General features: G+C 30.9%; 26 protein-coding genes and 1 long non-coding RNA gene across 42 annotated transcripts; 14 read left to right on the top strand and 13 right to left on the bottom strand.

Annotated features, from left to right (window-relative positions):
• Nucleotides 1-6,838: 6,838 nt before the first annotated feature.
• On the bottom strand, nt 6,839-8,861 carry LOC114171365 (probable N-acetyltransferase HLS1). Its single transcript, XM_028056449.1, has 3 exons — nt 8,357-8,861; nt 8,064-8,236; nt 6,839-7,977 (listed from the first exon to the last, which is right to left on the bottom strand). Exons 1-3 carry the CDS (start codon nt 8,537-8,539, stop codon nt 7,113-7,115), a joined length of 1,221 nt encoding a protein of 406 aa, XP_027912250.1. The 5' UTR covers nt 8,540-8,861; the 3' UTR covers nt 6,839-7,112.
• Nucleotides 8,862-28,982: 20,121 nt separating this feature from the next.
• On the top strand, nt 28,983-36,513 carry LOC114171717 (queuosine salvage protein-like). 2 transcript variants are annotated; one of them, XM_028056602.1, is made up of 9 exons: nt 28,983-29,185; nt 29,279-29,360; nt 29,458-29,598; nt 30,421-30,519; nt 31,033-31,109; nt 31,269-31,377; nt 31,518-31,846; nt 32,135-32,241; nt 35,404-36,513. In XM_028056602.1, the coding sequence occupies exons 1-8, from the start codon at nt 29,009-29,011 to the stop codon at nt 32,225-32,227; spliced, it is 1,107 nt and encodes a 368-aa protein (XP_027912403.1). In that variant the 5' UTR covers nt 28,983-29,008; the 3' UTR covers nt 32,228-32,241; nt 35,404-36,513. The 2 variants fall into 2 exon arrangements, with proteins under 2 accessions (XP_027912403.1, XP_027912397.1); XM_028056596.1 differs by lacking the exon at nt 35,404-36,513 and having other exon boundaries at nt 28,984-29,185; nt 32,135-32,433.
• A 9,184-nt stretch (nt 36,514-45,697) lies between these two features.
• On the top strand, nt 45,698-47,326 carry LOC114174211 (LOB domain-containing protein 37-like). The gene is made up of 2 exons (XM_028059001.1): nt 45,698-46,364; nt 46,454-47,326. Exons 1-2 carry the CDS (start codon nt 46,181-46,183, stop codon nt 46,987-46,989), a joined length of 720 nt encoding a protein of 239 aa, XP_027914802.1. The 5' UTR covers nt 45,698-46,180; the 3' UTR covers nt 46,990-47,326.
• Nucleotides 47,327-58,853: 11,527 nt separating this feature from the next.
• On the bottom strand, nt 58,854-60,346 carry LOC114169879 (peroxidase 51-like). Its single transcript, XM_028055260.1, has 4 exons — nt 60,057-60,346; nt 59,762-59,962; nt 59,504-59,669; nt 58,854-59,367 (listed from the first exon to the last, which is right to left on the bottom strand). Exons 1-4 carry the CDS (start codon nt 60,270-60,272, stop codon nt 58,964-58,966), a joined length of 987 nt encoding a protein of 328 aa, XP_027911061.1. The 5' UTR covers nt 60,273-60,346; the 3' UTR covers nt 58,854-58,963.
• Nucleotides 60,347-67,006: 6,660 nt separating this feature from the next.
• Nucleotides 67,007-68,891, top strand: LOC114174672. The gene is made up of 3 exons (XM_028059498.1): nt 67,007-67,096; nt 67,893-68,081; nt 68,162-68,891. The coding sequence occupies exons 2-3, from the start codon at nt 67,935-67,937 to the stop codon at nt 68,636-68,638; spliced, it is 624 nt and encodes a 207-aa protein (XP_027915299.1). The 5' UTR covers nt 67,007-67,096; nt 67,893-67,934; the 3' UTR covers nt 68,639-68,891.
• A 983-nt stretch (nt 68,892-69,874) lies between these two features.
• LOC114169980 (BTB/POZ domain-containing protein SR1IP1) lies at nt 69,875-73,007 on the bottom strand. 4 transcript variants are annotated; one of them, XM_028055410.1, is made up of 6 exons: nt 72,904-73,007; nt 72,527-72,664; nt 72,297-72,396; nt 71,375-71,989; nt 70,740-71,276; nt 69,875-70,603 (listed from the first exon to the last, which is right to left on the bottom strand). In XM_028055410.1, the coding sequence occupies exons 2-6, from the start codon at nt 72,622-72,624 to the stop codon at nt 70,070-70,072; spliced, it is 1,884 nt and encodes a 627-aa protein (XP_027911211.1). In that variant the 5' UTR covers nt 72,625-72,664; nt 72,904-73,007; the 3' UTR covers nt 69,875-70,069. The 4 variants fall into 4 exon arrangements, with proteins under 4 accessions (XP_027911211.1, XP_027911219.1, XP_027911229.1 ...); XM_028055418.1 differs by having other exon boundaries at nt 72,898-72,994; XM_028055428.1 differs by lacking the exon at nt 72,904-73,007 and having other exon boundaries at nt 72,327-72,396; nt 72,527-72,891.
• A 6,904-nt stretch (nt 73,008-79,911) lies between these two features.
• Nucleotides 79,912-81,148, top strand: LOC114174627 (agamous-like MADS-box protein AGL80). Its single transcript, XM_028059455.1, has 2 exons — nt 79,912-79,990; nt 80,652-81,148. The coding sequence occupies exons 1-2, from the start codon at nt 79,912-79,914 to the stop codon at nt 81,146-81,148; spliced, it is 576 nt and encodes a 191-aa protein (XP_027915256.1).
• Nucleotides 81,149-82,841: 1,693 nt separating this feature from the next.
• LOC114173348 (trafficking protein particle complex subunit 4-like) lies at nt 82,842-87,281 on the bottom strand. Of its 3 annotated transcripts, XM_028057671.1 has the most exons (5): nt 87,157-87,281; nt 87,023-87,076; nt 84,972-85,051; nt 84,262-84,430; nt 82,842-83,482 (listed from the first exon to the last, which is right to left on the bottom strand). In XM_028057671.1, the coding sequence occupies exons 3-5, from the start codon at nt 85,029-85,031 to the stop codon at nt 83,286-83,288; spliced, it is 426 nt and encodes a 141-aa protein (XP_027913472.1). In that variant the 5' UTR covers nt 85,032-85,051; nt 87,023-87,076; nt 87,157-87,281; the 3' UTR covers nt 82,842-83,285. The 3 variants fall into 3 exon arrangements, with proteins under 3 accessions (XP_027913472.1, XP_027913473.1, XP_027913471.1); XM_028057672.1 differs by lacking the exon at nt 87,023-87,076; XM_028057670.1 differs by having other exon boundaries at nt 87,023-87,279.
• Nucleotides 87,282-88,038: 757 nt separating this feature from the next.
• LOC114173346 (ribonuclease III domain-containing protein RNC1, chloroplastic) lies at nt 88,039-91,864 on the top strand. Of its 2 annotated transcripts, XM_028057667.1 has the most exons (5): nt 88,039-89,068; nt 90,222-90,423; nt 90,605-90,805; nt 91,036-91,122; nt 91,296-91,864. In XM_028057667.1, exons 1-5 carry the CDS (start codon nt 88,290-88,292, stop codon nt 91,614-91,616), a joined length of 1,590 nt encoding a protein of 529 aa, XP_027913468.1. In that variant the 5' UTR covers nt 88,039-88,289; the 3' UTR covers nt 91,617-91,864. The 2 variants fall into 2 exon arrangements, with proteins under 2 accessions (XP_027913468.1, XP_027913469.1); XM_028057668.1 differs by lacking the exon at nt 88,039-89,068 and having other exon boundaries at nt 90,228-90,423; nt 90,615-90,805.
• Nucleotides 91,865-92,816: 952 nt separating this feature from the next.
• LOC114173347 (casein kinase II subunit alpha-2-like) lies at nt 92,817-98,017 on the top strand. Its single transcript, XM_028057669.1, has 10 exons — nt 92,817-93,149; nt 93,700-93,829; nt 94,627-94,821; nt 95,092-95,249; nt 95,758-95,848; nt 95,985-96,050; nt 96,343-96,425; nt 96,623-96,686; nt 96,771-96,839; nt 97,733-98,017. The coding sequence occupies exons 1-10, from the start codon at nt 93,064-93,066 to the stop codon at nt 97,790-97,792; spliced, it is 1,002 nt and encodes a 333-aa protein (XP_027913470.1). The 5' UTR covers nt 92,817-93,063; the 3' UTR covers nt 97,793-98,017.
• A 1,060-nt stretch (nt 98,018-99,077) lies between these two features.
• On the bottom strand, nt 99,078-101,131 carry LOC114173349 (uncharacterized protein At2g23090). The gene is made up of 3 exons (XM_028057674.1): nt 100,894-101,131; nt 100,648-100,688; nt 99,078-99,552 (listed from the first exon to the last, which is right to left on the bottom strand). Exons 1-3 carry the CDS (start codon nt 100,967-100,969, stop codon nt 99,433-99,435), a joined length of 237 nt encoding a protein of 78 aa, XP_027913475.1. The 5' UTR covers nt 100,970-101,131; the 3' UTR covers nt 99,078-99,432.
• Nucleotides 101,132-103,994: 2,863 nt separating this feature from the next.
• Nucleotides 103,995-105,714, top strand: LOC114174171 (acyl-CoA-binding domain-containing protein 3-like). 2 transcript variants are annotated; one of them, XM_028058953.1, is made up of 3 exons: nt 103,995-104,811; nt 104,975-105,059; nt 105,274-105,714. In XM_028058953.1, exons 1-3 carry the CDS (start codon nt 104,078-104,080, stop codon nt 105,337-105,339), a joined length of 885 nt encoding a protein of 294 aa, XP_027914754.1. In that variant the 5' UTR covers nt 103,995-104,077; the 3' UTR covers nt 105,340-105,714. The 2 variants fall into 2 exon arrangements, with proteins under 2 accessions (XP_027914754.1, XP_027914755.1); XM_028058954.1 differs by having other exon boundaries at nt 104,954-105,059; nt 105,274-105,709.
• A 1,702-nt stretch (nt 105,715-107,416) lies between these two features.
• On the top strand, nt 107,417-113,798 carry LOC114173357 (molybdate-anion transporter). 2 transcript variants are annotated; one of them, XR_003602496.1, is made up of 10 exons: nt 107,418-107,884; nt 108,243-108,387; nt 108,990-109,158; nt 109,433-109,688; nt 110,627-110,715; nt 111,301-111,483; nt 111,566-111,651; nt 111,728-111,812; nt 112,887-113,173; nt 113,327-113,798. XR_003602496.1 is itself a non-coding variant. In XM_028057689.1 (9 exons), the coding sequence occupies exons 1-9, from the start codon at nt 107,683-107,685 to the stop codon at nt 113,019-113,021; spliced, it is 1,350 nt and encodes a 449-aa protein (XP_027913490.1). In that variant the 5' UTR covers nt 107,417-107,682; the 3' UTR covers nt 113,022-113,677. The 2 variants fall into 2 exon arrangements, 1 of the variants encoding a protein (XP_027913490.1); XM_028057689.1 differs by having other exon boundaries at nt 107,417-107,884; nt 112,887-113,677.
• On the bottom strand, nt 113,199-120,957 carry LOC114173359 (probable prolyl 4-hydroxylase 9). Of its 2 annotated transcripts, XM_028057691.1 has the most exons (9): nt 120,588-120,957; nt 120,332-120,469; nt 119,870-120,027; nt 119,066-119,168; nt 117,030-117,125; nt 115,592-115,657; nt 115,386-115,505; nt 114,425-114,549; nt 113,199-113,443 (listed from the first exon to the last, which is right to left on the bottom strand). In XM_028057691.1, the coding sequence occupies exons 1-8, from the start codon at nt 120,723-120,725 to the stop codon at nt 114,460-114,462; spliced, it is 909 nt and encodes a 302-aa protein (XP_027913492.1). In that variant the 5' UTR covers nt 120,726-120,957; the 3' UTR covers nt 113,199-113,443; nt 114,425-114,459. The 2 variants fall into 2 exon arrangements, with proteins under 2 accessions (XP_027913492.1, XP_027913491.1); XM_028057690.1 differs by lacking the exon at nt 113,199-113,443 and having other exon boundaries at nt 114,232-114,549; nt 120,588-120,956.
• Nucleotides 120,958-123,700: 2,743 nt separating this feature from the next.
• Nucleotides 123,701-126,446, top strand: LOC114173316 (protein CONSERVED IN THE GREEN LINEAGE AND DIATOMS 27, chloroplastic). Its single transcript, XM_028057614.1, has 7 exons — nt 123,701-124,485; nt 124,724-124,876; nt 125,043-125,120; nt 125,282-125,377; nt 125,798-125,833; nt 125,959-126,134; nt 126,216-126,446. Exons 1-7 carry the CDS (start codon nt 124,228-124,230, stop codon nt 126,376-126,378), a joined length of 960 nt encoding a protein of 319 aa, XP_027913415.1. The 5' UTR covers nt 123,701-124,227; the 3' UTR covers nt 126,379-126,446.
• On the bottom strand, nt 124,943-132,289 carry LOC114173315. 5 transcript variants are annotated; one of them, XR_003602488.1, is made up of 7 exons: nt 131,739-132,284; nt 129,673-130,572; nt 129,103-129,188; nt 128,367-128,507; nt 127,362-127,509; nt 126,751-127,262; nt 125,281-126,350 (listed from the first exon to the last, which is right to left on the bottom strand). XR_003602488.1 is itself a non-coding variant. In XM_028057613.1 (5 exons), the coding sequence occupies exons 1-5, from the start codon at nt 132,087-132,089 to the stop codon at nt 127,362-127,364; spliced, it is 1,626 nt and encodes a 541-aa protein (XP_027913414.1). In that variant the 5' UTR covers nt 132,090-132,284; the 3' UTR covers nt 126,641-127,361. The 5 variants fall into 5 exon arrangements, 1 of the variants encoding a protein (XP_027913414.1); XR_003602487.1 differs by having other exon boundaries at nt 126,751-127,509; nt 131,739-132,107; nt 132,177-132,284; XR_003602489.1 differs by lacking the exon at nt 125,281-126,350 and adding an exon at nt 124,943-124,965 and having other exon boundaries at nt 126,751-127,509.
• A 2,375-nt stretch (nt 132,290-134,664) lies between these two features.
• Nucleotides 134,665-137,174, bottom strand: LOC114173088 (subtilisin-like protease SBT1.7). The gene has a single exon (XM_028057310.1). It carries the CDS (start codon nt 137,062-137,064, stop codon nt 134,767-134,769), a length of 2,298 nt encoding a protein of 765 aa, XP_027913111.1. The 5' UTR covers nt 137,065-137,174; the 3' UTR covers nt 134,665-134,766.
• A 4,886-nt stretch (nt 137,175-142,060) lies between these two features.
• LOC114173089 lies at nt 142,061-143,607 on the top strand. Its single transcript, XM_028057311.1, has one exon. It carries the CDS (start codon nt 142,382-142,384, stop codon nt 143,357-143,359), a length of 978 nt encoding a protein of 325 aa, XP_027913112.1. The 5' UTR covers nt 142,061-142,381; the 3' UTR covers nt 143,360-143,607.
• Nucleotides 143,608-147,190: 3,583 nt separating this feature from the next.
• On the top strand, nt 147,191-149,362 carry LOC114166977 (probable protein phosphatase 2C 63). The gene is made up of 4 exons (XM_028051866.1): nt 147,191-147,593; nt 147,915-148,294; nt 148,464-148,700; nt 148,804-149,362. The coding sequence occupies exons 1-4, from the start codon at nt 147,335-147,337 to the stop codon at nt 149,053-149,055; spliced, it is 1,128 nt and encodes a 375-aa protein (XP_027907667.1). The 5' UTR covers nt 147,191-147,334; the 3' UTR covers nt 149,056-149,362.
• Nucleotides 149,363-157,043: 7,681 nt separating this feature from the next.
• Nucleotides 157,044-158,787, bottom strand: LOC114174365. Its single transcript, XR_003602683.1, has 3 exons — nt 158,659-158,787; nt 158,481-158,554; nt 157,044-157,339 (listed from the first exon to the last, which is right to left on the bottom strand). It is a non-coding gene; the product is annotated as an uncharacterized LOC114174365 (long non-coding RNA).
• A 1,770-nt stretch (nt 158,788-160,557) lies between these two features.
• On the top strand, nt 160,558-162,092 carry LOC114166911 (probable esterase KAI2). The gene is made up of 2 exons (XM_028051787.1): nt 160,558-161,244; nt 161,335-162,092. The coding sequence occupies exons 1-2, from the start codon at nt 160,877-160,879 to the stop codon at nt 161,783-161,785; spliced, it is 819 nt and encodes a 272-aa protein (XP_027907588.1). The 5' UTR covers nt 160,558-160,876; the 3' UTR covers nt 161,786-162,092.
• Nucleotides 162,093-167,294: 5,202 nt separating this feature from the next.
• Nucleotides 167,295-181,298, top strand: LOC114173750 (suppressor of RPS4-RLD 1-like). 2 transcript variants are annotated; one of them, XM_028058331.1, is made up of 24 exons: nt 167,302-167,661; nt 167,778-167,887; nt 168,172-168,836; nt 168,908-168,952; nt 169,110-169,211; nt 169,300-169,380; nt 169,894-169,960; nt 170,289-170,389; nt 170,509-170,616; nt 171,142-171,212; nt 171,343-171,399; nt 171,926-172,034; nt 172,112-172,192; nt 173,352-173,438; nt 173,732-173,938; nt 174,843-175,180; nt 175,271-175,357; nt 175,427-175,526; nt 178,451-178,542; nt 178,621-178,659; nt 178,770-178,860; nt 180,264-180,361; nt 180,480-180,789; nt 180,941-181,298. In XM_028058331.1, the coding sequence occupies exons 1-23, from the start codon at nt 167,540-167,542 to the stop codon at nt 180,775-180,777; spliced, it is 3,156 nt and encodes a 1,051-aa protein (XP_027914132.1). In that variant the 5' UTR covers nt 167,302-167,539; the 3' UTR covers nt 180,778-180,789; nt 180,941-181,298. The 2 variants fall into 2 exon arrangements, 1 of the variants encoding a protein (XP_027914132.1); XR_003602554.1 differs by lacking the exons at nt 175,427-175,526; nt 180,480-180,789; nt 180,941-181,298 and having other exon boundaries at nt 167,295-167,661.
• A 1,591-nt stretch (nt 181,299-182,889) lies between these two features.
• LOC114174332 lies at nt 182,890-184,927 on the bottom strand. Its single transcript, XM_028059167.1, has one exon. It carries the CDS (start codon nt 184,874-184,876, stop codon nt 183,068-183,070), a length of 1,809 nt encoding a protein of 602 aa, XP_027914968.1. The 5' UTR covers nt 184,877-184,927; the 3' UTR covers nt 182,890-183,067.
• A 5,683-nt stretch (nt 184,928-190,610) lies between these two features.
• Nucleotides 190,611-192,403, top strand: LOC114170885 (vegetative cell wall protein gp1-like). Its single transcript, XM_028056315.1, has 2 exons — nt 190,611-191,525; nt 192,149-192,403. The coding sequence occupies exons 1-2, from the start codon at nt 190,656-190,658 to the stop codon at nt 192,230-192,232; spliced, it is 954 nt and encodes a 317-aa protein (XP_027912116.1). The 5' UTR covers nt 190,611-190,655; the 3' UTR covers nt 192,233-192,403.
• Nucleotides 192,404-197,279: 4,876 nt separating this feature from the next.
• On the bottom strand, nt 197,280-204,058 carry LOC114173942 (aspartic proteinase nepenthesin-1-like). The gene is made up of 12 exons (XM_028058638.1): nt 203,595-204,058; nt 203,379-203,499; nt 202,138-202,565; nt 201,875-202,031; nt 200,811-200,893; nt 200,637-200,733; nt 200,469-200,541; nt 200,142-200,354; nt 199,819-199,943; nt 199,476-199,577; nt 199,308-199,405; nt 197,280-197,716 (listed from the first exon to the last, which is right to left on the bottom strand). The coding sequence occupies exons 1-12, from the start codon at nt 203,855-203,857 to the stop codon at nt 197,545-197,547; spliced, it is 1,932 nt and encodes a 643-aa protein (XP_027914439.1). The 5' UTR covers nt 203,858-204,058; the 3' UTR covers nt 197,280-197,544.
• A 1,516-nt stretch (nt 204,059-205,574) lies between these two features.
• LOC114173823 (metal transporter Nramp3) lies at nt 205,575-209,458 on the bottom strand. The gene is made up of 4 exons (XM_028058451.1): nt 208,589-209,458; nt 208,338-208,474; nt 207,329-207,981; nt 205,575-206,192 (listed from the first exon to the last, which is right to left on the bottom strand). Exons 1-4 carry the CDS (start codon nt 209,098-209,100, stop codon nt 205,971-205,973), a joined length of 1,524 nt encoding a protein of 507 aa, XP_027914252.1. The 5' UTR covers nt 209,101-209,458; the 3' UTR covers nt 205,575-205,970.
• A 16,114-nt stretch (nt 209,459-225,572) lies between these two features.
• LOC114174045 (probable indole-3-acetic acid-amido synthetase GH3.1) lies at nt 225,573-227,924 on the bottom strand. The gene is made up of 3 exons (XM_028058786.1): nt 227,513-227,924; nt 227,287-227,388; nt 225,573-227,140 (listed from the first exon to the last, which is right to left on the bottom strand). Exons 1-3 carry the CDS (start codon nt 227,821-227,823, stop codon nt 225,763-225,765), a joined length of 1,791 nt encoding a protein of 596 aa, XP_027914587.1. The 5' UTR covers nt 227,824-227,924; the 3' UTR covers nt 225,573-225,762.
• Nucleotides 227,925-239,402: the final 11,478 nt, after the last annotated feature.

Here is a 239,402-nt window from a genome sequence, read left to right as displayed (position 1 = left end):
CAATAATAATGAGGTTTCACAATAACAAATGAAGGGGGTGCATTTCATAATAAGGGTAGTTCGGGTTAGAAAAAAAGATTACAGTAGGTATGAGAATATATGACAGAAGTACAAAAAGATTCCCTTTTCTTTTTAAAGTTAAAATGGGCTTGTATGTCATTTTATCTGCGGGCCTTTTCTTGCATCTAGGTAGCAGATAAAGGGCTTTTTCCTGCATCTCCAAAGCATTGATTCTCGGATCTGGTAAGTTAAACCGGAATGGACAATCCGGTGCACAAAATGTTGCTCGAATTTTGTAGAAAGAAGGGTAAGGAAAAGGAAGAAGACATAGTTTTATTCATTTACTTAAATATATAATTAGGAGGGGCAAAATGGGAATCAATGCAAAATTTTGAGGTGCAAGAAGAAAATAATGGGGTGTAGGAAGAACCCCTCCTTAACTTAATTAGACCTAGTAAAGCCCGATCAAAAGATCATGTTGGTCCTTTATGTTGTTACAGACAGGCCTAGTTCCTTCTTTCAACCCCATCACAATAATTTTGCGTCCAAATAGCTCTATTCGTTAACTTAGTACTCATTTTCAATTTTAGTACTATGCACTCTGGTTCATCTTGAATAAGAGAAACTTCGTTAGAAATTAGGACAAATAGAATACTATTCTCTCTGGACTGACATTAATTGTTATTTTTTTTTTCTGGATATGTTGAAACAACAGATAATACAATCAGGAGAAGTAGAATATTTTGTTCATTTAAAATAGGCTAAAAATATAGAAATAGAAAAAGAGAATAATGGTGTTCTTTTCTCTTTTTTTCTTTGTTTTGAGTTAAAAAAAAAACATTTTTGTGTGACATAAGAATATTTATGCTATATTAAAAATAATAAGCTAAGTTGTAAAATTTTGTAGGAATATTTCTTTTTTCCTTTTCTAAAACTACATGAACAGTTTGATTTGGCACTTTATGCCTCCTATTAACAAGCCTTTTTTCCTTTTTATTTACATGCCTCGTTTTTTTCTTCCCAAATTTTATGTATTGTCTAATGAAATATATTTTACCGTAAGAGGAGCGTGCAGTTTATCAATCAAATTAAATATAAATTTTCCCCCTCTTTGATTCCCTATCTGTTCATGTGGTGTCAAACAAATATTTTTTAGGGAATCTCATTAAAAACACGGGGCTTTCTAAAAATATAATATAAATTAGTTCATAACTGTAACATTATCACCCGACAGCAGTTTCCACCTTTGTCTAATCTCTCCTTAATTTAGACATGAAAAAATAAAAATATAACCACTTCCCACTTCGCAAATGATACGTAGTGCCAATTAACAGATAAGTTTCACACTTGTTCTTGACTTGTTACGAATCTACAAAAAATTAACGGCCAAAAGTATAAAAAGTTTACCTTTGTAGCAACGATCATACATGTTTTGTTCAATCAAACCTATAAATTGTCATAATAACCACTAATATTTGATGAACGAATTTATTTTGTCAATAATTATACAAAATTCAAAATACATTATGTTTGTATTATGTTATTGATCCTCGAAAATATCAATATTTTGTTTGTATTTTGTTAAGATGTGTATTTTGAGTCTAACTCAACCTTATAAACCTTGTTTGTAAAATGAGAATTACACCCACTTATATACTATGAATTAATCTTGTTTTTAGTTGATGTAAAACTTTTAACACATCATCTCATTTAGAGACATATACGTTTCAAATATGAGAGTAGACAAATAATTAGATAACAGTTCGATAACGATGGAACAATAAATTAAACAAACAACAAACTTCGTTAGGATATTTTCAAAATTTTGTTTTTGATACAATATTAAGAAGTGGACTATGAGTAACTCAATCTTATAAAATTGACGTGTAAGATGTAATTTGCACTACTTTTATATATTATATATTATGAATTGTTTAGTACAGTACTTCCATCAGTTTTATCTAAAATCATGTTGATATCATATATTATGTAGTAGTGTGTGTGAATGGTGTATTTTATATATAAAGCACAAATGAGAAATGTTAAGTACTGAGGCTATAGAAAAAATAATACCGTCCAACATTGACTTCAACTTTATAACTAACCATTTTGTCATTTTGTGCTTAAACCCAAACCAGTGAATTGGTCAATTAAACTAAGACATGGTGGAAAAGAACATGGAAAACAGGCACAGTGAGTAGCTTATAATGGAGCTCTTTTAAATTCTATGGTGGAAAAGAAAAACGTTTCAATCTTCTACGTCTTTTCATGGCAAACTGGCAACCACTTTTTTGTGTGTCTCTTTGTGTCTTTGACCTGATCCATAGAAGTATCTATTGTCTGTCTCATGAAGCTCTAAAATACAAAATTATGACTCGAGAAACGAGCTTCTACACCTAAATTATGTTTAATTAGTGTCCATTAGGCAAAACTTGGCATGTTCCAACCCTGCCTACCACTTCTATTCACATAATTGACTAATACCAATAATAGTTTACGTAGTTTATTGCTTTCAGAATATAATTAAACAAACTTAAGGTCGTTTTATTGACCTAATTATTCAAGACTAATTTGTTTAGGAGATTAGTTAGTCAAATCATTAATTTTATTCTTTTGGGCTTAAGACGCGGAAAGACACTGATCCGTGATCACTTCACTTCACTTCACTCGTGCATGTTTCTCCTTCCTTCTTATTTTTATATCATTGTTATTTTTTTTTCTTCTTATTTTAATGTTTCAGATAATTACAATTACGGGTAGGCCTTTGAATCTATCTATCACTTGACAATTTAAAAATTGAATACTTTGGATGCATTCAGTGGCGGGAGTACCTAATGTTTATGTTTTTTAATTGCGAATGTCACAAATAATTGAGTAATAGATTAATGATAGATTTTTACTAATAGTATATTTCTTCTATTTTACAATTACCACTCACCGTAAAATGATCAAAACATATTCATTTTTCTACAACACAACAACATTGGAAAACGTACGTGCTTTGAATTTCAAAAGTTTATTTTGGGAAAATTGTGATACAAGAGTTAAGTTAAGTTGAGACCAATTCATGCTTGTTTAACCGTTTTATATATTGCATAAGAGAAGAAATGTGACTGGAAACTATTCAATTGTGGATAAATGTATTATTTAAAACAAAACATGAGGTGTGAAAGTTAAGCAAACTCTACTTAGTTTAGTACTATGTTTATTTTGAGTCATTAAATAATCATAAGGTAAACGAACGCAACTAACTTCTCAATTATGTAAATATTTTTTGTTGAACTTGAATGTGTTTTCTTTTTCTCACTATTTTTATTGTTAACAATATTTTACTCCTATGAATGTTCACACTAAAATTCTTGACCCTAGGTTCTAGGGTGTTTCCGCGTGCTACATTCATTGAAAGTATCGTGGATTCTTCAGAAATGGACAAGTGTGATTATGTTTGAAAACGTGAATATGATCACATAAACAATTAGATGCACGAATCATCATAAACCCAATTTGAAAGATAGATTACAATTTACAACCCTATTTATGTTTATTTATACTAAGGATTATGGTAAGTTGACAATTCTCCTATTCTATATAATTATTTTATATATTTTTTTAACTTTTTATTGAACATTACACTCAACTGTTTGTGTTAGAAAAAAAAAAAGAGAGAGTATGATACATAAGATAATAAAGTTTTTCTCAAAGAAACAAAAATGCATGACTCTTCTCTTGAATTCAACGATGGAAATATCATAATATGAAAAAAAAATTGAGAATCACTATCAATTCTAATTATTTATTTTTTGCCAGCAAGTTCCAACTAATAACTGGAAAGTTGAATAGAGAAAATGGGAGTGCATATAAAATGTGGAGTTTACGATAAAAAAATTGATATAAAAGAATTTTTGGCAATAAAATGTATATAAATACTCTTTTTTCTTATAATGAATTTGGATCAAGTGGTCCAGTTAGAATTTTATTCTAAAAACTAAAATATTCAGTCTAAGGGTATATTAACATATTCATGTACATAACAATAACAAAATATGTTTGAACTCTTTTAATGCATGGCAATGAAAAATTTTAAAACATGTCTAATAAAAAGAATACAATTACTTAGTTGTCATTGATTTAATGGTTTAAGGATAGAAAATAAATTGATAATTTCATCTAATTTTTTTATTGGAAAGTGGGTTTAAAATAAATTTATTTTTGCAAAATTGTCGCTTATAAAGTGAAAGTTACTTCCATTATATGTATCTTATGTGTAAAACTAAATATTCGTAAATTATTTAATAGTGGTCCAATAATTAATAACGCGATATATTAAAAAACTGTCGTTAATATAAATTCTAATATCATATTTCTCAAAGGTAATTTGTAAGGTGATAATTATTTCTATATTATAAATTGACCTTCTTATTTATTACAAGTGATCTCCAACTTCTATTTTAGTATAACCTGATTTATTAATATGTTTATTTTTGTTACGTATTTTATAAAAGTAAACACATGATAAAATAAAAGCAGTGGTTTTCATTTTGTTTTCAATTGCCCTTTAACGTGTTTAATCCGTTGGATGTGGATCAGATGAAATTGATTCAATACTTTTTTTTTTTAAAACAGATTTTTTAATCCAACATGCTACTCCATCGAGTCAACAAGACAACATATTTTTTATTGCTCTAATTCAACATAATAAAATAAAGGAGAACCTACAATTTTTATAGTTCGTAAAACACAGGATGAAAAAGTTGTATTTAAATTTGAAAAACAAAAAAAAAAATTAAAGACTAAAAATATACTGTTAAAATGGATAATCCAGCTCAGTCCGGTCTGACCTGATCCATTACAGGCTAGTGGATTAACTGAGTTGGTTCACTTACTCACTTAATTAAAAGAAATACATTTTTTGTTTTCTTCAATCTCAAAAAAAAAAATTATAATTACAATTAAAATCTAAATAAATTTCAATAAAATCAAAATGTAATTCGACCCAAATACAAAATTTAACATAATAAAAACACTTTCTATAAACCAAAATAAATAAAAAAATATCAATGTATTAACTAAAGAAAAAACATAATTCGACCCAAATGAAAAATTTAACATAATAAAAGCACTTCTTTTATTTACAGGTTAGTAAATCAATCTGACTCATTACGAGTTTAACGAATTCTAAGGGGAGCGAATTAAAAATTGTAAAAAAAAATTATCCTAACCTAATCCAAAACTAAATTCGTGATGTGTTAGATTGATTCGCGTATTTCATATTATATAAATTTAACTTTTAATTTAATTTTTTGACATAAATGAAAGGCGAAAGACGACAAAGAGTGAGCGAAGGATAAGAGCAATCGATGTGAGAAAAAAAAAAGTTTATAGCACTAGGCTACTTTTGAAGGAATTAGGTAATGCTAGGTATGTGGTCAACTCCATGTAGTTCGATTGACTTGCAAAATGACTAAGTTATCCTTTCCCCAAACGCAGGTACAATTTTGTAGCTATCTCTTTCCAACGAGGAGTCACGTCTTAACTAAATGAATGCCATGTCCATCACCCGAAAAAGATGGGGTGAAGGATATCATGAATGGGGGTGGCAAACCCCAAAAAGATACTATGATTAGAAGGAAAATCAAGGACAAACAAAAGATAATGCCACTTGGCTTCACAAACAAAATCAAGTCCCACACTTGCAACAACTTATAGTACTCATCACTTAGGCCACACACACTCTTCATTCTGCATTCGCCACCTCCTCATCCATCACTGTTTCACCTCTCCCCATTACTTTCATGCGTTACACACTTTACTTCATCACCACACAAACATTACCAATTACAATAATACAAAGAAAACCAAACAAAATTCTTTTTTTTATCTTTTAAGTCTTTATAACCAATATATTCTATAAACATAAATACTAATAAAATTAGCATACAAAACGGTGTGAAATATATTGACCGTTTCAATAAAACATATTTAATGATCTTAAAGCCTGTTTTATACTCACTCTCAGTCTTTTTAACATTTTTTTAGACGTTTTCTCAGTTTAAAAATCTATTTTACACGATGTTTCTGTACAAGACCTATGTATTTTTTTATGATAAAATAAAATAATCATAAGAGAAAAAGGAAGTTAAAAAAAAATGATAAGGTGGTTTAGAAATATTTTTTTATGGGAAGAAGGAGAATAAAAGCCATCGCTATTGAGTGAATAAGAAACAAAAGTTGAAAAGAAAAAAAAAAAAGAACAACTAAACGTAATTACCTGCGAATATAATCATGCCTAAATAAATTTTAGGGGTGCTCACAATTGGGAGCTTTTGACTCGTACTACCATTAAGAAATAAATTTATATTCTTTAAATAACCCGGTTTTATTATATCACACTTATCATCTTATCTCACATTCTTTGTTCTGTTCTAATCTGTGTGCATAAAAAAATTGATCTAAGAAATATGCGAGGAACTCAATAATCAAATAAAGTTAGGCAAAGATAAGATCCTGAGCTGCGGGCATATTATCAAAGGACAGAAGACATTGGCGTCAAAAAAGGTCCTTTAAGAAAAGATTAGCAACAAGACATGCCCAAACAAAAAAGTATATTGGGATTCACCCACGAGTTCATATCCCCCTCCCTCAAAAGCCATATCCCATTATTGATATAAAAGCGTAACACAGTCATAGATTCTGATACTTATATTTAGTAAAATAACTATATTATCAAAAACAAAACAAATAAAAGAACAAAGTCCAAATTACTAAAGAGGATAGGTAAAAAAGAGCAGAAACTAAGGTTGCGTTTGGGTGGAAAGGGGTCCAAAAAGCCACTTTCGTCTAAGAAAAAGCTAATTAGTAACAACAAAATTCGTAACAACAAAAGGTGAAGGGGATATGGTGGATATAAGGATATTCCTTCAACATAGCAAAAACAACAATAAAATCACATATACCTCACTATCTGCATTTCCACCTCCAACTCGTTACCCTAACTAGATAATATATTTTGAGAAAGTATACACAAAATGAGAGAGAGAGAGAGAGAGATAGGAGGAACCGAAAAAGAAAGAAAAAGACAAGAGAACCAAAAAGTGGAGGTGGACGTTGACTCGTTAGACCTCTCTCGGGTCAACAAAAATGGACATTCCGGGTTGAGATTTGGTCCAGTCACCAACGGAACCGTCACTGTAATCCTCGCCCAACCGCTTCATACACCATAAATCTTCGTCACACGACAGCATCTTCCAGTGGGGTATACCGGACCGTAAGGGCTCGTTTGGCGACACTTCCGTGGCCACCACCCTGCAACCTTTTTCCATCGCGAGGTTGTGCGCGAACCCACACAGGGCCTTCACCATCTTCACTGCATCTGGGCCTTCCCCTCCAAGCCCGTACATGAAGTGAAACCCGAACGGCCTGAACAAATCCGGGATCGACGGTACACGCAGCCACGGCAGGGCCCGGTCCACCACCCTCGTCGTCTTCGCGAGCGTGCGCTTCACGCGCGACGCGCCTCGCACCTCGAGCGTGAACACCTCCTTAGAGTTCCACACGCTCACCAAGGCCCACGACTTGGGTGGGTCCGACAGGAAAAGATCTGGCCCGGGCCATGTCTCGACACTGTAGGACCCGCCGGGGACCGCCAGAAACGTCCCCAGACTCAGCTTGTTCTTCAGGACGGAGTCAATGTCGCGCGGGAAGAACTCCGTCGTGGAGAGACGGCTACGGTAGAGAACCTCCGCGTCGGAAGGGGAAAGGCTTATGATTGTGACCTTGGGGGACACCCTTGCTCTGTGGGCGAAAACGGGGTTGACAAGAATGGACGGGGTACGGAACTTTGAATACCCGCATTTGTCGGTGAAGAGTTTAACGGAAGCTAAATTGTCGTTTTCCGTTGCCATGTAGGAATACTCAGCTCCATTATCCCTAAACCACGCCTCCATCCTGTGCACCAGCTTCAACCCTATTCCCATTCTCCTGCATCATCACAACACAAGCAAATAATTAATCAACATCTTCATCTATATATGATTAACATAACCATCTATCTAACTTCTTCTTACCGTTGATTAGGTGAAACACGAAGGCCTAGTATGTAGGCGACTTTAGTGTACACTGGAACATGTTTAGCGTTATTGGCATTGTGTTTTCCGTTCCTGGATAATCTTTTTCCGCATGTCACCGTTTTTATGCATCCTCTTATCATTCCTACTACCTCTTCACCAATCTCCGCCACCTGTTGATCCACATGAAAAAATCATTAAGATGTTATTATCTTGTTGAAACTTTATCTCTCATTGAGTTGGTGAGAAAAGTGTGTAGATACATTGATTAAAGTTGGTTAGTTGATGTATACCAGCATGAGAAAAGCAGGCGAATGGCGAACCCTGCAAATTGGGTCACCCAGCATGTCGGTGAAGAGAGAAACCTTGCCACTGGGTCCAACCTCACATATCCTTTCAACAGCTTCTACTCTCTCTCTGTCTCTATCAGGATCGAACTCTCTCACAGACACCATAGGTTTCAACTCTTCACCCATCTGAAGAAAAAGTACAGGTATTCCTGCGATGGTGGGAGATAGGATAGAAGAGAAAGATGGCAGAAGAAAGTGCGAAGAACTATTGCAAGGGAAGGGTGGAGTTTTATAGAGGAGTGTGAGAGTGAGGAAATAGCAGCTTTTTCAAGACTGATTAATAGTTACACTGTGCCATAAGCAAAAAACCTAAACTACCAAGGGTTCGAAATTTGAGAACCCAAACAGAGGCTGAAATGATTTGTATAGGCATGGCATGAATTTGGAAAGTCAATAAATAAAAAAAGGAGAAGAGAAGGGTGCTGTTTATTTAGATATTTCAGCTTCTATTATTCCTCCTCAGTTGCCAGGTACAACTCTTGTGGGCTTTAAATACTGAACTTTTGAGTTTTTCATTTTCAATACAAGATTATTTTTTAGTTTCTCTCTCTAGAATCTACCACTTCCTTATGCTTTCATTTCGGGTTATTAGATTATTATATATACATATAAGTTTAAAATAATTTTGGAATATGTCTTTATCTATTCTCCCTTCGCTCTCTTGTTTTTTCTACATTGGGGAGACTTTTTTTTCTTCTGTATTTGGATTGAACATTTTTATTTTTCTTCTTTATGAGTGGTACCAGCAATAATAATGAGGGAAATGAATGAATAATATGGATCGGCAGAGGCAGGAGAAGGGGCAATGGGATGAATAAGTGGCGGCTATGGCTGCGCAGGATCGTGGTGATGTTCTTAATTGAATTTTTAATCATTTATTTCATACGGAAGGACGCGTTGTCATCATGACCCCATTTGTAATCATTACCTTTAATACTATTACATACTCTCACTTTCCTTCTTATGTATATAAACCACATTTTATTTTTAATCTAGATAAAATATTAAAAACATTTTACAGTTTTATTTATTTTCCATGTGTTTTTTTATTCATCTCCTTATTTTGCATCAGATCAATTGGATCAATAAAATGTTTATTTTTTATTTTGTTTTTTCAAATCAAACGCGATAAGTATATACATAATTAAATTTATATGTATATACTTAAACCTACTATACATACACACTAGTATAGGATGTTGTGAACTGTTTGCATGCATAGGATGCCAGCGATGATATCAATGTTGTATTCCCTGAAACCCCAATCAGCAACCAACAACCTATTTAGTTTGTATTTTCTATCAACTTATTCGATGAAATTGAATTTAATTTCTTTTTAAATTAAATAATTTGTTTTAAAATGTAAATATTGAAAGTGACATATCATTACGCAATCTAATATCTTCATTTTCTACCCATATGATATAACATAATTATTGTAAATAAAAATGTAATTTGAATATACTAAATATAAGAATGTTCTTATATATTGCTTAAAATATTAATATAATAAAATTCTAATTTATTTTTGTTTATTTGTGTATTGTCACAGTGAGTGACCATTGAACTGCAAAATGGATTCCCTCTTACACTGCTCTGCAGCTGTTAGCGTTGATTTTCTGAGCACGATGATCGTGGCCGTTGATATCATTGTCTGTCTGAATTGACTGCTAGGATTACTTCGCTCGCGAGCAGCAAAGATTCTCGTTACTTTTATCATACCATTGATTAAAGCCTATGAGCCAGAATTTTCACTACTCCTATTCTGCCACAAGATTAAAAGGTGTCATGTTCTAAAGTAATAATTAAAATTTCACTTCTAATTAATTATGCAGAAAATAATACTAATAAAATCAACATATTTATAATATATTATAATGTTACATGACAAAAATCTAATTATAACATATTAGATGTCACTCATATGTCATGCTTTAATGATAAAAAATGATATTACAAATACTTGCATTATAATTTATATTTTATAAATAAATTGTCTTAAAAGATGTTAGTGAAATAGTGATATAATTGTATAAAAGTATATATTTTATTGTAATTTATTTAATATATTTTAGAATATACTATTAATATTATTCTCAATTATATGATAAGAGCATCAAGCATGACTCAACTCTTATCTTAACAATGCACAAGATAGTTTTTTTTTTTTTTAATTTTGAGATGATTACCGATCCTATCATTATTAACAAAAAAAATGATGAAAATAAATATATTATATTTTCAAACAATTATATTAACATAATTTATTATTTTCTATAAATATATCATTTTTTAATTAAAAATTGAATTTGTTAAAAATAAACAATATTTCATTAGAACACATATAACCTCCCAAGAATAGAATTATAAAACTATTTTAAATAGATGAATAAAAATTAAAAAAATGAAGAAACAATTAAGGCAAATTCCATAGTGAGAGAATAAAGGACCTTGCTAAGACTAACTAGTGTTTGATTGATATTTATGTACAAGTACTGTTGTTTAATGTACCAATTTGGAATATTAAAGGTAGTGCAAACCAAAAGGTATATTTTGAATGTAGAAAACCACCTTGATAATCATTAGTAATGGAAGGAAGTTAATAGGTTACCAAAGTTTTGGGTTTTAATTAATAATTAATGATTCAATCATTTTCTTTGCTGTATGACGCAACTGCCACATTAGATTTGGGTGTGATAAGAATGTAAGGAAACCTTTTTTTAATATGTGTTCTCTATATTTTCTTAAAAGAGAAGTATTATAATAAAAAATAGTTTTATACTATGAATTAAAATATTGTTACGAATATTAAATTTGATTAACTTTCTTTCTTCTTCTTTTTTTCTTTCATTTTGTCACTGAAAACTATTTTACAAACACTCTTAATGTTTATAATTTCTGAAATTTTGCTGTGTCATTTCTTACTTAGAAAAAAAAATACTATTCTTAATATTTATATTTATTTTAATAGTGTTAATATTTAATTTTGCACATTCCAAAGGCAGAACTCAATTCCCAATAATACATAATATATATTTGGTTTGGGATAGTAATACAAATCGATATGAAATGATTATAAATATTATAGTTGGAGAAGATAAAACCACCGTATATAATTTTAATTTTATAAAATATGAAAGAATGAATATCTTTATACCTACTAAGAGATGCCTAATAATATAAGTCCTTCGATGAGCTTGAATTTGAAGCTACATAAATATATGAATGGATTTAAATTAGTGTAGTTTTCTACCTAGTAAGAGATGCCTACTATATTATCAGAAAATAATTTTACCATGATACTTTTTTGTAAAAATTATGGCATAATGCTGAGTATAATCATAAGTTTTATGGCATAACTATATTTATATTTATGTACAGATCTTATTATTTTAATATGAAATAAGGAATAATTAATTTAAAAATAAAAACACTAAAGAATTGTTAATTTTGTTTTGTTATTTTATTTAAATGACTGATCTTCTCTCTAAAAAATCACTGTGCCATCTTTTTTTTAACTCTTATATAATATTAACATGTCAGCATCTATCTAGTAGATAAGTCGGAAACATTTAATTATTAATATTTAATATTTTTAAGTATTTTTTAATTTTTAACTTGTTGGTTAAGAAATATGGTACAGTGTTTACTAAAATAATAAGAATTTCAAGTTTAATATAGGTCAGATGCTCTTTTATTTAATTGCATGAGTTACATCTCTCTCTCTTCTTTTTCTTAGTTTGTTTTTTCTACATAAACAATCTCTTAATTCTAACTTGAGTAACAAGAATGATAGTGACACATTTTATCAGCACACTTTGTCCATTTGATTAAAACTTATAAAAATTGTAGGGCATATTTTATTGATAAAAATATAACAAGCACAAAGGTACATTTTTTTTTTCATTTTAATACCAAAATCTAAAATAATAAAATATGTAATTATTTTGGTATAAAACACATAAAATAAAACATTGAAACTAAACATATATATCAATCTTAAATAGAAAACCCTTATATTTTAATGTTTTAGAAGTATTCTGAGTCTGTCACTCTGAACATTAATTTTTTAATTAAAAAAAATAAAATTTCTCTACTATTCTCTGTGATTGAAATTTATTGAATATCTTATGCCATCTTTGTCTGGGAAAAGGTTGAGCAAAACTTCATCATTTCTGCAAATTTGACAGATTGTCTTATTGTGGTTTGCTGGTTATTTGAAACCGTTTCTATAAAGTTAAAATTATTTGATTCCCATGTCCAAAACTTTTTCTTCCACACCGTATAGTTGACGAATTGAATTAAAACAGAGCAGAAATGATCCTCATATTCATATAATAATGCTGAAAAACTGATAATATACAACTTTCTACTTGCACAGTGAAGAATATTCAATCAACAAGAATTAAATCTATATAATGTATACATCATGCATAGGGGTCATGTCAAATGGTTCCTCTCTCTGATTTATATAAAGAAATATTCCCTAATATTTAATTTGTTTTGTGATAATAACTAATGACAATGACAATAACTATAAGAAATACAAGAATAATATATAAGAATAACAACAAAAATATTTTAATTTTTTAATAATAATAATTTTTTCATGTGTATGATTATTGTTTTGGTACATCCAACGGTAGTTCCTTTCTCTATCTTGTGAGGTATATCGCAGTTTTATTTTTAAAAAAATATTTTAAAAGAATGTAAAAATATTTAAATTTTGCTTAATATTTAATTTTTAAGTTTAATTTTTAAGTGATTTGAGTTTGTATTGAAAGATAAAAGAAGGTAAAAATATTTAAACATCGCATGACTTCGACTCCTAACATTATAAAATTGACTTATTAAATGTATCCAACAATTATGAATAGAAAACAATTGAATATTGTTTTAATATTAAAATTTAAATTTATTTAAGACAAACTAACTTTTATTACGTTATATTATATAAATGTATATTTATACAGCTTGACTAAAAGCGTACATCACCACTAAGTTTGCTTTGCCAAAAGATAATAAAAAGGAACGCATATAATAATAAAAAAATTAATTTGACTTTTTCATCAAAATAGTATAATTTATTTTTAAATTAGAATCTGGTATCTTACAACAAAATTAATCTTAGTTAATACAAGTTTGTTTACTTTCTTCGTATCTAAGTAACGTTTTTTATCATCCACAACAATTTCAGAAATTCTAGAATGTAAATGTTAATGTTATTATGTAATAATGTTTTCAATACGAAAATAGCAAAAATTTCATGTATTACTTTTCTTCTCTGTAAAATAAATATCAACTTAAAAGATTTAAAATATAAAACAGGTTTTCAACACGTATCATTTTGATGTGAATTTTACTTAGAAACGAAAATAAAATGATTAATTTTTACTGACAGTGTGGATTTTTCTAAGTTGTACTGAAGTGAATAAAATTTCAAAAATTAAAATTTTTTTTTCTATACTAAAATAAAAATTATACAAACATGGAAACAATCTATAGAGAAAATAAATAACCATTATCTCATAAATCATACAACTAAACAAAACAAAAATAAGGTAGTTGATATTTATTACAAAAATGAGAAATGACACTTAAACTACTTAAAATAATATATTATTAATTTCATATTTTTTTTAAACAATGGCTGGAAGTTTATCTCAAATGGTAAACAAGCAGCCATAACGCAACGCAAAATTGTGAAAAGTAAAAAAGAACACTTAAATTAATTTGTTTATAGTTTATTGATGATACACTTGTGTGTAAATGAAACATTTAGAGCATAATAGTGATATAAAAACATAATTTGATGCTTGAATCGGGTCCAATTTTAGAGTAAACTTTCACTAGTTTTTTTAGTTTTTTTAAGAGTGCATATTTATATTTATCATGATTTGAAATATAATTGAAGAAAGACTTTTAGAGATTTTGGTAAGAAAATGATTTCATTTTAGTTTGTTATGGTTTCATAAATCAATAAGTGGTTCTTTTGAGTATTAGATGACGATGACTTCGTTACTTGTACTTTTGTAAGTAAATACAATTTAAAATCTATTGTATTTTTTCATGTGGAGAAATCATTCTGCTCTTAAATTAGATAATTTAACTTTTATTCATAAAGAACAATATAAGTTATTTAATATTTTACCTCCGCAAATTTATTTATATTTTTTTCCATAATAGATATAGTTTGTCTATTTCCTTGAAGTGTAATGTTTTTCATGAGTTTCTTGTGATCTTTCCGTGCTTTGTATTTATTTTTTTTAATTGTATTTTATGTGATAACAAATGATTGATAGATTTTAGAGTATCAACATCACTAAGTTGTAAAAATTCATAATGTACTTAGCATGAGTTTATTTGTAAGATTGAAGTCTACTCACTTAAACAATTCTTAAACTATAAATTCATAAAAGTCAGATTAAAATATTTGGGAATGTTTGTAGGTGAACCCATTAAAACAAACTTTATGACACCCTATGGTTAATAAAATTAGGAAAAAAATAAGTCATTAATTATCCGTTTGTTATCACAGATAACTTCTATTTCATCAATAAATATAATGATCTTATATTCTTTCTCCTCATCCTTTTCTTTTCCTTTTTATATTTCTTTATCTTCTTCCTCATATAATTATTTGTTCTATTACAAATAATTTAAAAAAATATATAATTATTGACGGATTCAACCACAAAACGAACGTTAAAAGAGAAACTTTTTATGTCAATTATACCGACAAAAATATTCATTGATAATTTGTTTTCGTTGTTTAAATTCGTCCACAATTACTATTTTACCATCAATTTTGATTTTTCAGTAAAGTTCTCGTCAATAATATGGTACTTTTTATAGTGAAAGAGATATAAAAACTCCTATGTGTACACAATTTTTAACTTAGGCCTAAATGATAAGTAATTTATGGAAATTTGGAGACAATGTAACCAATAGACGTTGCAGAGAGTAAATAAATCAAGACGTTGGGTTAAGCAGAAAATCCAAATTCGTTAAGTAGTACTGTGTAGGAAGAATAAAATTGACGGAAATGTTAATCACAGTGTATTCTTGTATGAGTATTTATGTTATCGATAAGTAGTACACTGTGTATCGATATAAGTACATATACAATATATTCTTGTATGATGAAAACTATTACACTGTGTATTGACGAAAACTAGTACACAATATACTGTTTTTTCTTAATCAATCTATTATATTTGTGTAATAGCTAATCACACAGTTCATTTTTCTTCTACATTGACGTTTCTTACCAGTAAATTTAGATGGAACAGCTCTCGTACAATATAATATTTAGTAGATGTAAAAAATTGTAGAGTATTAGAATTATCCAACTTTATCGTTCTCAAAATTGCTGGTGTGTTGCTGGGAAGAGTCTATGTGGTGTGATCAAATTTAATAGTATTTTACAGCTGCAGTTACGCCAGACAAAACAACACCGCTCAGCGACAGTAAGAAACCATCTTCTTGTTTTCAGACCTAAATTCTTTTAGTTTATTTTTTAATAATAATTAGATACTAAAGCAAAGACATAGGCTTAGAAGTAAGATTAATTATGCAGATCTAAGTTAAAAATTTCAATCCCAACCAGAATTGGAAGATAATTGAGGTTTTCAAGATTCAACTGTCCTTTCCAAATTTCAATAATTGGTGGTGAACAGAGAGGCATATGCCGTATTACATGCACATAACCTCGCAATGTATACTCCAGAGCAGAATAAAGTGTGAAAATTTAAAACGACATGATCAGATTCTTCCTCATTCTTAATTAATTTAAGAGTAACCATCTTCAAAACAAACCTAGATCCCAAGACTCCACCACCATTTTTCTCACCAATTTATTTATTCTGTGTCTAAAACTTTTTCAAGCTATGTTATTCCATTAGATCTGGAATGAAATTAAAGCACTCAAAAACACTCCCCGCATCGCAATTAATATGGAATTTCTCATGGCTGATTCTTCTTTAAAAATCTATCCTTTTTGTTCCTGAAGTAATTTGGAATCCCACACTCAAAAAAAAAACCATTTTGTCCCACAATTACTCACTCTTCAATCTTGTATCATATCCAAAATATCTATCAAAAGAAAATAATAATTAAAAAAAATGAATTTTAGTTTGGCTTAACTTCATAAAAATAGGGTTTCTGCATCCAAACATAATATCTCCAACATATCTCTTGCACTTACTCTATTAAGATAATAAACGTTAATTTAATTTTGAAAAGTTAACTTCAACTTGTAATATCAACTTACATATATACTAGGATTTACATCTACTTTAGTGAAGTCTCGTCAACAATTATATACACAAGTCATTCTAATAAGTGCAACAGGCCAATAGTAAAAGAGCACTAACAAACCCATTATTTATTCCTGCGATCTTTTGGCATTAATCCATTCTCATATTCCATTCTGATATGTTTGATTGAATAGGCTTAGGAACATTAAATATTAGGTCAATGTAGAAGATCAAGTTGTCACTGTTTACCTCGTTTGGGGTTTGTCGAGTTGTTATTTCCACTCCTTTCGTTATAGTGTGGCCATTATTCGCAATATTTTAATAATTTTAATAAGGAAATAAATAGTAGAGATTAAAGAGGGTACAATCTAGAAAGAAAAGAAAAAAAAAAGAAAGGCAGGACCACAGAACATGGTTCAACAAAAGATCTTAGATCAAATATTGAAGTGAAGCATGTGTATATATATTTAGATTTTGGAAGGTTTATGTATGGTCCCAATCAAAAACAAGAACGTAGGTGCTGGACACATATCGTGTTTATGCTGAAATAAAGAGACAAAGAAAACAGTTAGGGGAAAATCTCCTAGGAAATGATCAAAGGTAGAGATCTGGTTCCCCCTTTTTTTGTTTATTATTTTAAATACAGGTTTGGTTTTCGTACATGCCCTCTTACCTTAATTTTCATTTATATACTAATCACTAGGTCGCGAAGCACAACCAATGTTGTAGGGTCGATTCCAAACAATAGGCCCTGTTGTTAGGCCGTGTCTCTTCTTGTGTGGCTACCACATGGAGAAATTAGGGTTAGGAGAAACCACGTTCGCTATGTGGGATCTGATTATATTAAATGCTTAAACTTTTGCTTAATATAAATATTAATCCCCTCACCCACTTTGGCGATCGACAGAGAAGCATGAAAGGGGGTTAGGGTTAAACAAATGACAACAATTAGGCAGCGCATTCACCATAATCTTGCACTTTGTCTCTGGCCCAGCGTGGGAACGAACAAGGAGGACAATATTGCTTAAGGAGTGATTAAAAATTAACAGACAGAAAATGGGGTAAATTGACCATGCATGATTAGGGAAAACAGAAGAAAAAAAATGGCGTGGCTCGAGGAATGTTTATGTGGGAATTGAGATATCGATCACTGAATTAACTGCCGCTTGTTCTATGTGATGTATACGTATTCTTCTCCATTTGTTTCCGTAAGTAATCGTTGTTAGTGGTTAATTAATTATTTTTTTGATGACAAAGCGTAGTTGGCCATGACAAGGTACGTTTCTTTGTCCTCATTATTGAGAACTGAAAAGAGAAACACGAATGAAACGGTAAGAAAAAAGAATGATATTTTAATCCAGTAAAGCGTAGATGTTGTCCGGGTTGGCGACAGAAAATAGCTACAGCTTGACCTTTTTACAGTATACAACGTTGGAGGGCAAGCCATAAAATAATGAAGGCATTGCGTTGCATGTAGAAGCAAGGTTCGCAGTGTCCGAGTGGAATAGGATGCTCTCTGTTTGGGTAGTAGTATAGGTAGCTATGCACCCAGAAATAGAAAATTAATTGAAGTGATGAAATTGTGACCATACACGCAGGTAAAAACAATGTTGGAAAAACAGAAATTAAGGTAGCGTAGGTGGTGTACAGCTTTGCATGTTGGGGGGGTGCTTGACAGAGGAAGGAGACAAAGGCAGAGATGGGATGAAATTGGTGGCGAAGGAGTTATGAATTGATGATGCATGCATGTGTGTGTGTGTGAAGGTGAGTGAGACTAAGCATGCAGTGAGAAGAAAGAGAGAAGAAAGAGAAGAGGTTGAGGAAGAGGTGTCAGTTCTCTGAACTTGTTATTTTATGTGTTTCTTAGCAGATTGTATGCTAAGAGTCCGACACTAGGGTGCGGACCTGGCTCGGACGCTTGTCCAACAAATTTCTGCACCCTTCTCTCTTTTGTTATCTAGCGCTATCTCATCTCTCAGCTCTATTTTTTCCTGAAATGACATTTCCTGCTATCTTCTTCATCACAGATCATACTTCAAATACATTCAAACGTTACCCTTCTAATAATTTCAATTCCAAACCCTTTTCATCTTAAGCTCGTGAGAAAAACTATTTCACCCATCAAAATCTAAATCAAATTATTTACTGGACAAATGTGAAAAAACATATTAATTTTTCCTAACTTTTATACAGAAGTTTTTTTTTCCTTTTTCTTTTTATTAGCAAAAATATTTATGAATATAAACAGAAACACTTGAAACATTTCGACCCTTATACACAGTTTATGTACATTCTTTTTGAAACATTTTATCTTCATTATAATATTCTATCAAGAGTTCATTTTTACATTCTATTATTGTGTCTTTCTAACAGGATTGCTATTACAAATATGTGTGTGTGAAAATTTCAAATAATTTGAACCATTTGATTGTCCACGTATAACTTCAACAAAACACATAAATCAGACATTTTATACAGAGGTTATTGTTATATTTTTCTTAGATATATTATTGGTTTGATAAAATCATATAGTAAATGAATCTTAAACGAAGTACAAACACATAAAAATAAATAAAATTATTGTGAAGCTTTTTAAAATAATTAGTTTTTGAATTTCTTTGTTCATTTTGTATTTTGTATATACATGTGTGTTAGAAGTTAAACATCAATTAGAGATAAAATAATTTTATAATATATATGTAAATGCAAATCTCACCTTAGAAATCGATTTTGAAGAATTAAGTTAGACTTAAAATTTACTTTTTAACATAAAATCAGATAAGATCATTTCATGGTATATCTCAACATATTTTTTGTAGTCTCTTTTAAATTTCAACCACCAAACGTTTTTAAAGGAATATAAGCTTAGGAACAATCGTATCGAGGTAGAAATAAATGCTAAACTAAAATATTACGGTAAATGTTTGGAATTATCGATTTATAGTTCAGAATACTAACTTGCCGATGCAAACTTTTCTCCATTTTTTGTAGTCTTCTCGTGTTTGAGGTGTTGTGTTGGAAGAAAAATTCGTTGTAAATCCTTTAATTAAATACACTACAAATTATGGCGTGTTCTAATTTCAAACTTGATTAAGGGGTGCTTTATAATAATATTCAAACTACATTAGTTGTATTTTTTTACATGCTAAAAGGGAAATAAATATTTTCATTATTACTGCTGAAATAAATAATTTAGACCTATGATAATTAGTTTTAATCTTAATTTTATCAATCAAATTTATTAGAAATTAATTTTTTGAACTTTATTTATGAGTCATGGTGGTCATTAATCGGTTTTTTTTTTTTGCTGTGAAGTTTTTTAAGGCACGGTTATTAAGAACTTATTATTTAGGATTACATAGGTTTTTATATATAAAATGAGCAAACTTTAGTTTTGGTTCCTAATTCTCTAAAAGGAAATGTAGTTGTTTCCTTTGCTTTTTAAAACTTGTAAATTTTAAGTTTTGTGATAAAAATAAACCCATGGTTTTGTTTCTTCAAAACATGAAAATACTATATATTTAGTGTTTAACATTTATTTCAAAGCTTAATTTCCTTATGGATGCATTTTTAATATGACGAGATAAAACAGTGAAACAGAAAAAGAACATAGATGTGATCAGACAGTGTGATGAGAAATGAAGAGATAATAAAACAAAAAATAGAAGTGAGCCAATGCATGTTAAGTCCTTTTCATTATATTATTTGTTGTCCTTGGAAGTGCAACTTATTCCATCGTTATAAAATCCATAATATTTGGTAGATAATTTATTATTTAGTATAACATTATAGCTTATTTATGTTCATAATTAAGTACATTTGAATTTAATTATATGTTCAACACTTGGTTTCTTTCCTTGGTTGTCTGAAACTGATCAACTGAAACCTTAAACTAGGTATATTTTTATTGAAACTAAAGCCAAGTAGTATGATATGAAAGTGAGAGATATCAGTTGGATTTAGTCAAGTTGAATATAAAGTATGAGGTTTGGTTTTATAGACTAAATCCATTCATAGTCCAATAATATGGTTTTACATATTTAAATAAAAATGGTTTTTATGTCGTTAAGAATGTAAGTACGAGTCTAAGTTTCATATTGAATAAAAATAAAAAAGATGAATATCATATAAAGATCAAGGTCCATAAACTTGTCTCAAGGTTTTGGATTAAGAATAATGTAATACTTTATGTGTAGATTGAACTTACACTCACTCACTAGTGTATTGTATCTCTCTCATTATCCTTTCTTAAAAGATCCAATACATACACATAGATAATTAATTATTAATATGAATTTGTAATCCAGCAAGGTAAATAAACGGTGGTCACCGACAACAATGGACAGGTTTGCCGTGTGTGCCACCGCAAAAGTGCCTCTGAAATATAAAGATTTTGGTGGATTTGGTGCCAGTGGTTGCTGTGTTGTGTTAGACCATTGGGTGGAGTCAACTTTGAGGATGCAAACTTACGATAATGCCCCTGTTTAAGTACTGTCCTTGGCATGGGACTGCTTTGTCTAGGATAAGAACAAAGGAACAAACAAACAAACAAACAAATTCCCAAGCCCTGCAGCAACCTTATCATGCGCCACTCACTTACCATCATCACATCATCCATCGACCCACATGCATGCGTGGCATGCCATTGCATGCCCATCATAACCTCATCCACTCTTTCTTTCTGGAAGTGACACGGCGCATGCAACCCCTGCACATAGAGAGATCCAAAAATCAATACTTTTTTTTTCCCTTTGCTGCAATATCAAATCACAGAATCCATTCCCAACCCACTCTAGTGACGTGCAACAGAATTCCCACTACTCATAACCTTCTTCCTCTTCTACTGTATCTTAAAGTCTCTTCATCTCGCATAATTGGATTTGCTTTATCACATAAACAATCTCCCTCTTATAATATAAACTCATCATCAACTAGTGCACACCAATTGGTCGCCTTTTAATTATTCTCCTGCTTCTAAGTGACATATTTTAGATATCTCAACTTGCTAATTTGTCCTTCTTCTTTTTTTTTTTTTCTTTTTTTGACGGGATTGCAATAACATATTACAAGTATTAATTAGGTATCTTTTCTCTTCTGTCTGATTCCCATCACTTGGTGACTAAACTCGAGGGAAGTTGAAAAGTGGCAGCCACCATGTTAGCTTCATATTTAATTCACCACAAATTGTTGGGCTTGCATAACAAAAGTGATAACTTTTCATCACCATTTTTTGATACCGACCTTGTTTTAGTTCATTTAAATACGCAATCAAATTCATAAGATGGTAGATTATAGTGCATATTTATTGTTTATGATGATGGGAGTTAGATGGTCCCCACAGAGTATTGTTCCATAATATCGGATTATATGCCAAATGTCCCACGAACACGAAGATCTCGGGATTTATATGTCTTAACCTTGTCTCCAATTATTATCTGGCACTTCACTTCCGCATCCTCGATCGTAGAGAGTGCCTACACGCTCCGATTTCAGAAAGATAACATGCGGATCTAGTCATTAGATTTCAGAAGCCAATTTCCGGCATCATCAAATTACCTGCTTGGTTAATATAATAAAATATCCACACACTTCTTACCGAATTTGGTCACACACATTTTGAAATGGGTTGAGCGGATTGTATACGTGTGATTGAGATCTGGATCATCGTGAAAGAAAGTCCACATACAAAGATTATCCCAAGTTTAAATCAGTAAGGATTTCTCGAAATGGACTGAAAGATTCTTGATGTATAATCGAGATTTGAATTACTAACAAAGACTCCTAGTAAGCGTTTTTTTAATAAATATATACGAGTTAATAACAAGTATGAGATGATATAATTTTAGTGGAATATATATATGTAATCTTTTTAGACTTATAAGTAACGTGTTAATGCGTGTTTGTACTATTAATAGATTGTGTTTATATCACAAACAATATCATGTGTCTCATAAAAAATTCTTCATTTTAAAAAGATTAATTTATTATATTATTGGAAATAGTTCAAATGTGAGTCAAAAAGTCTTATATTAGATAAAATAAACAAAGTTAAACACTATATAAGAATAAAGATTATAACAACATTGCCTTAAGGTTTTGTGATTAAAATGGTGTCAAATGTTTTATATGTATAAAATTAATGTCATATAACCATATGAATCTCACACTCAAATCTCATGCTTATTTGACCGTTTTGGACATCACAACAACAATAATATTATTATAAATATGCACAAGGTAGATAGACACAAATATAAATATAAGAATTTTGTAAAAGATATTCCCAATTGTTAGTATTAATAATAAAAGATTGATGGTATGTGTCAATCGTGAACATTTTTCTTTTCCAAACTTTTACTCCTTCTTTCACGTTTTTATAAATGTAGTTTTTTTTATCGATAATATAATTTGTTAGTTTTTTTAGTGAGAGGAATTGAATTAATGATCTCTCCTATCCTTCCTTTTACATCCATCAAATCAAGTTTATTTCTCCAAATTATTAGTCGAACACTTTTCTCTCAATCTAGTTTGACGTTTTTAATGATATATGGTAGTGGCTTGTGAAATGAATTTAGTATAATATGGTTTAATTTAGTTTAAAAAAATGAGGTGAAGGTATAAATGTATGTGTTTGATGTGCATGGATGGAATAGAGAGTTAAAAAAAGAAGGGACACATCCCTTAAAGAGGTGAATGTGTGGGATGTTAATGAGTAATAAGAGTAGACAAAAATGGGAAGATGGAGGAAGATTTGTCGTTAAGCAATTTAGGCTAAGAAGGTTGAAGCGTTGATGTAGTAGGTGAGTGTGTGAGGAAAATATTCTTTAAAAAGCGAAGGCACATGAATTCCCGACAAGTGAGAACGCTAGGGCTCTTGCCCCTCAATTTTACTTGAGTTGGAGACCGTGCTCTGTCGCTTTCTTCTGAGGTAGGGATCTTTGTCTTTTCCACCTTTACCTCTCTCATCTCTCTCATTTTCACCCCTCCTCAATTTCTTCACAAATTAATTACACTTCCTTTACACAGAAACTAATTTATAAAACATCTCTAGTATAATTTCTTTAAAATTTCTTTCATTTTTCTCACCTCTACAATGATTCACAGACAGGGGTGGCAAAACTGGGTCCAACAGGCCAGTTCGTCAATCCGTGTTAAAAAAAATGAATTGGGTTTAAGATTTCAACCCGTCAATCCATTTTGACTCGTTCGGTCCAGTTCGTCAACTTGACGGGTCAAAGTACGAGTCCAGTCCGTCCTGGTCCGTTGACACGTTTTAAAAAAATAAAATAAAATAAAAGTAACAAAAAATATTAATTTTTTATATTATATTTTTTAAATGTGTAAATATATAATAGTATTGTAATTTATATCATTAACACCTACAAATTAAGTTTCAATTATTATTTATAATTGAATAATTTAATATATAAATTTAATAATTATTTTAATTTATCTAATTAAAAACATTAACTAATCAATTAAAAATCTAAATCATATTTTATTTGATTAAATATGCCTTTAATAATAATTTATATGTATGTATAAACAAATTTTAAAAATAAAAAAATGAAAAATTTGAAAACTAAGTAAAAAAGTTTAAAAAACTAAAAAAAAAAAGAAAAAATAAATGGACGAGCCAACCCAGCCTGACATGTTAGCCCGTCCAATATGGGACGAGTTATGATTATTAGCTTGTTTTTTTTTAACGGGCTAATCCGACCCGACCCGTTTTTTACGAGCTACAGGAGCCGGACCAAAACAGGCCGAACCGATCCATTTTGTCACCCCTGTTCACATAAAAAGTTATCCATTTGAATTTAGAATCATTCAGGTCTTTAGAAAGTTTCTCCATAAATATTTTAAAGAAAGAAATTCAAGATAAAAATCGATTTATGGACAAAGTAACAATAAAAATTATATATTTCTTTTATAAATAAAAAAAGCAAAAAATTTCCCCAATTTTCTTACTTGTAAGCCTTTGTATAAAGAAGCTAGTTGTATTTTTCTAACGTGTAAGCCTTTATAGAAAGAAACTAGTTTTTGAATTGTTTGTATTGCCATTTTCCTGATTATCATGTGTATCGAATCCCTTTTGGGTCTTGTTATGAATTGACAGTAATTTGGTTGATTTGGGTCTTAATGGATACAAGATCTACAACAATCTTGATTTATGATGCATATATAAGAAAAAGAGAACACTAAGTGGTCATTTGGAAAAACTAAAGCAATTTTAATATGACAAGGTCAAATTGTACAAAGGCATAAAGCGTAAATTGCAAAGTTTTACAAAAAACAAAAAATCATTGTTTTTTGAATAAGGATATAATTGGACACATGTTAATTATCTTGGGCCTGGCTTCGGCCTATACCTCCGTCCATGGATCCAGTTAGGAAAAAGTGGATATCAAAGTCCAATCCGTACCTTGGCTTATTAAATAATCAAATACTTATCTAAACTTACGTAATTTAAATTATATATATATATATATATATTTTTTTTCATCATAAATAACAATAATACTAAACATTAGACAAAATTGTGTAATAACATAGTACTTAAAAATATAGAACTTTAATGTTTTTATTATATCTAATATTATGACATTTAGACACTATTTAACAACCTTACTTCAAGAAATTAGAAGTACAAAAAATTTTCTGCCTACCTTCAATCTTGGATATTTTTGTTGGAGAATTTCTAACCAGAATTTTACATTTGACTAAACCATATACGCCATAAACAAAAATATATTTAAATATTTCTAAATGAAAGCATTTTTCAAAATGTAATGACAAATTCTGCGTAAGAATTTGTAGTCTTTATAAAATAAGGCATTTTTTCAATTATAATTTATAATCCTGTCAATTAAACATAAATTTGAATTCAAAACACTATTTACAACTAATTAAAACAATTTAAAATAGGTATTTTGATGAAATACTTTTAAAAAACAAATATTTAAAGTTATTAATAAACATTATAAAAGACATACCAATGTAAATGTTTATACTTGACATTTAAACTTAATAAATATTTATTTATATTATATTTAAAATAAATATTCTTTAATTTATGTCAATATTTATATTTTATAGATAATTAAAATATATTAATATAAAAATTAGTTTAACGTTTGCTCACAAAAATATTTAATAATTAAATTTATTGTAAAAATAATTTTGATATTTGTGCAAAAGTAATGTATTTAATTAAAAGTTCTTACGAAAATAGTTTCGATGTTTGTACTGAAATAAGGTATTTTGTCTGGTAAACTAAATCTAAATTTTACTTTTACTTTTATAAATTTATTTATACGTTTAAAATTGACATTGTAAAAAATATGTAAGTTAATTAATATATATTAAAACTACAATATTAATACTAATAAAACATATTTTATGATGTATATAATTTTACAAAAAAACAAATAACTTTAATTATACAATTAGTTGTGACAAAATCATATCACATAGATTTAATTGGATGTATTAATGAGGGAAATAATTTATATTTATACAATGTATTGTAAAAACAATATGTTTTAAATATATGATTAAATAATTTTCTAGGAAAAAAGATATGTTTATAAAATCATTTGTTTTAGGAAAAATAATATTTCTACGAATATTTAATTCAACTTATAATTTTAAATAAGTAATTTATGTTCTTGTCCTAAATCTTAAACTCTAAACTCTAATCAAGTATTAAATAAAAGATATTTATACAAAATATAATTTAATGTCTTCTAACTTTGAATTGTATTTTAAATTTTAAAGAATACAATTCAAAATATTATTTTATTTTCCAATGATCATAAATAAGGATCAAATTTAATCTCTTACAAAAATGGGACTTTATTTATCATGTCCTTTATTTACACAAGAATAATTTTTTGTTGTTATTTTTTAAATAAAAAAATTGAAAAATTATAATTTTGAACGAATATAAAAATGTGATTACAACAATAAAAATGTTGTCAACAAAAGAACTTCAAAATTCTTTAAAATTGTCAAATCCTTCTTATATCAATATAAAGTTACGAGGCGATGCAAAATTATTGAGAACTTATTTAATACAAAATTTTTATTGAAATATACTAGTTTTTTTCACTGATCTGCTTATAAATTTGCACGTAGTATTATTTAAAAATATTTGAATTTGAGAAAAAATTATACCGTAAAAGAATATGAACATATGACATTTAATTTATATGTTTTGAAATAATTTTGTTTATGTTGTATTTAAATGAGTTTTGACTATGTAGTTATGATTGGTTAAAGTAAGTGGCGGTATTTAAAAATCGAATGCTTGAAGACAAATTATTTAAATCAAATAATTATTTCAGTAATTAATATGTAAGATAAGGTATTATATAAATTGAGAGAAAATTGATTTTGGTTGAATTAGAAATTAAATTCAGTTTTTATTTGAATGGGAAAAAAAACAGGAATAAGTTTTTTATTAAAAGCAACGAATTTTCGTATACAAAATTTATGCGCATAAGGATTTAATTTTATTCATCTTACGAAAAAAAGCTTTTGTGAAATTTTTGCTGAGTAAAAGTAAATTTTATTCAATATTTTTTCATCAAATTAAAGATACGTATACTTCGGTTATTGAATTCTTATTTTATTGAGCAAATTCCTAAAAAAATATTAATGTTGTGCTTGGATGAAAAATGTAAGGGAATAATTTATTTATTTGGATAATTTGAATTATTTTTTTTTAAGTAAAAGGACTTTGGATGAAGAAATTAAAATGAGATTGAAAATTAGGAATTTTAAATATATTTGAAATAATTAAAAAATATAATTCAAAATTCACTACAAAATGAATGAAATTAAAATTTGACAAGTAGTGGAACTTTTTATTGGTGAGGATATGGCGGAACTAACTCACTTGAATTTTAGTTAGAGTCGACTTGGTCGAATGGGACCAAATTTTTGCCAATACCGACTTTGAAGAATTTAGTTGTGAGTAACTTAGTTGAATTCAGTCCAATTTTAGTTGGGGTTGACTTGGTTGATATTCAGTTAGGATTGACTGGTCGAATTCAGTTGAATTTCGATTGAGGCTGACTCGGTTGAACTTGACGAAATTCATCCAAATTTTGACTTTGATTGACTTGGCTGAATTCGATCAAATTTTGGTAAGAGCAAACTTGATCAAAATTTGATTGAGACTGGTTTGACCAAATTTAGTCGAATTTCATCAAAAGTCGTCTTGGTCAAGTATGGCCATATTTTTGTTGGGGCCAACACGGTCAAAATTCGATCGGGACCGACTCAGTTTAAATTCAACTCTAGCTGACGCAGTCAAATTTAGCAAAATTAGTTATCCATAAAATAAAAATTCAATTATTTTATCCAAACAAAGAATTTGAAATTCAAAATATTTTAATTACTCCGTCTAAACTAATTATTTTAAAAATAAAGAGAATACAATTGAAAGTAATTCAGTTATTAAATATTTCAATTTATTTGAATGGTCGAATTTGTTTGTTTTTGTTTTAATAAGTTCATTCTGCGTAATATATTTGTTTTTTTCAATTTTTTGTAAGCATGCTACAAATGTTATCTATTTGTAAAGGATAAACGAATGTAATTGATTTGTTAGTGAAATCTTAAAGGAAACATTGTTGTGGTGAGTGATGGCTTATGAGGTTTAATATGTGAGACAATGAGAGAGAAATAATGAAAAAAAGAGAGCAGAATAGCAGCAATAATAAAAAAAAGTAGAATCCATCTGAGTAAATAGAAAGCCCAGTCCGAGACTAAAAACTCCAAAATTTAACTTCAAATAAAGTACAACAAATACACAAAAAGATCTTAGGGAAAGTTTCATTCCTCCCGCTAAATAAAAAGAACGAGAAAGTAGCTAAACAGTTACATGCTGCACCTTCTGAAGAAAAAAATAGTTACATGTAAAACAAAACCCTTCAACTACACAAACATCCATAAGTTGAGTATTTCTTCACCTTCCTCTTATTTCTAATTAAAACTATTAAAAGATTTAAAAGTAAAAATATACAATTATATCTCAAAAGAAAAAAAAATTCAAAATTTTCACGTGGCAAAGAGGTGATAAAAGCAAGTTCGTTTTTTTTTTAAAAAAGCGCAAGTTTGTTAGGCATAATCGGAATTGATAATAGTATTTTAAAACATTATATTATTATTTCATTATATGATTATATGATTTTATTTTTATAATGTAAAGTGTGGATACCTGTATGGAGCGGATAGAAAAAACGTGGAAAAATCCTAAGGCGCAGTTTTGGATTGAAAAGGTTGGTTGGTGGATGACGTGATATGATTGGGTGTGGTGTGGTTTCTGGGCATGGAAACTTTATCCTCCGTATACTTAAAATGTGGGGTTTCGTGGCCCAAAAACTTTCCAAGTAACGCGAAACAGGGTCAGAAAAGCGGGTCAGGTTCACACTCTGGGCGCCAACAACACGCACATGGAAAGCCACCTCTCTACTACGCCATAAAAACCCGCCAAACATCCACGCAGGTAACACTCTCACCCGCGCCTACCCTATATATTTATTACTTTTTCAAACCCTTTCGTTAGGGTTCATTGCAAACGCCGCATTCCGCTCCTCAGCTTCACAGCGCCATGGAGGATGTTAGGGCTACCTCCGCCTGGGTCGCCAGCCGCTCCTCCCACGTTCTCGTCGACTCTGCAGGTTCATTCCCTTCATTCTCTGTCCTCCTTATTTACCTTCCGATAATGCTCTCCAAAATGAAACTATAATGCGTATTTGCCTCCGGTGTCGTTTTCAGGGATTGAGAAAGTGGTGAGCACCATTGAGTCCATTCCCAAGGTTGAGTGGGATTTCGAAGGGATTCATTACTTCGATAATGGACCACTCACTGTCCAATACTTGTTTGTTCTGGACGCTTTAAATTTTTGCTTCTGGCCTGGTACGCTGCGTTTTTTTTTTCCCGTTGATAATGCTTAGAACCTTTTCACATTACGACTTGATTAATTGCACGCCTGGAGTACCTTAATCGTAGTGTTAATGGCTCTCTGTTTTTGTATTTTCTTTTAATTGCTATCTTTATTATCGTGCTACAGAATAAGAAAGCCAATTTACCCGCAGAACTTGTTGTTGACACTTCACAGATATGAAAATGGTTTGCGAATATGCAGGAGGTGGCGAATTTGGATTGTTATTTCTGTTTATCTGTGTCGTGTTTGTGTGTGTTAGCCACTTGTATGTTACCAACAGTCAGTTGTTCTATTTTTTAGAGTGGACTCCGCTATAAAATATTGCAGCTCACAAACGTATCCATCACCCTAGCTTTCAAAATTATAGATCTCATTATTGATTTTATCTTACATTTCTTCCCCTGTTTATCGTATATTTGAATAAAAAGTCATAATAAACTTCAATTTCTTGATGTAAATTATGAGAAATGAAGAACATTTAGATAAAATGCCTGTGTGTTAGTATCTGATATACGGGAGATTAGAATACTATTGTTTTTGTTTCCTTGGTTAGCTAATGATGAGAAACAATTAGTTCTCATTTTTATCTTACATAGTCAAGGTTATTTTTGGGATGCTGGGTTCGAAGGGTATCATCCGGACATTTGTCTAGTTGACATTCTAATTGACAAAGAAAAGAAGTAGTGATTAGTGAACTGTCTCATCATTTTAGTGTATGTATTTTTTATCCTTGGTTAACTGTGCCATCCTTTCTATTCTTTTTAATGTTGACGTCTCTTCTCTTTTGCTAACAGATAAGGATTTGAATTACGACGATTTGGCATCTGGGTTAAAGGCAGCTCTTCAAAACGATAAATCTGCCTTCGATGCTGATCGTCTGCAAAAGTACACCGGTAATCTACTCGGACCTCGTACTGTCTGTATAGAAATTAACTAGAGTATTTTGTCACGTGCACACATTTGAATTGAAATGACGAAGTTTTCGACAGTGTTGTAATTTCAATTCAGTTCATGTTTTTGTTATCAACTGAAACTACCGTTTGTCAAAATTATGTTAAGGACATAATAGATACTGCATGTACACTTGATTTTCATTTGTTTCACTTAAAGGAAGTTAGACCCAAACAGTGAACAAATGCTCGTTTTATGTTGACAGGTCGGAGGCAATAATTTTTTGTTTGGCACATTATGCTTTCTTAAGATGGTTCAGCATTGACAGCTTTGAAATTATAGTTCTTCATATGATAAAATCAAATAAGAAATTTGTGGTTAAGTTACAGTATTTTCAGAAGGAATCTTTATATGTCTGCTTGGTCTTATGGTTGGTGTGATTGCTTCAATGCTGTAGATGAAGAAATTTTTTTCTACCAATATAGTATAATTACAAAATGAGTTCATAATGTTAGGTCCACAGTTGCGCGAGCTTTTGAGGTGGCCTAGACCCCTTCCTTTGGAAGATGAACGAGTTAGGTTACTTCACGAGGTAAAACAAATCATTAGCAGTGCTACCTTTAACACATATCCATCTTTTTTTAGTTTCACTGTTTCTGTTGGAATCAATCCTGTTAACTAAGTTCTGGGTAATAAGCATGTCTGGAAGTTTGATGGCACTCTGTGTATTACTGTCCGTTTCCTTTGCTAGGTTGGGAGTGAATTGGAAAGGAACTTTGAGGGTAAAGCATCCAATCTTGTTCAGTGCTGTGGAAAATCAGCTGTGAATCTCGTCGCTCTAGTTGCACGCCATTTTCCTGGTATAGCTGTTTTTCGCTTAGCTTTTGTTTCTCAAATTCTAAAATATATAGTGCTCAATTTATGTGTGCATCTGTTTGAAGTTGCTATGAATTTTATGCAAAGTATTTAATTTGTTGACTCCAATATTATTTGGTTCTAGGTTTTAGAGACCATACAGTGTACAAGGGACGCCAGGTATTTTTATACAAAAGGGCTCAGATATTTGCAGCAGATTTGTGGGGTGCATTTGGGGGCCAAGGATATGGTGAGTTTAAAGACATCGGCTCTTTAACTATAATGGCGGACTATATTGTCCCAGCTGTGCTTCGGCAGCTTGGTGTTTTAAAATATAGTCCAACACTGGCCAGTACTATCGAGTCCAGTGGAGAAATAGGTCCAGGGACTGAAGAGGAAGTTGAACTGCGGGCTTGCTCTGTGCATGCGGTGGAGAAAATGAGGGAGCTGATAAGTAAAAAGTCAGGAAGACAGGTTAGTCTTTTCTTTCGGGAGTACCTCCCTCTTATGGCCTTTTCCAATGCATGTAAAGTTGGAAGGTTATTTAAACTCAAGCGTCATAAAAAAAATAATTCACTGCTGGTTTGTTGCTTGTCTATTTTTTAAAAATAATTAAATCCTTTTGTTAAATTATCTTTTCTCCAGAAACATTTACTCAAAAAGGAAATGCTGCGCAATTTCGCTGTTATGGCTCATGTGTTTTGTGCGCAAGTTGTTCATCTTATATGAAACTGAAAAAGCCTCTCTGACTTTTATATTCAGGTTCTCAGTGTGGAGCTGGATCTTTGGCTCTGGGCTGCTGGTGTTCAGTGCACATCTCTGCAGCACCACCGAACACTTTCAATATATTACTGAGCTCATCATATATGGTAATTTCTAGCTATTAAAGAAGAAAATTTTGGCTGTTTTAAGGGTAATTATTTAGGATAATGTGTGAATAACTACCTCTTTTTTACTTATGTTTTTTGGATCAGCTTTTGTAATTTTGTAAGAGATACGTTGCCACGTGTCTTCAAATTTAATTTTGAATAGACTTTTTATTGAGATTTTAGGACCTAAAATAGTTTACCGCAGAAGGTGGTTAATATTTACTTTGTCAAATGCTCAAATATAACTGCTGTGATAGCCAAGGTTGCAACAGCGGGTGGCATTTTATAGAGAGAGAGAGTTCATACCTTTTATCTTATAAGAGAGTATTGCTTTTTAGTTTGTGGGGACTGTTTCATTCTGAGTGTAAGTACCCAAACTCTTATGGGTGGTCAATGTCGTTAAGTACAACTCGCTTACTCTCAGCAAACGCATGCATGTAGTGTTGCCTCGTTCACCGTCCACTTAGAGAATATCAATTCAATATGGCCTATCTTAAATATTCGGTTGATCGGAATGGGAGTAGGTCCCATCGATGCAATATATTCTTTCTACCCCATTAATATCATGCCTGGCCACTAGAAACAACCACCTTTTCTTTCTAGAATCCTTTTCTATTTTCTTAGGCATATTTCTAAATAACCCTGGATTACCTCTAAACGGAGGACCCTAGCTGCATATTTCAACATAGAGGTGATCCCATCATTCTACTGAACTCTAATTAACGCACTAGGAGCATCTTCAGTTGTTTGAAACAACTCTTCCAGGAGAGAAATTTTACTCCCCACTCCAAAATTTATTAAAAAATTGTTTGTATGTATTGCAATAATCAATATCATTTCCCACCACCATTTCTTGGGATTAAATTCCAGGTTCATGATGCATCCCATATGGTTACCAAGTTTTTAGAACGACGTCATTTTTTAGTCTTTTGCAATTTGAACATTTTATTGGAACAAATTGGTGTAGGCTTTGTTAGAGAAAATTAACTTGTAGTTGATAAGTTAATTTTTAGATGAATTATGTTAGTTTTTAATTGATAAATTTCTAATATGTAAGTTTTTAGTCAATAATATAGTTTATTGTTAGTGAATCTAAAAAGATTTAGATGCATAAGTAATATTATATAAATAGATTTTTTGTATTTTTTTAAAAAATTATTTAATCGTAATTTTAGTTTTTGTTGAATATAACTTAGTTTTTTTTAGTACTTATATTTATTTTGGAAGTCAAGTATATATTTTTTACTCGTGTTATTTAAACTAGTTATTCAGATGAGTATTAATCAGTTTTTTTTTTAAATTTAATGTTTTGGTCTCTCAATTTAAACTATTCTTATATTTTTTTGTGTGGTTTTTATGTAAATATCATGAAAAATTAGTTACTTTAATTTATAATATTATATAATTTTAGTTTAAAATATATAAAAATAAAAAAATCATTAACTAAATAAATACTACAAATATTATTATAAGTAAATGCATCAAAATGTAAGGGATACTAATAAAAAAGTTAAACAATTGTAGAGCTAACTATAGTAGTTTTAATTTAAGTTGAAAACTTCAACATAAATTATTTTAAAGTAATTAATTAAATATTTTATGTCGATCAAATTAATTTATAAACCGGTTAAGTAAGTTTTTAGATAGTTTAATGCGCAGATATCTTATGCAAAGTTTGACATAAGAATGTAGGATTTACAATCGACATTACAAATTGATTCTATTTAATATTTAGCATCAACTTAATATATATTACTTATTTAAAGTATAGTGGTGTGGTTTTACCTTGCGAATTTGATCATTCCAAGCATTAGTGTTTTGGTATGTGTTTGGTTTATATTTCACTATTGTATAATTGATTCAAATTTCTACATTGGAAGTCAAAACAATAAATAGTTATTTGTACCTTTTTTTATTTTTCTTTTTGGATGGTCCAAAGAAACTTTTAGATATTGTTCATTCTCTTTTGATGTTGAAACATATATCTGTTTTCATCAACGGAGTAAAAGTGATTATTTGTTGGCCACTCAAGTCCCTTGTCACCAGTGCAAGAGAGGATAAAATTCTTCTCTAAAATAGTGAAAAACACGTATTCATTCCGATTTGTAATAATAGATATGGCACTTCCTTGTGTGCGAAATAAATAGTAGTCACTTGTGAGTAGAAGTTTTTGTGTGGCTCGATTGAAACTAATTGGGGTCTGAAATGGCTTCTAATTGTCGATGGTCCAAGACAAATAAGAAAATAATGTTAATTTTCCTGGTAAAATTAACAACGCACGAAACCCAATATATAGACTTTTAAATATAGTATTTTGTTTAAATGGTGATTACGATGGTGTTCAGTGCCCGTCACTGCTGCTTAATTTAGATTGTTTGTGGCTAAACATGCACAACCAAGTCAAGTTTGCTTAGGTTGTGATACTAATAGATATGATTCAAAAGGCACTTTCATGCAGACCAAGTCTCGTTAAACTAAAACAAACCAATCCAGCAATCGAGTGGCTCGAACCTGATGGAATTTTGGTAAGGGGGATCGCAAATTGGACAAGCAATATATTTAATCTTATTAGTGTTTAATACTTACGTAATACAGTATAGCTTATAGAGTATTTGATTGAACGATTGAATTTTTTTTTCGTTTTGTTCATGTGGAATCAGAAGAACTGGTGCACCTGAAAACTTTATTCAACCAGAAGGCAGTTTTTACATGAAAGTTGAATTCGCTTACCATTTAAACGCTGATTATTGTTTCGGGTTGACGAAATTCTGATTTCTCGTGTTCCACCGAACGATATCTTTTTTTGTCAACAGAGATTTTTAATTCTATTACATCGTAGTATCATTGTCAGTTTGCAAGTGGTCAGTATAAAATTGCTCTACAATTATGGCTGGAAAAAGTTTGCAGTTTATTATATCTACAAAAAAATTATGATTAGAAATTCACTAGAAAGAGATCAACCTGCTTGATGCTATAGAGTCTGAAGGAGAGTCCCTTCTGTTCCCCGAGGCTTCTCCATCCATAAAAGGAATCGCCACCTTTAGACCGTACCCAGCGTTTCTGTGCTCGCAAACTCTAAGCTAGTTGCATGAAATAAATAGTACGTGAGTGTTTTCAGTGTGAAGATTCTCTTAATGGTGTCCATGTTACCTTCACTTTCAGAAATCAGGTGTAAATGCAAAAAGTGGTGTTTTTTACAGTGGCGGGTGGCAGCAACTTTGTTTCATCTAGTGGGTAGGACCACTCACTATCCTAGTAAGTTTTAAACTTTCGTACACTTTTTTTTTTCTGTTTTATTTTACTTTGGTTAAATGAACAATCTGATTTCGCTTATACCCATGTATAATAGTTTTGCTTAGGTAATTTTAGGTAAAGCTTAAGCCACTCGTGAGGGAATAATATCTGTGTTGCATATCGACCATCCGATTAATCCTTCGAAATTTACTCCATGCGTATGTAAGAATCATATTCACATCAATTATATATACACATCTATATATACCTATATTAGATTAAGACAATATAGTATGTAAGTAGGTGTAAATTTCATCTTACATCTTACAAACCAGTTTTATGAGATTAAGTTGAGTTTAAAATTCACTTCTTAATATGGTATGAGAACATGGTATCAAAACTAGGTTAAAGTCTATCTGAAGAAAATTTCTTAAGCATATTGTTTCATCCGTTATCGGGTTGTTATCAGATCATCCATTTCTAGTCCGACGCACGAGATGTACCTTGACTTGAGAAATGTGTTGGAAGTTCCACATAACTAGAGTTAAGATAATTTTATAATATATAAGTGGAGTGCAAATTACATTTTACAACTTAATTTTGTGAGATTAAGTTAAACTTAAAATTTATTTTATAATAATTATATAAACATGAAGTAATACGTGTATAATACATGTGAAACTGTGAAAATCTAGTTTTGTTAAAATCATCGGATAGAATAGTCCAATTAAACAGAATTTGTGTACTCGAGAATTGAGATGCCGATTGATTTGAAGAGGAAGGACAACCAAGCAAGTTACTTTATATTAAGAGACATGGGGACCTAGCCATCAACATCATGATTTGTTGGTGGAATCGGACTCAAGCTAATCCAAATGTATGTTGGTAATACAGGGACCCACATATCGGAATCTTTAGGATATTGCCTACATTTTTACCATGATTTTAGCTCTTTGTTTCTATTGTGGAGATTAATATATTACGCCTTTTTTTTTTCTTCTTTCTTTTCTATAATTGATGATGCTCCTCAATTCTGTACATTGTTTATTATTTAACATCTTACCTTCCAATATAAGTTAACTCAGCACCTTTCCCTGGGTAATTCTAACCAGATTATACTTCACACGTCACTCTGCAATAGTGCATAACAGTTCTCTCTCACTTTGGATAGAATCATATCAAGCTATATCAGTGGATCATGTATTTACTAAATAAGTTAGATTAAATCTTTTAAATAGATATGTATATACCATATAAAAATCATTTGAAGAGAAACAAATTTATTTGCATTATTGTTATGTTTTAGAGTTATATACTTTTTTTATTTAAAAGTTTAAATCTGTTAGTCTGACGTACATGTAAATTCAGACCACTATCTCCTTTACAGACTTACTAAAAAAAGTAGTAATTTACATAAAACTGTCATGTTCAGGCTTAAAAAATTTAACATGATTGATTTTCATCATTGTTTCTTGGTGAAAAAAAGGACGTATGATGAAGCTGGGAATGTTTATATGCACGTTTTCATAAATCATAGGTAAAATCATGGCATGAAGCATAATTTGAAGGGTTTGGACGGCTCATATGTCAATAAGCAATGCTTGATGTTGATGCGCGGACCCTATGGAAAGCTTCTTACAAAAGAATAGTGATTGCAGTTTTCCAAAATAGAGTTTTATAATTTACCCCTTTTGTTAGAGGTGAAATTTGAAATCGACGTCTGCGATGGCGAAATTTCTTGTAGAGATTTTATATTTATATGGTAGAGAGAAAAGAATCTCAATATCACATCCTCCAAATAAAGTTACAAAAACCTCCCTGTAAAGTCTCAACCAATAACCCACCCAAATAAATAAGCAATCCTCATCAGACCCTAAACATTAAGACCCAAATATATTTATACATTTTATTTATAATTTTAAATTTACTAAATACATTTATGAAGTCTCTATATTGTAAGAATATAACATTGTTTTCTTATATATGCAACCTCCCTCAATTTTATATAATATATATATATATATATATATATATATATATATATATATATATATATATATATATATATATTCTAATATCAAGATAATTTTTTAAAATTTGACATCTGAAAAAACTAATAATAAACATCTCATCATAATTCAACGTCTTATTCATGAAAAACAACATTGGTAGTTTAACTTTAACTTCCTTCCACCATTGTGTTTTTCTTGTACTTTATAAAGTTTGATATAATAATCCAACAACTATTTAAATTATAAGTAAATTTATTCACGATGATAAGATGAGCTTATGAACTTAATATATAATTAGTTACCATAGTATTCCAGTACTCACTCAATAGATTTTCATAAATTTCATATGCATTATCCATGTCATTAATAGAGACATTTTTCACCGTACATATAAGCTTACATCAATAATGTCATGTGATAACGGTTGAGAACTTAAAGGTGAATTTAAGTGTGTGGAAATGAAAAACTTAAGCATTACATAAAGAATAAGTTTCATAAATCAATTATCTTAAAATTTTGATTTAGAGATAGTATCAGTCGTCTCTTATGTAAATTTAACTAAAATCTAATTATTGTTATATCTTTCTTAGTGAATATTTAAAAAGAAAAAACTTTTAGTGAAAATTCTTTGTATTGAATTTATGAGAAGTTTAATCATACAATGAATGTGAAAATTAGGAGGTTAAAAGGTAATACTTTTTTTAATATAACTGGTATGGAGGTAGGTCACCGTCCTTGCATGGATAACTAGATTAGATGGGAAGAAGAAAGAAGAAGAAACTTTGTTTCTGTCGCTAAAGTCAACACCGTGACTCAGTGATCAGTCATCAGATAGAAGTTGCCTGCAATTCCATCCAATGCAGCCGAGAGTGACAGGATAAGAATTCTTCATCATCAAACCAGAGACGTACTTATTCATATTTTTAATATTTCCTTTCATTTTTCACTAAAAATATCATCTTCTATTTATTTTTCTCTCTTTTTTCTTCATTTCCTAAAGTAGTTAATTCTAACAAGATGTAATTAGAAAAAAGAAAGTGAAGCAAAATGATAAGATGCCATGTCTGTCACGACAAGGACATGTTGATGCTTCTGGTTTAGAACTGCTGCCCTCATTCTCTCTCTCTCTTCTTCACCCATCGCAATGGACTAATCAACTTTTCATTAATTGTTTAGTGTGTTTTCTTTTACTCTAATTTCGTTGTTAATGCACGTTGAATGGGAGTTTTATTCCACATCTCATTATCAACTCACAATATTTATCATTCTCAGAACTTCATCACTGCCATTTCCTACTCATTATTGCAATAAACTATATTCTTTTATCAATATTTTAACTGTACTTGTTAATATTTTAATCTCTAGAGTCTTTTACTTAAATCCAATTGCAAAAGGAAAATGAAAAACTATAAATCTGGCATCTGAAACAAAACTCAAATCTCTCTGCAACAACTGCTACAATCATTAACCAACCAGATTTTGTTTTAACATATTAGAAGATTTGAATCTATAAAATGCTTTATGAAAATAAAATTATTTTAATAACATTATATATATATATAAAAGAAACTAATAATTTGATGTGTACAAATAACTCACGATGCATATTAATATAAATAACAATATTTTGATATATATTTTTATTTAATTTTAATTTATTATTCTAATGTCTCTTTAATTATTTATTTTTAATTTTTTTAATGATATAATATGATAATTAAAGAATGATTAAAATAACAAATTAAAAATAGATAAAAATAAAATGTAGGTCAAAATATTATTATCCTATTAATATTTATATTTCAAGATCAAATTTTGTTATTCAAATTGTCTTAATGCCAATTATTTTAAATCTATCTTGATTAAAACATTTAATAACTAGGTTTATATTTATTTCAATCTCACGAATTATGTTTCAAAGTGAAATTTTGATATATATATATATATATATATATATATATATATATATATATATATATATTATAATTTTATCCGATAAATAATCAAATGTCAGAAAAGTTTTAATGTCAACAGGTTAAGCAGAATTTCACACACACCTCTTCGCTGACTAATTTTACTGTCTTAAATGACCTTTAATTGTCTGGGGGTGGAGGCATGGATGCACGCCATAGTTTTATTGAATTGAGAAGAAAAAAAAAAGGTACGGAACAATTATTTCACCTGTTAAACGCATGCTTATACATTTTTAAACTACAAATTGTCCTGAAAATTTAATTTAAAAGAATCTTTGAGTTTTTACTACCAGACTAAACAACTAAGCTAAAAATCATAACATAACTTTTTCTATTTAAAAATATAACAATTCAAACAACATAATTGTAATTCATAAGATTTATAAGATAATTAATGTCACCTATAACTTCTCTGCCACTTTCACCCATGAAAACGTTCAACAGTTGTGGTGCAACAGCGAGTTGATGAGGTGGGTGTCACGACCTCAACAAGTTCATGTGCAGAGGATGAGAATGAACGAGGCCATGCATATATATATATATATATATGTGTGCATGTTTTTGCATTCATCATTACATAGCAATTATATTGTCTTCAAAAGCGACGTTTCAGTTGCAGAGTATGACGGAGTCGATTCAATTTAAATCTTGATTATGACTGAGTCTAAAGATGTAGTTTCTCTTATGAAAACTTCGAAAGAATCATAATACTCGTATATGGATTGGATTATCCTTTCTACCTCTATTTAATATTGTGTTCAATTTAGAAAACGAGGATTAGAGTTTAAGCGGTAAAAAGATCGTTAGTTACATAGTATAACTTGATCTTAGTTTTAATCGATGCGAACAGAAAATGTTATATGTTGAAGATGAAGTGTTCAGCGTCAAAGATTTGCTGGCAGTAGCAATTAGAGTGAGGAATTTTAAGCAAATATAAAGCTCCACACGCATCTTTTCATATGTGTTTTCGCTAATATTCGTTTTTTCCTGTTCAGTCAACTTTGGAAAAAATTTACAATTTTATTTCAAACTCTAAAAGTAAGTTTTTCCATAGAAAATATCTTGGAGAGTGAAAAAATAGAAATATTTATACTATCAAGAATCTCTGAAAGGAAAATAAATATTTAAATTGTGTTTGACTTCGATTTTTAAACGATATAGATGTACGATTTATCAAGTGTATCGAAATAATTATATACAGTCATTTGAATTGAAATATATAAATATAATTGTTCCGGTCTCGAATATCAGGAAGACGAAAATGAAGAACAAATTACCTCTCTGGCTCTTACATTGATAAATATGCGTTTTCCCTTTTCTAGAGTTCAGTAGTTCTGGTTCCAAAAAAAAGGTCATTTATTTCTTCTTCTCTTCTCCTTTATATAGGACTCCTACCTACCTGATTTGTAGGAAGACGTGTTAGTGTGACAAAATATCAGTAACTAATTGCTATTTTTCCGCTGGATATTAAATCTCTTCTTTTTAGGAATGAACAAACCACCTTGGCCAAATCTCGCTCGACCCAAATCTTGTTCGGTCCACATCGTACTTGGTCCAAATCCTGCTTGTCACCTCGGCCCAAGTGTTCATCACCTCGGCCACCTTGGCCCAAATGCTCGTCATCTCGGCCACCTCGGCCCAAATGCTCGTCACCTCGACCTGTAACTAAAATTCGTTGTTTTATGATAAATATTTATCGAGTGAAATTCAAATTAGCATGTTGAGGTCGACCATTCTCTGGATGATACAACAATATAAATAACTCAAATAACATCTTAAAATATATTGATAGGTCAAAAAAATTAATATTAAATTTATTTATTTTTAAAATTAAAAAAAATATATTATATCAAAATTTAAAACAAATAATTTTTATTTTTATTTTTAATAATTAAAAATATATGTAACCCTAGAGTTAAATTTTTCCATTTAATATGTCCGTGTATAAATATTAGAAGCTGGCCTTGTTGGCCGATGCTTACAAAATATTGATATATTTATTTGTCCAATGAATGGAATGAATGCGGAAAAGCAATGGAATCGTCATTATTAGAAAAATACAATAAAGAAAGGAATCAGACGTTGCTTAATCAGCTAGACGTGTCTTGTGTCTTATTTTATGAAAAAAGTGACACGACATCAAATAACCCCACGACAATGCAGGGTCGGTGGTTTAGGTTTGCACATAACAGTGATAACAGTACTAATCTAATAATAAAAAAATAAAAAAAACAAAGAATATATACAGTGTTTCCCAGAGGCGTAACTAGGGTTTGGTTTTGTGTTCTCTACGAAATAAATATTTGATGTGTGTCCGAATAGGATGTTGTTTTGGACATTTAACTGTGCTGTAAAATTAAAGTTTTGATTTAGAAAAACGAGAAGGGTTTGAATTTTATAAGAGCTGAAGGAGAAGTTGAGGCAAAATCTGTGTGCTGCTTGTTGGGGAGAATAGAAACTAAAGAAAAATTGACTTTGGTGCAATTTAAATGCTACGCTAACACTGCTTCTGTTTCCTGATCTTACACCAAACCTTCAATCATTAGTGTGTTAAATATTATATATCATTAGGCCCTTCCAATTTTATAATTTTTTTTTATACCCTTTTCCCACGTTAGCTCCTCACAGCCTTGCACTTGCTGCGGAATTGTTTCTTTACAAGACTCGTGCATGTGCACGTCATTCTATGCTCATTGGTAAAATACCCACCACTTTCCCAAGCCCGTTCTCGCAATTCCATTGCATTTGTTTAAGCACGGAAGTCCTAGTAAATTGTACTATTTTTTAATTTTTTGTTAGTTTTTGAAAAGTTATTTTATTTTTAGTTGCAAACTAAATTATTTACAGTGCTTCAATACCCTTAATTAAGTTATCAGTTTAAAGTTCAAAACTATCTAACTTTTATTTTTCAAAATAATTCAAATGAATTAAATTAGAAAAATTGTCGTAATTGTTCAATATATGAACTGCTGTCACAAATCTTAGATATCCTCATTTTAAAAGGGTCAGAAGAGAGTTTTATTTTGTATGGATTCCAATTGAGTTTAATTCTTTTTCAGTACAAAGTAGACAGTGTTTACATACAAAAATAAATAAAAAATAAAAAATAAACTAATTTATATTGGACAGCCAAACTTTGTCTAATTTCTTCAGGTTGTTTTTTAAAAATAAAAAATAAAACTATTTTTAATATGTCCATACGGATTGATGTTTCTTTGTATATGTTTTTATATTATTAAATATATATTATATTAAAAAATATTTAAAAAATAATAATATTTTTAAGTTTATACTTAAATTTTTAATAGAATCAATGTAGTAATTATTCATAAGTTTAGAAATATATATTTATATATGCATAATAAAGAATAATTTTTTTTTAAATATAAATAATATAACATGTTAAAAATATAGAGTAAATTTTCTAAAAACACAAATGATAGATTATGTAAAAGTATATAAAATATATTCGTTATAAATAAATCAGTGTAAAGATATACTAGTTTAATATGTATTATTAGACTCGTATAATCAGTATATGAACACATTGTATTGCTACACTCACCTAAATGTGTATGGACAAACTTGTCTAATATGTATTGTAAGACACATCTGATCGAGTAATGATAGAGTTGTCTAACAATGTTAACTATGTATCACGTGTCAGCACGTATTTTTTTAATTTCTTTAAAAAATTTTAATTTAAAAAAAATTGTCACATGTCAAACTGACGTTATACCACTTAGCAGAGGTAGTGTAATGTGACAATGGCAGTGCCATGTGTCACTATTGGATGTGAAAAGTCTCAATTACTTTTTGTATTTGTTATTTTGTCTCAATTTGATTCCAATTTTTTAAAAATTGAATCAATTTTATCCATATTCCAGATTTTATTTTCATATAAATTTTACAATAGTATTTTTATTATAATTGATATTTTTAACAAAATATAAATGTATATTTTGCATAGAACTTTAATTAAATTATTTTAAATATATATTATATAAATACAGATAAATATTAGAGTTGCTTTAAAAAACAAATTTATAAATCAAATATAAAATTTTAAAATAATTTAAAATAAATATATTTATTTAAAATTTTACAATTCAATTTATCAATTTGTTATTTTTAAATCAACTCTAACATTTGTTTATAAAATTTTGATATATAAATATTTGAAACAATATTAAAATAAAGTTCAATGTAAAATAAAAACTTATCTTATTAGAAAGATCATTGTGACATTTATATAAATGTTAAATTTTGTCTCAATTTGAATACGGATGAAACTCCTTTAGTTTTAAAAAAATTGGAACCCAAATTTAGATAAAAATAACAAATATAGGGATTAAATTAAAAATTTTCACATTTAATAGTGACACGTGACACTTCCACTGTCACATTGCACTGTCTCTGTCACATGGCACACAATCAACTTGACACGTGACAAATTTTTTTCATTTTTTTAGTTATAAAAAATTAAAAAAAAAAACAAAAAACCAAGTACTAAATCGTGACACAGTTAACTTTGTTAGTGTACCATTACCAAAAAATACCTAATTACACAAAATTTTTAGGACCTAATTAAAAAAGTAGATCCACTTGAAATTTTTTTACAACGATAAGACTAATGGAATGATTTAACCTCACTGTAAATATATACGTGTGTGTACTTTCACTATTAAAAATAAAATAAATAAATACATAGTACATGAGACCATAAACTCATAATCAAAATTATAAATCACAAAACATAAATAAAATATATCTATTATAAAAAAACCTAATTAAATAGATAAATTAAAATAAAATATTAAATCACTTATATTATTCTATATAAATTAAATTGATTAATTAAATAATTTCATAACAAATATGAAAATCTTTAAACTACATAAACGCTTACAAAAATACACGTCATTTCTCTCTAATACTTTAAGAGATCACTCATTCATCCGAAATCATTAATATTCATATTTTTTGTTACCCCAAAATTAAACAATCCCACAAAATTTTTCCTTTTTTCATTAATTTTACGCTTAAACAAAATATCACAATCGAGATAATTCTATGGCGATTTTACCTTTAAACCTATGTTAAAATTATTTGCAACTTTATGTGAACCTGGAATCAGATAAAAAAAAATTGAGATAAGATTCAGAAAATTGTCATTTTTTAGAACAGAACCTGCAAGACAAAAATATTTAATAAATTTAGATATCCATTTTTAAATTAATTCAATTATACTTTTTTTATAATACGAAAGTTCTGTTTATGTAAATTTGTATTTCATTCCCCATAAATATTGAGAATAATTTAAAGATTACATTTGTATTTTATAAAACAAAAAACCACTAAATAAACTTAACCTATGTTTTTAATCAATAAGAAATTACATAAATGTAAAATTTAAATGTAGATACATTCGATATACATTCACATGACGGTTATCAATCAACACATAAGAAATCCGCTTAATTACATTCCCTATATAATCACAAAAGAAACACCAGTGCGATAAAAAATAAATAAAAATATATTCACTGTAATTTAGAATTTCCTTGTAGATGTGATATAGTGAAGAAATAAAAATAGAGTTGTCTGATTGTAATGAAACATGGTATAAAGGAGATAAAAAAAAAAATAGGGTTCACATCGATCAATTTCTACTCGCAAAAAAAAAAAGTAAAATCAGTGAGTGAATCAGTAAGTAACTGTAGACAACTATTTCACAGTGATTCTCTTCCTTTGTGATGGTTTAATAAAAACAAAATTTTATATTTTGTAACTGTAAAGAAAGCAAAAGTGCATCTTCTAAAGTTATTCTATTTTTTAAACACAAAACGAAAAATTAGTTATGATATAAATGATTTCTTATATATATATATATATTTTTTTTTTTTTTCGGGGAATAATGTTTATCATTATTTAATTTCTGAGCTATTAATTTCTTATCTATTTTTTTTTCTCCATGTATCAAGAAGACCGCTCATGATTTTCTAGAAATACTTATGCACCAGAATTATTACAAAAACTGTAGTGAAGCTAAATCCGTAAGTTTTTACCGAAAATACGAGCTACAGGGAACATATATTCTAGTCCCTCAGTGGCAAAAGTGAAACATTCCGAATTCTGTGTTGTTTATTTTAATGATAAAAAGAATAAAAATAGTAGTATGTTGTAGAAATAATATTATTGTCTGAATTAGAAAAGAAGGAAGATTAGGAGAGTTGCATGAAGAAAAATGGAGGGCAAGTAACAGTAGGAGGTGAAAAGGACAGGCACCCATCAATATCTGAATTGTGTGAAGGCCAAAGAAAATGTAAAGAATCCAACGGTGGAGGAACATCCATCCGCGGAGACACGGAGCCGCTCACGCCCAACTCCTTGGAATCTCACCCTTCCATACAACCCACCGCACGCACACACAAACACACACTATCACTAACACTAACTCACTCCAACTTAACCTAACCATGGTTAATTCTCAACCCTCTTCTCTCTCGCTGCTCCCGTCACGTTAACGTTTATTTATACCCCAACTGCACCCCGACTCAACTTCCATTCTCCGCCTCTCCGTCTTCTTTTCCCGTTAATCCTTCTCTTCCTCTGCTTTGCCTTCCATGCCTTCCATGTGAGGCTGATTCTGCACAGTTCACAAACCAAACTCACACACACACAACAAAAACACCACTCTCTTTCTTTCCAAAAGGAGGCATGAGTTGCAACGGTTGCCGCGTCCTTCGAAAGGGTTGCAGCGAGTCTTGTATCCTGCGGCCGTGTCTACAGTGGATCGATACTCCCGAGGCCCAAGGTCATGCCACTGTCTTTGTTGCCAAATTCTTCGGCCGTGCAGACCTCATGTCCTTCATTTCCAACGTCCCTGAGGCCCAAAGGCCCGGTAACTAAATTTTACTTTCACTTCACTTACACACCTCACTTTTTTTCTTTTTTTCTTTTTTCATGTCTGATACCGCTTCTTTTATGCAGCTCTGTTTCAGTCTCTGCTGTTTGAAGCTTGCGGACGAACGGTGAATCCCGTCAACGGTGCTGTTGGCCTTTTGTGGACGGGAAACTGGCACGTGTGTCAGGCGGCGGTTGAGACGGTGCTCCGTGGCGGTACCGTCAGGCCGGTGCCGGAGCTTCTTGGCCTTGACGCTCCCACTCCCGACGACGCCTCCGAAGGCGAAGTTACCTGTAACGACAAATGGAGGGTCCAAGATCCGAACCCTAGTTTCCGGTTGCCCGGTGCGATGTCTGATAAGGCTGCTTCCGGTGGTAAACGCAAGCGGTTGGAGGAGCTTTCAAAGCTGCAGACGGCTACCACTGATCTCAATCTCCGGTTGAAACCGAGTTTCCTGCAGAACGCGGCGAGCTTCGGTTGCCGACAGGAAATTCGATGGCCGAGATCGCCGTCGATCAACTCGGAGGAGTCCGGGACCACTACGGCGGCGTGCTTGGAAAGCGGGATCGGAGATCTCTACGCTCCCGATGGAGGCCGGAAAGTGTTAAACCTCTTCATTTGAGAGTTTTCTCTCTCCTCTCTCTATGAGATTCGAGTTTGAGGGTTCTCGCTCACGCGTCCTTTTTCCCTCTTTTTAACGCTTTTATTTAGAGAAGAGGTTTTCCCGGAATTGAATCCGGTGAGATTTTGTTACAACACCGGCACAGGATTTTTCTCTCTGTCGTTCTTTGTAGACGGACAAGCAGGGAGAGAAAGATGAGGGTTCGTCGGTGATAAATTTTCCTTATCTTTTTTCTTTCGCTTTTGTTTTGTTCTATCAAAAGTGTTATGAAGAATATTAATTATTAAATAATTAAATACATATTTCGTGTTTTTTCGCGATGCTTCTACAGGAAAAACAAATATCGAGACTGAGACATTTATGTAACCGATACAGTTTTAGCGGTGAAAAATTTGGTGAATTGCTTAATTTAAAGGAATTGAAAAGGATGATGAATATTCAGGTTTTGATTATCTGCGTCAAGTTTTCCAGCTGCGTTAAAGAATTTGACCTGATCCATTCATAAACGCATGTGGGAGCTGTCTGATGACTCCGACCTAATCCATACGTGTTATTTATTTACCCGACCTTTCAAAGCTTCAACGTTGTACAATATTGAATTGCATCCCTTTGAATTTGCGCTTTTATTTTATCGAAAAATAAGTAAACAAGCATCTGCAGTTGAAGAGGCAGGATCCAATTGCTTGCGATAATATTATTTAGACTCCAATTCCTTCAGTATAATCGATTTTAATAATTTCAACCTAATTCTTAAGTACGATATATAGGCCCCTAACAAAAGGCTTGTGGATCACACGTAATAATTTTGACCACTGATATACTCGAGGAATACGAGAATATTGCTGAGACAATAAAACGTTCGAGAAGGCAGTGAGAGAGATAGTGTATGAGTTTGAAGTTTGAACAACTTTATGAACAGTGGAAAAAGAACTTTATTGGCAAGCATCACTTTTGCGAAATCCGAGACTTTATGAACTCTTGAGATTACTCATAGAACTCACATTTACATGAACTTTAGCAGATGTTGTTGGGTTTGGAATCATCTTAGGAGTCCAATCCCCCGGCTTTGATGGAGGAGTTTGATAAAAAAAAAAAAAAAAACACAGAACACAGAAAGGAGAAAAAAAAAATACATATATTTGAATCTATTTATTACCTGTTACTAATTATGCAACCATAAACAATGAATAAATTAACAAAGTGAAAGGGTGGGAAAGAGAAAGAAGCATAAGTTGTTAGGTGGCTTTTGGAGTATGCAAGGAGGCATACAAATTTAGAATGACAGGAATCGAGCTGCCACAAAACTGCTGATTTCGTCTTCTCTTTCCTTTCGCGTCAGTGCTAGCTTTGGTCCTCTTCCTGTGTTGTCCAATTCTTACTAATTATAATATTATAATATCTCATTTTTATTGAATTAATTGTCTTAAAGTATATATAGGATGCTCAATAGTTTTACATAATAATATATTATTTCTTTTTATTTTTTGAGATGTTTTTTAAGAATAAAAATGCAACAAACATACGGTCCAAAGGTGAACATAAATATTGTATATTTTTTTATCCAATAAGAGTGTAAAGGAAGAAGAGCATTTGATTTCATTTGAAATGAGGATGGAGTGAATGGAAAGTTAGTGCAATGAGAGAAATGGGTTTATTATTTGTTTTTGCAAGGCTGCGTCTCGCCGCATTTGGCATGGAGCCCACGGAAGGTTCCGGAAGAAGTTGAAGTTGTATAAGGTAATGCATTGATGTCACTCCAAATTCTATCTATTCTTAATGCTCCTCACCTAGACTCCTCTATCCACCTACGTTCAAAATACATGGATTTTCTTCTTCACCCCATCTACCCACTTATTCTCCAACTATCTACGTTTTTTATTCTTCACATTTTACCTGAAAATTTTCTCTTTACATTTTCGTTAGACATGTATTAAATTTTAAATCATATTGTCATGTAAAATGTGTGATAATTCACAAACATTCCACGTTGGACTAAAAATATATATCAAAAAAAAATATTCATTTACACAGAAAAAGTGTATCTCTAAATATAAATTTAGAGAGGGAAAAAATTGATAGGTTTTTAATAATTATATAAGAAAAGAGAGACAAGGAAAAAAAACAAAAAAACACGTAGATATTCATAAAATACAGATGTATGTGTATCATTCTTAAAAAAATATTATGTTTTAGTTTAATTACATATTTTTGGTACTCGATGTTTGCATAAACCTAATTTGTAATTTCACCCGTTTTATCATCCATGTTTCTATTTCAACATATTTTATATATCTTTTAGAAGTTTCTCAAATTATAGAAAGCAATATAATGTCACATTTAGAGGAATAGATGTCCAAATTAAAAAAAAAATCAAATGGTGATAATTGTCCTTGATTAAAGCTAAACTTTATCTTAATTTAAATTAATGTATCCTAATTTAATGTCACTTAAAGTAATTTTGTCATATGTCAATTAGAATATGTTCGATTTAATATTGACTTAAGTGTATTATCAAAGCAATATAAACTTAATTATAATGAAGATGTATATGTCTTGACTTAATTCATTTGACCTATTTAATTTAATTAAGTAAGATCACTTTTTAATGTGATAAAATTGATAACATCTTTTTCATAATTACCATTTGAACATTTTTACATGATGAGTTAGAACTAAATGAGTTAAGAGTTGTTTACTTAGTAACGTGACTAATGAAAAAAAAAAAAGGTTAAAACTGGAGACAGAAGTACAGAGTGATATTATTCTGCAAAAATCTTGTGTGTTGTGAAACTAGGCAGAGAATAAAGAATAGGTGCATCGATGAAGTTGGCACGTGTATGAAAACATGGAATATGAAAAAATGGATGTGGCGAGCAAAATTATTGAAAGGAGGACAAGGTAAGTAAGCAAAGGTGTGACGCGGATTTCACCAACGTTTCCTTTTCAATAATTAGAGAACACGACAAATTCCAAGCTTCTTGGTGCTGCGGATGCAGTCTCTCGCTATTCAACAAAAACATATCTTTTCTCTGCAAATTCTCACCTTAAATATCTTTCTCTTTCCACACTCCCAATCCTAATTAAGTATTAAATTACATATTTTCCTAATTACATCTCATTACTATCATAAAACCCAAAATTAAAAAACCCATTAAAATGTTTTCACTACTCGTTTCTCTTTCCATTAACTACATAGCTTATTAATTCAATATTTATATGATTATTTTTTTTAATTTGAAAAAATCATTGAAAATTTAATTTTATAACATTACACGTTATCTTGACTCTAATAAGATACTTTTCAATTATAAATTATATTTTTCAATATGTAGATATTTTGTAGTAATCTATCTATGTATAACCAAAGATTAAAAAAAAAAACTTTACAATCACTGTTTTAGAGAACTATTTAAATTTGTTTGATTAATTAATACTATATATATGTTCTACTATTTTCTATGTTTGTATAAACAAATTGATGAAATGACTTGTGTATCATTGTATATAATAAAATTCTGCCGTTTTATTCAAATATGTAGTATTTTTATGTTTAAATATTTTTAAAAATAAAAGAAATCATGTATCCATTAAAAGATAAGTGCACACGCTTCAATTACTTTATAATATCTTGTTTTTTCCTTCTTACAAATTTGTAATTTATATTAGTTTTATACAAAATGTTTATCTAAAATATAAATTAATTATTTTAAACATATAAAAATAATACACATGATGTATTTAAATAAAATTTTAAAATAATATAAATAATAAATTTTAACACATTAAAATAAAATATTATGATAAAAAAAATGTGCACAATAGGACTTGTTATTTCTAGTTAAAATTAAGAACATCAGATAATAACATTAAATTCATCCTAAAATTATATATTTTAAAACATCAATTCAGTGTTAATGAGAATTATTTTTTCAAAGCTTTTTGTGTTTATATTCTGACCAATAAGTGAGTAAGTTTAATATGTAATATATCTAGTTAGAGAAAGTACGCAGTCAGTATGTGTGTGAATTTAATTACATTAGTAATATATTTATTAGTTTAAATTTTTTACTGATTATATATGAAGAGATAAATTTTATAATACATTTTTTTAATTTGAAACAAAATTGTATTTTCAAATATTTCAAAATGTTAGTATATGATATATTGTGATAATTTTTTCTCTAAATAATTTTGAAAAATAAATTACTTTTTATAAGTTAAAATTAACTTACAAATGAAGTAAAAATTTTAGATAAATCAACTCAAATAATTTTTACATCAATTAATTTATATATAAGTTAATTTTAATTTTTTAGTGAATATTTATTTAAAAATGTATCCAGACTAAGTTAATATTTAATCATTGTTTACTGAACTTACAAAAATATTCATAGTTAAATATATTTGTATACAAATAATTAATTAAGGATATATTTTATATTGTTTATTTATTTAAAAAAAATGCAAAACTTCTCTTACATAACAAAAACACCAATCATGTGTGTCAATTAACATAAAATTGTTTTGTCAAATTGAAATTTTTTACATGCCAATGTGTTGCAAACTTAGAATAAAAGTTTTACCATTCACAGTAATTTTTTTAGTCAAGACGTCGGTAGTTAATATTATAAACCAAATTAAAGTCAAATTTTACAAATTAATTTTGATTTTTTATTTATAATATAGACGATTTTAGATAGTAACAATTTTTAACTTATAAATTAGTATATAATTTATCATTATAATAATATTTTTTTTTCTTAAAATTAGTTGCTAATTAAAGAATTTATTGCGGTGTATGTTTACTTTTTTTTAAGTAGTAATCAATATTTTAATGCAATTTATTGAAAAGGATTTTCATAAATTTTCATTATTCAGATAAACAGTAAAACTAATTATTGTTCTAAATAATAGTTGTATTAAAAATTCTTTTTATCAACATATGTTATCCAGGAATGAAAATAGTATACAAATTTAATTAATGGTATCAATTGAGTTATAGCCATAATTATACTAAGATAGGGAAAACCTTGATGATAAAAAAATGATATTTCTTTAAAAAAATTCCTTACTTAGGACAAGTTTGTTTCGAAAGATTTTTTTGTTTGAAACAAAATTAAGCGATGATTAGCAGGTTATTGTGATGTTCATTTCGGATGAATATAATTTATAATCTTGCGAGTGTTGAACATATTTGAAGGATTGTTGCAACAAAGACAATTTTATTCATTGTCACAATATTTTCATGTTACTGCATATAGAGTGGATCGATCCGTGTAAGGTTGGAACCGATCCCAACTTTGTAGATCCAGATCCCTTGTTGTTTGAAATGGATATGGTCAATTGGGAGAATGAGATTTAATCCCTTGTTTGCGAATCTTATCCCTTACTCGTGGATCCACTTGTATGGATTGTTGTGGTAATTGGTTTTATATGTATAATTTGTGGATTGTTGTGACAATTGATATGTGTATTTATTATACATTGTATGTAATTGGTTTATGTATCCTTTTAATTGATTTACAGATGAGGGAAGGAATGAAAATGTAGGATTGATGCTTTTTTTTCATCTTCCCTCATGCAAAAGATCAACAGGTAAATGTTGCGCTTTTAAAAAAAAACCTTGATTTAAAAGATAAAAAATGTTTTCAAATTAAATATTAATTATGTCATAAAAAATAAAAAATAACTTTATTTTTTCACAATAATGATTAATATCTAAATATTTAATTTTTCTTTTCAAAAAATAAAGGGATTGTTTAAAAATAAATATTATTATTTTTAATCAATGAATAATAATGTTAAAAAAATTAACTCATCTAAAATTCATTTCATATTTTTAACAATAAGGGCAATTTAGTTAATTTTATTTTTTATCTATTAAAATTTTCTTTTTATTTATCATTTCAATTAAATCATTCACAAATTTTCACAAACTTCACTCTCTACTCCGTTTAAAAATCACATCCAAATCTCTTAAAAAATATAACACCAATTTCACTCTCTAATTCTTTCCATCTCTTCCTGTCCTTCTCTTCCAAATCGATCTATAAAGAAAAAAAAAAACACCATCAGTAGTTTCAAGTCTAAACCGTTAATGCATTGAATGGATTTAGATGATATCAGTAACAACATCATTTATATACATTTATCTAATAAAGCATTAAGAAGCATTAGATTTATTCAATATAGATGCATAAAGGTAAAAGTTCATTAAAATACTATTAATAAGACATAATTTATTAAATAGACACTATTCATTAATTATTGTATTTATTACATATTTTTCATCTTAATAAATGAAGTCATCTACAACAATAAAAAAGAATGGTAGAATAGGATTTATAAAAAAATTAATACCATTGGAAGAACAATAACAACATTAATTTTATATGATATATTAAATAACACATTTAGAAAGGAAAACCCTTTAATTATCTTCATGCTAGTGGTCCATCAAATTTTAAGAATATTTCTATAAAGCTTAAAAATATTTTAAAAGTTATACTAATTTTTTATTTAAATAAAGTAGTCATACGATCAATATATATATATATATATATATATATATATATATATAAAGATTAGATAAACGGAAAATATATAATTGATAAGACATTACTTATTTAATGTTTCGTTGAGCTCTAAAAAAATATTTAAATAAAAAATAAAGATTTTTCAAAAAATATATACATAAAAGGAAATGAGAAAGTACGTTTCCAGTGCACATTTTCAATCTTCTTGTTTCTTTTAATATCTAATGAGGCGTTAATGTCCATGAGACAAATTTGTGAACTGTATGATTGAAATAAAGTAAAAATAGGATACAGTGATGAGGTATATATATACTGTTTAGTTTATTATTATTTGTCTTACATAAGAGCGATAATTGTGGGTAATGTTTGAAATTTTTTATTATTTGCAAGTTGGGGACCAAGTTGGGACCATGGGTCTACCCGAAAGCGAGATAATGCGGATGACGTTGTCACACTAAAACTTGCTGCTCCAAGATTCCCTTCTTCGATGTGCTACATAATGCTACCAATTAATTTACTAATTTAATTTAATTTTAATTTAATTACTTATTCTTTTTAAGCACACAATTGCAACTCTTGAATGGTTATGTTATCTGCATCAATTTGTGTTTGCGCGCAAGGCCACACACTTTGATTTTTTTTTTCTTCCCTGGACCCCAAAATATGGCCCTTCAAATGTTTTCAAAGGTGCTCCTTCTATTCCACATTCCAACTCCACCACAAGGTTGCAATTCCCAATTTCTATTTTCATTGGCTCTATAAAAAAAGGTACAAGTTTCTTACATCCAAGTTGCGACCACCACTACGACAACTTCATTTTCAGTTTAGCATATCGTAGGTTCAATTCCTCGATAATGATAGAAGCAGATGAACAAAAACTTCAGTACGTACCCAACAAACACGTACCACAAAATTTAAACACACACATATCTATCTATCTATATATATAACAATTCGGATTGGTCCCATTTCATTATAATTTCTAACCACACTTAAAAGTTAGGAAAAATTATGTTTTTCTTTTCTCCTTTTCCATTTCTTATCATCATATGATGGTACGGGGGAGTTGTACTTTTTCTTTTTTACATTATTGGTTTTATCATATTTTCTATGTTTCTTTCGTCTTTGTTAAACCACTTAAAAAGTTAAAAGATATCACAATAGAGTAAAGTGCAACGTATACTTCTGTTGTACAAATTATTGATATTAATATTGGAGACAAGAAATCAGAAGAGGATCGGTTTTCTGCGTCCATTTTAATAGGCCACGTTTGTTTAACTATTTCAAGGAAAAGAAAGTATCTTTTTCTAATAAAATAATCGCTTATTAGAATTAATACGAAGTGTTAATTTGCATTTGTAAGTATAAAAATGAACGAAACGATAATTACATACATTAAATTGTTTTGACTAGTTAAAATTGTTATTTTCCAGTAGTCTGAACTAAGTTTCGAGTACATCAAGATTCATCTGCAAGAAGAATTTATATTTTAGCGTAATAGTATTTAGAAAGTTAATTCAGTTTATTTAAAAAGGTATCATTAGTTTTTGGAATGGATTAGCAATTCAGTTTATTCAAGTAATTATAAAATTTAATCTCATTTCTCTTTACTTATTGGACTAACGAAAACCTATAAAAGAACAATTTCACATCTCTTAATTTATTTTCAAATCCAACACTGAATTAAAAATTACGGTGTAGTAACAGAGATCTTTAGAATAAAATCACCTTAATTAAATGCAAATTTTTATTATTATTTTCATGTAGATTGTTCTACAAAATTAACTCTAGGTTAAAACAATTAATGCGACAACGCCAGTCATAATATCTCTAATATTCTGGTCAAGTTTGTAGGAAGGAGTATTAAACATGGCAAGATATTTTTCAACGCAAATAGGTGTGGTGGAGTTTTTTTCAAGAGAATTTGTTGAATATTCTTTAGTAAAGTTCAAAATTAATTTGGTAATGCTATTACCAACTTTAAAATAAGCGAAACTGAATTAAAGATATCATAAAGTTTCAACAAAAGAAAGGAACAATGATTAAAACTAATCAATTGATTTTTACTAAAACTAGTCATTAAGTATATTAATATATATATATATATATATATATATATATATATATATATATATATATATATATATATATACTTTTTACTTATAATACAATAATCTAAAAATTCCATGACCATGCATTGAATATTTATTTGAAAAATAAGTTGTGGATCGTCTGAAAATTAATACCCACAATTTATTTGTACTGATAAGCATTACTATTTTTTTAAGGATGTAAAAACATTAGATTTTTTTTACACAGAATTTTCATACGAGTTTACCATTTTTAGAAAAGTGAATTGAGATTTGGAGGCTTAGTCTTTAGCCCTAAAACCTTTCCCCCCGTTGTTTCTTATTCTTTTGAGCCAAAATGATATTTTGGCAAATAAAGAATTAACGTCTAGCTAGGAGAGAATATAATCTATTCCTATAAACAGGCATAACCAAAGATAAATGACACTGTTCCTCACAAATATTCTTCAACAAAAAACAAAGAAGACAACAATTTAAACATCTAATCAATTTTCAATCCTTTTATTATAAGTACATATATGAGATGGTTACAATTGTTGAGGCGAGTTTCTCAAACGAAAAAATTATTAAATTATATTATATATAAACTAAAATTAACCCATACATGAATTTAAAATAAAAATTATATAAACAAAATCTACAACATAGTTAATTTTAATATTACTAAAAAATATTTTTATTTTTTCTTTATAAAATTTCTTAAGGAAAAATTATTCAAAACATAATAACTTCCTTAGTTAGTTTGGTGATACGGTTAAAGAAAAAAGAATATATATATATATATATATATATATATATATATATATATATATATATATATATATATATATATATAAAACCTCAAATCTTGCGAAAAACATCAATCATAAACACTGAAATTTTCCAGAATTTGTTTATTTAATTAAAAATGCGTCAAAAAATTCTTATACCCACACACAAAAGAAAAAAAAACGTTAGGACTAATGGGCTTAGTAGACCCGAGTCATTGGGCTTGGCCATGGTAGTCCGAAACACACCAATTAACGGTTACTGAAAATTACTTTTTATTTTATAATATCTTGTTTTAATTTTGTTAATATGCACTTTTCCCAATTGTTTATGTTTCAATATGAATTATTTTACGTCAAAATGATGTCAAATAATGACCACTTACGTTTAATTTTGTTAAAATTCAAAAATTAGGAGCAAAGTTTATAACATTCTAAATTAAGGCGTATCTAATCTTCAACTTACCTTATTTAAAACCTATCAATATTAAGAAAAAATTTATCTTAATAACGTAACAATTGGATTATACATAAGCCTAAACAAACTTTTATAAATATCTCCTTCAGCCTCATTGGCAAATATTGGATACATCACAAAGGGGCATTCCTTTCCGTAATAATGGGCCATTATTTTTTTTTTCTTTCAAATAAAGCAACCAAGCCCAGAGGGCAAGAAATAAAAGCCCATGACATTAGACAACCGTTAACAATCTCTTGTCTGGGTGTTATAATTGCAAAACTAGTCTGATAATTAAGTTTAAAACTAGTCTGATAACTATGTTTAAAATGATGGTTAGGCAAAATCTGTATAAAGTTTTTAACGAATTTAGATTTTTTACTAGATTTTTTTTACTGTCTATCTATTATATTTTCAAAATACTTTGATGATAACTTATTTTAAAATATATTAAAAAAAGGCTTAAATACCTTTTTCGTCCTCATTTTCGTAGTGTTTGTTTTTATCAAATGTTTAAAATGGTCCTCATTTTCGTAGTATTTGTTGCGGATGATCCTCATTTTTACCAAATGTTTAAAATGGTCCACGACGTCACAGAAAAGGACTAAACTAAACACAAATTGCGAAAATGATGACTATTTTAAACATTTGGTAAAAATGATGATTATTTGCAACAAACATTACGAAAATGAGGACCATTTTAAATATTGGGTAAATATGAGGATCATCTGCAATAAACACTACGAAAATGAAGAAAAAAAAATATTTAATCCTTAAAAAAATTAATGTATAAGTGAATTTGCAGTACTCACCGAAGAAAACATAAAAAAAAATTTAATAAAGAATCTGAACTCGGTTTTAACGTCTTATTGTATGTAAAAGTAAAATGGTAACCTAAACCAATCCCAGGGTGATATATTTTTGATGATTCAAAATAACTTTATTTCATTTAATAGGGCAAAAGTGATTCAAGAATGTAAATAAACCGTGAGATTATATTTATAACCTACTCTGGACTAGTCTTTTTGTACTTTATACCGAGAGAATCTCTAAATGCAGGTTCTGAGATGAATCTGTAGATCGACCTACAATAGGAAACCATCAGCATAATATCAGCAACATTTTTCAAACAGATCTTAAGTCCAAGTCTGCATCTATGTCTACCCTTATCAGTCAGAGAATAATACCTACATGATATACGTGAAACAGAGATCGATATTTCACTCACATTTCAAGATATTTTTTCCTAATTTAATCATTATACCTTCATTACAGAAAAAGTTACGAGAGTACTGTAATGATTGCAGAAAATGGCTAGGACAATAACAGTAAGGAATTAGTTGACCTTTACCAATCACCCTTATATTCTCAAAAGAATCTCCCTTTTGAGGCATGAGATCCACCATCTATCATGTGTTCATGTTTTTATAGTTTAACAGGTTATGAAGTCCAAACTAATAACATAGTAATAATGCAGTGAAGCCATTTATGACCCATCATCTTCAGGAATCTAAAGGTGTGAATTCACATAGAAACTTATTCTAATTCCACATTTTGTTGTTAACAAGGGGTCTAGTCTAGGGGTTTCAATTTTGCCCAAGTTAGAGTCTTGCATGTTTTGATCATTAAGTTATAACAGTCCGTGGGTCAGGCTCTTTTTGCCACGGCTTGAAAATTCTCCCAAAGTTGAAATGCATGCATGTGCCTTTTCAATGGTACAACACTTTAATGTGACTACTAAAGGATATTTGTTAGAAACTCGAGCAATAATTTTTGGCCTTTTGCATGATTTGGTTCAATTTTGATTTGAACCATTGAATTTATAACTGTAGTTTGGCCCTTGGGTACTATTTACTGTATGATGATGTATGTTTCACAAGACAATACAAAACCACACAGAGAAGATTGAACAGTAAATTTGTCGGCATGGGAAGAAACCACGTGATATTAATAATAGTAAAAAAAAAATGAAAAAAAAATATTATGTAAACTAAAAATTAAAACAAAAACAAAACAGAGGAAGGTGATAAATTAAATTCTTTCAATTTCAATACTTGTTATTTTTAACATAAAGGGAACCTAATATACATAACGAAGCCCTGAGGATCTGTTGTCTGTGGGAAATTATATGACTGAACAATCGGTTCGAATGTTTCCATTCTGTGCATTTTTGACTCCAACTCGGCCCAATTTGGTCATGGCAGCGGCGAAGTTGGCATGGAAAATTTTGCTGCTACTGGCAAAAGCATTGACGGTGGGTTTGGATCTTGAATCCGTGAAGAGAACTTGGTCAGAGGAGAAGAGACCCTTCCCTTGCTGAAGATTTCTGTAGTAAACATTGTCGAATGCTCGTGGCGTGGTTGGGTCCATATCGATGGCAATCCTTGGATCCACATTCCTTGGACACATTGACTTTAACTGTGTTGCGTATTTCTCGTTCAGTGCAGGGTCCACTCCACTTTTGCTCTTGAAATTGTACACTCTCTTCGAGAACTTGTTGCAATGGGAGAATCCAACGGTGTGCGCACCTGTGTTCAAGACACGAAATTTAAATCCGTAAAATTTTCCCGTTACTTTGAAATTAAATAATGGGATTGAAGAGTGAAGGCACGTGTACAGAATTCAATAATTTGGAGACAGTATTTTTGGGAGCACGCGCATTACCTGATAGGGCTATCATTTCTGTCTGGGTGAGACCGTTCGCCGCAAACAGTGAATTCAGCTGGTTCAAGGTGAACTCTGGCTGAGGGAGCCTCCCGTTTACGTCTGAAGCTCTAGATCTTAACCCATCAAATCTTCCCAATTCAACTTCGTAGAAAGGTCCACCAGCCTGAACGAGCACTTGCATTATAATTCAATAAACCATGTTTGTGGCGGTAATCGGAGTCAAAAAAAGGTAATTGATGAACAAAACAAACCCACCAGTGCAATAACATCTCGTGTTGCCATGGCTAAAATATCAGCACACGAAACTTTGTTCCTGCACAACGGAACTGCATCCACTGCTGCTTTCGCTTTAATCACGGTGTCAAACCCGTCTCCAGCAAGTGAAAGATTATCAGGGTGATCCTTCTCTGCTTTGTTGTTTCCCGTGGACGCGACCAAAACCGAAGCATCACAACCCTGTGGTGATATTGCAGACACAACACTAATAGGATTAATTATTTACACGGTGAATGAAGGAATGAAATGAAATGCATGTCATGCGATTGGTTACCTGCACGAAGCAATCATGGAAGAAGAGACGGAGGGTAGCAGGGACCGTGACGAATGTTTGATGAAATTTCTTTTTAACCGCTTCTCGGACGATGTTTTCGACATTGGGGCATGTTTTTGCGTAGTGGTGTCGACTTAGCTGGGCAGAGGAAGGACAAGAATGAAGACAGAGAGTTGAGAACAATAAACAGACAAGTATGAGGTTAAACTGAGCCATTTTCTGCTAAGGAGATTGATTGTGAATGATGGCTTGAGTGAGGGGAATATATTAGTACATCACTAACTTTACGAGCCATGAAATAGTCGCGTTCACGAGCCAGTTGTGTTTTAGAATCTTTGAAACTATTTTTACAGCAAGAAAGTGAAATTAGAATAATGATAATAATAATAATAGAAGAATGATTCAGTTTGAAAGTGACAGTATTAATAATAGCCAAAAAGAAAGAGACCGACACTACAGAGCAGTGAGTGGGTTGATTGGTTATGTGTCTGCTGCTCTGGTTTTGTCGAAATGCAATTAAAATGTTTTGCGTAAAACTGCATTTTAGAGTGGGGAGGGACCTGGTTTGAATTGTAAATTCTGAAGTTCCAAAAATGTGTGGACCAAGTTGGTAAAGTGAATGAGCAGGGGCTGCTAACATTTTAGCACAACGAACATGTGGAGTGACATGCACGTTAAGCTTACTTTCATTACCGGAAATAAAGTGTACTATACTAACAAGTTTGGTTGCTTGGGGCAGAACCAGAAACTAATCTTCTGTTTGGTTTGGTTTCCATACCCCACCATTTTTTTAGCTTCATGTTGCAAATTCCAAATGTGAAAAATAAAAAATAATAATTATAATTTAAATATAAATATAAATTATAAATTCATCTAGATCTGTCCTCAAACTAAACATTCCCCACATCAAACTGACCCTGACTGCATTAAATAAAAGTGACTTTAATTGTTAGCGCAAATCAAATTACACACTGAGTGACTTTAATTGTCAGCACAAATCAAATTCAAATTCAAATTTGTTTCTTTTAAGTAAAAGGTAACTTTTTGTTGCCTTTTATATTTTAGCTATTATTTTTTTTACTATATTTCGTAAATATAATTAATTTACTACTATTTATTTTCAATTAAAAGCTACTTTATAGTGTTATAAAAAATTAAGTTCATGATTAAAATACTATTCAGTAGTCCAGTGAGGGGTCGTTGAACTATACTTTTAACACCGAACTATAAACAGTTATTTGAGGGGCACGTTTAAGAAAAAAAAAAAAAAGTGTGGCGCGTCAAGAACTTGCGGCATCCGTGAATATTTGCTATCTTCATAAAGGTAGCAAAATCAACAGAACTCACCTTTGCAGCAGATAATGGGGTGTTTTTGGAGAAGTGGATAAAATTGAATTATATTTTTGAAGTTTTTTCATAGAATTAGATTTTATAACTATTTAAATAAACATAAGTAAATTGTAAATTTGGGACAAATTGAAATTATTCAGACAGTTTTTTCTATTGTTTAACTGTTATTATTAATGAATATTTTATTTTAAAATATATTTTTAATCTCATAAGCAGTCCTGTTTAAGCAAATAAGGAATTCGGTTCAAACAATTGTCTTCAAAATTAATTTACTTTTTACAAATTCAATTAAAAATTTGTTTTACATCCAATGTATTTTAGTTCAATTCGATATAATTTGATTGAATTCAATTTTTTTAATAACTTTAATTCTGAATAGTAGAGCTACCACTCACGTACACGTGTCAAGAAATTTAACACTTTATCTTTATTTGAAAGTTACCCTGCTGCCGTTAGAGACTTATTTGATTTTACGTATATCCATATATTCCCTCTGTTGGAGGTAAGTTTTTTATAGTGTACACCAATTCATCACATTCTCCAAGATTTTTTATTTTTTTTCACTGCATCCCAGTAAAAGGCTTATATGCTCATTTGTTTCCCTACCAATCTATTGAAACAAACACCTCACTGACTTACATATCTATCTGTTTATATAGGAAATTAGCGAAAACAAATTTACGTATCTATCTGTTTACACAGTAAATTAGCGAAAACAAACACACGTTTAATGTCAACTCCTTATCCTTTCAATAATCACATCACAGTGCGGTGGTGTTTTTGGAGTGCCACCTATGATCATGATAAATGGAATAGAATATTTTTAGTGAAAGAAAAATGAAGTAAAAAATTAGAAATAGAAATTGGTCTGCAGATAAAAAATCTTCATCGTTGATGATTAACTAGAGAGTTGATTATTTACTTTTTCAGGAGTTATTATCATCATATACATTTTCTTCAATCTGACTGACTTTTTTCTCTAGTTTTTTTCCACTTCTATTACCTAGTCTATTATACGTATATTTATGTTTGTTGTTTAGTTTTTTTCTACCATCATAACAGAATTTATTTACGATTATCTTTTTCCCATTTTTCAAAGTTTATAATCATGGTGTGTGTGGGAGTGTAAGTAGGGTTACCATGTTGGGGGAAGATGCCTTAATCTTGAAGGGTAAATTGATCCTTCCACCCAAAAAAGTTGAAGTGTTTGTTACAGTGATGAAATTATTAAATCAACGGTGATTCTCATCATATAACTTTTGAAGTTGATTTTGAACTTTTTAGCCGTTTGGCGTGACATGGTTAGGTAGTAAAAACAACGGTCGTCTGCAGTTTAATTTTTTAACTGCAGATGATCATGATAGTTAATTTAATCAACTAATTTGGTTTAATAAGAAGTTGATGAAGCTGAATAGCACGTGATGGTGTGAGATTCGAACTTCAAAGATGCGATGATGAAGGGGTTTTAGGGCACACGTTCTTGTAAGTAACATTTTTGAGAATTGTTTCACGTGAAATAGAGAAAGGAAAAAGCACAGAAGATACTGAGAAGACGTGAATGAAGATCCAAATGTTTTCACTTGACCACCTCACATCATTAGTCATGCTTCCATATATGACGATTGCACATGGAAACCATACTATAATTTCCATATATGACGCATTATACATTTTTTATTAATTAAAGTTTTATATGGTCAATCTTCTGAAAGTTGTGATAATTTGTGAATTGTTTTAGTTATATATACTTGTGTGAATATTTTAGTCAATATTATTTAATAAACTTCTGTAAGGTAATATATAAAAATTAATTAGTCTGAGTTCAATAAGATTGAATTCATCTGCAAATTGCAATTTTTTTTATTATTAGTTAACAAATATTCTTAAACATTAATTGACCAAAATCCCACTTGTGAATAGAGAATAAAATAGTGATGCGATAGAAGTAGAAGGTGTGTAGTTTATTAATAAAAACAGATGGTGCATTCTGTTCTGTTTCTAAATTGGCCCTTTGATTGTGGCATTGGTGATTAAATTCAATTATGAGGACACCTACTTGAATAATTATTGGGTGTTCATGCACTGAATATTATTCTTAACTCCACCTGTGACTTTTCTACTTCTTTTTCTTCTTCCTCTTTTTTTCCCGAACATGGCAACTTCAGTGGAGTCTGTTGTTTTTGTTGTCCAGTTCTTATCCACTGTGATTGTGGGACAACTTTTGCTGCTACGAAGGTCTTTACTTGTTGGTTTGTTGGAACTTTTCGATAGTGCTTTTGCTTTCATCTATTCTAATCCTCCTTATCTTTACAGCAACAATCTATATATGTCGGTTAAAAAAAACACACCTAGTCTCACTTAGATAAAATATCCCTAGAATTTATTTTTCTTTCTTCTGTTGAAAATCTCGTACAAGACAAATGGATGTGAATCTTATTTTATAAGGTGAGTGTTGTGGATTAGATTAAGTTTAAAAAATATTTTTTAAGATATTTTTGAAGTTATCTGAAATTTATTATAACAAAATTTGCTTTTTATTGAATATATAGTGTCATCTGATATGAAATTTTTATTGAGTTATTATTAATGTTCAGTCTTATTCCATATAGATCATACAATCCATATTTTACAAGTTAAGAATTCATTTGTTAAAATTTAATATCCATATATATATATATATATATATATATATATATATATATATATTCTAGCAAATTTTATTATAAGTTCACATTAAAATTAAAATTTTGATATTATGAAAGATTAACTATTTTATATTTATGTTTTTATTAATTATTTTATTAAAATCAAGTTTTTCAAATTATTTTTTAATAAAGAGGTATTAGTTAATCAAATCTTTTACCTTTTGTTTAAAATGATGTAATTTTGTATCTTTAGTTTAAATTGAACTAACACAGCTTAGAATGTGAATTTAAAAAATAACTTCATTGTTGTAGTTGAATGATAACAGTATTTTTTATTGACAGTTTATAATCTGCAATCGCATTATTTTAAGTAAATTAGATAGAAAAGATTGATTTGATCGTTTTTTAATAATATGATGAAAGTAAAGAAAATAAACGATGATAAAATAATTAAAATTTGATAAAGTTGAGTAAACAGTAACGGGATAAAAAATAACAAATAAAGTGGATACCATTAATACAAGAAAAAGTATTATTGAAAGCATGTGACTTCTGAAGCTATCATTTATGCACATAGATCCGTCTCTGGCGGATAAAAAAGTCTTCATGAAGTGTGAATAGGGATTGGCTGATTCAATGCTCATTTTCTCTACAAAGCTAAGATTAATTAAGATTCCATTTCATGGTTACTTGTTGATAAGTAATAATGAATAATTTCACTGTAAAATGAGACGAGCAAATTCATTACGAAATATTTGTTTTTTTTTTTTCAATGTCTAAAAATGGTAAAAATGCTAAAATTAGCATAGGGAAATATTCTGGTCTGTAAAACACAATTAATTGATTAGTTCTTTAAAATTATAAATGTAAAATACTATACTCTTTAATTTTTCACTTGATGGAAATAATTCAAAAGCTAATTGAAAGAGTATAGAAGAGAACACATGTTAAAACATGTTATTTTAAAAAAGTGTTTAGAAATCAGTTTATTTTACCAAATACTTTAGGTTAAAGGTTGGAACACTTATTGAGTGATGATTGACGTTAATGGAATTATGGAAGGATAGAAGATCCATTGAGAAAGATGTAGCACTTTAGACTTTTGAGCTGGACTCTGTAATCAAAACTAGTATTAGTCTTGGTTTAATGGTTAGGGATATAATTATGTCAATTATTTCTTTATTTCAAAGATAATGCCATGTAAAAAAGCCAAAAAAAAAAATACTATGAGAACAAAATACAATAAATTTAATTTTTATGTCCTTTATAAATAAACATTTTAATGTTTTTTAGTTTAATTATTTATACATATAATAATAATGAAACATTTTATTTCGTAAAGTTATTTGAAATCTGCATATCCGGAAAATCTGCGGATGATTTGTACGGAATTTTTAGATTTCAAAAAGTTAAACATAAATCATGAAAATAAAAACAACCATTAAATTGTAAAAGAATAAATCAAACGGTGGTAAATGCATTCTTCGAACCATTTAGCTTGTAGATATTTCCACTTCTCTAACCAATAGGCCCAAATTCAAATTTGTTTATTGTTGGTTCTGATTCAAGACAGTTTCTATAATCTTTTTCTCCATTTTGTCCTTATTACAATTTGAAAGTTATTTTTTAACTTTCATCGGGTATTCTAAAAGTTTTTTAAATAAAGTTAAATTTGGAAATTAAAAATAATTTTCAGATTATATAATTCAAAATTTATTTTTATTTTTAAATAAATTTCAGATTACATAATTCCAATGATGAAAGGAATAAAATGGGAAAAGAAGTTTTAGGGGTGCAGGAAGAAGAAACTGTCCTGAATCCAAGGCCCATGGAAACCCAATACTCATTATGTGGGCTTTGGTCTTCCGTTTCAGTTTTGTGTATACAAAATTTGACCGAATATCCAATCGAGGTGGGACCGAAGAACAGCAGAAGGCAGTGCAACTCTGAGTTTTACCCTTTACTAGCACACCCATAGGACCCACTGCTCCATGCAAATGCACCTTTCTACCCAGGCAAAGCGTGCTTCCATTCCACATCCCTCTCTCAATTTCCCCAACATTTTTTATAAACTTCTTCTGCTGCATAATCCACACTCTAAAAGCACAGAGCCGCAACCTAACCACCATGTGCTCACCTTGATAACACCAACCAATGCATATATACACACATTCATGCATCTAAATCTCAACCACTTTTCATGAACATTGTACATCTATGAAATTAATGCATATGCATGAAACCTCTTTTATTTACATAAACCATATATACTCCGTGTATTGCCGTTGTTTAGCATTTAGAATATCTAATACAAGTGTTACTCATAAACTAGTTCGTGAGATGAAGTTTGTGACACGTGAGACTTCCGATATACACATATTCGTAAATCATAATTGATAATTCTGTTTTGCTTATCAATGTAATGGAAATAGATAGAGGGAATTTGTATATGCAACACGCTTGGATTGCAATTTGTTTATTGGTAATGCAGTACTATAATTGAGATCTGCGATACAAAAAGTAAGGTGCATGTGATTCATCTCAGCAGACTAAGCTGCTGGATTCATGATTTGTGTGGAGTAAACCAAAGCATTGCGATTCTAAACAATTATATATAAAAAAGAACTGATGGTAATGGAGTATAATTTAATATAACCGCATTGCTGGACCTGTCTCATGTCTCAGGTATTTCATCCATAAAACTTGAATTGCATTGGCCAAGGTGCTGGGGTTTGTTTGGCGTGCCTCAAACCTCATGCATATAGCACTTTGATTTCCGTGAGTGTCTTTCAGAAAAATCTTAAAGTTTCAGTTGTGTTGTTGTGATGTAGTATTATATTTAATCTCCAACAGTGTACTCTGACAATTCTGATATTGGAGTGTGAGAAAAGAGTGGCAGAGTGTTTCTCTTATAAACATGGTTGTCGCTGAAGTAGTAGCGAAAGGAGTGTCCTCATGCCTTTGCTTGAGAGACCTTTTCTTCTTCTTGTCTTCTTATACAGGACAGAAAGTGTTGTGATATCTTGGGTTCACTCTCACTCACAGGTTAGAGCTGAATCTATGTCTGTTAATTTTGCTTTGATTAGTAGAAGATCTCATAAAATTAATTAATCAAATGTTCATGATAGATAGAAGTTCTGTTTCATATTCTTTTTGAATCTCACCTGCTGATTGTGAAACTGATGAACGTCTTTTCGTTCCCATTGGCCCTATTGAGTTTTTCTCCATTTGCATGGCACAAAAGAGCGTGGGAATGTTACTTTGTTCTAATTTGATGATTGTCAGAATTTTTATTATGTCATTGGTTTTATTCTGATGGATCATAACTCTTTTCTTTTAACTCGGTATCTTCGAAAAAGGAGTCAGGGATTATCATTTAAAAGTATTGACATTTATTTAAGAGATTGAGGTGAATAAAGCATGGTGATGGAACCCTAATCACAACGTATTACCAGGCTATAACCCTAATGATATCACACTAAGCAGTTTTAAACTGGACAAACCAAAAGAAAAGAAAGCATTAGCTTTGTTGTGTATTAAATAATGCAGCAATTGGAAGGATAACAATGTGAAAAATGACATAATAATGTCTGTATACCTTGATATATGCGTAAAGTTATCATGGTAGGAACATTCAACAAGAAAAGGAATATCCCAAGATTTATTTATTTTTGTTGTTGAGAATTCATTTATTTCATATAATTGTGGTCCAAAATTGTGGAATGAGATAAGCAATGGATGTTGATGCCCTCATTTTTGAATTAGGCTTAAAGGGTACTTTTTTCTCAGAAATTTTTCATTGATCAAACTACCTTATAAGTTGATATTTTTCTCATTTCAGCTGAACTGTGGGTACTAATATTAACGTGGTGATACCATAAAAATGCATTCTGAACATTCCAACATAAGGAGTTTTGTTAACTTCATTAAAGAAGCTGAACAAATCTCCATGGAGAAGCTTATTAGGCCTTGCGACAAGGAATACATGCGGATGACAATGCTAAAACACCAAGACACTTTCAACGAACAGGTACTTCATCTCTTTCTCTATGTTCCTTTGAGCCATTTTTTCTCAATCAGCTTCATTGAGTGCCTTGAAAATGTTTTCAGGTGTATGAACTTCACCGTTTGTATGGGATTCAGAAGATATTGATGAAAAATACGGAAGCCAACAGAGGCACTGAAGTAAACGAACGAGGATGGAACTTAACAAATGTGATTAGTCTAACTCAACATGGTTATCATAAAGGTGCATTGAAAAATCCTAAATTAAAATTTGATCTTGAAATACCAACCACTGAGGACAATGCACAATCTGACAGCAATGGAGTTCTAGAGATTATAAACGAGACCGAGATTGAGCTGACACTAGGCCCGTCATGTTACAATCGCAAGAAAGTGGAGACACCACTAACTTCAGGTTCAGCGCATAGCTTGTCTTCTTCTTCTACTAGATCCAGCTTTATAAACAAGACAAGATTGAAGACACGTCATAGCAGTCATTCAACTATAGAAGAATTGAAGCGGAGGTATAATTGGTCTTGCCCAGGTGCCACATTCAACCAGAGGGTGTCAAAGTTGAATTAGAAACAGCTATGATATTGAAGAACAATCAAAAGAAGAGAATCGAAGCAGCCACCTTGGTTTTCGTTAGCGTTGAGCATGAACACGACCTAAACATATTTTAAGGTCAATGTATGTATACTTAATTAATGTTAGAGACTAATTTGGTGAGCGGTGTATCCGTGAAATTTTCTTCGTAGCTATTAATGGTGAGGGTGTGTGATTATGTCTTGTATAAATCTTAGGTGTTTTTCATGGTTAAAGAAACCAATTATGATTCCGGAATCACCTACGGTTGATATTTCTTTGGTCATGTGACTATTCAGATTTACATCATTTTGCCCCTGAAACCATGAAACATGGAGCTGTGTCTGAGAAAGCAATATATGCCGTCCCCTTAAATTAATCAAATCATTTAATGAAACTCGTATTGACTGTGAAAGCATCAGTGGAGAAAACATTTTCAAGATTTTATTTTCTCATTAATTTAATTTTTATTTTCCACGGAGATTCATGAACTTACAAGCCAAATGAACAGCATATTCTCTTCCAGGTAGTTAAACATCTTTTTAACATGTTTTGGTAAGGTCTGTCCCAAAAGATGTTTTCACTTACAATATTTCGTGCCTTTAGAATATTCATGAATTCGAAACCGAAGCATGATCTCTTTCTTTTCGTTATGATTAGGCTTTAGACACCGGCACCGACAATGCAAGGCTGTCATTTGAACTATTAGTCTATTATTCCCTTTACAGAAGCTTTTTATCTCCAAGGACTTCATAATTTTCACATAGACCCCACCAACTGCAGTTATCAGACTTTGTATTCTTCCAGTGATTTTATGGTCCATTTATCTTTATGAAGACATGATCTCACTCCGAGAAGAAGCTGACCCACCTAACTTTTATAGTCTCATGCATATGAAAGTGCTCTGGGTGACATTTACATTGATGATTTTTTGACGATTCATTGTCAATATTGTACGAAATGCAGATGATTTCCATTCCTATCTTTCCCCTGATCAGAGTTAATAGTACAAAATGAATTTTATATGGCCGTAGTTATAACTTTACGGAATTATTTTCAACAAGATGCTACGCTAATATAAGTGAATGAAATGAAAATCCAATGTATTCTGCTATCTGGGATTCTTAACTGATTATGCTAGACTGATGGGAAGAATTATGATTCTTGCAAGTATTATCAACGTTAAATTAAGTTTATTATTCTTGTATTACAGCCCTCCCTACCAGATAGAAATCAATCCAAGTCTAGAATTATATTTAATTTTTCATCAAACTTCAAAACATAGTTCACACCAAAGGATCATGATCTTACAATCTACGCGGGATGAAGATGAAGCAAAAACTGTGAAAGACTAATCCTGTATTTTTCATCCCCGTGAATTTAAGGAAGAACCTTTAATCTGACACCAGGAAGGAATTATCAAGAGCCTCAGGAAATGGAGTGGCGTCGATTCTTATCTGGTTTAGTGCGAGCTTTGCCAAAAGGTGCAACACCATCGGCACGCACAAACGGAGAAAGCCGTCCAAGTTTTTTGGAAACTGAACTCATGAATGATCTTCGAGGCAAAGGAGGTTTATCAGCAGAAGGTGAAACACTCACCGCAGGACTGTTCACTGCAGATTTAAGCGTCTTGGTCTCAATCTCTTTGAGTCTCATTTTCAATTTCACTAGTTCTAATTTCAGGTCTTCATTTTCTCTTCGTAGAGTAGAGAGCTCATTTGAAACCGGATGAAGATCAGAGGAGTATACGTTCAGTTTGGAATCAACCGAAGATTCCCCGCTTCCGTTGCCATTCATGGCATCGCGAAGCCGTTGCTGTTCGTAATAGAGAACCTGAACCACGGTTTGGACGGGTAGCCGGTCATTTTGTGCAGCATGTGCACATGCCTCTCGAGATAATTTCTGACAGTCCATCACGCTGCAGACTTTCTTTCTCTCCATGTCACTTACAGCAGGATGAGCCTGTGAATGGTCAATTCAAACGTTATCAGCATTAATTCAGAACAAACTTTCATGTAAATAATTGGATTAGTATCACAATTAATATGAAATCTGGAGTATGATTAACTTGATATAGAAAAAGGAATGTAGTCTGAACCTTAAGATAGATGTCTATGGCTCTATACATCCCATCTTCTGTTGGTCTGGACTGTTCAGGAATTGATTCTGCCAAAGAGGTGAATTTTGGAACTGGTAAATTTCGGTCGGTGGCTATTTCAGCAAGGTAGTTTTCCATTAACTTCCCAACCCGTTCAATATCACTCTGTGGAGAAGAAAAGTACTCATCCTCTACATTGTGGACCAAGTGGTTTCCCGTTTGAGATTCTAGGTAATTAGTGGTGATCCTCTGCACTGTATCCACGTCAAACAATGTGTCTCCAGTGAAAGAATAGGAAGGAATGAGAAGATCATCTAAAACAGCTTGCCCTAACTGCATGGCCATTCTCTTCTCCAGATCAAGCCTGCAAGCAACCGTGGTCTCAAGATATATTGCTGCTCGGAGCAGCATTGAAAGAAAGCTTACTGAGATCACATTCTTCTCCCTTGGCAAAAGGCTCACTATTGTCTCTAAAACAACCCTCTTTTCATGCTCTTGTCGCGGCTCAATCTTCTTCCTTGCCTTTCCAAATACATCCTGTTAAAGGGAGAGATAAGAGTTAAGAGTTAACGAACAGAATCCACTTATCAATGTATCCATAAAATCATATTTATCATTCTAGAGAGGGATCTCACCAAACCTCGTAGAGATTTCTGAGCATAGAGCATTAGGATGGGACCAATGGCATACTGTTTAAACCCTCTTGCCATCATTGCGATTATAACTCTTTGGAAAATGTCGATTCTGAGCACAGTCATGTCTTCAGCCCACCAATCAACTATAGGTTTCTGGTTCGATGCCACGGAAGACACCACTCCCTCAGTGCCACTCTCACTTCTTGCAGATGAACAGAATTGGCTTTCCTTACATGCTATATATGCAATGGCGTCTATGCATCGACTCACCAACTTTGCTCTCTCTGCTATTGGAAGGAGAGTCTCTGAGATGTGCAGAACAGACACGGCCCCTGCAATGGTCTTCAGTGCCACTTCGTTCAAATAAGAATCAGTTCTTCCCACCAGGTTTCCAACTGAATAGTCCTCTGTCATCTCAAGATACTCAGCCACACAGCGTAGTGTGGCAATGTTTTCAACGTTAATTTCGAAGTTTATTCCGTAGCAGAACTTTGCTGCCAGCTCAAATGCTTCTGCTCCACCAGGAACATCAGAGAGTTCAATGAATGAAACGTCAGCATCGTTAGATTCTGAGACGAGTTTCCTAATGTATCCACACTTGGAAACTAATGGAAACTGCAATTAAGGAAGGAGACGTGTTAGAGAATGAGCAACATAGTAAAACAATTCCATACGCCAAACTATAGCATACACTTTTCTTGTTCCTGACTCCAGTTCAAGTTTTAGGCAGAAATCGAAAAAGTTGGATATAAACTCAAGCTAATTGAGATGTTCAAGCTATTGAACAGCAGAGACTCCTAAGTTGGATATAAACTGAAGAGTCCAATGAGGTCTACAACAAGTGAACGAATAACGAGAGTAAGAAATTGTTAGTTTCTTACCATGTTCTTGAGACTATTAGTATTAAGTTTGATATATGTACCAAAGAGTCGTGTTTGGATTGGTTCGCTACCTTATGTAACGAAAAGGAATCTTCCCCAACTCGAACGTTGACATCACTTGGAATCTCCTGAGAGAAAATCCTGTAATAAAGTATTTCAACTCATAGTTCAGTCTATCAAACAGAAGGCAACAACGTACACAAGAGAAGCAGGTTATGCACATTTGACAAAAAGCATCCAAAGCATTAGTTTCAGAAGACAAGAAGCATACCATTCACTTGTTCTCTTCATGGCACTAGAAAGAAGCTCCTTCTTCTTCAGAGACAAGTCACCACCAGCAGGTACAGTTTTCTCTCCAAGATCCACCATGGCAGGTACTGATTTTGAAGCTCACGCACGATACTTTTTTCTATGTTACAGTGGATGGTGAATCAGAAAAGAAAGGAAACAGATTGAATCAGTAATTGTTCAGGCTGGAGGTAATCTTTTATGTTTGTAGATTCCTCGTACATTTTCTTCAGGACTAGGAGTATTAAAGGTTTTTATCCTTTGGAACTTGGTTTTTTCTTTTTCTTTATTGAAATAAGAACATCAATGCCGAACTGAAAAAGTATTGTGGAATAAACAGGATAGAGTTAGAACCTGAACCTCAAATCAGTCTCAAAGCAACGTTAATCCAAGAAATGATGGGTTGAGTAAATTACGAAAAGAGGGTCTTGTTTTGAATACGAAAAGAAACTGTAGGGGTAGTATCGACATTATGAAGAAGCAAGAGGGGCAAATTGCAAGCATAAAGATGTAGTTGATGGTGTGTGGTGCATGGTTGGGGGAGTTTGTGTGGAAAGGATGAGATCGTTGCATGTTGATTGGCTTGTAACGCCGTTTGTTTCCACATGGGAAGTTGAATTTCTTTCACATTCCCGTCCACAAACTAAACAGAACCCTGGCCCATTTCTAATTTCCTAAAATTACACTTATTATTATTATTATTATTTCTTTGTCATTATGATGGTCTAAAATCAGTACAGAAGTATTTCAAGGTTTAAAAACTGACGTATTTAAAGATAAACATTGTTTGAAAATATTGTCTTTAAACATGCACGTTCAATATTTAGAAAGAAAACTTTGATGTCTACGATTTATTATTAAAATCAAAAATTAATATTTCATATAAAAATATATATGATGTATTTATATAAGTATTATTTTTAAGTAATTAAAATGCTGTTAATGACGTGAATTGTGAGAGTTACTTAAGTTTTTTTATTGTTTACAAAATATACTTTTGAAGTCCCGCGTAAAGGAATACTTTATTTTGGGCCTATGAGGACATTTATGGGTAATTTTTTGGGCTAAATCATTTCATGAAGGGAACAATATAAAAATTGAGATATAAAAATAAACTATTTTTATAAATATATTATTCAATATTTATGATCTAGGAATATAATTTACTTTTTAAAAATGTACTATATTATACTCCTTATACTATACAATTTGAATTCAACAAATAACTTCAAGTTTAAACTTAAACACCGATAAATTAACTTATATTTTTTTCAAATAAATGCAATAAGCATGACTTTCAGTGGCATAACAATAGATAAAAAAAATTAACAGATTGAAAATAAAATTATTCTTGTTAAAAATAATATGATTTAATTACTATTATTATTAGTAGGGTAAACACAGGCGCTATCATATGTGTACACATTTTTTGAATTATATTAATAATTGATAATATTGTAATGTTATTAAGTTAATGAACAAAATAAAAGTATATTTATAAAAATTAAAGTAAAATGTATGGAGAAAATATGAGAAAAATAACTGTTGATGAATAGTAAGAGAAAAAAGAAGAAGGAGATAAGTAAATAGTTTTATAAAAACTTGTAAAAGTAACCGTTATCTTTTAAAAATTTAATAAATAATTAAATTGTAAAGGGTAAAGTTGGAATTATAAAATGTGAACACAAAAGAGAAAATCCCCTTTATATATAGTTATAGATTTATCTTTATTGTTATTATATATATATATATATATATATATATATATATATATATATATATATATGTGTGTGTGTGTGTGTGTGTGTGTTTATGGAACCAAAATCGATTCTTTCTCTATCACCAATTATTAACTTTTTCTTCCACCACGAACCATAAAGAAGCTTCATTGCTATTTAACTCCAACAACAATAGGGATATAACGGTAAAATGTCTATTGATACTTGCAAATCTCAACATTGTTGAAGAGATGGAATTTTGGTAAGGGTGACAATGCAAGTCGGTCTAGCAACCTATTTAGGTTCGACCCGCATTTAGTATGCACAATGTGGGTCGGCATGTTTCATCATGCATTTTAACTGTAGGTTGAAAAGTCTGGTCCTTCTCACATAAATGCGAGTTTGCGAACTTGTGGGCTAGTCCACTTTTTTTAATTTATTTTAATTCTCATGATAATTTTTTTTTTTAAAATGGGAAACTTTAAGAAGTTAACAAAATCAAACCAAAACTTTGGAGAGTTGGATGATAAATTGATAAATCAACATTTTCATCATATTCATATTCATATTCGTACTATGACATAAATGATGTATTCTTTAAATTTTAGCATGTTAAAAAATACATAATATTTGTCTTTTCCAATCATACAAGAATTTGAAACGTTAATGCAATAGTCCATCAAATAAAAGTAATTGATATACACGCAGACTTTGCGGGCCAGCCCGCACGGGTCACGCGTCAACCCACACAGACTATATGGGCTTCAGTAGGCCGAACCACTGAAGGCCTACGGATTCACTATCCTGGCCCGCCATCCTGGCCCGCCCCGCATTATTTTTGCGGAGCTACGGACCGGCCCGACAAACAAAACACATATTGCTATTCCTAAATTTTGGTGCAATCCCGCAAATTCATTTTTTCTTTCGCTCTTAAATCATTAGAATGAAACATAAAACAAGTTCAATACTTGTCTCTCCAAATCACACGTTTGATAAATTTGTTCAATCGAGCACGATCTAAATTCCGTCGACAACTATTACACTATAATAGAAATACTCATTAATTAAAAAAATGTGTTTGAGTTAAAAAAATGACTAAAATTTCATAGAAAAAAAACATTCTAGAAAACAAAGTGAGTGAGGAACACTAACAAATTTATTTTCTTTTAGATTTTTTTATTGAATGTGGTGTCATGTCATGTTATTTCATGTTTTACGTTATTGGCTCTTAATGCTTGAATAGTATCCCTTCGTTACTTCTCTGAAATCATTCAACAAGAACTTGTTTGTTTTCTATTTCAAAAATAAAACTTGCATACGTTAATATATATAGTATATTTGTACTTTAGTTTATTGGAGTTCAGATAAAAATTAAAGTCTATGTGTAGATAGGTACATTGAACCACATATAAATGTTGTGTTCAAGCAAGGTAAGAGTTATTCGACACTACTAAAGTTAAAATTGTGTTATATCTAGCTTTGAACGTGGCTCCATCATTTATATTAAAGATATTGTGTTGGGTTTTTCAAAGGAAGATGTTCATCAGGGAGATACAACACTAATGAGATTTGAGCTCAACTACATAAGATATTAATATACTCTCAACCCAAAACCTTAAGACAATGAGTCTGTGGGTCTTCGTCCTTATATGGCACTCTATTTTCTCATCTCTACCCAATGTGAAGTTCCTTCCACCACATTGGTACACTTCCCCTCCAGCAGAAGTTTTGCCATGAAGACTTTTGATACATGGACACTACACTGTACTCGTCTCTAAGCCGGTTTTAACCATTGACTCTGATACCACTTGTTGAATTTTTCAAAGGAGGAGGTTCGCTGGATAGATACAACACCAATGGGACCTGAGTCCAACCACATAAGTCATTGACATCACTCTCAATCCAAAACTTTAAGATAATGAATTTATGGGTCTTCGTCCTTATATGATGTTTCACTTTTTCATTTTTACCCAATGTAAAATTTAGACTCACTTAAATTCCTGACATCAACATCATAATAAAATTGAGTGAGATATCTTTCAAAACCCTTAATCACATGTTCGTGCATGCCAAATCTTTGTTGCAAACTATCTCTTAAAAGGTGGAGTTAGAAAATTAAGTTTGATGTTTTCTAAACTTGACCAAAAACTCAGAGGACACACAATTTTGTTTCTTCCCTTATATAATCACTTATTTCCTCCTATTTATTCAGTAATATTATACTAATTAGTTTTTAAAATCATAAGAGCAATATATATATATATATATATAAAGGTACGTCAACACTTAATACATATTTAAATAGAATAAAAGTTATATGTTTATAGATTATATGATGAGATAAGAAAAGAAAAAGATAGAAAGAACAAACGTGTAGGTAAAATAAAAGTGTGATAGATTTGGATATATATATATATGAAAAAGAAGAAACCACATGCATGGTGTAGGGTACGTATGACACACGATCCAGAAATTTTGATATCGAATAAAGTAACCTAACCACATAGCAATGAAGTTGGAAAAATTGTTGAGTCCCCATCCAATCCCTAATCACTTCCTTTCTATAAGAAACTGCTGTTACTTTTTGTTTGAAATGTGTTAAGTTTCAGAGGAGAGACGTCTTCTACAATAATTGGTGGTCTTGGTAATAATAGAACATTGCTTTCGTACAGATCACAGTCATAATTTAGGTTTGTGTTTTCACATCATCTATGAAAACGATCCCTTTTTGAATGCAGACTAATCATCACAATCTTGATTTTCTTCCATTCAAATTAGAGTGATTTCTCTATCCGACCCTTACGTTATTTGCTTCGGATTCAAACTCCAAACAAACACTATGGTCACCCATCGATAAGAGGCTACCCCATTGCATAACCACTCTCTAATAAATTAAAATAAAAACATAGGCTAAAACCTCCGATTTTTTTTGTGAAAATTAATTTTTTTTTTTGAAATTTTAATTTAATTTAGTCTTTTAATTATAAAATTGTATAAATTTAATCATTTTAATCAAATTTTATTAAATTTATTTCACGGTTCAAATATATTTTATGATAATTTTTTAATTAACAGTCAAATAAATAATGTATCAAATAATATAAGTAATTAAAATACTATCATAAAATGTGTTTGAAATATTAATAAATTTAACAAAATTTAATTAAAAAAATAAAATTAATATAATTTTAAAATTAAAAACTAAACTAAATTAAAAAGAAAAAGAAAAACAATTCTAATTTTCACTAAAATGAGTCATCGAAGTATATTTAACTAAAAAAACATTTATGACCAATTTGGTGTTTGGCACATCCTTCGGTCTAATCCAAACTTAAATTTGAAACTTAGATTTTATATGAATTGAAATTGGAAAATAAAGGCACAATAACCCCTGCGGGTAATCGTGTTTGCCAAACAGCTAGCACCATCGATGTGACAGGTCACTCGGGTGTGTATCAGTCTCAAATTTAGGTGAATAATTTCCATAGTGTCTTGTTTTTTCATTCACTTATTATATCTTTGAGTCATCTTTTCAAATAAGTACTAATAGTAAAAACAGTAAAACAAAAAAGAATTAAGTTTGTTTTATGTAAATTAAAACTTAATTATCCCTGCGTCAAATATTACTTTTGAAATAAGTTAAATGAAACTTTTTTTGAAAAGTTAAACTACATAGATTAATTTCCACTTATAGTTCTTTAAACATTTTTTATAAGTTTATTAAACATTTTATACAAAATGAATATTTGGTCGAACTAGCTATGAATACACTAGAAAATAAAATGTAGTCGATGTGAGCATGGGAGACACCAGAAAACTGTCCCCTTAGCACGTGGGATGCGAGAAATTTTTTAATTTTAACCACAAAATTAACAAAATTGAAAAGACAAATAGGAGAGATTGTTTTATACTTCGATTGATCCATTCAAATAGCTTTGTCCCATTTTTCTCGCAATTCAAATCAGTTAACGGGTTGGTGAAAATTCACACAACACGAAAAATGGATTCTAATGTTTTTGTTGTTGATTAAGAAAAATACTTACGTATTTAAACGCCAAAACAACGATTCCAATTCTTCAAACCTTAAATCAATTTTTATCCACAATTTTTATTTCAAAAATATTAAAGATTATAACGGATAAAGACAATAACGGATCACATCAGAAAAAAATGTCCAAATCATACAAATAATGTCATGGTTTCTATTATCGTTAAATATTTTGACAAAAATTAGGCCATAATTGACCGTAAAAATAAAAGAAGAACTAAATTAAATAAATATAAAAAAATAGTACCAAATAAATATTAAGTCTAAAATTAAATAGTTAATCCATTACAATTTTTGGTTTAAATATTTTTTATTATTTCCTTCCATTGTATTTTACTGATCTCCTGGACTCCGTATAAAAAAAATTTATATATATTGTTAAGTATTTCAAAAGCTAAAACCAAAATAAATACAAATAAGCATCACCATATCAAGTATGTTTTATTAATTAATTTAGTTTTTCTTAAATTAAAATATTTCTTGCCATTTAAAAGTATAATGATAATTAATTTTGTAATTAATAAATAGCACAACTAATATAATAATAAAAGAACTACATGTAAAAACCAGTTTTGTTGGTGACATTGTGCGTGATACTGTGGATGATCTACCCAGATACTGTGGATGATCTACCCAGATACTGTGGATGATCTACGCAACAATATTATGAGAAATTCTCATATAGATGTAATTAAAAGTGAATGACACATATTCAGTGCATTAGAATAATAAATAATTGACACATTTTCATTTTGTATTAATTAATGGTGATTTAAGATCTACTTCACATTTAAATAATAATTTGTCCAATTTTGTATATATGAATGGATTTTTGTAGAATACTTTAATGCACGCCTAAAAAGTAAATGATTTATTGAAGTATCTTTCAACTATAGAAAGTTTTTGTAATAATAAGATGAAAATAGTATCAAATCTTATATCTTATTTTAATATACACGTTTTAGTGATATAATAATTAACGAAAAAGTAATCCCATTGAGAGATTTTTATCCTTTAAATAAGCTACTTCAATTAATTATTATTAAATATAATTTCTAAATATCAAGAATTTCTCTCCACAAGTATAACACACGACCACCCTTTTCACTTATCCTCAATGTTTAAACATGAAAACCCAACTTTTGTTTCTCATTAAAAACTCATAGCTCTTTTAGGTCCATTTAGAGATTTTTTTTATACAAAAAAAAAGACATTTAAAAAATTACTTTTATTTTTTTCCGATCATTCTGTTTCAGCCTAAAAAAAAAAAATCTAAAATCTGATTAAAAAGAACTACTTTTAATAACTCGTCATAAAAAATAGTTTTTTTTAGGAGTGTATTTTTATTAAAATAAATATAAGCTAGTTTAATCACTTTTTTAATCCGTAAAATTTCGCTAATTGTTCATCGTACACGAATTTAATTATGATTTTTTTTTTTGCGTATTTGGTAAGTAAATTTTTTTATTGATGCACCTAACAATCTTTCCTAATTTGAATATACTTGTATCTTAAATATGCTTATATAAACAACAAAAGTGTAAAACTAAGAAAAACACTTCACATTAACAATATTTTCATAACTCTCTTCTGATCAGTGTTATGGCTAGAAAGAAGTTGGATTTGACATACATCATCAATGACTCAAAGAGGAAGACAACCTTAAAGAAAAGAAAACATGGTTAGTTGTTGATTTCTCATTCTCTTCAAACATAAACTATTATTATTAACTTTATATTATCTATATGAGAAATATTCTATAAATTAGTTTATAAAGAGTTTTATTTATTTTTTATTGTTTCATATATTTTTCTTATGAAAATATATATGATATAGTAACACACGAAGCTCAGATACATCTCATAAATTGTGTCTCGTATATGATAGTATTGGCAAAGTGTCTAATTTGAAAGAGAATTTTTTACTTTAACTTGTTTTTGACATGACTTCAACATAATATTAATAACCACAAATCCAATAATTTTCTAAAAAAACTCAAATTTGTAAATATTACGAAAATTTCTATTATGATTATAGAAATAAGGAGCAAATCATATGATCACAACTTTTCGCTTTTTAGATATTAATAAATAGATTAGATTCATTTTTATGTTAGTTGACAATATGTTTGTTAACTATTTGAAACTAATATGTATATACACATCGTGTCTCATATTTTTTCAATTTAGCCTTATTTTGGTGTTTGTGTCCCCGTCGTATCTGTGTCCGTATCTGAGTTTCATACACACAGACATATAAATACATACATTCAAACAAATATCTACACTTTTAGTAAAATTTCAAACTTCACATCACTTCTCATTTCTTCGTTTTATTAATAGGTTTGATCAAGAAAATGAATGAAATTACCACCCTTTGTGGGATTGAAGCATGTGCTATAATCTATTCTCCAAATGATCCTCAACCAGAGGTTTGGCCATCTGAGCCAGAAGTTCAAAGGGTGCTTTCCAAGTTCATGGAAATGTCTGAGCAGAAACAATGTAGAAAGATGTTGAATCAAGAGAGCTTGTTGAAACAAATAATCATCAAAGGCCAACAACAGTTAACAAAACAAAGGAATGAGAATAGGAAGAAAGAAATGACTCATCTTATGTTTCAATATTTGAGGGTTGGGAGGGTTTTTAACAATCCTAGTTTGATAGATTTGAATGATCTCTCATGGTTGATTGATCAAAACTTGAATGAAATAAAAAAGAAGATAACTATGATCCAAATCCAAGAAGGTGCACCAGTGACTAAAAATGGAGAAGAACATGGATACATGCATCATGTTCAAGGGCTAGAGAACAATATAGACACCATTCAGAACCAACATTGATTCATGGAATCCTTTGCGGATGTTAATGTCCAAAAAGTCTTTGATCAAAACCATGTTTCCTTTAAAGAGAGAGTTTCTATGTTTTTCTCATTTGTATTTGCAATTCTTAGTTTAATATCTCTCTTCAAACTATGTTTTTATTTTGGTTTCTTTAATGTATTGTTTTTTCAATTAAGTAATACATGCATATTATCTTCACATTTTATAGTTGATTTCATTATTTATGAAAATAAAATCACTAAATTTTAACACATGTTTGAATTATATTTGGAAACCAAAAATATTTTTGATTTGTCTAATATAACACAAGAAGTTTTGCATGATTATAAGTAAGCTTTGACTATTCTAGAATAAGTTTTGACTTTGCAAACTGTGGTAAAGAAAGACAATAAGATTTTCAAAACCATGACTTATATTGTGTTCATAGTTTCACAATAAGTAAAATTTTTGAACAAGACATACCCACTATGGTTAAAATGTAGGAACTACCTCAAAAACATGGAACTTCTACTCAACATCGTGTCCCATCAGTGTACGATTTTCTATTATTAGTTTATGTAATTATACCATTGATCCATCCTTTTGTTGAATGGATATATAACTTCTATTATTAAAAAAAAATGAAACAACATCTTTTTAAAATGAAACAAAATCATTTTCTGTCTCTCCATTCTATCTTTTCCTGCTCTATGCTCTTTCCCTCCCTTTCCTCTCCCCTTCTCCTTCAATGTAAAAGAAATAAAAGTTTAATATTTAATATTTATCTTATAATAAAATATCAGAATCTCTTATAATATTTACTATTTATCTTAAAATAATATCAAAATCTCTCAAGGTAAAAGAAATAAAATAATATTGATCTTAGATTTAGTAAAAAAAAAAATTACTTATATTATTTAATACGAGTTAATTTTTAATATTTATCTTAAAATAATATCAGAATCTCATATAATAAAATTTAATCGGAAACAATCTCGTCAAATTTAAATAAACTATATTGTGAATTATTTAAATATCATGTTCTAAAACAAAATACTTTTTTTCTTAAATTTATAATGACCTTATCTATAGAATAGTGTTTTCATATATGACTTAATTTCAGCTTATAAAATTTAAGACAACATAAAATCAATCTCATATACATCTCCCAATATCTTTTAATCATAAAAATTGATTTTTATAGTTGGATGTCACATTAGCATCTTCTAACAAAGACGCAAATTAATTTTTTAGCATTAATATATCTAAGTTATAAAAGTATCAACAAAAGATGTAGAATATACAAAGCAACAAAATATACACATAAATATGGAGAACAAAGGTTTTATACTAAATCTTAAAGTTAATATTTAAATATAATTTTGGATTTAAGTAGTTATGCTGATGTCTTTAGACCATACAAAATTCTTGATCCAGATATCCAGAACTTTAGTAAAAGAGACAAGTTGGCTATACATTTGAAGGCTACAAAGGGTCATACCCATTACAGAGAGAGTAGTTTGAACATATTAACAACTTAAGAGGCAACATAGATTCCATCAGCAAGTTTCTACATTTAACGAAGTGCCTTTGTTAAGGAGAAATGATCTAGAGGCAATCAAAGATGGTCTATTAGTTATAACTTTGGTGATGATTTTAAAGCTAACACTAGTCCAAAAGTTATTAATGTGGTCAGTCTCTTGGAACTTAGGAATAAGAAAAACAATGTCTGTTTAGTTTTATTATGCATAATTTGGATCATTGAGAACAGTAAACTGATTGAAATTTTGTAACCAGCTGAGGAATATGCAACATTGCAACTGACTATTGACCCATTACAGCAATAACCAACGACGTAAGAACCCAACGCCAAGGGAAAATAAATTCCACACACATTACAAACCTGAAACCACAGCCAAGGTAATAATGTGTAGGCAAAGGCAATTTCCAACAACTACCCATACTAAAGCAATGCTCGAAAATGATGAATCTCGGATGTCAGAAAACTTATCTTATCTCAGACATCATAGTTGTTGCTTTGTGCCTGAAAAGCAACAAAGGCTAGCAGTAATACGATACGTTACAAGCAATTGAATGAGAATATTTAGATTATGTACTCAATCAAAATATAAAAATGTGAAAACGGTAAGATATAAATTTATCGGCCCAAAAATGCAACACGATCCTTTTGAACTGCCTGTGTTAGGTTGATATCAAAGAGCTCACAACGTATAGGCATCTCCATCTCATAGAACGGATTCTTCAAAACGTAGTCCGTGTACAATTCATAGACAAATTTCAGTAAATTTTCCATGTGTTGAGCTCCAGGCTCACACACCACAAAAAACTTAGTCCCTGCAAGGGAGAAGGAACATTTTTGTTAATACCAATATTATATGAAGAAATAAAAGTGAGAAATCTTGCATGCTTATTTTTGCCAGTGACGTTTAACCGAATATAGAACTGTTAAGCAATAAAAACATAGTTCCATTAAGAAAACAAGTGTGAAACACAAATGCCAAAGTAGGGTAAGGAAACAGCTAAACAACAGCCAAACATCTAGAACAATGTCAACTCTCAAGAATTCAAGTTCATTGATCCAAATCCGAAGATGCAGGTGTAACCCAGAGGAATCGGAAAATGGAGTAATGGGTGTTTATTATCACAAAAATGACAGTGCTGAGAAAAAACAAATATAGTCAATATACTGGGTCATGTCACCAAAAAGTTATATTTATTGCTACAATAACCCAACCTGCCTTCCAACTTAACGATTCTGTTTTTTAACTCTAAAATCAGGTGCTCGAGAAAATAATTCATTTCTGTTTGCAACAGAAATAGCATTGCGAAAGTATTAAGTGGACTTTGCCTTATAAGGGGGTTTATCTGTTAATTTATCGAGAGCTTTTAGAAAGAATCAAGATTAAAATCCCAAAGCAATCAAGTACCCCTTATTTATAATGGGGTTTACCAATAGTTATCAGAGCTTCATATATACTCAAACCACAACTACCTGCAAGACCTTAAAGGCGTGCATGAAAAAGAAAAGGTGCTAGCTACCAGACAAACCAATAATTTTATTCACCGAGTAAATTGCAAAGCTAATGCAATAACAACTGTTAAAGACTAATTACCTGTCAGCGACTGAAAGCAATGAAGATCAAACGTATCTGCTTGGAGAAGTTCAATTCCTAAACAGCCTAATACAGGTGATAACTGCTGAGAGATAGCATGCATTGAGTGCCATAAACTTGCCACTCGCAAGCTGTCATTGGTATCCATTCGTCCAGCAGACCCATAATCCTAAATGCAAAAGAATTAACGTGTAATTCTAACATGTAAAAAGGAAAGCTTAACTATAACTAAAATATTGAAATTGGTTTGTTAAAACAAAGGGTCGGAAAGAAAACTAAGCTATCATTGCTAACAATCTTCCCAGTAAGTCCATATCCAAATTAGTAAGATTCAGCATATTTCTTAAACATGCTGACAATTCTAGATTCTAAGAAAGAAACAAAACTCCAAATATCAGACATATGTACTGAGGAACCAATGGGACGAGATGTAAAAGGTATCTTGGTCATTTCTTAAACAGAATTTAGAACTGAAGCTCAATATACAACCTGATCAGACATATGAGACTTAATTAACAATGCAAAAAGAAACTGTGACAAGGTCAAAATTTTAGCTTTCAATCACATTAGAAAAAAAAAAAACCTTTAACAACAATAAATATGCTTTCTGCCATCAATATCAGGGGAATATACAATAAATCTCTTAGAAACCCAACATAAAGAATTTGATGTTTGAATTAGTGAGCAACAAAAAGTAAAGAGAACCATACCTTGTAATAGATCAGTCCACCAGACTTATTGATGATGTAAAGACTGTAAATTGCTGCCATTCCGAAAACTTTTCCAGAATCTGAAACGAAGATGATGTTAGAATTTAATGACCTACTAGAACAATTATTTCAAAAACGCAAGTTTTGGTTCATATCCCCAAATTTACATATTCTAGAAAACCTAAACTATCAAGGAAAGGTGAGATTTGTGTATGATGAATCAAGGAGGCAATTGACAATGCAAGCACATTTGGAATTCATAAAACATAGTAAATTTCCGATTACAATTATGACTAAAAGGCAAAATCTAAAACTCACATCCTAAAACTCAAATTATTAAGTAACAGGGTAAAATAACTATCCTAACCTAGATATCGAACATATTAAGGCGTAAATTGAAATGAAAATAGAGAGTTAGCAATTGATCCTAGTTACTAATATTATAAAACGTGAATACAAATCAACTAAAACAGAAAAGAAAGCAACTAAAATTATAAAACGCGAATACAAATCAAGAATTGAGCAATGAAACACTAATAGCAAGCATCATAATCGGTGGAAATAAAAGTAATTGCATAGGAATGCAAATCTAATTGAAACTAAACTTCATAAACAAGAAAATCAAGTACAAAACGTAAATTCATTGAACTGATCAGTGATTACAGTATAGAGTAAAGCAAATCCATGAAACACTCAGGAGTCCAATCCAGTGAGTAGAGGAGGAATGTTCAAATTAAAGCAAATAATTGACGCAAATCCACCAAATAAACGAGCAATTCGAACAATCGATTCAAAATAACCATTCAATAGAAACTATAGAGGAGATTAAGAGAGGATATCTTCGTTACCTTGATTTCTCCTCTTTGCTATCCAACTATTCCTTCTCCTCACTGACTCTTCTAACCCTATTACCTCTCACTTTCTCCGTTTCTCTCAAATCCAAAATTCTAGAAAACTTCTTCCCCCTATTACATCATTTTCTTCCTCTGTGCTTCCCACCCCCCCGAGTGAATGTGAGGGATGAGTGAACCGCGTGAGATCAATCTCGTGAAGTGGAGTGAACAATGAGTGTTTCCGTGTGTGTGAAGTGAGTGGACTTGAATTTTTGTGCATTTCGTGTGATCTGTGATGAGTGAGCGAGTGATAGTCTAGTGAGGTGTGCGTTTCGTGCTGTGCCTGTGTGTGATGGTTAGGTGTTATGACAAGTGAGTGGGTCAGTGTATGCGTGAGTGTGCTTTAGGATGAGTGGGCTTGAGTGATGTGGCAGGTTAGTGTGTCTAAGACCAATCTGCGTCTAAGAAAGACACAATCCAACAAACCAACGAGCCCTCCAACTTCATCAAATCACGCAAGTTAAACTCAAAAAGAAGACACTCAGAAGCAGAGCCTCAGCCAAGTATCAAATGTGATTGTAGGCACGTGGAATTGCTTGTAGTATGGGGAAGCATTTCACTCCCCAGACACTGGTCTGGGCACAAGAAACATGATTTTGACAAACATTGACGTGTCCGGTTACAATGCTTCAAAATCAACTTTGTTCTCGTTTAACTACAACTACTGGAAAAAAAGTACATATAACAACTTATGTGCAAAGCTGAGAATTTAATACCATAAACTTACTTTCAAACTAAAAGTACTCATTCAGGCAATCAAAATCACATCACTTCAAACTCACCTTCACCGAAAATGAAGATCACACAATCAGTAGCAGAACGATGCTAACCAGTTCAAATTTAGGTCTATCTCATAATACGTCTAACTCTAAATGCACATAATTGGTGGAAATGGGAAAGCGCATGATTTAAGGAAAAAGTTAAAGCACAATACGAAACATTACGATAAATAACCAATTGAAAAACATAATGATAAGATATTATTATCATGTAGTGTGATAATCGCAACTAAACCACTACAATTACGAAATACCCAGAAGACGCAAATTATCGATAAGAGCGGGAGCAATGTGGAGGAAGTGAAAAGGAAGAACTTTTGACGATATTAAACAGCATACAGATTGCAAGTTAAAATGATGAAAGTGAGAGAAAAATGACCTGAGAGAGAGAGTACGAGGTTAGCGCGAGCAGAGAGAGGGATCAGCGAAGGAACTTCAAAAGGGATTCGAAAGATTGGAGTGAAAAAGTTGTTAGATTTCGATTTGGGAAGAAGAATGAGTGAAAAACGAAACCTTTTTCTTTCGTTCGTTCTACCAAATCCTCTGCCGGCGACTCCGTTTGCCTCGTCAATACGCCCCCGAACCACACGACACGACGCCGTTTCTCTGTCGTTTCTGGTAAATCACGTTTTTAATGGTGTTAACATTTCTATTGCATTTAGTTCTGTAAATTTAACTACTTATTATTATTTCTATTTTTACTGCCAGCAAACATGCCTTCTAAAATATTTAAAGGTTTACACTATAGAGATTTTACAAATATGTAATTAAATTAAAAACACTATCAAAAGCTGAATTTTATGTTTTTATAAGTGACCATCTAACATTATTTATATGAAATGGAAGGAATATTAAAATGCACTTTTGTACTACGTGATTTATTCGCCCAGTAGCAATGGAAAACTTAACAATGTAATTATTTTTTCCACCAAATAATCGTTTGGAATTCAAAATACAAATATTAAAAAGGAGATAAAGTTTAGTTTGTGTGGATGTTTGCGACTTCAAGTTTAAGAAACTGGCCTAAGTGTATGTTAAATATGAGTTTAAATTATGTTTAAAGTTATTTTAATTGCAGTGTAATCACAGGAAAAAAAAATCTTACGAATTTTTTTTAAAGTATATCATTATATATTAATGACAAAAGAATTACTTAACAAAAAATGTTATAGTATTATATTCATATTGACACTATTTATTATATATAATATTTTTTAAATCTCACTGCACATCTTTTAATTGTATAATTTAGTTGCATACGGTGTAAACAGATCAAATTAATTTGATACTACCTATGTTTTTGCAGGTCAGTCTTAAATTTACAAAATCACCTTATTAAAATTTCATCGATGCGCACAAACTCTTATAATCAACGACGTGTCTTTAAAATTAAGCCCATGCCCTCATAACATACGGCACCGTTTGGCTATCTAAACATTGAAATCTGAAATATCCAAGAAAGTATCCGGCTAAACGAAGGGTGTGGGAAGCGACCACCTTATCCAACACTGTCAGACTCCAACCGAACCCCTAAACCCTCTCATCTATGGTGTCAAAGCTCGTACACAAACCCAGAAATTAACCAGCTTAATGTTCGCAACCCACCATCTTCAAACACCATTTCCCACCACAGCCACTCTCCGATAATGGAACTCTCTTCTTCTTTTTTACTCTCTCCAAAACCATGCAATTACTCTTTCTCCTCCTCCCTCTCTCCGTTCCCGATTCACCTTTTCATCAGAAACTCCAAATCCCGAACCCCCTCTTTCCGAATTCTCGCGGTGGCCGTAGAGCCACAACAGGGCTCCCCCGAGAGCAGTCCCCATCGACTTCTCAAGGAGCTCGCGGCACGAAAAAAAGCAACTTCCACAAAGAAGGGACCCCCAAGAAGGTTCATTCTAAGGCCCCCAATAGACGATAACAAATTAGCTGAAAGGTTTCTCAACAGCCCGCAACTCTCTCTCAAATCGTTCCCTTTGCTGAGTTCGTGCTTACCCTCGTCGCGGCTCAACAATGCGGATAAGTTGTGGATCGACGAGTATTTGCTCGAAGCGAAGCAGGCTCTGGGGTACTCTCTCGAGCCCTCGGAATCGCTCGGGGACGATAACCCCGCGAAGCAGTTCGACACGTTGCTGTACTTGGCGTTTCAGCACCCTTCATGTGAGAGAACGAAGGCGCGGCACGTGCGGTCGGGGCATTCTAGGTTGTCTTTTCTGGGACAGTACGTGCTTGAGTTGGCGCTGGCTGAGTTTTTCTTGCAGAGGTATCCGAGGGAGTCGCCGGGTCCAATGAGGGAGAGAGTGTTTGGGTTGATAGGGAAGAGAAACTTGGATCAGTGGATTAAAGCCGCTAGCTTGCAGAATTTGATATTTACGTATGATGACATGGATAAGATAAGGAAGAGGGAAAGGGACGGTCCTGTGAAGTAAGTTATAACTTTTAATCTCTTGTGATATGGTTTTCACTCACTGGATAACATGGTTCTCTTTAAGTTCGGGTTTTCTTTCAAATTATGGTAGCCCAATCGTGCTAGTAATAGTAAACACGGAAGAGTTTAAATCTGTATGCACCTCCAATTTTAATCTGTTAAGATAGTTATTAGACAGTGTGGCTTGTATGATCTGATTAGATAGTTATTAGACAGTGTGGCTTGTATGATCTGATTAGATAGTTATTAGAAAAGTCAACGAACTTACTATAACGATGATTTGTGATTGGATTGCAATGTAAAATCTATTTACGTTGTCATTACATATAATATATTTTCTTGATACTAAATAGTCACTGCCAATCTGGAATTTTTGTTATTTCATCTAAGAACATTCCCGCGTGTAGCATTATGTTTACTTACTATATGTCCAAATTTGGCAATGAGATAAAAATTGAAAATGACTGAATGGTTGGTCTATGAGCATTTTCATGTGACTGGTCAAACTGAGTTGCTGTATTATGTTAACAGTTGAGATGCGTGTTTCTTCTCAGAAATTATGGTTATATGCTTTTTAATTGGTTAATACAGCTCTCTGTTTTCCGCTCATGATATTCTTGAGTGATGTTTAAATATCCAATGTGTTGTATCGTATATGTACTTGGGATGCTGAAGAATGGAGAATTCGAATGTGAAAAATTGATGTTGTATTGGCTTCAAATACAATGACTGACTGAAATCTGGAGTGATGTCAATCCTAGTATATTAGGTGCCATCTCTTTTTCATGTTGATGTTGTACAATGACTATTGAATAAAAAATAATAAGGGGCTTTAGCTATTTAACTGTCTAAAAGGATCTAGGAAAGAGAAGGCAAAAATTTGAAGGTTTAAGCCTTTGTTTATCGTTTGAAGATATTTTTTAAGCTTAGTAGATTTTGGATGAGCAATTGAATGTTGAGCAGTGTGGAATTTGAAAATCAATTTTAAAACAAGAAAAGTTGGAAAGGAATCAACGAAGTTGGATGAGCTTTACTTTTTACCGTTTTTCATGAATGACAGAACCATTTTAATCAATGAAGTTGGTATCTGTCCAATCTATTTATGAAGTGGATTGTTCATTGCATTTTCACATTTGTTATTCTATGGCAGGTCAGTATTTTGGGCTTTATTTGGGGCTATCTATCTTTGTTTTGGTATGCCAGAAGTGTATCGTGTTCTTTTTGAAGTCTTTGGAATGGATCCAGATGCTGAGGACTGCCAGCCCAAATTGCGGAGACAACTTGAAGATGTGGATTATGTATCTGCTGAGTTTGAAGGCAAACTAAGCTGGCAAGACATCGTTTCATATAAGGCAAGCAGTTCATATCTTCTGCTAAGTATTTATTTATTTTTCTAAGAAAAGTTAGTGCACAATGATCTATATGTCATGCTCAAAAACTTATTTCATCCATGTCCATTAGAAATTCATCTGTAATAGAATACTTTATTTTTAAATGATGTCACGGAAATGATGTTGACTGTTCTTCATTCAGCCTCCTGCAGATGCTCTGTTTGAACATCCAAGGCTATTTAGAGCTTGTGTTCCCCCAGGAATGCACCGTTTTAGGGGCAATATATGGGATTATGATACCAGACCCCATGTTATGAAAATACTTGGATATCCATTAGAAGTAACAGACAGAATCCCAGAAATTACTGAAGCCAGGAACATAGAGCTTGGACTTGGATTGCAGGTAGGTCTTCTGTTGTTCATCTCATTCTATTTTTCCTTTTGTTGTATCAACATATCAAAAGCACATATCTGGCTTGACTTTCAAGGGTAGAGGGCATTAGGGCTTGCATGTGTCTATGCACAAGTCTTACCTTGAATATTTTAGTGATACTTTCAAGTTTTTTATGTGGAAATTAGGAAGGCAAAGTTTTTGTTATAAGTTCTGACGATGAGTGTCTTATCTAATCACAGCTTTGCTACATGCATCCATCGAAGTACAAGTTTGAGCATCCTCGATTTTGCTACGAGAGATTAGAATACATTGGCCAAAAGATACAGGTACACTACTACTATTCTGTCTGCTATCCAGATGAAAATATGACTGAAGTTTGTGGAAAGACTAGTTTCATTTCATTAATGGGATATACCATATTTTATTATAAGTTTTCTATTTGCAATCTAACAATTGGGTAATGTATAATTTTGACATCATTATTTCTGATTTTCTTAAGGATTTGGTGATGGCTGAGAGATTATTGACGAAGCATTTAGATGCTCCGGGGTTGTGGCTGCAACAGAGGCACCGTGGGCTTCTTATGAACAAGTATTGTGGAAGATATTTGAGGGCCAAACTTCTCCACCGGTATATTATATTCGATGAAAAGATTCAAGACACTTATGAGAATAACCGGAGAAAAAGAAACCCAGCCACAACTGCTGTTCAACAAGCTCTTCATGGGCTTTCATATCTTGTTTATGGGAAACGTGACGTGAGACGTCTCATGTTTGAGTTTTTTGACTTTGAGCAGATTCAGCCTAAAGAAGTAGACTAAATATGGAGACAATGCTGACAACGATTAAAAAACTCTTACCTTTTTCTTTTCTATCCCCTTCCTTCGAGTTTTTTTTTTTTTTTTTTTTTTTCATTTTATGATTTGATCCACCTAGTTGTTAGTGAATAGCAATGCAGATTCTTTTTGGGGAAGTTGAGCTTGTATATATAATCGCTGTATTTATTTTTGGGATCCTGCACATTCTGGACAAATGAGGATAAATGCAAGATGTTCCAACACTTTATAAATATCTAAGGTAAAAAGTTATTCCGATAAGAGAATTTTTTTAAAGGTGGGGTTATTTGAATGAAGCTAATTAAAGGGGGCAGTGAGAAAGAAGTGAAAAGTATGAATGTTTATGTATATTTTGTGATAATTTGATATTGGTAAGCAGAGTCTTTGGTTACTTGGTTACACAATTAATGAACAATCCCTGGAATTCTCTCATTTCCATCCTCTCCTACACTATGTAATTCAAAAAGAAGACCATAATATTGACCATAATGAATCTTGCGAATTATGGTTATTGAACATAATTAAAATGTTTAGTTTATTATAAAGATTTAAAAAAAATATTTATGTAGCTTTTTGGAAGAGAAAAGTCAGAATATCGCATTTTGCGCGAGAACTATTTTGTAGGAAATCTAAGTAAAAAGCATATTTTTCTCAAAATGTTATTTTTCAAAAAATTAATAGAGGAAATATTCTGAACTTCATATTACCTGAAAATTTAAAACTTTTCTTGTACTAAAATTATGAAAAAGAAAATATATATAGTGAACATAAATATAAACAAAACCTAATTATTTTTATTTCGTCAATAATGTAATTCTAAAAATATCACAGATAATATTTTGTTATTCTTAATATTAAATAAATTCCATCCTGTCATGGAAGTTGAAGATGGGTGTGACACTCATTCATAATGAGGTTATCCACATGAGTTCGTAGTTAGAGGGCCAGTTGACAAAAAATCGGAAGCATAAGCACGTTGAAGGATTTTGAAAAAAATTTCATCCTAAAAAGAGTAAAGAATCTTTCAGAGTGATTCTAATTGGGTTGCTAACAGATATTTTTGGGGACAAGTCAGTAATTGCCACGTGGATAGATTCTTAGGGTAGACCCACAGAGCAAGAATCCTTGGTTGGGGATATATTTTAAAAGCGCAGAGGACCAAACGCAGCTTTATTACCTTCGCTGCGAAGCGTTGATAGACAGACAGAGGATGAGATGGGCCCATGAGATGAGAGATATGCGCACGACGAATAATCACGCTATTAAAACTATTGCTCCGCTACTTGCTGCCTAGGCTACGTTACTGCGCACCCCTGTCTTCAATCTCTTACCCTGCGCATCTTCCAATCCTTTAAAACTAACACCATCGCCACACTCTCGCCCCAAAACCTTTCGCCAAAAACTCGGGATCTCAGATTCCACGCGCCAGACCATGTCCAAGGCGCGCGTCTACACCGATGTCAATGTTCTTCGTCCCAAAGAGTATTGGGATTACGAGTCCCTCACCCTTCAGTGGGGGTAATCTTCCGAACCCTAATTTTTGTGTTATTGTTTCTGATCTCAGAGGGAACATTCCACAACCAAGGGAATTTTATTGTATGATTATAGACTGTGTTGATGGTTTCTCAGCTGCTGCTTTTTTTGTTTGTTTGTTTGTTTCATTGTTCCTCGTACCAATGGCTTCGGCAATTGTGTCTAGTATTTTACACTAACTAACTGATGGATGAGGAATTGAGCCGTTTGTGTTGCACTGATATGATTTTGATTGGATCTGATGCTCTTGCTTAGCTTTTGTGTGGTAGGACCAGACATTTGAGCTGGTCCAGAATCACCTTGTACCGAAGAGTTCATTGATCAAGTTTGTTCTCTGTATCCTTAATCTATCGTACATTTTTTTTTTTAATTTTTACTGAGCGAGTATTCCTTGCTTCCTTTTTAGTTTATTTTCTATTTAAATGGAATCGGTGATATTGGAACCCTTTGATGATTTCTTGCCCATCCTGTGCCAATTTCTTTAATTTTTAGTTTCAAAAATATTTTTATTTATGTGCCATATTTTTTATTTCAGTGATCAAGATGATTATGAAGTTGTGCGAAAAGTGGGCAGAGGGAAATATAGTGAGGTTTTTGAAGGCATTAATGTTAATAGCAATGAGCGCTGTATAATCAAGATTCTGAAACCTGTGAAGAAAAAAAAGGTACTCCTTTATTAGTGGTCATGCTATTCTCCTTACTTGGGTACCTGCACACTATGAATTAAGCCAACCAGTGGTGCTTTATGTGAACTATTCTCCTAATCTGCTGCATAGTGCACCTGTTTTTTACTCTAAAAAATTCACGCACACTCAAGCATTTTTATGAGGTCTGTGTTGTATTATAACCTTAAAACTCATTATGAGATGTTAAACATGACATAATATAATGGCTTTTAACATAGAGGCTATAAATGTAGGGCATAACACTTCTTTGCGCTGTCAACAAATAAATAGAAGGCATAATGACATTATATGCAACATTGATATGATATTAGTTAGTTATATTGCAAGTCAGTGGACCCTCGGTATAGGGTTATAGGTGAAAATTTGAGCTAAGCTTGATGAATTTTCTTGAAAACGGTTAGTGCCATTGTAAAATATCCAGAGGAGGGATTAAGGCAGGTCTCCGCTTATTCTTTACACAGTCACACACCTGTCAATTGATTCCTCCTATATATACGAATGATGTGGGTCTGCTGCATCTGCAATGCGGTTTTGCAAATTCCATTTTTGTGAATCAGTAGGATTATGTTGTCCAAATCAGTAGTCCTTATGATGCGTTGGAATTAATAATATACTTTTTTCTTTGGATTGACAAATGTTAGATGTTAATATTTTTAGATTTTATTAATATAATAGTAATTCATATTTTCTTAACTTTATTTTGTTTGATAATATGCCATTTCAAATTCTTTTTGATTTCTTTCTTACTTTGTGAGTACTTCAACACCATTTTGCAGATTAAAAGAGAGATAAAAATACTTCAGAATATTTGTGGAGGACCAAATATTGTCAAGCTTCTTGATATTGTCAGAGATCAGCATTCCAAAACTCCTAGTTTGATATTTGAGTATGTCAACAGCACGGATTTTAAAGTTCTGTATCCAACCTTGACTGATTATGACATACGCTATTACATATATGAGCTCCTTAAGGTAAGATATGTTCCTTCAATCTCTTGTATTATACTTGGTAGTTGGTACTGCCATTCTTTATGTCCTCTCCATAATCAACATATTGTTTTTCCTTAAACCGTGTTTGAGTATCATATCTTAAAGAAGGCTCCATACATGAATATAATATGTTGATGTGTATAAGCCCTATAATCATTTTCTATGTACCCAATTTATTATTTTTAATTATTTGAGCAAATGTGTATTGAGAACCTTTTCTTGTTTTCTGAATGCTTTAGTGTTGAATTGCAGGCCCTGGATTACTGCCACTCTCAAGGCATTATGCACAGGGATGTCAAGCCTCATAATGTGATGATTGATCATGAGTTACGAAAACTTCGTTTGATTGATTGGGGTCTTGCTGAATTTTATCATCCTGGAAAGGAATATAACGTTCGTGTAGCTTCAAGGTACTGTCCTCTGAGCAATAAACCATATTTTCAAAGAAGAGATGCGACATTGGAATGAATAAAATGGAGTGTATTGGTATTTGAGAAAAATTGAAACCAATATGGCTTGAGACAACATTTCTTTCTTTCAGAATGGACAAATTTATTGCTTTTTTGTCTTTTTTTCCTAGGCTTTAATTCTGAAGTTTTCTGGTGTACATATGCTACCATGTTTTCTAAGTTAAATCTGCCGAGGGTTTAATGTTAGTCTACTGGTATTCTAGTTTACTCCTTTAAGTGCATTTCCAATGCTCTTCGTATAAGCACAGCACGGCTCCCTTTATTTGATTTTCTTTTCACTTATAATTTATTTTTGTATAATCATTGTTATCATTAAAACTTGACACGAAAAATGATTATCTAAATTTTCCTAGGCTTATATTTTATGAGTGTAATGCAAGTATAACATGTGATTTCTTTTTAAATGTCATTGACCAAAATTGTCATGTGTTATGTTTTTGTTTCTCAGATACTTCAAGGGTCCTGAACTTCTAGTTGATCTGCAAGACTATGACTACTCATTAGACATGTGGAGCCTTGGCTGCATGTTCGCTGGAATGGTATGTATTATAACTACAAATAACAAGTCCTATATGGCATACTCTTGACATCATTTATGCAGATGTTCTAAATTTGAACATACATGATTAAAATTGTGTATTCTGGTTATGATTTTTTTCAATGTACTTTGTGCAGATATTTCGCAAAGAACCTTTCTTTTATGGCCATGACAACCATGATCAGCTTGTAAAAATAGCTAAGGTTACATTTGTCGTGCTTTACAATTATTTGTAAATTTTGGGTTACCTTGATGTCGTTGTTGTACACAGCAATTTCATATTTAGTTCCAAGCTATGATATCTTGTCCTCCATCTAATGTGGTTCACAAAGTATAAAATAATTGACCATTGTTTAGCATTATTAAAATATTAATATTAATTTTTAACCAAGTTTCGCTATCCTAACAAGCCTTTGTAGATATAATTTTCTTTCTGTATTCAAGTTATCGTTATTATTTTTATTGTTACTGTTATTAATTATTAGTGATATGTAGGTGCTTGGGACTGATGAACTGAATGCGTATCTTAATAAGTATCATCTGGAACTTGATCCTCAACTTGATGCGCTTGTTGGAAGGTATCCCCAACTATATTTATCATTAACTGTTTATCATAAATAATTTCCACGGGAGTTTAGCATTTTATCATTTTCCTCTTCAAGCTCTCCTTGGAAGCGTGCTGATTTTATTTTGACTTTATTTTCTCTTGGTAGATAAATGAAGCGGTATTACTGACTTAACATATTTTATTATGTAATGCAATTTTGTATTACAGACACAGTCGAAAGCCCTGGTCTAAATTTATCAATGCAGATAATCAGCATCTTGTGTCTCCTGAGGTGGGTCTTCAATTTTCCTATTTGACATTGTTAACCTTCTGATTTAGTATGGACTGCATTTTAATAAATTCTTGTGGCATGTAGGCAATTGATTTTCTTGATAAACTTCTTCGATATGATCACCAGGACAGGCTAACAGCTAAGGAAGCGATGGTAATGACAAACAGCTCCTTAGTTTGTAGTTTTTTTCAATTTGCAGTAGCATCGTTCTTTGGTTGCATTAACTTTAAAATCATTTGCTTTAACAAATTTAATAGTTTTTGGAAATTTACAAGTTTCGTCATTTAAAGTTCAATCTACGTTTTAGTTAGTCCTCTTGTGTTTTTATTCAATTTCATCCTCTGTTTTTTTTTTCCGTGCCGAAGTTTTTGTCCAAGTTTACGATTTGATGCGGTCTTGCAAGTTATTTTTCGTTGTCAACATTTTGGACAAAGGTTTCATCATTTGTACTTAAATGTCAAATCGTCATCCAAAGCTGCCAAATGACCACCAGAAACCTTTAAATTATCCCTGTCGCATCTTTGTTCACCATTTAGACATCCACCAACTACTGTGAAGTTAATCATAATTGACCAAATATTTTACCTACATATCTCTCTATCGCATTCACCATTATCATGAACCATATCCAAGCACCAAAATATCGTCTGAAAAGTTGGAAGACAAAGTGAGGTTCAAGCAAAACGTTGGCACGAAAAGATGTAGTGGACAAACCATAACTCATTTGATTTAAAGATTTAGATCAAATTGAAAAACCCACATTAAATAAAGAGGACAAAAATTATGATTCCATTTTTTTTTGGCGTATTTCTTAATGACACTTATTATTTCTTAACACTTCTCCAACTTCTATCAATTTTCTCCTATCTCTGTCTATCAAATCATAACCCTTGTGCAAAAGTTCTCTTCTCTCTTTCTCCGGGTGTCATTTGAGTGTTATTTATTATTTTGAATGTCAATCTATCATTTTTCCTTATTAATTAGTTTATTTATTTTTAAGCAGCTTGCACTAACTTTTTTCTGTCATTTGGTGTTTGTCCCCGCAGGCACATCCATATTTCTCTCAGGTAAGGGCAGCAGAAAGTAGCAGAATGAGGACACAGTAACTATAGATTACTTATGGATCCATAAACTTGAGTTAATATATTTGGGATTTTTTTATGATATCCGAACGCGCATCTTGGTAACCTTCTGTTTATCAGAGTAGTTTTCCCGTGGAGTGTATCCATATTATGTTCAGACGAGGAATAATGTTATTGACAGTTATTGAAAGTTGAAAGGATCTTGAAAGTTATACAATCTTAAATAATATGGTTTGTTAGATTTGAAAAGAAAAAAGTCTTCTGCTTTTACTCTAATTATCTAAGCGTGTAATGTCATTAATTTTACTTTATTCTTTATTTTTTATATAATAGTGAAATAAATAATAAAAATATTTCTCAAGTCACTTTATTCTAGTGTAAGATTGTTAGACTATGATAATATACAGCAGCAAATGCCTTTCCAAATCTATTTTTCTCGTAATGAAGGTTGACATGGAATATCAGTCTCCTTTATGCCAACTTCTAATGTTCCAATACAGCTGAAATAAATTTGGTAGAACCTCTGGATATGTATTGGATAAGGTTGTGTATTTGGTTAATTGTTTGATAAAAGTTTTTAATTCATTAAACGAAAGCACAAGTTATGCCTAAGTTCATATTGGACCGTTTTTCTTTTTTTTTGGAGAGAATGTCATTACAGCAAACTAATTTCTATTATCACTTAAGCATAATGTTTAGTATATGATTATTTTATTTGAAATGGAAAATAAGTCACGCAATTATGAAAAAAATATATACTGTTAATTAGTCGAAATTACTGTACATATAAAACTCTACTTAATAATTATCTTGGAAATTATAGTGGTTTTTAATTAATTGTATTAAACATTACGCATATAAATAGCCATGAATTCACTTCAGGAAAATGGTTATGAAAGTTGATATGTAGCTTCTATGCTTTTAAGTGACCGATGAAAGCCGTTATATAGAATTCAGTCCCACGATTTTTCTTTCGAATACACTTTTACAGGTCTTCTAAAACATCAGCTTTGACAACTCCGTCTATACAAGATTCCCACACTTTCAATCCTAGATGTTGAGTTAAACTTGCAGAATCTTAAGAAAAAGGCCAATTACAAGTCGAAAATTATTTACACTATTAGCTTGTAGAAATAAAAATAGATTAGATCCATCTGGCAGATCGGAAAAGACCAAGATACTATTGAGCTCAGGACAGAACGATCCTCTAGAATTATAGAAACTGGAGTCCATATATTAAAAATATTACATATTAAACTAAAGGATGGGATAATATTAAACTATTGAGCTCAGGACAGACAACGATCTATTTCACCAAAAGATTCCATTTTGTTGGTTCCAGACTTAAGCCAAAATGATTGATAGTCAAGTAATTCTCTGACAACATTACAACTTAAGTTTATGTAACACTTTAATATTAACACGAACGATCATTAAGCAGTTACAGCTAGACAGAAAGTGAAAGCATCACACAGTTTGTTGCCCTGTCATGAAGATAAATTATAATAAAAACACCCTGCTCTCCCTATCTCTCATAATTCTCAAGGCACAAACACAGAAAAGACATTCAATATAAAGAGAAACTGGAGGAAGATCTCGGTGAATAGGTTTAAGGAAGAGGCCATGATGATATAAATTTTCTCCACTTCCAGTCTCCAATATGTTCACTTTTTCAAATGAGGAAAACAGGCATAAACATCAGATTTAGGGTGTTTGGCTTCAGCGTGCTCCCTACACTTCACTTCCGAAGTGGTGCACATAAATGTTTGCATGCACACCTTGCACTGCATTATTCAATCAATATACATTATTGATGATCAGTACAGAGTTCCAATTCTGCCGCTATCACTAAAATTATGTGTATATTTCAATAGTATTACTAGATAATATAAGACATGCATGAATAAAATGTGCATGACATACCAAATTTTTAAAATAAGTCAGCATCACAACTAACTAGATAATGTAGTGCACGGTAATACTGATGACATCCCACCCTGTAGCCCATTTCATGCACATAAAATGTAGCTCTTCACAAAATTTCAATACAATGTTTCCTATAATTGTCTTTTCTTCGTTGCAATTTCGTTTTTGTTTCAATTATTTTTAATATACTGAAATAAAAGTAGTAATGCAATGCAAGTATACTATCTTTTCCATGATCAGGGAACATAAATTCAGAATATAATCAGGAACAAATAACGAATGGCAAACAATAAATCGAGAATTTTCAACCATAACAGGAATGTGCAAACATAAGCAAATTTATACTGCAATCTCCATCTGAAATAATGGAGTAATCAAACCCCCCATACATTACTCTATCTCCTTAGCGTCTATAGTAATAAAACTGTAATGTTAGGTATTACCAGGCCTAGTATGGAATCTGAATTCCATTTTCACTGGCTTCTGTCACAACGTTTTGATAAAATCATACCATCTTTTCCAAGACCAGGGAAAGATATCCCAGGACAAAGGGTGAATGGCAGACATTCAACCGTAGCAGAAATGCTGCCAATATTAGCAAATATATACAGAAATCTCCATCCAAAATAATGGAATAAACCATCACTTGGGTCCCCAAAAATACTATTCTATTCCTACGTAGTCCCTAGAGTAATAAAACTCTACATTTAATACTCCCAGCATTGCATATCAATCGATTAAGTCTTTAAGTTGCTATATTTCACTATTTGGCATAATTATTAATAATTGATCTTTTACTATAGTTGATTTTAGCGATCAGTACGAGAAAGAGGGCAATACTTCAAGGATGATGAAATTGATGGTATATTAACAATATTAACATCCAATTCATTATTCTATACAACAAACCGTGCGAGAAATCCAACTTATGCAGATAAAACAAAAGGAATTACCTGAATGGTCATTGCTTTCTTGTTTGAATCCAGTTGGCTTCCTACACAATTAAAAGAAAATACCAAAGTCAGGAACGAAGCCAGATCTAACATGCATCGTCTTGATTTTCATAATTTATTTTCAAAAAATGGATTTTTTTTTTCAAAATCAAAGTATTGAATGGAATATCGAAGATCCCTATTGAATTGAAGAGAGGATGAATGAGAAAATATGATTAGGTTGGAGAAAGGGGCGAAAAAAATTACCCTTTCCAGCGGCCCTCTGCTTCTCGAGATTCTTTTCACGAGCCATCTTGGACTTCTGGCCATTGCCTCCCCCCATGTCTGATACCGCAGGAAGGATGAAACCCTAAAGAACCTAATTTTTCTCTCAAGTTACAGAAGGAGGAACCCAAGGTATACACACCAACGGGGATATAAATGATCGAGGACCCGGATTCGACCCAACTTATGTTGTCCCACCAAACACGCTTCTTTTTTAAAAAAAAAAAAAAATGGGATAAATATATTTTTGCTGCCTGAAATAATCACGTTTTCTTGTTTTTGCCTCTTAATTTAATTTTTATGAATTTTTGTCCCCTACCATTTTACAATTTTTATTTTTCGTCCCAAAAAATATCCACCCAGGATTAAAAACAAAAGGTGATATATTTGTAGGAGTTAAAATAAGAATTATAAATTTGTAAGAATTTAAAATATAAAAATTACAAGAATTAAACATATAAAATAATATATATATATATAGGTACAAAAATCAAATTTTTAAATATTTATCATACTTTTTGTATCTACTTCTACGTTTATTAGGGTACACATATCGCATCTATGTGTACGCATTCTTTAAATATAAAGAATAATATGTTAGTAGGTGATAATAGTATAATGTTATTAAATTAATATATAAAATAAATTTATATTTATTAAAAATAAAATGAAATAAATAGAAAAATTAATGGTTAATGAATAAAAAAAGAAAAGAAAAATAATTTTATAAAAAATAAATAAAAATAACTGTTAATTTTAAAAAATTTAATAAATAATTATATTATAAAAATAAAATTGTCATTATGTAATATAGACATAAAGAGAAAAAAATTCTTTATACACTGTTATAAATATACTGTTTGTTGGCGTAGCCATTGAAACAAGATTAAAATTTCACCTCTGCATTAAATATTGATTTTAAATGAAATTAATTGTTATAAAGAGGACGGGGAGTACCCATCAATGATACCCATATTGATTTATATTAGTTTTGTTTGTTTACATATTAATGATGTAGGATAAATAAATAAATAAAAGAAAAACAAGGGTTTGTTGTTAGAGTTCAAAGTAAACGTTTTACCATCATTACACAATTGTAACTTTTTAAAAACTTTTATAATTGTTTTGTTTTCTATTTTTACAAGTATGTAATTTTTTATCTGATATTTTTGAAAATTTTATTTTGTTTTTAGTTCATATAAATATGTTATATTTAAATTTAGTATTTGATTAATCATAAAGTCATAACTGTTAATATGTTTCTTTTTTTTTTCTCGTTTTATGAAAAAAATCACACTATCAAACGGATACTGTAAAAACAGGTTTACATTCTATTATCTAAATAAAATATACAGATATAAAACAGAAAATTAGTAATTAGAAAATATCTGTCTTTTATATAAAGAGAAGTTTCCTATAAATTTCTTAACAGTGTTACTTTTTCTGTTTTCCATTGTTACGATAAAGTAGGCATTCAAGTTCTTTTCTTCGAAAAGAAACATTATTGTTCTTAAAGTCTTCTATCAAACAAATTCAAGATTTAGTTTCTAACTACAAACTAACTTTTATTGTTCCCTTAATATTTTACCGTTACAACACAGTCTTTCAAAATATTTTTTTATTATAAGTATAAAGTTACATTTAATACGTTTTTTTTTTTAAATGTCACTGATAATAGTTATATTGGATATAATTATGCTTTATGAAAAAAATATACATTTTGATTCAGGTTTAAATCAATAGTCAACCCTTTAATTAACCTAATTAGACATAAAAAGGTTTTGGTTCAATCATGACCAGGTTGAACTTAATATAATTAAAATTGAATAAAGTAAGTTATTATCGATCAAATTGGGTCATGTTTGGTTTGGGTTAAGATAAATCAACCCAAGTTTGATGAAAGTCAAGTTAATTAAAATTCAAGTCAATGTAAATTGAGGTGGATTCAAGTTCATTAAAATTGGTTTAGACTCATGTTGAATCAAGTTCAACGAGATTCACTTTGAATAGGGTTTGAGTTGAGTTGAAACAAAGAAAAAAAAGTCATATTAGACTAATTCAAATTGAACTCATGTTGAGTATAATCATTGAGTAAGAATCATGTTAAATAAAGTTGGATTAATCTCAAAAAAATAAAGCTGTATAAATTTAGAAATACAAACTACAAAGTCCAATATATAAATTTGAAAATGCGAAGAATTTTAAAATTTTACATTATGAAAAATACAAAGTAATTCATTTACTCTAACAGAAATTTATAATTTCAAAAGTTTTGCAAAATTTATTACTCAAACAACATATTTTGTCATATCACATTTTTAATTATTTGAAAAAATAATTATTCTCCTAAAATATCTTATGGAGACATATTATTAGTTTTTCAAAATAATATTTTATTATTAGACGAACCAAATTATATATATATATATATATATATATATATATATATATATATATATATATATATAACTTATAAATTTAAATTTGAATTCTTAAGTATACAGTTACATTTATATATATTTTTAAACGAATATAGTTATTTTTATGAAAGAATTCCATCCTATTTTAAATGAAGAATAAAACCAACATGTTTAAATTCTATACAAAAAATAAATAAAAAAATATTAAAATGAGCCAATTCAATCTAAATAATTTAATTCACCATCGGTTGTTGATCCGAAAAAGATGGCAGTAAAATCAGAAATCTTTGAAGCCGATTATGTTATATTATATTATATTATATTCTATTCTATTCATGAATTGAATCACAAAATTTAAAATAAAAAAACATATAAAAAAATAATATTTTTAATTAATACTTTACTTATATAATATTGAAATATTCAAATAACTAATTAATATTAAAGGAATTAATTTCTTCTAGTCATATTTTACTTTTTATATATATAATTTACGATGGAATGATAATACAGAAAAACTTAAGAATATATTTGGATTAAATTCAAAAAAACAGAACTAGACTCAAAAAACCGAAAACTGTTACACCTAACTTTTACTATCATATGCAAAGTAAAATATACTTGCTGTTCTAGGCTAAATCCATTTTCTTCGTGTGTTGATAACGTTATCATCAGAAAAATAGTATCAGACTTGGTGCTTTCACACTTAGACACAAACTCATCAATTTTCTTCCCATTACCAAGCCATGGAGTTTCTTCTATGGGATATTGCCTTTGTCATAATAGTTCTTTCTCTACTACTTCCATCGGTTTTCCTTAAACTTCTCTCCGTTACCCCAAACTTCGAAGCTCGGGAGAAAGTGGGTGTTATTGGGTGTGATCATGATCATGAGCATGGAGTTAAATCTGATTCTAAGAGCGGGGAAACGGATGAAGTTGTTCAGATTGTGGGGAAAATTGATGAATTCGGAGACAAGTCGATACTGGGAAAAATAGGAGTCCCAGAAATTGTGGATGTGGATCGTGGATCGCCCAATATACGCAATTCAAAGACGATCGATGAGGAGAGTAGTGTTTTCAATGAAACTGAACTTTTGAATTTGGCTGAGGATCATGTTGTGGATGAGAGTAATGAAGGGGTTATGAAAATTAACGAAGTTGAGGTGGAACTGGTGGAGTATGATTCTTGTAGAGTGCTCAAAACTGAAGAGTTTGAGATCTTGCCGTTCGAAAAAAACTATAATGAGATTGATGAATCGGGTAGAAACGAGGATATCGGTGATTGGGAGAAAATAGAAAGAACTGATTTGGAGAAGAGTTTTGGTGCAGCGGTTGTATTTGTCGGATCCAGGATCAACGATAATAGTCTTAGTAATGAAGTGAAGATAAAACTTCATGGTTATTACCGAATTGCTACACAGAGTTCTTGCCACGAACCTCAACCATTGACACTGAAGTTCTCTTCTATTCGAGCAAAATGGTAAATGATTAATGATTTTACCCTGCTTATTTATTTCATAATATTTATGTTTATTTTTTAAAAAATAGAATATTTTTCCTCTTGTTCTAGTTTTCGTCTCCTTTAAATTCTTTGATGTATTTAACCGAGTAATTTCTTTAAGGACTGCATGCCAAAAAATTAGGATTATGAGTTCAGAGCAGGCAATGGAGCAATATATTAGCCTTTTATCAGAAAGCATTCCATGTTGGATTGCAGAAAAACCTTATGTAAGTGTATTCAATTTGGTTTCTTTTTCTTCTGTTGGACTTAACGTGATGAACCAGAGTAGTTTTATTATCCTTCTTCTAAATCTTCCTATTTAAACCTTCCATAGTTCCATTTAACAAATTGTGGTGGAAGTTTATGGTATATATATCAGGAGACTAAATTCTTAAATTCTGAGCTGCGATGGTTGAATATTTGTTTTTCCTGTTGTCACAGGATATTGCTGAGCCGGCTTCACAAGAGATCCATGCATCTGCAAAAAACTACCCTTATGAATTATGATTTGAAGGCATAGATAATCGTGGGAATTGATTATTCCATTTTGAATTCCGAAGCATAGCAATTGAAAATATTTCCGAATGCAGAATTGATTGGTTCTCAAGAATGTCCCGAGCCATTGGATACACACGATAATGAAGTTGGGTTCCGAAGGTTTACCATATTTTGCCGTGTCGTGTCATTTTTTGTTACCTGCAACCTTGAACTTGCATATTGAACTTCCATTCGCGTAGATAAGATTTTTTTTTGTCTTGTTCGCTGATGCGTAGAAAATGTTTATAAAAGGAAATTATTTGGCAGAATATTTTAGCTACACATACAAGTAAAAGTGATTATAATTTGGATGAAAAAAATTACTTTAGCCTTTTGTTTAGCCTTTTGTCACACCCTCGGTTGCCAGTTTTACTGACGATTTCACATTACATAAATGGTAGGACTGATAAGAAGGATCTGAATACTTATAAATTAAGTTTGAAAATAAGTCATTGTAAACACTTCACCTACTTGTTGACTGCGTGTCACTGGAAACAATATTAGATCACATGTCATATCCATTCTTTTTCCACAATTTCAGTTTCCAACCATAATGATAAGTTGATGAAAATGTTGAGAATAAATTTTTTTAGAGAATATATCTCTTTTCGTTTGAGAACTTTTAACTCTAATTTAATATTACAAAATTTACATATAAAATATACTTTATATTTTCTTATATATTATAAATTTATTTTATTTTTAATGAATATTTTAACCTAATTTCGAATAATTATATCTTAGTAAATAATTTAATAATGAAAACTAATAATGTTACGTAAACTAAATATTCTTAAATTGGCAATGCAAATGCCAGAAATAAGACTAAATTCAACCGTTCAATATTAGAAATTGAATAGTTTTTAAATATATTGGTAAAGTTGATTTGATTTTTCAAATAAGTAAACATTCTCATTGTTTAATTAAAAAATAAATAAAATACACATATAATTTCTCATTGTTTGAAATGTTTTTAATAACTATACCTTTTTGCTCATAATAATGCGTGAACTGTAAACTCGTTTTAATGATGAAATTGAAAAAAAAAATCAGTTAGTTCATGAAACTTTGAAATTAATCAGCATTTAGAAAATTATGCATAGAAAAGTCTTACCTGAAGACTTACTTAAATGATTAAAATTAAAAATATTCAAGTGTAATTTACAATTATGTTTGTTTACGAAAGTTAAATTCTCTATTACTTAGGTCCAGTCTTTAGAAAATATATCCTTTAATCCGAACTTGTTCTACTTACTAATATTTTGATCGTAATTTTTATTTTTTACTGCTATTTTGTTTTTTTAAATAACAATCAAAATCTCAGTAAATAATAGCAGATGCTTAGATTTAATAATTAATACGAAGATAAATGCTTAAATTAAGGACTAAAATAATAATAAGTAATTAAATTTAAAACCTAAATAATAGCATGCGACAAAATTTGAGATTTAATTAATAAAGTTTAAAAATAAAAAATTCAGCGAGTGTGATAGGTGGGAGACTTGTTTAGTGACAGAGATCAAAGCGAAAAAATTATATATTTTAGTTTTGATATTTTCTTAAAGTAAATTACATTTAAAAAAAAATTAGTGTTGCTTTTCTACATTTTCTACATTATTTGTTGAGAATTTTACTGAATTTGAAGTTAGAAGTAGGGATAATAATTAACATATTATATGCTAATATGAGATTAGAAATGTTGTCCCTTTAATACTTATCATTTATTTAGTTTTTTAAATAAAAAATTTAAGTAAAACTTTACTTATTTCCCAACATTGACGATAAAATGGTATTACAATTTTTTTTTATAGCATCTATTATTTCATAATTATTGCAAATTTTACATCAATAAATATTTTAAATGGTCAAACATATTATTTCTATCACAAATTTGTATTATAAATACGCGATGATTGTTAATGTTATAAAATTTTGGTCTTAAATATCAATCATTATTTTTATTTTGAAGAGTATTTTTGAATATATGGTTGTTAATACTATGTTTTTTTTTTTGTCTTTCATGACCTATGTACTGAAGACGTTATTATCAGGGTACCACCACATAGACAAAATGTAATTAGACGAAGGAATGCGCTTCAATTCCCTTCTCGTTTTATTATCTCCATCCGCGGTATCAGTTTCACTAATCAAACCACCACCCGTCGTCGATCAAATCCATAGTCTCCCTCAGTCTCACTCTCCGCCTCTTCCCGTTCTCGAACCGCGACCTAGGGTTTGCCTCAGATTCTAAGGGAACGTGATTTTTCTTGCGTTCTCTTTTCCTGCGTCTTCAAACAGAGATTATAAAAACCGATGGCAGTAGTCATTGAGAGCTCCGTTTGGGAACTAAATCCATCCATATACATCTTCATCTTCTTTTCTTGCTGCTTCTCGATCTTTCTTTTTCCTCACGCCTCTAACCTCAACAGAACATCCACAATCTTCGACCATGGAACCTCTCACTCGTTTCTCCATTTCCAGCGGAATTTCCTCTTCGTCTATTCTCTCGCATCAGGTTGCGTTCACTATATTTTCTTATTCACTGTAGGATTGTTCGGTTTCTTTTACAATGTGCGGGATCGGCTTTCTGGACTTTGGAGTTCTTTTTGTTTATGGAGGAAGAATCGAAACCTAAAGAAAAACAAAATATCTTGTTAGCTGTAGCTGAACATTCTCTGATTAACTTTAGCCGAACATTCATTTCTATGTTATTTTTGTTTCGAAAAAAATGATTTATATTTTTCTTATTTTTTTAGTCATTTGTTCTGTTTCTGAATAAAAATTCCGAAACTCGCCTGTTTTAATTAGTTACTCAATTGAGATTTAGATCTGTAATGTTCAAGTGCGAATGACGGTTTCGTTTCTCTTGTCAGTAATGGAAGGTCTATGGTCAGTGTTCGGGGAGTATGAATTTGCTTCGTATGGAATCGGCAGGGAAACTATGGTTAAGTCTCTGTGTTACGGATATGCAACAGCTCTCTTCGCTGCACCTTTCCTTGGCGTGTTTTCGGATGTAATGTGAGACTCTAGTTTTTAGTCGTTGACGTTACTGATCAATTAAGATTTATAATTATGTTTAAGTAATTCAAAGTTGAGTTTAGTGTTAAAAGTCAGCCTTTGCAATTGTGTTGTTTACGTAGCGTCATTTATGGTGTCTGTTTTAGTAAAGATGATTTGGTTGTTTAATTATTTTATTTATGACAATGTACGTCATCCAAAATATAACATGGAATTCCTTCCGTTTGGAAGGAAGACTTACTGTCACCGTGAATTATTGTTGATGCCTAATTTACTAAAGTGTTTTCTGTTGATTGGTGGCTCTTGAGATGATATTAGGAATCTTATTTAGACATTTACATTTCCAATTGTTGAGGAAGAATATGATCAATATTCCGATGTCAATTTCGTCTTCCTGTGAATTGTTATCACTTTTTCAATGTTTGTCATTTTTGCTATGACATCGTTGTTATGGTAGATGTCAATATATGAAAGGCATCTTGGTTAATTCAGAAGCATTAATGCTAAATCATGCATATTCAAGAAATTTATACATTTTTTTGTACAAATTTATGATGATTTGTCAGAAGATTATTCTAACCCACTCTTTAATTTTGATGTAGAGGTCATAAGAAATCTAGTTTAATCTTTTGCATTCTACACTTCATTTTTGGCGTATGGAAGAGGATTTCAGAGCAGCCAAGTGTATTCATGACTACCATATGTCTCTCTCTGGCCAATACTATATTTTCATTTAGTTTTGAGAATTGGATGGTCACTCAACATGAAAAGGTAATCGGTGAATGTTATCCTTTTATCTTGATTTCCAGATAGGCACAGATTTCAGTCTAAGCATCCATAACTTTGCCACTGGAAAAATGGCAAATTAGGAGCTTACTTCTTCCTGGTTAAATAACTTGATCCATTCTATTTTTCTTTTCGTCTTTACATGGAAAATCACTTTACGTGGAAAGTACACGGCTTCTAAGGAAAAAGACATAGGATAGGAATGCTTAAAATATCTAAAGTATAACATCACTTTGGAATATTGTGTTTTTGTTTGCAGCAAGGGCACAGACTTGATTCGCTTAATGATACATATTGGTTAATGTCTTTCTTTGAGTCTGCAAGTTTTATTGCCAGCCAAATGTTTGCAAACTGGCTTATTGGTAATAATACGGAAAAAAACACTGCTCCTTCATTTGTTGTTATTTTTTTTGCTGCCACATGCTTCACTTTTATCACCAGAGGATGGACAGAAACTTCTGGAACGGCATCTCTTAAGGACTATAGTCGCTCCTTCTATGCCTACATTTTAGGTGGTAAGTTGCTTTTGTTGTTCTTTTTTTTCTTTATTATTTTATGAACAAATTTTATTTTAATTTTATTTTTATATAAAACAGTTCCATGCTCTTAAGAATGCTGTACTTAACATTTGTTTAGCAATCTGATAACTTAGTAAAGTTTCTGGAAATTACCAAGGCAGCTCATCCCTTTTATTTATGTTCCTGTAAGATAATAGCTGCTATTTTGTCTTCAGAATATGTACATAGTACGAGTTAGTGTTTAAGCGGAGATACTAATAAGAATTTCTTTCTTTCCTTTAATTTTATGCCCATATATCAAACTTCTGCTTTTCTTGCTGGTTTTCTTTGCTTCATGGCTGCTCCCTCCCTTCCCTTGCTTTGATCAATGCTTATTTACTTTCTTTTCTGTGACAGTTTTTTGCATTGCGATATTTTTATTCAAAATAAATAATCCACTATTTATTCAATTATTGTTGCAACTTGTAAGAGAAGCTGCGATAGAAATCTAGCTAAACATAAGAGGAAATACGCATGCAGAGGCTCAATTTCTTTAAGCTTGGATCTCATGCTTTAGATTTGATTTCGCTGCAACATGGAGATTTATAATGAAAGTCATGGATGCTTATATTAAGGGGCTATTTTTTTTTTTTTAAATTGCTAAGTTTCTGATGATTAACCTATCTCCTTGTAATATTTTTTTTTCTTTTGTATATAATTTGTCTTGCCAATGGTTTAATCTTGTTTTATTTTAGTTTCAATCTCAAGCTGTATTTAACCTAAGCTATGCATTACAGAGTCTGTACGCTCAGACTGACGATGTATAATGATACTTTAGTTGATTAGATGCGAAAAAGAGATGGCACTAGGGAACACATTATCAATTTTACAACAATTTAATGAATAGATTTAGTAATCTACTGTTTATATACTGATTGTAATTTTATAATCCACAGATAAAAGGATATGGTTGTTGGCGTGGGCACAAACTTGCCTTCACTTCTCTATAGGAATTTTTTGGATCCTTTGGGCACCTACAGTGGTGGTATGATATCAAATTTTAGAGCATATCTTGTGATATACTGAGGCATGAATATATGTAGAGTATATTTAAAATGCTAAGACAGTATTGCATTAATGGATGTTTTATGGGCTTTCTTTTCTTCTTATTGCTTCTTTGTATTATTGAATCTAGAACTGGACTTAATTGAACAAGTTTATAAGTAATTTTGCTTCTCTGCCCATTATTGTGGGAAAATCTCTTCTGATGATTGGCTCTATTAAATATCTCAGAAAAACTGTATAGGGTTAATCTCCCTTGTGTCTAAAATACACATAGGGTGAATGTGCTTTTAATAAAGAGTGATATAAGTATATATGACAACCAAAGATAAATATGGTAAATAGAAGATTTGTTATGAATAATATGAACAATATCTACCAATATCAAACAATGTCTATTTTTCCCTAATAAACAATGGACGTTATGTTTCCTTAATTAACATAAAACCTGATATATCTAATAGGCTCATTATGAAAAGAGGCTTAAGCAATTGAACTTGCTATTTTATCATTCTAAGTCATAGGATGGTTTTGGTTTATACATATAACTTTATGACATTGGTTTTAGGCTGATGGCCGAGAAGTGCAACTGGGCTTGATATATCCATGCTTTCTGGGCTCAAGAATGATAGGAAGCACTGCATTTCCGTGTCTCACTAGTGGGCCTTCATCGCTTAGAACTGAGGACTGCCTAGTTTTTGCTTACATTATACTGGCTTTTCTCCTTTCTATTGTGGCTTATGACTATCAGGTGCAGTTACTTATATATTTAGAAAGTATCAAATGTATTTTTTGTCAGATTTCTGAAATCTTGAGTCTTCTCTCATGTGCAGGAAATTGGGGTTCTGGTGACGCTATTTTGCTTGTTTCATGCATGTGTTGGGTTTGTTTTGCCATCACTTGCTAGATTGAGGACCATGTAATCTCTTTAACTATATTTGTACTTTTTCATTTGTTCAGAATTGGATTTTTAGTTTTATCTACTTTTTTTGCAGGTATGTTCCTAATGAATTGCGTGGAGGGATGATGGGCTTTTCTCTCGCCCTGGCAAATGGAGCTATTCTGCTTTCTGTGGTGCAGGTATGTATTTATGTATAATGTTATCTAAAGTTTTAGGAAGCATGTAATTAACCAATTAAGCATTATTAACATGATTTCAATAAACAATGATAAGGGGCTACTTCGTTTGAAAAAAATGTTCTGTTTTTTATTTTTTATTCCTCTATTATTTAAAAAAATATCTCATTGTTTTTACTGCTTTCTATTTTGATAGATTTGTGTAGAAAATAGTGAAAACAGTAAACAAGATTTATTCACTGTTTTCTTTAGAAATATTTGAAAACAGAAAACAAAATGGAAATATGATGACATTTTTGTAACTTAAAAGTGGAAAGAAGTTATGAAAATAGTAGACTTTTTCTTATAAACATTTACACAGAAGACACGCTAATTTTGTGAGGTTTTGAATCTACATTCATACAATCGTGGAGGGTGGCATAGTATTCCTACACAGTCATTTCTACAGTAGTAGACAGAAGTGATAGTTTAAATTCCTAATCGTGCCTGCATTTTTTTCCGCAACTTTGAAAATATAAATGTTTTTTTTTTCTTTTTTGACTTTGGATTGAACTTCTTGATTGCCACAACTTGTTGATTAGCCATGTAGGGTGACTGTGTGTGTTTGAATCACTCATGAAGGAGGGTTAACTTATTGAAATACAATACTTTAGGTGTAATATTTTGAGGGAGTGACTACGGTAACCGTTAGGTATTATGCCTTAGTTGAGTTGTTATATTAGTTATAAATGTTCTGTAATTTCATTAAATATAATCAACAAGAAGCAATAAATGATTGATGATGCACGTTTGGTATTTGGTATCCTTGAAAAGATGGTGCTGAGGTAATTCACTACAGTTAAATGTTTGATCAATGCATCAGCTTATTTTGAATGATTTTGTAAATTTCATTGTGTATTTATTATGTTTAAACTGGTTCATGTCTGTATTTGCTGTCATATATGTTGACTTCCTGTTGACTTCCTCTTTACGTTTGTAGCATGGCAAATGATTTGGTGAAAGACATCGGGTGTTTCAACTGGTTCATGTGTGTATGTGCTGTCGTATATATTGTTGACTTCCTCTTTATGTTTGCAGGGTGGCTATTATCGGAATGTAGGAAATGCAGCATTAATGACATTTGGTGTGAGTGGTTTATTGCTAGCAGCTGGTTGCATGCATGCCCTGAAGCAATGGGGTAAGCAACCGTATAACAACTGGCGTAAGCAGTGAATGTATGACCCTTTGGCAGGCTTTCGTAGTGGTGGATGACGGACTCTTTTATTGAATGCAATGAGGAAAGAGTAAAGAGATGAAGAACTTAGATGATGCCAATTCAGGCAAGGGGTAATAAATTTCAAAAAGGATACAAACATCGACTACTAGTGAGTACTGAACTGAACTGACATTGGGGTTCTTTCTGTAAGGATAGGGAGAGACTAAACAATGAAACTTTATAGTTTAACTCTCCTTGAGTATGTCAGCATTTTAAGTTACTCTGGACCAACGGATTTCTAATTCTCAGTGATATATTGTAGCTTGCATACTTTGCTGCTTGGGTTTGCTTATGGAGGATATATTCAATTGCACAAGCTTTGGAAATTGCTTTCAGAATCTGTATCTCGTGACGAATGCCAGCTTCTCCAGAAGAGCACCTAAAGATCATAAGGTGAAAATTGAATATTATGGTTTGGTTATGTTAGCATATCAAAGTAGTCATGTGTTATTAGCTGGGTTAGTTCATTCAAAGTTTCTTAGCATAAACCATGACACTGACTAACCCTAGCATGTTAAGTAAGAAGGTTTATATGAAGTCACAGTGAAAACATTTGAAGCTCTGGTGATGTGATTACATCAATTTGATCAAGACACAATTCAGCCGGTAACAATTTGGTTTACTTGTTTTTCTGCTATATAGGACCTCTCTGTTTCTGTCATTTTGCCTTAGAAAAAACTAAGTAATCATAAACTATATGTGAAAAAGTTTTATATAATCGTTGTTTTGTGTAAGCTGAACTACATAAATAAAGGTACTAATGGTTAGGTGTTGTTTGTTCTTAAGTTAGAAACAGTACTTTCTTTAAAATAACAACTTAAATTTTTTCGCTCTCAATCATAACTAAGTAGGCTTGTTATCGTAGCCGAATAATTACTTTATTTCAGATGATAGAAATACTTACATTTTTTTCTTCTAATATGGGTCCTATTTTTATATTTGAAGTCTTTTTAATTAGTGAAATAATGCTCATTTATACGTAATATATTCCTCTTCAGATAAAATCAATGTTTTGAATTGAAAATCTGTTTATCTTTGATTTTGCATTTTATTTAATCAAAAGTGTGTTACAAAGAGTACTGTTGAAAGAAAGCATTCGATATGTAAAAGATACACCTAAGGTATTATTGAATCCAAGTTGTTTGATCTAAAGTTATAGCTTTGAATTACGATAAATTTTTTAGAATTGACTTTTTCGTCCTTTATGAAATGTTTATTGACTATGAATAACTCATGCTATATCATGTGCATTGTCCAAATCTTCACAATTTCTCATTAAATTTTGTCCTCGATTAGTCATCAAAGCTATAAACATATTTTAGAACAAAATCTAAATGGCTGTTGACGTAAATATTGCTACCGGTGGAGCTTGAAATCAATTGCAGGTAGCATCATTTAATCGTCGTCTTGTATTTGATCCCTTATCCACTTTGTTGCTACCCATTTCTCTCCTTTTATCACGGGACAGCTTCCGTGGAGTGATGTCTGCCAAAGTATACACAGAAAGAAGGTCAAATAATGAGCCCATTATAAAGCCTGTGAAATCTAATCCATTCATGTAAAATCTAGTTTAAACCACGTTACGCACATATTAATGTCATTTTATTAATTAACCAAAAAATTCAGTGGTCTTAATTTAATAGATTCTAGTGAGTCCTTCCTTGCATAGTTCTCCAAAGAGAGGGTGTTCTTAAGTCACGTGTGTTTGACACTTGACTTTCTCCCCTTCAAATTTCAAAGCTCGTAGAGTTTAGTTTGCTATACATCTTTCTTCCTACCCTTGTGCTTCTTCCTTATCGAGGGGTTACACACTTCCAAGAGTACTTTGGACCTTTTTTTCCCCTTTTCAATATCCCAAGAACTTTGAAGTTTAAGGTTTGTATTATCTATTTTCGAGTGTGTGAAACTTCCAAGAACATTTAGGAGCCTCTTTTTTTCTATACGTCGGACAACACTTTAAAGTATGAAGTATGTATTCTCTTTTTGTTTCTGTACGAGAAAGAAATGCATTTTGGAGCTTCTTTTCTTTGCGACACACAACAATTTGAAGTATGTTCTCTATCTGTTTCTGTGCGAATACGAAGTTAATCTTCAAAAATACGGAATAAATTATTAAAAGACCATAAATTTCAATGTCAAGAATAAAAGTGGAAAATTTGCTTCATTTGGAAGCTATTAAAAAAAAAATTAGGCACCTTAAAAACCTATCCTGTTCGCTTGTGATTTTAACACCCATTTTGTAACCCCACACCCCCATTCCAGCCTTGCTAAACAAATAAGTTTAAAAGATGACAACATTATCAGGAAAAGAAAAGACTAACCTGATCAATTGTACCATTAGGTAATAGTGAATAAAATAGAAGCCCATCCCCTTTGCGCGGCTTTACTTTTAAACCAACACAGTCCTCGAAATTATAGCTACCGTCCATGTTGAATCCATTCTGCAGAATGATAAGACGCTAATTACCTTCTAAGTAGATTAGTAATGGGATGTATGTGATTAAAGTAACGACAAACTTGGTTTCACCTCAAACGGGAACATGGTCTCCCCACCTTCTGGAACATCAGTCAAATACAGCAAAAAAGAAGCTACCTGCATGGAACTTAGTTAAGGTCGAACTTATTAAACAAAAATCTATAAGTTTACGAGATAAAATTGTAATATAAAAAGCAATTTAATATAAAAAAAATTGAGTTGGCGATAAGTATATGCAACTTGAGTTGATCAGGTTTCCTGAAAATAGAATTAGGGACAGTACCAACGGGTTTGAACAAGATACTCCAATATCCATTTTTTTTACCCGATTGATACTTTCATTTTAATTACAAAAAATATAATATTAAATTTAATTTAAACATACTAAGGTAATTAATTACAAAAGCATATTTATCATGACAGACTAGCGTTATTTTGCGTAGAACGTATGCAAAAGCTCTGGAACTACGATAGATATAAATGCAATATAAGAAATCTCAACACGGCTAGAGGATAATGTTGAGGCCAAGGAACTAAATAGATCCAAATACAACAATAAGAAATCTCAATATATATCCAAATACTAGGATTGAGCTTTCGTTAACTTCGCACCAATAAGATAATATCAATTCAATTTTTTATATTATTTTGGTATAAATTTTGAATTAAATAATTTTACTATTTCATAATATACATGGCAATATAATATCACACCGTATAAATCATCAACTAAAATAATTTTATAGGTTATCAACTTTTATCTTTATAATATTTTTAAGATTATATTATTTTAATATGAATGCAGCTATTCATACCCGAGAGGGAATTTTTTCCGTTAGTGTAACCTAAGAAGTATTAGACTCCTCTTTTTAAGAAATTAATATCCATTTTAAGGTGAAAAAGCTTTCCATCTATCCTTTTCTTTTCCTCAAGATAGTTGGCGTTTTAAAAATACTTATACCTTTTTGAAAACATGCTACATTTTTATTGAACTATTATTTTTGGTGTATTATTATTAAGAAGAAACAACACTAAAAATTACCTATCAAACAACAAGAGTCTTGTCCAATTTTAAAACTTGTTATAGTTTAAAAGAAATAACGAAAATTTTAAATAAAATTTCATAAACGACATTACTGGGTGTATATGTATAAGATTTCATTTTGTTTTCCAAATTCCCACAATGATGTTGAAGAATAGGTATCAGGACATAGACATGTCCTAAGAAAGGAAAAGGGATAAAGACCTCTCATGTTAAAAAAGAATATGATAATCTTGTATTTGATCTCTTTTCTCTGTACATCTTTATTTTTTATTGGCATTGTTTACTATTTTTAAATTTAGCACAACCATCAATATTAATCCTAAACTTCACATGATATTAATACTAAACTTCACATGGTTGTCGGTGCTAGGTTGGCAAACAACCATCCTAAAAATTCACAAAAGCTTAAAAAATGAGAATGTACGAGTTTAACTTTAGACGTACCCGTCGGCTCTTTTGTGGGCCATATTCAGCATAATCAAATGCATCATAATGAGAATTGTATTTCTGTCCAACCTCATAGCGTAGGATATTAAATGCCTGAAACATCATTATCACTCAGATAATTTGGAAAACAAATTCAACAAAAATCAAAGGCTAGGAAAGTTAATATTTATTGTTTACATTAACATTGATTTTAAAGGGGTTTAGTTTTTTTTTCCCTTTCTTTTAGTTAAAATTTAATATGGCTGATTAAAGGCTAAGACAACATGCCAACACCTCTAAACTATACTTAAAGCCTAGTTAAAAACTTCGATTTTACCTTATCAAAAGAAAAATTGAATATTACAAATTTAAAAAATCATAGTAGGTGACGTTATTTCTCAGTATCGTTATCCTATTATTTTATTTCATAGAAGACAACATAGAAAATTTAGTTCAAATTCACTAGCAACATGAGGACTATTACTTTGTTAGAGAAGGAAAGAATAAAAAGCTCTCCAGCTCGTCTTTTCAGTGGTAGGTAGCAACAGAAATGTGTCGTTGAACAATGGGAGATTCCTATGTACCAATGTACGAAATCAAACCTCATAGGCATCAAACAAAAAGTTTGCTGCCAACTGTAAGGAACACATTTACCGTTCGAAAGGGTACAAATTTATAAAAGATTCTTTCAATTTCAATTAGCCCATCCCACCGATATGTTAAGTTTAATATATGATCATAAGATAGGAGCTATGATAGCAAAATGATCTTGATATTAGGAGGATAGATATTAAAATTATCACAGGAAAAAATGTGAATAGCATGACCATTACGTGGAAAGTTGATCATTGTTTACAGTTATGTTTCTTATACATCAATCAATCTAGTCCTGCCTCTGCGATCCCCTCTACTGGCAGTTAAGAAGGCAGAAAAAGTGCTAACAGATTCCACGACACCAAAAAGAAAACAATACATTTTCTTAATATTTTTAAATATTTTTATTTTTTCCCTTACTTATTTTTACATCAAAATAATAGCATACGTAAACTAATTAAAAATTAAGTAGGAAGAAAAGTATAAATAAAACAATAATATGTAATATTATCATACATTCTATGAAGAACACTTAGAAATAAATTTTTTTCAAAGATTAGAATATCAAAAGAAAAAAAGTATATAGAAAAACATTATCTCTCCTCTGCAACTAAAACACGATGAACCATCAATTAGAAGTGTGTTTATTATTTAATTCCATTCAATTTAACCTACTTCCAATTCATTCAATCCAATCTAACACTCACATTGCTTGGAAGTGCAAAACTTCCATTCAACACCATTCTAACGAACACCCTAAAAACTGAAACAGGAAAGGATCAATCCAACTAAGCACCATAAATTCCCTCAGTAGTCTCAACTCTGCTTCATTTCCCACATTAAATCTTAACATTTATTTACTTTCATTAACTGAATTTTGAACCAACAGAAGTACCCGATGTTAATTCATTGTGATGGGGAGATGATAAAGCAGAAGTATGGCAAGCAACAATCTAACATTCACGAAGCATTATTCTAGAGAATTCAAAGATAAAATAAGGTTACGTCAAAACACCAGTGTGCACCTATTAAAGAAACAATTTGGTAACGAACCTGACGTATTTTCTTTGACTAAAGCAATTAAGGAGAAAGTTGAAACAAACAAGTTTTGCAGAAAATATTGAAACTGATACCAAAAGGAAAAAGTGGCTTATTTAAGAAGGAAAATCCAGATACCAAGTAACAGGGTTCGATTGGTTACTTGTGCAAAAATCCTATTCTCTTCCCTAATAATTAATGCTTTGCAGAAGTAATAGATATGATGGATGATACTAGTTTTACTAGAAAGGAAAAGCTGCTGTAAATTAACAGTTTTTACTTCGTATTACAGATACAAATTCAAACAATCCATTAACTAAAACAAAAACCATAAGAGAATTCATTGAGGTAAATCAGATTAACAAGCATTTTCAAAATGCCCTTTCTGCAGAGCGAGACAGCCAATTGAGTAGGGATCTTACCTCTCCGTGAATTCTAGGAATTTTTGTTGCTCTGGCAATTTTCTCCTCAACGGCATATAAAGTCCCCGTTTCATCCTCGGAAGCACTCATAAAAACACCATAGCTGTTAAAAGAAGAATGTAGACATAACATAAGCTCACAATATGACTTTATATTAAATAATGTGCATCTTTGGATTTTAGGAGAAGAGGTCCTCATAACCATAATCGCCAATTCTCCCATGGGCTAGATCATTTCTTAATCAGACTATATGTATACCACGGAGAGGCGTATAAAATATCAGCATGTAACGCAAAGTTTCACTAATTGAAACTCCCACGGATTACTTGAGGATACTTTTTAAAGGAATTTAGTTTAAAGCATAATAAATTTAAAAAACCTATCATCTAAGAACCACAATGAGGCTTGAAATTATTCTATCTTCAAGCAGATAAAAGGTCAAGACTAAGGAAATAAAAACAAGTTGCGTTGACATCTTGGTCTTCGTTAGAGGCAAGGAATAGGAGAGCAAATATAAAGGAAGCGAACATATTTCATCTAATTTCTCAGAACTTGAAAAATTTGTCAGGTTCACCATAATCCCAATTGGAAACAATCATGCATCTTAGATTTGTTATCTTAGCCATTCCAATTCCAGGACTATATTCTTTCTTTTGACTTTTCGTATAAGCAAGCCAGGCTCGTTGAACTTGTGGAAGAATTTGTGATAAAATCATAATCCTAAGTTTAACATTCTACTTTGTGCAGTTTATAATGAAGGCAGACAAATAAGTATTCCACAGACACATACTAACTACACATTACCTTGTTCTGATTCCCTTTGTATTCTCCTCCGTTTCTCCCTTACGTAACGCCAATGTTGATGGCTTGAGTCCTACTTTTGCAATTTTAACTATGCTTTCACATTGTTGTGCACTCGCAAAATTAGGAAAATACAGAGCGCGAGGATACCAGCTCAAAACCTAAGGACCACAAATCAAGGACACATTTATTTGAAATTCAAAGTTCAATTGCTCAAGTAATTCCTCCAACAAAATCGTATGCCCAACATTATCACATTCACACAACAATTGAAATTAAAAATGTCAGAGATGCGATCATCTCATAAACGTTTATGAAATCAAAATATTAACGTAAATTCACCGTAATAAACTAATAAAAAAGATATTGCTCTATTTCAAACAGATGAAAAGCAGATTTTATCTACCCTAGCAGAAGAACATTTCAGCAAAAAATTGCGAAGCACGAAAAAGCGAAATCGCGCACCTGAAAAGGAATCAATGTAATGGAATCGTCTCCAGACTCTCCAGCTTGCAACAAATTATACTCCGTCTTCTCCTCCGTCGATTTTTCAGTTAACCTCGCTCTCGCTCTCGGCATCAGCCTCAGGTCATCTTCACGTTCCTAAATTCCAGTGATCTCTTATTTCGAATACTTTCCAGCAAAAGAAAACAAAAATCGAAGCGAAAAAGAGCTTAAAATACTGAAAAACAACGTGATTAGGATTGTTGTGAAGGAAAACCTGGTAGTGAGAGAAGAGACTGGAAGCAAAGAATCCAGCGAGAAAGAAGAAGATGCCTATAAGGAAGACGAAAGGCAAGCCGAGCCTGTTCGTCCTCCAATTCCATCTCGAATTTCCCTTAACCGTTTTGGTTTTCATGTGGATTGTGCGGAGCGTTACTACGTTTTACTTTGTTGGAAGTGCAAAATGAATGGTAACTTACTAGCAAGAGCAGAGCAACTCTGAACAATATAGCACTTGACCGATTCGAGTCCCAAGTTGACCATGAGCTTCTTGCAGCTGCTAACTACCCTTTTCCTAACGGATTTACAGCTGGTGCACCTTGTTTATGTCCACTGTTGATTGATTTGAATTTGCATTAAATTCAATCTTCAGTACCAAATATGAATTAATAATGAATTCAATAACTAGTTAATTAAAAGCATTGGTTAGCATTCTCCACTACAGTTTAATGTATAGTCAGAAATGTGCGACTAATAAAAGAACAAAACCAAAAACTCTTTTTCAGACATGCACTACAAAATCTGAATATTTATTTTCTAGAAATATAAAAAGAAAACTTATTTTATTTCTTTTTTCATGCAGTATGGTTTTTATTTGTTTTTTATACTGATAAATTTAATATTGAGTTATTTAACATTAGTTAATTGATTAATAGAAGCATTTATTCGATTTAGAACATTTTTTATCACGGATTTTTACCTTCTGTTTTCTTTAGTGTAAATAATACCAAATCTGATTCTGTGTATAAAAGGCAAAAAGTTAACACACTATGAACAATTTAAATAGTTTTTTTTTTCTTTTTTACTTACTACTGATAATGACAAGTTCGAATTCTATTTCAAACATGAATTTACTATTAACCTTACTTTTTGGTGAATATAAGAAATAAACGAATGTTTAGTTAATAAACTTCACAATTACGAAATCTAATTTTATTTTAACTCCTTATAAATTTATTTAGCAACCTCTTTAGTAAGGTTTATATTTTCTTGCATATAAAGAAAGAGTTTAATGATTATGTAAACATTTTTTACTAACTTCTTTAGTGACGAAGTTTACACTCAAAGGAAATAAATGAAGAGTTTATAACATCTTCTAAGACATCAGTTTACATCGCTCTTTCCATAATTATTGTTTTTATGTATGATAAGACGATCTTTTCAAATAAGAATTATATTGGGTATTCACATTAATTAATGAAGTTTCACATTTGCAATTCATGCATTGAATGGAAACAGTAAATATTCACATTAAATACTAACAGTTTCTTTTTAGGGTTAGAAGACTTTTTCTTTGACAAGGTCTTTATGTCACTGACATTAATGGTTTATGTTTATTCTTTGATGCCAAACAAGTCCATTAAATTAAATGGACAGTTTCTCCTTCCACTCCACGGTTAGTGTTTTATGAGATTTTTTTTTAAAGAAACAAAGATTTATTGTAAACAAATTTATGTAAGATATTAGGAAATTATTTTTAACCTAAAATTTTAAAATAATAATTTTATAAATATTTTATCGATATATTTTTATTTTTATTATTTAATATAATATAAGACTTCTGGCTCATTTTAAATTTTTAAAACAATTTTAGAAAAAAAAATTCATCCCTAATTCCGAATACCAATTGCAAGAAATCCCTCACATATGCATTGATTCCTTTGTCGTGGAGTTATAGGAAAATGTCACAACATTGACTCTTATGTTGTGTCATGCATGTGGACTTATTGGCATGCTTGTCCCTGGCATTGATTCGCCTCAGATACTGCACAAATAGTATTGAGTTTATTTTACTGTTGGCACGTGAATTGGCTTAAAAACCATCTACCATTTTAACCGAATCCAAAGGCCAATGACTTTAGCTATAAATCCAGAAAATTCTCATAAACAAAATTACTGTAACATTGCCAACAAGTACTCTCCATCAGATTTCAAATTTTCTGTTATTTACGCTCAAGTTAGAATCATGTTATGTTCAAATCAAACATGTAGTATGTATTATAAATCTCATGAATTTTTTTACATTTGTTGAGATGAAACAGAGTATGTTTGCCCATTCATCTAGATTAGACATGTAGCATGAACTTTGGCAGATTTATTGAGATCGAACATATATGGTGTATTTGTTTTCATGTTTTAGATATGAAATATGAGTTAAAAAGTCTTGAAAGTTAGATCGATTTGTTTGGTATAAGAAATTTATGTTTCATTGAATGTTAAAATACCTAAAACAGCCGTTACATTCAAAGCAACAACATACATGTTTTTACATTCTCATTGCATTCAACAAAATTTATCTTCAACTTAAATTCAAACATACGTTTAATATTTTTCATTAGTAGTCAAGTCAACGACACAAGGTAAAATTGTTCATGTAGATGTATAGGATGAATAACTATTTTCACAATTACTAACATTTTTGTTTTGCTGACATCCTCGTCAACCTTAATTTTATATAGTGAGTTGGTTGTAGTTCTTACCGTCAACCTTAGTTCTAAGATTATGTCCATTGTAGATTTTCTTATTAACCATAATTTGAAGACTAAATTCGTTGTAAATTTCCTTGTCATTCTTAGATTTAGGACTACGTCCATTTTAGATTTCTTCATCACCTTGATCTTAAGATTTCATTGTATATTTATTCGTGGACCTTAGTTTTAACACTAAATTTGTTGTAGTATTTCTCATTAATCTAAGTTATAAGACTAAATTCACTGTGATTTCCTTCACAAGTTAAAAAAATTATAAAAATTATTCATATAATACTAAAAATAATAATAAAATTTATTATATCAATTAAAATACTCACAAATTTTTTTCGTCCATTGTTTTCACTTTCCACACTCTTTTCATTTATGAAAACAATTTTACTTTCCATTTTATTTCCTTAATCAAAATAACTTTATTTTTCATTTTAATTTTTTTTTATTTCTTTTATTTTCACTCTCAAATAATCCAAACACTAATGTATTGAGAATCTCAATCATCCAAGGATGTTAACTAATTAGTATTTCATTGTCTTCTAACTGGCCAACATTAACATCTACTCATTCAACCCGTTTCAAATTCCTTAATACCCATACTCTCTTAATTTTTTAACCAGAGAAAAAAAAAATCCTTTCATAATAAATAAATAATTATATGCCCCCATAGATAGTGAAAAATACACAAATTTTTAGAAGTCCCGCTTTATTTGGCCAGGTTGATGATACTGATGGTGGATGTGCCGTCGTTTTACCAAATTGGTCATGCTTGTTCTCACTGCGTGCAGGCAACAGAAACAAATACGAATTTGCGTGCAGGGGAACCGCAGCCACGTTGCTCCCTTGGCATTTCTAGAGACCACAAAAATATAAAAACATGAAATGCATTTGGTTTGGATAATCCAAGTCCCATGGGTGTTAACCGCATGAGATGGACGGTACCCAAGAAGCCCACGTGGACAAGAAGCATGTCCACAAAACAAAGAGGTTGGCTAGGGCCACATAGGGTCTCTCACTCATCTTTGAAAATCTGGAAAATACAGACTTTAATTTCTTGTTCTCCTCCTCCACGTAAATCAGTGACCATAATAGCTTATTCTTCCTCCTCCAAGTGCAAAATTAACTGGGATTTAAAACCCAACACTGTTCGCAGCGATGGTGATAGCTTACACTCAGCCTGTGATGATTAGACTAAATCTCTACTGTTCATTAATTCCAAGTGCAAGACAAGCCAGACCAGGCACCAGCTATGGCTCGTTGATCATCCATAATCACAAAGCTTCAGAATTTCCTCATCGGATTTCAATCAAGGCTAAGGCCATCAAAGATGAGATGGATGGAGAAACAAGTGGATCTTCAGGACGTAGCTGGGATCCTGGGTTGGAAATTGAGGTCCCTTTTGAGCAGAGACCGGTAGGTGTGAACTGCCAAATGATAACAATGAGTGTTTTCTTTAGATGATCTTCAAAATCAACAGATGTAGCATGGTATATAATGTTAGTTCATGAATTTTGTGGCCGAATCTAGCTAGTGAGTTCATAAGGTCATGGGATGGGATTAAAATTAATTATCAGTTAGCATTATTGTTTCAGAAAAGCTCATTTAGTTCTTCTGAGCTAAGTTTGCTAACCCTGACTTTGCTGTGTGATAGGTAAATGAGTACTCATCTCTGAAGGATGGAGTGTTGTACTCTTGGGGAGAACTGGGTCCGGGGTCGTTCTTCCTTCGCCTGGGAGGTCTTTGGTTGGCAGTGTTTACAGTTCTTGGAGGGCCAATTGCGGCTGCAAGCTTTAATCCTTCTAGAGTAAGGAAGATAAAATATGTGCATGTAATAGGGTATCAAATCAAGTAAACACCAAGATCTTTTGATGCATGGACAAGGATACCTGCCAGCTGCACACAAACAAAAACATTTATAGAGTGGCTAATAAAATTTCCTCTTACTTGCATCAACTTTCAAAATCTTGCAGGAACCTCTAAGATTTATACTAGCTGCTGGAACAGGGACGCTCTTCATTGTGTCTTTGATTGTCTTGAGGATTTATTTGGTGCGTTCTACTACTCTTTTTTGTTTTTCATGTCACAATCACTTCAGTACAGTTTTCAACCGACACTAATATATACCTTATGATTAAGTGACTGGGCTATGACTGCAGCACCTTCACTGTTAAATAACTGTTGCAATTAAGATAATTGAGTAACAATGCAGGGTTGGAGTTATGTTGGTGATAGACTTCTATCAGCGGTAATCCCTTATGAAGAAAGTGGTTGGTATGACGGACAGATGTGGGTCAAGCCGCCCGAGGTTAGCCTCTTTTACACATTTTTCCGGTACCCAAGAACAGAACAAAAGTATCCTCAAAGACATCACTTGTGAAAATCCTATCAAAGGCTAGAGTCAATGCGTTATATACATTGAAACCGACAAATTGATGATTTTACTTACTGCAGAATTTGTCAGTAGGCAAAAGGATAAAATTTATGGGAGGAGGGGGAGGGGCGGCATTGGTAAATGAATAGCTAATAGGTTAGCAACTGTAATCGCCTCTCAAAATTGTAAGAGACACTTCTGATTAAGCATTAAACAGCAAAAAGGTTTGTTCAGAAATAGTGAATATGAAGGATATAGAATAAAGCGTGGGTGAAATGTGGTAATAAATATTACTACTACTCAGTGACATACTTATTTCAGGCAATATAATCTGAAAACTGAGTTTATTTGCAGATCCTAGCTCGTGATAGATTGTTGGGCTCTTACAAGGTACGGAACATCACAAAGTATCAAAGCATAGCTTGAATTCAGAACAATTTTTGATACAGACTAGAAGAGCAGTATGTTAATTTCGATTTCTTGCAGCATAATTGACGTATATTTCATGTTTCCAGGTTAAACCAGTCGTTAAATTGCTGAAGCAAACTCTAGTTGGGACAGGAGCATTGCTTGTGACAGGAGTTATGCTATTTATATTTGCTACACCGGTGGAGAATTTTCTTCGAACTACCTTTACCACGGAAGAAATTAAATCAACCGTTCCCAAGGTTAATACAAAGCTCAACCTGAGGTAAGAGAAGACACAAAGATCCTTTACTATCTTCCAGTGTTTGTCCACAATGTGATTCCAATTTTTTAATGCATATTGTAGAAAAGAGGAGTTGCTTAAACTGCCAGTGGAGGTGATAACTGATGATGATCTAGCAGCAGCAGCTGCTGAGGCTGCTGATGGAAGACCCGTCTATTGTAGGGATAGGTATTATCGAGCATTAGCAGGAGGGCAATACTGCAAATGGGATGATCTGGTCAAATAAAGGATAAAGAAAAGCATATGTAGTCAATTTCATTTAGTAAAAGCAGTTTGCAATTTGTGGTGATTCAATGGTCCAAGGCGTATTCTATTAGTAGAGAAAACTGTTTAAGTCATTCAAAGCAAAGTCAAAGCTGGAAATAGAGGGTGAAGAAACGTATGATCAAACCTAACAAAAATATGACAATATAAACTACATGTCATGGCAGTCAACTTTTGCATATAAATTCAGAGGGAAGAGCAACAAATTTAAGAGGGCGAGAATGTAAAGAAGAAAAATATGCTTAAAATATATAGATATATACAAGTACAAAGACGTAAGTTCCACATGCCTATAGGGACAATTCTATGTAAGCAGAAATTGTATTTTATATACCAGGAGATATGATGGCGAAGTAAATTCCAGAAAACCGTCCTGCTTCATGGACCTTTCCAATAAGGGGATGAAACTCATAGTGCAGTGAAACAACTAGCTTCCATAACACTGAGCAACATAAAGAATCTTTGTCTAATAACGCATAAAGGCAACTGCAGATGTGTGTTATACGCATAGAAATACACCAAGTATATCCGTGAACATTCGGATTGCATAACATTTCCGAGACAAGTAGCGCAAGAGATATTTTGGACAAAATCAATGTTGGTTCAAATAGCCTCAGGCATGATAAAAAGTTGAAGTGACTCCAGCCGATCCCATACCAAGTGAAGTGACTTCAGTATTTCCCCAATATATATCCATCACTAGGCAAATGAAAAGTTGAATCTCCTCTAACCAAGTAATAGAACTACTTGAGGCTTGCAATGAGTTTTCCTTTTCAGTACTTACAGAGCATTCCACCCCAGAATCTTGTAAATATAAATTGACAGCAATATCTTCTTCCAAAATCACTAAATAGAGATTATTAAGTGATTGATGATCAGTCAAAATTGTTCTAGCAAGGACACAATGAATTTGTTAACATTGTCAAAAGCCCAACGGATATATACCTATTGAACAAGTTTCTTGCACCAATGAATAACTCGAAACATTTGTGCTCCAACAACATGCCTAAATGATTTCTTGCTTGCTTTAGCGTATTCAAGATCAAGTGTCCGATATGCAAGAGCAAACAAATACATTGCTGGATGAAGTCTTCTGCAGGTTGTAGAACTGGGACAGTCAGTATACTTGACAGGTAAATACTTGGGCTGGGTCTTGGGGGATAGTTTAGAAAATGTTAATTACTTTCTACCACTTATAAATGTCCAAATTGGAAGACACTAGTTAAAAAAGGAGATATTTGGTTTCTACTGGCCGAAAAAGTTAACTAAAAGTTTTCGGAATTGATTAAGCGGAGCATAGCTGAAGTTGTTATGTAACAGGTTTATACTTCTTAACATCTTGTCTTTTATATAAGTGGTGACAAGATGATTCTTGTTAAAAACATATATGAAATGTGGTCGTGGTGTTGACCACTTTACCAAGCCAAAATGCATGTCAAACAGACTTCAATAAGTTCAAAAATAGTTTAAACAAAACCTATATGAAGTGCACATTCTAAAAAGCAAATTTCAACTTTTCGTATCTGTGACCATTACAAATTTTCCCCAAGATCCATAGAATTATGTATGTATACGGTATAATAATGATCTGGGATTTGTTTGGGTAAACTTCTTCATAAACATTTCTAAAAAAATAAAAATTAGAAAAAAAGTGAAATAATTTTTTCCATATGTTAAACATTATTTTATGCGTAAACTAATTGTAAGAAACACTCATATCAGCATCTATATAAAATTATTTTTAACTCATACATACACTAATGTTCACTTATGGAAATCTTTGCTTTATTTTTCCTTCTTATTTTCCTCTCCTATAAGTGCTTATGAGGAAATTTACTCAAACATATCCTTGATACCATACGTTTTGAAAAGAAAAACTTCTGTTGCTAACATTAAAGAAATTTTCATAAAGTTAAAATAGAAGAAATAGTACCCAAGTAGTTAACTTACCTGTCAGCTTGCATATTATAGTCCAAGCCATCCCAAAACCTTTGTGATGGCTTTGTACGACCGTGCTTATCTTTGCCATATGTCTCAACGTACCAACCCCCTATGTCATGGAAACCACAGCGAGGCTCAAACAGCCAAAATCTGTATAATGATGGAATTAAATTATTAAAACGTATTATAAACAGTATTGAGAGAGCAGTAAACAATCTCCATCTTCATAAATAACAAGTTGAGGAATCACGGAAAGTTTACATAATCTTGAGACGCATCAATTAGTTTAACTTTGCAGTTAGAAGCAGTTCCGGTTATACAGAAAGACTTCTGAGTAATAAATCCACAAACCACAATTATTCCATCAATTCTGTTTTCTTTTCCCGAGGAGGTGTAGAAATACTATTTTTCTAGATAATTGGAAGTTAACTAAACCAATGGCCAAATTGCTTCAATGCTTAGCTTAACACTTGGAGAACTGTGGGGGTGGGTGGATGGGGGGCGAGAGACATGGAAAGGGAAGACCGGGGAACATAAAAACCAAAAGTTCTGAAAAAGAAAACAACACGGAATTTGTTTCCTTATTTACAAGGAAACAATCCAATGCTCACCCAAACAAAACACAAACAAATTATAAAATGATAAAAGAGCAGACAGCATCGGGGTATACGAATTAATGAGCCCCAAAGAGATTGTTGTGCCAAACTCAAACATCAATACAATTAGAGAGATGTCAGAGCTTTACTTGCTTGGTGGCAAATGTGCTCTAGTGCATCTACACTCGCAAACTGAAACTTTCTCACCCACCTGATACCAGTGCATATGCTTCACCTGAACATTTATCATAACATGACATAATTGTAAGCATCTAGCTATATCGAGTTATATAAGAATAAGTTTCTAGCAAGATCACGAAACGCAAACCATGTTTCTTCTGTATTTGAAAATATTAGAAATAAAAACAAACAAGACTTAGTACTAATGCAAAAGTAAAATTTCCATCTAGATTGTTAGAATCATTCTATTATTATAATCAGTCACTAAATATTATTGATTTCATCATTTGTAATTATTCTGATTGATTAGATTAGACAGTAAATATTTTACAAATTGGGTAATCAACCTTTATTGTGTTTATATTTTGATGGGAACCTCTCCTGATTCCTTTGTTGTTGTAATCTGCCATTATGGCATACTATTTCTCTCTTTATATAAGACAGACTGTACTTTTGACTGAAGTAAGATACAAAGAAATATCTCCCAAAATAAACCAATTGTTAAAACATCAAGACCATGGGAAAGCAACATTACATACCATCAATGTTCTATGCTTCATAATCGCATGGGTCTTTGTGCCCTTGTCATTGTAAACATAACAACAACCTTCATCTGGACTGCTCCCAAGTCCAGATATAGTTCCCAAATGAATTCTTCTTCCAACTGTACCATTTGCTAGGTAACCTTTCCAAAAATCACTGATGATATGTTTGGGATCTTCGTATAAGTTAAGGAACACTTGAATGTGATCTTCGGTATCTTCTGTCTGCATTACATCAGAACAGCTTCTAGGTAGGGTCCTAGATGCTGTAGCAACAACTCTTCCAGAGATGTGCAATTCAAGATGTCTATATGCATCTGATACAATACCTGAAGTTTTAGGGCTGAGACCTTGATAGGTTTCAAAATCATCTGATCTTTCTGCATTGCTGTAGACATTCACATTTGTTATAGATTGACACGAGGCTGAATGGAAGGATCTAAAAGATGTTAACATTTCATTGTTAATAGTTGATATCTCTGGAACCTTGTTGGCTAGGCAAACCATTCCGAAAAGATCACGACCTGAAACTAAGTGCAAAACCTCAGGAGTTTCATAAGAGGACCTCTCCTCAGCCTCAAAGCAGTCAGGAAGAAATTCCATGGGCATAGAATCAATTTCAGGACCATAATATGCTGCATGAATAGCTGAATAAAAATCTCTCTCAAGAACATCAAAATAGCCTGTTCCATCTACCACCCTCTTTTCTGACAAGATATTATTTATGGTTAATCTGTACCATTTTAACCATTCAACAACTTCCATCTCCTTGAACGCAGTAGCTTGTGATTTGTAAATATACAGTTTTGAACCCTGTTCAGAATGCTTTTGCATAAGCTTTTTCTGAGACAACAGGTACATGTCATAATGGGCTCTCTTTTGAGAATCTGAAAGAATCTGCAATGCATCATAGACAATCAATATTCCCTGCACGTTAACCAAGGAAAAACCTAATTCTAGGCTCTAGTTACCCACACGAACTCGATATACATTCTGTAAAATTCCAGAAGTTAAAATCATTAAGTACGTGGTCATCTTGCCAATGGGATGAACACATTATAGCCAACAAATCAGCAAAAAGCACCAACAAAATAAGCATTAGACCGTAAAACATATCCGAAATTGAAGAAAAGAATACACAATCAGTTTGTCTCAGTACTAACTTTGGCCCATGTTCCGGTCAAGCAGTCAATGCGCCCGAGAACAATATACTAAATTGAACACCAGAATGGCAGGAGCAAACCTATCAAATTGATGCTACTTATTCAAACATTGATCAACAAGACAACCAGTAAGCAACTTCCCATCTGATTTTTCATTTGACTGAACTATTGGATGCAGAAAATCCTTCAAGAGCAAGCGACAGTTGTTCACATTATTCATATCGGTATCCAGGGGATTTCTAATAACTCATTGGTTCAATTTGATAATTTTTTCTGTGATTAAGAGCTAACTATACAGATGCAACGGAGACACAAAATAACTGTCAAAACGTTATTATGTTATTCAGACATTAAACACTACCTTAAAGGAAATTATTGTAGATGACATCAATTGTTCTGTGACAGGGATCAGGTGAATTGAGTCACAATCGACTCATGGCACTTGGACTGTTACACTGTTAAATAAAAAGAGTTGCGTCCTGACTATTAGCTATAGCTTACCACTGGACCAAAAGTTGTAGTCTACAGTCAGAGCACAAATATTTTGATTTAAGGATGTAACAACCGAAGCGCTACGATTCGATCGTGGCCCACTTGGCCTCTGCTATAAAACAATTGATGTCACCTACAACAATTTTCTCCCAACCAATTATCCTAAGAAAAATCTTACCCTTGGATTGTAACTTGAACCTCAAGTAATAATTGTGCAAGCTGCAACATAAATATCCCTTACAGGGCATTCTTCTATAAGCCAAGCATGGTTGATTCATTTGTATTCAAGCTCTAATTTAAACTGTCCCAAAAATATTGATCAGGAATAAAACCACCACTTCTGATTGAGGCTATAGCCATGAAACACACTAATCATGATTCATATGTCTGAGCATGATTTGCACAAACCTCGTAGGCAGCCAGAATTTGCACAAATCGTCGAGACGCACTGGAGTCATTGCTTGACTCAGCGAGGTCTGGGTGAGTTTCTTTGGCCAATTTTCGAAACGACGCTTTAATTTCGGTAAAGGAACTGGTCTCAGACACTCCTAACAGCTCGTAGGCGTTCTCTACGGGAAAATCTGTCCAAGCTGATTCAGAAGCGCTACTGAAGTCATGTTCTCCGCAACCCCGACACAAAGAAGAGACGTCGTAGAGCGTTGAAATTATGCTGTTCGGAGAAATTGACGTAGAGAATTTTGGCCTCCGATTATCCATTCCGACGACTGTGTTGTGTCCGGCACCGGCGAGATAGACCATGATTGTCCCTCTTTTTCTCTGTTATTATATTGTTATAATTATTATTGTAATTAAAATAAAAGAAAAAAGAAAGTGTAATTGCAAAACCTGCGTGTAGCAACAGCTTCAGAAGCGAGTGGTAATATAAGGGTGAAATTACCTAATTTGTTGTAGTATTTTAGCTAAAGGTTACTATAAGAAATTTTAAAAATTTCTTATTTTCTTTTAAGTATAACCGACGTAAAATAATGTATGGACATGAGTCCTTATATATACCTTGTCTCATGTTGAGGTGATCGTATTCATATTGCATACTGGTATCTGAATGTAAATTCAGGAAGATTCACTCTATTTAAATTTGTTTAAGAATTCGTTCTTTATTTTATTTTTATCTTTCATTTTACATCTTTCCATATTTACTGATTTTAGTTTAATTATTTTACGTTTATGTTCCTATCAAATAAATAAATAATAATAATAATACTTTAGATTGAATAGATTTGTTACTAAGACTATTACTACAAAAATCGTAAATATTTATTTATATTCGATAGAATAATATTAATATTATTATATTCAGTTAGTCTAAAAAAAATAGAAATTTTAGACTAAAAATGAAAAGAAATTTGATATACTTTTTACCTTAAGAGGAGATTTTTAATTGAAATCTCTTAACTTTTTTTATTAACTTAGTTTTTAAGTAATTGGTGTAGTTATTATTTCGTCATATTACTTGTTTAACGTATGATTTTATAAATTATAATTTTCTAATTTGATATTTTTATAGATATGACAATATGATGATATAATATAATAGTATAAATATAACACGATATAACAATATGACGATATAACAATAAAATAAATTATATGACGATATAACAATATGATAATATGATGATATAACATTATGAAAATATAATAATATGACGATAAAATGATATAACGATGTGACGATAAAATGATATAACAATACGACTATAGAACAATATGATCATATAACGATGTGATGATATAACATTATGATGATATGATAATATAACAATATAATGATATAATAATATTATAATGTGGTATAACAATAAAATTTTAAAATTATAAAAACACTAATTGTAAAATTATAATTTATAAAATTTTTAAATTAATAAAATTACACATGTGATGACAATTCATGATGTGACATGATAAAATAATAAATATGTGGGTCACTTATTAACATCTGCAACAAGTTAAGAGAGAGAATTAAAATTAAAAATTTTAAATATGTTGAGAATTCAATAATCATAATTAAGTTTTTTTTATTGATTAATTCAATAAAAGTTTTTTTAGATTTATTGAAATAAATAATAAATTAGTTTCTTTCTTATATATTCTCATATGAACTTACTAAGAAAATAATTAATTATTACTTATACCGGTTAACAAAAGTTAACTTGAAACTAATTAACAAGTGTTTTTAATTTAAAAAAAAATTCGTTATTAATCAAATTAATCATTTTTTAAAAAACAGATATAAAATCACTTTAAGGTTCTTGTAAGGAAAATTTTTCAATGACATGTTAAAGGAGATTCTTTAATTATATATATCATCTAAAGTGTTTCTTTAATTATATTATTATTATAAAAAACTAATTAAAAAATAATATTCAAAATAAATATTAATATGATGGTTAATATATAGATTGATTAATTTAAAAAAATAATTAAATTAATTTAAAATTTTAAAGATAGACTATTTTTTTTTAAATTAAGAAAGTAAAAAGATATTTAACCCTTGTTTTTATATTTTATATTTTTCTTTATATTTCTTATTCAGAACCCAAATGTTGGTTCTATAATTCTCTGATTTAATTATTTAAGAGATACTAACAAAACGGAAATTGTTTTTGCTAAAATATTAAAACAAACCATATATATATATATATATATATATAATTCATATTGAAGTGTTTCTTTAATTATATTATTTATTATAAAATAACTAATTCAAAAATAATGGTCAAAATAAATATTAATATGATGAATATTATATATAGATAGATTAATTTTAAAAAATATATAGTCAATATTCAAAACACTACTTAATACAAAGAATAGAAAAATTGATATTTAATTGTCAACAGATTCTATAAATAACGGTATAGATAATTATTTTCTTTTCATCATATAGAATCAGGATCATTTTATCATTTAACTATTTTATTAATATTTTATTTTTATTATAGTCAATATTCAAACATAACTTAATATAAAAATTATTAAAATTTTATTTAATTATCAATATATTATATGAGTTACAGTAATGAAAATCAATTCACTTTTATTAGATACAATTAGGATCATTTAATTCAACATCATCCAATCACTATAATGGAATTTGAATTTCAGTTAAATGGTAAAATTTTCAAGTCCTTTTTATCATTATAATGTATTTTTCCCTCCCTGCTTATTTCATTCAGTTTTTTTTTTTTTTAATCACTTGTTTCTTTATAATTTCAATAACACAGTCATTATTTGATTTCTGAAAAGTTAACTTTAAAGAATATATGTAAAGGAATGTAAAAAGTGATATATATTTGAGGTATTGACATTTATTTAATGTAAATATATGACGTTTTATTTTATTAGGTAATCAAGTCTCCTTTACTAAAGTCCAGAGAAACTTTAATAAATATTTTTACAATTTTCAATTAGGTCATTATTCCCACATAATTGAGATAGGACTTCCGACGATAATTTTTCCATTTGACCATTCTAAACGTCCAAAACCAAACTGCCTTCGTTTTGGCGGATTCGGAGTTGTAAATGTCACCTTGTATGATTTTTTCTCATTTTTGTTGAAACTCAACACGTTTGGCTCAACTGTGATATTCACAGAAGGGATATCCAACGTAACTGATGCTTTGTATGTTCCCGCAACCCCCACCTTGGTAAGAGTTCGCTCGTGAATAACGGTTGCAATGGAGCTTCTCACTACTGGTTTAAACACCACGCCAAACGAAGGGTAATTTAAGCTTGTTACACTGTAGTGCTTTTGTGCGTCACACCTGAACTTTCTCCTCGCCACAGCTTCAATCCTATCAGATGTGTAGTTCAATGCACAAAGAAAGTTCAGGTAATCATCCGCCGTTAAATCATAAACGAGTCCTGGATTAAGCGCCGCAATAGGGTTCACATGTCCGGCACCGACAGCGAACGGTGTTGAAGGAGCATTCGTGGCACTGTCTAATATTTTTTTACCATTTTTGTAAGACGCATAAGATGTGGTTACAAGCGCAGATCGAATTGCGGCGGGGCTCCAGTTTGGATAAACTGATTTAATCAAAGCTGCTATACCACTGGCGTGAGGGCATGCCATGGATGTTCCTGTAATTATGTTAAAATCCACACGCCTATGATCCTGGTCGAGGTTTGTGGGACCTGCAAATTTCGTAAATGCCGCTAATATGTTTGTACCAGGAGCAATGAAATCGGGTTTCAATATCTCTGGTGTGATTGGGTTTGGACCTCGAGCACTATATGCAGAAACAATTGGCGACGGTTTAATTCCAACCTTAGTTCCCTCGAACACAAGTGTAGCTGTTGGATTTTGTGTCTGTTGCAGGTACATCTTAATGGCTTTGGAGGCTTCGAAACCCACTGCAGCTGTCGGCAAAAGATGCGCATCCGCCACCAATTCCTCTCCGTCAATCTCTCCATTGGCTAACACCATGCCCACACCACCAGCAGATTTCACCACAAGCCCTTTCTCCACCCTTGAAATATTTCCGCGATCGCAGAACACAATTTTCCCCTTAACCTTCTCAGGATCCAAGCTATCTGTAAGACACAACTCTGCACCTACTTTTACGCTTGCATTTCCAGCGTATACGAGTGGCACAAAAGTACGAGGCACAAAACTACTACCATCATTGATTGAAACTCCAGAATAGTTCTGTCCATTCCCGAGTTTTACATATACCGGAAAATCACGATCTATTGTGCCAGCTCCCACAGTGATCATCCAAGGTGCTACATTCTGGAGAGTAGAGTTGGTAGGACCATCGTTTCCTGCAGCACATGCAACCACAATCCCTTTCTCCATTGCTGCAAAGGCTCCAATGGCGAGGTTTTCTTCATCGTAATCAATTGCTTGTCCTCCGAGTGACGCCGAAATGACATTCACATTGTCAGAGATGGCTGCGTCCATTGCCGCTAATATATCAGAAGCAACACAGTTATCTTCCCAACAAACCTTATAGATCGCAACTCTAGCGTGTGGGACCATCCCACGCGCTATCCCAGAAGCATACCCAAATAAGTTTGCACCTTTCACTGCAGAACCTGCAGCTGTGCTTGCAGTGTGGGTGCCATGGCCGTCAGAGTCTCGTGGTGATCTAAACTGTGTGGTTGCATTAAGGGGGACCACCGAGGCCTCGAAGCCTTTCAAGAAGAACCTAGCTCCTATCAGTTTTTTATTGCAATTTGCGACACTGAAATTCTGACCTGATTCACATTTGCCTTTCCAACTCCTAGGAATGGGTCCTAGTTCGACATCATCAAAACTCTTGCTTTCAGGCCACACACCAGTGTCGAGGAGTCCAATGATGATGTCACTCGTCGTGTTTGACTCGGGAAACATGTGTGTGATTTTATCCAGCCCAAGAAACTGCGGTGTTCGAGTTGTGAGTGGCTTGTATATTTTCTCCGGTAGCACCTTCAGAATCCCGATTTGACTCTTCAACGACCGGGCTTCTTCAGGAGTTAATCTTGTTGAGAATCCATGAATCGCATTGTCATAGGTGTAGAGCATTTCTGCTGAGTTAGATACCGATTTCAAAAGGGAGCTATACCAGATTGAATGATGATTTAAGATTGTCGGCATTTCAGATTTCGTCACATGAACAATGTAAGTACTCTTTTGATTATCATTTGTTCTCTCAATTGCCGCTAGAGATACATCACAAAGGATAACAAAGAAAACAAAAGTAGCTGCAGAAACTTGTTTATCACACATCTTCGTGCTAAACTTGTTTGCGGTGACACTTGAGGGGAATGTAACAGTGAAATTGGCTTAATAGAGGATTCCGGAGTCAGAAAATGGGAGGGGAGAATAATTAATTTTGGTTATTAGATCATTAAACTTATAAATTTGATGAGAAAATATAATAACAAACATATAAAGATAGAAGGGATACAAACTATTAATTAATGCACGTAACACGTGTTTTGTCTTCATATAGAACATACAAACAAACATTTCCGTTACCTAATAAGTGTTACGCGTTGGCTTTAACTCGTGATATAACAAATGTTACACGTTGACTTTGCCTCCTTATGTAACAAATTTATTTTAAGGAATTATTATTTTGACATCCAATAAACTTTTACACATACTTTATATCTATTATTTTATTTTTAATTTATTTTTTTTCTACAAATACAGAATTTAACTTTTTCTAATGACTAAAAATACTCTACAAATGAATTGTTAAACGGTGCATGTCAAAAAAAATATTTTTCTTTATTTTATAATTAAGAAATTAAAGTAACAAGTAAAAGAAACATGATAGTAAGTTCACATTTCAATATGAACTAATTATGTCTTAAAGGAATTAAAAAGATGTGTAATATCTTTAAATTTATTTAATATTTAAGAGTTTTAATATTCTCGACGAGATATACTTATTGAGGAAACAAAAATTAAAACTATTATATAAAAAGAGTTATTGTACTAAAAAGGGAAAGTTGCCGCCAGCTTTCTTTTTCAACAAGATGCATGTTTAAAATTTACGTTATTAAAAGATTAAATTTATATTATTAAAAAATAATTAAAACATAAAAATAAATATCACAAAAGTTAATAATTTTAATAAAATAAAGCAAGATTTTCATAAAAATAAATATTTGTGTTGAATGATCTCTTATTAAAGAAAATCTATTCATCTTATATTAAAATAATTATTAAATACAATTAATGAAAATGGGAGAGGGAGAATTTGCAAAAGAAATATTGATGATTTTGTGATAAAGAATTAAATACATTTATTATTCAATTAATTTTAATAACCAATTTAAAATAAAATATAAAATTAATATCAAAAGTAAGTAATATTACTTACTCTTGAAATAAAAAGATAAAAAGATTTTATTCTTAAATAAATAAGAAAATATTCAATGGTTTTTAAAGTATTTAATATTTAATATTTAAAAGGCCAGATACTAATGATTCAAGAATTACATAATATTAAATATGCTCTCTGAGAAAAAAAAACAGAATATTAAATAAAAAAATAGAAGTTTTATTTCAAAAAAGATGACCAACAATCATATTTCAATTTAAATTTACCTTGACAAAAAATTTCATGATAAATATTTTGGACTTTTAAATCCAAACATTACTGTTGTTAACAAAATATGTTAATCATCCAAAATTAAAAATATTAAATAAAAAATACTCGCTTATTTTTTGAAAGTTGACCAACAATCCTACAATTGAATTTAAATTGAGTGGAACCATTATTTTTACATTAAATATTTAAGATTTTTAAATTCAAATATTAATGCTGCTAATATAACATATTAATGACTAACGAATTAGCAATATACCAGTTTACGTTTCAGAATAGACCAACAATTCTATTTAATAATTTAAATTGAGTGGAACTAGAATTTTCATATTAACGAAATTATTTTCAGAAGTTATGAATGACAGTATTTTGGGAATATACTTAAAGGAAAATGTTATTAGAAATTATCCCCACTCTCATCTTCGGGACTTCTTCTATCAAAAGTATCAAACCTAAACTAAAATTTTGATAGAATATTTTTTATTAAAGTTAACTTGCAAAGCATCACTGTGTAGCAAAGACATTTCAACGCCTTCAATATTTATAAATAAATAAAAAAATTAATAAGCAGAACAAAAATTAAATGAGTGATATTTTAAAATGCTATCGTCAAATAAGATAAAAAAAATCAAATATAATGAATGAATGCACAAAATTTTTTAACACTTATAAAATACATTGTTATTTTATTTTGACTTTACTTTTATAATTTAAACAAAACAACAAAAAATTACTCCTTTATTCAATTATTTTTCATCTGATTTTTTATTTAAAATCATTGAAAATACAGATATATAATGATGTTTGTAATAAAGCATACATAAGGGAAAAATAAATTCACATTTATAATAATTAAACTATTAAATCTCACTACCTATATCATTGTCAAAAAAAAATACCTTGATATTTTTGACTATTGTTACTCCAGCTATAAATAGTGCTACAAATATTTATAATAACTATTATACATAATTAATTAGAAAATTAAATTAGTTTATGATTCCCTAACTTAGAAAATCATATTTGTTTCTGGTATAGGGATCAAGCACATATCTCCAACACTTAATTTGCCTAACTTTTTCTTGCAGTAGCTTCCATTGTTCGTTCTCCTCGCTCTATCTCGCGTTCGTTCTCTCTTTCGTCCTTTCCCTCTCTTTTGTCCAGACGATCGAGATACCTATCTATAAAGTTTCGATGCTTAAGTCAGTTTAAGTCCGTTCGGGTAAGTGCAATTAATGTTGTAATAAATGCGAAGTAAAGTCCTCACCAACTTACCTCAGGCTCCTATTTATAGTTTTTGACATGGGCCTGTGTAGGGTTTTCTTAACAATGACTCAATTACTTTTTAAACTTGATTACTGACTTGTATTATTTTAATTTACTTTTAGCCCGCTGATTTAGTTTTGGTGCAACCGTCCAGCCGAGGGTCTGTACGTTCTGCTTGGTCCCCATAATTGTGTTATGACAACAAAATTCCACTAAAATGAGCGACGGGATCGTTCGGTCGTGAGTTCCCTTAAATCACTCCGGAGAAATTGTCACATCAATCACCCAAGGGATTATCCGTCAGTAGCAGGCGGCCTTTGGTCACTTGTTCTTGAACCGTTTGACCGTTTAGGGATGTCTATAGGCCATAAAGTACAATACTTATATTTACAAAATATTATATAATATGAAATTAGACAAAATAAATCGATCTATGATTGTTTAACTCATTCTTAAAAATTTATATAAAAATATACTCGTAATTACAAAATATCTTATAATATGAAATTAGGAAGAATAAATGATTTATTATTGTCTAGTTTATAGTTAAAAAATCACATCATAATATTTATAGAGATAAATTAATTTTTATTGATAATCATACTTAAATTTCTAATTTATATAAAAAAATAATCCACATATCAAACGTAAATCAAGTCTACATCAAATTTTTATTTTCCGTAGATCGAAAATTTCACGAACAGAGAACAAATTCTATCACCATAGTAAATCAACTATATATAGATTAAAATTCCTAGTTTCACTCTTTTAGCCAAAAACAACAACTTTAATCTAACACATAAAATTATTTCTCAAAAACAGAATTAATGAATCTACTTTACTTTTAAAACTAATTGAAAGGCGAAAGCTACAAGTCAACATGCAACATTCCATATTTGAAGTTATCTCAAACTGCAAATTTCAAATATGTACTATAAAATTTAAATAGATGATAACTTTTAGGAAATGAAATTTCAATATCTAGAGTCCGAGCTTTCCATTTTTTTTTTCATTTAAAGGTTATTATGATTAGTTTTAACAAATACCGAAAATTTCTCATTCACTTCTAATTTTAGTTTTTTCTTAATTCAACTGGATTGATATTCTCATTTCTTTTAATTATTTTAAAATTTTTGTTAAATTAATTATTTTATTTATCTCTCAACCAAATAATTATTTATTTATCGAAAGGATCAGACAATTTTAATGAAATCATTTTAGAATGCATTACATTTATTGTTTATGGAGTTTTAAACTGAAATTATTGGGAGAGGAGAGAAATGTCTAATGTGAAACTTATTTGTACCTCTCATAAACATTTGAATATTAAAATATCTTTCTATCCAGTACTTACATCATAGTACACAAAAATAAATACTTAAATTAGTTTACTTTATTTTCAATCCTTATTATCATATGCAGAAAGATAGAACATTCCCGAGTCCTCCCTAAATACCAATGTAGCTCGGACCACAAACAAAATACAAACGTTGGGTTTGGCTTGTGGAATAAAACTAGAGATTATAAAAATAGAAAAAAAAAAAGGTCAACCAAAAAGGAAAAAATAGATAAAAGATAAAATTAATCATTAATTTATTTTAAAGTGAAAATGAATGAAAATTTGATTTTTTTTAAAAAAAAAGCTATATAACTTAATCAATAAATAGATAAAAATACAAAAAAAAAATACAGTATATCTGTTTTCACTATTTTTAAATTAATTTTTCTTTTACTTAACTCTTATATCGATCTTATTTTCCATATTAATCTATTTTTATGTATGGATTAAATTCATATTTCATGTATTTTATATTTATAGTGTAACATGGTTGATAAATGGAAACATTAGTGAAAAATTATATCATTTATTGAGAATGGAGTAACATTTGAATCGGTGCAGTTAAATAAAAAAAATTTAATTATAAAATAATTTTTATGTATAGATTAAATCCATATCTCATATATTTTATATTGATAGTGTAACATGGTTGATAAATGGAAACATATGTGAAAAATTATATCATATATTGAGAATGGAGTAGCACTTGAATATGAGTAAAGGAAAATAATTTTTTGACTATAAAATTTTGACAACTTTCTTTTAAAATTTTATTTGTTATTATTTAAGTGATTTTTCATTTTTCATTTTTTTCATTTTCAATCTTTCAAAATCATTTAAAAGATGACACATCTTATTGTAAGAAAAAATTGTTAAAATTTAGTAGTTAAAATATCATTGTCTAAAAGATTATTATTTAAAAAAAAAAGAAAAAACATAAATAGTATATGGGTGAAAAAAAGTGCAGTTATAAAGTAGTAGAGAGTGTTAATATGTGACAACAAATATTTGAATATATGATCTTGATTTTAATTGCAGAATGTTGATCCAGATGAATAACATCAAAAGCGACTGTAGAGAGGTACTGTCTCTGATAGTGGCTGGGCCAAATGGTGAAACAGTTCCTTTCTTCACCCTCAAACAAGGAAAAGACATTATCTTAGGTCGCCTGCACTGCACTGCACCCATAACTTCACTTATCCAATCTATTCCAATTCCTACTTTAGTCTTTGTCAATACTTCACTTTATTGCTCCTTATATTCCAAACTCTCTCTGTCACTCAACTCTGCCACACATCCACATTTCCCTTCAATTTTTTTCACTCACATTCTTCTTTCCCTTATCATTTCCCCTGCCACTCACAACTACCTTTCCTCAGATGGAGAAAAAACTGGAACAATTGAAAGAAGAGGAAGAAGAAGAAGAAGAAATTGAAGCATTATCACTCTGTGATCTCCCTGTCAATCTGATCAACGACCAGGCTCAATCAAAACCAAAACCAGATTCTCCGATCATAGAAAAAGAAGATTTTGATTTCCACTTATGGGGTACCCCTTTTTCCTCAAAATCAGAAATGTGTGCTGCTGATGAAGTTTTCTTTGAAGGCCAAATTCTCCCCTTGAGTCTCTCATTAAAGCGATGTCAATTAAGGTCCGAGTCCTTGGGTCACGGTTCTCTGAGAGAGTTTCGTAGTAATAGCAGTAGAAGCAGCAGCATAAGGAGCCAGAACTCAACTAGTAGCAGCTCCTCCACCACCACCACAACCCCAGGAATTTCCAAACCCAGACCTCAAAATCAAAATCAAAATCAAAATCATTTCCATGCACATCCAAGTCCCCAACCTCAATTGAAGGTAACTGTTCCAAGACAAACAAGCTTCGGTAATCAAGGTAGAAAATCATCTGCATGGGACTTTTTCCGTTTGGGTGTGGTGCCTGCACCCGAGATAGCATTGCAAGATCTCAAAGTTCGTAACAAAAATCACATAGTTCGTAACAACAGCAGCAATAGTAGCCTCAGCGCTAACAGCGCTGTGAAAAGGAGTTACAGCGTTAAGGGAAATCACGTTTTGAAACAATTTGTTGGTATAGGTGGTGGCTTTTGGAGTGGTTGCAAATGTTCAGTTGAAACAGTGCAATCGGACATTACCATGATTAAGGGCAGCACTAAAAGCGCCAACAAAACCGAAAGCGTAACGCACGCGATGAAAGAAAAAGTGGTCGAAAGGAAGAAGCAGAAGCAGAGACAAAAGCAAGGAAAGAGGACCATGTCGTCTCGTCGAACGTTTGAATGGATAAAGGAGCTTTCGCATGATGCAAGTTATGCCGATGATGAGGCTTTGTTATCTAAATCTTAAACGCTTTGCCTCAGAGCATGCTTGTAATTTTATTTTTTTTATTACTATTATTGGGTTATATTGCCTTTATAGCCGTTGGCTTTTGTTTTTGTTCTTAAATTTCATCATTGCGATCGAGAATGGAGACTCTGTAATCAAAATTCTTACCGTCGTGAGAATGATAGTTTTGCTTTTTCATCTCTCTTTTTGACTGATGTTGATTGAGTGCATGTTAAAGATTGAATGTGTTTATTAAGATATTGTTGGTGAGATCTGTGTCGGAGGCGAGTGGTGATGGTGAATTATAGAATGATAAGGTCCAGCGTCAGTGGGAATAATTTGGTGCTTATGCTTGTCGTGACAGAAGGATCTTCGATGCTTAATGATTGGATAATTGGTTCCTTGGAGTACGTGAAATAATAATGATGCATGCATATCTAAGAAAATTATCCCCTTTTTATATATTTTTTAGTAATAAAATATGATTCCTTAAAAAGTTAAATGTAAGCTTCTTTATAAAAACATCACAAAAATATATACATTTTTCAACACATTCTTTTTCAATTTTACAAGTATAAAGAAATGTTTTAATGCATTAAAAAAAAAAATCTCCCTTGTGAAAAGTCTAAGTTTCTTCTTCCAATTTTCAAATTTTCATGTTATTCTTCTTTGAGTTACCATCTTCATTACAAATCCTTTTTACATCTGACAATATTTACATTACAACTATTCAAAAATTATTGTCTAGATAAAAATAAGGCACAATTTTTATTGTTGATTATATACTGAATGTTATTTGCCTTCAACTCATAGTGCATAATAAAAAGTTTTTTATTAGTTAAAAAAATTGATAGTTATACAAGCAAAATAATTAAAACATGAATAGTTTAGACTATAGTTTTTTAAATAGTCGGTAACTTATAACACATTTAAATGTGTGGATAGTTTATGCAACATGTTTAAAATTATAGATAATTTAATTTTAAATATTCTTGTGGTCAAGTAAGTCAAGTCACAATCAAGTTGTATTTCAATTATTAGGATCTTAAGTAAAAAATATGCACTTGAAGCATCAACTATATATTTTCACTTAGTTATAAGCGTTTGATACAACAATTGGTATCAAAGTTAAAATCATTGTTACCTTTGAGCAACGACCACCCACAACAGTATACAATGCGATTCAATTATTGTCTAAACATGAGTTATTAATTCATAACATTTATGTTATATTAAAAGGTTAAATATAATTTTAGTCCATTAACTTCTAGTGAAAATTGTAACTGGTCCTTATTGGAAACTTTAGTCCAATTTAGTCATTTTAACCAATTTTTGTTCAGTTTATTTGATGTTTCAAATACATTTCATGATAGTATTTAAATTTGTTTATATTGTTTGACATATTTTTTTATTTAATATTAATTGAAAAACGTATTTAAAACGTTAAATAAATTTATAAAAATTTTGATTTAAAGTCAAAATTCACGTATTTAAGGTATTTAAAGAGATTATGATTAAATTAGTTTAAAGTTTTTAAGAGGAAATAATTAAAATTTGAGGGACAAGTTCATGTAAAAAAATGTAGGATATCATGTGAAAGTTAAATCATAAATGAAAAAAGAAAAAAAAAATCTATAAAAACGTAACATAAAGAGATGAAAATATTAAATAAATAAATTTATTTATAAAAACGTATAAACTGTCATAAAGGTCCACTTTAAAGGCAGTGGTAATCATTAGGATAGGTATTCCTAACATTCATAATAAACTTATTGTGATATCCCATCAGTTTTATTTGATTTTGTTCGTTTAATTGTCAAATCTTGTTTTATTCATCTCACCCAACGGCATGGCAGCTATATAAGACTAAGAAGTTGGAATGGAGCAATAATGCCCATGTCTCGATCAAGCCCAGGTATGAATTGTTAGGGATACTTTTTGATAGCTGCTATTTACACCCTAACTTTAACTCCTCGCACTATCCTTCTACTTTTCTTTCCGTTATTTTTGACAAAAAATACTTTTAATACAAACTAATTATTTTCAGTAAGATTTGTGATATAAAAAATCAAGATGGTCTCAGATAACTTAAAAAAGGAGAAATACTTTGTAAACTGTATCTTTTAGTTGTTTAAATCGAGAAAAAAAAGAAAAAAAGTATGTTAGTTAAAAATAGTTATTAAGTTAATTGTAAAAAAAATAGTTCTAAATTAATAATTATCAAGCTACGTTGTTAAATAAAAATTTGATAAACTTAACAATCAAATTAACTGATATATATCATAAAGTGATAGAGTATGAGATAATTTTATTTTATAGAATAATTATTCTTGAATTTATAACTTTAGATTTAAAATTAATATTTAACTTTAATTGTAATTTTTAAAAGATGAAATATGTAATTAATAAACAACAAAGCGTACTGTCAATGTAATTTTTTTTTCTTGGATATTTGTATGGTAACTAATAGAAAACTAAAAGCTAACATGTACATGGTTCTAGTCAAGTCAACGTCAATTTTAAGGCTTTGGTGAAGAATTTCAAATCTTGAAAAAAAAAAACAAAAAAAGAAATACATAGGAATGTAAACACACCAATTAAATTCCTTCTATTTTTTAAATACGCAATTCAAATTTCATACATTTGTAAGTTCTTCAGATAAAGTAATTAACATTAATCACATGCAACCTTTATTTTACGTTATTTGAAATTCCTCGGTTTATCATTTCAAACTCCTTCATATCGGTGAAAACAAATTTCGTATAAAATTTTCATCATTTTAATTTTTTTTAAATCTAATATCGAAACACGTTATCTCTATATATTTTAAATTCTCTTAAGAACCCTTTTCTCAAACTTTCCCATCCAAAATTTCTATATATTCTTAAATCCAAGTCCTAAAGTTTGATGTTGCTTGGTCCAAGTCGTGGTCTTCTACTTTTACTTATTTTGATTGTTTTTTCTAATGTGTGGTCCCTATACGTTAAGGATATGAAATGCATTTTCAGCCATTTCTTTCTCTTCGCTTGTGTACTTTAACTGAATTTGGAACTAGTAACTCACAGTATGACATTTTTTTTACCTATATATTCTTGACCAAAATCTAAGTGTGTACACAATTCTCAACTTGAAAAAATGGGCTAAGTGGTTATGTTGTTTTCGATTTATGAACTCGACCCATTTTGTGATGGAAAATCTAGAAGGGCACAAAATATACACGTAATTGACAATGAGGGAATACCAAACCTTCTCTACTACACAGATTAGATAATGATTTAGTGTTGAGGAATTTGATCCTCAGAGACGTGTATGTAAAGAGAAGAGACAGAACAAGACGTGTGTGACAAAAGAGTTCAATCACAACAATTTAAAATCTTCTAATAATGATACAAAATATTCATAAGGATAAATATTTTTAAATAATTTAAGAACATATAATAAAAACATATGCATAAAAGATAAATTAAACATCTTTTATCGACTTAATATCGGAACTACCAATAATTAAATTTACATGTTGCTAATCATTTTTATGATTTTATATTTAAGATAATATTTACGTTTACCATAGATTTTAACAAAATACATTACTATAATAAGAAACCATAAGTATTTACGTGTAGTATAACATCAAAATAAGGTGACTTAATCAACAAGATTTATCAGTAATTGCTTTTTCATTCTCTCTCTGTATATTTATATAAATATTTTGCATTTTTGCAACGCCCCGTCCAATACTCTAGTAGGCGAATGAATCAGTGGCGATTCTGATTCACTCCACAGTTTAGTTTACTAGTTTATTGTTTTTCCTACATTTAACGCGGAATCCACACGTTCCCCCTCATTTCCATTTTCTCCACTGGTCAAGACTATATAGTGACTTCACCAACCCAAAACTCACTCACTCACTCCTTTTTTTTTCCACTAACCGCGTACCACACAGAACCAAACAACAGAACAGAGCATAGCATAGCAGAGAAACAGAGCGCGTTAAGGATGTTGGAGCGATGTCTGAGGCCACTGGAGATGTGCTTTGGTGGTGGAGGCAGCGACCAAACCCTTCTCTGGGACACTGACCTTAAGCCACACGCTTCAGGGAACTACTCAATTGCAGTAGTACAAGCTAATTCCTCCTTGGAAGATCAAGCACAAGTCTTCACCTCTTCCTCCGCAACCTTTGTCGGCGTATACGACGGCCACGGTGGACCCCAAGCTTCCCGTTTCATCACCAATCATCTCTTCTCCTTCCTCCGCAGTAAGAACCCAAAATTCGTTTATTTCCTTTCTATCATTATAATCTGCATCCATAATCATCTTTCTAATTTTTCAACTTATAAAACATCACAAAAGTTATGGAGATTATTTTCGATAATAATGGTGCAGTGCAGCCCACGTAATAATATATTTCTCCGGGAAGCTCTTTTAATTCTGAAAGCAAAAACATAGGAAAAAAAACAGAGTATGATACAGATGTTTCTAAAATTAGCAGTACTTTCTTCGTTGTAGCTAATATACGGTATTGATTTATAATTAATGGTGTGGAAAGTTGATGAAAGTGATTGTTTCTGCGTGGCAGAGTTCACAGCAGAGGAAGGTGGGTTGTCGGAGGAGGTGATAAAGAAGGCGTTCGCGGTAACAGAGGAAGAGTTTTTGCGTTTTGTGAAACAATCATGGATTTCGCGACCACAAATGGCTTCGGTGGGTTCGTGCTGTCTTCTGGGAGCGATTTCAAAAGACGTTCTTTATGTTGCTAATCTAGGGGATTCAAGGGCGGTTCTGGGCCGGAGAGCGTCGGAAGGAGAGGCGAATTGCGGCGGTGTGGTGGCGGAGCGTTTGTCTACTGATCATAACGTTGGAGTGGAGGAGGTGAGAAAGGAGGTGGAGGCTCTTCACCCTGATGACGCACACATTGTGGTTTGCACTCGTGGAGTTTGGCGAATCAAGGGCATTATTCAGGTACCTTTGAATACATGTTATTTGATCAAATACATGTTATTGATTTTTTATATGTGATTTGAACATGTTTCATTGAAATGTGTTTTTCCAGTAATTCTCCCTTACAAGACCTAACAGATAAAAATAAAAAATTGGAATTTTTTTTTTTAACTATTTTTTGGTCTTGCAGGTATCAAGATCAATCGGAGATGCGTACTTGAAGAAACCAAATTTTGACGATAACCCTTTGTTCCAACAATTTGCATGTCCACTATACTTGAAGAGACCTGTGATGACAGCGGAACCATCGATACTGATGCGGAAATTGAAGGCAAATGATCTGTTTTTAGTCTTTGCATCAGATGGACTTTGGGAGCATTTAACTGATGAAGAGGTTGTTCAAATTGTCTCCACAAATCCCAGAACAGTAAGTCCACACCAAACAAACAAACTACAAACACAAGAGTTGGACCAAAAAAACATAATACTAAAAATCAAACATTTACACACGTAATTGGTTTGTGTTGTAGGGAATAGCGAAACGAGTGGTGACAGTTGCACTGGAAGAGGCAGCAAAGAAGAGAGATATGAGGTATGATGAGTTAAAGAAAGTTGAGAAAGGTCTAAGGCGTCATTTTCATGATGATATTACAGTGATCGTTCTATATCTGGATCATTCGAAAGAATCTATAAATGGTAGGTCAAGACATAAAGGAGATTATGGCTGCATTAATACTCCCATTGATATCTTCTCTCAAAGTGCAAATGATTTTGATCTTTAAGTTCATACTTCATTGGTACTAGTAACTAGTAATAGCGTCTTTTACTCTGTCCCTTGCTTTTTAGCAAGAAATTGAGCTCATTTAAACAAGAAAAAACATTTCGAAAGTGGTAGTCACCAATGGCCAAAAGAAGGGGATTGTAAATGTGATGTAAAACGGTTAAGTTGTAATTGTAGATTGACAATGGGCGCTTCAAAAGAACAAGGATATATGTTTTTGTTTTCTTGTTATTTGTTATATTTGTAGAAATTGAAGACAAAAAAAACGTCAGACAATTTAAAACAACTCAGCACCCTGTTAAATCAAATGAATTTGACTTTCATGGTATTTTGTTGCTATTTTTATTCTATTATTTGAATAAATTTATTATTTTTCACTGTTATAACACCTTTTAATAAATATAAAGCTAAATTCTTTTCATAATAATTTTTTGTTGGTTAGATGAAACTCTATGTCAAGCTAGCAGGATATTTTGTCTCACTTTAAAAAAATAAATATAAATATAAAAATCATATATTTTTAAAATTTAATTAATAAACATAATTTTCACACGATTATTTGATTATATATATATATATATATATATATATATATATATATATATATATATATATTAATCAGTAAATATAATAATAATTATTTTATAAAAAGATATTGCCTTCATCTAAATTTGTGTCAGTCACGAGTCACGGATTAAAAAGGTTAGACTTAAATATTGTATTGCTCAAATAGGAAACAAAATATTTTTCTAATTTTAACCATTTTTCGAGTTTTAGAGTTGTGAAACTTATTTTTTACAACTTTAAAAGATAGTGTTGGAGATTAGAGTTGTGAAAATGGGTAACCTGTGAGTCAATCTAGTCTATCACAAGTTCGAGTTAGGTTGGATTGAAATTTTTCTTAAAATTCCAATACAGGTTTATTTTTGAACTGGCCCACTTAGAACCTGACTTACCCAGGTTGAACCCGTGGTGAGCCAAGTTGGTGTAAATAAAGGGTCACACTCATACAAGTGTTTTTTTGTTAAGTTGGACTTTGCATTCGGGTCAGGTTAAGTTTTTATTTTTTAGCCAAACACATATATAATTTGTATTTTTGTGATTTTGGTTTGTATTTGGATTGTATTGAAATTTATTTAGATTTTAATTATAATTATAATTTAGTTTTGACTGAAAAAAATAAAAAAAAATTGTATTTTTTTAAATTAATTGTGTCCATGAGCCAACATGTTTAACCCAACAACACATGGTGGGTTGGACCGAGTTCAAATATTTTTAGCTTGTATAATAAGTAAGTCAGGTTGGGTTCACTAAATAATCAACCCGTGGTGGGTCGAGCCGGGCCAGACCGGATTACCTATTTTAACAGCTATATTAGAGATCCTATATAGTATATAAATTGAGGATGAATCTTACTTCAATGAAGTGATTTTGATATTTTAAATCGTAATTAAATTTCACGACCAGAGTCATTTAGAATTTCTCTTAATTGAGATTGTGGTTGATTGTGTCACTCGTAAGCAAACTTCACTCTATTTTCTCGCTCAATATAATCAACATGAATGCAAGATGTTCTCGGTGTGAGATGCATACATACATCCATACATAAATATATACATATATACATGCATGCATACATACATACATACATACATACTTACATACATACATGCATACATACATACTGGCATATACATACATACATGCATACATACATAAATACATATATTCATGCATACATACATACATATATACATGCATACACTCATGCATACATACATGCATACATGCATACATACATACATGCATGCATGCATACATACATACATGCATGCACACATTCATACATGCATGCATACATACATAAATACAATGCATACATACATACATGCATACATACAACATACATGCATACATACATACATGCATGCATACATACATATATACATACATACATGCATACATACATGCATGCATACATCCATACATGCATGCATGCATACATACATGAATACATACATGCATGCATACATACATACATACATGCATACATACATGTATATACATATATTCATGCATAGATGCATGCATACATACATACATTAGTACATGCATACATACATACATACATCCATATATACATACATGCATACAGACATACATACATACATGCATACATACACATACATAAATACATATATCCATACATACATACATGCATGCATACATACATGCATACATACATGCATACATACATGCATGCATGCGTGCATGCATGCATACATACATGCACACATACATGCATACAAGCACACATACATGCATGCATACATAGATACATCCATCCATACATACATGCATACATATATGCATGCATACATTCATACATACACACATACATACATACATGCATACATACATAAATACATGCATACATACATACATGCATGCATACATACAACATACATACATACATGCATACATGCATGCATGCATACATACACATATACATGCATACATGCATACATACATGCATGCATACATCCATACATGCATGTATGCATACATGCATGCATACATATACATACATACATATATACATGCATGCATACATACATACATACATACATACATACATGAATACATACATGCATGCATACATACATACATACATGTATATACATATATTCATGCATAGATGCATGCATGCATACATACATTAGTACATGCATGCATACATACATACATTCATATATACATACATGCATACAAACATACATACATATATGCATACATACATGCATACATACACATACATAAATACATCTATCCATTCATACATACATGCATACATACATACATACATACATGCGTGCATGCATACATACATACATGCACACATACATGCATATATGCACACATACATGCGTGCATACATACATACATTCATCCATACATACATGCATACATATATGCATGCATACATTCATACATACACACATACATACATACATGCATACATACATATATACATGCATGTATACATACATACATACATGCATACATCCATACATACATCCAAATATACTTACATACATACGTACGTACGTACGTTTGCGGAGCTTAGAAGGATTATATGGCCCGTGACTTCCACACTCCCCACCAAAAAATTTTTTAGTGTTATTTCTATTTTTGTTATAAAATATAATATTTAATGTTAATAAATAATAAAATAAAAAAGTAAATATAATAAGGATTAATAAATTTTATTTTGGTTGTTCTCTTTTTGTAGCAATTTCGTTTCTCAGTATTTTTTAGATTTTGATAAATTAATTTTTAATCTTAGTTTTTTTATAAAAAAAAACATAGGTATATCGGTTAAGAATAAAATAATAAATTTATTTATTGTAAAGTGATAAAAGGAAAGATGTTCGTGAAGCGTGAAGATGAAATTACTATATATTTACTTATTCACTTATTTTAAGTATGATACTAAAGATTCAATTGCTTAATTAGAGGAACCTTTTTTAAAATGGTTAAGATTACGTATGGTAATGGGGCGGGACAAGAACGAGTTTCACTATCCCATACCCATCTCCATCCCCGTAAAAAAAATTCATCCCCATACCCAAACTCGGGTATTAAACTTTTTTCCCATTCTCATCCCCACCGGATAACGGGTATAATCTCGTACCATACCCATACCCGTTTTCTAAGTACTTCAATATTAATTTTTATAAAGAAAAAAAATTACGGTAAAGAAACATAATATTATCAAATATTCAATATTAGAATGATTATTGTTTCTTCCATATCAAATACTTTGAAATAACTTATAATTATTTACATAATTAAATATATAAAATTTGAGTATATTATTTTTATTCTTTTAATACTTTTAATTGAGATCCGTCGCTGCATTCAAACATATTATTGTTCTTACCAAAAAGATTAGTATACGATCAACCACAACATTAAAACAATTATATCTCTCTTATTCTCTCGAAACTTCCGTTATGCATATTTTTCCTATTTCTAAATTCTTTTCATCTTTCATTGCTTTTCAAAATTCTCCATTCAATTCATACCGTTTGTCATGTCTTGAATAACTAATTGAATAATTAACCTTAAACCCTAATTTACAATATCATTATATAGACATAACAACCCTATTGATATTAAACTTAAGACCCAATTAGTATTGGGCTAAGACCTAATAGGCATTGGACCTCATACAACTTAAAAGAATTAAGAATAAAATAATATTTTCTAAACACTAACTCAATCCACCTATTACCACAAATTTATATATATATTATCTTATAAATACTTTTATTCTTTTCCAACTATTTATTATTTTGACTGTTTTTCTCACTTTTTTTAAGGTAATCTAAAGAATAGGAGAAACAATATTGTTATAATATATCATTTTAAATACATGCATAACACATACATGTGTGCATACATACATACATTCATCCATACATACATGCATACATTCATACATACACACATACATACATACATGCATACATACATATATACATGCATGTATACATACATACATACATACATCCATACATACATCCATATATACTTACATACATACGTACGTACGTACGTTTGCGGAGCTTAGAAGGATTATATGGCCCATGACTTCCGCACTCCCCACCAAAAAATTTTTTAGTGTTATTTCTATTTTTGTTATAAAATATAATATTTAATGTTAATAAATAATAAAATAAAAAAGTAAATATAATAAGGATTAATAAATTTTATTTTGGTTGTTCTCTTTTTGTAGCAATTTCGTTTCTCAGTATTTTTTAGATTTTGATAAATTAATTTTTAATCTTAGTTTTTTTATAAAAAAAAACATAGGTATATCGGTTAAGAATAAAATAATAAATTTATTTATTGTAAAGTGATAAAAGGAAAGATGTTCGTGAAGCGTGAAGATGAAATTACTATATATTTACTTATTCACTTATTTTAAGTATGATACTAAAGATTCAATTGTTTAATTAGAGGAACCTTTTTTAAAATGGTTAAGATTACGTATGGTAATGGGGCGGGACAAGAACGAGTTTCACTATCCCATACCCATCTCCATCCCCGTAAAAAAAATTCATCCCCATACCCAAACTCAACGGGTATTAAACTTTTTTCCCATTCTCATCCCCACCAGATAACGGGTATAATCTCGTACCATACCCATACCCGTTTTCTAAGTACTTCAATATTAATTTTTATAAAGAAAAAAAATTACGATAAAGAAACATAATATTATCAAATATTCAATATTAGAATGATGATTGTTTATTCCATATCAAATACTTTGAAATAACTTATAATTATTTACATAATTAAATATATAAAATTTGAGTATATTATTTTTATTCTTTTAATACTTTTAATTGAGATCCGTCGCTGCATTCAAACATATTATTGTTCTTACCAAAAAGATTAGTATACGATCAACCACAACATTAAAACAATTATATCTCTCTTATTCTCTCGAAACTTCCTTTATGTATATTTTTCCTATTTCTAAATTCTTTTCATCTTTCATTGCTTTTCAAAATTCTCCATTCAATTCATACCGTTTGTCATGTCTTGAATAACTAATTGAATAATTAACCTTAAACCCTAATTTACAATATCATTATATAGACAACAACCCTATTGATATTAAATTTAAGACCCAATTAGTATTAGGCTAAGACCTAATAGGCATTGGACCTCATATAACTTAAAAGAATTAAGAATAAAATAATATTTTCTAAACACTAACTCAATCCACCTATTACCACAAATTTATATATATATATATATATATATATATATATATATATATATATATATATATATATTATCTTATAAATACTTTTATTCTTTTCCAACTATTTATTATTTTAACCGTTTTTCTCACTTTTTTTTAAGATAATCTAAAGAACAGGAGAAACAATATTGTTATAATATATCATTTTAAATATAATTACACAAAAATGTTTAGTACTGTGATAAAAGAGAAAATATATATAAAAAATTAAGTAAATTTTGTGGATAAATACTTAAATAAATGAGACATATATATTATTTTTATTATTTTCCGTACTCATCTTTTCTAAAGTAACCTAAAGAGCAGGGCACTTTTGTGATAGAACCAAAATATCTATATTCTGATAAAGACATGTTGTGCTCTGCTGCCCAGTTTACAAGTGGGAACACCGGAGGGATGCCGTCATCTCTAGGTTATGTCATTTAACGTGGATATATAATTTTTAATTAATCATAATTTCAACAACAAAAAATTTATATTCTCAAGTAAATTCTATCATTTTTCCATTGCTATAAACAGAGAAAACCAGTTTAAAAAGTAAGGTCGAGTGCTAAAAATACATGGAAAATATATTTTTTCTTATTAATTTTTAATAGATGAAATTAAATAAGAAGAACATTAATAATAGTTGCCCCATCTCTTTTCGTTCCCATTCCTGTTAAGTTTCATTTTCTTCTTACTCAGTTTTGTCTTCACTTTTCCTTTGTGGTCGCAATCTAGTGGACCAAAAGCACGACCAAGTCGCAGAACGTGCCTATGGTTACGGCCCCATTATGGATAAGTGTTAATTGGGCTTAGACAAGATGCACTGGAGTCTCTGTCCTGGGTTTGATGCCTATGATGTTTGCAAGGAAAATGTCAAGTTCCCATTAATTCGGACCATCCATAACGATAAAGAAGGAGTATAGTCAGAAAATGTATTTTCTTTTCATTCTTTTAATGAAATTAAATGTATTATTTCGTTTTCTTGTTATGAAGTATCTATCTTTTAATATTTTAATTAAATTATAATAGGTCACGTAAACCATTTTTAGGAAGAGTTAAATATGTTTTTATCCATTAACTTTCAATAAATTTTGGAATTAGTTCATTTCAAATTTTTTTATCAATTTAGTCATTTATTTTTTAAAATACATGGATTTAGTCATTTTAATTAAATTTTGTGAGGTTTATTTGATGTTTCGTACGCATTTTAGGATTGTATTTGAGTTGTTTATATTATTTGACACATTTTTACTTTGATGTTAACTAAAATACTATTATGAAACGTGCGTGAATGTTAAATAAACTTAACAAAATTCGATTAAAATGACTAAATTTACGTATTTCGAAAGATGAAGGACTAACTTGGTCCAAAATTTCGAAATGGACTAATTCTAAAATTCATTGAAAGTTAAAGGACCAAAAACATATTTAACTATTTTAAAATTCACTGAAATATTATTTTATATCAAATAATTTATCTAAAAGTTAAAATTATATTTTCTCCAATACATCTTTTTAGAAACCGAAATAAAGAATATTTAAATATTTTTTCCGATATTTAAAAAAAATTGTAACAAAATTTTTATACTTTAAAACAAACAACATTTTAAATTTGATAATTAATCTTAATAATATTATCTCAATGAAACAAAGAAAATCTATTAATATAATTTTAAGAAATTCATATTATATATTTTTTATTTTGAATATAATTTTTTCAAAAGCAACCCGAAGAGAATTGTTGTGATGGAGACTAAAATTTAGAACTTTTCTGAAATACGACCTGGAGTGACAAATTAAATGCATAGAAAAATTATTTTGATTTATTATATTTTGAATTTCATTAATTGATGTTCATCCATAACGAATAACTAGAAATTCGATTATTTAATAAAACATTAAATCAATCCATCCATAAATAATTGCCGTGGATATCCTATCTACCCGATAACAAAAACTTCATGGATTGTATCGATAAAATTATTAATTCAAAAAATTAAAATATCTTCTATTTTTTTCTTGTAAATACTGAAAAGTAAATCTTTTGTACGAAAAAAAATTAATCGTATATATTATAATTTTTTAGAAAGGTTAATTTAAGAAAGATTTAATTATGAAGAAACTTATTGAATTAACTTTGGTCCCTCGAATAACATCTTAAAAACTGAATAACCTCAAATTAATAAAACATCACATACAGGAATATTCAAAAAGTACGAGGTTTAGGGTATAAAGGTATACAACACATCAGATATACTCAGGTTACAAGAAAAAGGGCTCCACATGGCCCAAACAAAAATACGCTGGAAAGACAAATAATCATACTAGGTCTCGTTCGGACAAGAAAAGTCATAACTAATAAAAGTACGTCAGCAATGGGCCCCACAGTGGGCCCAATACCATCCAATCCATCAAGCTGCAACATCCCTATTATCCTCACCATTGTAAAGGGTTCTCACATCTGCTCACATCAACAGGGTTGATGATCATTGCAAAGGAAGAGACCACGCATAACACACAAGCAAGCGAAAGGGTAAGCTAGCGAATAAATCATCATATCAGGCACTTAACATACCATTTCACATCCAAACATACATAGCAGACACCCACATGTGAAGTACCCATCCATATAAAAACCTAAGATTTAACTATTCGGATACGTAACTAAGGTACCACCACGTGGCAGTGGAATTATGTCCTAGCAATGAGGCGTCACCGCGAGGCCTTCACGGAATTATACCCTTTCAAGAGGCACCACCACGTGGCCTTCATGGAATTACGCCCTGGCCCTAAGGCACCACCACGACCCCCGTGGAATTATGTCCTTTTGTCGAGGCACCACCAGGGACTCCCCTTAAAAGGGTCCATGGAATTACGTCCAACCGATGAGGCGCCACCAAGATCTCTCACTACAAGAGTCATGGAATTATGCCCTACTCATACTTTAAACATATTCCTCCCACCAATCAAGAATTCCCCATAACATAAATATCATGTGTAATCAACAATTCATACCATTCATGCTTTCCAATTCATACCCAATCAATTATCATGCCATTTCCATTTCATAAGTAACATATTAATCATGCTATCATCACACAATCCTTCTAGTAAAGTAATTAGGGCAGATAAACAAGCCACGCATCGGTGAAACACTCAATAACAACATCAAAAACTGCCCTCTGCCTCGCCAAGCTAACAGGGCTTGCTCAGGCGAGGGGAACCCTCTCGCTCAGGCGAACCCCATCTCGCCTAGGTGAGGGCGCAACAAGGGGTCAGAGGGCTCTGCGAGGTCTCGCTTAGGCGAGTCCCTTCTCGCCTAGGCAAGAGCACTCCTCACTAAAAAAAAAACAAGTCACCTAGGCGACAATTCGAGAGGAAAAGTCATGGGCGAGCCATTGATAATCTCGCTTAGGCGAGACTAGCTCGCTTGGACGAGAAAACCAGCACCCACCACTATTTTTGCGTACAGTAGCCAAAAACCACAAACCAAAACATGCTTAAATCAATCCCAAACAACCACCAACCAATACAGACATGAAATAATTGACCAAACATAAAAAAAAAAAACACCAGAAACCGAGGGTCCTAGCTTCCCTTACCTGGAATGAGCTAGCAACAATAACTTTGACACCTAAGCCCACCACTGCACCAGCCTCACGAGCAGATTGAAGAGCTGGAGATAGTGGCACAGAAGGGAGATTAGGTTTACTACGGTGAACCCCAACATTGAACACGAAAATAACTTAGAGAGGGTTTAAGGTCATGGAACAAACTTACGTGCAAGAGCAACGAGGTTGAACTAACTCGAACGAAACGGAGGACCAAACCCTAGCAGAGACGGCAGCAGTAGCTCAAGGGTGTGTGGAAATCTGTTTTACGCAAAAATGCCAGAATTAGGGTTTTGGACAACTTTAGGTCAGGCTTCTTTTTTTTTTCTTATTGGGCCAGCCCTCAGGCCCAAAGGTCAGGGACAACCTTAAGAAGAAGGCATCACGAAAAGTGGACCTTACACCTCACAAAGAATTTATTGGATTTTGGTAAATACTATAGATATTCTTAATGACTTATAAAATTAAATGGATGAGTTTAGTTATATATATATATATATATATATATATATATTTTACATTTTTGTAATAATAAATTAATGGGATGTTGATTCTTTAAAATTAAGATTGTACAGTTTGTTATTCTTTGGCTAGTTGGGCCAGAATACTGGTTTTAACATCTTGACTAGTTTGTGAGGGTTTTTTTCCTTCGTCTTCAAACACTTTTTCTATACTTCTACGTTTTCATTTTGCGCTTCAATTAAAGAATAACAATATTTTTTTCTCTCTCTCACCTCATTCTCAAGGTTTTTTTCCTCCTAATACGGACATTTTATATTTTTATTATACGGATGTTGACATCCAATACTTTATTTTTATTTTTTTTTACTTTTTATGGATGTTAATGTATGTTCCTGTCAAGTATTATTATCTTAATTTCAATTTAATCCCCACATGTATTTATTTATTTCAATTTAGTATTCACTTTATTTGTTTCAATTTAGTCCGAATATTTTTTTTTTCAAAATAAAAATGTATTATATGTCTTTTAAGACAAAATGTATTATTTATATAAATGTTATATTGATATTTGTTACTAAAACATGACTTACAAAATTAAGTATTAATATTTATATTAAAGTTTAGTGGTAAAAGTTATGAATAACAAAACATGAATTAACAATTAAGAAAAAAATGTAATATGTTATGAAGTCATTTTTAATAAAAAAAATATGAGTATTATTGAAATTGTTATACCTATGTTTTGTTATTTATGACTTTTACAATTAAATTTTAATGTAAATATGAGTAATTAATTTTGTAAGTCATTTTTAATAACAAATATCAATATAACATTTATATAAATAATAAATTTTATTTTAAGGAGAGAATATATTTCCCTATTTTGTAAAAAAATATTTGAACAAAATTGAAACAAATAAAACAGGGACTAAATTGAAACCAATAAACATATGCGAGAAATAATTTGAAACAAATAGACATATGTGGAGACTAAATTAAAATGAACATTTGGCAGATAGCTTGTCACGTCGTGGCGGTACCTTGACACGTGACATTTTTTTTAATTAAAAAAATTAAAAAAATCATAGGCTAACACGTGGCACACTATTAATATTTTTTTTCTTTCTAAAAATAACCTAATTAAAACACTTTTTCAAAAAGTTAGAACGAAATTAAAACCTTTTTAAAAACGAATACCAATTTGAAAATTCTAAATGAAAGCGAATACTATTCGATTAATTCGACATAAAAACAATTTGAAATATTTTTGGAACGAAAGAGAATTGTTTGGAGATGTACGGAAAGGCCCAAAGTTTGTTGAGTAGAGGTGTGCTTGTACAAACTACCTCTCTTCATTTTAAAATTATTTACTTTAGTATTTATTATATATATTATCCGGAAAATTTCCAAGTCTCATTATTTGAACTTCAAGTAACTAGAAAAATAAAAATAAAAATCCCATGTGCTAAAATAAATAATTTATAAATATATGAATTCAAAAAAATAATTATAAAAAATCACAAATTTAATGTCTAAAAGATTATTTATTTATTTAAGTTCAATGCCATTTTTTTTCTCCCTTGTTTGTATTATCCTTTCCAAGGATAGGTAGGAGTTATTTTTTTTTCCCTGTATTGGGGACAGAACATATTTTGTCCACTTGATTTCTAATCTAGCGAACAACTAAAAATCCCGAATCTTCTTCTTTTTGGTGACCAATAAAATTACACTGTATCTATTCCGGGTCAAGTTTTTGCGAGATAATTATTGTATATATCTGCAGATGTGGTGCCACTTGTTCCCCGTAGAAATCCGAATACAATAAAGGGCGGCGAACCTGTGATCCCCAAAGTCGTGCTTTCACACGGTGGCCGGTAACTGAGCAAAACAAAACCCATAACGGAGAGAGGAAGAAGTGACAAGAAATGGGGATAGCGGCGGAAGCTCACAACGTGAAAATTTTGGGATCAGGCACCGAGTACATCGTTCTGGGTCATGGTTTCGGCACGGATCAATCTGTGTGGAAACACTTTGTACCTTATCTCGTCGACGATTACCGTGTCGTTCTCTACGATAACATGGGCGCGGGTACCACTAACCCTGAATACTTCGATTTCGAGCGTTACGCCACCTTAGAAGGTTACGCCTCTGATTTGCTGGCCATTCTAGAAGAGCTTCAGGTTGAATCTTGCATTTTCGTTGGCCACTCTGTTTCCGGAATGGTTGGTGCTATTGCTTCCATTGCTCGCCCCGATCTCTTCACCAAGCTCGTTATGGTGGGCGCTTCCCCCAGGTAATCGTGAATTAAGTTAAAAGTATACTAGTCACTGAGCAAACAATAATTTATTCGTATTGATTTTCAATTTCTTGTTCTCTTTTTCAGGTATTTGAACGACGTGGATTACTATGGAGGGTTTGAGCAGGAAGAGCTGAACCAACTGTTCGATGCTATGGCGACGAATTACAAAGCGTGGTGCTGCGGGTTCGCTCCGCTGGCTGTGGGCGGAGACTTGGAGTCTGTGGCGGTGCAGGAGTTTAGTCGAACGTTGTTCAACATGAGGCCCGACATAGGGCTGATGGTGTCGCGGACAATATTTCAAAGCGATATGAGACACATTCTGAATCTTGTCAGCGTCCCCTGCCACATCATCCAGGCGGAGAAGGACATGGCGGTTCCGGTGGTGATCTCGGAGTACCTCCACCAGAACATTGCTGCTGAGTCCATCGTGGAGGTTGTTCCCACCGAAGGCCATTTGCCGCAGTTAAGCTCGCCGGATATCGTTATTCCGGTGCTGCTCGAACACGTTCACCTTGAGATTGAGGCAAGAAGGTAAACACTTTGGTGATCCACTTGATTCCGTTGGAAAGGGGAATCTCTGTGTGTGTATTTGTGCTTTGTTCTTTGTTTTTTTTGTTCACTTTGTTGTGTGCGAACCTATCATGGTAGAGCGTGGAGGTAGTAGTGGGAATCAAATGTCGATTTCGCTGTGGTTCGTGGTGGGTTGACGAACTCTGAACAGCGAAAAGAACAAGGGTAGTACGTTGTAACTGTCATTAGATGTTTTAAATCTAGGTTTGTTTTTTATGATTATGAACAAATTCTGTTTTAGCTTTTATATTTAAGTATTTTCTTCGTTATTATTTTTTTTTTCAATCTTTGTGTATGTTATTTTTATTTCCGTAAGTCTAAAAAATGTTTAGAAATTAAACATGAGAAGTACTATAACTGTAAAAGTTAAATATGCAATTCAATTTTTAATTTATGTAACTGTCATAGCTCGTAATTAGATAATGATATAAAAAGTTATACTACCAGTGTTTTTTCTAACAGTGAAACTAAGTAGATATTTAGACAGTTATAAGAAAGAGGGAAGAAGCGAAGATATATGAAAATATACAAATATAGGAGAGAATATAGAAAAATAATGAAAACATAAGTGAATAGTATTACTCTTTCAATATAAAAAATACTTACTCTTTCGATAAAAAACTTAAATGACAAAGTAATAAGACAATCTGATTTTCTAACTAAAAGGACATATAAGGACAAAAGGAGCATTAAGTAAGTGGGGTAACGGATTAAAGAAAAAGAAAAGAAAAGAAACAAGATATTTTTTTTGTATGAACGCAAGTCACGTATTGATGGATATAGAATAGGTTATAAGTCATACACGTGTGCATAAATAAATGAGGATACAAAACTTTAGTAGCAATAATATAAAATAATGCTTTACATGTGAAAAACAGGTTATGAGTTCTCAATTGTCTAATCTTTTTATTTTTATTTTTTTCACTTTTTGGTAAGAGAAGTGTAAAGTCGCAATATTATCTTTCTGGAAGATTCACTTAATTCACTTAATAAAATATTGTCTAAAAGTTTTTAAATTATTTAACTGTATCAGTATTTCATATGTAGTTTCTATTATGTGTTAGGTGGTTTTAATAATCTGTCTAATCTTTCTATTTATTAAAAATATATATTATCTAGTGAAACTGTTTAAGTAATTTTTGTTAGTTTTACAATGAAAAACAATGTACATGTCTCTTTCGTTAGTTTAGGGATATTTCATAGGTATTAGTTATAATGGTACTGTTGTATGTTTAATGATGAATTGTAGTAAATTTTTGTGTAAAAGTATATTGGAGTTTGGTAATACTTCAATTGAATAATGTTATTTGTATATATGATTTCTTTTTATTCCTCTTCTTACGTTTAGCTTTTACCTATTATATTTGTGGTTTGTTGTTGGGCAAATCGTCTTATCTAAAACTAAAATATGGCATAAAAAGTTTAAGTCTTGTAAATTACAAGGAATTAGTTGAATTAAAGAAGTATGACTTGTTTGGCAGTACAAAATTGAACAATTGAAATTTTGTGAACATTGTGTTAAAAAAAATTTCAAATTTTTCTTTAATGTAAGACAACCATGAACAAAGGATTTTTAATCATGTTTATAAAGAAGTTGATTTTAAGTCTAATTCAACTCTACAAAGTTGATTTATAATTAAGGTGATGTTTACACGTACTTATATATTAGAAACTCATTTTATTTTTTGTCAATGTGAAATTTCAAACACTCCCATGCCAAAGTATATATATATCTTGAGCGTAAGACTAGACATTAATGGATAATTCAATAGTGGGTGACATGATAGACCTAACAAATAACAAATTTTCGATAGCGGGTGACAGAATAGACTGAGAACAAATAACAAATCTCGTTAGAATAAACTCTAACTCATGACTCTGATATCATGTAAATAATTGAAATTTAAGTCTAACTCAACCCTACAAAATCAGTTTGTAAAATGAAGTTTGTACCTATTTACATATTATAAACTCGTTTTATTTTTAATCAATGTGAAACCTCTATTGAACTATAAAAATCATTTTCTATTCATTCACAATTTGATGGTAGATACTTCATATAAATACCGACAACTACTTAAATAAATTATAAATCTATCTTCAGTGAATTTTAAGAGTTGTCTAATGAAAAACCAAAATTGATAAAACAGTGAAAAGCCAAATTATAAATCTATCCTCTATTACTGTTATTTCTTCACTTTTTTCCTTTTCTTCTAAAATATTTAATTTTGTTTTTTCAGCGGTTGATCTCTACCCAACCAAACATATATACTTAAAATTGAATATATTTTATTTTCATTATATTTAAAAAAAACTAAAATATTTAAATTAATTTCAATCAGTATGTTTAACTCAATTTGTTTTCTCTTTGAAAAAAGGAAGCCGAGTCAAATAGTTTTTAAAACAAACTCTTTAACATGTAAGCAGTTTATTCAACAAGCAGAACTAACCAAGTAAGAAACTTTATATTATATATATATATATATATATATATATATATATATATATATTAATAAATAACGATGAAACGTGAGTCCCTGATCTTGTGGTGTTTTCACTTATCACTTATAAATTTAAAATAAGATGGATCAAACAGACTTAGATTACTAAATACACTTTCATCAAAAGATATAAATTAAGATAATTCACTAAGGTCAAAAAGATTAACGACTTAATTTATGTAACTAAAAGGGATTTTCAAAGCTAAGCGGTTAGCTTTATTTCAACATTTGAATCAATGATGGTGAATTGAAAATGACAAGAGAGTTGGGCTTTGACTTTAATGGTCCTTTGAGTTAGGCGTCCATTAATGGTCTCAATAATAATAGCCCGCAATTAAGAAGTTTTTGCTATTAATGCACCTTCCTACTAGTACGTGTCTCTACATTAATGGTCTCAAAAATTTTGTCTTTTTTTTCATTCCATGACCATATACATTCGAGCTAAAAGTAGTTGGATCTGAATATATATACGTCATAACGAGTATTTTAATTATTTTTTAAAATAGATTATTCTTATTAATAATTTTTATTTAAATATTTTTAAAAACCAATTTGCCAAAGTAAATTTAACAGTACTTTAATGACTTATAATTCGATTGTGTATGTTTTTTTATTAACATTTATAAAATCAAATTTATTTTAAAAATAAATTCGTGTTTTTTTTAAAGCAAAACATATATATATATATATATATATATATATATATATATATATATATATATATATATCCATTAACCCAAACTCAGGCAAGTAAAGAAGCATAGGTAGAAAAAAAACACAAATTACTAACTCAATATTTTTGTTGTAATAGTAAAGTAAAAATAGGAGTGTCAAATTAAGACAACCTGGTTCACATTTGAGTTGAGCTGAACAAGGGTTAGTTCAACTCGGTTCACTTTCCGGTAAACTATAAATTTTAATCCATCACGAGTTGGTAAATTTATAGGTTGACTCACATACGAATGTTTCTTATTTTTTGTAATTTATTTTATACATTTATTGTATTATAATGAAAGTGAATTTACTTAATTTATTATTTTTAATAGTGAAATCACTAATTCTCGAAATATTATTATAAATATAGTAATTAAAGATTAAAGTATCAACATATATATTTGGGCAAATAAATAAATCAAACATTCAAACTATTAAAATATTACTAAGTATTCTAGTATTTAAAAATATCAAATTGTAAACCTCGAAGAAATAATAAATAATTATAATAAAAAGATTTTAAAAAAATTAATAGTGTTGTTGTTAGTGGATTGTGAGTCAATCTATTAAACTAAACTCTAACCCATTTAACTTGTTGGTTAAATGAGTCAGGTTCAATACGATCCACTTTTATAAATAATGAAATTTTCTTAACTCAATATAATTCAAACTCATCATAAGTTAAATTGGTTCGCAAATTAAAATCTATTTTAACATTTTTAACTGTAAGTAAAAAATAACAAAATAAAGAAATAAAAAGGATAAATATGATATTAATAACATAAAGCATAAGTTTTGTAAACATTTTTTTCTGAATTTGTGAGTCATCGATGCATATTTGTTTTGACACCTCCATATTATGTTCACTCAAGCTAAACCTCACTTAGAAAAATTATTGGATCCACAATCATATCTAAACTCGAATGGCTTTGCAAAGAGGTATTTTATAACTACTTAACTTTAACCAATATAAATGAAATGGTTTGAGTCTCAATATTGGAAAGTAAGATAAGAAAAGAAGAATCGATCCAAAGCTCTTGAATGAATTATGTTAAGTAAATATATTTTTTAAAGGTACTGTTTCTATATGAGTACACCAGAAATTGTACCAGAAAATTTTATTTGTTCTATTATTTTATATAACCATACACTTGTTCAAATCACTTTCAAGAAGTCTCTTAACATATAAGTATCATATAGTCTTTATTTGAGTCGGTTACCGAAAGAAATTTATAGATAATAATATAAATGAAACATGAGTTTAATTTATCTGACGATATCAATCCAATTTTTGTTCAAAGTATATTTGAATCTCATTCATTGTATGTGATTAAACTTTCTAATTCTTATTCAAATACAATTTAAATTAGATTTATTCTCAACATATACAAACATTTTTATATCGATTCTATCTTCTTCTCAAATTGAACATTTTCAACAACTTAACAAAACTTATTTTCGTCATTTATATTTTATTTTGTTTCACCATTATTTTTTAATTTCATTTCATTAAAAAAAAAAATTCTTTTGATAAACAACTTTTCATCCTATCAATTATTCAATTCACTTCATACTAATCATGTTTATTTGAATACTTAAAGTACTTCATTTTCAATTACACATATTTTATTTTATCTCTGTGCATTATATACTTAACCTAATAATCTCACACAACTTTAAAATAAAAATTAAAAACAATTAAAAAAATTAAAATACATATTTCTCTTTCAACATTTTGAAATGTCTTTCAAAAAACATAATTTCCATTACATATATCTAATCATTTATACCTGTTTATAATATTTTCATTCCTTGTTTATTTATTGTCATTTTATATAAGTTCAGGGAAAATGTTAAAGTATTTTTTCTCTCAATTATTTTAAAAAAAGATAATAAATATTGCAATGGTAATTAAATTTCAATTACACATAATTACTATTTAATATTATATTTTTATTATGATTTTCTTATAAAAATACAATCATTAATATTCAAAATAATAAGCGAGTGGATATGATTATAGAACATTTTTATACCCAATAAAAATTAAAATAATATTCAAATTTGATAAGTGGGAATGAATTTTTAATTCCATTAAACTTATCCTACAGTCATGGAATCAGAATCCTAATAAACTCGGGAGTAATTAAAGCATCTAAAATTAGAATCTTTTTTCCATAATCCCAAACCCCAACACTACTACTACAACAACAACAGTGCTGTGCTAGTGTCAGTGGCTTTGGACACTTACACCTTTTGGCATTCGTGCACGTCACGCGCCATGCACCTCGTCGGTCATTCGAAATCCACTCCCATTGCACCCTTTCTTCCTTGCCACCTTGTTCCTCCAAATTTCCAAACCTTCACATATACCATTTTACCCTTGCGTGCTGCATCTCCCACCCCAAGTTTCTTTTTCATTGTAACCTGAAAGGAGAAACAACACACACAAGTTTCTTCTTCTTCTTCTTCTGATCTGCGTTCATCGTTTCTCTTCTTTAATCATGGTTTCTGCTACCTCTCAGCGAGCCCAGCTAGCTAGGCTCTGCAGCTCCAAGGACTGGTCTAGGGCCATTCGAATCCTCGATTCGATTGTTTCTCAGTCTGGTGCAATCCAAGACATCTGGTGCGTACACATACTCTTCTTCGGACTTCTCCGATTTTTTTTATCGCGATTACGATTAATTCTCCGTCGTGAATGATAATGTGATAATTTAATCTTGCTCCGGTGCTGGCTTTCAGTAACAGAGCCTTCTGTTACAGCCAACTGGAGCTGCACAAACACGTAATTAAGGATTGCGACCGAGCGCTTCAGCTTGATCCCGCGCGTCTTCAAGCTTACATTCTCAAAGGTCTCTTGCTTATTAAATTCATTCAACACTTGATGCTTCTTTTAACTGTTTGAAACCTTGGGAAGTGCGATTTAAATGCTTGTCAGAATAACAGAGTTGGTTGATGAATAGAATGTTAAGAACCACGTAGGAGCTTGGAATTTTATTTTCACGGATTTATCATTTATTCGTGGTGCTTATGGATTATCATCAGGCGACCGTTTTGTTTGAATTTTACTAGAAAAGAGTCAAAGTGCCAAATGCTTTTTCTTTCGAACTTAGCACCGGCTTATTCTGTCAACTAGGTCGTGCGGTTTCTGCTTTGGGAAGGCAAGCAGATGCTCTGTTAGTATGGGAGCAAGGTTATGAACACGCGCAGCATCAGTCTGCAGATTTGAAGCTGTTGCTAGAACTCGAAGAGCTTTTGACAACAGCAAAGCAAGGCAACATTGCATTGTGTGAAACCAATGGGTCGCCCACGTCACAATCCGAATCAGATGCTCTGATTAATGGGAGCTTGACTGAATTTGGTGAGAACCAAGATAGGTTGAGTGCTGAAGCTGAATTATGTGACAATACAAGTGATAAATCTGCGATCTTGCCGAAGTCTGCTGATGATTTTGACTTAAGAAATGAATTTTGTAGTAAAGATAGAGAGTCTAATAAATCTGACAGCCAAGTAAATGGAAGCCCTGACGTTATTGATAAATTGAGTTATAATTCTGAATCGTGCAATGACTCAAGTGACACATCAGAATCATGTGACAAAGATAGAGTATTTACCAGTAGGGGTGAGTCTAGTAGTGATTCGAGTGAAATTGCTGAAATTCTTAGAAAGCCAAGTAGTAAGTTTATTTTTCCCCATGAAAAAAATGGTGATGCAAGGAAAAATAAGAAGTTCTGTGTTGCTCGGATTTCAAAGACTAAGTCTATAAGTGTAGATTTTGGGCTCTCACGAGGAATAGCGGAGGTTTGTTTACACAACTGCTGGTTCCTGTATTTATTTGTTTAATAGCATATTGATTTTGTGATCTTTTGCAGGTTAATGAAGGAAAATATGCTCGTGCCATAACCATTTTTGATCAGGTTAGTGCTTCCTTTGGGATATTGGTGGTGTTTCCTTGTATGATATTTACTTGTTAGAGATACTTGTGTTTCCTTTTCTGATGTCTACTTGTTATCTTATCCTCATTTTTCTATATCATCAATGACAAACTTTGTCTCGTCTTCATCATGTACTCAGATTCTGAAAGAGGAACCAGCATATCCCGAAGCACTGATAGGTAGAGGGACGGCATACGCATTCAAGAGAGAACTTGATGCTGCTATAGATGATTTTTCAAAGGTATTTAAATTTGATTTAACTTTCTGAAAGGTACATTGATATGTGGGTATCTCCTCTATTTACAAGTAGTTCCACATGTATGTCTTAGGCTATACAATTCAATCCATCAGCGGGTGAGGCATGGAAGAGGAGAGGTCAAGCTCGGGCAGCCTTGGGGGAGTTTGTTGAGGTGGGGTGGCTTACTCGATCTTAGTATTTGTATTTTTTTTAAGTTTACCCAGATCGCATTGCTGATTGGAATTTGTTTTTTTCTTTTAAAATGGGTATTTTTGTTAATCAATGCTTCATGTTAGGTATGGTCCATTGACACCCACCCTTAATGAAATGGATCTCTTCTGGTACAGAAAATGAAATGGTCTTGAAATCTGGTTTTTACTTATGTTTGATTTGACTTACTTTAACTAAGGAGTAGAAACTTGATTTGGTTTAGGCATTAACACTTGGGTCAAATATTTTTTTGTTAAGCAAAACTAGTGCAGTTGTCAAGAGTTATGTAGAGTCATGTTATGGCATTGTTTAACTAGTGATCTTATTATATATATCGTTGAAAAGAAGGTGATTGAAATTTTCAGTTACTTAAGTAAGATCTCACTTTAATTACTTTTTATTATAAATGGTTTTCTTGCACACATAACATAACAATTCATAATGTGACATTGACTACTGCTTCTGGACATCTCAGGCTGTTGAAGATTTGACTAAGGCATTAGAGTTTGAAACCAACTCAGCAGATATTTTACATGAGAGAGGTATTTTCTTTTGACAGTCTTTTTCATTTTGTTATTTGGCTAACTGGTTGATGCTGGAATAATTATTTGTGCTTCCTTCTATAATGATGGTTCCTTCATGCATCTTGTGGTAGCTCCTAGAATTCTAGACAGAGACTTCATTAGTTTCATGTCATATGAAATGAATATATTATTCTTTTTTAATAAGTATGTCATATCTCCTGTTAATTTCAAGTTGAAGTTTGATTATATATTATTGCTGTGATAATGTTGATAAAATTAGTTTACTTTTTTTTAGTAATGCTACTTATATTTGTCTAATGTATGTTTTTCATAAAATTCAATGTAGGAATTGTCAATTTCAAATTTAAAGAGTTTAATGCTGCCGTTGAAGACCTTTCAGCCTGTGTGCAACTAGACAGGGATAATAAGTCTGCCTACACATATTTGGTGGGTCCCGAGTCTTAACATTTTAATCCTCATTGATTATGAGCCTGTTATGTTGGTTTTCTCATCTTTCACATGAAAATATATCTATTATTTTTCTGACTAAACACTTTCTTGTACAGGGTTTAGCATTATCTTCAATTGGTGAATATAAGAAAGCTGAGGATGCACATCTAAAATCACTTCAAATTGATAGAAATTTTCTTGAAGCATGGGCACACTTGACTCAGGTATCTATCAACCTTATTGTACTGATAGATTGTTGGAACATTTAGTTATTAATTTAGCTGAAAGCTTTATTCTGAAAATCCCGAGTCATCTGTGTGCATATTATTTTATGGTTTGAAATGTAATCTATTGTATCACTTCTTTCATTCATAACATTTCTGTCCCGTATACTAACTCATTCTACTTAAATCAAAGTTTCCATTTAATGTCAGCTAAGTTACTTAGTTTTCATTTGCATTTTTCCTTTAGTAACTTATAGCTTTAACTCTACAAAATAGGTTACGTCTTTCATGCCTTTTTATTTCAAGTTATAGGTTTATGGCTTTTCTGTTTGAAGACTTTGTTACTAACCCTGTTCTGAAAGTGTGATTTTGGTAGTTAATCAGGATCTATCAGTGTGTGATTTATAGCTCATTATCTATTAACTTTGGGAGACAGTTTTTGGACTTTCATTTTATGTTATGGGAAAAGCTTTTATTTAAAATTATTCTGGCTGCTAGATTTATTCTGAATGAGGTTTTTGGCAGTTCTATCAAGATATATCGGAGCCAACAAAAGCTCAAGAATGTCTAAGTCAGATGTTGCAAATTGATGGAAGGTAATTGTTGTTAATGAAATGGTATCATTGGCATCGCAGACATTTTAGCTGGTAACTGGTTTATAAAGCTTGAAGTACTTTATGTCTGTTTGCTCTTTATCCGCAGCTGATTACTTGTGTTGTATGTTAGGTTTTCCAGAGCTTATCATTTGCGTGGCCTTTTGTTCCATGCAATGGGACAGCATAGGTATGTAAACAACCTTAAGTGCTGTTTGGTTGGAGATTGACTATTTAATTGAGATAACTGTATCTTGCAAGCCTTCAATAGTATTATGTTTGGGGCCATGAATTCAAGTAACACACTTTGACATATAGTGGCAGACCTACAGGTAGTTATTGAAGAAAATATGGTGGTTGAAGTGTGCTTTATAGTAAGATGCTTTCTGAATTTGAAAATTTTGGTTGGCATTAACTGTGCCTGAAGTCTCAAAGAAAGTACTTGTACATTTGAATCCAAGAAGTGGTCAATTCAATGGTTAATGACTTACATCTTGGTCTGCAGTGCAATGCTTGAGAGATATAAATTGTATGAGACAATGTGTCATGTAGTTAAGATTTGTTGGTCGCTTTGAATTTATAGTAGTAACCACGTATCCATGTAATTGCTTTCAAATATTTCATAACAAGGGCCTGCTTTAACATGTTTTGGAATTGAATTTTAGGTTCTACTACTTTATCTTGTTTCTGATTTAAATTGGGTTTGATTGTGACAGGAAGGCTATCAACGATTTGTCAATGGGTTTGAGCGTTGATGGTGCCAATGTTGAGTGTTTATATTTGCGAGCTTCATGCTACCATGCTCTTGGACAATACAAAGAGGCGGTAAAGTTTTACTCTTAACTTTTTGGGAGAAATACTGATTCACATTTGTCACTCGGAAACTTCATTTATGATCTCAGGTCAAGGATTATGATGCTGCTCTGGATTTGGAATTGGAATCAATGGATAAGTTTGTGCTTCAGTGCCTTGCCTTCTACCAGGTTTGTATATTGTAAAATATTATATTTGTGCAGCTTCTGTTTTTCCCTTAATTCTATTTTATTTATGAAAAGGAAAATTAGTTCATTTCTTCTCCGTGAAAATGTCATCTGAAAAAGCTTGGAGCAGTTAGAAATAAAAAATAAAATAAAATCTGATTAAAAAGAGAGTCAGAATAGTAGTGTTTAGCATACAATATACAATGTTTATAAAAAACAATAACACATGATAAAAAATATTAGAGAGTAAGATATTAGAAAAAACCTTGGTTCTTAGAGAGAAAGTGTTCCCCTGCACTGGTTGAAAGACGCATATGTGTTCCTCTCTCTAGATATAACAAACCATTAAATTATTTGAGTACAATGAAGAATATCCGAACCTTATGAATATCAATGTTTTTTATGAATATCAATGTTTTCTGAAAGAGTATAAAATATCTAAATAATTTAGAAGAAAAAACTGGCAATGATTTTGAACGTCAATGAATATATTTTGTGTGCCTTTTCTGCTCAATGTAATGCACTTTATATAGGCAAAGGAAGTGCACCGGTAAAAGTGAAGGTGCGGCACTAAAAACAAAAATATATTGTTCCAATTCCAAAGCTTCTAATGTTAAAAAAAAAAAAAACAAAATGTCTATTAACTTTTTTTTTTTAAACGTTATAAACAATTGTAACAATGTAACGCGCTGGGAATAACTATCCTACATGTTAGGAACTAAAGAGTTACATATTTAGAAACTGTTTAAAAATAATACAAAAAATAAATACTTTAATTTTTATAATTACAATAAAAATATTTTACCAACATTAATAAAGTGGTAAATTTTCAAAGTGAGGGATTCATGCCTTTCAACATACAAACTGAGAGCTTACTAATGTCAACTTACAAAGTTCCTTTAACATATTTTTACATGCTGTCCTCTTCTGCTTTAGTTCTTCTTGTTGCTTAGATTTCATGTAAAGGCTTCATTAAGAAACCCTTGCCAGACTTGCTTTCTTCTGATTATTATGATACATTTATTGACTAATTTTGTACATTCGTTTCGGGCATTATGGGAATGAACTTATGTACTGGTTAATTAATGTTAACATCTTCCATTAATTTTTATTTGAGGCTTAGTGGTATAATGAGCATTAAACTCTTTTTTCCCTTTCGCAGAAAGAGATTGCTCTTTACACCGCTTCAAAATTTAACGGTGAGTTTTGCTGGTTTGACATAGATGGGGATATTGATCCACTTTTCAAGGTAAAGTTATGGAAGTTATTCCACCTTTCTTTGATATTTTCATCTCTTAATTTGGCTGAACTAAATTTTTTTTGGGATAGGATTACTATTTTGAACTAAATAATTATGAATCATGTTACTATCGTCATACTTGTCGAATGGCAGAAAATTTGTAAATCTTACTTCTTTGCACATAACTTGAGTTTCCGTGTTGGTGTCAGAAGTGTATGATGAACTTTTACTTCTATGTTGGAGATGTGTTTCGTATTGCTTAGATTCTAATCTCTATGATATTATGTCTTTGTTATATTCAGGAGTACTGGTGCAAGAGGTTACATCCCAAGAATGTATGTGAAAAGGTTTACCGCCAACCTCCTTTGCGTGAGTCTTTGAGGAAGGGAAAGCTTAGAAAGCAAGAATTAGTTCTTACGAAGCAGAAGGGTGCTCTTATACAGGCTGCAGACTTCATTGGCAAGAAAATCCAATATGATTGTCCTGGTTTCCTACCTAACAGGCGTCAGGTATAGTAATTTTTTTATATGTTAATGTCTCTATATCGGGGCTTATTAATTTTACACATTGCTGTGGGTGGCACTTATACTTTTGCAGCCCTTTTTGTGAACAAATGAATTTGTACTTTTTGTCTGTGTCGTAATGTAGTTAGGATGGACCTTTGGTTTTAGTAGATAACTTGTCCTTGATTTGATAGTTGTTGCCGCAGAGAGGTGCATGTGACAAATCCAGCAATCATTGGGTATATCATATTGGGGAATTGTCTGTTATTATAGATACTATTCTTTTATCTTTTCCTTACTTTTTAGGGCTAATCTTTTATTTGGGATTTGAGTCGTGATCAGATTTGAATATAAATTTATAGGGGCTGAGAGCAAAATTTTTCAGGCAATTACAGATATTCTGAAAAGTTCAAGTGAAATCAAATTATAGAAGAAAATAATGAAATTATGTAAAATGGATTTTCTATGTTAATTTTTCATTTACGTAATTTTTGCAGCTTCTTGTGGCCTTTTTCTTTGATGTAGATCTCTGTATTATTGTACACAAATAAAGACATTCTGAGAAAACTGAGGGTAGAATAGAAGTAATAACATATCATTACAATGAGTTCCCTTTAGTGGGTGCATTTATATTTTGAAAAAGGAAGACACGTATATGTCTGGTTTAAAAATGAATAATGTGTTTGGTTTCTTTGTTGAACTTGTTTTTCTTGTTATAAAGTAATATTTATGTTCAGTACTGCAGGAAATTTCAGTACTTGATTCTAGGTATCTGTCTGTACCTTATTACTTTTCATGTCTGAACTTAAAAGCAACTTGCAGCCAATCATGGTTGTCATTATTCTCATATTGTTAACTTTTCAATCTAAGTCTTTATCTCTAATTCTGTTAATATTTCCTTATTTATCAGCATCGTATGGCAGGATTTGCTGCTATTGAAATTGCTCAAAAGGTCTCTAAGGCTTGGCGTGCCCTTCAAACGGAATGGAAATATTCTAATAAAAACAACTCAAACTCAAAGAACCGCAGAAGGGCAAGGAGAAGGGAAAGAATTAATATGCCCAGTCAGAATAGGGGAGGTGCTGGTTGTAGCACAAGTAGTACCTCCGAAACATCTCCTTCACATGGCATTGTAGATGATAGATCATCCAGCTGTTCAATATCATGGCAAGATATTTATTCAATAGCTGTTAGATGGAGACAGATTTCTGAGCCTTGTGACCCTGTTGTGTGGGTAAATAAGCTAAGGTATTTCATCTTCGGGCAATAAGTATTCTTGCAAACCATATTGTTAGTGCTTCCCATGTGTTGGTTTTTATTGGTTTCTGTGCACTGCAGTGAAGAGTTTAATTCTGGGTTTGGTTCTCACACACCCATGATCCTGGGACAAGCCAAAGTTGTCCGTTACTTTGCTAACTGTGAAAGGTAAATAGACCCTGTTTAAGTTCAGTATTGGCAGACTTGCTTTGCACTCATTCTTTTTATACATCACAGGACTTTAAATATTGCAAAGACTGTCATAAAAGAGAAATCACATGTCTACAGCAAGACAGATCATATCATTCGTCTCTCCAAAGATGGGAAATTGGATGAGGTGATTTGTGTATTGTTGATTTACATCTGGTGCATGTTTCTTGTTACCTGATTTACTATGCAAGGGGCCTCGGCCGTGACTTGTAACCCAATTGGTTGCTTTGGAAAACTGTTGCTTTTCTTTGCTCGAGTTAGTAAGGGCTGTAATGTGCATCTTGTGCTATTTGTTTTGCCTAGTCATGCTTTAAAGTTCACACTTGTAGGTTGTATGTTATTTTTTTGTATTTTTGTCGTATATTGAAAAACATGGAGTGCAGGAGAATAATTTATTGATCGATCAACAGCATAATTTATACAGGTGAGGGAATAAAGGAAAATAACTCCTATTTAGTACCTAAAAATCTGCTATACATACAGCATATCAGACAGTTCCCAACAGATATCATAAAAGCATTCATGAATCCAAAATACTAGCAACAACTTCAAAATTCAGTGTCACGAGTCGTCCAATCAACGTTCCTCCTGACTCTGGAACTGCATAGACTAAGAGTGTATTTGGATTGCAGTTAAAAAAATTAAGTTTGGTTGAATGAAACTGAAAATCTCATTCAACGGAAAAACTTTATGGTCTTGCTTTGAAAGCAACCCACGTTTGGAGTTCAATGAAACAGAATAAAAATTTGTCAAATATCATTTGTGACTTTTAATGCAAAGTAAACTTGGGTTTGAGCTCCCAAACTGAAAACCAAACATGCACACTCAGCCTCTGCCTCAAGAATTCATACCTAGCTTTACGAAGTGCCCTTGTTAGTATATAAGTACTTTATTTTCTCTGTTTTGCAGTAAATTAATTTCGTTTCTCCTTCCCTCTGTGGCTCCCCCATAGAAAATAGTTTTTATCTTGAAGTGTTTTGTTTTTCCATGGAAAACTGGATTAATAGCAGTTGAACTTGCAGCTTAATTATCCACAAATATCTGTGTGCTGTCCTGTTATTTCATATGCAAATCTGTCATGAGCTTTTTGATCTGAAGAGCATGACTAACACCAGCATTTGCATCCACATATTCTGCTTCTGTTGTGAATTGAGCTATGATTTCCGTCCTCTTTGAATGCCATAAAAAAACCCTTAACCAAAGCTAAAATGATAACCTAAAGGACTTTTCATATTATTATCACATCCAACACAATCACTATCAGAGTAACCAAGAAGACTGAAATTTTCAAAACAATGGTATCTTGTTCCAAAAATCTCAAGTGAGACTATAGGTGGTTTGATAACAACCTAATAGTGGGTGACACAATAAGTCCAATAAATTTCGCTATAATATGTTTTAATCTTATCTTAGAAGCGGACTTTAAGTCTAATTCAACCTTACAAAACCAACTGTTATAATTTAATCATATCTCTAGTTAATGTGGAATATCCACCAATAACAAGCTTATTTTATGCAAGATGTTAGGCTTTGTTGCACATAAATACATTAGGCGGTCTATAAGGCTCCTGGGTAGCTTTTCATCCACATTTTCAGCTGTCTTCCTTACAAAAAGCGTTCCTTTTGATTCATTGGAGTTGTAGCTGGTTTGCTCCCTTCCATGGTTAACTTTTTTAAAACTTCATTTGCATATTTTTCTTTGATAAAAGATTATTTTATTCTGTTTTTGATAGACCCGCATACCAAGATAAAATTTCATCCTTAAGGTCTCATTTTAAAAACACCTTTCACTTCTTCCTTGAACTTATCAATATGCTCATTACTACTCTCTGAAACTAAAGATCTTCAACATATAGAGATACTTCAAGTATTTCACCATCAATTTGACATATACAGTTGATTCACTCACTTTTTTAAAGCCTAAGTTCACCAAGTGAGCATCAATTCAGCTATACCATGATGACAATGCCTATTTTAAACCATACAAAGCTTTCTTTAGTCGATACACTTTCTCCTCTTGCCCTTCAACAACAAACCCTTCAGCTTGCTAAACAAAAATTTCTTCCTCCAAGTATCATTCCAAAGTTGATTTTACATTCATTTCATGCAGAATCCAGCACTTTGTGCAGCAACAGAAAACTACATTCTTACGGCTTATAGCCTGGTAACTGGCGCAAAAGTATCAGAAAAATCAACACTAAACACCTAAGTATATCTATTGACAACAAGCCTTTTCATTTGTTTGTCTATAGAACCATCTGGATTGAGTTTTGTTCTATAAACTCATTTGACACCAATAGCTTTCTTGTGGTGAGGTCTGTCCATCAGCACCCCTGTTTGGTTTCTTAGAATCATTTGAGCTCCTTCTTTGCATTTATCCATTTCTGGTGGTCAGCTGCAGCCTTTTCATATCTGTCAGGCTCCTTGACACCTTTGGTAGGTGCCTCAAAGTGATCTAGTTTCTTATGGGTTCTTCATCAACATCTTCATTCTCCTCCTGAAATTCAAGCTCCTTGTCATCTTCCTAGTTCCAACTCTCCGATTCCAAAAATTTCACATCCCTGACATTTACTTTGTTGTTTTGTCATAGGTAGATTCTATAGGCCTTGGAAGTTGAGCTAAAGCCTAAAAAAATTCGGCTTCTTCTTTCTTATCCAATTTGCCCCTCTTTATTGGGGGTATGTAAGAGAAACATAGACAACCAAATGTCTTCAGTTTTGTCAGCCTTGGTTTGTAGTTGTGCCATGCTTCAAATGGAGTCTTCTCTTGCAAAGCTTTTGTTGGCACTCCAAGTCTTCTTAATTAAGTGATAGAATTGGACTTCCCTTCTAAATATTTATTAATCTTTGAATATAAATGCTTCATAACTCTCTTTCTCATGACTTGTGATTGTTACCAATTATTAAATCTCAATGATGGTCTGTGGTTGATATTACATGTTCCTTTTTTTAACTGTTGTTTGAATAATAATAGTAATAAATAATAATAATAACAATAATCAGTAGTTTGCCCTTTTTTAAGAAAATGAAGACTTCAATATTTGATTTGCAGGTCGCGCATGCAAATTCTGTCTCTGATCTTTATAATGCTATTGGTGAGGATTTCTGGTCATCTACGTGGTGCAACAGTGCTGCATTTGAAGGGTAAGTGTGCAAGGTGCAGATGGTACCTGGGAACGTATAATTTTTTAAAATACTTATTTCTGGATGTTAATGCTTCAGGAAACAACTTGAGGGAACAAGGATAACACTTGTAAAAACGTAAGCTTGATACAATTAAAATTTTAGTTATTTTCTTTCCATTTCCTTTCTTTTTTTTCTTAACTGTTCATACTTGTCTACTTTATTACGGAAATGGTGAATATTTTCAGGGGGCAGCATGTTTTTGACTTTGCAATTAGAACCCCTTGTACACCCGCTAGATGGGATGATTATGATGCAGAAATGGCAATGGCATGGGAAGTACGTTATAGTTATAACTATACCAAACAATTTTGATTGTATTTTTTTAGCCAATATATATATATATATATATATATATATATATATATATATATATATATATATATATATATATATATATATATATATATATATATATATGTGTGTGTGTGTGTGTGTGTGTGTACCCTCTTTATGTGGATTGCTTCTAATACGGGTCGTGCAAGAAATCCAGTTACTCAAACCAAATCACTTTATTCATCTTAATATATCCATTTCAAATCCGAAATACATATTTTTGGATTAGGAATTTATTGGATATTTTTATGGATTTTAAAAAATCCAAAATCAATGTTTGTCAAAAAAATTGTTTGGTCAAGACAATGTTTTTTTGGGGTGTTGTTTGGTCAGTCTTGGATGGGGGCATCCTTGGCTTGGGTTCGGCCAAGGTATTCTCAGCTCAACTTTGGTTGGAGCATCTGGTTGGGACATCTTCAGCCTCGGCCTGTGCATCATTGGCCTTAGTTACCTATTACAGGTCTCTTTTTAAGCTTAAGTATGGCCTACTTAAAAGTCTGACATGACCTAAAATCCTGTTTACGTGGCCTAATTTATAATAAGACCTACAAACAAGTCAATAAACCTAACTAGGCCAGTGAGCCTAAAAAGGGCAATGGGTCTTGTTTATCACAAATTGTTTTTGTTTTTGAAAGACTAATATTTATAGAAAAAAGTAAAATTTCAACAAGTAATAAGACAGTATATTACAAATAGGTGTTCATATTGCCATATGATAAAAAAAATCAGAAAAATATTTATAAGTAAAAATAATTTAGCAGGAAGAAAAAGTAATACAAAAAAGGGAAAAACTTCAATTAGAATCAAGGATTACGACTCTCATCATTTTGAACCGTGCTATTAGACTCTGTAAATGGTCACTCCCTCAAAATTAATAATTTAATTTTGAGAGATATCTTAATTACTTAGTAAATAAATATAACAACTAAATTAGTTCAAATAAAACTGAATTTATTATAGATTAGAGCCTTGGTTATAAATGCCAATTGTATCCAGATTAAATGGATGTGGATTTAATCTAATATAAATTAAAATTCAAACTAGATTAAAAAATTCAAATCAACTTGATATAACTAAATGGATCTGAATTTCAAATCTAATCTACTTTATTGGATTTGTAAAGTTCAATTCGTTCCCACCCCTAGCTCCTGCAAAGGATGTCTGTTTTAGTCTTTACCAAGGATCCATGTCCCTTTTATCATTAAAACGTGGTTGATGCTTTCATTGGAATTCTTTAGAAATTTGTTGACACTATGTTCCATTATTTAAAGTCTCACATGAATTATTTTTCAAGTTACTCGATGAATTCTGACAATTTACCTTGTATCCATCCTGATATCTATCAGGCTCTCTGCAATGCTTACTGTGGTGAAAATCATGGGTCTACTGATTTTGATGCGCTCGCAAATGTGAGAGATGCAATTTTAAGGATGACATATTATTGGTAGGGCCTTGTAAAAATACATAGTTTGTCTAGCCTCTTGGCACGTTTGAAGCCATTATGTAAATCTTTTTCTTCTATCTTTGGTCCAAGTCACTCCGTAAATTTATTCCTCTTTCAGGTATAACTTTATGCCACTGTCTAGAGGATCTGCTGTAGTCGGATTTGCAGTCATGCTGGGTTTGTTCCTTGCTGCTAATATGGAGTTCACAGGAAGCATCCCACAAGGTTGCCAGGTTGATTGGGAAGCCATTTTGAGCTTGGATCCAAATTCCTTTGTGGATTCTGTCAAAAGTTGGCTATACCCATCTCTGAAGGTAACAACCTCATGGAAAGACTATCATGATGTAGCATCAACGTTTGCAACAACAGGGTCGGTTGTTGCTGCCTTGAGCTCTTCTGATGATTGCACTCCTTGAAATAATGGCCAGGTGAGTGAATGGCTCTGTTTTTCAATTTCTTTTTTTCTTAATTTCTGGTCTTGTCCTGTAGTGTTTATAAATAATTACCCAATATACAGTACAGTCTATTCAGTATCTCCTGTAAAAGCAAATTCAATACAGTATTACCTGTTTTTTCTAGGTTTCTGTATGTTTCGCCTAACTACTACATTACTGCTGGTTTTTCACAAGCTTCGGAAAATGCAGCAGAACTATTGATTAAAAGCTGACATTTACTAACTGATCTTCCTGTTGAGGCTCAATCTTTGTGCCGCTTTTTAAATTGTAATGATATATGTTAGCCTTTGTACAATCCTGTAAATTATGGCATTGGATGATTAAATCACCATTTATCATTTCATTCCAATAGCCACTATGTGGCTGGCTGCCCCGCCCCATGTAAGAATGGGGTATTATTAAACTATTCAAGTGAGAATATTACATTCTTATTATTTTGTAAACACTCCAAGTCATAACTTCATTTCCTGATTTATTGTTAATCCATGGTTCGGTGTGCATTCTCCTCACCACACGTCGTAAGGTAGATAACATCTAAAAACTTGCTACTCATTGTTGGATGGGAAGACTTGATTCCCTAATAATGTGGTACATTACTTATGACAACATGGCCTAGAAATAGAGTCTAATAACAAAAATGAAAGATGATATGTGGTGTTGGTTGCAATTGTCTAGTTTATAAAAAAGAAAAAAAAAATTGTTATTTACAAGTGAGGACTTTGAGAGAAATGTGGTGGCTGAACAAATTATCTATTCGGTGCATGAGAATGAAAATAAAATCTTTTCAGTTTTTTTCTATTTGCTTTGAAATGTTAATCCAAAGACCATGCAGATTTGGTTGGTGAGGAAAGGAAGGAGCACTTGAGGATACTGGGTTTTCATTTAGTGCTTAAGTATTGCATTTACCTTGAGGTGTACAAATTGCATTGATAGAAGGGTTTGTGCTAGTAGCTAGTGAGCTGTTATGCAAAATATTAGTGTAATATTTCTGATATAATGCAGTGTTATTCTTGTTAGTTATGGTATTGTGCAAAAATTAGTGATTGGATTTTTTTTAAGAATATAAAATCTCTTCATCTTTAAGAAAATACAAAAAAGAAAAAAAAAAGGAACTGGACTAGATGGACTCCACATTCTGAACCATCGATGATTGTTTTTAGTTGCTTTAGTCCAGAACGTAATACATAATAGTATTCGAGCAAAAAAATTTAAACTCTACTGCAAAAATAATAATTAAAAAAGGTTAAGTGTGCTTGTAACTGAATGATGAGTAAATGAACAAGTAGAAAATGTATGCAAAGCAAACCTGACTTCAACAGAGTAGAAAATGAACGAGAATCATAAGGTATGTACCTTAGCGGAAGCCATATATTGAGAGGCATATCCAAGAAAGTATTATTACATATTTTCTTCTGATTTTTACATGTTTTATATAATATTTACTACCTCTACTCTCTTTTTTGGAATTTTGTTTATATTGATATTTTTTGAGTCAATGATAAAGTGATGAATAAAGGCGTCATATGTTTACAAATATTAATTTTGATATCCTAGCACCTAAATGTTTAAAAGAATATTGAAATGAACTTTGTTATTTTTTTTTAATATTAAAAGAGCTCTTTATGTATATTTTTCAATTTTACATGATAAAAGTGGTTTTTTTGTTTTTATTAAAGAACATAATATTTACATCTTTTTGCTATTATGTCCAACTTGATCCATGTTGTGTGAAATAGAGACTAAAAGAAAGTGGAATGAAAGGGAAAAAACAAACAAAAAAGAAGAAAAGAAAAGTAACAGATAAATAGAAATAGAAAAGGATAATAATGAGATTAACATAAACGAGAGACTTTCTTTATAAAACTAATTAACAGTTCAATATATTAATATTTTAATATTATATAAAATAAAATATTTTACTTCACAGTCTATTTTAATAATATAATAATAATTTATATTAAAATATCAAATTTGAAATATTAATATATTAAATTATTCTTGGACATAAAAAAATATAAGAAAAAGTAAACGTTAAATTTATTTTTTTATATCTTGGTTATCATGTGTGAAAGGTTTACTTTTCCTACGTAAACATACGTATGTAATCATGTACGTCTGTCTAAGAAGTGTACCGAATACGTGTCGGTACAATAACTATTCAACAGTAACTTTTCACACCATCACTGTCCAAGAACACAGGCAAGAAATTAAACAACATAAATTTCCACAATTTTCGGACAACAAAATTCTATTACCATCTTCTCATCCTCGTCTTCTTCCTCACCATGAGAGCATCAATCTTATTCTGGAACACATATTCATTCAGTTCTGGGCGTGTTTCATTCCAACATGACTTGGCTGAAGCAAAAAGCCACGTGGCGTTCATCTGTTTGTTTACCATCTGTGCCACGTAGTGTGGGATCTTGAATCCCCTTCTCTTTCGAGACCCGAATCGGTCGCTGATGAACGTTAAACAATCCATCAAACTCTCCTTGGCTAGCCCTTTCATGTCATAAGCCTGTGATCTTCTCCACAGACTCTTGCTGTGAACACACGCGCTCGCCGCATCAGATAGGCACAGAGCTCGCGTGGTATCGCTGAGCGCAGCTTCTGGGTCTCTAAGAAGCAAGTGACACCGTGCTCTATTGCTATGAAGCACAATTCTCTCTTTCTTAGTTTGTAATGGACACAGATCCAAAGCTTCTGTGTACTTCACCATAGCTTTTTCTATGTTCCCTGATCCAAATTCTCGATTCCCTTCTCGTTTCAAAATACCTGTCAACGCTTCTTTTTCTCTTATTTCTTCCTCATTCATTAAGCTTTCTCTTTTGACTCTTTCCACCTTCATCTCCCATAACTCCGTCAATGTTCTCTTGGTTCTCTCACTCTTCAAATTCAACTCACAAAACTTGATTTTGTGGTAATCCAGCAAGAGGGTCTGCATGATTTCTTGCCCCACTTTGGGTTTCCCTCCCATGCTTCGAAGCTCAACCAAATCAGCAAGAACTGGAGCAGTAGTATCTATCACTTTATATCTTGTAATTGGATCTCTGAGAAGTTGCAAAAGACTATCAATTGCCATGTGTTGTCTGTCATCTGAGGATCTTGACACGTTACAAAGATTCACTACCACTTCTTCTAAATCTGCCACACTTTCTCTCCCCATCTGGGTTTTACAAAGAGTTTTTAGAAGCCCTATTCCCGAAGGTGATGTTGGGTTTACCGAACCACCCCACATTCCACACAAGTTCTTCAAGAATCTCTTTTTGCAGATTAGTCTCAGAGATCTTTCTCTACATGCAAAGCAATCAAGAAGATAGAGAGACCAACACTGAAGCTGGCTGGCCCATTCTTCTGCCTTTCTGTTCTCTAATTCCAAGTCTCCATGCCCTCTTGTCATCAAGTTCCTATGGTACTGCAACCTCTCCGATTCCTTCAACCCAACGAACTTTTCATACACCTCTGTTAGGCCCGTGGATGCTATGTCAATGGCTGCTTCTACCACCTCAGCCTCATGCTCAGCGACGGCTTCAAAAGTTGCTTCATGGCTGGCCAAATGACCCAGTGCGCGAAGTGCAACTCTTTTCTCAACCCAACTAATCTTTCCCCGTAATAGTTCTATCAGTGGCCGAACCACGTTGGACTTAACAGCTTTATGAGCAAACTTGGGTTTGTTCATGGTGTAAGAACCAATGACATGTGCCGCATAATAAGGGATGTATATGTTCTGACACCTAAGGAGCCAATCTTTGTGAGTGACTCCCTTTTGAATTAACTTGGCCATGCATCTGAAGATGCCAAGGGAAGGAAATTCTGGATCGTTGGGGTTGATTATGGCGATTTTCCATAGCCCACTTAACGCGAGGATGTGTTCTTGGTGGTCTCTGAGAGGCATTTGTTTGAAGTAGCGAGCGATTTTCGCTCTTCTGAGAGGAGGAATTGTTTCAGACATGATGCAGAAGAAACAAGAGCAGTTGTTAGTGTATGTTGGCATAATATTAGGCCTCAAATTATGATTTTTGGCGTTGGTGGGTGCATTTTGTGAGAGCTTGTAATCCATGGTTAATGGAAAGAAATGAAGTTTTAGGATAGAGCTTGGTTTGGTGTTATGTGAAAGAGACATGCACAAGCACATCGAATTGAAGGGTTGATTAATTATATAATTGTTGTAGTTAGTGGCGCACCTTGCTGCTCGTGACACGATAATAAGCTGTGTTGCACATGTAATTAACACAGTACAGACAGTGAGTATCATATGCGCCACTCTCTTCCCTAAAACGCCTTTCTTCACATACATGGGAACCATGATTGCTTCAAACTTCAAACTTATTAGATCAATGGAAAATCCTTTGATTTATTAAAAAGCTTTTCTAGTTCTTTACTTGTTGACCTAAAATGAAATCTACTGTTCCGAACATGCAAGGAAAATGGGCAGAAGATTGATAGTTTTGAAAAGGAAAAGAGAAGATCTCTTGGGAATTAAGCATAAGAGTTTAGGAGTCTGGTCCCCTCCATAAGAAGGCAATGAATGTGGGTAATGTATTCAAAGTCCCTGGTGAATGTATGATGGAGTCATTCTTTTTCCAACTCAAAAAGTGACCAACTCGGATAAACAATTAGATGCAAGTACAAGTGGGGTGGTCTCAAGAAAATGCGGCTATCGAAAACATAATCTATAAATGCATGTGTTAGGGCTTTCAAGTTTTTAACCTAACTATATTCAACTTTGTCTTAAATTAAACAAGACACATCGAGTATAAACAAGACAATTTCCATGGAAATATTCATGGTATTTTCACACATTAAAATTATAACCATTTTTTCATATAATGATCATGATCATACAAATTTAGTTTTATCTTGTAGTACATAGTTTTTTTTTCTGATCTTATTTCGTATATATCTTAACTTAAAATGATGTTAAAATTAAAATTAAAAAAATAGAGAAAAAAAAATGTTCGTTAAGAATTAAAAAAGGATATTCACTCTCCCTTCAACATAGGGAATGATGATGAAGAGGATGTTGAAGTTGAAGTTGAGTTGAGTTTATTGCTAGGCGTGCACAACATAGATTTTGTGGGCACGTGATCTAAAACAATGCCAGCTCTACGGGTTTCAAGAAATCACTATTTTCAGATTCAAAACTTGAGAGTGGCGTGCAAAAGAAAGAATTTTTGTTGAATTTTGTCATTTTACTTATGTAAGTGAATTAAAAAGGAAGGATGCTGGTGCGAATATGATAATTAATTAATCTTTGTTTTGTTTCTGGACTCGGTTTATTGAAGGTTTAATTAGTTAGATGATACTCACTCTCATTCAGATATGTCAGCTTGGTAGCCGTTCTTCAAAATATGTTAATCTAATTTCAACTTTTGAAAAAGTGTCTTAATCAGATTTCTTTCAGACAAAAATTACTAAAACTGTTAACTTAATTCATGACTTTTATCATTAAATTTTAATATAAATATCAATACTTAATTTTGTAAGTCATTTTAAAAATCAATACCGTTAATGATGTTAATAATTTTTTTGTTAAAAAATACCTAATTGATGCATCTTTTCAAAAGTTGAAATTCGATTGACATCTTTTTAAAAACAAGTACCAAATTGATACATTTAAATGAAAATGGATACCATTTGAGTAATTATACAATTTATTAAACAATAGGTTATATAAAACTTAAGAAACAGTTCAATCTTGAAGAACAATTAGGGAAAATTTAAATTCATCAAAAAATTGTTGAAAGCACAAACATCGAATAAACAATGGGTATTGCTTCCTACACCCCATCGGTGATTGTCTCACTGCGCCATATTCAAGCGTTTTTTCTTAAATGGGCCCAGTGTACCAAAAAAGCTCATTCTTCAACTTTTTGTTCTATCTTGCACCTCATTTGCGTTTTGGTCCTGGGAGTGGGGGTACCCAAATCCTCTCTAACAGTCTGAGTTGAATCCCATTTTATTTCGTTTAATACAGATGGACAACAAAACTTAAATCAACCGTTTTTTATATGAAAAATAATATTTTGATACCCCTCTAAAAGAAAATACATCCAATTGTCAAGTCAATCATTTATAATAAATAATAATTTATATAAGAATGTTAAGTTAAAAAATGAAATAAATATAATTAAAATATTATTATTTCAGATTTTAATATGATTTTTTTTCTATTTTTTTGGTGTCAACATATCATGCCTTTCTTTTTACATGTCATGTCTCTTATTAGTTCCACAATAACATTATTATTTTATAATTATAAAAAATATTATTAATAAAATTTTTCCTTAGTCGTAACAAATCTCACGTAATCTCCACAAACTTAAATTAGTATTAGTTATAGACTTTCAACAATTAGGTACAACAGTATATATGTATGTACATAATTTTAAGGATCTAAAAAATAAAAATAAAAATTATGTCTATCATTATTATTATTGTTATTATTATTTAGGGGTAATGAATTATTATTATAGTATTAAAGCTCTATTTAGAGTCTATTATTACAGTTTGAAAGATTTATTATTGGCAAAGAATAAATTCTGATTTGTTGATAGTTCTCTTCCTCAGCTACAACATGGTAATCCATTCAGATTCTTGAGACAAATAATAATATAGTAATTTGATAGTTGAAAATTTTATGACTTCTTCAATTACTAATTTTGTTAAGTGAATGAATAATTGTCATTCAAATATGGTGAGATTTGTGAGAAACATTTTCCGTAGGAGACAAATTTTGCATAACTAATATTCAATAAAAACGGTATTATTCAAAGTATTAAAATATCAGCGTTTATGAGTTTTTCAAAAAAAAAATTACATAACTAATATTCAATAAAAACTGTAGATTATTTTTGTTGAAGAATTTACAATTAAGAAAGTTAGTTTATTTAGTAAATAAGGTTACGAACCAAATCAATTTAATACCTATTTTAGAGGTGTTTAATGAAATTTAATTCCAAATTCTTCATTGTTTGCATTAAAACTTTTTTTTACCTGTTATATATTGATTTAGAAGTCTTTAAAAAAAATTGTGTTGCTTTCTTTAATTTTAATCATTTTTTCTCTTATCAATTTAATTTCAACCATTCTCTGTACATAACCATATTATTGGTGGACATGCATGTGAAGTTTGAGATTTGAATAGTGTAAGAAAATTATCTAATGAAAATGAATGTAAGAAATGAAATTATATAAAAATCTACACTATCAAAATTTTTATATCCGTTATATCAAGAATCAAATTTTTAATTAAGATTGGTTACTTTCACAATTTGATAACCAACAGTAAATTGCAAATATATATGTGTGTGTGTGTGTTTTCATAGTAATAAAAATGTAGTAAAGAAAAGGTATTTTTTTAGATAATTCTAAATTTTTATATTTTTGTTTAAAGAGGCCTATGATATAAGAAAAATCAGTAATATTCTCAACTCATTTCCATACATTATTCCCATAAAAGAGAAATAAAATTAGTCGGGTAATAAAAGATGATGAGATGATAGGTTGAGTTTAAATCTTCTACTACCAAAAACTAATATATTAACAACTACTTATTTTTAAAAGAAAAAAAAAAAACTACTCTTACCAAGTTTCGTATTACCTTATATGTTATTTTCGTGGGTATTTATACCTTCCATCAGAAATAAAATATAATTACTACCTACAGCTCTTTTAAATCTTATTTATTTGTGTGTATTAAGGAGAAATCCGTTTTAGCTATAAAGTACATCATAGCATAATAAAATAATCATTGAGTATCTCATTAAAGTCAATTATGAAATAAATATGGTTCGTTATACGTCAAAAAGAACTTATCACTGAGTTATGATTATTTAAGTAAAACTTTAAGAGAAATAATAAAGATTATATTAAATGACATCTAGGCTGTACTTTGTTTTTGTTTAACAACTTTTAGGATGATTTCATAAGATATCTAAAAAAAATGTATAATTAAATATTTGAATATTCATCAAAGGATTATTATCAACTTTTATTTTGAAACATATATAATTAAGAACAATTATATATATATATATATATATATATATATATATATATATATTAAATTTAGGGTTAAGTATCAATTTTGTTCCTAAATTGACATGAAATTAAAATTGACTTTGATTCGAAACTTTAATATATTTTGATATTCAAATTTTATAGTCATTTAAATTTATTTGCGTTAATTGGTTTTTGACGTGTCAAACAAATTTCATACTAACATTTGAATTGTTTATATCATTTAACATATTTTCGTTTTAATATCTATTGAAAAATACGTTTGACACTAAAAAACTATACCCATCTATTTTTTAAATTTAAAAATTAAAATGTATTAAAGTTTTAGATATAAACAAATTTTAATTTTGCGTTAAAAAACCAAAAATATATTTAACCATTAATCATTGAATTTAAGTATAGAAATTGTTCGATATATACACAATAAAATGGTGTCATTGTATTTATTCAAATAACAAAATTATAATGATGTATAACATCAACAATGTTAACTATAATAGTAATAAAATGATAACTGTGATGATGGATATGGATATATGGGTTTAACAATAATATGCAAAAATGATAACAAATATAATAATGATAAAAAAAAAGCCACAAAAATAAAGATAAAAAAAAATATTAAAAGAATAAAACTTACACCTTGACAAATATTAATTTAGTTATTGCACTTCTATAAAACTAGAGTTCAAAATTATAATTCCAAACAACAGTAAAATTCTAATTCACGTAAATGAGAATGAGTGACTAAAGTCGACGAAGAACTAAACTCATTTAACGTCTTGATATCATTTTGAATATCCGATTCTAGTCCCAAACCTACATTTCTTGCTTAATTTGACATGTCGAAACAGACATTAAAAGTTAAAAAAGAAATGAAAATAGTGATAATTAAAGATGTGAGAAGAGGATTTTGAAAAATGTTTGAAGGGTGAAATGAAGAAGGTGTTATAGTTGTGTCGGTGATGTGAACAGTTCCTTCTTCTAATAATCTCTGGGGCAATTATTGCTGAACATCCTTTCTGGCTCAACCTCATTGGTTCATTATACAATCCAATATCATCTATGTATCACCACATCATACACCAAATCTATCATACAATCATCAAGGCGTTTAACGACTTTGGTTTTAATTTTATTATTGCCTAATTAAAATATTATTTATTAGTTAGTTATGCATTCTATTCTTTTCTTTATTAAAATGTGTTAACTCTGATTATTAATTACCAATAAAACAAGTCCTTTTTCATAATGTCACCGACGCTCATTAGTAACTGCTAAAATTTTATATTAATAATTAAAATTACTTCTTTTCCAATTTTATTATTACAACTAACTTTTCAGAGTTTCAATTTCATGATAAAGTCCCGAGTATTGTTAGAAATTTTCTAATTTCAAATTAAAAAATACATGTGTTAATGTCTGCTCTGGTTTTATATCTTTTGCACATAAATTATAATTGAAGATTACTATAAATTTAATTTAACCTTGAATATGTGACATTATAATAACTGAGTAATTCCTTAATTATACCCAACCCCATTGGTGTTAACGGTCGTGGCTAATAGTAGGACAGGTCCAGACTGGAAGAATGGAAACACAAGAGGAAAAACTTATTTGGGTGGGCCCCCAAATGTGAAGCTTCTGAACCCTAACCCCTAAAATTGTTGATCCAACGGCTAGTGGGGGCCCATCTCAGTGAGACCCACTTCCCCACACCACCACCACCCTCCTCCTCTGTCACCATTGTCCTATCATCTATTTATAAACCTTCTCCCACACTTCTCACTGTGTCCCCATCTAACTCTCCTTCTCAAATGGATCGGAAAAGCTTCCTCTCTCTCGCACTCATCGCCGTTGTCGTCGCAGCCGTCGGAGGCCAGTCTCCATCGGCGGCGCCCACCACGACCCCTCCTGCCGCCACCACCACTCCCGCTGCATCCCCAGTCACTACCCCTTCTAAGCCTACATCACCGGCGCCGGTTGCTTCTCCCACGTCATCTCCACCATCTTCCTCCCCCAATGCTGCAACCGCTACCCCCGCATCATCTCCCACTGCTTCGCCTCCGTCTAAAACCACCGCACCAGCTCCAGCGACCACCCCCCCTGCCGCCACACCCCCGGCAGCAACACCTCCTGCAGCCACCCCTCCAGCAGCAACACCTCCAGCAGCCACACCTCCTGCAGCAACACCTCCTGCTGCCACACCTCCAGCAGCCACACCTCCTGCAGCCACACCTCCGGCTGCCACACCTCCTGCTGCCACACCTCCAGTAGCCACACCTCCTGCTGCCACACCTCCAGTAGCCACACCTCCTACTGCAACACCTCCAGCAGCTAAGCCTCCGACAGCCACACCTCCAGCAGCTAAGCCTCCGACAGCCATACCTCCTGCTGTGACCCCAGTGAGCTCGCCGCCGGCGCCAGTTCCTGTAAGTTCTGCACCTGTAGCTGTTCCCGCGAGCTCTCCCCCTGCACTGGCACCGACAGTTTCTGCACCCGTGGTAGCACCGAGTGCTGAGGTTCCCGCTCCGGCTCCGAAGTCGAAGAAGACGACCAAGAAGAGTAAGAAGCACACTGCACCCGCACCGTCGCCAACATTGCTCGGACCTCCCTCTCCGCCGATCGGAGCTCCGGTATCCAGCCAGGATGCTCTGTCTCCTGGTCCAGTCTCGTCTGAGGACGTGGTACGTATTGCGTTAAAACAAAAACTAATTAACATTCACTATGAAAACAATATACGTATAAATGCAGACTTTTTTTACAAAACAATGCATATAACTATAAATAATTCGAATGTGCAGCAATTATTAGACAATTCATAAATAAATGTCAATTCTTAAAATTTTTACACTTAAGATTAGTCTTGTTTTGTCTTTGGTTTGACCCTCATCCTTGTGTTAGGCTTCAAACTTTCACTGCTAAGTTTTGTGTGTGTACAGTTATAGGTTTAACTTTCACTATTTCTGCAATTTAGATCAGATCTGCATTTTACAAATGCAGTTCAGATCTGCTCTGCAGAGCGAGATGAGACATTGATATGCTTTGTTCACTTCTAACTTCTGTTGTTTTTCTTTTGTTGACTTCAATCATACTCATATCTTGTGTGTGAACTCGGCAAGTTATACGAAGTCATGAATTGTTAATAAAATCAAAGAGTTCAGTCGCTGTCGGAATAATGTAGCATGTTTTTGGTCGTGGTATTTATTGATTATGTGTTCATGTTTGGGTCACAAAGGAGGTTACTACTGTAGCAAAATGTTAATGTTCTGAATTGGCATCTGAAGTTTTCACGGTTTGTAAATTGCAGAGTGGAGCTGAAAGCATGAGGTGCTTGAAGAAGGTGGTAGGATTCTTAGCATTGAGCTGGGCTACTCTTGTTTTGATTTTCTAGAGAAGAGGCTGAGACTTCATGGCAGTTGTTACATATTATTATTGTACCATTTATTGTCTTTTTTTGGCCCTGTCGGGGCCAACATTAAATTTATTTGCTATTGTTTTCTTCGATTTCTTGTTACTTTTTATATATATAAATAAATATAATTGATGATGCTGTTTGACATAACTTTTATTTTTGTATTCTTTGGATCCTTGTCTTGTTTTTGTTGTGTTTTTTATCTTGGGATTGCTTGCTTGGAGGGGTTGGCACCGACACTTTAACGTCTTTCTATTTTTATTTTTATTTTATTTGATTTTCTGGTAAACTTTCTATTCCTGGTTTAACAACGAATTATGCTAAGAATCACAGTATTATAGTTTTAAATTTCATCTCACGTATTGTAAACGGTAGCATGCAGTCATGCATTGTTTACAGCTATGATTATTTCAAGGGTGATTTTGGGTTTCATATACATTGTTGATTTTTATTTTATTGATATAGTATTATATACCTTATAAATATATTATTCATTTTCAATGTTACAGAAGATGTTGATATAAATTTATGCAATAAAAGGTATATATAGATATAACATATATATATATATATATATATATATATATATATATATATATATATATATATATATAAAGTAATTTATGTTAGTTTAAATTGATTTCTCCTATAAAGTACAGGATTCTTTTTACAAGTAAAAAGAAAATACTTCATAATTATTTACATGTTTAATTCACATCTCCGAAAGAATTAATGATACTATAAATCTGCTATTTATTCAACTATATATTAATAATTAACAGTCGTGTGACTATGTAAAAACGTACATTTAAATATAATTTTAACAATTTAAATATGATTAACATTTTACAATTATCATTCAGAATTATTATGCTAATTTAGAATTATCGCTTTATACCATTTATTCATCGATCCATATAGAATGTTAGAATTGGAATTTTATTGTTATTCATTTCTTAGAAAGCTAATTGTTTATTTAATTTTTAAGTTTTGATAAATTTGAGTATATTTAATTGAGTTGTTATTAATTTTTTGTTGTATATTAAATATTTAAAACCATTTTTCATTTAAGTTCAATTACATAGTTGTTATATATTGTTTCATTCATTCCTCACTTGCTGAGACCTCGTTAAGGAATTGAACTCGAATTTCACATTATATGAATACGAAGACCGAATAAAAAAGTTGGTTCTAAAAAAAATTGAAACTTTGACACAAATTTTAGGGTAAGAGAACGAAATCCAGTGAAAATAGTATTCTCTACAATAATATATTTGTATGTTTCCTTCTAAACTCAATTTCTCAATAATATACACATCATTTTTTATATGTACTAATATAACTGTCCTCAAAAAAGAGAAAATATTTAAGATATTTTAGTATTGAAGTTGGTACATGTAATAATAACATTGTAGGTAAAACAAGATGTACTTGATAAGGTTACAGCAAAAGAATTTATTGAAAGATTTATTAATTTTATGTATTTAGAAGAATAACTGATGACCCCATTAAATATCATCATATGCAATGTGTCACAATAGTAATTATGTGACTTTATAAATTGCACAATGTGTAACATTTAATTTGAAATATTAACATGTTTAAACATTACAAAGCGATTGGAGAGAAATAAATTTCATATTCAGTCACAATTTTTCGGAATCATGGATTTTCATTATTGTAACTCCTAAGAATAACAACACATATTTTATTTTTTAAAATCGTAACGTGTGTTAATTAAAGAAAAAAAAATTAAAGTTAATAAACATATACTAATCTTAATTTTTTATATAATCAACACACATTATAATTATTGAAGACTAAATAGATATTCAATTGCTTTAATCATTAATAAATTTAAACAAAATCAATAAAATTAAAATTTGTATGCTAACACTATAATTTTTTATTATTATAAAAAATTATCAATATACTATACTTAATTAATTATTTATCTTTATTTTTGTTGAAAACTTAAATTGTCACCTTATTCATACAAATGTTTTCGTACAAAACTTAATGAAAGTTATTGATGAAAATATAATATTGGAGACAATAAATAAAAAAAGAACTTAATTATGTTTTGAATTTCTTATAAATTTAAGAATTTTGATTGAGTTTCTAATAAATTGTTATAATTTATTGAATTCTTAATATTTTAAAACTTTTCAATGAACTTTCTATGGTTAAATATTTATGTTATTTTATAATGTGACAATAAATATTTAGAAAAATTTTTGGCTATCATAATTTTTTACAATAAAATATTATGTGACAACATTTAAAAAAGTGATCGTATAAGATAATTTTCAAGTAACAGAGTTAACAAAAAGATTTAATATTCATTTGAAAAATCTTAAAATTGTAAGGATTCAACAAACCATGTAAATTGATTATGAACTCAATTAAAATGTTTTAAATTTATTAAGGACTCAAAACATAATTAAATAAAAAAAATTAAGAAACATAATTTTTTAATCTCATTCTCAAAAATTTGAAAAATTCTTAATCACTTAGATTAAAAAATCAATGCTTAGTTTTCAAGCTATATTATTTGTCCATCTTCATATCATTCGAAAACAAAACAACTAGCTTATTTAATGAGTGGTATTGGATCAACTAAAAGTATTGGCAACAAGTTATGAATGTTGAAGATGATACTTAATGAAATTCAGTGCTCTCTTTTCCATTAGCCCAGATCTAACTTTATTCCACAATTTGTTCTTGTTTTCTTCGAGTAGACGGTAGACCTAACTTTTTATCATATAAAGACCAATTTTTATGATCTGCAATTAAGCTTCAACTAACTTTACAGGCGCCAGCTTGCACATTCAGTAATACTAGGTCTTAATTTCTCTTCCTTCCAATTCAAGTGAACCAAATCTGATGAAACCCTAAAAAGTTCTACAGATTTTGCCACCCAAATTCTGAGATCTTCTCGGGTCATTCATATCGTTGATAATTGACAAATCTTCGTGCTTTTATCTACTTGTCGCGTGCCACAGAAAATTGCAGTGACCACAAAAGGCCTTATTATTAGTATAGAAGTCTCTTTTGGTGGCTACTGCAGCTTCTGATTTTACTTCCACGTGTAGACATGGCTTACGAGAATTAAAATCATGCACAGTGCAGCTTTCCCTGTCACGTGTTTTTCTCGTGTCATATGGAAAATTTCTCTGCTATTTTCTTTTTCAGCTATGGTGAAGACTGAAAGAGTGTTCTACGTGTTTTTCTTTAAGCACAGATATATTGAAACTCACATTTTTTCCTTTCTGAGTTTCCTTCACTGGGACGAAACGTTCAATGCCAAAATCGCACTCAACGAATTTACTTTTTAGCCACCAAAGGCAACCGTGAGATGTGAAAAAAAATTCCTCTAAACTTTTTTTACTTAAATTATGATGGTTTCGGTTTCAGATATCAACACACAAATGAAATGACCATGGACTTTATGTTGTTAAATGTTGAGATATTTATTCACTGTTAAACTCAAATTTTAAACTCAGAAATAGTTAAATACTAAGTTATTTTGATTGACATTTATAATCAAAATAATAGTGTAAAGAATCTCTTTATAAAGCAGTGTGCACAAATGGTTCAACTCCAAATTAACTTATACTCTAATTACTATAATAATTAACAATATTAGAAGTGGCTTGACTCTTGAAAAATTGTTGTTTGTCTGTTTTGAATTTGATACATTTTTTTTTTCTGGTTGAAACTTTATTCTTTAGTTATCTGGAGTTAAATGTCGAGAAAAAAGAGAGTAGTCATTGGAAAGAATGGTGAAAGGGTAGGAAGCATCATAAAAGTCATAGAAGAATAAAATAAGGTTCACCAATTGAGAGAAGAAAAATAATATCGATGTACTAAAAAAGAAAATATATTATTGTAATACTACATTGAAAATGCAGAAAATGATTTTTTTTTTATTATTGAAAAATTGAACAAATAAAAGGATAAATTTATATACAATTTTATAACTCTAAAAAGTAACAAAATAAAAACCTATTAACCGTTGGTTCAAATATTTACTAATATCCCATCTAAATTAAAAATAAGTGTTAGTGGTTTTCAATTTACCTAAAATTGTGCTATATATTTGCCTTATTTACTTAATAGTTTATTCTTCAATCAATCAATCAATGCTTCATCAGTGTTCCCATTATTAGAAATTTGGAAGTATAATGATCAAACCAACCAAATGATCTCTTCTTCCAAATCTTTTAAGTTTTGTCTTCTTATCTTTTTTTACGTTTTCTTACCGTCTCTTGTTGATTTCTCGTTTCCGATAGGCCACCAAGTTCATTTTTTTTCTGTCACTTCCTCTACTTACTTACCTTGAAGGAGACTTTCATCAAACAGTTAAATAAGTTATAATTATCGATTTTGTTGACTGAATTATCAACTAGTTTCCATGTTAAATCAGTCACTAAAACATTACATGTTAAATAATGATATTTAACAACCAAAATTATTTGGTGGCTAAATATTATATTAAATATATTTTATAAAATAAAATTTATTTTGGTCGCTAAATTGGTGGCTAAAACATTACATATCAAATAATAATTAGCAACCAAAAATATTTGATGACTAATTACCATATTAAATATATTTTACAAAATAAAATTTATTTTGATCGCTAAATCGGTAACTAAAACATAATATTTAGAAACTAAAAATAGTCAGTCGTTGTTTCGATTACTATATGAATAAAAGTTATTGTACATTTATTCAGTCGTTAAATCGATGACTATTGGTGACTACCATGAATCAATGACTATTGGTGACTACCATGAATCGATGGCTATTTCAATCACATTTTGCGACTAAATTATTTCGGTGGCTAAATCACATTTTTCTAATGGTGTTTATATGTGGGTGCCTATCATCATCATTACCTTCAATTATAACCACATCATATATAATCTTATGGTTATTAATTACTAATTAATTAGTAAATAGAATGAGATACAAGAAAGAAGAGGATGAGAACATAAAAATAAGAATAATAACAAAGTAAAAGTAATAACTAAATAAATATATAAGCATCTCCCTATAACGAAATTTTAGTTTAAAACCTAAAGCTACCACCCTTTGACTCACTGCTATACTGCATTTATCATAAACACAATTGTGTTTGCAGATGAAGAATTCTTTATATACAGGCAAAATCTTGATCGGTTGTATACTATATGATTGTATAAATTGTTTTTTCATTGATGGACTCGAATATGCCAGCCACATTAACCAGGCAAACCACTAAGCAATAGTGGTTCAAAACACGCTCATAGTGGCTGAAGTTCCTGCTCTCTAACAGCTACATCAACTGGCTCGTATGAGTGCTCAGTTTGCTGTCTGTTTTTCCAAATTAAAAATATTCCTAAGGTTGCTAGTCCTAGAAGCAATGTAAGCAAAACAGCTAAAGCCACAACCAAATAATATTGCTGCCACCAAGTCCTGCATAATTTCAGAAAAATGTGTTTAATGGTTATAGAAAAATACCTAATCTATGTACGTCAAATAAGAAACAGAATTTTCAATCAACAACCATGCAAAATTTAAGGTTAAATAGGATGAGATGTCTAAAATTTGAAAAGAACAGAGGTTGGTTTCCCACTTATCCCAAAAGTTTCCTTATGACAATATATTTGCATGACAAACAGGTAAAAATAGAAGTGAAGTATTAAAATTTTATGGTTCTGAATAGAATTAATCTTAAATTAATATTTCCAGATAATTACACTTCATTCTACCATTGAACTATTCACTAAGGCAGAAAACATGCCACAGGCTTCTACGCAGTAAAGGGAAAAGTATAAGGATTCAATATACTGCACCCACATCTACACAAGGAGCATAGTATGCGAGAACATGAAAAATGATGAAACCTAATCTTCAGCAACTCTCGAAGTCAGTCATAAATTGAATTATATGATTTAGAGACTATGAAAAATAACTCTAAAATCATATACACCATAAATAGCGTTCAATGTACTAATATTAAACTAGAAACAAAACAGCTTAGCCATAAGTCTCTTAAAACAAGTTAATTAAGTTTATGAAGCCTCTATATTTGAAGAAGGAAACAGTCAACTAAAGTGCAAGCATTGAACAAGTGAGTAACAAATACAGTAGTAGAATAATCACATAGGATAAGTTCAAAAGTTGCTGCATCAATTCCCTTTTATCTAACAATTTAAGCTTATATGAATCTTCAATCTCTTTGATAAGAATTGGTGAAAAAGAAGTTATGATAAAACAATGAATTGTTGTTCAATCATGTGATTGTATAGATGATACGGAATTGGGCTGAATCATCCCTCAATCATAAGATCCAATGTCATTTGAAATTCATCTATGATATGTATCAATAGCTACTCAAGTCCAACTTAATCGCACAACTCAATTTGTTAATGAAATACTTTAATAACTATACAATCATATATAGATATTTAATAATGGTTGTATTCAAATTTAATCTTTGTAATGTTTTGTCAAGCAAGATTAGCTCCCTTTCATTTTCACCTAATAAGCTCTACAAATGCACACACTTATGTAGAATAGTTATATAAATACATGAATGCCTTAAATATATTTTTAGATCCAAGAAATTATCAAACTTTGTTTTAGGTCCCCAGTATTGTTAACCTTTTTGTCCCAAATGAATTTATTACTTTGTTTTTATGCCTAAAATTGCTTAGATGGCTCTGTAACAATAAAATGGGATGAAAAAGTTAAAACAAATTATTAGGAACCAAAAACAAAACTTGGTAATTTATCAAGAATCAAAAACCAAATTTAAGTCTACATGAATATCGGTATCTATAAGTATGAAAAGGCCTGCATATGTTCTTACAAATATCAGATGAGGAAAATAACCTTAAGCATGAATTTTAATAGATTAAGGAATTAGACTTTCCAATCACTCTGCATCAGTAACTAGGTACCTCAGTATTGCATGCATTATGAATAATAAAAAGTTATGCAAACACAAGTACACGATGGTAGGAAAGATAATTATTTGACTTTTTTCAAGAAAAATATTTACCGTTTCAATGGAGGCTTGGCATTCCAATCAAGTAACTTATAACTTCCGAGTGAGTCGGGAATTTGCATTCGATGCTCAGAAAGCCGGGCAATCATACTCTGTTACATTGAAAATCACAATCAAACAGGCAGTTTTTACCAAAATGCAAATGCACAAGTGTCTACTTACCATTGCGGTGGCATTTGTAAAGAAATCAGCATATGGCCTTGGTGTTATGAGCCATTTAGAGAGAGAAGCATTTCCAAGAGAAGAAACATTCAATAAGTGAACCTGTGAGCATTCCAGCATGTTTGTTGTCATTATAAAGTAAGAGTACACATCAACAGGGAAAAATTACTAAAAAATGCGTATTGTTTTATCACTATTTTGGAAAGTTGTCACGTTAACTAAAAGTAAAGTTATATTATGAATATTGTTAATTAAAATCTTATACTGCATGAAAACTATTAACTATAATTAAAGATGCAAGTATTCAACCAAATTTTCTCCACTTCAGTGACCATCTTCTTACCTGTGAAGTATTAACATCTAACTCGTTAGCAATGAGTCCAGTCAGTTCCGTAATGTGAGGCTTCATTTCCATGTAGCTGACGTTAAATGAAATTACAATAATTATTTGAGCAATTTGGAGTTCACCTGCACATTTAAGTTGATGAAAACAGATTAGTCATCAGTGAGCTATAAATCACAAAAAGATGGCAGAAATTTCGGAAAAATAGACAAATAAACTAAAACAGTGAAATCTTTTATCAATGAATAACATGTTATCCAAGCTTGAACATGGTCTCTCAGCATATCTCTTAAAATAAAACAAAAAACAGCAGCTCATAATACCTAGCTCTAAATTATACTGTGATGGGGAGGGGGACGGAGCAACAGAGGGCTCAAATGCTTCGGTCAAATTTGTTCCTTCAGATTTTGGTGACACGGGTGGGGGTGCGTCTGAGACATGCAGTCTTTCCCATAACTCAGAACAATTAGTCTTCCAGAAACCAATCTTTGTATGCTCACGATCATACAACACAAGAGTGTTACGAACAACAATACCTACACAAACAAAAGAATGATCACTAAAGTATAAGACAAACCCACACTAAATAATATTTAAAAGTGAGGGAAGTATGAAATGGCATGAAATTACCCATACTAAATAAGGTATACCTCCTAAAAGAGTAGTTGGATCATTGCCATTTGAAAAAACCCCAAGACAATATGCACCTCGCACTTTTAAATGCTTCATAAAAGACAAGCACAGTAAAATAGGGATAAGAAAAGTAATCAACCAAGAAAAACGACTAAGGATATTAATGATTTTATTGCACAACTAACCCGAAACAGGTAATTTTCAGGTGACAGTGACAACTTGTTACCATTTTCAAATACCATGTCAACTGCCGGAAAGCTTTTAGAGAGTTCAGAGACATCACTGAAATACAAGTAAACTCAAAACCGTTAATTAAGCAGCATCCGTGTGTACACTCACTACTTAAAAGTGCCACTTACCTTCCTGCACCAGAAAAACATATATCATTATAACGTGGATCTGGACCACTTATTTGCTTCAACGAGTGAGTTTCCTTCATAATCTGCAATCAGATAAATACATAATCTGAGTCATCAGTCATAAAATATAAAATATATGGTATACAGAATACTTCATTTTATATAGCAAACAGGAAAATTGATTTATGATACCAAAATAACGATGATGAGAGGTTAAAAAGGACTCTCCAGGAATCCACAATACATAGCACATTCATTTCACTAACCGATTGAATTATCTAAATGTCTGAGCTGTTAAGGGAGAATATCCCAAATAAAACAATACTGAAATAAAGCATAATTAGTAATAATCTTAAAGCATTGCCACTTAAGTGCTGTTCCAAAAACTAATAGCTAGTAATGACTGCTAATATTGCATCATATGTTGATTAGAAAACTGAACGAGAATTTGCAAAAGTAAAGAACCAAAAGAGAAAATGACATGAGAATTGAAGCATCTTTAAACTTCTATTTAAATATCATAGAATAACAATAACCGGTACGGCAAAAATATACTGCTATTCAAGTAAAGAACAAACATCCATCCAATGAATTTTAAATTTATACTGAAAAAGTTAAGCTCTTATCAAAGCATCGAAGTTGCTTTACCAAAGTGGCAAAGTGCATTGCATAAATATTCAGTAAATTTAAAAAAAAAAAAATCCAATAAATAACTTAAGTCACTTAAAACTAAGGGAAGACCAGGATCATGATTATGAAAAAAGAATATATCTGCAGCAATATTTGTATAATGGGGATGATTCACCCACAACAGCTCTAAGAGGTGCCTCCTATATGTGCAATAGGGGGTATTCAAGGCCTTCCCAGAAATCTTTAAAATTGAAATTGTTTCTTACAAAGAATACCTTTATGGCTCCATTTACAATTATATATTCTACCTCACCACATAACACAGGAATGACAAGTCTCACTGATTTGAAAACAAGTCAAGGTTTCAGAAAATATGTGAGATTAAAATTGTAACTAAAGCACTTATACAGTAGTATTTATGAGAAAGAACTTACAGCATGTTTAAGTGCAATAAATGCTGATTCTGGAAGGTATGCATAAGTCGTGCCACTATCCAAGACAGTTCCATGCTTCCCATCAAAAACCTTTGGGTTCAAATTCAGTCGCTTACCCGCAACATGTACCTCCTTCAAATTTATATTGTAATATGGACTGTTGGCATCCCAAAACTAGAGTAAATGTGTGAGATTAATAAAATGCATTTGTTAAGAAAATGCATGACATTTCATATCTGTAAAATAAGGAATTTGACACACACCTTCTACCAGGATCTGAATGTGTAAAAACCATGTCAGCTGGGGGAGATATGCTACCAAGAACCATAGCACCCCCACCAACACCCATTCCACCATAGCACAGTGAGAATGAATCACTTATCACTTTTTTCTCAACCAGTTGGTCCATGATACTTAGATCACCACGGCCCAAACCCATGATTCCATCAGCATGCTGAGTATAAAGATCCCCAGTCTCATCATTTTCACAGCCAAAAGTAGCACGTTGAGGGGAAAGCTCACTCTGATTTCCAAAGGATACAACATCCTCACCAAGGACCCCACTGCTAGTACTCATTTCGGCATACCGTCTCTCATACGTGCACTGCTTCCTGTCTGCGTCACAGTTGCACTGCCATGTGCATTTTAAAGGTTGATAGGTTTCTGAATCTTCTGGCTGGAACTTTGGATCCTGTTAAAATAAATTGGGGACACAAATCCAATCCACTTCAGATAAATCAGGTGAGATACACGTGATAGGCACTACGATTTCTAACCAAAAACCAGTCTTTTAACATCTTTTTAAAGTTGAAATAAATGGCATTCAGAAACAAACTGAACGCGCCAGAGGCATAGCAGTCCACCACGCAACATTAAAGGAGTGTAGGTAGTTGGTAGAAGTGAAAATTGGAGGAGGAATGAGAATGAAATTCAGTATCTGGAGTCTAGACTTATCTGGTATCTGAGGTAGTTATTGATTTTGAGTCCTCCATTTTTCTATTTTCACAAATATACAAAGCACACCCGGAAGTGTATAAGTATAAAAAAATCATATAACCATTCAATGTGTATTTTTATCATAAATTCACCTTAGGACCTCACTCAACTCCCACAAAACTGATCAAGCGTTACAAGAATTTGAGAACTCAACACACACTCCTTTAGGTCACTCACCTAGGACTAGACATCCAGAGCATGGACCAATGCAGACCAACAACAACCCCCTTCACCCTAAGAATAGACATCTTGAGCACAAATAAATGTGACTCAATAATCAATCTAGAATAGACTTTGATAACATCTTAAAATATGGCTTAAGGCCTTGAAAAGTGAAGACAGTTCTTATAATAAGGAACATACTAGATGTAGATCGTCAAGTTGGCCACTCAATAATTTTCATAACCCATAATCAAATAGCACCTTTTTTACACAAATTTAACAATCAATCAAAATAAACATTAATTTATTGATCCAGATATGTGAGAATAGTATCCGGAAGCACTACCTGGTGTTTACCACAGTGTTGGCAAGTAGAACATGGGACATAGGTCACAGTGCTCCCTGTATCAACAATTAGAGCAAACCTCTGCGGAGGAGTACCGATCCAAAGCCGCGTCGTGTAGTACCTAATCATCCCATATTCCAAAACACACAATTACAAAAGAAGAGCGAAACTATTTTGAGAGAGAGGAAAGGAAGCGTTGTAGCGAAAGAGACGAACCCGTTCCGGAGGAGATCGTCGTGGAGCCTCATGCGAGCGTTAGGGTGGCGTTGGGACTGCGATCTCTGAAGTTGACGACGGGGGCTAGAGTCGGAGACGTAAGAATCGGGAACAGAGTGTTGTAGAGGAAGAATCATAGCAGGAGGAGAACCCTCGTTTGGTAAGAGTAACACTTTGCCGGAGTCACCGTAGACAACAACCCACTGCGCCAGGGATAGAATAAGGAACACGACGGCGATGAGTTGCGTCCGTTGCAAAGCCATGAGTCAAACTGCTTCAAGCGATGGCGTAGATCGAAACCAAACAGGAACTGAAGACTGAAGACTAAAGACTCCACCGAGAAAAAAGAGTCTCAATTTACGCAAAGGAGAAAGGAGAAAAGTCAAACTATCCTTTGCTGCGCCCGAAACCAAAAATATCCATTTTCGCTTATTTAATTTCTCGTTACCCCCCAGCTTGATTGTTCTACCAATTGTGTCACCACCATCACCTCTTTTTTAAGAAAACAAAAAAAAACATGGTTGTCGGAAAAAAAAATTGATCGAAGTGCCAGATTTTTTAAATTTTGATACTGAGTTTGAAAGTTTAAAGGTTGTAGAATAACAAAATTGAATATTTTTAATAAAAATATATAGTATTCTATAAATTATTATTTTACATTTTTTTACTTGTTTAGATGGTGTGTATGAATTATTGATAAAGATAATATAATATGCTTTAACGACAAATATGACATACTTTAATTTTCACAATGTTAAGTGGTTATTGAAAATGTTTAAGAATACGTGGGTTAGAAAAGGGTCCTGGATTTCATTGCAATAAGTTAAAATCAGACTAATGTATGTTTATATTTAGAAAGGTATAGATCGATATATTATGGGATGAGAGAAAATAATATTTGAATTAACTTTAATATAAAATGTCTCAAAATAAACTTAACAAAATTTGATAAAAATAACTAAATTTAAATATTTTTAAAAATAAATGATTAAATTAATATAAAATTTTGAAAAAGAACTAATTTTAAATTCACTCTAAAGATAAAAACATATTTAATTCTAAAATAAATTAAATCGCATAATTGTATTTTAAATCTCAGACATCATTCTTTGCATTATATTTTAAGTTTATTAAGATTTATATTTGAGGCTTACAAATATCATACTTATTCTTATTTTTGTTTATTTTTTCGTATGCACATTCAAAACAAGTAGAAACAACACATGTTCAATAATAATGTTTACACATAAAAATGAATATTCTTAAAAGATATTAAATAGATAATTATATATAAATAGAATTCTTAATATAATACTTTTTAATTAATAATAATTAAATACTCTTACTTGTTAATTAAATAACAATTAAATACTATTATTTTTTATTAAATAACAAATAAATACTCTTAATTTTTAATTAAATAGCAAGTATTTATGTAATTGTCGAAATGTTACATTAATTATCACCCTTTTGTGAAACTTATTTATGTTAATTTTATAAAAGTCTCTCCAGAAGATATTTCATATTTAAAATAATATGATATGTGATTAAATATGAATTTCTAAAATAGATGTAATTAAAAGTAAAATATTATTAATAATACTAGTTGTAGGAGATAGAAGAGGTATAAAAAGTACAGTGATTTTAAAATGTGAGCTACAATTATGGGAAAAGCATGGGTTTTTGAATATTTGATTGGGATGTTTGTTAATATTGTTGGATGACTTCAGATGTAAGAGTGCATGAAAAATATCAATGTCACAAACATTGTTTACTCTGTCACAGATGAATGTATATCCGTTTAAGTATGTGAGGACGAATCAAGATTCTCAATCATAAGTATATTTTGAAAACAAAGGAAAGAGACTGCAGAAAAATCTTAGAAGAAAATCCAAATTATTGTAAGACAGTTTCCTTTGGGTTGCCTTTTTTTCTTGCCTATAATTTGAAAGAAATGTTATTGCTGCAATTGGCATGGACTTAAGAGGGGAAGTGGCATCATATCGAGGGTATATACATCATCATATTCCAATCGAGTGGCCAGGGCCAGCCAGAGTGAACAATAAAGCGAACCATTTGCATGAACATCAAAGTTCTAAAAGCTGTCTCAACTACATTATCTCAACATCCAAGGTATGCTTACAGCTGCATTTATACATAGAATTCTGACAGAATTACAGATACATAAACTCTGACTTGTTTTCTTTTGTTGAAGTATGACAACCAAGGTTCCTGTGCCCCGTGCATCCAGTTGTAACTTCTTTTACAAATAACAAGCACGAGGGAGCCTAAAAGAATAGAAGAAAATTACTGGTGAAACCCGTCACCGGTAAAGCATTTCCTACTCCATGGTTTTAAGAAACTTGAACGATTTGCTTAATTCTCTGTGGAAGCAACTGTCTTGGATCCGGTTAAACTTTGCCACGGTGTATAGGTAATGGCTCGTGAAATAAGGTAAAGTACAAATGCAACATATGCAGCTGTTAATACAAACACTATAGTGGCAAACACTGCTCCATTCACTTCAGAGGAGAAGAATTCCACCAAAAGATACCCGTTTATCACTATCACCAGAGCAGCCACAAGCCAGGAAATAATCTGCATTCATATCATCGTAAGACAATAATGATTCATGACTATAACACAATTAATTCAAGAGAACAAAGCATAAAATCGGGCAAAGGGTGTTGGTCTAAATACGACCAATGTCCACAGAAACTAAAATTGAAGAACACCTTGACAGAAAGTCGAAGCATCATATAAACAACACTGTTTTAGCATGTCCAACATAAATAGTATTAAGGAGCACCTACGCACCAGAAGAAATTTATAAAGGAAAAAAGGACAGGTAGGGGTACAAGAAAAGGAATGCTTGAAACTACTGACTCCAGAAAGCGTAAGTCGCTTTGTTAAACTAGGTAGAGAAATTATCAAAAATCTCATTGATGGACATTATTTTATTTTATCACATATATCTACATATGTCATTTTCTTGACGTTTCAAGACAATGCAGTTTCACATACTCCCCAACTGCAGCAAAATAAACTGCACGATATAGGATATTGAAAATACAGTTTTGAGCCCATGGGCAGGAAGCACTAAATACACCCTACAAAATTCGTATTCTTATAATTACTTAAAAAAAAACATGTATCAAATGACTTTTATGTTTTTAATATAGTAAATGTTTTACATTTTTAATAAAAACTTTCTATTTTTGTCTTCTTAACATGTGCCCATGGTCAAATTGGAAAAACTATGAAAATATAATCTCATGATGCTAATATAATAATATACACAGATAAGAATAGAAGAATCTATGGCTTTGGAATAGTTGTTAAGAAGATAAAGGTCCTAGGGTGAATAATTTGTGAAACCAGATAATGGACACGCCACTATCTCACCTGCTTTCAACTCTCAAGACAGGACAGTAAAATCAAGCTACCTGTTTTCCTTCTCAAAATCTAATTTTGAATTGTAGGAGAAATCAGGTACGCCTTAAGTCGATTCTGAATTATCTCTTGCCAGAATAGCAAGACATAAAGGTCTACCCTGGGACATTTCCGAATTATCTCTTCCTAGTTTCATTTAATTGATGACCCATAAAGGAAGATAAAGATGGCAATTTCATATCAAATGAAATAATCTGAGATTTCAAAGTCTTCTATCACATAAATACACTGACAACGGGCAAAGTCTGACAAAAATGCAGAGAAAGTGATAGTATATATACCTTGAGGACAGGACCAATTTTGAAACTGCCCATTATCTGTTCTTTGGACACCAAGCAAAGCAAGGGAATGAGTGCAAATGGGATTTGAACTGATTGGAGAACATTAAGCCATTCATTCAGAACATCTAATGACTCCTCCGAGGTATCGAATATAAGAGCAACTATCATTGTTGGGATAATTGCAAAACTTCGAGTAATCAATGCCCTCACCCACTTTTTCAACCTTAAATTCAGAAACCCCCCCATGATAAATTGTCCAGCATATGTACCAGTAATTGTGCTGCTCTGTCCGGCTGCTAACAACCCAATACCCCATATATACAGGATTGGGAAAAGTCCACCCCCGTACTTCTCCTGAAGGTACTGACCTGCGTTTACAAGACCAATGTTGTTTGCTATCTCAGTACCATAAAAGCCCTTGGCAAACACAGTTGTAACAAATATATTAATCACAAAGGACACCACAAGGGCGATGGTGGACTCTATCGAGTAATAATTAAGAGCTTCCTGAACACGCCCTTTCTTGCTGGGATCAACCTGCCTTGATTGAACAAGCGCAGAATGCAAAAACACATTGTGAGGCATAATAATGCAACCCACAACTCCAACAGCTTGTTGTATAGTTCTGGAGCTAAGTTTAGGAACCAAAATACCTACAAATATAAGATTGAAGTATTAATCAGATATGTCGGCAGAGCACACATAAGAATTTACTCTAAGACAAAGTAAAATTCCACACGCCCAAATCAACTAAACAAAACGAAACAATAAATTTGGTTCATATGATATCTTCGTTTTAAGTTGTAAGCTTTAATCCCTACTCGTACATAAAAGTTAATTTTGGTCCTCGACGCCAGCATTAAAAAAGAATTTGAAGCAGTGTAAAACCACTACAAAAGCTGTATAGAAACTAAAAAATACAGTTTTTTTATGGAGACTAAAAATTAAAAACATGGATGAGTACAGGGAGAGAGTGAATAGTTGAAAGTAAAAACCAAAACAAACTTACCAACAAGAACATCAACACCGTTGGGCTTTGCTTCACCAAACATCCACGCAAACGAGAGAGCCATTACAGCAATCAGAACAGCGAAAAACGCCTCCAGTTTCCTCACACCATAGTTCTCAAGAAAGAGAAAAATGAAACTGTTAAAAAAAAAGAAAAAAGACAATTAAAGAGAAGCTAATTAATTAACCAATTGCTCAATTTGAAATATCTAGATATGGTTTAAGAAAGAAAGGGAGAAAAAGGTTAGGTACCAATCTAAAGCTGTAACGACGACCCCAGCCCAAAGGGGAACGACGCCGTTACTGAGAATCCTGATAGCAATAGCGCTCCCAATAACCTCTTGAATGTCAGAGCCAATAAGAGCGATTTCAGTCATAAGCCAGAGCACAATCCTAGCCCATGCAGGATACTCTTCCCTGCACAGTTCAGCTAAGTGTCTCCCAGTGGCGACGCCAAGACGGGCCGAGAGAAGCTGGATAATGAGGCCCATAGCAGTGGCCCACATGAGGAGCCACAAGAGCGAGTACCCAGCAATGGCTCCAGACTGAAGATCCCCCTCCAGATTCCCGGGATCCAGAAACGCGATGCTCATCAGAAACCCGGGCCCCGTGAACAGCCACAGCTTCCGCCATGAGAACGGCGGCGCCTCCACGTCGCCGTCCTGCTCGTCGATTCCGACCACCACGACCTTGTCCGCGGAATCGTACGCGGTCTCTTCCTGCTCCTCCGCTAACAGCGGCTGGTGGTGGTCTTGTGGAGGCATCGCTGAGTGAGGGAACTAAAGAACGAACAAGTGAGTGGCGTTGGTGTCACGCCGGCGTGGTCGGTCACTCGCTACTGTGTCGACGGCGGCGATTTTGACGTTTCGGTAACGTGTCAGTGAATTGCACTGAGAACCAGAACAGTCTGATTTAGTGTTTATCGTATAAAAATAAGAATCCAATTGAAAACAACCCTTGCGTTTTCCGAAAAGGAAATTCAGTTGCTCTTTTTCATCTTTATATTCATTTTCCTCGCACACTAATCTATGTCTATTTATTTTCCCAATAGAATAAGGTTTCTTGCGAGAATACGTATGGTGACATGACATCTCAGGCACGAAAATAAAGAAGATATCTTCCTCTTTTTTTCTCTTTTTCTTTTTTTCTCTCCGCTGTTTTTATACTCTCTTTTTTCGTGTATTCTATTTTTCAACAACTGTTGGTTTAAATAGGAAAAAGAAAAATACTTCATGGAGAGGACGGAAGCACAGCAAATACAACTTTCGATATTTATGAGATGTGATGAAACCTAAAAGTAATTGTTTTTCATGTTCGATAAATATTACCGTATTATGGTAAGCACAACTAAAAAAATTATTTTATAAAAAAGTAAGAAATATATAGTAATCAATTTACCGGTGTATGATATAAGTAGTGCACCACTAACCTCACCTTTTTCTCGTAAATTTTCTCTTTATTCGTAAACCATTTTGAATTTTGTCAGTATTATAAATATAAATTTATTCACAACTTTCTTGATTTTTTTAGATATTTTTGTAACATTTAGTATTACAAATACATTATTCTTTATAAAAATGTTTTATTACGTGTATTAACCTGAGACACATGTTTTTAATATCTCGATATCCTTTTAGTTTAGATTCCACTCTTCCATTTTTTTTTTATCAAATTTGTACAGGTTATATTTAGAAATTTAAAGTAAAACATAATTTAATAATGTACCAAAAATATATGTAATATTTAAACTGTACCCGAAAAAATATGCTTTTAGGAAGGTTCATAACGTATTTTTCTAATGCGAAAGCAAACGTAAACAAAAGATAGAGATTTTTTTTCCTAAAAATAAAATTTGAACAGACAAAATGTATTTTTCTATGTCACATATCCTCGTATGCTTGGATACACAAACTCGAGCTTCGCGTGGCTTCTCCGGAAACACTATTATTAATAAAGAAAATATTCGAAGTAAACAACTATTTTATGTGTTTTGAGGCAGTTGGGAATGGTTGGCTTTCCATTATTTTTAAATACAAAAATTAAAATAAAGTATGTTTGCTTAGAATAAAATACGATCATATCACTTTACCAATAAAATATTTTATAATTAAACATTCAAACTTTATTTGTTATTATTGAAATAGATAATGATATTTTAACTACTTTTTATTTATTTTTATTCAACATTTTAATTATTTTTAAATCATCACATCATATTATTAAAACAATAAATAAAATAAATAATTAAAAATATCAAAATAATAAATTAAAATAGGTTAAAATATTATTATCTGATATACTTGAAAATTCAACAACTGAAGCTTGATCCGTGAGAATTGAAGTTATTATTATCTTTGTTGTATAATTAATGTCCAGAGTATATAAAAAAGTTGCAAATATGAAAATATGCAACTGGGTTGACCCATAAGTTAGAACATGTTCTGAATTGAAATCAATCATAAGAAGTATAAATGATTATACTTAAGTCCGAAATAAAAATGAGAGCCAACTTTAAAAACTATAAACACACATTCTCTTGAAAAGACTGCATTTTTTATATTTTGTGATGCATGTTAGTATGTCATCACAATTAGGACGCTCTGCTTTGTCCTTGAGATGTGTCTACTCGTCGTCGCATGCTTCAAAAGAACGTAAAAAAAAAAAAAAAAAAAAAAAAAAAAAAAAAAAAAAAAAACTGGTTAATGTATATTCTATGTTTCTTTCTAACTACCATTTTTTAACGAAGACGTTATTCTCATTTATTTTTAATTTTTAATTATCGTTTTGAATCGAGAAATATATAACTAATTATCATACTTTTAAAGTATTGTTCAACTTTTAAACGATATAAGAGATATTTAAATTATTTTTAATCTCGATTTGATAATGTATGATTGTTGAGTGTAATAAGAACATGAGTCTCTAATCAAAATCTTACTCAATTAAATAATTGAAAAAATATAATTTCGTAACAAAATTTTATTTTTGATTTAATAGTGAAATGATGTAAAATTATTGTGTGTGTGATACGAAGAATTATATCTCGTTATGAAAGAAAAATAATTCTAATCAAAGATAAGTTGATATATATTAAAATAAGAACATTAAAATAATTATAATAGTTCATTAACTTAAAACTTTATTTAAATTATATATATATATATATATATATATATATATATATATATATATATATATATATATATATATATATATATATATATATGTATTATTGATTTGAATAAAAAACCTTAAATTAAAATTATAAAGGATGGTAAAAATATTCAAAATGTTCCTCTACACGTAAAAAAATTATAAGACACGTAAATTTGGCAGACTAGATATGTAGAAAATATTCGATAAATTCTTTTAAAGAAAAATGTCGTTCTCGGGGCATATCTGACTTAGAAATATTATTTATATCATCCAAAATATCGTTTTTCTATTATCTACTGCACGTTCCATCTAACAATAAGTACTGATGTACTCAATTTTTGTCCCACCCATTTGCATAATTTTGTTGGTTTTCTCGGCTCTTATAAGATTATTAAAGTGGCTTTTTACGGAGGAAATAAATATGAGATATGAATAAATAAACAGTGTAATAATACATAAATAAAAAGTGAGAATGAAATATATATTCTCGGAAAAAAAAGGGAAAATACAAAAATAAAGATAAAATATAAATAGTTAAATATTTTGTAAAAATTTTCTCTCCTTTTCTCATTCTGCTTAATATTACACATTTTATACTTCTTTTCTCTTCTTTCAAAATAAAAAATAAACAAAAAATATTAATTATAATTATTCAATAAGGCGACTTAGATTGAGTTTAACATATCCACTTTAGTATAATTTAAAATTTTATTATAAATTAATGTTGACAGATAATTTATTCAAGTTTAACTTATACTAGATCAATTTTTTTTAATGAATTAAATAGAAACTATATAAAAGAAAACACATGTTTGATTTTTGATGTGAATTATTTCTTTTTATAGTTTAGTAGGACTTTATTATGCCTGGCATCAACCAGCCGTTTTTTTGTCTGATATTAATTCCTCTCATCAAAATGCGTGCAACTTGTACTAACCGACATGTTATTATTCTCATCGAAAAATAATGATGCGGTACTTAATCACATGCAATGTCAGTAAAAAAATACTTACATCAAATATCTATAAAGATAATAATATTTTATTCCATGTTTTTATTTATTTTTAATTTACTATTTTCATCGTCTTTAATAATCTATTTTGATTATTTTTAATAATATGATAATATAAAGATGATTTAAATAATGAATTAAAAATAAATAAAAAGAATATATATATATATATATATATATATATATATATATAATTTTACAATTTACGATTACAATATCAAATATCAATTTCAAATAAAAAACATGAAGAGATATGTTATAATTTAGTACAAAACTAATGAAACGGAATTATACATAGGATATATATTATAGATTACGAGTACATTTTAGCACAGTTATTATAGTTGAATTATGTTAAAGAGTTAAGTTAAATTTGTAATTGCCTGATTAAATTGATGCAAGGGTTACATCGGTGAGTTAATCATATATTTGTGAATGATTTTAGAATGTTGGATGATGTTCATTCAATAATGTATAGGAAGTGATGTTTAATAGTTGTAGTTGAGATTTTTAACTTATTAAAGACATTAAAAGTTATGTAATAGACTTTTTTTTATTTGGGCTTAGATATACTTTGCATAAAGTATTTTTATGATATATTTTTTCTGAGACAAAATATTCTTATTTAAGTAAACGAGAAAAATGACAAAAATGTGTAACGAGAATACACAAATCAAGTCTCTTTGAAATTGATAAAAATGAAAGAAAAATAACAGAAATAAAAGTCGATAAAAAATAAAATATGAAATATATATGTTTGATTAAAAAAGGGGAAAAATGTTAATAAAAATCATTTTATTAGACGACGGTTATTATAACATATATAATAGCAATATTATTCTTTAATTGGATTTAAATTTCTACTGGAGTAAAATTTTTAATAAATTATTTATTGAATGTCTCGTATATTGTGGAAGTAAAAATTTTAAATTTATTTTAAAAGTAACATTAAATTAACAAAGTTATATTTAAATTTTCTTGCAACTTATTTTAATTTTATTTTTCTTAATATAGACAATCAACACAAGGTTTGTCCTCATTGTTTGTATTCATTTTCGAGATTTCATTTTATCAAGCGTAAACACAGACGCTATTACATCTGTGTGTTTAAGATTTAGGGTTTAGGATTTAAAAAAAAATCATCACTGATAATTATAGAAAAAAAAAAAAAGTAGAAATATCCAATTTTATAAAATGCTTATTACAAATAACGGTCAATTTTTTAAAATTTAATAAATTATTATATTTAAAAAATGAAATTGATATTTTAAAATGTGGATAAAAAAAATTCATTTATATATTGTTATAAATATAGAAAACCAACATTACGGTATACAACATAAATGTTTCCCTCTTCTTAAGTTTGGAGAAGATAATTTAGGAAAAAAAAGAAAAAAAAAGACTCACTAACAAAGCTAACATACTAAAAGCGCAAAGACATATAGACAAAATATTATTATATTAATTATATTTTTACATTGGAATTTATCTTAACATTATATTTTTTATATATTTTAATTTTAAAATTAAAAAATAAATAAAATATTTTAAGTGTCGGTCTAAAACCTCATTTTATACATAAAAAATGTTAATTAGATTAATTAAATTTATTATATCAATTTAATTTTTAAATTTAAAAATCAAAGTATATTATTTAGAATAAAAATTAATTTTAATTAAAAAAAATTAGATGAAAATAAAAACATTACTTTAAAATTAGTAAAAGTTGGTCTTGCACAAGCTTTTTCTGAAAAATCTCTTTCTTTAGAAAATATCTTTCTTCATTCTTAAGAAAATGAAAATAATAAAGCTTAATAATTACACCAACTGCTACTATATCTATCAACTGTTACGCATCACATCACTCACTGATTTCACGACTAGCTAACAAATATTATATGAGGCTTTCATGTTGACATTTTAGTGACGAGCATGATGCAATAAAAAATATGAAGAATTTTTTTAGTTTTCATCCGAATATTTGCTTCACGTGAAAAAATAAATTTGTTAATACACTGGTAATAGAATATACCAAATAGGAAAAGAGAAAAATAATTTAAATGCTGTAACGAAACGGTTTTTAAATATCAAATAAATTTTAAAAAATAGTTAAAATAATTAAATTCATATACTTTTAAAATTATAAAACTAATCCTAATTTTTTTCTGATTTCTCGATCTAAAAGTCGGTTTTATAAAAAAAGAAGATGAGAATAAACATGCAAAAGCATTTAGTGTCTCATTTTGGTTTTCCCTTCTGTTAACCCTATTGTTTGTTTATATTTTGGTAGTCACAAACTTCAAATTTATTTGTATTTGCTTTCTTCTATTGTTCACTTCAGGTGATGTATAAGTTTTTTTATGTCAACTTACATTAAAAGATATTAATATTATTTTCAATCTAAAATTTTAATGGAATAAATTTATAAGTTTTTATTTTTATACAGTATTGTACTTTCTCATATTTAATCAATATGAGATTTATATTTATATTTAAATTTTCAACTGCTTCTAAGACAATTAAGGATGAAACAACGTCTAGCTTGATTTCTCGCAAATGAGAGGCTAAGTTGAAAATTTAAATTTGTTAATTCATTTTTGCTAAACTAAAATTGAAATTGAAATCATTTTTTAAATTATTTGTTTATATAATATATAATAATATTAGGTTTAAATACTTAATTTAACATTCGTTCGGTTTTTTCAATTTCTTTAAAATATTTTTTTAATTTGGTTATAACATTCATCAATCTTGTTTAATCTTGATTTTTTTACTTAACACCGTTTAAATTATTAATAGATGATAAACCGTAACTGTCATATGTCATTTTGTGATTTTTTTAATTTTTAATTTTAAAAAAAAATATTCACGTATCAAGTCAATATCGTATCACATGTCAATGTAAGATTTTTATATTCAATTTGCTTCTAATATTCACTATTTTTTGTTCAATTGAGTTCCACTTTTTTTTTAATTGAACAATTTTATCTCTTTCCAAATTGAAACTAATTTTATTTTTTATATAAATGTTGTACTACTATTTTTGTTAAAATTCACATTTTTGTTAAACATTTTTCATTGACAGTTAAAATTGGTTTAAAATTGGAACAATTTTAAAAGTAGGGAAATAAAATCATTTATTTAAAACTATAAGAGGAAAGTCAAACAAAATATTAAAAATCACATAAAAATGTTGTATAATATTATATTAATCGATTATATTTCTTTATTTAATTTTAACTTGTTAAAATTTTAAACTAATAGTGTTATTCTTACTTTAAAAAATTTCATTTTAATTTTAAATAATTTTTAACTCTAAATTAAAAGTATTTAACAAAAATGTGAATTTTAATGAAAATATCAGTATAATATTTATAAAAAAAGTTAAATTAAATTTTGTCTCAATTTTGAGAGATAAGATTGCTATTTTTTTTAAAATGAACTGAATTAAACAAAAATAACAAATATCATAACTATATAAAAATCTAACCATGACAGATTTGCACATGATATTTTTAAAATAAAATAAATAAATAACTATAAAAAAACTTGACAAGTGACTGTCACGGGTCAAAATCTCTAACAATTTACACGGTGTTAGCTAAAATTAGATTTTTAATTTTGATTTTAATGAAAATATTTAACAAAAGTGTGAATTTTAATGAAAATATCAGTATAACATTTATACAAAAAATTAAATTTGGTCTCAATTTGAAAAGAAATAATATTGTTCAATTTTTTTCTTTAAAAAAGTATTGAATTGAATAAAAATAACCAAAATCATAACCATATTAAATATAAAAACCGATCTTAACACTAACCTTAACATGTGAACAAAATTTAAAAAATTGAACAAAAATTAGAATCAAATCAATATTTAGACCATAATATTATAATTTGGTAATATTATAATTTGATTTACTTATATTTATAAATTAATTATTAATTATTAATTATAATTAATTATTTTTAATTTTTAATTTTTTTATATGATTAAATATCATATATATATATATATATATATATATATATATATATATATATATATATATATAACAAATCTTAAAATTTTAAAATTAAAAAAACAAGTTAACCAGTTCATGAATCTGTTCTTTAATTAATCATGTTATGATGTTCAGTTCAACTCTCAACCAATCTGTGTCATTTCATTTATCGATAATCGCTTTTTGTAGTTATCCTTTTATTTCATGCACCCGATTGCGTGAGAAAATGCATATTTTAGAATATATTTCTAAATTTGAAAATACTTGTTGGAATGTATATTTTGAAAATGTATAGTTTTAAAATATATTTTGAATTATATAATTTGGAAATCCTAGTGCACAATCCAAAATACATTTTTGGAATCCAGTCTCAAACATATTTTCTGATCAAGAAATATCTTTCAAAATGTAATTTTGTTAAATACATTATGAATTGTAAAGTTGCTGGTAGATTGAATTTTTAAAGATTTAATCTAGATCATTTTAGATCTAAATAATTGAATCATATTTTATAAATAAAACATTTTTTTTATGCATAACTAATTTGAATTTTTTCAAAATTCGATCAAAATATTTGGATAAAGTTTAAAATTCATAATCCATTTAAAAAAAATAAATTAAATTTTCTAAAAGTTGTATCATCATATCCGATTCGATCGAATTCAGTCAAATTTCGGTTGAGGCTGATTCGGTTAAATTTTGGTTGGAACCAACTCAGCTGAATTACGTTAGTGTCGACTTGACAAAAGTCAATCAAATTTTGGTTAGAACTAGGAATGGCAATTAGGACCTGGCCCGCGGGCCCGCAGAAAAAACGTGGGGCGGGCCAGGATAATGAGCCCACAGGCCCACGCGGGCTCGACCTGCATAGGCCCGCGACCGGCACGGGCTAGCCCACGCGGGCCGGCCCGCAAGCCCGCATAAAATTAAAAAAAAAAAAAGAACTTGCACTTGTGTATATTAATTACTTCTTTTATGAACTATTGCATTAACATTTCAAATTCTTGTATAACTGAAAAAGACAAGTATTATGTAATTTTTAATGTGCTAAAATTTAAAGAATACATTGTGTATGTCATAGTATGAATATGATGAAAATGTTGAATTATCAATTTATCATCTAATTCCCCAAAGTCTTTACTTAATTTTGTGAACTTCTTAAAATTTCATAATTTTTAAACATTGAAAGTTTTATCATAAAAAAAATATAAATAAAAAAATTTTAAAAAAAGCGGGCCGGCCCGCGGTCCCGTGGGCCAACATATATGCGGGGCGGACCAGAGTATGCGGCCTGCATAAAATGTGTGGGGCGGGGCGGGCCGGCTCGCGGTGTGCGGGCCTTATGCGGGGCGGGCCGGCCCGCATTGCCATCCCTAGTTAAGACAGACTCAAGCAAATCTGGTCAAATTTCTACCAAGGTCGACTCAGTTGAATTAAGTTAGGAAGACTCAATTGAATTAGGTCGGGACTGACTTAATCGAGTTTTAGTTGGGTCAAATTTTAATCAACCTCCAACCATGACCGACCCGTCTTGACTTTGAGTCTAGTTTGGTTCGACTTAACTTTCGTCCTAGCAAACCTAATTTTACCTTTCGTCCAAGTCGTCCCGTGTTGACCTTTAGCTTGGATTGATCCGTGTCGACCTTCGATCTAGGACAACTCATCTTGATCTTTGGTCCAACTTAACTAAAATTTTAGATTAACAAAATTGTATCGAATATTTTTTATTTTTCATATTTGAAAATCTTGATTCAAAAATATCCAATGTAAAAAAAATTATAAAATTTATATCAAATTAAAATTGAAATTTGATAAATAGATTGAATTAGAGTAAAAGTATATCAAATAAAGAAAATTATATTTTTTCCCGATTGTGGAATTTAAAATATATTTTCAGTTTCATAAAGAAATTTAAGCCGAAATATATTTAAAAATTTGGGGTGTAAGGATAAATATTACCTTTTTTATTATAATTTTAGTGATAGATAGTATGAGGTTTATAAATTTATGGGACTGCGAAAAGAAAAAAAAAGTACAAGAAGAAACAAAGTCGTTTATCACTGTCCGAATTGAACCAGTCGGACTGACCCATTTTAATATTTTAAAGATATTAGGTTTGCGTGGAGAAAAAGAAAAAAAAGTGGTAAAAGGCAATGTTGGAAGGGAAAGGAGAAGATGATGTACAAAATTATTGTCACCTAGAAAAACAAACTGGATTCTGTTATTGTTGAATGAAAAAATTTAATTCCTTTTTGAAAGTAAAAAAAAAAATTTGTTAATTACGGAGCAGTGAATCTGAAATTGAAAAAGTTAATTCAGATTGTTTAATCTATGTTGTACTTATAAATTTTGTGTAATTCATAACGTATTCAAAATGTGTTTCTAGATTTCGACATTTGAAAATACATTTTAGATTATATAATTCACTGTGTATTTTCAAAATATACTACAACTAATGTTAAATAATATTAAAAAGAGCCTTATTTATTTCGTATGAGTTTAACATGGGCTGATATATTGGGCTAACACCTTCTCTCGTAGCTCCTGTCTAAATTATACAAGCTGTTGATATTTTTTCTACGAAAGTATAGACTAAATTTCTTCTATTTTTAATGTTATGTTTTTTCATTGACACAAATTACACATAGATTTTGATAATAAATATTTCTATATTTCAGAATCTAGGATAAATATGTGTATATTACCATCTAAATAGAGTAAAGATGTGACCAACTTGACATATGTTACAATTGTTTATTTATCAGAGTTAGAGATAACGGTATTATTCAGTTTTCATAACTACAAAGTTTATATAAAAAAACTTTTTAAAGCAGTGTATTCTGCATCGATTTTTTTAAAGATTAAGTTGGATTGGTGTTTTGCCTCCATAATTTTAACGTGTACTTGTATAATTTTTTTTTGTGTGTTTTGGAATATACAATTTTATTTTCTATTTAACTTGAACAGACACTTTTTTTTATATATAATTCACATTTTTATCTACTTTTTTTTCTCTCTATCATTTATTAAGAGGAATAATCAAACTACATTTTATTGTTCTTTAAAAATACGGCCCCGTTATGAAGTATTAATTTAAGTTGTACTTTAGGATTCAATATATATTCAGAGGATTTAAGCTTATGACACGTGGATATATATGTTGATATTATTGAATAGTACATTTTAAAAAATTTCAACATAAATAAATTTCATTAACAATAAAAATAGTGATGAATTATGAAAGCATCTCTGAATACCATTCTTTTCAACAACTTTTTTTTTTCTACAACTTGTAGTCCAATTACTAACTTTAAAAGCTCTTGGAAAATAAAAAAAATTCTATATTTTCTTCACTAAAAAAATCTCTGTTTTTAATAAACATTAAGTTAAACTCGTACAAAACATTGTTCTTTTAATAAAAAAAAAGGAACATATGTTTTCAAGCAAGAAAAAGAAGAAGAAAAGGAGTGTAAAATTTAACGATCACAGGAATCGTAAAATCAAAAATATGTTTCCAATGTTTGGAAGTAAGCGTAACGATTTAAATCGAAGAAAAACAAGTAAAATATTATATAAATGAGAATAACGGTTAAATTTAAGACGTAATGTAACGTAAAGTTTACTAGTAATAATTTCTTAGTTCATTGATTAGAAGTTATTGGTAATTTTCCCTTTAATATTATATCATTAAGTAACATAAGTGCTCTATGAAACCGAAGTCTTTGTATCATCTCATACAAAAGAACTCTATTTTTAAACCGAAAGTTTCCAACCATTCCAAAAGAGAAAGGATTAAAATTCTTCTTCTAATGTTAGCACTAAGTAATACGTGAACTCCATAACACACACAAAAGTCTTAAAATTTGACATTGATTAAATATAAAATAAGAATATAATAATGTATAACTAGAGACAAATCCCATTGTACTAAATCAAGACAAATATCTCTTTATTAAACCGGTCTTTATTAAACCAGTGTGATGAAGTTGAGTTAGATTAAATTAGACTAAACAAAGATTTGAATTCTAATTTTGTATTAAGACGTACCGTTTAAAACAAGATGATTAATTTGGAAGATTTTGTACAAAAGAATTATAGTTTTTGTGTATGTAAAATGATTTTTTCACAACTATATTTTGATAACTTTCTCTTATAATCTTAGTTGTTATTTTTCGAATAATTTTTCAAATTTTCATTTTCTCATTCTCAATATTCTAAAATCATTTAAAAAATGATACCTCATATTATAAAATAAAAAAGTTATCAAAATTTAGTAGTTAAAATATCGTATACGAAAGAGAAAGAAATGAAGTATATTGCGGCAGAAGAAGACAAAGCACAAGCATAAAGGTTGGCAGAAACTTTGATGATAAGTCTCGCGGTTGAAGATATAAAAGTGACCGATGAGAAATAATAAAAAGAGCACCATTGTTTCAATGCTTCTCTACTAGTTATCATGGGACTGAAAGAAGGGACAAAGGCTCAAAGGAAAAGCAGTGTCGAAGAAGATGACAACAATGCACGTGATCGACTTGGAATCTAACCTAATCTTCTTACTTTATCACTACACAGTTGCACCTCCACTATTCAAGCCTCCACCTTTAACCATGCAACCTTACAAAACAAATTCACCATCATTATCGTTCATGTTATTCCTCCTCAAACCCCAAAACTTCATTAATCATTATTTAATGTCCATCACACACAACATTTACGTAAACAATCCACCTTCATATGTTTCTCCAAAAATATTTTCATTTAATTAACTTCTTTTTATCTCAAACACTATAATTAATTTACTTTCGTTTACCTTATTTCCATACCATGTTAATCATCAGTTCGATACAACTATAATTTGACAGTATAGGATCGGGTTAACCAATAAATATGTCGTTTTTTAAAATGTATTTACTATAACACTCTCACTTTTTCAATAAAAATATAATTTTAATTAATATATAAAAGGCATTTTTTTTTTTAAAAAAGTCTTCTGTTTTTACAATATCAATTAATATTTTTATATAAAAAAATGAAGTCATTTTAGAATGGAAAGAGTGATTAACTTTACAAAGTAAATTAAAACTCTTACCGATTGATAAGAAATAAATAAAAAAAAAGTAAATAATGTTTAATCCATGATTTAGTTAATTGTGAACTTCACTTCTACAAATAATAAATATAATTAAGATAAAGTTTCAAATGATTTTGATATTATTTTAAAAAATGAATTTAATCCTAATTTAATCTTAAAAATTAATTTGTAAGAAAAAAAAAATTACCACTACCTATATTTATAAATTTATCTTAGTTCTTACGATATCTCAAATAATACTTTATTATATTCTAAAGTGAAATGATCCCTTTATTTGCATGTGGCAGTGATGAAGTTCGAAATATGTGATGAAGTTTCATTTTGTAACTGCTGATGAACAATAATGTCCTAAATGTATTTATTGGTTATGAGCTCCTTGCTAATAAACCAAAACTAAACACATAACCCCATTACTTTATGCTGCTATGATTTTGTTTACTTTAAAAAAAAAAATTGAGAGCTTTGTTTGTTCTATATTCAAACCTATGATTAAAAATAAGCAGAGTATAGTGATGAGCTTCACCAGACAGGAAGACATCCAAAGGATTTACTTTACAGCGTCCAACCACTTTAAAACCTTATTCCGACCACCACCAACTTCATTAAGCGTTGCCTCTGTTTATATTCAATTAACTTAAAAAAGCTATCATTTTCTCACATTTTTTTGCCTCACTTTCGCACAACCTATGTTTTCCCCGATTAAGAGTGAGACAAGATAGCTTAAAAAAAAGGGTTACATTACTTTTATTCATATTTAGTATATTGTCTTTTTATAATTTATTGCTTAATTTCTTTTCATTATATCATTTTACATTTTCGTTTTTTTTTTGTATTTTCTCATTTATATTAAAACAAATTAGAAAATGTGTAACAGTAGTGTTTCTCTTAAAAAAACCTACACTTTTTACTAGTGTATTTCATTCGTCTTTGTTCAACTAAACAAATCTTACATGAGGCCATCTTGTTAGGTTTATAAAGGAGGAGTGTGCCAATGTGGTTAGGAATGTCAACGGGACGGATAGGGTACAGGTAGTAGCTCCCCCGTATCTTACCCGCTGAATAAATATCTGTCCCGTATTCGTATCCATATCCGTTGGGTATCCATTGATACAAGTCCAAATAATTATAAAAATAAATATAAAATGATGTTCAACACAATGGAAATTTTTTAATTAGTGTTTTGATCAACAAACTCACTTTCTCCTATTGGTTCCTGAAAAATAAATAAAATAAGTAAATAATAAACTTCAATTGCCAGATGCCAAGTATTCTTATTTTGATTTCATCATTTGACAATAAACATATCATAAACGTCATTGTCTATAGAAAGTTTGATTTATATGCCTAATCTCAAAGAAAGGAAATAGGAGAATGTCAAGATGTGTAAGTTTAGCGGGTACGGGTATCCACGGGTACAGATACGTATCCGCCCCATTAATATGCGGGTATCAAAAATACCCGTACCCGCGGGTAGTGGGTATCCATTTTTAATATCCGTTTTCTATCCGTTGCGGGTTTTATCCGCGGATACTCGCGGGTACGGATTTTTTTGACATCCCTAAATGTGGTTGAAGAGACTCACCATTAAGGAGGAGATTGTTAAGAATCTAAGTGTCAGTCTAAGTTCCTAATTGGCTAGAAATGAGAAAGTGGAACACTATATAAGGATAAAGACCAATAAATCCATTGATTTAAGGTTTTGAATTGAGAGTGGTATCAATGTCTTATGTGATTAGACTCATATCTCATTGATGTTTCTATCTTTTGAGTAAAATCTCAACCTAATACTTTACGGTTAAAACTAATAGAATATAATCTACCCATAGTATATAAAATGCAAATTCTGTAGATATGTTAATAACTGTGTGTGAGTGTGAAACGTATTGGCAAAAGTCAAGTGTCGTCTCTCAAGAATATTTAGTGCGATGATTAGATATTTTGATTTGATTAGTGATATTAAATTTGAGTTACAGATATATAATCATGTTTAAATATTCAGATAAGAAAAATGGAAACATAACTAAAGTTATGTGCTCCCTCAACCTCAACTTAAAGCCACCAAGCTAAACGGAAGTCTTAATTTGCCTTCAACTATAGTGTTCAAAGTCTTAATTTGCCTTCACACTTGTCATATAAACGAGACATGCATCTCAAAGGTCTTTAGTAATATAATATTATTTCTCTTCAACTATATTCAAACTTCAAATCATATCACATACCAAACTAACATCCACACTTTGTTTTATTTTTTACTTTTCCACAACCCTCTATGCTGAAAGTAATTAACTATGTAGACAAATTGATAGGGTTGTTAATTCCGATTAGTTCGATCCATTGTTTCTCAAATTAAGAGAAATTTACTTTAGTGAGATTAAAAATGGTTTTAAAATATTTTTTAATTTCTCAAATTTAATTCTGGAATTTTGGATGTTGGTGACTAAAATTATAACTATCTTAAATTTTAAAACAATAGTCAATATGGATAAACACTATTAATCTTTAAAAATGCATCAACAATATATGTAATATAAATTTTAATTATGATTTTATTAATTAAAATAAAAAAAAATTAGGCTGAATAACTTACTCAATTATCTCGAACCAGTAAAAATTTGGGTTCTTTGTTTAAATTTTCATAATTCAATCTAAATCACTTATCAAACAAACGAACCAACCAACCCACATGCGAACCCATTTGACCATTCCACACCCTTACCAAAACCGATCCCAACATATAGACAACCTTGGAATATTCGATTAATACTAATACACTTTCATGTAGGTGAAAGGAAACAAGTACAAAAATACCAACTCTTGGAATAACATTATTTAATATTAACGTCACAGTATTTGGTGATAAGTATAAAAAAATAGCTGAAGTGTGATCTCATGCATCACATTTTTCACTATTTTGGTTGAAGCTTCCTCTGACTTGAATCGATGAGTCTTTGCACCCCTCTCCATAGTCAGAATTATTTCTGAAATAACTAAATCTCCACTCAAGATTTTAATATTTAAATATAGTTATTCTTTTATTCCCTCCTCTTTTAGTTGCTTTAATGGGCATATTCATTCAAGTACAACATTGAATCATATAACTGCCACTTTGGAAGCAATATTCACAGTAACACAAGTTGTTGTGTAAGTCAAATACGTTAAGGACGGTCAAATATGTTAACTAACCATCGAAATGCAAAGACAACTTTTTCAGGAATTTTATATTCTTGTCTTCATTTTTAAAGCACACATATTCCGTTTGGAAATTCAAATTCCGTAGAACGCATAAATGGAGTGCGTTCCACCTTCCTTTGTTTACCCTTCTTCAATCAGATGAGATGGGGTGAAGATAGTCAAAGATGTTAGTTAGAAAGGCTACCAAATTTAATCTCAAAAGTAATTAAATATTAATTGAAAATTATGGAATGTGTTTTATATTTAGGGCTGTCGATTGTGACAGACAGTAAGTAATATAAGGTCCCTCACGCAGCCACGCACTAAATCGTTCGCATCAGTGCGGTATAAAGGGTCTTCCGATGCTTCCAACAACATAATGCCTCAATAAAACATTTTTATTTATTAAATAAAAACCAGGGTTGCACTCGACACATTTCACAATCTACCTGCGAATTATAAACCAACCTAGTGTCGCGGACAGAATATGTAGCACGTGCACAAAAGTACATCCGCATAGTGCCTATTGAAAGAGATAATAACTTCAACCTATTATCACTCATCACATCACAACCTCAATTCTTACCAAATCAACCTACCCTAAACAAAAATCAACTGTTTCCATCACTCACCTTTCCACGTCTTTCCAAATCCTCCAAGTACAAGGTGAAACTCAAACACATGGTTTCTTTGCACGATTAATTACACGGCGCACCCTTTTGAAGAAATTTATCTTATATTTCATCACAGACAAGAAAAGTTAAAAAGCGCATCACTGTTTAACAAAGCCTCGGCCAGAAAGAAAGAAGAGAAAAACAACTACTTTGGAAATATCAAATCAACAAATACAAACAGTTTTGGGTTTGGCAAATGATGACAACAACAACAATGAACAACCCTTTTCTGTCATCCATCTTGTTTTTTTTTTTTCTTCTCCTTATTAAAAGATCCTATGCATGACGACGACTGCATGCTACGTTATACAATTTCATCAACTACGACGTTCTGGGGTCCAGTGCGGTGCAGCGGGGCTAAAATGAGAAGAAACCACCCTGGAATCGAGTAGTTCCATTATGGGTGCGAAGTTCACGCATCTTGGCACTTTGTACTGGTTAATCGACGCTCCACGCGAGATGGCGTAGTCCATCAACTCCTCAAAGGTTCCATTTTTCACCACTCGTATTTCCAACGGACCAATAGAGTTGTCCGCAACCCTCCCTTGTCGGTAGACTGTATTCAGCGACTCTTCCATCGCCAAGCAGCACTGGTTCAGCACTTCGCTCGTGGGAGAGTGAGGCGAGTCCTTCATGAACAGCTCCCAATAAATCACGTAATGCCCCGGAATGGATTTGGTGTCAGCGAAGCTCGTGTACTCCACCACGCTGGTGTTAAACTCCTTCAACAGCTCCGAGGCATTCTCGATGGCCTTCTGCAGCTCCGCCTCGTCAGTTTTGTCAGAGTCAATGCTCAGCAAAACGTTCTTACGCCTCACGAAGCGGAATTGCGGGTCCGAATTATGGAACCCGGTTACTTGAAGGATGTCACCCACTCTGTAACGGCAAAGACCTGAATAGGTGGTGATAATGAGTTCATAGAACTTACCAAGTTCCACGTCTGCTAGATCCACCAAGCGAGGAGGCGAGTCCCTGGAGAGGGTCACAGGAGAGTCATCATCATGGGGTAAGAACTCGAAGTAACCCATGTTTGGCAGTATGGTGTAGGAGACATCGGAGGGTTCGGACATGGGTTTGAGGTTAAGGCCGAAAAAACACTCGGAGGAGGCGTACATGGTACAAGGTTTGGGTAGGCCTCCACTGTAGTAATCGAGAGTTGGAATGTACTGAGCCATGGCACCCGTGACTATGACGTCAAGGTACTTGGTGTTGGGCCAAATCCTCACGATTATACGTTCCCAGTTTTCGCCGGAGCACTCGTTTTTGATGAAAGTGGCGAGTTCGGGGTCGGGGTTTAAGATCTTGGACATGCATTCCCTGATGGAAGGGTCTGTGACCTTGGGGTTTAGGGTTCCGGTGTGGATATCATGGGCCAATTGGTCCCAATTGAGCTGAAGGAATCTTATGGCCCGGAGAAGGCCAGAGGCGAAAACAGCTCCGACACGGAGAACCTCATGGCGCATGATAAGGCCACACAGCATCTGAGTGTACATGCTCTGGAAGGAATCGGGGCAAAGGATGGCCTCGTTGGGGCTGGTGAGGACGTTGTAAGGGTCAAATGGTCTTTTCCTGAATTGCTCGCTCTTGTAGTAGCTGGTCAGCACCGGCCGAGCCAGTAACCCGCCGGGTGTCTTACTCTCTGCCTTGATGAACAGAAAGTGAAGGGCCTTCCCTTTGTCCAAATCGGACACGTATCTTCAACAAACAAACAAAACAACATAATTACTCAATAAATTAGAGGTAGTGGTAACAGTAATTATCATAACTGCAATGCAATGAATATGTCATTTAGCAATCAATGAAGAAAATACGTTAAACATTAACGTTAACAGCTAACTTACTGGTTCATCACCGGCATCTGCAAGCTGTACAGAAACTGACGGCGGTCCATGTCTTCATCGATGGTGGGCATCAACTTTCTCTCGCCAGCAGACGTTCCAGAACTGTAAACAGATTTTCATGTCTCATCAAAAAGCACGATCCACATGATACAAACCATGAATATTCTCATACGACAGATATTAAAGCATCCTTGAATTACGAAAGGGAGAGATAATAGGCGTGTACCTTGTGAGAAACTCAGAGATGGGGTGAGCGCACAAAATGGGCGTGCGGTCTCCGTTGGCAATGCGTTCTATATCAGGGCGCAGATCCTCGTATGAGACGACGGGAACCTTGGACTTGAAGGTGTCACGGTCGGTGGCACCGTTGAGTCCGAAGCGTCTGAGGTATTCCGTGTCGGCGTTTTGGTGGAGAATCTGGCGAAGGACTTGGTTCTGGATAGGATCAGTGTTTTGGGTTAAGTGTTGGATGAGCTGAAGAGCATCTTGGCCGTTCTGGTCACGAGGTAAGGAGAGGGAATCGGATTGAACGGCCATGGTGAGTTTTGAGGAGTAATAAAGACGGAAAGAAAGAGAAAGAGAGAGAGAAGAAGGTTTTGGGTAAGGTTCAAGGGTGAGAGACGGTGCAGGGAAAGGAGAGGGATAGGGTATTTATAGGGGGTTGAGTGACGTCATGTTCAGGTAAGGGTTGGCCACGTAGGCAAGGCGGGCGAAATAGTTTTGTTGGAGGGGCTGATGCCGGAGGCGGGGGACAAAAGACGAAACCAAGTTTTGTTGTACACCTGGCTGGTGGACATGTGGGCCAGGGCACACGTAGGAATGAGGGGTTCATGGCCGACATGTTTGGCCACGTCATCAGAAAAAGTTGGGCGAGCTTACGCGTCAGCCAAACCACGCGGCCATTTCCTTGCAGGGTTTGTTGGGTCCGAAAGCGATGGGTGCCGGCTTCAACCCTGCTCTAGCCCATTTCTTTCGCTAAGAGACGGCCCAAACTCAACACTAAATTACTATTTACAGCATCGGAATTTGGATTAAATCTCAATGTTTTAATTTCTGCTCATAGTTTGAATAGGACCAAATATAGTTTTGGAATCGATGAGGTTCATTTACAGTGTAGGAGTGAGGAAGGTTTAGGATTCTATGGATAACGACGTAAACAATATTAGATAGCCTTCGTTTTATATCCATCGTCATTGTAACATATAAGTCATATATAATACTATGCTGTTTAATTAATGATTCCCCAGAGATGGCGAAGAGAACAACGTCATCACGTGTCATTGTATTTGAAAAACGGAAATAATCCAAACTATTCACCTAACCTCTGTTTCAACTTATCATGTTAAAATATAAATCTTCTCCCATGATTGATTTATAAATAATTACATTTTTATCATTTCTGTAAACTTTGTTTACTAATGTCATATTTATCATGCCTTTTAAGATTAGAAGTGAAATATCTAATAATAAAATTAACAACATTTGAAACTATTGAAAGTAAAAATAATATTGATATTAAATGGTTAATATCATGTGAGTAATCCATATTTTTATTATGCAATTTAATGAGTCATGTGAGTAAGGTAATATTGATATATTGTGAAAAAAAAAAAAACATTGTTTTCCTTGATGAGATACAAATTGACTTCAAATTCTTTACTTTTCATCAATGTTCCATTCTAAAAATGTAATTCCAATTTTAAAAATATTTTCAAATGCCTTAACTAGGATTTTAAAGTTGAATAATACAAATTTCTAATCCCAATTCATTAACCACTGCATTAAACAAACAATTGTGGTAACGGAAAGATGACCTCATAATCAATTAATTTTTATGCGTTACAAATAATTTCAAAATAAATAGTAAATATTGATCTTTTTAATTATTATTTTCATATATTTTCTTCTTAATTGTTATGCTTTGGTAATTATTTTTATTATTTTTATTTATCAAAACAAAGTATGGACATATAGAACTTTTGTTTTAACTGGTAATAAATAATGTTTTCACCAATCATAAATGATTTTTCAGTTTTTCTTTATATTTCCATTTTTCATTTCCCCCAATGCTTCTGATTTGTCTCTCAAAATCTCTCTTTTACACATCACTATCCACCACCAAACTTTGCTTCCCGAGCTTTCTGTTTTATTTTTAGATTCTCTGAGTCTGTAACACTATCAGTACTGGCAAGTCTATGTATGAATTAAACTTTGTGGAACTCACTTATAATGTAATTAATTAATAATTAGTGAGTGAGTTAACAATGATATTGAGTGCAATTATTAGTAATCCTATCAGATATTTTTGTCAGCATGAATAAGCTTTCAATTTGACCAAAGCTGTTTAATCAAAATCTGAAAAATAGACATTTGAATGCATTGTGTAATGTCACATATAAATAATATCTTTTACGAATAAACTTAAAATACTATTTGGTTCAGTAGTAAAACAATACGATCTGCTAATGATTAATATATAACGAATTTTATAAAAGTTTATAATTAAATATAATATTAAATAATTTTTTATTTTATAATTATTAATACAATTTTATTTCATTTAAATGATAAAAAGTTCGTAAATATTATATAACTATGTTTAATATTTTATTTAGTATTTATTAATAAAAAAATAAAAAAACAAAAAAATATTTTAATATTATTAAAAATTAAAGTATAACTAAATGTAAAAAAAATTTAAATTAACATAAAAAAAGCGTATAAAAATTTTATCAAAATAAAAATAATTAAAATATGAATTTGAGACTTCGAATTTTTTTTTCGATTTTTTTGATAATGTTTTCAACCTTTATATTAATTTAACAAAGTCTACTGGATTAAAAAAATAGATAATATTTTAATATTTAAAATTATTAATTATAAATATATAAATTTGGTAATATAAAAATTTAATTATCTAAATTTTTAAGTAGAACAATGAATTTAAATTTACATTTTCAAGTATTTAGAAACATGTTTTCTCTTGTATTTTAATACAAACTTTAAGAATTTTAAAATACTTATTTTATGTCATACAAATTTTATGTCAGAAAAATATATTTATCTCTATAAAATATATTATATAAATTTATACTATTTTATTTAATAAAATTATTTATTCTAATTTTTAATATAAAAAAGATAAAATTAGTGACCATTAATTATATCTTAACGTGTATTTTAAGAATAATACGTATTAACATTCTCAAACAACTAACATACACACAGACGTTTGTGTATACGTATTTTTAAATATATGTGATATTATATTAGTAGATGATGAAAATATAATGTTATTAAGTTATAATATATAAAATAAAATTATTTATTAAAAATAAAATAAAATATATTAGAAAAGATGAGAGAATAACTGTTAATAAATAGAGAAAAAGAAAAAAAACAGAAATAAATAATTTTATAAAAAAAATTTCAATTTTTTTTAAAATTTTTAAAAATAATTATATTTTAAAAGATAAAATTGATATTTTATATATTGTTTTAGATATTTCTTTTCGACAAAATAAATAAACAATCAATTTTATTAATTATAACCAATTAAATGATGTTGACCTACTCAAGTCATTGGATTAAATTTCAAATTTTAATATATTTATTTAATTTGGTAAACGCGGTCTAATAGAATATTTAATAAGTCACTAATGGAAATAATTTAAAATGAAAGTAATTTTATAAAATTTAATATATATAAATTTTTATATATAGATGAAAGTATTCAATTCAACATGAAGCAGCAAGTTGAATATATACAAAATTTAAATTTATCTATTTTTTCTACAAAATCAATGTTATTTTTCATTTTTAAAATTCAAATTTAATAAATTAGTTATAAAATCAATTATCTGGCTAGTGTTGGAATAGTTCAGTTTATTGTCAATCCTTTGTCGATTTATTCTTTCAAACATGATCATTTGCTTAGTTTGAAAACTTACATTGAATAACGTCCTTTTAAGATTCTAAAAGAAAAAAATAACACTGACCGACAAACTAGTGAGACTAAGAGTACTTTTAAATAAATAAGTAAGTTTTAATCCTTTGTGAACAAGTACACGAAGAAAAAACGTCTAAAAACGTCTAAACTATTATTTTGTCTCACATTAATAGTAGAATAATTATTCCCCGTCTCTAATTATTATAATTTTAAGATTTAATTATGTTTTAAGTTTTTTTATGAATGTAAAATTTTTTAATTGAGTTCCAGATAAGTTTTTGTGATATATTGAATTTTTTTTTCAATTGAATATTCTCTATTAATGTTTTGGGTTAATCGAGTAATATGAATTTTAAATAATTAATATAATTATTATTTTGTTATGTGACTCTACTAAGTTGTTGTCATATATTATTCTATTATTTTATATTTTTATAATTTATATTTTTATTATTTTATAATTTTAAAATTATCTATTCAAAAAAAATATAAATTTTTAAAAATCATATATAAAATTAAGACATATTTTAAATTTTTTATTCACACAATGAAATCATAATTTAATAATTTTAAATTTTAAAAAATCATATATAAAATTATGATATATTTTAAATTTTTATTCAAATCATAAAATCATAATTTTGTAATTATACAATTATAAATTAAAATAATAAAAATATAAAATTATAAAATTATAAAATTATAAAATTATATAATTTTAAAATAATAAAATAACATATAACATATGACTAGAACTAAACAAGACTGACATGAGAAGATAGTAATAATGTCAATTACCTAAAATTTTACGCAGATTTAAAATATAATTAAGTCTTATTTTAAAATTAAAAAAAAATCATATTATATACCAATTAATTTTTCAATTTTGGTATTTTTTCTTTAATTTTATCTTGATTACTGACTTTTCATACACAATTCCACCCTAAGTTACAAAATGAAAAAGAAAAAAAATTAATAATATAGTAATACAAATGTTATATTTAAGTAGTTAATGGTAGGATTAGTTTAATTAATAAATATAAATGTTTACATCACATATAATAAAATATTTACGTAAAAAACATTGTAGTATCTAAATTGTAAAATGTTATATTTATATTTGTCAAAAACTTTTTTTTTTTCATTTAATAATATGATCCCTCCAAATGTACGATTAACATGTTTCTATTATATATATAACCAAAGAAAAAGTATTTATTGAAGTATTGATGTTTGATATATTTGCAGATAGATGGTTTCGTGTAGAAACTGGAGTGAAGAAAAGGTAGAGTTTAGATTATGCTGGTTTATTGGTGTTATTCTTTCTGTTATATTTAAAATATATCTATTATGATATATGTAAAAAGTTTTCAAATACTTTAAATTATTAAAAACTAATATATTGAATGCATATAATAGAAGATAAACACCAAAAATTAAAATTGGATTCAAAATCTAAAAGAATATTTTATGAAATTTAGATTTTTTGTTGAGTTTTTTGACTATTTTTTTATTGTGCCTTCAAATAACTGGATAATTATTGATTTAAAAATTTAAAAATATATTAAAAAAGATTTAAAATATTAATGCTCATCAAAATAGAGCACGAAGTGAGTAAGTGATACTGAAATGGACGCTTCTGTGTTGGCAATTAATGGCTACACGACATTGTAAATTAAGTGGGGTCACCACCATGTAAGATCACCCACAATTCCTTGTCTTCTCTTCATTAACCTGAATGAGACAATACCATGGCTTATAAAAAAAAAATGACAAAATTTTAAAACACTGGATATGCATTGTTTTTATTTCGATTATTATTTTTTAGATAAATATTTGGGTTAGACAAAATTTTGCCTTTTATGCAGAGATCACGGGTCTTTCCAAACTATATTATGTTCAAGATTATAAGGATACCACCACTACGATTATTCCAAACATGGCTTATAATTTCTCATACCTTTAAGAGTGAACAATGTTACATTTTCTGATTAAAAAAATCTCCTAGTGCGTGTCTCAATGATTAGTCATTAAGAGGAAGAAAAGTTCTACGACATTGACCACACTAATACTTTGCATTCTTACATGTTTGAATCTTTGCACACAGAATAACAAATATCACTTAAATTACATCTCATACCCCTCACTTAAACCAAAGTCAGTCACAACAACTTTCAGTTCTGTGGGAAACTTCGCGGAAATTTTTTCATGGGAATAAAAATGAATGCACTTTTTTCTGCTGCATTTTTTCTAACTTTTATTTCTAAAGTTTCTTAAAATATCACTTAGCATAACGTAATCATTCTCATTATCATAAAAAACATATTACGTGTAATGGTGCGCAGTCACAATAGGAGAAATTTTGAGCTGCAATGTTACAAAAAAAAAAATCAACCAGAAACAACTGATATATAATAAATAATTAACTAATTGATTAATTAATGCTACCAAGTTTCCACCCGGGGAAACCTCATGTCCAAGAATGTCACAACAGTAATCTGGCTTAACTTCCCTTTTGTGCAACAAAAGAAACATGGTTCAATATATTAAAAAAATGGTCAAACCCAAATGGCTCTATTATATTGTTAACTGCATTTTTTGCAAGCAACATTGCGTAGTACTATAGAGTGTGGTGCCGTCAAGAAACCTAGTTTGAATATGGTTCGTAAAATACATTAAATGGACCAGTTCTTCCACACGACCATTTCCGTAACCTCGTTGTGTCTCTCTGTGACATACGATGATGAGTTGTTAGGTTCCTTGAAACTTCATTCACACACTTTCAACTATTGTTGCAGACCCATTTTCGGAGTCCAGTCTCCAGACTTTGGAAGCGAATCTGATGTGGCTAAATGTCGTTACAGTATTGCTCATGCAATTAAAAAAGCCGAAAAAAATGCAAACCGAGGGTTCAGCATTGCAAGTGCGTGGAAGAAACGTGCATGAATAGTATTAAATATATGCCACATGAAGAAAAATGATGAGGGTACGATGGAATGAATCACCGATGAAGAATAGGTGAGTCATGTAATTGACTTTAAGATGCTAAATGGTTCAGAGTTTCATCTCTTGGATTCTTTAAGGACTGTTCATGATTACAAAAAATACTAAATATTAATACGTGATTAGATAGTTGTTCAATAAAGAATGATACGATAAATTACAAATTACAGAATCACCAAATCTTTTTAGATTAAGTTATAATTCCTGACTTTGATAATATGTTAATAAGTGAATTTTACGTTTAACTAAAATTTACCAAATTGATTTATAAATTAAGTTTGTACCAACTTATATATCGTAAAATTGATCTTATATTCGATCGATACAAAATTTTATATTTGATCTATATGAAATTTTCAACGTAATATAATAATATTCATAGTGAGAGTTTGAGGCAAGTTGATGGAAGTACGCGTGTTAAATGTGATAGTGGGGTGTGGTCCTGCGTTAAAGTGGTGAGAGTGGAAAGCAGCAACACGTCTTTATGTGGCGGTGACAACTAATGTATGTTTTTCCAAAGTTGTCAATCTATACGAGCCTTACATCTAGGTTAAAAGACTAGGGTTTGAATTAGTGAAGCAAAAGACTTGGCCAAAATAGAGTCAAGCATAGATTTCACGCGTGATGATGGTGGAGCCACTTTTCTTTTTAGTTAAGAATTGACAGAAAAGATACTTGGTTGTTTCTGCGATCCCAACTTCTGTATGTTAACCTCAGGAATTGGCTTTTCACAACTTTCTTCTACTCATTCAAAGAACATTTTTGTTAGTACATTCTCCTTCACTTCTACCGGATACCACTCATTAGGTTTAGAAAGAGGTTTTATTGGAAAGATACAAACACCAATAAGACCTGAGTTCAATCATATAAAGCATTGTAATATCCCGGCGCGCCCGAGCTTAATCCGACCTACGGGCCTAAGTGGAATGCAGATCGGCCCAAATAAAGAGCCGAATGGCCCACTTCCTGCACGTTAGCATAGTCAAACCGTAACAATAGGACCCCCTCAGCACGGAAATTGGCCACGATGTCAGTTAATCCCCCACGATACGGAACCAACTCGGCTAGTTGGCGTGCTTGTAGGTACACAGGGAAAAGACGATATAAGACGAGAGGGGGGAAAAGGGAAGAAGATACTGTTTTTGAGTGGCTCTTGCTGGATTGAGTTCGACATCAAATCAGAACGAATTTGACAAGAACAAACATTAACATCTATCTTAACCTAAAACCTTAAAACAATAAATTTATGAATTTTTATCCTTATATAACTCAATTTTCTCATTTCTAACCAATGTAAAACTTAGATTCACATTTGAATGCTTAACTGTATTTATGTACACATAATATTTGTCTTTATTATATCTGATATACGGTAAATGCCAAATAATTAATACTCAATATGTATTCCGTATTGCAGCAAGCAAGAGAAAATATATAACAGATAAAAGAAATGTTAACAGTGCATGCAATGTTTTGAGCATGATTGGTGGTTAAATAAAGAAAAAAAGAAGTGAACGTCAATGTCATTAGTTTTAATTTAAGTGAATAAGAAGTAATTATGGTCACTTTCAATAAGAGAATTTAAAGTATTATAGGCGTTGGTTTAATCAAATATCCATAAGAAATTCCGTGAAGAATCAAATCCATGTGGTTAGTTCAGGTCAGCAAAACAATTGGTAAAAGTAATAAAAAATGGAGCACGAGAAATGTAGGTTGAGGAGATAAAGCACTTGTGAAAGTATGATGATGCGTGAAACATGAGTGTAGAATTTTCTCCTCTTAGTCACTTCGCATAATCATTTATGTTTTTTAATTGGAGGCGCAGTTACTTCATTCTTTCCTACAAGTGCTACACACTCCGAATCACTTTTCACTATTTTCAAATCTTAAGCCATGTTTCCATATTCCTTCTTACCAAATGCCTTTGCTTCTCTTTATTTTACTCCTTATTCTCACCACAAAATATTTTAACTTAACTTATCACTGGATTTAAATGGTTGCATTTAAGCTGAGTTAAAAATTTCAAACTAAATAAAAAAATATCATTTTTATATAAATAGAAGAACTTATGTATCCGTAGTCTTATACTTTTGAATTAGAAGTGATATTGTAGTCTTTCTTATATGAATTTATTCATGATTTATTGGTTTCAAATCTTTTTTATATTTTTTCTCGAAAAAAAATTTAAATAGTAGTAGAGTCGGTGTTTTATTTTGGTGACCGTTAATATGAGTTTGAATGAGAATATCTCAATGGAAAAAACTAAAACTTGAGGATGTCTTATATATATATATATATATATATATATATATATATATAAAATTCATAAATTTATTATTTTAAGATTTTAAATTAAAAATTATAGTTTAATATTTTATATGAATTTATTTATAATTTATTAGTGTCAAATCTCGTCTAGAAAAAAAAACGTCACATCAAATTAATTTAAATTCACGTTTGAAATATCTTTAATAATTCAAAATTAATGCGTCCCTCAACTCTTAAACTATTAGTATAGATGCGTCACATGCAGCACAACACAACACACACTTAAATTAAATGAAATGGCTTGTTATACCCGTGATGTCTGTTAGGTTTTACTTGCACAATAGGCTAAGTATATATATCTAAAAAAGTATTGTTGAGATAAATGAGTAGGGTATAAATATGTTTTATTTTGAGCAGAGACAATTAGAAATTTAAATATGAATTGAAATTTTCATATTAAACTAAAATAAAAAAACTGGATGAAAAAAATTTACATTTAAGATTTTTTTATAAAAAGTAATATCATATCTCTTACATAATCCACCATACTACTTGATAGTAAATCTAAACCGAAAGGAATATATATAAGACATAATATAAAGAAACAAACAACCTACTATTAATGTAATTGTCTCTTTCATTTAAATTAAGTATAGAGTTATAGTTTTATAATGCAATAGATCTAAAGGAGTTTTCGAAATCTTAGGTGATTTGGATACGAGAGCTTATCCGGAATCACAATTTAATAGTAATTAGAAAAATCAATGATTAGAAGCCGCTAAAACTTAAAATATTTAGCATACATGTTATCCCAGTATTGTGGACTAGTACAACAAAACAAAACAAAACATTATTAATATTATTTTGATTCCAAAGCATTTTAGTATCTCATCATGTGTTTAGACATTAATAATAAACTAAGAGAAAAAGAAGGTATTGCTCCATAAACAGTTCCTTCTAGGGGTCCAACAGGCAGAATTGATTTATGAAAAAACAATCTACTATCATACAATGAATCATAAATTAAAACAATGTACTATCATATATAATCAATCTAGTTACTAAAATATTAGCTTTATGTGTTTTATTTTTTTTTTGTGTACTTACAATTGAAAAGTGGGAAAACTACTTCTTGATGGTACACTAAAGAGGCACTTAAAAATCAATACAAAAGATGTTAGAGTGATGACTTCGGGAAATAGTGAGAACTTTAATTGATTGATGCCAACAAGTAAAAAAGTTCTACATCATCCATTGTGTTTTATTTCCATTTTGGAAAGTTCGTGAATTTGGGGAAAAAATTGTCGTTGAAAACTTTTCGAATCAAACCATGTTTTAAGATTTGAAAAGAACAGAAATCCTATATTACTCCACAATTGGTTCAAACTTCCAATTTCAAATCAAAGATTCAAACCCGTCGGCGAACCTAACAAGTCATGAGGACTAATAGTAATCAAACACGTACAAGCAACATTAACCACTTCTGAATAAAAACTTACCATTGTATTCCACAGTTAAATATATGTTTTTTCCTTCTGAAACAATGATAAAGAATTTACGGATTAAGAAAATAAAGGCATATAGTGGTAGCAAGTTTAAAAAGAAAATGATATTTTGGTCATTTTAGAAAATATTTTAATTATTTAAAATTATAAAATTTTAGATCTAAGAAGTAAACATCTGAAACTCTTTATACTCTGTTTCTTCTACTATTCTTCACCCCTCTCTTTGTTTAAAAAACCATTGGAAGATTTTTGGCTCTCGTTGCGGTGCAGTGAACAGCTGTTCAGTTCAATCTTAAATTTTTTTAACAGCTCTTATTACAGGCGACATCCTAATGCACAGCAAGTAACAGAAAAAAAAAATGTATGGAAAGTCCAACACAATTTAACAATTTCAGTTATTTTGGGATTCAGAAATACTGAATCAGTCATTTCTGAAATTTTATTTATATTCCAGAATTACTTCTCTGAAATATATTTCTAAATTTAAAAACATCAAAGACATTTTCTGAATTTAGAAATACTTTCAAAAGCACTCTATCTGAAAAGTATAAATAATAAAGTGTAAAATTTTTATTATAATTTTAATAAAGGGTAGTTTAAGAATTACAACTTTTATGTGGGGGTGCAGGAAGAAAAAAGGGAGTGGAAGAAAAGACCCTGAAGCTAAATCAAACTTCGGTACATTTTACACAAAACCTACTAAGTTTCACCAGTATTCAAAAATTAATGCCACTCATGAGTCTTGATGACGCCAATGGACTTTAATAAAAGACAAGACCAAATTGAGAAAATGTCACCAAGCAAAGGGAGCACCGGAAACCAAAAACCAAAATTGTCTTGACTTTGTATCCAAAGTTCAAGACTTCAATTTGCTGTAATATACTTATCCAATTCTAATAATCGGTTGTGCAAAATGTGCTTATCCAAAACCGATAACCAGTTATCCCATGCCAATACTTCAATATACTTATCCATATCTATGAACTACTACCTAGACCTATAAGAAAATTGTAAAAACCCCTCTAATACATAGAAGAAGTAAAATCCTATATAGCTGCTACTATGAAACAGTCAACATCTATCTATCTATAATATAAAGCATAGAAGCATTGTCCTCCGGTAAACCCAAAACGGAAATTACCCTCTTCAGGAATGGCTCCAACAAAGGAACGAAATTGATACAATTCTATAATATACTTACTGTTTTATGTATCTTACGAGACATATAACTACAGTTAATTTTGTATCATATCTAATACATGGATAGTTAGTATTGAAGTATAGCTAACTATGTAGTCATTCAGACAAAGCACCGAAAATACCCTGAACTAGGTGATGAGAAATTGTCTCCAACTATGCGATCATTTAGATAAACCTAAACCAAAAATAAT

This window comes from Vigna unguiculata, chromosome 2, assembly GCF_004118075.2.
Source record: "Vigna unguiculata cultivar IT97K-499-35 chromosome 2, ASM411807v1, whole genome shotgun sequence".
Classification (NCBI taxonomy): domain Eukaryota; kingdom Viridiplantae; phylum Streptophyta; class Magnoliopsida; order Fabales; family Fabaceae; genus Vigna; species Vigna unguiculata.
This window is presented reverse-complemented; position numbering and strand designations above follow the sequence as displayed.

Bases quoted from the DNA above. Each gene is read 5' to 3' on its own strand.
- LOC114173348 (XM_028057671.1), bottom strand. From the start codon at position 85,031: ATGGCAGCAATTTACAGTCTTTACATCATCAATAAGTCTGGTGGACTG. The intron at 84,431-84,971 runs GTATGGTTCTCT...TTTTGCATTTAG, and splicing joins GTGGACTGATCTATTACAAG to GATTATGGGTCTGCTGGACG. The intron at 83,483-84,261 runs GTAATTAGTCTT...TCTCCCTTGCAG, and splicing joins TTGCTTTCAGTCGCTGACAG to GGACTAAGTTTTTTGTGGTG.
- LOC114174672 (XM_028059498.1), top strand. From the start codon at position 67,935: ATGCATTCTGAACATTCCAACATAAGGAGTTTTGTTAACTTCATTAAA. The intron at 68,082-68,161 runs GTACTTCATCTC...AAATGTTTTCAG, and splicing joins AAGACACTTTCAACGAACAG to GTGTATGAACTTCACCGTTT.
- LOC114173089 (XM_028057311.1), top strand. From the start codon at position 142,382: ATGGAGAAAAAACTGGAACAATTGAAAGAAGAGGAAGAAGAAGAAGAA.
- LOC114169879 (XM_028055260.1), bottom strand. From the start codon at position 60,272: ATGGCTCAGTTTAACCTCATACTTGTCTGTTTATTGTTCTCAACTCTC. The intron at 59,963-60,056 runs GTAACCAATCGC...ATATCACCACAG, and splicing joins TCCATGATTGCTTCGTGCAG to GGTTGTGATGCTTCGGTTTT. The intron at 59,368-59,503 runs GTAATGCGCGTG...TCTTGAACACAG, and splicing joins AGAAATGATAGCCCTATCAG to GTGCGCACACCGTTGGATTC.
- LOC114173316 (XM_028057614.1), top strand. From the start codon at position 124,228: ATGGTGATAGCTTACACTCAGCCTGTGATGATTAGACTAAATCTCTAC. The intron at 125,834-125,958 runs GTACGGAACATC...TCATGTTTCCAG, and splicing joins GATTGTTGGGCTCTTACAAG to GTTAAACCAGTCGTTAAATT. The intron at 126,135-126,215 runs GTAAGAGAAGAC...TGCATATTGTAG, and splicing joins AATACAAAGCTCAACCTGAG to AAAAGAGGAGTTGCTTAAAC.
- LOC114169980 (XM_028055410.1), bottom strand. From the start codon at position 72,624: ATGGTGGATCTTGGAGAGAAAACTGTACCTGCTGGTGGTGACTTGTCT. The intron at 71,990-72,296 runs GTACATATATCA...CCTTAATTGCAG, and splicing joins AATCCAAACACGACTCTTTG to TTTCCATTAGTTTCCAAGTG. The intron at 70,604-70,739 runs GTTCAGACTACA...GACCATTCACAG, and splicing joins CCATAGACATCTATCTTAAG to GCTCATCCTGCTGTAAGTGA.
- LOC114174045 (XM_028058786.1), bottom strand. From the start codon at position 227,823: ATGGCCGTTCAATCCGATTCCCTCTCCTTACCTCGTGACCAGAACGGC. The intron at 227,389-227,512 runs GTACACGCCTAT...ATCTGTTTACAG, and splicing joins ATCTCTGAGTTTCTCACAAG to TTCTGGAACGTCTGCTGGCG. The intron at 227,141-227,286 runs GTAAGTTAGCTG...TGTTTGTTGAAG, and splicing joins CAGATGCCGGTGATGAACCA to ATACGTGTCCGATTTGGACA.
- LOC114173347 (XM_028057669.1), top strand. From the start codon at position 93,064: ATGTCCAAGGCGCGCGTCTACACCGATGTCAATGTTCTTCGTCCCAAA. The intron at 94,822-95,091 runs GTAAGATATGTT...GTTGAATTGCAG, and splicing joins ACATATATGAGCTCCTTAAG to GCCCTGGATTACTGCCACTC. The intron at 96,426-96,622 runs GTATCCCCAACT...TTTGTATTACAG, and splicing joins CTTGATGCGCTTGTTGGAAG to ACACAGTCGAAAGCCCTGGT.
- LOC114171717 (XM_028056602.1), top strand. From the start codon at position 29,009: ATGGAAACTTTATCCTCCGTATACTTAAAATGTGGGGTTTCGTGGCCC. The intron at 30,520-31,032 runs GTAATCTACTCG...TCATAATGTTAG, and splicing joins TCGTCTGCAAAAGTACACCG to GTCCACAGTTGCGCGAGCTT. The intron at 31,110-31,268 runs GTAAAACAAATC...TTCCTTTGCTAG, and splicing joins GAGTTAGGTTACTTCACGAG to GTTGGGAGTGAATTGGAAAG.
- LOC114173357 (XM_028057689.1), top strand. From the start codon at position 107,683: ATGGCAGTAGTCATTGAGAGCTCCGTTTGGGAACTAAATCCATCCATA. The intron at 108,388-108,989 runs GTGAGACTCTAG...ATTTTGATGTAG, and splicing joins GGCGTGTTTTCGGATGTAAT to AGGTCATAAGAAATCTAGTT. The intron at 109,159-109,432 runs GTAATCGGTGAA...TTTTGTTTGCAG, and splicing joins TGGTCACTCAACATGAAAAG to CAAGGGCACAGACTTGATTC.
- LOC114174211 (XM_028059001.1), top strand. From the start codon at position 46,181: ATGAGTTGCAACGGTTGCCGCGTCCTTCGAAAGGGTTGCAGCGAGTCT. The intron at 46,365-46,453 runs GTAACTAAATTT...TCTTTTATGCAG, and splicing joins CCCTGAGGCCCAAAGGCCCG to CTCTGTTTCAGTCTCTGCTG.
- LOC114173942 (XM_028058638.1), bottom strand. From the start codon at position 203,857: ATGGCTTTGCAACGGACGCAACTCATCGCCGTCGTGTTCCTTATTCTA. The intron at 202,032-202,137 runs GTGTGTGTCAAA...GGATGCCAACAG, and splicing joins CATTCAGATCCTGGTAGAAG to TCCATATTACAATATAAATT. The intron at 199,944-200,141 runs GTATTATGAGCT...TTAAATGTGCAG, and splicing joins ACAGTATAATTTAGAGCTAG to GTGAACTCCAAATTGCTCAA.
- LOC114173315 (XM_028057613.1), bottom strand. From the start codon at position 132,089: ATGGTCTATCTCGCCGGTGCCGGACACAACACAGTCGTCGGAATGGAT. The intron at 130,573-131,738 runs GTTTGTGCAAAT...GATGCATTGCAG, and splicing joins AAATTCTGGCTGCCTACGAG to ATTCTTTCAGATTCTCAAAA. The intron at 128,508-129,102 runs GTAAAGCTCTGA...ATCATTATACAG, and splicing joins GCACATTTGCCACCAAGCAA to ATTTTGGCTGTTTGAGCCTC.
- LOC114173359 (XM_028057691.1), bottom strand. From the start codon at position 120,725: ATGAAAACCAAAACGGTTAAGGGAAATTCGAGATGGAATTGGAGGACG. The intron at 117,126-119,065 runs GTAAGATCCCTA...ATGATGTTTCAG, and splicing joins TTCCTAGAATTCACGGAGAG to GCATTTAATATCCTACGCTA. The intron at 115,506-115,591 runs GTGAAACCAAGT...ATCATTCTGCAG, and splicing joins AGACCATGTTCCCGTTTGAG to AATGGATTCAACATGGACGG.
- LOC114173750 (XM_028058331.1), top strand. From the start codon at position 167,540: ATGGTTTCTGCTACCTCTCAGCGAGCCCAGCTAGCTAGGCTCTGCAGC. The intron at 169,381-169,893 runs GTGGGGTGGCTT...TGGACATCTCAG, and splicing joins CCTTGGGGGAGTTTGTTGAG to GCTGTTGAAGATTTGACTAA. The intron at 172,193-173,351 runs GTTTGTATATTG...TCCCTTTCGCAG, and splicing joins AGTGCCTTGCCTTCTACCAG to AAAGAGATTGCTCTTTACAC.
- LOC114174332 (XM_028059167.1), bottom strand. From the start codon at position 184,876: ATGGATTACAAGCTCTCACAAAATGCACCCACCAACGCCAAAAATCAT.
- LOC114166911 (XM_028051787.1), top strand. From the start codon at position 160,877: ATGGGGATAGCGGCGGAAGCTCACAACGTGAAAATTTTGGGATCAGGC. The intron at 161,245-161,334 runs GTAATCGTGAAT...TCTCTTTTTCAG, and splicing joins ATGGTGGGCGCTTCCCCCAG to GTATTTGAACGACGTGGATT.
- LOC114171365 (XM_028056449.1), bottom strand. From the start codon at position 8,539: ATGGGTGAAGAGTTGAAACCTATGGTGTCTGTGAGAGAGTTCGATCCT. The intron at 8,237-8,356 runs GTATACATCAAC...GTGGATCAACAG, and splicing joins CGCCTGCTTTTCTCATGCTG to GTGGCGGAGATTGGTGAAGA. The intron at 7,978-8,063 runs GTAAGAAGAAGT...GTGATGATGCAG, and splicing joins CGTGTTTCACCTAATCAACG to GAGAATGGGAATAGGGTTGA.
- LOC114174627 (XM_028059455.1), top strand. From the start codon at position 79,912: ATGGCTAGAAAGAAGTTGGATTTGACATACATCATCAATGACTCAAAG. The intron at 79,991-80,651 runs GTTAGTTGTTGA...TTTTATTAATAG, and splicing joins CTTAAAGAAAAGAAAACATG to GTTTGATCAAGAAAATGAAT.
- LOC114170885 (XM_028056315.1), top strand. From the start codon at position 190,656: ATGGATCGGAAAAGCTTCCTCTCTCTCGCACTCATCGCCGTTGTCGTC. The intron at 191,526-192,148 runs GTACGTATTGCG...TGTAAATTGCAG, and splicing joins CAGTCTCGTCTGAGGACGTG to AGTGGAGCTGAAAGCATGAG.
- LOC114173349 (XM_028057674.1), bottom strand. From the start codon at position 100,969: ATGGGGGGAGGCAATGGCCAGAAGTCCAAGATGGCTCGTGAAAAGAAT. The intron at 100,689-100,893 runs GTAATTTTTTTC...TTAATTGTGTAG, and splicing joins GCAGAGGGCCGCTGGAAAGG to GAAGCCAACTGGATTCAAAC. The intron at 99,553-100,647 runs GTAATTCCTTTT...TGAATAATGCAG, and splicing joins AGAAAGCAATGACCATTCAG to TGCAAGGTGTGCATGCAAAC.
- LOC114166977 (XM_028051866.1), top strand. From the start codon at position 147,335: ATGTTGGAGCGATGTCTGAGGCCACTGGAGATGTGCTTTGGTGGTGGA. The intron at 147,594-147,914 runs GTAAGAACCCAA...TCTGCGTGGCAG, and splicing joins TCTCTTCTCCTTCCTCCGCA to AGTTCACAGCAGAGGAAGGT. The intron at 148,295-148,463 runs GTACCTTTGAAT...TTGGTCTTGCAG, and splicing joins GAATCAAGGGCATTATTCAG to GTATCAAGATCAATCGGAGA.
- LOC114173346 (XM_028057667.1), top strand. From the start codon at position 88,290: ATGGAACTCTCTTCTTCTTTTTTACTCTCTCCAAAACCATGCAATTAC. The intron at 90,424-90,604 runs GCAAGCAGTTCA...TTCTTCATTCAG, and splicing joins AAGACATCGTTTCATATAAG to CCTCCTGCAGATGCTCTGTT. The intron at 91,123-91,295 runs GTACACTACTAC...GATTTTCTTAAG, and splicing joins ACATTGGCCAAAAGATACAG to GATTTGGTGATGGCTGAGAG.
- LOC114173088 (XM_028057310.1), bottom strand. From the start codon at position 137,064: ATGTGTGATAAACAAGTTTCTGCAGCTACTTTTGTTTTCTTTGTTATC.
- LOC114174171 (XM_028058954.1), top strand. From the start codon at position 104,078: ATGGAGTTTCTTCTATGGGATATTGCCTTTGTCATAATAGTTCTTTCT. The intron at 104,812-104,953 runs GTAAATGATTAA...AATTTCTTTAAG, and splicing joins TCTTCTATTCGAGCAAAATG to GACTGCATGCCAAAAAATTA. The intron at 105,060-105,273 runs GTAAGTGTATTC...CTGTTGTCACAG, and splicing joins GGATTGCAGAAAAACCTTAT to GATATTGCTGAGCCGGCTTC.
- LOC114173823 (XM_028058451.1), bottom strand. From the start codon at position 209,100: ATGCCTCCACAAGACCACCACCAGCCGCTGTTAGCGGAGGAGCAGGAA. The intron at 208,475-208,588 runs GTACCTAACCTT...TTTTTTTAACAG, and splicing joins GTCGTTACAGCTTTAGATTG to TTTCATTTTTCTCTTTCTTG. The intron at 206,193-207,328 runs GTATATATACTA...ATATGAATGCAG, and splicing joins AAATTGGTCCTGTCCTCAAG to ATTATTTCCTGGCTTGTGGC.